The sequence below is a fragment of the Buteo buteo genome, chromosome 16 (genome assembly GCF_964188355.1).
Source record: "Buteo buteo chromosome 16, bButBut1.hap1.1, whole genome shotgun sequence".
Taxonomy (NCBI): Eukaryota; Metazoa; Chordata; class Aves; order Accipitriformes; family Accipitridae; genus Buteo; species Buteo buteo.
The window spans coordinates 14,679,484-14,934,083 of NC_134186.1; the positions used below are offsets into that span (position 1 = coordinate 14,679,484).

Genomic DNA, 254,600 nt, shown 5'->3' on the forward strand with positions numbered 1-254,600 from the left:
CTGGTTTCATTTGATGGTGTTGCACAAATAATCCTGATGACTTTGGGGAGATTCTTACAAAAAGAAGAGCAAGGAAGTGAATAAGGAAGCCTTAGTCTGACTCTATGTGGTTTATATGGCTTCTGTTTGAGAAATAAAATATAGCAATATACTCAGTGGAAAGAACACTTCTCTGGGAACATATTGGAAAGAAGAGATTGTTTTCTTAATGGTTTGGCAAACACAAGTTGAGAGACCGTTCATTTAACATTGAGCTTTCATTACATGGACATTCCATGATTTCACTGTAGTATTTATAAACAGTAGTCCGCATTTCTAATGAATGCTTGATTCAGAAAGAGATTTGTGCTTATGAAATGTTTGTATAGTAACATGAGCAGAGTTTGGCTAACCATATGCTTGCATGTGGAATGCAAATAGAACCATGAAAAAAGCCACTCTGACTTTGGCATGAAAAATCCCACCCATTTTCCTGTAAGGTTGTTTTTCTTCTTGTTCCATTACAAATCATGAAGAAGTGGCATTCACAGCACAGTAGGTAAAAGTGGTGAAAATGTTGATTGCAACAACGAGAATCAAAAGAAATGTAACCATGGTTGGAAAGTTTAGCATTTACCGATGGATTAAATATGTGGGTAACATGTATTTACCACGTGTTACATGCTGTATGGGTAACGGGTAAATATAGCAAAATTTTGTCTTTAAGATCTTAAAGGAAAAGCAATGACTTGGAAGGTAATGTTTGGAAGACATGTTGTATGGTATACCTTTATGAAGGGCTGGACAAGTTCTTAGGCATTTTTTATAATTCTTCTTGTACTTAATCCTTTCTCAAGCTGGATAGGTGGCAAGTAAGTTGACTTGATGCTCTTGCTTCTCCTTCCACCTGGTGCATAAAATGGTTTTCTTGCCTTATACTAACTAAGGGGTGTAACTCTGGTAAAATGGCATTTGTAACTTACAGAGACTTGAACCTACTGACGCTGTCCCCTGATGTATGCTTATTCCTCTGCCAGCTCCATTAGCCCAGCATAGCAGTCACAGTATCAAGGATATCTTTTTCTTTAATACCAAAGATAATACTCTGTTATTCAGATTGGGATTTTATGAGGCATTTAAGGAAACTGATAATTTGTTTTCTGCTGAAGTTCCAGTGCAAGTTGGAATCCTTGGGTCACCTTTCAGGCATCCTGCATGAAAACACAACAGAATCCATTTGCTGATACATCCCTGGGTCTCTCTTTCACTAAGTGACTGTCTACATCACCATGGAGAGATTGCCATTCATCATGTCACTGTAACTAGAAAACCGTGAAGCTGTGTGGTCTCTGGCGATGCTGACAGTTTAGTATTGGTGGACTATGCATTTTCAAATTGTAAACTGCTACAAAGGTTTATCTTGAACTTCAAAAGACCTTGTAGGCCACGTCAGCTGAATTAGAGCATACAGGTTTCTGCATTCAGCAGTTTGTGGTGGTGTGTTGTGGTGTGTGTTGTCATCTTCAGCCTAGCAGCCCAAGTAAAAGATATGCACGGGCTGATCTAGCACAGTGTTTTGGTGCAAAGCTCCAGCTTATGATTTGGGTTTCCACAGCAAGGTATTCTAACCACTATGCTGCTGCTTCCCCAGCAGCTGTGAGTTTTATCTTGGTTTCCACAAGGATGTACATCTGTTTTCCTCCAGGTGCATTCCACCCTGCCTCTTCCTTTCCCAGATAAACACTGCATTTCCAGTTGCAGTGACAGAATGGTTTGGGGTTTTTTTTCCAAATTGATGAGATGAAGTTGCCTCTTGTTTGCTTGATAATGCTGTACTGTGCTTGCAATGAAAAAATAATCAAATGAAGTGGAATGCACCTGAGTTTGGGCTCACATTCATTTTCAGTTGACCACACCAATTATTTGGTTTTGTTTCAGTCTTTGGACCTTAATACAAGAATGTCACTTGAAAAGTTTAAAGATTTGTCAAGAATCATGAGCATATCTTGATAGGACATTGAGACATGCTTAATATGGTATGACCCAGGAGTGCTAGCAGAAGTAGGCAGCTGTATTTCAAAGGTGGATCACAGAGTTTGTTTTTTTAAAACACTTTCTGGCAGTTCCTAGGAAGATTTGGATCCTAAGTCCAAGGTAAAAGTACATTCTACTGTGTCTCCACTACTACACAAGCAGCAAAATAGTATCTCTGGGCTGTCACTTTCCTCCAAGGATTATTCAGGACTGTTCTGTCAGTCCTTCTTTCACCGTTCGTATTAGGACAGTCTTCCCCTCCTGTGCTCTTACCTCTCTCTGTATGTAGCTCCCACTTTTTAAGCTTGATCTTCAACACTAGGGACTGTCACAGAAGACAAGCCTGACCATGTGCTTTATCTGTGTTAGAGTGAGATCAGCGTGGTATCATCCTTCTGTCTTTTTTCCTGGTTTCTGATGAAGGAAACGTGGGCATATGGACCTGAGGAGAGCAACAGAAAACTCCAGTTACAACCCTGCTCCAGATGATCATAGAGGGGGAAGAATCACGGTTGTACTTTTGTTCCTGCTGTGCAGTTAGATGTAGGACCCTATGTACATGCAGCATGACAAAAAAACAGGTGGGGCATGGTGGGATATTCCCTGAGATGGCATTTCTTGGCTTGGCATGTCTACCTGTGAGGCCATGTTCCACCCCTGTAAGAGTGGACAGAACTGAGGTTATATTCAGCCCTGGCTAGTGCTGTAATACTTCCCCGCATGGGACTTTCTTGGGTTTTGTGCAGGTGCAAATATCATAAACATCGCTGCAGTTTAAGACCTGTGATGCTGGGCTGTCTTCAGACTGCCCAGTTTGTAGTATTTGATGTTCTCACAACTGCACCTGTGTTTTCCTAATTGAGAGTGGCAAATAGACACGCATTTGTGTGTTGTATTTGCAGACACACAAGTAAAGGAAGCAAAAATATAAGGTAAGCAGTAGTTTGAAAAGCATGCCCGTGTCAATTTCAAAAGCAACTATGCAGTATTGTCTCCTTGTCTTTCAGTGTGAAAAGGACTCCATATTTTTAAGCTGCTTTTGAAAATGTAACTTAGGCCCATCTTGAAAAACAGTTAAAGTTGCTTCAGCAGAACTAGGGTCCAGTCTGACTGGATTGGGGATTTTGAAAATTTCCCTAGACCTTTTGAAAATCTGGCTTCTTAATGCCCTAAATTATTTAGGGAGGGGGTACCCACCATCATGTTTCTGACTAGAAAAATGAATCAAAATCAATGTCTGATTTCTGCATTTGCCTTTGAAAATTTCCATGAAGAGCTCACAGTGGCAATTGGGGAATGACAGAAAAGTTTAACTAGGTTTTTTTCCTGCTTCAGAGTTTAGAGCAAGGTATTCCAGAGGAGAGGGAGGGAGGACTCTCTACCCTAACTCTGAGGTTACTTAATCCCCAGGAGGAAGGAAGTTTTCAGTGTACTGCACTTCTTGCATATGCTGCCTTGTTTGATTTGAGCTACTGCCAGGTGCTGTTTTTAGTCTCCACTCAGTCCTTCTGCCAGGCTTTCACACTCCTCCTCCTCCTCCTCCTGTGGGCTTCTCTTCTATGGCCTTGTATTTATTTTCCTTCTTTCGTCTCTTCTCTCATCAGATATTCTTATTTCCATTATTCTCAAACATACTCACACCTTCTTTTGTGACTTTTGTCCTCTTCATTTTATCTTCTCCTTTCTCTGCTTGTTGCTGCTAGTCCATTGTCTAGCTTAACTTTCATCTTTCATGTTACTTGATGAGAGTGGTTTTGTAGGACCTCATTTAATGTTATAGAACAGACATTTTAGAGGTCACAAATACCAAAGGGCCTCTTTCAGGGATGTGGGATCAAAACGGTGCGGCATTTTGAATTGGGCACATTGTTAAGTACCAAATCTTACGCATGCCTCATGGTCACTGTTTGGGTTGGTGGACTGATTGATTAATGGACAAACTAATCACATAACTACATGCTGAAATAAGCTGAAAATCAGCCTGGTGAAAATGCAAGTAATTTTTGAGAACAGAACCTTGCTGACATGTCTGCAACAGTCTTATAAACTGTTATTTTAGCTGAAGCAAACCACCCTTTGGAAGTCTAATGTCTGTTGTCACAGTATCTCAAACCTCTACTGCTTTTGGAAATCATGCTTTCTAGACCTCTGCCTTACCAGTTTGCAGATTGAGGTTTCGTGCTTTCTGTATGCCTGCTGGTGACATCTCTGTCACCATGGGAGAATGCAAGAAACCTCAATGAGAAAAGTATTTTAATAAGGATAGCATTAAGAAGAGAGTGGGAGGGGAATACCATCCCCAAGAATTAGAGGTTTTAATGATGGAATGTTTTCTTCATTGTATCACAGTTCTCTCTCAGAAAAGAAGTCTTGGGAACCTGAAACTTGCTTTATCTTCATGCATCTTCTTATCTCTTTCCACCTACTCATGATCTCTGATCTTTGTTAATCTGTATTTGCTCTGCATGTTCACAGGGAAAAGTTCTTAAAGGAAAGGGGAAGGACTGCAAGGACTGAGAATTTAGCAAAGCTGATGGAGAGCAGGCATTGAGTCATGCTGAACTGTCCAAAAGCAGTGAGGAGCAGTCTCCCAACCCTGCTGCCTGAGAAGGGTTGTCAAAGCAGAGATAATCATGGCATGGTCTTACCTGGTTGTTAGATTTCTAGCTGCAGAGTGTTGCACTAGGAAATCCAGTTGAATGCAACCTGGGAGTTCCCCATGGCCCTTTCACCACAAAATGTGCCTTCCAATTGAGATCTGGCTATGTTGCCAAAAAAAAGACGTATTCAAGCATGTTATTGAAGGAAAGAACAGGAAAAGGGGAGTCTTGTCTTGGTGAACCTTCCTTAGGAGCATTCGGAGTGGAACTGAGGAGCTTAAGTTCTCAGATTTAGTGGAGAAAGGAGAGATTCTGGTAGTCCATGAGAAGAGCTTTGGGGAGAACAGAAGAGGAGTTGAGTAAATATTGACCAGTTTGACTTTTTTGGGGTGCATTTTAGCAACATCTGTCAAGCTTCCTTTAAAAATACCCAGCCAGCTGTGGCTTAACTGTAGATATTTTCCATACTTACTTCCCAGCATAAGGAATTGGCATTTTAATTTCACAAACAAATCTACCAGCTTTTTAGATTGTCATGGTTTAACCCCAGCCAGCAACTAAGCACCATGCAGCTGCTCACTGACTTCCCCCTCACCCAGTGGGATGGGGGAGAAAACCGGGAAAAGAAGTAAGACTCATAGGTTGAGGTAAAAACGGTTTAATAGAACAGAAAAGAAGAAACTAATAATGATAACACTAATAAAATGACAACAGTAATAATAAAAGGATTGGAATATACAAGTGATGCACAGTGCAGTTGCTCACCACCTGCCAATTGAGGCCCAGTTAGTCCCTGAGTGGTGATCCCCCCAGTTTATATAGTGGGCATGACATCACATGGTATGGAATACCCCGTTGGCCACTTTGGGTCAGCTGACCTGGCTGTGTCCCCTCCCAACTTCTTGTGCCCCTCCAGCCTTCTTGCTGGCTGGGCATCAGAAGCTGAAAAATCCTTGACTTTAGACTAAACATTACTTAGCAACAACTGAAAACATCAGTGTTATCGACATTCTTCTCATACCTAGCTCAAAAACATAGCACTATACCAGCTACTAGGAAGACAATTAGCTCTATCCCAGCTGAAACCAGGACAAGATTCATCTACCTGCTTACAGAAATGGAAACCCAGTAGACTGAGTTTGTTGTCATGTGCTTTGCCATCATGGCTTTCTGGTGGTTATCTAAGCTTTACATAGTCTATTCTGTTCAGGTTTTGAGCTGTACTGTTTCCATATAATTTCATCCCTGAAATTGTGCCCACCACTACGATACGTGCTAGCACTGGGTTGTTAAGACTGTTCTCACCATGGGATCTGAATGCCTCTTCACTGTAGTCTGTTTGGCTTCTTGTGTGCTGCACCCCATGCTGTGGTAGCAAGCTGCCTGGATATTACTATATTGTGGTTCTTTGCACCTACCAAAGAGCATGAATGCTTATCAGGTGTCCTTAATAACATGAACCTGGCATTGCTTTATTTTCAACTCAGCTGTTTAGCTAAAAGAATGTGTTATTTAAAAGAAAAAAAGCAATTTCACCTGAAAGTAAATGGCCAAATGGAATTTTATTTAGTCTCGACAATAGAGGCCATTTGCTGTTGATGATTGCCATCATGGCATGCTTTAAGTGAGAACAAACATACTACCCCCCTCCAATACACACAGGCCTTTTTTCCTAACAGATTTATTCATTAAGCATATGTTCAAAGACTACAGCTATTACCACTTCTAAATAGAACCATTTTTTCATTGCTTTTCATAGATACAATGCTACAGTGTTATGAAAAACCCATTAACGTTCCGACTTAATTAACTAACATATTCTATTAAAACTCCTTTCTGTTCCAGCAGTTGTTTGACAATAGGCAGATAAATACTGTATGTTGGAGACCGACCTTCAAATGACAGTCTGAAGTTGCTGCTTTGCAAAGTCTTTAGCAGTTTGAATGCCTTTGTCTTCCCTACATGTATATTAAAAAGGTCTCTTATTTCTGAGCCCAGAAATAGGAGGGGAGGTGGTTAGGCTGCAAGGCTTGGTCCTAGCTTCTTTGCACAGGCAACGTTCCTGCTGAAATAGGTAAAAGTTTCATATGACCAATTTTGCAGGCTTTCAGGGAGAGGGATGGCACTCCTGAAAGACACTAAATGCCTTCCATTTTCTATGCCTTCTGTGGGAGACAGAGATAAATACAGAAAGCTTTTTCAGAATAGGTCATTTTTCTTTTGTCATATTCATGCAGGGGCTCTCAAAATGGCCCTTTTTAGCACCCTGTGTGCTCACCGGTACTGGCAGGTTCTGAATGTCCTTTGCCCGGATATTGAAGAGTCGGTGCTATTTTCCATAGGGGAAAATGCTTGTGCAACAGCTCTTAGGTGAAGCTTCCTTTGTTCTTGAGGTTTTTCTGCATGCTACTAAAGTGTTATTCCTATTGCATGCACGTATGGATTTGGTGATGCTATGTGTTTTCAGTTGGTAAGACCATTTCAAGATCTGTAGAGATGAAAGGATGGACTATAATGTTATAATTATCCCCCAAAAGTAGGACTTGATATTTCCTTGATTCATCTTTTGTCTTTTGTGTCTCTGCTCATCATATCTGAAATAGATCACAGTGCTTCCACCTGGGCCATGCATAAAATGTAGCTCTTTCTTGTCCATTCTGCTTATGATCTTCCCAGCATAATTAATGCTAATGGAAAAAGGACCAAGAAAGTGTGTTGCACGTATTTGTCAGTGGGAGTTGAGGGGTGCAAGGAAAAAAAAAATCTTCTAGTAGAATCTGGCCCCGGTGGAGGAAGACCAGAGATGGGGTGGGTTTGAAAGCACTGCATTGGTCCTTAGAAGCAAAGACTGAGATTTACAGTACTACTCAGTGCAGGCTTAACTTCTTCATAGTGAAGTCAAGTGTATACCTCAGCGTGGGAAGAGACTTGGTATGAGGTGTTTGGCATCTCCTGTTAATGCAGATGAAGTGTTCTGGATGGCATAGCAGGAATATAGCTGTGTGGATGAAAACTTGCTTCCCATTGACACATACTGTCACCCACACTTCATAAGGAACATGCTATGGAAGGCAATTGACTACCCGTATTTCAAAACATATTAAATAAACAGCAGTGTTTCAACATGGAGACAGCACAGTGGGGCAACTAGGAGTCCATAAGGATTTGTTTGGTGCCTTTGTGGTGATCTGAATTATAAATGTTATGAAATCAGGAGCTCCTGACAGGGAAGAAATGCTTTAATCAAGGCCTGAGAAAACAATGTTTTTGAATAGCCCCAATCTGTGTTGCATAGATAAGGTGGTAAAATAACTTGCTGTCTTTTCATCCTCAGAATAGGAGGTACTGTGAGACCTTTTATACCTGTAGCAATGGGATGTTTTAAGTGTACCTCCTTGGCAGCCATGCCTCCCACAAATGCAGCATACCTGCCACCTGCTTCCTTGTAACATCAGATCGTGTTCAAGTCCTCTCTAGAATGGTCTCGGTCTAAGGTATCAAAGAGCATTTCTGCACTGTTTGCTGAAGTACAGAAAGAAAATCCCTAGGCTAGCTGATACCAAGCTGCCACTGGAGCTAGAAGTAGAAATGCTATGCTGATGCAGGATCCAAAATGGTGTCTCCACAGAACTTTGCTTACCACCTTGCAGACTTGGTGATCAATGTCAGCTCTTGCTAAGGTAACTCAGCATGAGGCTGTGTGGTGTGAGGTGCAGTCACCTTAGATCAAGCGGAGCCTTGGGATGCATGTGTTCATGGGAGGTTTGTTTCTTTAGATTTTGTAGAGTGAAGCTCATGATTGCAGGCAAGTGGTGCAAAATCCTCCCAGAATAATTGCAAAGCTCATCATCTGTGTGTGCTTTTTTTCGTCTCACCTTCTCTGACATAGATCTGTAACAACTTGTACATGTCTGCTTATCTATCTAGACAAAACATTGCTCTGTGTGTGTTCCCTCACTGGGAAAAGGATGAGAAGGCAAGCTGTTGTATTTTCTTAGTTGACTACTTAAGGCTGTGTATCCATGTTGATGAGCGCAGTGTAGGAATCCATATAGGCTAGACACAAGTAGGCAAAGTGGACTGTTACCTTCTTCTGTGTGCACTGTTCACTTTTTGTGCTGCTTTGTGGTTAGCTAGGGGGAAGGAGAGATTAAGGAGACCATTATACCTACCACATTTTAATAATCTAAGCATCCCCCCAACATGAAGGGACTGCAGTTACAGAGGTAACAGAGCACTGAACTGGAAGCAATGATATTTAATTGTGCAGGCTTTGCATTGGGCCTATAATGGAGTAGCCCTGGATGGAAATAGCAGTCCAGTACGGAGAAAAAATGGAGTGTGGACATCCTGTTTCTACATGTCCACACCTTTATCTAGACAAGTGCTTATTCTGGAGCCTAAGTTACAGTATCTGAATGATACCCTTTCTTTCTGAGGAAGCCAAGCTGTGCAAGCATAGCCTTTTTAAATGCATGAAAGAAAGTGAAATGCTTATACTTGGAATAGTACCCTTGAGGCATGTATCAGGTTTGTGGCTGAAGATGATTGTTGAGATTAGTCTTGATATAATTTACTTTGCTCAGGAAAGAGAATGTCTTTGAAATAAATGTTGAATGTGATAGTGGCTTTCCTAAATGTTTTTGCTGAAGGCTCCAGGGCATAAGATTTTAGTCACTTAGTAACGCAGGCTATCCCCCAAATGAATGACATCAAAATGTTCACATGTGAACCTGGCAGGAAGCCAGCATATCACCCATCTGCTTCAAGGTGCAAACCCTCTCATTCACTGGAACAGAAAGCAGATTTAATACCTACAGGACACCAGGCTAGTAAGTTACTGAAGAGAAATTAGAAACACACAATGGTATTGGCATTAGAACTGTAGAAGTTACTCAGTTATGATAAGAAATATGGGTTTTTTTCAAGCAATACAAGTGTGCTAGCACCAATTCAGGTGATAGTAGTATGAATAGTAAATACCTTCAAAAGTGCATGAAACCAGAATGTTTGTTTCTTTTAATTGTCAGATTCACTTTTGTATGGCAGAGGCTGTTTGACTGGTTTCAAATTATTGCTGCTATTTTTTGATTATGCATTCAGACACATTTAAGTATATCCTGTAGTTAAAGGCTAAAGGCACAAAAATTATAATTTGGGTTTGGGAGGGGAGAGTTGGTTATCCGGTTTCAGAAAGAGAATTCAGCCCAGTATATCTCAATCTGCATTGTTGTTGTGCTGTTGACAGTTCTCCCCGGCTATGTTGTCTGTGCAAGGCTGATTCACGACCAGTCAAAGCCATAGCTCTTTAACTGTGGAATTACAGAGCTGCTTTGTGGGTTTCCATTTTCAGTGTTAAAGGGAGTTTGCAGGCTGGGAATAATTTGGGACAACCAATTCCACTGAAAGTCAACTTGCAGTCTGTTTACAAAAGCTCAAGGCACCCCCAAAATTATCACCAGGCACTTGAAAACTTTCACTGAAGAAAACAGCATAACAAAGAAATGTATTTTTTTATTAAAAAAAAATATGCATCTAATTGTTAAGTGGTGATCAGATGGACCTTAGGTAAGGGGTTTAATAGGAAAGGAGGAAAGAGCCTTATGCAAAAAAACAAAAGAAGCTTTGAATAGAGCCCTGATTGAAAGATGCAAATGCTAATTATATGTGCGTGTGATAGAAGTTAATATTCACTGTCTCTGCCTGCCAAGGGTCTACATTCACTTAAGAGCTGTAATTTGACACCATATTTAATATTTTAGTTGTTTCGAAGCAAACACTGCTCTAGGGGCTCTAGCTGCCATGAGAAATAGCATATCCTTTAACTTGACATGTTTCACAGGAGAAAAGGAAAAAGGATGGTGCTTAACAATGCATCTTGTGTTACAGACCTGTAAGCATTAGTAGAGCCATTAAGAATAAACCTCTTGTGTATTTCATTTAGTAGTGGGATGACAACTTATATGTGGACAAGGGCATAACTAATCTTGCATTGTAAATTAAGAGCAACTCCTCCATTATTAGTAGAGACACAGCAGTTTATAACAAGTAATGGAGAAGTGGACCCCAGCAGGTGGTACAGTAGCTCTCATATACTTCCCATGTGGTTGCTTTATCAGACAGTCCCTTACTGCTTCTGATGGCTTCAAGCAGTTCATATTTGCTGAACCTGTCTTTCTAGAGCAAGAGAGCGTGATGATTTTGTTTTCTTCCCGCTCCCATGTAAGTGAAGCTTACACCCGATTTAGAGTGGTGTCAGCCAAGGGTATTGTAAGCTGCTTTTCCCTTGTAACTCTGTTTCACATCAATTATGGACTAGAGATTTGGTGAGATGATCAAATACATTACTTTCTCTCATACTAGATGGGCTAGGTATATTAAGCAGCCAGTAGCACTGTGTAGGACTCCAGGTCTGGGAGGAATGCTATCTTGAGCATCTGGTTTCTTCCAAGAAGGAAGAGTTTGACGGCAGCTCAAATAAGGTCTCCCAGTCTCACCCTTCAGTGAAACAAAGTCTCTGGTGGCAGACTGTATCCTTCCCTCTTCAGGACTGACTTCATAGACCAGAGCCTTGTCTTTTAAAATCGTGTTTTGCAAATTCTTTTGATTATTTTGAACAAAAAAACTGTATGGAGGCAGGGAAATTTGAGAAGGTTTTGAGTTTTGCTTTTCTCTTTCCCATTTATTTTCCCCTGCAGTTATCATTTTTTTCATGAACTATTTCTTGAGCAACATGATGATGAGCCACTCTAGGGGTGGGGAGTGGAAGTTGATATAGAAAGGCGTGTTAATGCGATGTCATTAAACTCTTCTGAGACTGGATTTTGTCTTTGCACTTTAGGCCTGGAGAACAGAAGCACATTTTCAAGCGAACAGGCTTGCACCAGAAGAATTACTGAGAAGCAAGGCTGAACACTAACTAAGAACAGACTCTTTCTCACAGGCAAAAACAGGCTTACTTTTTTAATTGCTAATTCTGCTTAACAAAATAAAATCCTTATTTAGTTCCTAACAAGCCCTCAGTTTTTCTACTGAATACTAACAGTAGCAGTAGGTTAAAAATTACTCTGAAAATTAACCATGGTTGTCCTAGTTTAGTCTGAAAGTCAGTTTCAGAAATGCTTTTTCAGATAGTTGATTTAATAAGCTAGGAAGCTTCTGAGCATTTTCTTTTCTCATGACCTATAAACTGTACTGTCCAGAAATCTAATTACAGAAAAAATTACTACCTTGATAATTTAATTAAATGTACGTTTCTATATGTACAGCCCAACCTAAGAGCAATCTGGACCCTCTGTAACCATAATAGACATGTTTTCCACCACTGATAGTGGAGTCCCTTTTCTACATAAGAATTTAATAGGTAGCAGGAGATGTTGGCTCCTGTTGTGCTTGGGTTTTATGGAAGCTGCAGGAAAATGGCTAAGATTTTCCCTTCATCTTCTGGAATGATGGAAGTTGGGGCTGGTGGACATTTCTGCTGCAGCAAGTCAGCTGAAGATGCCCTTAGGAACTGGAATCTATCCAGATGGTATTGGCACTTACCATTGTGGCGCTTCCCAGTGACAGCCAGTCAATTACTACACAGTACCTGTTGGACTGTTGAAAAAATCACAGCAGCTTGAAAGCTCTTCTAAATCACAGACAAGAGGGAAAACTTCAAGGCCTGGTTTGAAGCCTGAAATTTGCAGAACATATCAGCAAGCACATAACATCAATGACTGATGGGAAATCAGATGAGGTTTGCAACTTGTTTGCTGGCCAGTCTCCTCTTGTTGAAGAAGAAGAGGGGAGTCAGTTTGTCTTGCAATCTGATATTTCTCTTCTTCATCCCTCTCTAGCAGCTTGCAGGCTTGCTTTTCTATGTGACCTTGCAGTATCATAATAATGGTCCTGGGTGAACATGAACATTTTTTCTGACTTCACCTTTTTCTCTCCTCCCACCCATCCCAGATGAAGTGGCAGGTGGACTGAGTGGGAGCAGTGTGAAAATGAATGCAGAGAAAATGTGTGACTCAGCAGTTCAGCAGGGAGCTGCTGAGTGGAAAGGCAACTATTCTTCTCACACACTGGCATCAGGTTCGTGTTCCCTCAGAGATGAAACAGGCCATTTATGGATGGAGCTGTGCAGCCCACCAGCAGGGAGAAGGGGCTGCATATTCTTTCCTGCAGAACTTATTTCAAGTAGAGAGGAAAGTTTCTTCTCCAAGTTTGTTAAAAATTTTTCCAGTGAAAGGGGAGAAGCATTGGACTAGAAATATGTAGGCCTCAGTTCACTGCCTGGCTTGCTCACAGATTTTCTGCACGACTTTCCTCCTTGCTTTCCTTTTCTCCTGATTGGTCTTTCCATTTTGGTAATCGGAGTTTGGCTTAAGTAGCAGCCAGAGTGTACCAGCTGAACTTGAGAGGTGCAAGTTTCCAGTGCTTTTCCTGGCTAGTAGTGGACACCCATTTCCCCCTCTGCACTGTTGTTTCAGAACTCCACAGAGAACGTTTGCCTTTCACAGAATGAGGCTGCTGACTTTAAGCATGCTAGCTGCCACTCATGGACAAGCAAGTGCAAAGGAAAATTGGTGATACTTGTGGGTTGTCCTCTGTCACACAAGGGTAAATGAACCTTTTTCCCCACTCAGTATTAAGGAGGGGCCATTGCAGTGTCTTTCTGACATCTATAATGCAAAAAGTTGTGGTATTTTATTATCAGTTTCTGTGTTTTTCTTTCAGAAGGGAGGACTGAAGCAGATTTTTCTCAATAGACTAAGCAACCGCAGGTAGACATTTTATATCAGTGGTCATACTTACTAAAAGCTCAGTTTTAAAGCTATAGTGTGCCTTGTTGTTACCAAATTTTCCAGACTTGTGTTCCAGAGTTTGATCTTTCAGATGAACTTTTTCCCTTTCGGCTGATGTAGATAACATGCAAAAAACCCAACACGCCCCTTCCCCTGCACCTCCACCCACCCACCCACACCCCTCCAAGAAAAAAGAAAAAAAAATAATGCATGGGGTGATGTTCTCTTGAATCTTCAGAGAGCCTGAAACAGTGCCACTTGAGAGCTCTTGAGCAGCTGAATTCTTCTTGATGGGCATATCAACCCAAGAGTCGGAGTGAATTAAATACCAATATTCTTGGCTACTTCCAGTGTGATCATTTTATCAGAAAGATCCAGCTTTCCCAGATAGAATCCCTGAATGTTATAATTTTCAGTTGTTACCCACACAGCTATGAATGCCTGTAGTTTGGCCCAGCTAATTCTTATGGTCCAGGGTAGATACACAGTGCAAACTGAAAGCATTAGAAATTGTAAGCTGAATTTCATCTCAGAATAAGTAACATCAGAGACTGACAACCAGGTTACTGGTATGTAGACTGGTGAAGAGTTTTCCATTCCTCTCTAATGTGTCAGAGATGATAGTTAGAGGTACTTGAACCTCCTACTTGGATTCGTGGTATGTCAGGCTTATTTCTTCTTTGAGCTCTGTTACAGAGAGGAGAATGAAGTCTGCAGTTGCAGTTTGCAGACCTACAAAGGACCACTGGATGAATCTAAATGGCTTCCAGTTAGATACCAAAGTGATTTTAGAATTGCTTTGGTGCCTTGCAGTGCTTAGTGGTGAACTTCGTGGGGTATGTAGATCTGTCTGGGTTGTTGCTAGTGTTTGAATTAAGCTGTCTGGTATCTTCTGAAGTAGCACTCTATGTGGTTTTGCGTTACAAACGCAGGATCTACCAATCACAAGTTCTTGGCAGCTAAAACTTGGACTTTTTCCAGAGTGGAACTGGAAGTATTGAGACGATTACATTGTTGTAAATCCCTTCTATCTCCAGTCAGGCAGTAGTAGGTAGCTGCAGGGTGCATTTGGGAATGTTTTTCTTCGCAGCTCTTAATCTGGATACTTCTAGGGGCTAGATGCTCTCCTCCCAATCAGAGTGTCATTCAGCCATTTGGAAAAGATAAATGTATTGAACTCTTGTAAGCAGAGTAGGTCAGGGATCAAGTAGAGTAGAAGTAGTCAGTACCATATCATGAGAGGAAAGGTAAAAAAAAAAAAAAAAAAAATTAATAATGGAGGAGCCAGGGAGAAAGAGATACATTCTTAGGATTACAGCAAGTGTTGGAAGTAGCATTCCCAGCTTTCAACACAGCTCATTAGATCTTGAGTGTAATTTTTAACATAACTTGTCAAATGAGTTAGTTAAGAGTGCACAGAGCGTCAAGGAAAACCAGACTTTCCTAGGTGGTGAATCGTATCCATCTGTAAACAGTAATGATGCAGCTTCCGTCATTATGTTTAGCTCCTTAATATCTGAGATTGGCTGGTTATAAAGAAGTTCAGTAAGTTTCTGAGTTGTAGAATAGTGACCCACTAGTTGGTTTCCTGTGGAGAGAGGAATGTAAGTACACAAGTTGTTTGCCATGCAAGTATGAAGGGTCCCCTTCCTCTTACCCACTTCCTCCCATACCACTGCAGTGTAAAAGAAAGATTGACTTTTGGTCCAAAACCTAATTATTGTTTCCATCCTTCTTCTACTGCAGTGGAAAGCAAAAAATAGAATGTCTTCTCAGCCAATACCTTTCTCCTAAAGCTCCGTTCTTTGATTAGATGAGCTGTCTTTTTACCCTCCAGCACAAGCTACTTCTCGTTCATGTGTGCTCTGAGGCAGCTCATTCACTTGCCAGCATTTGGACTTGCCTGCAATCAGTGTGTCTTCTGACCTGTAGATTTAACAAGGTCTTGACCAGATAAGTGCAGTACAATGCCAGGGCTATGTTCTGCGTATGCAGTTTAGGTGCATGTGAAAAACAGCAATTGATTTGCAGACCCATATCAGTAGTATGCATTCATCTGCTGTTCCCTAATTGATAGCAGGTCTCCCTAGCAGTTAAATGGAAATCGGAGACAGTGACTTCAGTAGGCAGTTGCATTTTGACATCTGAAGAGGCTGTATGTGGATTTAGGACTGTGGTATGAAGTGTTGGTAATCTTGATGGATGTGAAGTATTGCTGGCATATTCATACTTTGCAATGCTTCCACACTGTGGTCCCTTCCTATAGAGTAAATTCTTGCCATGCATAGCCATCGTGAAGGTATAGACAGGTTCAGAGGGATATGGATCTCCACACATGTGAAACAAATATGGGACAATGCAGCTGAGATGCTGTGGTGTGTTGGCTGCTGCAGCTTGAGAGTTGGCAGAACAGGTGAGGCCTGTTTTTCCCTTCTGTCTTGTGTGTCTGGCAGGTAGTTCCACAGAGCTTGGGCATTCCACCACAAATGAAGAAGCTGCCACCATTAACAAAATTTGTATTTCCCAGCGGAAAGGCAGTACTGCCCAGTCCTCCAGAAGCATAATTCCCACAGGCATGGTGTGATGGATGTAAGTAAAAGTCTAGTAACTGTATGAGCACTATATTTTCATAGCTGGGGTACATTTTATTTCTATTATAAAAATCCTTTTGGTAAGGAACAAGTCTTTTTTAATCTCAAGAATACATTGTTAAATTAAGTCTGCCAACAGAGCTCTGTCAATTCCTTGAGCATTAGCACCCATGCATAAGAGAGGACACAAGTTCCTTTTAAAGTGCTGCTGTGGTTTAACCGAAACCAGGACAAGTGCTAACTTTGTTAGGAAATACAGCCAGGATATATGGTTCTGGGGGGTTGTTTTTTGTTTTGTTTTGTTTTTCTCTGAAGGCTCTTAAGTATGAATCAGTTGAGTTACAGAGCTGCTGATGCCTCGCCCACAGCAACATTCAATTGGATCATGGCATGTTTGTTACTGTAAGGCATTGTTGACTTACTTATCATTACTACAGTGCCTTTTAATGTTCCAGTTAAGTCTAGTACTCTAAGCACATGTTTTTCTGAGAGTGTATATAGGTATTGTTTCATTCTTCTGCCTTTTGTGTACCCACATATGAAGTCAGAAGAAGAAAGAGATGGAGGCACAGGGGTTTTAAAAATGGGCATTGTCTGAGTTACAGAAGCCAGCTGATACCTTGTGAGTGGATAAAGATGTTTCCCTGAATAGGTTATTCCATAGCAAAGTGTAGTGCCATTTATTTTTGGCAGCTTGTACTGGTGCCTATGTTTCAGGAAAGAATACAGGATGAATGGATCACTGGCTTGATCCAGAAAGTTCCTTTCTTTGAACAGCAAGGATGAGGTTAAGTTTATGGTGCTGTTTTGAAATTTCAAGTTGCTTTAACAACCCATATGGCTGCTACAGATGTCAGAGACCTTTTAATTTTTCTGCCAAAGGGTTTTTTTTCTAGCAAGCTTAGTCCTGCGTCACAGCAGAAGTACTTGTGGAACTTGAATCCCAATCTCTATGATGCAGGAGAGGAGTGATATCAGGAGGATATCACATGGATGTTAGATTTCATTGTCAGTCAAACTAGCAGAACAGAGGCTTAATTCACTCCTCCACAATGTAGTCATCCTTGTAAGCTGTCTCAAGACCTTCACACTGACCTTGACACAAGACAACTCTACTTATGTCTCACTCATTTATTACCTAATCTGTGCACTGAAAGAATCCATGGCCCATTAGGGCAAATAATACAGGAATATAGGATTGCAAGATGAAGTGTGAATGGTAATTGAAGTATTGTGTAAAGCTGACATAGTTAAATCAATACAGAACCGTAGGTGAGCATTGTTATGTTTGTTAAAATTTAATCTTTTGTGATTTGGAGGAGCAAATTTTTGAGTGGACTTTAATCCAAGACACTTTCTTTGTATACCCAAGATATGAATCTTAATCTATAAATTTATATGTATGAATTCAAACAGTTCTCCATTATTTTAGTCCTTGTCTCTGTTGTCTTTTACTGTATTAGTGAAAATACCTGCTGATAACAGTATCAATTCAGCAGAGCTGGAGTCCTGGGCTCCTAGGTCCATAGACCAGATCTGTATCTTATGCAGTGAAAGCAATTGAAAGTAGAAGTAGTCTATTGTCCTTCATATAGGGCAGTCATAAGAAGGAGAATGTGGCTTCTACAATTATACAGCTGTTGCTAGACAACACTGCAATACCAGGAATTGGGCTTCTGGGCTGTGGAGAGGCATAGATCCCCATGGTTACAGATACAGAGTGGTCCCCTAACTTTGACGTCTTTGTTCCAGAAGGTGTGTGGTTAAGTGGCCTTCACATCGTCATATTAGAGTCAGGGTTCTCTTTCCAACCTAGACAGAAGTGACCTTGTAAAATCTCAGGCTGTTACAGATACGAAACAAAGAAATTCTGTTTACCTGCTGCATAAGATTGGTGAATGAGCTTTTGGTCAGTTTAAAAAAAAAGTCTGAAATATGAAATATTATGACTTACAAAAAATAGTTGAAAACTGAGCTTGAAATCTGCATTCCCTGGCTCCTTGTTCTGGTTATTTTCCCAAAGATGTTTTAGTTCTGCTCTGTGTGTATTTTATCTTGAGTTTTGGGGAGGAGTATCCAAGAAAGGAAGTCATTAGGATTTGGAAAAAACAGGAAATAGGTTCATTAGCCATTCCTAGGGACAGAGGTGTGTTATTTAATGCAGATAGAGGAAAAGGAGAACTTAAAACATGCTTAGTGAAAACAAAATGTTAGAGACTTTAGGAGGAAGCTGTAATCAACTATACGTAAACAGATATTTTTCAAGGTTTGTATTTCAGCCACAGGTGTGTGTCTTTTTGCATGGATGGCAAAAATAATTTCTGACATCAAGATTCTGTCCCTGCTAAATTTCAAATTTCTGTTGCAAAACACAGAGCATAAACATCCCACAAGAATAGCAGGAAAAAATTTGGCAATCATTAACAAGGGCTTTCCCCTCAATTCTTGTCCAAATGCAGTGAGACATGGAACAGTTTGGAAGCTTGAAAATTTTCAAATTTAACTGTTAAGTTTTAGCACATGATAGAAAATTAAAGCAGAGGTCAGCATTGAAAGTATTTAAGCAGCCTTAACTGTGACTGCTTAATGTGGCTGCTCATTTGTCCTCCTGGAGTACTTAGAGTCCAGCTCTATGTAGCAGGGTATCAGAAGTCAGGTGTTAAGCATATGGTCAATGTCCCTGGACACCCAGGACTGCATCTGGGCTCTCTGTGTTTCTTGTGGGGGGTTTGTCATGGGCTTACTGGCTGGAGCCTGAGGGCAGAGAGATAGAGCTCCCATGATCTCTTGTGCTATATTCCAGAAACTGTCCACTTTTCTTTGAAAAGTGCTATTTTCAAGCAGTTGTCTTCTAGCATTAAAGACATATAGATGAAAGAGAAGGAAGTTTTACCACTGCGAGAAATACAGGCTGGAATTGTTGACACTTCTGATTTTACCTCTTTAGTTCTCTCTTTTTCCATGTTTTCTTGGCCTGTATTTAATATGAAACTTTGATAGTGTTTATGCAAATTACTGTACTGAGTCCTTCCTGGCAAATAGTTAATTTCAGCATATACCTATGGTATGACATACATGGGTATATGTCTATCTAGATGCACATTCTTTATGCTTGCTGAGAAATACCTGTGTAAACACAATGAAAACAGCTACATATAACCAGTTATACCCAGTATCCCCTGCTCAAGCCACTGCCAATCACAAACTGAGTGGAGATACTTTGAAAATGAGAAAACAGTAACCTGAGCTACTGGGGCAGAACCTGGTAGTAGCTCCCATATGCTCCTTCTTGTGTCTCTGGATCTCTCCAGTCATTACACAATGATGACCCTGTTGTTGCTGGGCGTCTGTGGGAATGGAGAACTTGGTAGAGGAAGCCATCAGCATTTCCCAAACACTTTGTTCTCTTGTGCGGGGATGGATGTCATAAGATCTGTTTCAGTGAGGGGAGGGAGAACAATCACAGAGTGGGAATAAACATCTTGTGTTCCTGTCCACTCTCACATTTTTGGATTTTAGAAATCAGAATGGGATATTTTCATGAATCCTTACTGTACCAATGGCCAGACCCTCAGCTGGTACATGGATCCTATGTTTTATTTGCCTAATTAGAGCTGTGGCTAGTTTATGGTTGCTTATCTGACTTAGAGTTACTGTTGTGAGACATTTAGAGAAACGTCTGAGAGGAACATTTTGTAGAAACCTGACCTCAACAAACCATGGAAGGGCCAATGATGTGGATTTTCCCTCGTGCACAGGTGGCTGGCTTAGGCTTAAGGCTAAAGTGTTGTGCACAGGGCAGCCTTGGGACTTTCCTCATGTAGAAAGATGTAAATCAGTAGTACTTATATCAAATGGGTCTGATCTTTCACTCCTTTTAGCTTGTAAATTAATTTATATCTACACAGACTGTGTTCAAAATACTATTACTGAGGGACTAGCCACTCCAGTGCATATTTCCACTGAATGGAATAGCATTACATTAAATAGCTCTTGAGTATGAATTCATCCAAGAAGTAGGTTATTAGAATAAAGTCTATTTTATTAGTGCCTTAGGACACTCAGCCAAAACCCAGAGCCCTTGAGCACTATTCAGGCATGTAACATGAAACAGTCTCTATCCCAGAAATTTATAATCAAATTAGACAAAGCAGACAAATAAGGGGAAATAGAGAAATTGAGGCAGGGAGGGACAAAATGGGTTCTCTGCCACCATGTAGCTGGGAACTGTGGAGCTAGGAAATAGCACAGATGGTTCCTTTTAAAAAGTGAAAACGAAAAGGTGCAGCAATGTAAATGAGAATTTATTAACAACAAAGCCCAGAATCTGCACCTCCGGAAAGAAAGGGAAAATAATTTATCCGCCCACACTTACTTTTTTCTTACGAAGGCAGGTGAATACAGCTGCACTAATAGAGTGTGACGCTCACAATCCTGAGCCGTGCTTAACTGATGCAGAACTGAGAGGTAACCATCGTCTCTAGGAAAACAATAGCCCTTGCAGCCTCCGCGGTGGCTGCAGGGTTACATCCTATTCATTCCCTGCACGTGTCATTTTCATGTGAAGGTCTATCCAATCCAGCTGTTATGGAGTCAATGGATGAAGCTGAAGGACAACAAGGACAGCTGAACAGGAAGGAGCAGTCCCTGAAAACCTCCCAGAAAACAGCGCTGCTTGGTTGGGCTGACCGGTGGAATGGATTAATGCCTGGAGACAGCATGTATCTGTTTGTCCTCTCACAGATACTGGTAAGGCAGCTTGACATCACTTTGAAATGCTGGGACCCTTCTTTTAAGCTTTGTTGGCTTGGGAGGTTTCCTCCTCATTCATTGTAGATGTAGCAGTGGACATAGCTGCAGTCCTCTCATTTCTGCAGCCACCTCTCACAGCCTTGCTTTGCAAACAGCCCCTGCCTTTTGATGTCCTGCCCCTCTGCAAATGCCTCCTTTGCCAAATGACCCATCTCCCGACAAAACCATTTTCTGTAGCTGATATGTATGGGGGTAAATAACCGTCTTGTTAAAAGGTAGAGTGGGAGGTGTATCCTTTAAAGTTGCAATGTGCCTTTCATGTTTGGGAATGAGGGTATACCTCTGTGTGAGGGTGTTTAAATATAGCAACATTGCTTTTGTAGTTTTATGATAACTGTGGTGCGTGCAGCAACCTTAAGTGGTTCAAATGAAATGTTTCAACATGTGTATGTTTGTGTGTGTATCTGTTTATAGAGATGCTTATGTGAACATGGCTGTTTGTGAGAGCTTTGCATAGTATGGGCTAGGCCTTAATAGTCTTTTAATAACATACAAAGTTCACTGAATTACCAGTTTTAATCTAAAAGTAATAATGCTGAAAGTTCAGAAGTCAGAGGAATCTGTTGCTTTTTTGATGTACAGGCTACCATGGGCAGTCCTTTTGCTAGTGTAGATCAGAGTAAGCTTGCTTAACTCAGTGATATGTATCTAGCTAATGGTAGCTAAGCATTTAGCCTTCAGTCTTTTTATTCTTGTTAAGGTACAGCCTAGAAAATACCTGACTACTTAAAGCAAAAATGATGATCAACATGAAATCAGTGAGAACTAAATTAGTTAATTATGCAGTCTTGAAATGAAAATGAATGTTTGTCTAATGAGAGATGCTCATTATATATTTTATGATTGATTGCACAGCTTCTCTGCATGATGCTGTGGTACAGCACTTATGGGACCATCCCAGCAGCTCAGAACGCCTTTGACCTGCTGTCTTACTTGCTTACCCCATTTAAACAGTTTTTGTCAGATCAAGGGGAGGTAAGTCCCTGTACTCCTCTCTGATTATATAGTTGATGTCAGTAGCCTTGGGTGGTACTTCTAATATCTGTTCTGATTAAAAGTATAATACACATGTACTTCATATAATATAGTGACTGCTGCATTATGTGTGTGTCCTGAAACGGTGAAAAGAGTTTTCTGAAAATAGTTCCGTATTTTATCTTCAAGACACAGCGCTCAATTTTTGGCTATCATGTTAGATAAGCACAGCAGATTTTCCATAATGTGCAAATGATTGCAAATGAAACAAAGCAATAAGAAATCAGCCCACTAAGGTTTAGTTCACAGTAAAGGGAGACCTGGAACTTAATTTATTAGGGTGGATAGAAGCTTAAATTCTGGAAGAATGGATCAACCCACATAAAGGGGCAAAATCACAAGATACTCAGTCACAAAATTCTGTTTTTTGTTGAGTGTTTAGAGCATATCCATGTGCAGTAAAAGTATTTCAGGTGTACTAGGTGTACAGATTCAATTATTTTTAAAAAGCTACCCCAGTAAAATTGCTTAGCTTCTCACCATGACATAATGGCACATATACCAGTATGATTCATCTGATAAATTACTGGGGTAATTATACCCAGTGCAGATTTCTCTAGTGTGGACAGAACCTTAATTAAGTGTTAAGCAGCTACTTTCAAAAATCAAGTGAAATATATTTGCTGTCAGAATGCTTAGATTCATCATACATGATCTTTGTAGCAGAGGCTATGCGGTACAAATAGGAAATCTGACTCAGTGCCTCTTGTGGTTGAAGTACAGTGGATACAGTTCTGTATTGTTTTAACAGTATTTATGAGCTGCTCTTTTGTTTATTTGAAAGAAGCACTTTTTCTTTGCCCTTTCTCAGTTGGATTTATTATGCACAATCAGAGTTCTTCATAGAGTATAGCCTGTATCTTATTTACAGTGGGTCAATCATTAACAAATTGTTCCTTACAGAAAATCCCTGATTTATAGGATTTTGACTTAAAGTAAGTGTTCAGTGTGGAACAAACTGATTCCTAGAATGCACCACAAGAACACTCCAAGTATGACTCTGTGCAGATGTTCATGCATATCTGAGGACTGTTTATTATGGCACTATTTACTGTGCAAATTTAGACTTGAAAACAGTAAAGGCAAAGAAGTCTTCTGACATTAAAATAAGCAAATGTAAGCTCTTAACTCTGACTTTCTTTTTAGCTGTACTAGTGGGTCAGAAACAGAGTAAAACTCCTTGCCCACTGAAGCCTATTAGAATTGAATTTTGCACCTACTACTGAGAACAGGCTGAACTCTAAACTACTTAAATATGACTAAGACATCGGAGTGAATTTTACTGCCAGTGCTGTGAATGAACCTGATGGTATTTCACAGAATGTGTAGAAAATGTAGAAAAGTCCTGCGTGATTGGGTTTTATGTAAGGATCATAAACATGGGAACAGTAAACTTTCTTCAAAGCCCTTTGCCGCAGTATAAAATTACACTGACTGTGGCAATGAAACATTGGTCCAGGCTGCAAAATTGAATCATGGATCCAGATCTCAATTTTGGCAATGCATGAGGGTAGGAAGCAGATTTCCTGTTTGCCTTCACAGTGAAATCTGGGTTTTAGACCTTCTGAGATGCTGGGGCTTAGAGGTGGTTTCAATTTCAGTATTCTCCAAAGCCTGGCATTTTTTCTGTTGGTAGTGGTGGCTTTTCCACAGACAAAAGTATGGTATGACTAAATCTGCATGGGAAATCCAAGAATGAATACACAGTTTGCCAAGAACAGGCATGCAGATGCTATACTGTGCCCCTGAATACTTTATGAATCATTGTCAATTCTGTTGTTTCACAGGACCTGAATAGAATCGGGAGCATTGTGGTATTGTACATCCTGCTGTCTTTAGCTTCTTTAGGACTGTTATTTGTAGGATCGCTGGTAAGTTATGATACTGTGCAAACTATATCTATGCCCTTTTTCAGCGAGTTTTTGTAAGGTGTCCAATTTACCCGAAGCTGTTGATGTTATGCCCAAGTTGATTGTAAAGCAACATCTTTGGGGCTATTTCTATATAATTGTCTGCTTGCTTTACATAGAGGAATCATGACTACACTTACCCTTGCTCAATTTCTTGATGAATTGGGGATTACACTGATGGGTTTTATTCTTGCCATCCACAGATGGGCAAACTATTTTCACTTAAATAGAAGGGATGTGGTCCAATAATGGGACCGTCTAATATTGCTGCCTTATGAATTGGCTGCAGAGCATCCAGTGATTTAAGTGGCAGAAAGAGCCGTTCCAGAGCACCAGTGCACTTGTGAATGTAATGCCCTTGTAGATGTAGGCCAAGGCCCCAGTTGCAGAACAAGATTAGTGGCATGACTAAAATTGATCTAGTTAGCTGTCAGCTGTTTGGGAGCAGGAGGAGTGTATCGTGTTTCTCCCTTGATTGTGTAACTGGCACAAAGTTGTGTGGTAGATGGGAAAGCTATGGAGAATTCTTTCTTTTTAGGGAGCTCTAACTGAACATGGCTTTTCATACCCCTGTATACTGTTCTGCTAGAGTGGGAATGCAGTTGCTGAATATGAAGGTGGAACATCACCTCCTGTCCTTACAGCAGTGCACATTCAGGTAGCTCAGGAAGCTGAAGCTGTACTGTGTACGTGCCGTTTGAGTGATGTGCAGTATAATGAAGTACATCATAGAATCACAGGACTGCTGGTGGGAAGGGACCTCTGGAGATTGCTAGTCTAACATCCTGCTTGAAGCAGGGCTGTTGCCAACAGTCGATAAGGTCAGCAATGCGTTTTTCTACACAGGTTTTGAAAACCTCCAGGGAAGGAGATGTATCATCTCTCTGGGTACCTGTGCTATGACTGCATGTCGCTCTTGGGGAAGAATTTTTTCCTAATATCTGATCTAAATTTCCCAAAGCTGAATGTCCAAGCTGAATTTCTGCAGCTTGTGGCCATTGTCCTTTGATACCAGCTGCCGCTACCAAGAAGAGCCTGGCTGCATTGTCTCTGGAGCTGCCCTTCCAAGTAGTTGCAGGCTGCTGTTAGATCACCCCAGCCTCCTCTTTGCCAGGCTGAACAAGCTCAATTCCCTCCACCTTTTTCAAAGGTCATGTGCTCCAGACCTCTGACCTCCTCTGTAGCCCTCTACTGGGCCTACTCCATTTTGTCCCTATCTGTCTTAAACTGGAGGGCCTAGAATTGGACACAGTATTCAAGGTGCAGCTGCATCAGTGTCAAGGAGAGGGGAATACCTCCTTTGATTTGCTGGCAACACTCCCTGGTGGAAAGTTTGTCATATTACATACCATGGTTAAGTTCACTCAGAGGCAGCACAGTGGCAAGATCTTCTGTTTAATGTGTCAGGTGAATGAACTTTTTAAAACCATTCACAAGGTGAAGTAATTAGTGTTAATGCCTCCATTATTGGGATCATTGATGTAGGCAAGGAAGTTAGCCGGATTTATACAATTTTCTGCTTTTTCAATGCTGCTGTTCCTCATCCAGATGAATTTTGTCCTCAAAAAATAAAATTCTAGTGGTTTTGTAATTGCAAATATTAAAGAACAAAAATGAGACATCTGAGAATTGTGATGAACTGTGTCAATTCCAGGTAATTTTGCAGCAAAACATTCTGAGCTGGAAATCGGAATAGCCGGGATTTGATTTTTCTGCATATCCAACCTATTTTTTGGTGGATGGAAACATTTTATTGCTGACCCATTCTTAGCAGAGAAAGTAACTTTAAATGAAAGCTCTCTGTGCCCAAAAATTCTGGTCTCAGTTTGAACTGCTTTGTGTATGTGGTAACTCCTTGCAAGTGAACACTTATATCAGTGTAGATGAGAGCAGAATTGGCCCGTTTTTAAGTGTTTGTTAAAACTTTTGTACAGAAAACAGTTTTATAACAGTTTCCATGTAGTCAAGCTTGCTCTGTTTTGTATTCCTGTGGTCTGTGCTAACAGTCTTCTAGCTAGAGTGGAGGCATGAATGTCACTGTTACAGCCTGGTCTCTGAGCAAGTTGCAGAGCACCAGAATATAAGAAACTTCCTATGAGTTCAGACCAATGATCCATCTTGCCCAGTGTGCTCTCTCTAACAGTGGCATTAGGAAGGAGAGGCTGTTTAGAGAGAGCGTATGAGCCTTGTCCCTTCCTACCTACCTGTTACCTTACTCTTTGACATCTTAGGTCATGCTGCTTTGCAATTTGAAAACATCTGCTTCCATCAGTATTTAGGGAATAAGGTATAAAATAGTCATTAGCAGAACATTGAAAATAATGTAGTGATGGAGCTAAGGAGGGTTTCTAGAATCCCAGCCTGGTGGAAAACAGACAGTTGCATGAAGACAGTTTTCTTTATTTTCCCTCTGTCTCAGCTGAGTGGTTTCTCTCTCATCCTCTCTTTGTTTTTTTGTGTGTGTTTTAAATTGGTTTTAAGCAACATGCTGCTTATAAGGGAACTTGAAGGGGTCTTTTACATTGAGGAGTGCCTTTATGATGAAATCTTTCTTTCCCAAATGTACCCTTCTCTCTTTATAGATGGACCTGATACATCAGTCCCACACTTAAGTATATTCTAGATGGCATACCAGTGAAAAGCAGCTTATGCATTTTTTTTATTCAGCAGCTCTGGTATCTTATAGTAATGCTTTAGTAGTTCCCTGGGGAAGGGAGAAAATGTGCCTGTTTATACAGGTACTTTGTTGCTGTAGTGTAGAGTAATAACTATTGGGCCATATAACAAGGCTAAGAAGTGGTGGTTAAGTGGATTCTCAGAAGTGATACCAAGAGAACAGAGGCCCTGTCTGGTCCGTGCACATGCTAAAGTCTAGCTCATTCCCATATCAGGGAATTTGTGACTTTAATATATGTACAGCAAATTTTGCAGGAGAGTAGACCTTAGCTAACATTTGAAGTACTTTTCTGAGAATAGCCAGGTACCAGGATCTGTTCGGAGGTTAGCAGTCACAGTGATAATAAAAGGCTGGATAGAGTTCTTGAGGCTTGTATTAGTGATGCTGTCTGTTTTCTGTCCCATATAATGGTGTGTTAAGACCCTGGCAACTGCAGAGAACCAGCATTGAGCTGTTTAGTCCTCCTGAACAGTTTTCAGAGCTGACTATTTTTCCATTATTTAGTTTAACCCCATCACTTTTATGTGTAACTTAATTTCTTCCAGTGTCTTGGGCAGCTCTTATTTACCACACACTTCTTTCAACCCAAAGAAAAGCTGCTTTGTTTCTAGGGTGAACTTTTTGTTCCTTTGGATTTACAGTTTGTTAAATCACCAGTAAAATCAGTCCTGTGTCACCACACCAGCTCTAGAATCTGTAACATATAATTGGTACCTAGACCTTACACTTGTCCCTCAGCAGTTGATTTTTAGTAACAGCAGCACTCTCCAGCAGTACAAAGTTGTTGAGCAGATACTTTACACTCTGAACTGCTCAGCTATTACAGTCTTGCAGTATGTGAAAGAACCATGGCTAGTACTGTGGGACTGCCAAGCTCTAGAAGTCATCCTGGGGAATGAAAATAGAATCAGATCTTCAAGCTTCTTGCTTGTCATCCAACAGGCCAAGCATGTAGGACAGACTCAGTTCAGACTTGGCCCAAAATTTGTGTAAAATAAAGGTCTAGTAATCATGTTCCTATGTTTGCTTTTGTAATTACTGTGTACTGTGATTAACTGAAACAAACAAAAAAACATTTTATTTGAAGTAACTGACAAATGAATACTGCTGCTTTGTGACAGTCTAACATTTGCTAAAGCTGACTATGAACAGAAATTAAAACTTGCTTCACTTCCTTTCATTCTTTAGGCTCAGAGAAATGAGAATACATGAAGACACACAGGCACAAGAAAATTGTTGTTTAAAATCGTAGACAAGCTAATATGCTTTAGCAGCCTAGGAAGAGAAATCTGACCTTTTTTCATGGCACATTTTCTAAATTCAACTGCCCTTTTAAATGCCATATAAGAAAAGGATAAAAGAGGCTTTACTTTGGAAAATACGAGCCCTTATTTTTAGTCTCAAAAGGATGTTTGACAGTACAATATAGTTTGTATAACATTTAGCCGGAGTGATACTGCTCCTAGTTCAGTGCTAAAGGGATGAAGTTGGCCTAAGGTTCCAGATCCTGGAATTCAGAAGTGGGCTTGAAATTTTTAACTGAGGCCTGTGTGGAGGATTAAATAGTCTACTGATACAATCTCCAAATCATCTAGTGTGCCACAGCATCCGTGCAAACCAATATGATACAGTAATTTTTTAGATTCATGCCATTTCAAACCTTTCATTTATTTATATTATAAACTTTAATATTACATTTATGTCCTAGAACTTCACAAGATTTATTATTTAATGTATATACCATATTTAAATCAGATCATTAGATTACAAAACAGTCTTTGCCACTGGCCAGAAACTGATATGGGCATTCTGAGTCTCAAAACAGGTACATCAAAATCAAGGCCTCTTTAAAAAATGATTGGTTTATACATGAATTTGTGGTACGGTGCCAGATTTTCAAAGATGTGCAGTTCAGGAAAACTGTATTCACTTTAACCCAACTATATCTAAATTTTAAATGGAAAACCATAAGGAAAGGTATGACTTGTAGAATAATACAGTAGGTTTTTATTTTGTAAACAAACCTAGGAAGTGTAAGAAACTGAACAAAAGGACAGTGATATCATGTTGGCTTGCATGTGATGGTCACAAGCACATTCCGCTTCCACTGTATCCCTGAGTTAAGCCTGGCCAGCTCTGTGGAAACCTCTGTGGCTGAAAGCAGGTTTGAATGGGTAGATGTGAATCCTTGTAACATGCACCACAAAGCTACTTCTGCATGGAACATTCCTGTCCTCTTCAGTACTCTCCAATTCTAATGCGTTATAGCAAACTGGGATGCTGCCCTAAAGACCCATCCTCTAGGCTGCATGGAAGGGCTGGCAACAAGCAGAAAGCTTTTTTAAATGTTTGTTTCCTCCAGTTTTGGCATCTACTCAGAGCTCGTCCAGACCCCCCCTTTCCACTACAAGAGGACAGACGCCAATCTGTGAGCCGGCAGCCTTCATTCACATACTCAGAGTGGACAGAGGATAAAAATGAGGATGACTTCCTAGATTTGGATCCTGTACCGGAGACTCCGGTCTTTGACTGCGTAATGGACATTAAAGCGGAGACAGATCCAGCTACTCTAACGGTTAAATCCGTGGGCTTGCAAGAAAGGTAGGGTAGATGTGACTAATAGGGGAAAGTCTGGTCCCAGATTTTGTGCATTTAGGAGTTCTGTGCCTAGTAGGAAGCTTTATTGCCTTCATGAATGTCACTTTAAAATGTGGTTTTAAAGCCAAGCATCTGCTTTATTTCCTGTCTTGTTTTCAGTCCAGTCATAAATATAAACTTATTAGCCAAAAAACAGAGAGTTTCTAGACAGCTGTCAACAAGTGTTACTCAAAAGCATCATTTCTTTCCTTTAAAATATCCATTTGTGTTTGATCGGTCTCTTGCCATTCCCCAAGATGGCAACTGCATAGCATGAAATCCACTACAGGGCCGTGGAAGCTTTTACCTCTGAAAGAGGTGTATCTTGTTAATTTTTTTCTGCCACTCATGCTAGAGGATTAGTCCTTTCTCCAAAAGCAAACCATAGGACAAGTGGTAATCTGCAATAACTCTCATATAAATAGGTTAGTCCAATTCCTTTGAAATTAACCCAGTAATGAACCTTTGGGGTGAGCCAGTGTTCACTGTGTGAACCATCAGGACAACAGAGCTTCTCGGAGAGATTCACATTGGGGAAAAGACAGTTTTATGACAAAATGAAGATCTTTTTCTGTTTTGTGTTCTTTCATTTGTCTTAGTGAAATAGAACAAAGATCTTGGTGATAGAAATCCTGTGAAGAAATTCTGCAAAGGTGATGATGTTAAGAATAAGAGTGAGGTTACTGAAGGGCCCAACATAGCAAAGTATCACTTTTCTTTATTTCTAGGTTTTCAAGCTTAATTGGAGTGCTAACCATAGTTAATTCTCATATCCAAAACTTAAAACAAAGGGCAGAACTTACATTTCAATAAGTGTGATGCTGAGTTTCCAAAGCTCCACATGACACAGTAAAAGGGAATGTTACAGAAGAGGCTTTTAATTTGCACTCTCTGAGCTTAGAATGTTTTTTCTCACTTTATTCTTGGTTACAACATTTGTCCTAAAATGTCCTACCTTTTACTGTTATATTCTACTTTAAATATGAGATTGCAGTAACCTCTGGGGTTTGTCCCTGAGCCTGCTGCTACCAGTGAGTTTTGCCATTGTTTCTTGTTATGGGCAAGACTGGGCTTGAAATGCATCAGTCATTTGTGCTTTTCACTATCCCTGATTCCATTCCATTTCTCTCATTTTAAAAATTTCTTCTCAGGTGACTGCTAGCCTGCAGGAAATTTATTCACTGTTTCAAGAGAATTGGGGAATATCAGTTGGGAAATATCAATTAGTTCAAGTAATGAATTACATTTAAAAAACTGTCAAAGAAGTATAGATGGGAAAAAGAAAGCAATCGCTTGAAGTTCTCACACTAGGTAGAACATGTACACTTAAGATGTGAAATAAACTTGTTTTCAACATACATGTGTGCTTGAGAAGCCAGACATTATTTCAGGTTTGAGCTGTGCTCTGACAGATTTAATTTACATCAAGCATTGGTCACTCTTCCTTTGTTTGGTGTTGTGTTGAATTATCTACCTATCCCTCTTTTGCATCCATTCTTCTCTCTCTCTTACTTCCCTCGCATTCTTTAACCACCTACACCATTAGAAGGGTAGTCACTAGCTAAATTCAAACAGCACTGAATGTTACTCTTAAGAAGAAACAATCTCATTTCCTCATGCTGAAGACTGTTAATATCTTTATGTATGTAGCCTCTTCTACCTTAAAAGAACCAAAAGTATTCGTTATCAAATGCAGCTGTTTCTGGGGAGGAATGTAGTAACTATTTAACAGCACACAGGAGGATAGGGTAAAAATCTCTTGAAAGGTGTCACTAAAGATTCAGTGTCTACCACTAGTGGTCATGTTTCATCCAAAACAATTTCCCCAGGAGGCTGGCTGCACATTCTTCTGGAAAAACTCCTGAATCCAGAAAAGGGCTGTGATCCAAGTAACAACTTCTACTGTCTTCCCTGTGAGCTGGTCACGCCTGCATGTTTACATGGCTTTTCAACAGCTCCTGCAAACACCTGCTAACTAGATTTTGCCAGCTGAGAGTCATCAAAAATAGGTTTACTGTGTGGATGCATAGAACATTACATCTAGTAATCATCGTATTGTGTGATTTTATTTTTATGTTAAAGGTACTTAAATATAGATTCACTGATGGCACTTGAATCTTACTTTTGTCTGTGATATGCAAGATTGACAGAAGCTCAGAAATGCTTTAAAACTGCATTCAATAAACAGTGCAGGCATATTGACTTTTTCAGTTTTTTGTGTGGCTAACTTACAGTAAAGTCACTAAAGATTCTACATTCGACAGCATCTCTTGTTTTTAATGTAACTGTTAAAATATTGGGACATTCATTTTACCCTTTTCATGATTTACTGTTATGGAAAGAAAGTTTTTCAGACAGAAAAATTATTTGCTGCAATCGTTGGCTTCTCATGTCTTTTTTACTGTTGAACTGGTAACGTTTATCCCAAGATCTTACCCCGCTGATGTTGTCTGTGCTACTAATAAATGGTTATTCAGTAGGATCTGGCCTGACAAAAACTAAGACCGAGGTTTTCACCAATGGTGTCTAAAATGTCAGTCCATATTTAGGCATCCAAAAATACGGTGTGATTTACACAAGTATGAAAACTTTGCCTGCTCAGCACCTTTGACAAGCGAATTGCTTCTATTTAGGTGACAAATTATACAGTTACCCCACCACAGACAACACTTTGAAAGTGTTGGCCTTCATATTCCAGTGCACAAAATCATCTTCCGGTCTTGTCTACACAAGAAGCATCAGCCATTTTTCACAGTTAGTGGCCCAAATGTACACAGCAGAACCAGCTGGGTGCTTTTCTAAAGTCACTGTTTATCTGTCATTTGGACCGTGTTCATTGCTGACAATGATGGGTCAGTCTGTTGTGTTGTAAGCAAACTTTGATTGCTCTGTTTTGCAGAAGAGGTTCAAATGTTTCACTCACACTGGATATGTGTACCCCAGGCTGTTCTGAGCAAGGTTTTGGCTATGTCATGTCACCACGGGAACAGTCAGCCCGAGAATACCTCCAGACAGCATCAAACATACTTACTGAAGAGGAACTGCACAAGAAAGCACTGGATCCTTTCATACTCCAGGCAGAGTTCTTTGTGAGTATCTGACCCCCTCTCTTCTAGAAGCATCAGAAAAATGAGATGTTGACTCTCTTCTATGAACCTTGCTACTATTTTCTGCAAGTCTAAAATTAGTACATACAAACTCCACTTCCATCCATGAAGCATTTAATGCAATTCCCAAATTCATCATCCCTTGGAATGACAATATCTGAAAGGTTTCAGTGATGTTGTCACTTAAAAACTAGAGAATTTGTTCTGGCAACAAAAAAAAAGCTTTGTTTTCACAAGTGGGTTTTTTTCTGTCAGCTGGCTACTTTTTAACAAAAAAATCAAACTTTTTCACTAGAGTACAGAAGAAAAGCCAAGTTTGCTGTAGGCATAACTTCTTGAAATATGTCTGGAGTTGCCCTAGGGATTAAATTAGTCCAAGTGAATGCTATTTGCTGTTTAATGCTTGGTGTGGACCTACTTTCCAAGCCTGAATGTTTGCCAGTTAATCGAAGCACAGGATGGCTATGTCACTCAGCAGGAGCCATAGAAAGTGTGTCTTACTGGGTTTTTTTCCTGCACAAAAATTATTTACTAGTTGTAAGGTGCTATGTCAGTTGCTTTTAGGATTCTGAAGCATGTTTCCTTGGATCGCTGTGTCCACTGTTGCTTTGGGAGAAATAATTCTTTGTCTCATTTTAAGAAAAAATACACATATACAGATGAAGCAAGCAGTTGAAAATTGGATTTCTAAGTAGTTTAGGATAAAGGCCAGATGCATTTCAGTGTAGTGAGTACACCGGCTCTTTAGATCTTTGCATTCTATGATTCTATTCCCTAATTGCTTGAGTGTCCATGTGATAGGCATTGTCATGTTTATTGTACCTGGCAAAAAAAATATGCAAAATGCTGCAGTGGCTATGAGTATTATGTCTACTAGGCAGGGTTGTAAATTCCTGCACAAGATGGGAGGTAACCAGGGCACAGTCTTTGCATGCACATGGTCAAGGGCTACAGAAGTTAATGCTGCCAAGTCAAATATTTTCTTACACATGGAATCTCGGCAGAGCCGGAGGAAGATGATGTTTTGCAACATAAAAGCTCTTTCAGCCTGTCCTCTTTATGACCTGTAAGGGTCTGAAAGGGCAGGAGTAACACTTTGATTATCACTTGCTGTTTTCCCTCCTTGTGCAATTTCAGGGTTTTTTTCACTTTACAAGCACAGGGGGAGATAGATAGTCTGGACTTCTGTTTCAAAACAGACCACCAGATATCTGTGGTCCTTAATTCACTTAGTTCTGTACAAGTTGAAGAAAAGCAGCTTTTGTGTAGGCAAGCCCTGATTCTTTTAAAGTAAAGCATCTGTTGCTGTTCTAGGGAGGAAATGTTCGCTTAGTGAGTGTCTGAATTGACTGCTGAACAAGTCCACATACAGTTTCATCAGTCTCTGAGGGGCACTGTAGCTTTCAAGCAAAGAAAATAATGTTAGAAGTAGGAAAAAATATGCTTCATTTCTCTGAGAGATTTGGAATTCATTTTACTGGTGTTCAGAAAATCATTCAACAGCCAAAGTATCCCAAGCCATTTTCATTCTTTAATGAAAACTGAAAAAGCATAGCCAAAAATGCTGTGTAATCAAAATGTCATTTCTGTAATTAAAAATTGTAAACTAGTTTGTGGGGGTTTTTTATGAAACAGTTATCACCAGCTAGCTCTGCATCATGTATTTCCAGTCTGTCTAACGTACTTGGTTTGCAAACTCCAGATCAATGATGAAGCAAGCAGCCGTGTTTCATTTTGGAAGAAAACTCAGAGGGGACATCACTTGCAGGGCTAGGTCCTGAAATTTTTACAAGATTTAGAGTTTTACTCAGGTGGAAGTCCTGTTGATTTCACCAAGAATTTGTTTGAGCAATGAATGACTAAGTCCCAAAAGCAGACCATGGAGCTTGGCTCAGGAAGAGTTTTGGGTGACTAAATACCAAGTAACAATTGAGGAAAACATGAAGGTTTCGTTCCCATGCAGTTCCCCAAATTGATAGGAAGCTACTTCAACAAAATGTTTTTATCATTAATTGCCTCTTTTTAAGCCCAACAGTACACTCAGTGCTGTGTAAGAGACAGAATGCAGATAGTCAGTCTTCTAAAGCTCCGTAATTTAACATAGTCCATAGCTCTGCTCATCTTAATTTCTTCCCAGAGTGAGGCATATCTTACTTAACCCTGACTCCTGTTACCAGCATGTCCAGTACTGGCCTCTCAAATCTAGTGTGCAGCAGCTGGGATGACCAGCTCTGCTCCCAAGCTCCCATGAGACCTTTTTCTGCTGAGCCTGGTTAACACATCCTATCTCACTGTATGCCTGCTGACTTCAGTTGGTGGAAGGTTCCTGTTTGTTCTTGCCTGGCATTTTCCACTTACTTGCAGGAGGTGAGTAGTGGAGAATAAGAAGCCCCTCCATCTTTGTGTGTTCTTTGCGTCAGCAGCGTAGAGAGCAGGTAACCCCTGAACACCTGTTTGCTGTCCTTGCCCACGGAGCTTTAAAGTGTGATGAGCAAAACAAATGACGCTCCCCCAGTTCCATAGAGTCAGGTCAGTACACCAACCTGTCATAACGTGTCATAATTTGTTGCTGGTGAGAGTCACTAGCAAATTATTTCTTTCCACCCTCAGAGAGGAAGAAGGAGTGTGAGTCAGAAAGGATGGTGTCTGAGGTCCATCGCTTTTGGAGCAGAGTATCTTATGTACCACCTTTTGCTTAGTTCTGTGCCTACACTTGCAGTTCAGCTCTAATAATATTAGGAGCTGACATAACGCTGTCGCGCATATTACTCAATGAATTAGTCACTATGAGCTTTTTCATATTAAGGATTTCAGAAAGGAAAGCCAGTGACAGTAAAAGGAAACATCAATCATATTTTGGTGGTAAATTGCAAGAAGTACTGTACCATATGTCTCAGTTGACTTCATCACTTTGCCTCCCTCACAGGCAGGACATAATGGGCTTGGGTGTTTTATTCCACTTCTGAATCTAATAATATTACCTGCTGTGTTCTGTTTTTTGGGTTTTTTTGTTTGGTTTTGGTTTTTTTTAACAGGAAATTCCAATGAACTTCGTTGATCCAAAGGAATACGATATTCCAGGCTTAGTGCGTAAGAATCGCTACAAAACAATTCTCCCAAGTAAGTTTCTGCTTTTTAAGTCACTGAGGCAGGATGGTTTATTCCACATGCTGAAGGGCTTTCCACTTTCCTTTCCAGAATGCACGAAGTGTGCTGTCACTACAATGTATTGTCCAAAGGCCATATTTATGAAGCAGCAATATGGCATAAATCAAATTTCAGAAGAGGTACAGAACATGAAGAAGCTAAGATTCACTGAACATCAGCAGCACTTAGGTTTTTAAGTCATTAGAGTTGTATCATTTGGTGCTAGTTAAAAATTCCACCCAAAAACTTGGTGTGTTTATTCAGATGTTACTTACTGATTTCTTTCATTAAACTCCTTTTGAAGGTCTAAATTCTAGCAATGTTATTTTCCTGACCAATGTTTTTCTCAGAATCATGCCTCAAATGCAAACTGAGAGTATTGGGAGCTGGCCTTATGGCATTAAGATGATCCAGAAAATGAAAATCTTTTTCTTTTCTATTACACTATTTTCATTTGTAGCCAGGAGTAGGAGTTTTGAGAAATATTCTGGTACAAATTTTTAAACGTGTCATCATTTTCCCCTCTGTCATATTTAAGGTTACTTTTAAAAGTGATAGTTAGAAGTCATGCTTCTTTTTTTTCTGTTAAGCCATTGTTGGAAGATGCCACCACTAGCCACGGTAGCTCTATTTGCAAAGCCCAAAAGGTTCAATATCAGGTTAGCAAAGATAAGTGCAGAGAAGTCAAAAATGTCCTCAGCTATACCTATCATTTTGGTCAATGAACCTGGATTGGAAATGGTTCCAGAAGAGATTTTTTTTTTTAATCTAGACTTAGAACTCCAGCAGCTGTAGCCAATGATTCAATGTGCACAACCCTTCTGATAACTTTGTGCTCCACCTTAGACCAGAAGTTTACACTTCTGCCACATTTCACTATTGCTGTGCTAATGACTATGGTGGATCATTCAGGTATTAATTCACTGGTTTTGCTGGAAAAAGAAGATTGCAAAAGTGGCTAGTGATTTTGGATGCCCAAACTGCTAGATTTCAAAGTGATCTATATATTCTGAATTTGGTATCTAATGTGTACTTTGAGAACTGGATCCATTTTAAATATCTCATATCGGATGTTTAAACTGAAACATCAGAATTGCTGCCATTTTGAACACCTTGTTCCAGAGTTGTAAACAGATGCCAATTGGGCCACTACCATTTATTTTTAAGAATGATCATTCAGTGGGTTAATTATTTGCTGCAAACTTCATCTTGGCCATACGGATATCTGCTAGCAGCCCTTTTTTTCACTTTGACCTCTCTAGATAAGATAACTAGTTTCTAACCCTGCCATGCATCCAGGGGTTAACAATCTTATTCCAAGCTCATTATGATCTGGATATTTTTTCTGAATGAATTCCAAAACTAGTAACCTCTATGCAACTTTGTCCCTGGCTGTGACCAAAGGATGGCTTGATATTGCTGAGGAAAGCAGAGGGCTAACTGTTCACTTTTCTCCAACTACCTCCGTTTCAAAGAGCTTGGTGCTAGCAATAGAGAGGCTAGCAAGGAGAGCTAAACAGCCCCTTTATGCTTCAAAGCCAAGGATCCCAGTAAACTATGGATGCACAAAGTAGGAGAGGGAACTGGAGGCAAGATGAGGGAGAGTCCAGTGCTTTTCAGGCTTTGACCATCCACTGACTTTTGTTTCTGAGCTGACCAAATGTAGCCTATGCTGCCTTAAGTATCTACCTAGCCTTACTTCAAGTTCTAGCTGCAGAAAGTAGTAATGGTAGGAACTGCTGAACAAGCCGCAGTACAGCAGACTCAGACAACTGATTATCATAGGGAACAGCAAATGCTTGATTACCAAACTAGAGTCAAACCCAAAATCTGAAGTTAAAAAGTAACTAAAATTCCCTTACCAGCTGTATCACCAGAAGCAATATAGGCAGTTATCATTAAAAGGTAAGCAGTCACTTAACATAATGATCAGTTACTTGCAACCCCAGAATTGATTGTAGTAAGTGAGAGACATGATAATAGTCTCTAATTCATCTCATTTATATTTCTTTTGTAGTAAATTCTTTTTGCAGATTCCCCAATTTTGCTGTTGGTAGTTAAATGGCTTAGAAGGTGGCTTTTTGATGGCAGAAGGGTGGTTTTGGGAAAACACCAAGCAAAGGAGGTTGATTTGGGTATTTCATAACTATGAATTTGTTTGTCTGCAGACAGTCCTCTTCCGGGGTTGACTCCTATGGCATTTCCTGGAAGATGATAACTTTTTTCTAAGATGTTTAGAGGCACTTTTTGAATATATAGAAAAGAATGTTCTTGTTACAGAATTCCAGAGGTGGCAAGAACTTATTGGAGCATGTTGTGTATCAATCTCATTTAATCCTTTTCTCAAGAGTAATGTCTAGACGGACTTTTTAAATTTCTATATAGCTGTATTGCTTTTACACCATTTTAAGTTATGCAAAACATTTCAGTTAAGTTTAGCGAGTTCCTCTAAAATGTCAGGCATAGTATCAACACAAAATGGCCATCAAAGAGACTGTGGAAAAATAGCTGACATATCATTTGGTTTCTTAGAGATACAGACTACTACTGCTTTCTTGGAGCTGTAGTGTCTTCTTGATCCTGGCCTGTGCACTGGTTTTGTCCTGGGAGAAATGTTTTCATTAAGAGTAGGATTTGGTTTTGCTTAAATGCCTCTCTATTGAAAATTTGAAATTCATACTGCAAACTCTTATATTAAAGTCTTACTATGATTTTTTTCTTTAAAGAGGAATTATTCCTGTTTATATATTTCTAAGAGGTGCGATTCAGCTTCAGCTACACTTCTGCAAAACAGTGCATGTTCTTGTATCAACAATGCATTAATAGGCTTCTCTTATATGAAATAAGGTTGAAACTGTTCACTAACATACTATGTTAAGAAATGTAAATACTACATCAACAGAAAAAATCACTAGCCAAATATTATAATATAAAGTAAAAGCATATTCTGAATAATGTTTTAATATTTGTGGATACAGCAATAAAAAAGTTCATAGTGAAAAGTAACTCATATTCTATTGCAGTTGAAGAATACTAAAAGAAACCTGTGCTTAAACATCTGTGGCACTTGTTGATAGAATTCTTCAGATCCATTTTACTTCTCCCTGAAGACACACCATGAGTTGGACAACATAGTATTATTACTATTATTAGTAGGGAAAAATCATGTAATCGCTACTCAAACTTCAGCAGGCTCCATGGATGAGTGCATAAAACAGGCAAAGGGACTTCCTGCAAAGTGTCTAACTACCCAGTCCAGTGACATTTGAATAAACGTCTGGCAACCAATGTCACCTTTTTAATGGTGTAATATGTTTCAGGCTATCAGAATTACTAATTAAAAAGCAGATTTTATCTCTCATCTCTCCATCTCCCCAGCATTAGAGAAGTGAGCAAAGTTGAGCAGGAGGGAACTATTAGAGAGGAACTCGCTGTTTTCAGTACTTCTGTGCTATAAAAGAATATCTTTGTTAATATCTTTGCTTCGCAGCTTGTGATTATATTATCACATAATAAATAACATGAATCCGTTCTGAGGACAACATTTAATGCTGAGTCTGTATTTGTAGTACTGTAGAAATTACAGTGTGCTTAATTGTGCTTTACCCAATATCATGCTATTTTTGCATATTTTTCATTTTGTTCTGGTTTCTAAGCAGCCTGGATTTTTTTATGAAGAAGTTATCTGTGGTTTGTTTTTAATATTCTCCTGGTGATATACACTATTGCTGTTTGTTGAGGCCTCTGTCAGGAGGATGTTTCTTGTCAATGGTAACAAACTGTGTAGTACTGGTGAAAGTGGATGAACATGGACCTGTGGCAGCTCGCATTAAAATCAGTGGAATAGCTCCCATTGACTTCAGTGGGAATTGGACTGAACTTCTCAGGGAATTATGTTTTCATTTGTTGTCTTATTAAAACAAGAATAATGCTTCGTAAACAGCCCCGATGAGTGAGACTCAAGTACTGAAGAGATTTATGCAAAGTACAAGAGACTGTTAATATTCTTAATTTCTCTTTAACCATTATATTTGTTAAAAGCACATCTTGGAGTTTAGTTCACTGCAAGATGAAATAGGAAAAGAGTTATTGTCATCTGGCTTGCCTGTGTGCAAGAAATGTGTGTTTACAGTTTGGGAGAAAAGCTGTTTGCTGTCATTTCACAAACGATATTCTAATGTCTTACAAGCCATAATGAGTCTGTTGACCTAACAAATTGAGAAGTAGTTTCCTGGAGCAGAAAACTGCTTTTCCAGAGTCACTCTGGGACACTGACTCTGCAACAAGAACAATTAAGCAGGCTTCGGAGAGTGGGTAAAACTATCAGAAGCAGCCAAATTACCCCAACCATCCTTTCCCTTCTTTTATGGTAACACTTTAATATGGGAGCTCTCCAAGGCCACTCAGATCTGTTGTGATGGCCATGAATGCATGTAAATGTCTCGCTGTACAAGATAACCTTGTGTCTGTCTTTCTCTCCTCTGAGCAACTGATAAGCTATTACTTATCTCTTCACACCTTTCAGATCCTCACAGCAGAGTGTGCCTTACCTCAGCTGATCAGGACGACCCCCTCAGCTCTTACATCAATGCTAACTACATCAGGGTAAGAGCTCAATAATCCAATGAGTCTGCCTAGCCTCTATCAGCCACTGTTAAAGTAAACAGAATTGCAACATCCACTGGCTTTTAAAGGCATCCTAGCTGAACTGATTGCTCTTCTCTCCTGCTTACATTATCTGAAAACCAAATCTCAAAGTGCAGCTGTACAGGTTCAGACCAGACAAAAACAGACTTCTGCGCTTCTTGATACTGATTGCTTGTCAGCTGGCCTGACTAAGGCACCGGATAATAAGCCTGAATAAGGCTCTTGACCTAGCCAGAATCACCTCATGGCTGTTGGACACTCATTGATGGAATTATGTGAGTCCATATTGTGCCTTTGTTCCATGTACACATGTGCAGGAGAGAGAGAGAGGGGGGAAGAACTGATGCTATTGAGTCACCATTTCAGCCAGTGGTAGCTCTCTTGTTTTAATGACTGAACCTTCAAGGTTGTGGTGGACATCCCTGTTAAAACTGATCTCTCGTTGTTTTGTTGGCAGGGCTATGGAGGAGAGGAAAAGGTATATATTGCTACTCAGGGACCGATAGTTAATACTGTCAGTGATTTCTGGAGAATGGTGTGGCAGGAGCATTCTCCCATCATTGTCATGATTACCAATATAGAAGAGATGAATGAGGTAATGGTGTTACGTATAGTCTGTGTTTTTATCTGTACTCTAGCAGATATTTTCGGCATAGATGCTAAGCCAGCAAACAGAAGTTAGTTTAGTGGCCTGAGCAATCAGAGCCAGCATTAAATTCTCCAGGCTCAGAGAAGACATGGGCTTCTCTTTCAGTTCAGTTTACTGTAAGTCTGGTTTTGCTGTCTGACTTAGCCTACTGCTGGTTTTGCCATTTTTCCTCTCCCAGCTGACCTGAAGCTTCTCCAAACCCAGCCCTATTTGCAGACACTCTTTCAAGTTCTCTCTAAAGGAATCAAAAACAATAGTACCCCATAACTACTAAGGTTGAATATCTTTAATCAACAGTGTTGGTGCTGCTTTATCTTGCATTTATTATGATTCAGTGTCTATATCGACATTTCATTGACACTGTCCCTGACTTGTAAAAGATGCCAGTTACAATAATGAACAGCTAGAGGTGACCTGGATATGGAGGACCTTTTCCTGAATGCATTTAGGGAATGCTTTCGAAATACTGAAATTAAGATGCTGAACTTTTTCTATTCACCACCTACTTCTAGAAATTAAACTGTCATGGTGTTTCTGCTAATTGACCTAACGTGATTTTTGTTTGCAGTTTAAAATACTGCTGTCCTTCAGCTGTTAATTACTTACCTGCTGAAATATTTGCCCCGTGGCAGAGTTGCAAGAACCACATGCCTGGGCTTCAGTTCACAGACAGGTAGCTGAGCTTATGTCTGCCTTTATTGGCAGTGTAAGATGTGACAAAGTGGTCTGGGCATGTGTGGGGCTCTGCATCCCCCCTCACCACTGGCAGCAAGGTGTAGTGGAGAGATCGAAATGGTGTTTCTTAAACTGCAGCAGCAGTATTTGTCAAAGCCTGTCTCTGAGAACTCATTAGTAATTTAGGTGAGAGAGATTCCTTTGGAGAAGAGGTTTTAGACACTTAGAGGCCCAAAAATATGGGCATACCTCTGTCATACACACAGAGTTATAGTGGCTTAACTGCTAGCTGGAAGCTTAGTGCCCATAATTATGCATGTGCACAAACCTTTAGTTTCCCCAGTTGTGAAGTAAATAAATTTAACCTTGAACTTTAGTGAAAAAAGACATGAACAAGACAGACACAGAATTATCATGCTTGCAAGTTAAAAATGGTCAGTTATTACAGCTGACTGATTGGACACATATTGTCAAGGCATTGCTGATGCAAAATACAGTATGTTGCTGATCTAAATGTTTTGTTTGCACTAACATTTTAAACTGACATCTGCATCTATCTGAGAGGCAGCACTGAAGTAATAATTTGCTTGTTGATCAGTTGCCAGTTTATGGCAAATAAGGTGTTAAAATGTCATGACATAATGTACTTATCTGGTGATAAGTTCTTCCACTATAGTTTTCATAGCAAGATTGTATGACAGGAATGTAAAATACCCTTTACACCTGTATTTCCTCTTATCCACACTGACCAAGTATTTTGCCCATCATATCAGTCTTGGGAAGCAGTGCACTGCAGTGCTGATGCACTATGTAACTGGAGCTTGCTACAGCCTACATGTCATAACAGAGCTGCTGAGTCTTTTCTGATACCTTTTGTGTCAAAAATTAAACGGTGTCAGGAATCTCAGCCATAAATATAGGGTAAGTCCTTTCATGTAAATGTCTTCTATATTCATTCCCTTTCTTCCATTACACCTATATTAATGTATGAATAACAGGACTCAGAAGTACATAGATTCAAAACCTTTGTTCGGCAATGATGCTCATAACAGAGGCTTTGTGTTCCTTCTCAGTGCAATGACTTTGCTAATGTATTAAAAGCTCTGTATCTCAGCCCTCTGTTACATCTAATCTGAACTGACAGACAGCCCACGGAAATGAGTGGGCAGTCTTACTCCACTCCTTTAAGCAGAGCAACGTCTGTGCTATTGATAGCTGCTTGCGCTCTTGACAATTTTTACAATGGATTCTGCAGTTTAAGAGTAGAGGAAGAAAAAATGCAATCTGCGTAAATAATTTTACAGAGACGCAGTGGGCCACGCTCCCAGTGGGTTATTAACTGATGCACTATGCAGATGGAACAACACTAATTCTCTCACACAAAAATTTTGACTCAGTAACTTTGCAAGATACTTTTCTGTTGTAAGCCTTTCTCCCGAAGTGGAATTATTTTTGATGGGGGAGAGCAAAATGATTTAACTTCCTTCAGGATTGTGTACAGCTATGTAAAAGAGGAGCTTACAAGCAGCATCTTTAACTGGGTTTGTCCAACAGCAGATTCTTACTCTCCTGTGATAACAATATTGCTTCTTCCATTATTACAAGGTAGCCTTTTTCTCAGCCCCTGCCTTGTTCATGTCATTCCTTGTTCATCATCTATGCACCATGTTGAAGTGCCTGTCTCTTCCTCTGCATATTGATTAGTTTAAAAGAGAAACTGCATACAAAAACCACAGTCTTTTTCAGTCCTCCTTCCAGGATAGGAGTGCTTACAAATTCTCACTTACTCATCTCTAGTGTTTTAGTACCACAATGTAGATTTGCAAATGGACTATAGTTTCTGCTTCTCTAATTGTCAGGTTGTGCTAGCTGCATCTCTGACTTTTTTGGCAAAATCAAATATAGTAGTCTAATAGCTCTCACAGCTATTGCTTCCTTTTAGTTCCTTAGCTTTGAAAGATTCTCAGTGTCCATTTAAAGTGGATTTTGGCACATAATCTAATTCTCAAAACATCCCCAGTCATGTTCTTTTGTACAAAAAACCTATGCAAACTATCATCTTACATTCAGAGAGCATTGACCCTTTATAAAAAATAGAAAAGATGTATTTTGTGTTTCCATATCAGTGTATACACACCACAGAAATATTGTAACTAGTGTATATTATACTAATCATTATTATCTTGAGAAAAGGATTAATCTAAAAACACAAGCACATTGCCACTGGCCTTTCTAATGAACTTTCAAAATGCACATCAGTTGCATGAAGAAGATAAATAAGGATCTGTGTATTTAAAAGCATTGGTTAGTCATTACTTGATTTATGCATTTCTAATCATGCAATCAGGCTATTATGAATGCAGCAAAAATCACCTGAAATGTGGTCCCTGTTTAGAAAGTGAAAACTTGTACTTATTATAGAAACAAAGTTTATTCATATTCATCTGTGCATGTGCTATATCCAATTTCAGAGGAGTGAAAATGAACCTCCCTTGATATCTGCTTAACTAGATTTATTTTATATTGCACACAGAAATGCACAGAATATTGGCCAGAGGAACAGGTCACCTACGAAGGAATAGAAATCACAGTTAACCAAGTCATACAAGCAGACGATTACCGTTTAAGGCTCATCACCCTAAAGGTAAATCATTCCAATGTACTTACAGTAGTTTAGCTGTCTAAACCGTTAAATGGAGATGTTCATGGAGACTTGTGGAGAAATCTTCTGCACAGTGTACTGCTGTACAAAGAACACTTTTCATTACTGAAGTCATTATAGCTTTGCCCAGTTCACCAACATACAAAGACTACAGTAAAATAAGCAGTCGGAGATTTAGACTGCATGTGTACAATCTGAAAGCTACCAGGCCAATTGTAGTAGTGCAGGGTTCACTCAAGCAGAAGAAACCAGTGACTCATTCTGTGCCTGTGTCCTCTGTCTTCACTGGTCATTTAAAGTGACGTGTTAGTTCATGGATAGCTTCTTACCAGCCTTTGCAAGTCATACTACAAACAGCACTTGTGGAATAACCCACTAAACTCTGTGATGATGTTCTGTAGAATTCAAAGGCTTGTTTATTCTTTGGGCCATGGGCTTAGGCAAAGGGTTACTGATTACTAACAGGGAACTTTTACCTACATGATGTCTTACATACTTTGTAGTATGGGGAGACCTCTAGGAAATACTTAGATTGTGCTTCTTGTCTTTTTATGGTCATTATTAGGACGCTGTCAGACTGCTGGCTACCCACCAGCTGTTTATGCCGAAGATGACTTGTGCTACTAACAAGAAGTGGGGGAGCTGAGAACTGAGCAAAAGGCATTTTAATTTTGCTTACCTGTTTTCAGTTTCTCTCAGCAGTGAAACTACTGGTCTGCTTGGCATTTGCCAGTGGTGTGGTAGCACCACTTCTGTTCATCATGGCTGAACCCCTTTTAATAGGTACCATGCTAATTGATAATTTGAGCAATTTGGCTGACTTGGCTTTGAAGATGCTTTAAGGGCTCATTCCACTCCAAGACACTAAAACTGTTGATGACCTTTAAAAACATTTTCACCACAGCATTCTCCATGTTTACATTTCTAAACATTAGTATCTTTCCAACTAACTGTATATGTAGTTTTTCATACCAGTAACCATTCTATCATCTTGTGGATAGCGAGCTTAAACACAGGTTTAATTTTTTAAGTACTTACCAGAGTCCTACTTTACAACTGTTTTCATTGCTAGGTTCTAGAATCTCAAGCTACACATTTTAATAAGAACAGTCTATTTACATAAACTTCATACATCTTTCATCTACCAGATCTGCCCCTGACCTCAGTATAACACCACAATTTCTTTCCAATCTGAAAAAACTCTCCTTTTATCCAGCCAGTTTCAAGTCTCTTCAGCCATATGCTAATAGGCAGAAAGCCAGCATATGAAATCCCATGTCTGGATTGGGAGTGTGGCAAGTCTGTCACTCATGTGTTTGGCAAAGGCAGCAAGGAGAAAATCACACTCCCTGACAAGTGGGAAGTAAAGAATATTTACAAGTATGTTGCAGACTTGCAGAGGTCTTAAATACAACTTATTCCAAACAGTACCATGCAGCAGCAAGAATAATACATAGATTAATTCTGCTGGAATGCTGGTGTCTAACAGAACCAGTCACTTCTTAGTTATGGTGACAAAAAAATTTTTCTCAATAAAAAACTACACTGGCTGTCAGAAGAGTTTTTCATACTTGTTTTAAATTGTTAAGTAGAGCATTTTAATATTAGTGAATATTGCATTTTTTTCAGCTTGACATTAACTTCAGAGATTTATGTTGAAATGTTCTTTTTTTTCCCTCTCTTCCTCCCCCAACAAAAAAAAAAAAAAAAAAAAAACCAAACAAAACAAACAAAAAACCCACAAACCACTTTCCCTCTACATTTATGGAAGGAAATTTGAGTCTCTCTCTGGGGAAGGATCATTCAAATTCTTCTCAGGAAGGTAAAGAGCCAGTTCCATTTTCAGGTGCAAATTGCAAAGGAGTGGCTTTTAATATTGGTATTGCAGTAGCATATCCAAAAACCAATCTCACTTTAACAGGTGTTGCACAAAACAAAGAAATAGTCCTGAAAAGCTTATATACAACAATTCAAGCATAATAAGCCATACTCCATCTCACAAGTACCTTTCATGCTAATACTTAGCCCTGCAGAATGTTTTCTTCTAACAGCAACCTCTCAGTGTTTTCCCAAATTCTCTTGTCCTTGCTCAGTTATTCCTTAGGTCAAGCTCTCCCTGTTCGACAAAGAGCTTCAGAATTAAGAGCCAGATATGAATATATCTTGTCAGTATTTATAACTGTGGATCCCACAGGGGAAAAAAAAAAAAAAGACAACAAGTAAACTGAAAGCCAGGTCACTTGTCAGGACTGGTGTATCTGGTACATTCAGACACTAACAGAAAGAAAAAAAGAATAGCTAGCATAGCAGAGTACAGCAAAGTCATAAGTAAAGAAGTATAGATACCACACATTTTTTCCCAATCATAGCCAAGACAAGTGCTTTCCTACTGCAAATGATACAAAAGCCTTTACTGGGAATACACATCTCTAAGGATGTAGTTCTTTCCCTACTCAAATGACTTGATCATTTTGATTATTTTCTTTAAGCTCATCCCAGTTTGTTTTTCAGTTAAACAATGTTATTTTTTTCAGTACTAGTGGGGCAGTGTCTCTTTCCCCCATCCCCAAATGTCAGGAGGTGAACTGCTGAGTTCTAGAGCTGAAATAAAGATTCCACTTGTTAAGTTACCATTGCCTAGAGCTGTACATTTGTCATTTAATAGCAATAGTGGAGTAGCAGCTCCAGACCATACGTATATTAAATGACTTGGCAGTGAAAACTAAAGAAGCTGTGAATTGGCTCCAGCAGGAGTGGTCAGAAATATATGATACCACCACCAGCAATATATGATTACTGCATGTGTTACGGAATGGACTGTCATACGTCTCTCAGAATAGGGGACGTGATTTGACAAGCTTTAGGAATTTAGAAAATGCTCAGGTAATAGGGCAAGGCTTGTTTTCCTTTCTCAAAGGAACCTACTAGTGTCTAGCCACTGATTCGTGATCTCAGCCTCAGCTACAGCGTACATGATGGTAGACTTCAAACCATCAGTTAAATCCTGCTTCCTCCTAGGTGTTCCCAAGTCTTCTCAGTCTCAAAGAAGCACCAATAGAGAATACTTTGTCAAAGTCAAAGCAGAAGTGTACAGAACCACAGAAGTCAGGGTTCTCTAAGCAGAAGCATAAAACTGTTAACGGCATAGGCAAAACTAAAGACATCCAGAGTTCATCATTAAAACTTTGGCTGTTTTCTGTTTCTGTCAAATGAGTGACTTTATGTAGTGATTCATGTTTTTCTTCAGATGACTTTTATCTTTTACTTTTCTCTTAAGTATTATCAATAACATTTTTATTTTAATTTTTCACAACCCACTTAAGAATCCAGTGTTCATAACTTCTGTGGCTCATGCATAGTTACACAAAAGCAACTGTGTATGTTCATGTTTCAGATCAGTGCTGATTGGATTTACTGTAGTGAGCTCAAGTACTATTCATGACAACTAGTTATGCTCTCTTAACCAGAATATCTTCTCACTAGGGTAAATAACCTAAGGCCAGGCTCCGTGCTACAATAGTAAGACTCTCTGTTCCTAAACTGACGTAGACATACCCTTAAGGTTCCTATGACTGTGCTTCAATGAGCGCTTTAAACCCCGTATAAGCTGGAACAGCAACTCAATCAAGCCCAGCCTCCCTTTGTCCAGCTATCTTGTTCCTACCCTTGTGCCATCTCCCACATGCCCACACAAGTGTTTATGTGACTGTGTGGTAAGCCAAAGGGGGAAACTGATCAATCCATCTGAAAATTAATCCAGCATGAGAAAGAAAAAAGAATTAACTAGGTCACTTCCCCATTCTAGTTCACTGTGAAGCTATGCAAAAGCTTTGTCAACCAAAGAGGAAAGTGGCACAACCACAGAGCACTTTTAACATCCAGAGACTGACAGTTATAGGGACTTAGGAGTGTAGATGATGACAGAAACTGCTTCCAGATTTTTTGTGCCTGGTTCCTTAGAAAGAGAGAAATTTGTTCTTTTTTTCCCACCTCTCTTAAACTCAGCCAGCCATGTGTTTAAGGGAAGGTTGTGGAAGCTAACACTTCTGCTCCCGGACCTTTTGAAGACATTTGCTTAGCCCTGTGCCAGCTGGCTTATGTAATGGCTGAAAGGGTAAGGCCAGTTCCCTGAGCTCCATGTTATTATTTGGTACCTTTAGAAATCAGGCAGAAGGATGTCACTTTGAACACACAAAATCAGAAGCACACAGTGCTACTTGGCACTCAGAAAAGGTAATGGCATATTTGCTATATTCACAGCCACGCTGAGACAGAGAGAGAATTGGAATTTGTGTCTCAAAAAGCCCTGGACTGCAGCTAGATACAATTCCCACCTTCCTTAGTGTCTCTGAATTCCTCACTGTGTCTAAGAGAAGAGTAGAATTGACAGGAAACTGATATGAATCTGTCTGTCAGAGGAGATAGAAAAATAAGCTCCCATCTCTCTCCCTCATCTATCTATCTGAGACAGAGATACTGCTCCTGGCTCTCTGTCTGTCAAATACATTATGAAAGCAATTATGTCACAAGCACAGCTCTGGCTTTGCTGAATGAATCTGTCAGGAGGGAACAGACTGCTTGGAGTGTTTTGCACATAGCTCTTGGCACTAAAAGAGCAGAATACTTGGGGGGAAGGAATGTTGAGTTTTTTTAAGGCAGTTTACTGAAGTGCAGACATGATATTTGAAATCCAGATTTCTGTGTTGTGTGGCTTGCCATTTGGATCTCCTGTTCCATTTAGCTTTGATTTACTCATCTCATTCTTAAATAGAAGACAAGGTTTCAATATCAATTTACAGCCAAAAGTTCTTTTAAAACGTTGTGGTGTTTGTCTTAACTGGATTGCAGAAAGGAGAAGAAGTCAGAAACCTGAAACATTACTGGTACACGTCTTGGCCAGACCAGAAGACACCAGATCAAGCCCCTCCTCTGTTACAGCTAGTACTGGAAGTGGAAGAGGCCATGCAGAGTGCAGAAGAGAAGAATGCCCCAGTGATTGTTCACTGCAGGTAAATAAATGTTGTATCTGACTTCTGAGGGCTTCTTCACGTACAGTGGCATAGTGCAGATACTGTCATATTGGCCATCAGTCAGATGTGGGAGATCTTGCCCAACTGCTTCTGAAATATGCTTGGAGCTTCTAAAATTTAATGACAATAATTTTTTATTACCAAGTGTTGCATTTGGATACAGACTGACCTGAACACAGAAGTTGGTGGTGGCTCAGTTACTTGTAAGAACAGTCTTGTTTCATTTGCCTTACCAGTAATATGTGCCTTTAATGATCTTAGAAGGGCTAGGTTACCAAAGATTTACATACTGTGAGTGAAATTCAGTAGGAAGACACATGCAAGCAGAAAAATGAGAACATTCAAGTTTAAGCCTCAAAACCCCCTGTTTTGTAAATCCATTCTTTGATTTTAAAAAATCCCCATTAGGCCAAAGACAATAATTTAGGTATAATACATAAAACAAATGAAACAGTGGCAAAGCTGATTGCAGCAAGTACTAATCAACAGACAGGAAATGTATGCAATTGATAGTAAAACTGAAGCATCTGTGAAAAGCCCCTGGCAAAGATGAAAACTTCTTATATGGAAGAAGCAAAACCTTTACAGTGGTGTGTAGCCTGATGAGAAAATTGTAATTATCAATCAGAGAGCAGAAAAAATAGATGAAGATAGATACTTCTGTCTTCAGAAGGAAGTAGGATGATGTATTTACCACTTGTAGACATGATGAAGTATGTTCTTTTGCACCGTTAACTCAGGGGTGTGTTAAGCAACAACTACTAACCATTATTAAATCGGCTATACTGGATGATTATCACCAAAGAGTCTTTAAGAAAATTGGCCCGCAGGCTCTAAACTATTGAAGTTTAGTATAGCTGAATTCTAGTTCTTGGAAAATTCGAGAAGTTCCAGAGGTCTAAAAGCAAATCCTGTTTTGCCAGTATTTAGAAAGGTTAAATGTGATTACTTGAAAACTACAAGTTCTCAAAACAGTTATTCCAGGGAAATAGCGGAAAGCCTGATAAGTGATGCAGTAATCTTGCAAGGGTAATCTTCCATAATTTTAATAAAATACACTTTGCCAAATTGATCTTTGGGATTTTTGTAAGGAATTTTACTTAGTTTTGCATAACATTTTCTAGGAAGTGGCAGATGGTTGCTATCCAAAAGCTGTAGTAAACGGGTTATTATCATGCAATGGGAATGTTTTTTAAGAGACTCTTGGCATGAATGGTTGGTAGCCCAGTGTCATCAAAGATCCACCTATAAGCTAATATGGAGTAATCTCTAGTAAAATGTTCGTATGATACCACATGTCCAGTTTTTCTGCCTGTGTTTTAAAACAGATTTTGACAAATTGGGGAGAGTTCAGAGAAAAATAAGAAATGGGTTGTAAGAAGGTCCCCTTTGTCCTTGGAAATCTGTGACTCTCTAAGAGCTCCTTGAAGTATTATGGTATTTGCTGCAGGTAAAGATTCTGGTCACCATGTCACTCTTGCTTTGCATACTTGTTTTGTCCTCTTGTATGGTGTCATCCCCATGACACGGTAATAATCTGGGGGGAAATGGGGCATTTTCAATTGAAATAACTACTAAGAGACATGGTGATAGGATTATAAAGTATTTTCTGTGGTAACCATGGGCCAGAGCCCTTTCAGATTATTCTCAGTTGCAGTCACTTTACCTGAAGAAGGAATTTAATACGTTGCCTCTATTTGAGAGTGGTATATACAGCAAGCCATTAGCCGAGGCCTGTGTTACACTGAGTACTGTAACTCCTTTGACCTTTGTGGGAGATCCTCAGTAGAACATCATCACTGTGGTTTTGGCCTTCAGTGATGTAAAATAATGCACCTTTAAGAAAAAATAGATACAAAATGCTGCTCTTAAAAGCAGCTTCATGTTAAAGGCAGGCTAGCACTCCTATTAAGGTGCTGTGGATAATGCGCCGCTCTTGAGACCCCTGTCCTGGGACAAGTGCTGTCTCAGTGCTGTTTGCTTTATCTAAAAATGGGTGTTGTTCCCTCCCTTTGCAAAACACTCTGAGGTTTATGGATAGGAAACAGTACACAAGAGCTGTGTACAGCGGCCTATTTGGTTATGGCATCAACTGGAAGATGAAGGGCCTTTTTTTTCCTTTTTTTTCCTTTTTTTTCCTTTTTTTTCCTTTTTTTCCTTTTTTTCCTTTTTTTCCTTTTTTTCCTTTTTTTCCTTTTTTCCTTTTTTCCCTTTTTTCCTTTTTTCCCTTTTTTCCTTTTTTCCCTTTATTCCCTTTTTCCCTTTATTCCCTTTTTCCCTTTATTCCCTTTTTCCCTTTATTCCCTTTTTCCCTTTTTCCTCTCTTCTCTCTTCTCTCTTCTCTTTTTTTTCTTTTTTTTAAACCATAGATGCACATCCATATGCAGCAAAGAGTCCTCTGAAACCCTGAAATATTTTAAGTCTCAATGAAAAAACTAGATATAGTAAAGAAAAGAGAAGTCAGGACATGAGGTACAAAGAGCTTCAGGAACAAAAATTTTAAGTCGGGTAGGTACCTCCATCAGAATTATTTGAAGACTGAGATGAGTTCTTCGTGAGTAAGACCATCCCCCAAACTTCCATTGAATTGCCTTGATCATTCTGTAATAGAAGTTAAAACAATTCCAATGTAGCTATTTCCCCAACAAGCATAAACTCAGAGTGAAAAAAAACCTGTCTATACAGTCAAAGAAACAGCATTAGGACTTTTTGAGCAGCAGATAACTGCAAACTCCATTGTTATTTATACATTTGTTGCCAGTGTTTTTGTATTGCAACTTAAGCACAAATTAAATGGAAGCAGGATTTCTTGCAGTTGTGTCAAGTAATTATTCCTGAGTATGCTCACGTAATTATTTAACACATAAGAAGGGCTGTCAGCTTTTGCTATTGGTTTTTTATTAGGTGATAAGAATTCACAGCTTCGATAGCACTGTGCCTTTGAGAATAAGATCAATTCTGGTCATTAAGCAAGGACTGAATTGGATACAAAGGAAAGACAAAGAAATCTCTTTGATAGTAAATTTGTTGTATCCTGCACTAATTCAGAGAATTACTAGATCAGCAAATGGCATCATGCTTACCATGCTGCTGTTAGCTCTAATTATTTAAACAAGGGGGTTTTTTTACTGTACCTGTGAATGAAAATAGCTTTCAAAGAAGCTATTAAGATTGAGAATCTCAAAGCAAAGGTTGCCTTGAAAGCAAGGGTTGCCGTCAAACCAAGCCTAAATAAGAAATACTGTTTAACTGCTTATTTTCAGTGGTTCAGTGACAGGTTCAATTACATATTGGGTCAGGTGGTGGTACCTAATAGTCCATTTTTAACACTGTAAGTGCAATGTTCACCCTTTTGCTGTGAGTGGCTCACACTTAATTGAGTTGTCCCATTGAAGTTAGTATTTTTTCCTAGTTATGGCTTTATATTCACAAGCACTCACCTGGCAAAGGTTGGAGGGAGGAAAGGGATAATGGGGTTTGATTGCTGGTTTAATGGCGCTCATTTAACAAGAAAGTTCCAAAGCCATTCTAACATCTCCACTGCCTCTCTCTGCTTTTCCTTCCCTTAGTGCAGGCATCGGGAGGACTGGCTGCTTTATCGCAACTAGTGTCTGCTGTAAACAGCTGAAGAACGAGGGCATAGTTGACATATTGCGAACAGCCTGCCAGTTACGGTTAGACAGGTAAGAAAGCCTGTTTCCTTTCCAGAAAAAAATTTTTAAAAAAGTAATCTTTCCCTTTATTTAAGGAGAAACAAATGGGAAGAGGGAGGAACACAGGCAAATGGAGGCTAATAGAGAACGTTCCTTGAAGGAAGTTGTCATGTTCTAAGCAGTTCTGACTTGTAACCTTTGCCTATTTTATGAGCAGTAAACCTTAATGAACGGCCCTAGAACTGGGCTAGATTCACACTTGGCATCAAAATCTGCATAGATGCACAGCTCCATGCAGCAAGGGATGATATTTCACCAGCTGAGGAGTTGGCCCCATGTTCATACAGAAGCAAAGGCTCAAAGGTCTGCTGTATTTAAGTTCAGGGCCACAGATCAGCATTTTGCTCCCAGGAGGAGTAAAGAAAACTTTCCTTGCATACTTGGTGCTCTCAGCACTGGTGGGAGGGCATGGCTGCTTGGGACATTGTGGAGAGATGGAGAGTATGCACAGTATGGAGTGTTTGCAGACATATGAAAGGAGCTGTGAAAATGTCCACAAATTCAATGGTTTCCAGTTAAACATTTCTTAACGCACCACCTTGAGTTTGATTATGAAGTAAACAGACTTGAATTTTGTACCAGAGATGTTATTTTTCCTCTCCCACTGGTTTCAAGTGCCATCAAAACACGTCTCAGTGCTCTCACTAATGATAATGATAAATGTAGTCGGGGGAAGAGATGTCACGAAAAACATATGAAAGATTTTTCTGAGGAAAAAAAAGAACCTCAACCCCACGCTGAACTTCATTTCAGAGGAGAAATTATGCTCAGTGGGAGGCAGAAAATGAAATGCTTGCTGCCCTGCTGAGGCTCTGATAGACAGGGACCTGCAGGAGCTTGGGGGTTTGGCTATTTCAGTGGATTTCAGACCAGACAAGGAAAGGCTTTTTGAGAAAAAGGAAACCAGAATATGAATAGTGAGTGCTGATTATCCATGGCCGAGTGAAATATCTGGCTGGATCTGAAATATCTGGTCTCTGTAACTAATGTTACACAGGAAAATAGCCATACAAATGAAGGTTGAAGGCGCCTGCTTACAAATGTGCGTGATACAGAAGGCCAATTAAAAATACTAGCTTTGCAGGGAGATGGGAACTGGCAGTCATTTGCAGAGGCTAAGGAATGGAGATCACACTTAAAGGGATGCCATGGAGGCAAAGGAGGACTACAGGGACCTCCATAGCTGCCATGTACCTCTTAGGAGTGGGATGGGATAGGAAGAAGCCATTTAAATGTCATGGGATAAAATACTCAAGATGGAAAGCAGTCAAATCACCATCCTTGCTACAGAAGAGCATGGTTTCTTCAAGGACTGAAAAATGGGCATTGTAGTCTCTTGGAAGTGATGCTGCCGTCCACTGTCATTTTCACTAAACCCTCACAAAAGCTCTGGGTGACTTCAAAAGCAGCATGAGAGGATAAGACAGTGTCTAAGCAGCTATAGGAAGGAAGACCGTCTCTGTCTTCTGTCTGGTGGTTACCGGCTAGAGAAAATATGGTGGGTGGGAAGGAGTCAACAGGGACTTAGGGAAGGAGGGTTGGATGCAGGCCAAAACAGACATGTAAAGGTATGCACCTCAGTGCTTCACAACAGTGGAGGTGTTGGCATTAGCCCTGAGAACCACCTTTGAGGTTGCTGTGGGGGTGCAGGGAACAACTGTTTCTTTCCCTTCATTCCCTCACAGATCCCTTGGAAAAATTCTGCGCACTGGGCTTTGCACCAGTGGCCAACAGTTGGTCCTAAAATAACCTAGTATGACTAAGGAGAGGAAGTGATCATTCATGCAACCTTCCTACAGTGCTGAGAGACGTTTGCTGTCCTTTCCCACAATGCAACTCAGATTTGGAAGGTTTCTGTGGCAAACGGGTGAAAACATAATTTCTCTATTCTGTGTCAAAGCCTGGACAGCAAGAACATGTCATGGTATGCATGTGTGTGGGAAGGGGAGGAAGCCACCACATAGCAGGGAACCAGATAAAAAGGAAAATTATTTCCTGTGGTCTGAAACTCGATGGCCACCCTTGTGCTTCTGTTGCTACAACTTCGGGGTACAAACTCACTGTTAATGGAATTTTGTGGGGAGTAATTGCCAGATAAGTCTAATGTTCCTTGTGTGTCATGGACTGACATAAATATATTTCAATATTGTGTGCAGCCCAGGAGGACTCAGAAACAGATCAACTGTGAGCTTGTATTAAGTAGAGCAGGTGGGGAGGGAGATGCATAGCTAGGAAATAGTCTCTTTAGAAACACAGTGTGTGCTTCCCACCTTTGCTTATTGATGAGAGCATGGGTCCCTGCCCTTCCTTGCTCATTGTTAAGTGTTATTTCAAGCAGCCACTTAACAAAATAAAGGAGGTGGTTGTCTTGCCCACTCATCTACCCCTTACTGGTATGGTTACTGTGTGACCCGCGTGTCTTAAGCTGGACCCCATAGAAGAGGGCAGTCCCCAAGGAGGGTGCAGCAGTCTGCTATCCATTTGGCTCAGAGGAAGCAACTTTCCATTAATTTACTCTGGTTAAGGTTTTCGAGGGAATGCACCACATATGCTCTTCCTCAGACTGACACAGTCTGGTTGGCTCTGGCCACCCATGGGTTCCCATGTTCCTCAACCCCACTTGTCGTTTCAGCCTCCTTTTGGCACTGCGTTCCCGGGATCTGTGCACCAGCACCAATGCTGGCACAATTCTGCATACACCTTCTGTGAATTTGAGCCATGGGTTTAATTATTTTCATAACGGATTATCAAGAGATTGTATCACTGTTGATGAGGTACTCTTAGCAGAATTTTAAATGTTAGTAAAATCTGCTTAAAATGGACAACTTCGTTCTTGTTCTTTTTGTTCATTTCTGTCTCCCACTGTAGTACTCGTGTTGATTAATATGCTACTTGCAGTGGTAACACAGGCTAATGATACATGGAAAAGCAAACTGTTTCTGCTCCTGCTTGCATTTCCTTTCAGGTTTGCAGTTTTAAAGAAAACAGTAAAAGCTGAAATAAAAGCTGAACCAAAACAGATTTCTGTGCTGGGAGTCTTTTACTGATCAAGGTGTGCATGGCAGTCAATTCAGTTACAAATCTGAGTTGTCTTTTGTTAAAGTTCAATCATCTGTTCCAAAATGCTGCTGGCCATCCCCTGGTTCCCTGGCGAACTTGCCAAAAGCGCAATGTGGGATGGTACAGAGACGTTTTCCAGAATGGAAAAGTTGTGTGCTACATCAGTTGTCTGGGCTGGCCCTCTGTAGTCCTGAATCCAGTCCCTAGCGCAGCTGTGAAGTCTTGGAGAAGCTGTTTCCCCCTTTATTCCCCCTACTCCAATCTATCTGTCTAGAGCTTTGGGGTGGGGATTGCTTTTCATGGTGTTAAAATGTACCGGAGTATAGGTGCTCTGGTAATACGGATGTAATTGATGATGGTGTTGCCTTACTGGATGAGGGTCTCTGCCAAGAAAAATGAAGGTAAATCCCATTTCTGTTCTGACTACCTTCTGTTCCTTGGTTAGCAGAGACTTTCAAAATGGAGCTCGAGGTCAGACTATGAGCTGGTTGCAATCAATGGGCACTTTTCACTCATTTCAGGAAGCTTTGGAATAGACCTTTTGTGTGTAACACAAGCTTCATGTTAGCTGTGCCATTTCCTCACATGTTGGCATGTAATAAGGCTGCTGTTTCCCTCCCCTTTTTTTCTTTCCTTTTCAGGGGAGGAATGATCCAGACTTGTGAACAGTATCAATTTGTCCATCATGTCATGAGCTTGTACGGAAAACAGCTTTCTAGAGCAGCAGAAGAATAAGTGTTCATGATAATTCCTAAAGGCTAAACCAAGAGAACTTTTGACTGCATTCAGATATATTTCAGATCTGATAAGAGACACATGGTAACCTGGCTGTCTTAGCCGGAAGGAAAGATATATTATTTTACTTTGATATTGCTTTTATGCTCTTGTTTGCATTGACATTTAAGAGCTGAGGTATGCCTTGTCTTAAACATACGTGACAGGACATAATCTTCACCAAAAAAGGCTTATTTATACTGTAAATAAGAATAGTAGCTTCATTTGTTACAAAAGCAAGAAAAAAAACCAGAAAAAAATCCACTGTCTTCAGTTTGCTATTTTTAAAAAATCATTGCTAATATATCCAAATACAGTGTGAAACTTTTTGAATTGTCATGCTGAAATGTGCCGTATGTTGACAAAGCTTGAAAGTAACTTTTTGCCTCTTTCTGATTGTTTTTACATATAAAATTACCGAATACTGTGTATATCGTAAACCTTCTGAGCCTCTGCGTTGAAAGATTTAAGTAGATTCACATTGAAATTATGTTTCACACGTCATGTTTGCTTGGTTTTGTTTTGTTTTTTCTAAAGCAGTCCACCACCAGTGTTATCAGAACTAAGGGGAAAAAAATATTTCAATGATGTGGGTAAAATTCTTGCCTCTTGTTCTCACCAGCAATGTACCCCAGTATCATGACAGCGGGGTGAATCTGACGTGAATAGTAGAAGTTAATTTGAACATAAATTCTTCACACTTTACCTTTTCTTTTTCAGTATTTTGGCATCTCGGCCTGCAATCAGATTTGATTTTTGCAAATAGTTTCTCTTTTGACATGGTCAGACCACAATCCAAACACAATTTCCCCTGAAATTTGAGGTTTGAGATCAGGTGAGGAATTTTGTGAGTTGGATTCATCTTTATTAAATATGTAATAATAAAATCACTTGTATTCTATGAATTTAAACTTGTTTCAAAGCTTTGACAGTGACCGGGTGCCCGGTGCTCATTAAAATTAACACAAATCCTGTAGACAACTTTAAAAAAAATCAGTCTGAATGTGTTGACTGCTTTTTGATAAATTTGCCCTCCAACCAAATTTAGACAATCATTAGTCCATTCTAATTACTAGTCCAGGCAGCAGTCTTTCCTTTTCAATAATACAGACTGCTGCCCATGCTTTTCTTATTAGACCTCAATCAGGCTGGGAAGACTGTAGTTTATGTTTAATGCTTAAAGGTAAGCATGTGTTTAAGTGCTTTATTGAGCAGAGAAAAATGGAGGTACACATGACCCTTAACATGAAAGATGAGTGTTTTGTGAATAGAAGCTGTAATGATCTACTGAAAATATTTTTGCTTCTCTTTATTTGTAACAATAACCAAAACCTACTGCTTTTATTAGTGCAGGAGATTCTGAGAATTTACTGCACTTCCTAATGAGGAGAAGGTAAAGCAGCTCTCAGAACAATAAGGGCTGATCCTGCTCCCACTGAGGTTTTGCCATTGACGTCAGTAGGTGCGGGGTAGGGCCTGAAATGTTATGCCTACAACTTCATCACTGTGGGGAAAGTTTCCCAATATTTCAGTACACATCCTTTGTGTTTATTCTGTATCCATGAGCCTGTAAAAATCCTGTCAGCAGGGTTTGCATGAATGTGTGGCAAAATGTGTTATCTTTAAACCACTTGATTTTATTGCTGTATTTAAAATATTTCCTTCAGTGAGAAGCTAGCAGGAAGAACTGGCATTCTTTTTAAAAATACTGGTGGTAGTCATTAAATAGAGCAATAAACTTAAGCTTTTGAGCATAACATGACTGTTAGTTTTATGTAAACCTTGCTAGCTATATTCTCCCCACTGCTACTGATTCTTTCAAACTGGTAACACTATTCCATTTAAGCATACCTTAGAAATAACAAAAGCACCACTGATGTTCTGAACAACATTGTAAGTGGAACTCCCTATAAATGTTTTCAGCTGTTCAGTGCCCTTCAGTGTCAAAACTGACGAAGTGAATAAAATTACTTGTTCTGTCATCAGCTTCCTGTGCATCTACTAAAGAATATTTGTTCATGATTGATTGGAGTCTGCATAAAGGAGCGAAGTTCAATGTATAAGTTGCCTCCTGTACGAGGAGACTTTCTAGAGCAGAATTGCTTTATGGCAAACAATGTATAAAGGGCTCCAAGATAGTGACTTGGAGGACCTTGTGCAGATCTTCAGCACGTATTAGTTGGCAGTGCTTCACTGACTTGAGTAGAAGTGAACAATTTATACTGATGAAGGAAGTCTAGCCTGCTGTCCACTCCCATTCTACATATGTGGAATGTCCTGAGAGAATGGCTATTGATAAAATCAGGCTGTTTTGCATCAGTTCACTAGTACAAAGCAAATGTCAGCCCAGTTGTAGTCTGGTTACAAGGGCTGCGCTGCTGCCATCTCACATCAGGCAAGAGCATGCCACTTGGTCAAGACCAAAATATTCAAATGAATCTTGAAGTGTTATTCTAACAGATTTGGAGCTAATCCTCCTATTTACTCTTTGGCCTTAGCATAATTAACATATTTCTTTCTATCTCTTTCTTTCTCTCCCTCTCTTTTTTAAATAGAATTTGAAGTGTGAAGGACCCTATATCAGCTGTTCTGATCTCTTCTGACAGCAGAGGTAGTCTGAAGAAGTGCTTAGGATTAGCAGAAAGGAGCTCTGGCCGTGCAGAAGCACTTGAGATGAGTGGGGCTGCTGCTTCTTTAATCAGTAGGTTTGAAACAGAGCTGACAATAGGAAATAAGCTACACTATGTGTCTTACTAGACTTCTCTTTTTACTGGGCACTCTTTCTTTATTAAAAGAAAATTCCTAGCACACTTCATCCACTCTCTCCAGCTCACTGCCCGGGCCTCTTTGTACCAGAGACAACAGCATTAATACCTACAACAGTTGTTTCCCAGAGGACTGAATTCCTCTCTCCAGGTAGGTTAGCATATAACGAACTTGAGATGATTTTATTTAGAACCAACTGTGATGTCTTCTGTTTCATAAGCTTTTTCACGCTTCATGAACAGGGGAGAACCTAGCTCAATGCCTCGTTTGTTCACTGGTCATTTGGTCATTGGGCATCACACTTAAGCAGTGTTACCCTGTTTATGTTTCTGTCATGGTAACAGACTAATGACACACTCTGTCCCTGTGTAGGTACACTGAGATCAGCAGATACACAGTTATGTAAAAACAAAAGCTAAGATTGCACTTAAGAGTAAAGAACTGTCCCCAGGTAAAGCACATGCCTGACTCTCTGAAGGATCAAGATAAAGATGATTTGGTCAAATTATTCTGAAACATCAACTACCTAGCAGTCACGTACAGTAGAGTGTCATGTTTACTTACCAGACTTCCAAAAGTAGCTAACAATTCTGGACATTTCTTCTACAATTGGTCTACTTTGGCAAATCTTATCCTTAACCTGTGAATTTGCAGTTGCAGAAGGGCTTGAGACCAAAGAGATCACCAAACAGGACCTCTGTTCCTGTCACTTCCCTGCTGTCTCTTGCAGTGGAGGAACCATGCAACTTGCACACAGGTGATCTTAGAAAGTGCATGTTTGTTGATTGGTGAGTTGCCATGTTTTAGAAGTGGATCTGCATTATTTTTTTTGATGTGTTCTTTCCCTGGAAACTGTTTTAAACAAAGGGAAATGATAAATTTGCGATTTGTTAATCATAACTGTCTGTCTATTTTTGACATGAAATGTGCTTTATACATTTGCTAGGGAGAAAAAACAAAACACTTTTTCTGAGATACATTGGGGATAACCTTGTTTCTTCTGCCAAGTCTGTAAATGTATATTTGCTGATGTCTGCGAGAGTGACTATCAACTTAGGATAATGTAGGGCAGCTCAGGAGTCTTGCAAGAAAAAAAATTGCTCCATTCCAAAGCACAGAAGAAATATGTGAATGAAAGCAGCGTTTGCAGCTTTGTGTGTAAGGGACAGGCAGTGAAAGAACTCCATGCTCTAGACAACACAAACATTGATTTCTAATGTCTCAAAGTGAATTTCACATATTCACAAAGAGGTGAATTCCTATTACACACAAGGAAAGAGAAGAGTCCACTATACTGTGAGTGCTGATACAGATCAGGCTCCAGCACCCGAGTACAACAGATGCCACATTCTCATGGCATGGTGTGAAAGTCACAAAAGGGGGTATGATTAACTTCGATGCAGAAGACCTGCCCAAGCTTGTGTGCCGTGTAATCCCCAACAGGGCAGCAGTGTCAGGTTTATTCAGTTGATAGCAAAGCTGAATGCAGAGAAAGGCTAAATTATTTACTCAGAATTAAAAGCCATGTTGGCACTAGAGCTGGCAATATGGCTCAGAGCATCTAAGAAGATAAAGCTTGAGCAGTCTGGCAAAGGACTCGGGTATTGCAGTTGCTGGCCCTTTCTCTCCACTGGACCATGCTACTCAACTTCTGTGTTCCCTCTTGCTTCTTTATCTCTTATCTGCATGTTGCTTCTTAGGCTTAAAACAGTTAAATAAGTCACTGTATTGCACTAATTTTAATCTAGTATGTTGATAGCTAGTCTTTTCCAAGGTTCATCTCTTCCCTTGGAGAAAGCCTGTCTTGCTAGACACTTTTCAGAGGGCTCAGCCTCTTCTGCCTACCTTTTGATCTCAATACAGCTCAGAATTTTGGGGACAGAGAAGTCTGCAGTACTGTACATCTTGCTAAAAGCATTTTTCCTTTGGGAAACAGTAGTGTTTGCCTGAGTCAGACTTTTCTTATGTCTGACCTTAACTCTCCTGGTCCCGGTAGCAGCTGCAAGGTGTCTGCTTTCGTCTGAAAAGGCAAAGGCAGCACTTCTCTCCAGGGATCAGAGGGAAAAAATCCTGCATAGATACTTTTGCACTTTCTCCTTTACATGCTTAGCTTGTTTGCCTCTGAAGTGGACACAAGGAAGACTGTCAGGAATTAAGTCTAAACTAATAAGGCACAACACAACAACAGAAATCTTCTCTTGTAAATTAGCTAGCTTTGACTCTTTTTGTCTCAGAAGAAGGAAAACCAGATGTGATTGGTTTTACTACATCTACTGTCATCTTCTTGGTCTTTAGGCTGTTGTGAGGAATGTGGAGCGCAAACACTCAAGCATCACAAAGGTCAGGGTAATGAAGAGATCATTGAGTCACTCCTCCCCTTTTTGAGGCCGATGTCTGGCAGTGTGGCCAGACTTAATGACCCAAACTGAAAGATCTGTTCATTCATATGCATGGTTTTCCCCCACAGACGTGTGTGTTCATGTGTGTGCATACGCACATGCCCACTCACTGTGCCATAGTAGCTCATGTAAGAACAGAAGCATGAGGGAGGATTCATGGGCACTGAAATAAACATGGAAAGGGACTGCCTGGTTTTTGAGTCAGTTTGGGTAGGTGGGAGGAATTTAACTGGGTTGGCAGTGTTTTGGTTTTGTTGGGAAAAAACATGACTTCCAGCCCAGATACCAGGTTTCTCTGTATCTGAGTTGGGCTCTTGTTCCTGAATTAGAATATTGAAGAGGTAAGTGAAGGTTGGTTACTTAATAGATTTATTAGACAAGCAATAAATAATATCTTATCCACTTTACAGCATGACCAATCCCATTTCCACACGCTTCTGATTTGATAAATGCATCTGTGCTAATAAGAACACTAACTTCTAGAGAAGGGAGCACAGAGCTCTGTCTTGCTGGAAGCCTTTAGCCTGTGAACTACAGTATGTGTTTATTTTGGCTGTCTGTATGCGGTATTTTTTGCTAACTGGAAAAGTTGACAATGTTTTGACCTCTGCACAATTTTTTCTTTAATTTTGTTAAATTTTTTGGCTTCCTCTTTCTTTCCTAGACTAGCAGAAATCATCTTAAAATCATCAGGAAAGGTGGTATGTTCCTAGTGGGGGGGGTTGCTAATGCTTTTTCCAGAGTTTACCCCTAGAATTACTCCTGTCAGCCTCTGGAAATTGGTTAGATTTTGATGTTCTTTGGTTTTCTAAGTTCCTGTGTTTTGCAAAGCATAACCCAGGTGCCTCCTGCACTAGACTCCCTTTACACTTTAATTTAACATAAATACAGAACAGATAAGAGCAGTCTGTTCCAAACAGAAATCGGATGTGGTCAGTTAAGAGAAGCAGTTTATTGCCACTAGTTTAGCCTTCATTGCAAGCAGGATATGTAGTTTGTGTCCTTCAGAATGGGTAGACCTATATACATGTAAAACAGCCTCTTGCACCAGCACTATTTCACTGCTGCTGTTAATGCTAGTAAAGTAAAAGAGAGCTACATACACAGGCTGAGATCTGTAATTCATTCTCTTCTTGAGAATTACCTTACCCAGGAATGAAGTCCTTCTCCATATGAAGGATTTGAATGTTTAACTGTTTGAAACCTGGCCCCACACATTTTAACGTGAAAAACAAGACTGGTAAATTGTTTAATTATCTGCCTTTGATCAAAGTTCTGAAATAGTGTCACAATCAATCATAAGAAAACCTGGTATTGGGGAGGTAATGTTTATTTTTAAATGAAAAGGTATCTTTTGGCCTACAGAAGGTTTACTGCTTTTAGCCTCATACGTGAAGTTTCATCATCCTGTTACTCCAAGAATGAGAAACTGCTGAAGCCACTGTAAAAGATGTAACAACATAGCCCACAAGAGGCCAGTATGTATTTAAATTTTGAACTACTCAAAGCCATATTTGTCCATTGTAAAGAGACCCAGGCATCTTCCTAGGAATGCAACAATCTACAGGACTTCATGTGAGCTGAGGGACACAGAAGGGTCAGTAATGGTCTTGAAAGCTCCTGTCTCTTAGTAGGAATGATCAGGACCTTAGCAGCTGGGAAAAAAAAGGTAAAATATACGTAAACCTATACTTTCAACAATGATCTAATACTCTGTATTCTGTGGCTGTGGGCAGGCAGAGTGGCAGTTGGCTGTGTGAGATCAATAGCTTTAGTCTCATATCTGCTTTGCTTTTCCTAGCCTTCCCTTTCCAAGAAAGGAACCTTGTGAAGTACCACTCTGAAGTATAACTCCTTGAGGCACTTAAAACTAGGAGTAAAAGAGCTGTGAAAAGTACAGTGTAGGGAAGACTCAGTTACCTACAAAAGAATTAGTCAAACTTGTCCAACTCTGTCTTCTGTAACTGAAACTAAAATTACCATTCACTTGCACCAAGTCTTTGTTGTGTGTACTTCAGTGGTACTGACAAGTCTTTTCTTGAGATCTTGTTTGCCTTGTAAGTGTGCACTGATTCTGTTAATAGCAGCCACAGTAAATATAGTGTGATAGCCACACTGTATGTGATGAGTGAAGTTAATCTTTCTGCAGAGTGCCCGTGGGTTGATTCATGGTGTATCTGTGTTCCTAAGCATAGAGGGTTGTCTGCATTATCATTTTTTTTTCTTTCTTGCCCACAATCAAGGTATGGGCAAGTTGAGTCATGGTGATGGGCAGTAACAGACAATGTCACATCCTTCAAGTGCAACATTCTGGGCTCTGGAAGTCAGTTCCAGTCTCACCAAGAAACAGGAAATCTTGTAATCTGACAAGGCTTCCAAAAGCTCATCGCTTACCATTAAGGGCAATTTTTCTAACAGAGTGCTTGCTCTCCCGACTGAAGGATAACAAAAGGTAGTAGCCCAGCAGTTTAGAAAAAATCTCTTTCTTACTAGCCATTTCTGCTCCTTAGCTGGCACAAGCTACTGGATCTTAACCAATAGCATTTCCATGTTCAGAAAATCTGTGGGCAAGGATGAAAATTTTGATCAGGCAAAAAAATATAGGTAAAGGGAATTCCATTTTTAAGCTGAAAGGAGGAACTGTTAAAATGGTGGGTTGGCTTTTAAACCGTGTCACTGTGAGCTTTGTAGGATCTGAAAATGCAAATAAATCTGAAGGTATGCAGAGAGTTGTGCAGTGGAGCAGGTGAGTAAAGCAGCATGGTGTATGTCTTCTCATTTTGGCACTTGGTAGTACTGGTGTGGATTTGCCCCATAATGACTGAGAGCAAAATAGGCTCTTTTCTAGGGCTTTGGGGATTATAGAGTAACATCTTGTCTCTTCCTAACCAGCCCTAATCATTGCTGTCACCAACACCAATGACCATTGGTATGCAAGAGTGAAAGGGTGAGAACAGAACAGTGAGAGAGGGTGGTAAGGGAGGGGAACACCTTTGGGCAGACCAGGCAAAAGCAACAGTGATCTCTTTCTCTTGGCTTCTTGCTTTGTAGGAAAGACTTTAAAAATTGTGCCTCTGTGAGAAAATTTCTGAGCAGAAGAGGAAAGACATAACAGGGTCTAGAGATGCATGATATCCCTGTGTAATTTTAGAGGTATATGGAGATACATAGTCTAGGATAGAGACTCTTTACTTGTCTTCTGTACATAAAAAGTCAGAGAACATTTGTGTCTCGTACAGGCAGGCTGGAGACAAAGGCCAGCTCAGCAAGGAGACCAGGGTATATATATTCTGATAAGGAAAAGGATCTCCTTGGGAGGATGCCCAAAATGGAGCACTTTTGGCATAGCTATAATTTCTGCTGGCAACAAAGCAAAGTCTCAAGGTCATATGGTCTTAACATTGTCTTCCCCATGGACTATATCATCTAGGTTGCAGTGCATAATTATAGCTTTAACATTTGTGCCCCCAAATCTTGGAAAGGCTTATGTTTTGGGTTGATCTTCTTCTGCTCCAAGATCTTTCAGCAGCACACAGTTGTGTCAGAGACTACCATTCCTTACTATATCTGTCTTGCTAAGGAACACTTTTTAAAACCAGGGAGCTGCAATTTCTACATAACTAGTACTTATTCCTCAAGGACTAGAATTGAATAGTCCCTTTTCTCCAAACTGCCTTCCATACTGGGACTAGTCTTGGCATAGCTATAGGCAGCAGAGGCCCCACTGGAAACAGGCCATATGGTGACAGAATTTTTTGCTGTAGTATGATCACATGGCCTCCCTAGGTGATGCACACCAAGCTGACAAAAGGTGGGCTGCATCTGTGCAGTGGGGTTTGTCTTCTGCTGAGGGGAAAGTGAGTATTTTTGTTCTTCTCAGAGGCCAGTACATGGTCTACCTGCTATTGCAAGACTACAGGTATTGGCTGTGCATCAGCCATTGCCTTTGATTAGAAACATTTTGTCTTGGTTTGATTATCTTGGTTTAAAGCAACCTCCTTACTGTCTCAGCACTACAGTGAGGACAATAACGCAGTTCCCAGCCACATCCATTGAGAGCAGGGTGTGCACAGGCCCTTGTAGCATTCACATATCCCACTGTACGTTACAGACTTAGGAGAGCTGGGGAGGTCCTTGATTAAGGAAAAGTGCAATGAAATAGTCCAGATGAATAACCTGGAATAATCCAAGCTGGTAGTAGAGTTTCTATTGATCTTCCTGGTGTAAAATGGAGACCTTTTGCTATTAACCACAGAAAAATAGCTCAGTTCCAGTGTGGTGTTCGCATGGAGCTGTTAGAAATGAGTATTCAGCACAAGCTCCTTACTGGTCAGTCTGGCTGGGGGAAAAAAATAAGTTTTACCTGAACTGAAGAACTAGTTCTTATAAAAACATACTAAATGGCTTCATTCTGATAGAAAAATGCAGCTCTTTGGAGCCTCCTGAAATGAACAGTTTAAAGGAGAAGGATTTCTCTTAAACTATGGGCATTTGTCTAGACATAGGGCATGAGCAGCACTCAGGAGCTTAGTACAGCTTGTGCAGAACACAGTAAGTCCTCATGGGCCTTTTGATATATCCAGTTTTGATACCTTTCTTGAATGACTTCTAACATCAAAGCACCTTGCAGCACCCTTGTGCAGCAAGGCAGGCCAGTTTTCCCGTTGTGTAGATGACAAGACGAGTATAGAGAGAGCAGATTACTTGCCCAAAATCCTGTAGAAAGACTGGAAAGAAGCAAGGAATTGATCAGCAGTCTCCTATGGACAGCTAGTACTCTTCCTGCTGCACAAACCTTTCTCTCCCAAGAGTTTTAACTGACTGGGGCAATTCTTTGTGTAACTTTACATTTCAGGCCTTCTTGTTCCATCCACCCTTTCCTACTCCCAGTAAATAAATCCTTCAAACAGTACCTCTCTGTTCTGTTTGATTAATGTATTTTTTCCCCAACTGAAGAAGCTGTTTCTAGGAACACTTCTGCCTTATTGGAGTCTTTTAGCATGGTGACATGCTCCTTTGAGATCCTTGCTGAAGAAAGCTTTCCTGAAACTGTGGAAAAACATTGTCCACTGACAACATCCAAGGGTGAGTAACAATTTCTGGTGAAAGACAGTTCTTTACCTAGTACATGCCAACAACTGACTGCATTTTCAGGTGCTCTTAGGTATATTCACCCACCTCATGCAAGGAAATATGGTCCGTCATCTTCTACAAACCATTTTTGTTTACCACTGAAGAGTGGTAAACAAAACCAGGTGCAAACTGCAGTTACCTATATACATCCTCACTGGTTTTAGAGATTTGTCATGGATCAGTCAAAATGGGGGGGAAAGCTGCTGTTCATTTTAGCTGCTGGAAACTTGTCCTTATTGATACAAATACAGCAGTTCTTGTTTATGCAAAACTCATGATCGAATGATTTGGCTGGGGCTGGAAGAATGTGACCTTTAATGCATAAGTAAATAAGCCTCTCCATCATGTATAATCTCTCCCATATGACAGATCCGTGACTATCTAAAGTGACAGGAAGATCATGTGAGTCTTTATTATATATCACAAAAAATCACAAATCATTCCTGTCAGTGTGCAGAGCTCTGCTAATGAACAAATTTCATTCCCAGAGTGGTATCTGTGATGGATGTAAAGTTGTAATAAGTACAATAAATAAAATAAAGCAAGGTTAATGTAATCTCCTCCAAAAAGCAGACAGAAAAAGAAACCATGCATTTAAAATAAACTCAAAGAGAGAAAGTAGGTAACAGGCCCCTGTTCCATTTCACTCATTCATTCATTGATTCCAATGTTTCTTCTTGAATTTTAGGAGACAAAGTAATATTCTGAGTTAAAGTAAACCAAGGCCAAATGTAACATGAAAAAGAGAGAGCGGGTACCAATAGAAGAAGGATCCAGAATGTTTTTGACAGTATTTTTAAGACGTATATGCTAAGGTAACATACCTTTTTTTCTTGCCATTAGCTCATTATTTTTTTATTCCCACAATAAAAACTGTGAAAAAGAAAAATTTAAGCACTATAGTATGCCTCAGCAGCAATAAAAATATCCCCATTTGCAGTTGGCCTACTGTAATAGTGCTACTTTCAAATACTGGTGTGTGTTTATAGGGCAGTGTTTCTGATCAACATCAAAAGAGCATCAGGGCAGGAACCATTATTTTTGTTACTTAGTTTCGTATTTAGCATAGTGAGGCCCTAGTTTCTCTTGTGTGTCATTCAGGCAAAACCAATGCTAAATCTTAATAATTCATAGTATTATTCAGGACACATTCCAGTTCAGCCCTGTTTAATTTGTGATGTCCCATGGCTGCCCTTTTGTTCTTTTCCTTGCTTCCCTTGCTCTGTCCCTTTCTCTCCTCTTTTCTTAATTCTTAGTCCACTCTAATTCACCTCTTCTCTCAGGCAGTCCTTTGTTTACAAGTCTGCCAGCCAGGGCAGGTCAAACTCTTTTTCTTTTCCTACAGTACTCCAGAGTCTTAAGTCCAACAGCTTTCATTTACTGTCCTCTGATCTCTGTATTGCTTATGCAGTTCAGGGGTGATACTCACTTCTAGTGCGGAGCACCGGAACAAAAGGATGTCTCTGAGAAGAAATGTGGCTTCATTTTGCTGCCTTAGGCCAAGAATGGACCTGATCCAAAATACATCACCGTCAATGGGAAGACTTCTGTCTATTTCTGGGGCTTTGGGAAGGCTGTGAGGGATCTTTAGGGAGGAGGGAGCATTGGATTTGGCCTCAAAATTTCTGCCCTCAGAGATTCTGGGTTTTCAACAGGTCAATTCTGTTAGTGTTTCAAAAAATACTGATTTAAACACAAATAAAAAGAGGTATTCAGTAATATGTTTGCCATATCTGCTCCCCACCACCTGAACCAATGTGGAGCTTTTGCTTATTGCTTTCTCTGTGTTTTTCTTTCTTTCTTTCCAATCTGAGTGCTTCTCCTGAGATGATACAAATAACTACTAGTGTGTAGTGTCCAACACCCACACTGATGCCATCTACACGGTATCCTTGATGATGAGTAAAGGTAAGCTCTAGAGGTCTGGCTTGACTAGTGACTAGACCGGTTACTGACAACTAAGCTTGGAAGAATTTTGAAGTTAGACAAAATGAAGAGTCTTTGCAGGGCAGATTTGCTGCAAGTAGAGTGGGGTGAAGCAGGATGAAAGAATCTACCCCCTGCTGACTTTAAACTGAGCACTGTGTGTTTTGCCCTCTATCTCCATGTGTTTCCAAAGGTGAAAGCACTGTGCTTATTACAGGGAAGAGCCTTTGTGTTCCCTGTATTCCTTGAGAAAAAACGATACGAAGCATATGGGTATGAAATATATGCTGTGCATCACCACTGTGAATGGGGAAGACTTAGGCACCTACAGTCCTCTTGTGGCTGACAAGAAACCTGTTACGCTGAGAGTGATAGGTAATCTTTGTTCTCAGATACATAAGGTTCTGTGTACAATATCAACATCTGGAGACAAACGTATGAGGGTCAAAATTGGTGGGCCAAACTGTGACCTACTTTCTTTTCTTATATGTCTTTGCAACATTCATGATTCATTGGTCTTTTTAGGCTCAAACAGAAATCTAACATTGTACAAGTCATAAACCAACCCTCAATTACCAGAGCACCCATGTGAAAACACCTTTCATGAGATAGCAGATTTCAGTTTGAAGCCTAGTTATTACACATAATAAACCAAATTCTCCACTGACATCAGTGTGGCAGGGGTGTGAGTCTGAATTTGTACCAGTTTTAGTGGAAAAGATGGGAATGATAAAATGCACCTTGGCACTGTCCTTTTTGTGGAAGTAAACTTTGCTCAAACAATGTTACAGGACTTGGGAGTGAGTGGATGGCCCTGGGCATAATGAGAACTATCTTTTTTCATCTGCATATGCTTCCTGCAACCAGCCAAATGTGTGCCTGCAGTCTGAAAGAAAACCAACCACATTATATACATCAAACTTACTTTAAATCAGTGCTAAGTGAAAGTGATGCTGTTCACCTGCCTTATCTTTTATTGCAGTAGGACCATCTCTTAAGCTTTGCCATAAGTACCATTTTTTAAGTATAATACTTATCTTTTTGATAAAGCCCTTAGCAGGGCTTGGACACAGGCTCTTTGGTAGTGTGGTAGATTTAGATTACCTTACTTAAGCCAAATAGTGATCCTGTGCCAGGAACTGCAGCACTCTTGACACATAATGCAGGAAGATGTCAGTCCTCCTTCAGCTTGCCAGATGGTTCCAGGTGTGCTTGTAGATGTCATCTGCAGTTGCCTGAAACCATTTACTTTACAATGACCTACAGTAAAGGAGAGGAAAAAAAAGTAGAGCGAATACAGAAGAGCTGAACAGAAAAGCAGTGTGTCTGTTGGTAATCAGCTTTGTAGGATTACGCACAACTTTTACTGAATATTATGAACTATATTTAGCTTAATTTCCACTGAAGTTGAAGAAATTAATTGATCTTTCTGCTACCACTCAAGAAAGAAATCAAAATTACTTCACTGACATCTTGCTATTTAGTGTAAGAAATCAGAGATCAGAAACTGAAAATAACAGAATGAATGTTTGTCTTTCTGGTATTTTAACAGGTGGGGCCCTAACTCCTGACAGAACTGAAACCACTGAAAGTGACTGAAAGACAGAGCAGTGTTTGAAATCCCTCTGCCAAAGAAAGTCCAAAACTTCACCTAGAAGTTCAATGGGAAAGAGTTGAAGTGGGACAATAAGTACGAAATTGTCACATCTGATGATGGATTGGCCCAGACTGTGAAAAGTAAGGATGTTCAGTCCAGTGACTTTAAAGAACTCAGTATTGAGACTGGAGATCTAGTGCAGAACACTCTGCTCTTCATTTATCATAAGTAATGCAAAGTAAGCATCTGGGCAGTGGGTAGATCAAATGCAAGATAGGTTTTGAGCTGCAAAATCCATAAAGCTACAACATAAAACCCCAGAGCTTGGGCTGAGAAAACTGGGAGCTGCAGTCTCATAAAGCTAGTCTGAGGACGAGCAAGCAGAGGAGCATCAAGACATCCTTTCCACACTGGAAGTGAAGTTCCAAGCCTGGAATCTCTCTTGCACAGGAGCCCATGTTATATCCTGCAAAGGCAAAGCCACTTGTTTTGATTCATAAGGAGCTTGTTGGTATGTGCCATTTTTTCTTGCCAACCCCTTCCCCTTTCCCAGGGGTTCCAATTCAGCAATTCACACCCAAGTGAAAAAGAAGGGACAAGCCTGCCTGGAGTTTGTGCTGACTTTTGAAGGTGTCACCCTGAAGGCGATGAAGAATGGATGAGTGATTGAGACGTCTCCGAAGTACACCACGAAGCATGAAGGGAAGAAAGCAGAGCTTATCATTAATGCTGCTGAACTGAGTGACTCAAGAGGTTGCACAGCAATGGTAGGCTACGCAAGACAGTGACCCTAATGAGCAGTACAGCAGTGCCAGTTGGAACGGCTCAAGAGAGGAAGAGGAGGAGGAATAGTAGTCTTTACACTGTTTTTCCATAAACTCTGCAAAGGAGCAGTGCTACTTTGCTATAACAGCTTAGGAAACTGATGTGAAATAACACTGCTCTGCAGTCTATTTATTGCTTAACATGGAATAAGCCATTAGTCTGTGCCCCTTCTTGGTAGCATGAAGGTAATAATTAAGGACTTCCCTTTGCTGTATAAAGCAGTAGAAGCATAAAGCATTAAATCTTCCATTGCACGTCACCTAAACCAGCGTAGTAAAGTGTACTGGTTTTTATTTTAATCAGGATTGTCCTAATGAATTCTTATCCTGATTCTTTAAAGCCACCCATGGGACGTTTGACTGCAGTCTGCTGAGGACCAGCAGCACAACGTGAGGCTGGTAAATATTTAATATCCCATTTGTTTGGGGAATTAATTTTGCAGTAGCATTATTGATGCTGTAAACTATTGATGCTTAAGTCTATGATCTTTACAGAAAGACACAAGGCTGTTAAGAGCAGGAAGAAAAGTTGGAAAGCTTAGCTTTGTGCTCTCAGCATAGCCTGGAGAAGAATTTCAAAGGTAGGGTGTAGATTTTAGTGGCTGTTAGTATTTGAGATGACTTCTGTTAGATGTGGACCAGCTCTGAGCTATGGCCAGGTGCCTTCCATGAAAAGTGCAGCATTTTAAGATGATTTTAAAATGAACTGCATGGAAGGAGGGTAAAATGATACTAGTGTATCCTTCACAGGTTCAGGAACAACTGAATATTCAGTTGGTAGGAAGGTATGAAGGAAACTTCAGGGCCAAAAGAAGCTCAGCTGTGAGATCAGGCAGATTTTCTCACATGGAAGATTGATCTGCCCTGGTGCCCACCCCTGACAGATGTCTCTGTGTGGCTGGTCTCTTCCTAATAGTCCTGCGTTTTCTGTGTCAGATGATGCCCTGCAAACCCTGTTCTGGTATACAGACTTGGGTGGAAGTCACTCCATTAGTTGCATTTTGGCCATGTATTTCTCATTTTGTTTTCCCAAAACAGGCCAGAAGGGAGCAGTTTCCCAATGTTATCCCCAGCACTGGGCTTGCCAGCTGTGCAGCTTGGCACAGATTCTGTGGCCAGGGTTGAGTGTGGCTGGTGGTGGGCAGGGAAGCCCCGGCTCCTGGAGGGTGGGCACCAGGCCTGGTATGTGAGTGTCCTCCGTGGGCCATGGCCAGGGTGGCCTGAAGGGACAGTGTGGGGCAGGGGCTTTCTCTGACCACTGCCCTGGGACAGAAACCACTTCTGTGGCACAGGTAACCTGGAGAGCCGTGGCTGAGTTGCCTCTGACCCCTGTGCACACTAGAATTGCAGTTTGGTGCCTCAGTTATAGAAGCGTCTTTCCCCACGTGGAGTTCAGGTTGAGATACAAATATTACGTAAGCAGTAGAGGAAGTGTTCGGCTCGTTTGACAGCTCCTCTGGACCAGCTAAGGGTCTGGAGCAGTGCCAAGAGGCTGTTTTCTGCTTCAGCTTTTGGGTTCCTAAACTGCATTCCCTCCAGTGAACATGTATAAAGAAGGGGAAAAACTACTTAGGAACATTCTTTCTCCACCCCCCTTTTTTCCCAGGATGTCCAATTTACTAAACCACTTTCATCCTGAGGGTCTGTCCATTTTGTTCGGAGGTCTCCCTGCCGTTAAATACCTCCTTGGTGTTTGAAAAGCTCAGTTGACAGTCATTCTGCAGAGTTTTTCTGTTCACGTGCTTCCACTGGGATTTCTTCCGGAGACATTTGCAACCATGAAGAGTATGTATGTGATGTTCACGCTCTAAGCAGAGATCCTGCTGAGCTCTTTGTTGTCCTGAATAATGCAAAGGTGGAAGGAATATGGCTCAAGGATGGCAAATAGGTAAAATGCCCATGGTATCGTTAGTGTAATGAAAGGCTGCAAAACCCTAGTGGGAAGCTTTATCCAAAGAGCTGCTGTGGGACATGTCTTGGTGTTAATAAAGGGCTTCTGACTAAGGACAAACAGATGGACAGATCACATAAGAACAGATCTAATCTTTCCCAGTCTACTACAGTCTCAGTCTTACTAAGTTTTGGCTTTGGATCTTGGCTTTTTAAAAATTTTCCTCCCCAGTCTCCTGTAAAGATGCTTTCACATTTGCTAACCTATTTTCTCAGCCTGTAGACTTGCTTTCTTTCCCACAAGTTTGGCTTCTCACCACCCACCCTTCTCCATCTCCCAGTCTCTAATTTTCAGAGTAATCAGTAAATGTACCCTTTGCATGCTAATACACACCCTTCGTTACATGCCATGTGGCTCATCTAGGCAGATGCGCAGAATCACTCTGTCCATGTAACACTGAATTTGTTTTGTCCATAGATCACAGAGCATTTTACCAGAGTAGGAGCTAGAAATCCTGACCACATAGTTATCTTAGAGTAGGAAACTCAGATCAGAATATTCAGGGACAGGGTTGGAGATGGTGTTTGTTGCAATGTGGGTTGTTTCCTGCCTCAGTCTTCTTGTCAGATTATGGACATCCACAAACTCATCACTGACAGAATGGGAGAGGAGCGTGAAGGGAGGTAGACCTTCAGAGCCAAGGGGGCAGAGAGCGGAGCAACAGTAGCCACCCCATCTCCTTACTGCTCTTTACCAGGCGTACACAAACTCTTGCAGAATCAGTGCTTCACCAGGTCTCCTTACCTGGGCCTGTACCATTTTACAGGCTTATCTATGTGCATGAGCAAAACCTCTTCTTTCTGCTTCTTTGTTCCCCAAGGAGAGAAAATTGAACAGTTGTACTGGTTGATTTTAAGTGACTAAGCATATGTTTCTGTGTTTATAAATCAGTGATCAAGAATTTGGGCCTGAGCCTTTACTTCAAACATTGTTGTCATCAGCAACAAGAAAAACACCTCTTTTCTGAAATTATATATAGAAGTATATAAATATGTGTATTACTCAGCCCTTGGCAGCCAGATGGCGCCAGGTGGACTTTCAGACTCGTCTGCAGCCTGGAAATCAGCCTTTTGCTGTCTGCTGAACCAAAGCAAGGCGGATACGGATACATACTGCTGCGCAGGCAGTGGGACAAAAGCAGCAGTGAGGATGCTGTGTCTGCAACGCTGAATATTTATCATACCTGTGCTGCGGTAAAAACCCATCCACAGCAAAGCTTTGGTATAGGGAGGATTGATTTTCCTGCATTAAAAAATATTTTTAATGCCTTTTTATGACTTTCAGCAGAAGACTGTAATTGCTAAACATACCCGTTGTGTGACAAAAATAAAAGGAAAAACACCAAATATGTTCAGGAACCTGATTATTTTTCATTATTTTGTGCAGGACATCTTTATCATTTTCCTGTATTACTCTGTAATAAATCAGGGAGCATCTTCTGTACAAGCAGTACCTAACTTTGATTCTACTGTCTTTATCATGATCATAGATATATATCCCAGTGTGACCTTAGGGAAGAACAGCACAATGGGCTGCTTCTTGTGCCTTGCAAAACTGAGAAACTGCATGGAATCACATCTCCAGGCCCTAGGGAAGTGAGGAGATTTGGGTCTTGCTGTTTCCCAGAGGTCCCTCTTTTTCTGCTGAGCTGAACAACTAAAGGAGGGCAGCCAGCTCCCTGTACAAGAAACACAACTAAATTAACTGAATCAAAACACACTGAAGATTTTGAGTGTCCCCGAAGATGTTCACAAAATACAGAATTCTTACAGTAAAAACATGAAGGAATATATGAAGGGCCCAGCTTTGGACCACCTTTTCTGGGAACTCGCAGATACAGGAAAGATGTCAAGCTATATTTGCAGCTGCAGCTTTCAAATATCTTCTGTTCTTTCTAGATTCTCCTGTTATTGAAGAATCTGTCCTCGAGATTTTTGCTGCAAAGAGCATTACTGTGAAGACTAAGCATACAGCAAGCATCAAGGTGCCTTTCAAGGCAAAGCCAATGCCCAAAGTCACATGGTTCAAAGATGATATTGAAGTGGCAAAGGAAGGGAAAGTAGTGATGGAGAAAGCCAGTGACTGCATTACTCACAATCAAAACCTGTGTGAGAGAAGACAGTGGAGCCATTATGCTGAATCTGAAAAGTCACTGCGGCTCGGTTTCTGACAATCCTTACCTCAACTTTGTTGGTAGGTCCTAAATCAATCATTTTATACCAGGACAATCACTGGTAGATATGTTTGGTTACAGACACTGTAATTCAGACTTTCTCTTTAAAACTCTTGCAGTGGGGCAGACTCTGAGTTATCAATTCAAGTCAGTTTAGTTTTGCTGTAATCTACACTGACTTGCACCATGAGAGGATACAACCCTCTAAATATAGACCTCCATGTCAGTCTGGTCAGCTGCTTACACTGCAGACAAACCAAAACCTCCACAGGGGAAAGCAGAGTTCCTGCAGCACATGGGGAAAATGTAAAATGAGATGGAAAGCACCCACAGGCAATGTAGGAAAGCAGGTGACTCACTTCGTCATAGAGAGGAGGGTGGCTGGAGAAAAAATTGTGGGTCAAAGTAGGGGCGGTGGAGAGCAACTACACCACATTTGCTATTGAGAAGGTGGAGGAAGGGAAAGCCTACTGATTCAGAATACGTGCCATCAACTCTGAGGGCCTCATCAAGTCCCTGGAAACAAGAAATTTTTGTTGGAGAACCTATTAGCCAGCTGGTTTTAATGTGGTTTCACAGTCCCTCTTCCCATCGGTTCTGTCCTCTTCCTCCTTGCCATTCCCCAAAAGAACACTGTACCCTGTGCTTCAGGGGACAAATTCCAAGGACAGAGCTTAGAAGTTGTTTTGTGCTTAGGCTGATAACCAGGATCAGACAAATACCCAGGTCCTTTCATTACAAGTGTTTGTGGACTCAGAAACCCTTTGACATGGACTGGCCGCGCGAGAGGACTGACTGACACACTGTTCTAGTGTCAGTTATGTAAGCTTAGTGGGATACGGCAGAAATGAAACGTGGTGTTCTCTGGAAAATATCAAGGGGGAGGAGAGAAGATAATTTAAAAGGGAATGCTTAAAAACATTTTGGTTTGTGGGCAAAAAAGAAAATATGTCAGCCAAAAAATAACTTGGATAGAAAACACTGCTGAACTATCTTCTGGGAGTTATAGTTTGGGTACCTCTTGTTCCTGTTTTTCCATTATGGACTGGGGCACCCAATGAAATGGGATTTCCAGTCCCCTTTCCCCCAAGACCAGAGTGTATCACAGAAGATACAGTGCAAATAGCAAGTCTGGCCTATTGAAACATTTCAGAAAGAAAATTACTAGCTTGAAGTAATATATATCATTTTTCATCTAAAACTTTGCATTTTTGTCCAGACTTCCTATGTCTTAGGGAAGACATTTATGAGCCACTCTGTAATTCATCACAGAAAGAGCTCATTTTTTGAATAAGTGCAAAAAATTGAAATGTTTCAACATTTGAAATGACAAAGGGAAGTAGATGGCAAAGAAAGCTTTAGAAAAAGATTGTGGCCATGAATAAACCTAAACATACAAGTTACCTTCCTTGACTTCTTGCCATACATACCTGCATATATATTTATACGCAAACACATAACATACACGCAATTTGGAGTCAATGAATTCTGATTGTACTATGCTAATTTGATTTTCTTCTGTGTAGAGCTTCTGAGACAGGTGTGTCAGCCTCAAGTTGTAGATGTCAGGAAAGAAGTTGTCACCATCACCTGGAACTCCCCAGCCCAGGATGGAGGCTCCGCAGTGCAAGGTTAAGTCATAGAAAAAAGGAAGAAGGGCAGCAATCTTTGTGTCCCAGTCATCAAGGAGCCAGTCCAAGGTCAGACCAAGATTATTATCTGTTTTATGTAGGCAGAAGGAAAGTTAGATAAGCTTTGAATGCAAAGCAGAATATTGATTAATCAAGGAAAATTTCGTCGTGACATCTAGCGAGATACACATTTTGACATATGCTGTTCAAAGTGAGATTTTCAGCCCTCAAATAGAAATGGCTCGATACGCACAAGCAATAATGAGAGGACAGAACACTCAGCACCTTGGAAAGTCACACCTAATGGATTTGGGTGCCTAGTTTCAAGGATCTATGTTTTACATTTATCCCTACCTAAATTTGACTGGTTTTCCCTGACTTGGACCAGAACTGAATTAAACAAGTGACTGATTTTGTTGTATCCATCAGATAGGAACCATATGATCCATGCTTAGGACAGCTTGTATAACACATGGGAGTGTTCCTATCAGAAGCAGCATCTGACTAACGAGACTTTTGCTTTTCCTTGTCTGTTAATATTTTGGTTCTTTCTTGGATTCTTTCCTCTGTCTCATTCAAAATGTTGGACTTCAATATTAATTAAGTTACAATCAACCACACTATCCAAAAATATCCTCCTTGAGGCACCAACATTACTAATGGTAAATAATGGAAACACTTTTTAAAGCAAATTATTCAATTCTTGAGGTTTTTTTTCAAAATTAAATGGAGGTTTAACCTTGCTTGAAAGCTAGGTTGTGGAAGGCTTGGCCACTCACTGTTGAGTTCGTTACATCATAGGAAATCCCACTGAAGTCAGTGGAGCAAGACATGAAGATATTTTTTCCCAGCATGTATGATTATACCAAGCTATAGACCATGATCTAGTGGAAAGAAAATTACACATTTTTCCTCTTATTATATGCATCAAAATTCCATCTCCTCCTAGGGAGAGAGAGATATGAAAATGGAGCAGACCCCTGGAGAAGTAAATGTTAGACCTAGTTAAGGGGCTCCTTGAATCCCTAAAATTTATATTGTTCTCCAGCAGTCTGTGAGCTGAAATTTCTTCTTGGTTTATCTCAGTCCAAAAGCAATTTAAAAAAAAAATAAATTAGTGATCACATGGGAACAATTTTATGGGTGATTAGAGAGTTGTGTAACTGCAGCTTGCATGTCTCTAGGTACCAGAGTCAAAGTGGATGGTTTTCTGGAGGATACAGAATGAGTTCTGTGTGATAGCTGTGAACTGTACAGGCCCTGGATTTCTCATCATGCCCTCAACCTCTTGTTGCAAAGGATCCCAACAGTATGTTTCTTCCACTGTTTAATGTCTAGGTTTCCTAAACATGTATGCAATGACCAGATCTATGCATTTATGACTGAAGTCTGATGGAATGTGGCAATTCCAGCCTGGCTTGATGTAATAGACTGCATTGTGTTTCCAGCTTAACTAAAGATTAAGAAAGGTCTTAATACTGTTGGCTATAACTGTAATTATATTATAAGTGCCTGAAAGTGTGATACTATTTATTCACTTAAAATGTGTAACTATTAAGATAAGGACACAGTAAAAGATTCCCACCTGGGGGGAATTGAGTATATGCAAACAGCAGAGATCAACATGATAAAGGTGCTCTGAGGTGTAGATACCTTTAGTACTTAACATTCATATATAGGTTGCCAAAGGCCCTAATGTATGACAAAGAAAATCATTTCTTATACACGTTACTATGCTCCTTTCATCAGTCCCCCATCAACCCTTTTAAAAGAAGAGAAAGCTCTTGCGGAATTCATGGAAGTTGCTTACATTCTTTTTTTTTAATACTGGATTTTTAGTTGTAAAGAATCTGTGCCTAATTCTGGACTGATCAAAATCACAGACAAACTCCAAAGGATTACAGTAGCCTCAGAAATGCTGAAATGGGCAGATTTTATTTTGTGCCAATTATAGAGAATTCTTACTCTATATGACCATATAACTAAAGCATTTAAAAAACAAAAGGCTGTCAGAGGCCATCAATAAATAGCTTAAACTATTGATGGAATCTTGTAGTAGATAGAGGAGTGGGCCTTAGTAGCTGCACATAATTTAGAAAAAAAAACTGGCCAAGTTTGGAAGCCAGTATAGCTGAAAAATGAGAGAGAATTCTATGTAGTAGATGAGAGACTTGAGGTTAAATAGTTACTCTGATGGGAAAGCATTCAGGTTCCTTTACATCAGAAGACGACACAAAACCAATTTAAAGCCTGAAGCTATGATTCTTCTCCTGTTTGAAGATTTGCATTATTTCACATTAGGCCTAGGAGAATATGTACTGTCCATATGCACCATATTCCTTATGACCCTGTGTGCTCATATGAGTGTTCTGTATAAAAGCCAGTAGCATCAAGTTTGTCATGGCATGCTGCACTAGTTGACTTTTTTGGTTTGGGGCGGAGGGGGAGGATCATTGCATTTTAGCTGAGACTTTCGGAGCAGAATGTGGATTTGGATACACAACTCCCTATGCATTTGATTAAAACCATACGAATATTTTTTAATATTCCATCTTTTGCTCTTCTTACATATTATGAAGATCTAACTAGACTGCTGCAAGATGGACTAAAGTGCAAAAAGTAAGATCTGTATTTTCAAAAATTATTATTAATTAGGGGTACTGTAATCTTTGGCAAATAAACTTGAACATTAACAGGATCTTGCAACTAGTAAGCAAATTCACTAATCCAAGCAGTCCAGATAGCACCTTCAGATGATTCCGTGTCAAATGTTGTGAGGATTTTTCTTAAATGGCCAACCTTGGAACAGGGTCTACATGTATGTGCCATCTTAGGAACCGCATTGTTTTGATGGACAGAATTTGCACTGTGTTTATTAAGGCTCCTTTTACCCTAAAACCTTGCAGGTTTGGCATCTTGAAATAGGAACAGGTCTGTATTCACATATGCAAGCATATGCCTGCAGGTACAGTAGTGTGTCACAGCTCTCCTGCTGTCACAGAGCCTCCAGGACTGCTGAAGGTGGTGGATTTTTCCAATTCCAACATTTCCTTAGCCTGGCAGGAGCCAGACCAGGGAGATGTGCTGTCAGGATGCGTACTACAGATGTGAGCTGAGGACACCAAGAAATGGACAAAATGCACCAAGATCCCTTTCTCTAGTACCACTTACACTGTGGAAGGCTTGCAGGAGAGACAAATGCTACTTCTGAACCCGAGCTGTGAATGAAGCTGGTATGGGAGAAGCAGTGGGGTTACAGGAAGGAATTCTAACAATGCCACCTGAAGGTAAGACTTGCAGTATCCATCCAGATGGAACTCCCATCTATCAGCTGTTACTTTCTTTTGTTTTTAACATATACCACATTTTGTAAAGGGTTATCAAATTCATCTTGCACAAAAGAACATTTAGCATCACAGCTCTGCTTCTTTTTGCTGCGTTTTCAGAGGTGCTGAGAGGAGATGGACAGCAGCACGAGCTGTGCAGTCCCTGAGCCAAATTAAAATCATTTTCTTGCTCATCCTTCTTGCTGAGCTGTCCCCTGAATGAGTATGTCAGGTATAATGGCAGTTGTTTCTTCCACCATCTGACCTATCATATCACATCTCACGTGATTACAGAGGTCACTGTTGGAAGATTCTCTGATTCCTGTCATGGATGCTATAGTCTGCATATGGGTTAGGAGGATAGGTACTACAGCAAGTAAACCATCATGTTTGAAATGCCCATTTGTTGTAAATGCAGTGGTATTGAGACAGCTTTATAATTCTTTCAGGCACTTGGTTTGAATGGGATGAACAGTCAGGTGCCAGCATGCTGCAGTTGAAATAATATTATCAGAGGTCATGCTTCAAAGACACTAATTATGTCTTGAGAATGAAGGTATGAACCTGCCATGAAATCCCTAGATAGCTTACTATTTGAGGTAGCAAAGTATTTAAATCTTTATTGTTTAGGACTTACGATTGCTTAATTAATAATTAGGAAATTCAGACTTTTAATGTCTAAGATACTCCCAGGTAACAAAGCATGGTGCTGACTGCCCTCAGTAGCAGTAATGCCAGCAAGAAAAGATGCATGATTCATGAGTCATGGTATACAATGCTGATTCTTATAGAGTAGAAGGACATTCAGGCTTGACTGAGGAAGTCTCAGAAGGCAACATCCAGGTGACCGATACAAAAAATGGTTGTTTCTCTTCTCAGTTTCCGCTTTGGAAGTACACAATCCATCCGTGTAGCACGGCTTTGTTACCACATCTCCAAATAGAGAAACACCAAAAAATCCCAGAGAGACTGCAGGCTCCAGACAAACTTCTCTGGTGTGGAATGGCAATATGCAGTACTGTACTGAAGAGTATGAGAAGTTCTATAAAAACCAGACATTATACAAAATTGCTTGTGGCAGAAGGCGGACAGTAAAATCATCTAATGAGGCATTAAAGCTGCCTCTTCTTTTTCTTTGTTCTCTTTCACTTTTTACATGAACTATTTGTAAATGTTCCTGTTCTGCCTGCCTCACCTGAAATTGTCCTGAATAGGTGCTCCTCACTAAGCTGTTTATTGCTGAGGCATTAATGTTTCTCTTCTGGTGGTACAGGTAGTAGGAAAAGAGCTGGCAACATTGCAACCCTTACACTAACTGCCTTCTGCTGAAACAGTTTGAATGTTTCTTCTTCCAGTCTCCAGGCCTGACTCAACAGACTGAAGAATGGCTTTACTTTTCTGTGCAATCTCTCACTCTTAATTTTTTAATTTCTCGCTCTTTTTCTTTTATCCCTCACATAGGTTTGATCTGACTGTGAGGCTGAAGAGCCACATGGTGGTTTGTGCTGGGACAGCACCATGCGTTCATACGTCTCTATGAGATTCTGTGTTGTGTCCTGTCAGAGGAGAAATCCTGCAATTAGAGTTTTCTTGGCCATCTGATGAAATACAGCTGCAGGGCTATGGAGGCTGTAGTTGTCCTTTGGCCTTTATCACAAGCTGTCACTTCAGTTTAAAAGAAGTTGACTGTTGGAGAAAATTCATGCAGTGCTTTAGGTTCATGAAGTCCTGCATAACTGCTCACTATTTTTATGGTTAGTCTTTTTATAAGCCTCCCTGTGGTGGTAAGGGTAGAGGGACTTCTGTGCACGCAAGTTTGTCAGCTGCACAATCCAGCCCTCTGCAGCTGAAGCCACAGTGTTCAGCAAACCATAAAACATTGGGGAAGCTCTCTGATTCATCACGAGAAGCAGAATTTTTCAAGCATGCAACTACAGTTCATGCTAACTGAACTGAAATCATTCTTGATTAAACTGTGAGTGACCTAGGGGAGTGATCAGGTTGTAAAGACAACGCTTGAGGTCCCAACACTGTCCTTTCTGAATATTACACTTTCTATTAACATGGATGTTGAGCTCATTTCTGTAGACGCTAAGGGCAATTTCTGTGCTTTTTTTTAAACCTAGGCTACTGAACGAGCTGAAGCTCTACAGTACCTGGCAGAGTCAGCCCCAGTGTGAGAACATATCTCTCAGTCTAAATTGTATGAGTATATCTGTATCACACCAGCTGTTGTCCCTCAGCTTTCAAGATGATCAAACTAATGAACTGTAGCATAAAGTTTATGTGGCACCTCCCAAGCCAAGCCAGCTCTAGGCACTTTGCTGGGGACAAAGCCTGCCGTTGCCTTTACAGCTTGAAGAAATCTCCAGGATTGTTGTCCTTGAAATATTTTTCTATCAGGCTGATCATGTACAAGTGGCTGCTGTAGACACAGATATCCCTTCTGTGCTCAAAGATGTGGTTTGTTTCTGTTGCCACCCAAGTCAGGAAGCAGAACTTCATAGCTGCATGTTTGTCTTGGCCAGGGCTCACCACCACCACCAGTGATGTGGCAAAAGGAAGGCATATCAACAAGAGGGAGGGCAAGAACCATTCCCAGTCCTTATCCACAGCACCAAGCGATTTGTTTCTGACCTGTACCAGATCATCCTCAAGAATAGTTACAGAGAAGCCCTTTACGACATTCAAATGCAAGTTGCAGGTACAGTATAGAGCAAACTTGAGCATCCCAGCCACCTTTGGGTATTGACAGGAGGTATTCATCTGCTGACAGAAATGTCACACAATTTCTGCATCAGTGCTAGAGTTGGGAAGGTTGGGGTTTTTTCTTGAAAAAAACAAATGATCCAAATCATACACACCTCTTACCCAAAAATGCCACAGGAGTGATCCAAAATGTTGTGTTTACACTCAAGAGGAGAAAGACTCCCTGGTCAGAAAAGATTTTCCTACCTCTTGTCACTGTGTTTCCCAAGTCCCACCTTCACACTAGCTCAGAGCCAGAGCCAGTTTAGCCGAGCCAAGCAGGGAAGGAGCATGGTTCAGAGCTGAGGGATAAGGAAGGTACTGCTGGGGCTTTGCTCACTGTGTCCAGTGTGGAGGGAAAGGGTGAAGCCATTATTGCTCCAGACATCCCCAAATGCTGCCTTGTTTTTCATGCCATTATTTGATTGGGCAAATCCCCATAACAGCACTAACACAACTGTCTGTCCCCTCAGCGGTCTCATGACACTATTTCCATTGCAAGTGGGTCTATGACAGCGAAGTGGAGGCAGGCTGGCTTGCTCCTTAGACTCCTATTACTATAATGATCTGCTGGGGTTTAGGGATCTTTGCAGTGTATTTTGCACTTGTCATCTCTTCAGAGTGCTTTTTAAAACTAACAGCCTTATTTTTTCATCAGAAGGCAATTACACACACAGGGCAAATTGGTCCTGAAGTTGCTCAGGGTAGAAGAAATCAAGGAAAGAAGTACTTTCCTAGACACACAGGGACTTTAGAAGGGAGGAGCTGAAGTGAAAAAATTTTGCCCCAGAAAAGGACAGAGGAAGGGTCCCAAACAGAAGAAACCAATACTTAAATGTGCTCATTAATTCTTAGATTTCCCTTGACCACCCACTAATCTGCAGCTGTTTGAAGAAGTCCTAAACACTGTCACCCTAAATTGTAGCTCAGATGTAGAAGATGACTAGCAGACTGATTATGGTGTCCTGAAATGTGATGTCAGTACCACCACATGGTTCACAGCTGCAGAGAAGGTCTACAGCAGTAAGTACACTGTCATAGGCCTGCTCCCAGGGAGGAAATACTTCTTCTGAGTCAGTGCCTGCAGTGACACTGGGGACATGGACCCTCTGGATTCATAGGAGCCGTGGTACCTCTCCAAAGACAGAGGTAAGCATAAAAATTCATGACAGTACTGGAGGAAGATGGGTGCTCTTGTACACAAGACTGCAGACTAAGCTCAGCCTCCCTCTGTGGCCTTGGGTATATCCACTAACCTATTCTGCACCTCAGGTCCCCACCTGGGGAATAGACACAAAAATACCTTCTGTCCTATCCGATCCATTTTTTGGCAATCTCTTCAGGACCAGGCTTCCTTTTACTACATGTATGTGTAGCACATTACATAGCAGTTCATAGAGATCCTGTTTAAATTAAAATTCAAGACAGTAGGGGCCATCCGTGTGCAGGGAGGGTGATATTATCATGTGTTGACATAACAGAAGATTGGCATTACAAGTCATTTGTCTTCTAGCATATTTCCAGTCTGATTGGGATTTGTTTCCTAAATGAAAAGCAAAAAAATCTGTCACATGTAGGGGACTGTGTGACAGTCTTTCTGGGCCAGAAGCTATAAGAAGTCCCTAAAAGCACTTTAATTTAAACACTCAGAGATCATCCCATCAGGTAAATGCCTTCTCCTTTGTTCAGTTGCTCTCTGCTCAGGCCTAACCAGTAATAAGGGTGTCTCATTAGCAGTACTCCAAACAAAACTGAACATGCCCTAGCTCATCACATCAAAATGGTAAATGATCCTTCTGCCCAGTCTGGGGCAAAGCAGAACACAGTTACTCTGAATAGTGTAAATTTTTTTGCTTGGCCTATGCCTGTTGTAATAAACAGTATAGTGAAATAGAACAAACTATGGATTAACATATATTACCAGACTATGCATATATTTCTTCAGAAACATATCTACATGCTGCTACAAGTCTTCTAATCCCATTAAGAGTAATGGGCAATACATTAAAATAACAGAATAAGTAGTACACTAAGATGAGTAATCAGGTGTCAAATTGTGTATTTGTAGTTAACAATCAGCCTTCCTGGATCGATGTAACTAGACCATAGGTATGTTACTTCAGCTACACGTGCAGCTGAGAAAGAGCACTTCCAGTTACGTGGCTGTAGGCGTGTTCTTGTATGGAGGTATTCTAGGCCTGGATTTTACAGAGTCTGAAATAACTTCAGTAAATTCTGTGTACATAGGTGAGTATAAGAGAGTATTAATTGGAGGAAAGCAAGGTTGGTTGTGCCTTGCAGTGCATTCCCTTGATAACAGCCTGCCTGTCTTCAGGGAGGACAGCAGGACACAAGCAGATGTGAACTGATTTCTTATTCTTCATTATAAATGGCAAGTCACAAGGTTTATTTACACAAACCTGAAAGACAGTAGAAAAACTCTGAAGATATGGAGGAGCTGTTTTCTGAGAATGAGGTATCACAAGTGAATTTTGCCATACAGTGCTACATTTAGGATCCAGGGGATTTACCTGATGGGACCCCATGCCAATGAAAAAGGAGATAATAAAGACTTCAAGAAATGTGTTTAAATAGAGGCTGAAAATGGAAGATTTGCAGTGGACACTGGAAATTAAATTGCATGTGCAGTTCCCCTTGATTCCACCAGAGCATTCTGTAGGCTATTAATGCCTCAGAGCAACAGCAGCAGGGCAATATCCTTTCCTTTACAAGATCACCTGCTTTGGTTTATAATTGAGTGTAATTTAATCATGCATTTCTAAAGTGCCTTGGGAGCCAAATATCCAAAAGCACTTTACAATTTAATGGCATTAGTGAGAGAAGGCATCAATGTATCCCCATGGAGCAAAAACCTGACACCTTATTTACAGACCAAAAAAACCAAAGAAATTAATTGCTTGCTTACAGTTGCATAGCAGATTAATGGGAAAATGGGATTTCTGATTCCTTCCTCTCTTGCTTTTTAGTTTGTATTTGGTTATATGTTGAGATAGGTATGCTGGTCAGATGCTGAGAGTAATGCAATGTATCCCTGAGTTTTCCCTGGTGGAAAAGGCGGCCCAGGTCATGAAATACCATACCCAAGCTCTTTGGATTTGTACTCATGCAGAAGACTCTCTGTGTTAATGGTGCTGACTCTGTGTTTGCGTGTGCAACAGACAGTGCAGTGTGAAGCAGCCCATAGTGACTCTGTCCTCAGCAGAGTGTTTTGACTTCAAGATGAGTATCCCAGGAAGGACTGTGCTTCCCATTTCATCACCCCACTGAAGAACAACAGCATGAGTCATGGCAACAACTGTGCCATGAGCTGTGCTTTCATCAGAAACCCCCACCCAACAGTGACCCTGTACAAGGACAATATTGCATCACATCCAAGTCTAAGTTGTGGTTCAACTCAACAAGTAGCATCTGTCTGGTGACAGCAGCTGCAAGGTGATTGCCTGTGGTAAATCAGATTTGCAGCCACTGTGATTTGTGGGGGTGATTCCCTCCAGGTTGAGTAGCCATAGATTGCATGTTTAAGTATAGTTTACACCCTGCGATTTTCCAAGGCAAGTGCCCTTACAGGGATTGGCACTGTGGATCACACTTCTCTGGGCCAGTTTGGCTCTCATCCTTGTTCACGGAGGAAGAGATTCCTCAGTCTGTAGGTACTGCAGCTGGAGCTGCGAGGGCCACATCATAAGAACTTACCTTCATATCAAAAAACCAGCCTAACTCTGACTTTGAAGTCTTCCTCTGAAGTCACGGAGATTTGTCTTCAGTTGCTTGAAAGCAGTATTGGGTCCCTTAAAATGGCATATTTTGGCTAGCAGTTCTCATGAATTCCCTAGATGGCTCAAAAGCCAATATGGCCATTTCTCAGTCCTTAAGCAGGTTTGCCCTGCACCTGTGGCATACTTGGCACCTCCAAGCAGTCAACTGATGTATTCTGACAACAGCTTTGTGCTTTCTTTGCAGATACCACAGACACTGCACTGGGTAAATCTGTTCTCTTCCTTCATGAAATGGCAGCATTTTGCCAACATTGTATGAAAGCTAGTAAAAATTTCCAAGACAAAAAAAGGAAGAAAAACAAACATTTCCTATCCCCTCCTCCCTTCCCTGTTTTTTTCCATGCTGGAAGCTCCCACCCAGTGAAGCTTTAAATCAGGTTGTAACATGCAGCTTGGTTCCAGCTGGCTCAAATTGGTCCTGTAAGACTGAACGCTTCCAGGTGTATGGGGTGAGGTTTTAGTAACAGTAACCCACAATCCACACATCACCCATGTCACCATGCCCAAACTTAAGAGCTTGGTCTTACAATATGGACAGCAGTGCCTTGAAACAGCTGTGTCCTGTGATTTTCATCAGCCCCTGGAAAGCTCACCTCACTTGTGATTGATGAACAAGGGAGCCTTCAAGGTTAAACATTTGAGAGCAAGAATTCTCCATCGTTTTGTCTGTCAAGACACTGAAGTATGTTTCCTCCATTCTCCCTTTCTAGAGAAAGGCCCTGGTGCCTCAGGACATGTTAGTGTTCTCTTAAAGGGAACAAGAGACAGACACTGCCAGGCACAGCTTGAAATGAAACTGATACAGCACCAATAATGAGGGACTATATTTGGAAAGATCTTTTAAGGTTATTTTTATCTGTGATCGTTGCTTCTGGACAGCCAGCTGACAACTGCTGAGCCCCCCCCCAGGGTTCGGTTGTCTCTGCTAACGTGGAAGTAGCTCACTGCGGGTCAGTGAAGGGAAAGGATGTGCACGCTGGGTTTCCGGCTCTGATTTTCAAGCAAACTCATCTGTCTTTGCATGCAGGATACACGCAACACTTCCTCACTGTAGCCAGCCACTGCCCGCCTAAAAGGCTGAAAGCAATTCTTTACCATTTTTTAAGAATTGCTGGTGTTACTGGGTCTCCCACTTCCCATGCTCCCTGATACACTCCTCCCTGAAGCCAGTTTCAAGCCACAGCTGGAGGACAGTTTCCTAGTCCGTAAAATCAGTGGGAGCTTTCCCTGGCCTGGCATCACAGCCAGCCAGGCTGACGTAGAGGAACCCTGGCAGCACTGCTCACCTAGTTTTGGGGAGGGCAGGCAGGCCTGAGGGGCACAAGAACAGCTTGCTATCCCCTTGGAGATCTGATTGCTGGGTAGGACTTACCTTCTGCCTTCCCACACAGAGCTTGTTGAGGTGAGGACTGTTACAATAGGAACACACCTCTTCAAAGTTATTCAAAGCAGCCTGTTTACAAGCAATACTGTGTGGGTGAGGTGCTTACTTATATTGAGATTCCTTAATGGGCACCTATTTCTGAGGCCTCCTGAGGCTCCTCCTTACCTTGACCTGGGCAGTCTCTTGGGAGGGTCTCTCTGCTGCTAGGGCTGTTTGCAGCTGAGTGAGGTGAGGAAGCAGGAGTCAGAATAAGAGGCTGTAAAGCTGACTTTAGGAGATAAGGAATTCACTTCAAATTGAGCTTAACTGCAGGTTTATTTTAGATCGCAGGAACTATATTCTTGCTGATTTTAGTTCTGGAAGAGGGGTAGTTACGGCCTGGGGTCGGGTGCTGTAGACTGGAGGACATCATACCTCGTGTGAAAGCACTCTTTGTTAGGCTGGGAGCTACTTCAGACCAGGACTTGGAAGAATTTCTTTAGGGACTTTTTTACAGACTTTCAATGGTCCTTACCTGGTGACAGGCTGTTGAAAGGGAAGGGAGTAAGGAGTGATCTAAGGGATGGCAAATCTGCTGATTCAAATAGCTGTGCAGGAGTCTCAATTGCTGATTTCTATGCTGATTACATGGGAGCTAAACCTCTTTCTCAAATATCTGTCTCCACTCACTGCTCTTAATGTATTGTGATGGGTCGACCCTGGCTGGATGCCAGGTGCCCACCAAAGTCGCTCTATCACTCCCCTCCTCAGCAGGACAAGGGAGAGAAAATACAACAAAAGGCTCGTGGGTTGAGATAAGGGCAGGGAGAGATCACTCACCAATTACCATCATGGGCAAAACAGACTTGACTTGGGGACATTAGTTTAAATTGTTATCAATCAAATCAGAGTAGGGTAATGAGAAATAAAAACTAAATCTTAAAACACCTTTCCCCCCACCCCTCCCTCCTTCCCAGGCTCAAGTCCACTCCCAAATTTTCTACCTCCTCCCTGCCAGCAGCGCGGGGGAGCGGGGGAACGGGGGTTGCGGTCAGTTCATTGCATGTTGTTTCAGCCACTCCTTCCTCCTCAGGGGCAGGACTCTTCACCCTCTTCACCTGCTCCAGTAGGGGGTCCCTCCCACGGGAGACAGTCCTCCATGAACTTCTCCAATGTGAGTTCTTCCCATGGGCTGCTGTGCTTCACAGACTGCTCCAGCGTGGGTCCCTTCCACAGGGTCACAAGTCCTGCCAGCAAACCTGCTCCAGTGTGGGCTCATCACTCCACAGGGTCACAAGTCCTGCCAGCAAACCTGCTCCAGTGTGGGCTCGTCACTCCACAGGTCCTGCCAGGAGCCTGCTCCAGCGCGGGCTTCCCACAGGGTCACAGCCTCCTTCGGGCATCCCCCTGCTCCGGCGTGGGGTCCTCCCCGGGCTGCAGGTGGAGATCTGCTCCACTATGGACCTCCCTGGGCTGCAGCGGGACAGCCTGCCTCCCCATGGTCTTCCCCACAGGCTGCAGGGGAATCTCTGCTCTGGCGCTTGGAGCACCTCCTGCCCTCCTTCTGCACTGACCTTGCAAGGGTGCCTGCAGGGTTGTTTCTCTCACGTGTTCCCACTCCTCTCTCCAGCTGCAGTTTCTGTTCTGCAGCAACTTTTTCCCTGTCTTAAATATGTTATCCCAGAAGTGCTGCCACTGTCGCTGATGGGCTCCGCCTTGGCCAACAGCAGGTCCGTCCTGGAGCCGGCTGGCATTGGCTCTGTCGGACATGGGGGAAGCTTCTAGCAGCTTCTCACAGGAGCCACCCCTGTAGCCCCCCGCTACCAAAACCTTGCCATGCAAACCCAATACATGTATGCTCTTCTGTCTCTCTTCTTTAAGGAAGGACACTTCCATTCTTCTGTTTAGCCATGTTTTCAGTTTTAGCCTTTTTCTTAATATTTGCAAAAACAAATAGAGCATTGCTCCACCTCTATGACACAGAGCAGCATCTTTCCTGCTGTTGTAGCTCAGAAGGGGTGAATATCATTTTCCTTAGGCTGGGAGGTGGCAGGTTGCAGAGAACACAAAGCCTGTTAGACCCAAAGTGAATTACTCGGAACAGTGAAGGGGAACTGAACAAGGGGAAATAAGAATAAAAATGAGAACTCCCTAAATTTGAACTGTTCACTTCCTATGAAAACTGTGACCAGACAGCTTTTTCCTTTATACAGTGGAAAGCTTTATAAAGCTTTTTAGCCAGAACTTTGTGAGACTTGCACTCAAAACATAGGGTTCGTTGCAGTAATTATGGCACTTACTCCTTTTTGTTTGTTTGTTTGTTCCTTAAGAAAAAGATGATAAAAGCCTCCTGGACACAGTGACAGAAAGTTCGCAGAAGTCAAAACACAAGATGTAATTAGTGGAACTAGCTCTGCCTGGTCCAGCATGCAGAACAGCATTGCTGTGGCCGTGTAGTTTGTCTTTCTTTCTGTGGCTCAAAATGCAACTGCCCTTGGCTTCTGTAATGGTCAGTTAAACCAGGTGGTAGAATGGGGCTTCTGCTCAGCAGGGACGCTTCTGATGTTTCCATCTTCCCTCCCTCTAAGTGGTTTCGGACAGCAGCGTGCATGTTAAAGGTGATGTTTCTAATACGATCTGCTAATGTATCTTAATGGTAATAAAAGAAGCCAAAGATTGCAGTTCTCTCTTCTATGTATTAGTTTGCTTCTGTACTGGTCAATGAGAATCCTGCTTCTGCGTTCAAAAGGAGACTTGGGTTCTGTCTCCATGTCCCCAGTTAGCCCAGCAGGACCTCCGTGATGATCTAGGCTTCATTATGTCAGATTGTATATAAACATAGAGTCAGCCATAAATCTGAACTACTTAAATCCTTGCAATACCAAGAAAGTAAATACAGTCTGCAGCTTTGCAAACGAGGGAGTCACTTTGTGCAAGAGCTGGCCATAGAAGGTAAGATCCAGAAGGGTCCAGGAACTTCACTGCTGGTGGCCAAGACTAGATAAGGAATTACAGAATATCTTGAACCATTGAAGGATCAACAGATTGACAGATAGATAAATATGCATACATATACATTGGTGCTGGTTCTTTTAATTTAGAGTGAATTCTTCCAGGAGCCACTTGTGGAATAAAAGCATAGCAGTGGCCAGCCACAGACATACACTCAGTCTAAGAATATTTTGCCACCTTTGTTCCATCTGGAGCTGGGAAGGAGGTATGAGGAAACAGGATGCTCCTCCCAGCAGGCCATTAAGTTTTTGAAAGGAATTGTAAAAGACCAAATTAAAGAAAGAGGAAAGAAGCACCCGCTTTTGCCTGCCATTAACTCCTTCAGGCTGCTTTGAAAAGAATTTGGTAGTATTTCTGCCTGTTACTGATTCATTCTCACATCGGGAACCACTCCACTTCAGAAGGGGAGTATGAAGGAGTCTCTGTTAAGCCTGTGAGCAGATCCATTTAATGGACTGGGAGCAGTTACACACTCTGTGTTTCTATGCTATAAATCCTTGAAACCTGTTCCACTGGTGACAGATGGCCTGGTTCAGGATTAATGAAACCAAATATCTGTGCCACTGCATCAAACAACAGAAGAAACTGGCATCAGATCCCCAACCAGAGAAAAATGTCCATACTACCCTGACTTTTTCCTCCTGGAAATTTTGCTGGGGCAGGGGGAAGAGAGACTTGGCCATTTGTCTGAGATTTCTGGGCAGCAAGCAGCCTTCCCAGAGCAATCCTTTGCAGCAAGCTGCCTTCTCCCTGGAAGTGTGGACAAATGGCCATTGTATGTGGGACTGGCTGTAGCACCAAGGGGCGAGCGTGCTTCAGGGCTCTGCGTCCCAGGGCACCCAGAATGTGTTGTAACACAAGCCAGGTGCCACCGTCGTGGTGATGCCTGGTTGCTTTGTGTTGGATGTGCTCTGTGGGGTTCACGTGGCTGTGTTCCAGGGCTCCCCAGACAGGAATACTGTAGCCGGCTGTGACTGTCAGTCAGCTTCAGTGGGGCGCTGGGTAGCTCCAGAGCAGAGCCACACGATTGATGGGCAGAACGGTGGCACATACCTACCTGCCTGCCACAGAGGTTCAGTTGGCTACACACTCCATGCTGAAACTGTCACAGAAACAGAAAATGGGCAAGGAGACATTGTATCTGCACAGTAAAAATACCCGGTAAATTAATATATTTAATTGCTGTTATACACAGAAGAAATGAGAAAAAAAAATACATTCCAAACAAAGAATTAAAATAGTAAAATCAGCATAAAAATATGTTAAGAAAACATCCCAGATCAAGTGGCTGTACTGCATGTGGTGACCTTTACAATCACAGTAAAGGAAGTAAGTGCTAGAGACTTTCAGACATGGCAAAATGCTTGACTCCCTGGGGGAGAGCAGCTGCTTCAGTTACATCTTTCAGTGCACTCTGCCTGGAATGCGTGGGAGAGGGGCTGGAGCGAGAGGCTCGCATGGGTACAAGACATGGCTATTAGTGTTCAGGACAGACCAGCCAGTCTGCAGTCTCAGCCAAGCAGAACTACTGCTTACCCATTGGCATTTGCTTTTTCCTTCCTTCTTTGTTGTTTTTGTTTTGTTTGTTTTCTAGTTTTTGGAGTTTTATATAACAAAGCATCAGGTTCTGCTGGCCTGACCCTGCCAGCACCGTAGGCTTGGAGCAAGCGCCCCCAGGTGAATTAGGAGCAAGGCTTGGTCCACCAGGAGCCTGCACAAGCAAGGTCTAGATACGTGTGTTTGTACTGATTCAGCACCATTGCCCAATGGGCTGGCTTTGGTTTCTTGCTTTTTATCTGTCAGGAAAAAGTTTCTTTTATTTCCTGATGCTCTCTCTGTCTTTTGACTGATCCAAATTGGCCCAGTCGTGCTCCCACTGCAGTCTCGGTGCCTCAGCCCCTGCATCCCTCTTATATGAGACTGGCCTTATTGTGCTTCAGCCTCACTGTTGAGCCATCACACCACTCCAGTAGCTCATCCTACAGCAGCATAGTGTCACCACAGAAACAATACAAGCCACAGAAGTTTTGGCATTCCTGCCAACTGGCCACCTTTTTTCATTTGTAGTCTAGCTAGAGTTGTATATTTTTATTCTTTACAATAAGAGCAAAAATAAAATAACATTAAGAAAATCTCCAAACTAAAACTAAAACCCATCAAACATTTTAAAGAAACCATAAAAATTTGCATTGTGATTGCTTCTGAGTTCATATTAAGATAAGATTTTACTGCAGCTGCTTCAAAATTATGGTCCATTTCACATGTACACAGCTCACGTTCCTTGGTGTGTAATTCCTCACCTTCATTTGTGTTTGTACAGCAGCTAGTGCTACCAGAACTAAGTAGTTTCTAGCTGTGGTCCAGATTTGAAATCAGTGAACAGTGGCATTTTCATACTGGTTGAGAACATGGTGATGGTTTAGAGCTGTATTTCTAGATCAACTTTTGTTCTGGGCCCTAGGACTGGTGGTACAAGCACTTCCTTTGCTACAGAACCTGCTATTTCTTTGACTCAGGTGAAAAGGAAGTAATTCAAGAAGGATGTGCCGACCTTATTGATTCCATCAAGGCCTTCCCTCTCTGCTGATTTTTAAAGCCAGTAAAACTTAAAATCACTGAAATTAAACATCCCTTTGCAAGTTGTCCCATGAAACATAGCTGACCTTCTGCAGAATGAACATTGAACAGAATGACTTCATTTTCTGTTCCAGTCTTTTCAACAGCCATAGCAGACTGTGAGAGCACTGTGCTTTGGCTGGATTAGATTTATTCTAGCGCACAGTCAGGGATAAGACCAGACTGCAAAATTTGGATGCAAGGTTCATGTCTAAGAATTTGGTTGAGGCTTTTAGAAGAACTAAAAAACATTTGCAAAACTGAAATGAGAGTTCAGACTCTTAAGCTAAACTGTCCTCAGAGTTCAAGTGCAGCTGAGCCCATCCTGTTAACCAGTATGAATAAATATTTCACATTTGCTTTCCATCTGATGCAAATTGAAAAGGCAGTCACACATTCCATGCTTTAAGAGAAGTCCTGCAGATCCCCAAAAGCATTTTTAACACTAAGGTAGGATAATACTTGGGCCTTATATAGCACTTTACATCTTCAAAGCGCTGTATGAGCATTAATCCTCACAGCATCCTTGTGAGGTAGGTAAGTGCTAATATCCCCATTTTAGAAATGGGGTGAGGACCTAGTCCCCTGCTGCTGTAACTTGGCATAGCACTGGCCCTTATACACTTGTACTATTTTACACCAGATGAGGACCTGGCCCCAGAAAATTTGACTTACCCAAGGCCACAAAAGGAGCAAGCATGGATAAAAGGCAGGAGAAGTACCCAGGAGGACTTCTGTCATGAGAAGTCGGCAACTTCCTATCCTCTTCCAAGAACACAGTTATGATGCCTCTGCTTAAAACAGCCCCTGTCAGTATCCAGAAATCAAGCAAAGAGGAGGAGGCACCTGCCACTGAGCTTTACAGTTGCTGTTTGCTTTGATCTGCTTTGTCCAGAACAGCTCCCAGAATTACAATGATAGCAAGCTGAAAACATACAGGTGTTAGTGTCAAACTACAGGACTGGAAAACTTTGAAGAGCCACTAAAAGTTCTGCAGTTTGTCCTGGGAATTTTATATACTTGTGTAAAAATATGTCAACTGCCTCCACTGATTACAATATGAAACCTTCAGCAATCTACTTAAAAGCCATGTTACAGTAATTCTTAAACCAATCAGTCTTACAGTTGCCTTAGTATGGAGGAGTAAGCAGCCATGTATTAAGCACAAATACAATTTTCTTGGTAGAGTAGGAGTAAAGCTGTTAAAATCCTCTGGCTTTGTTCTTCTCAACCCTCCATTTCTACACCAGCTTCACCCTGCTGACATCAGTGTGACTGGCACAGCCCAGGATTACTAGCATTTAAAGACCAGTTGCAATTAGCATTGCTTCTTTTACTTCACTGGGAATTCTGTGTGAGAAGGGTCTATCTACAGAAAGAGATACAAGGCTGAAATAAATGTGCTACATCTTTTATATGTCCAAAGAAGGAGCCAAAGAATCTCCAAGAGGGTGGTAACTACAGAAGGGAAAGAGAGCAAAAGTAATCGGACCGTGTGTGTAACCTCAAGTGACCATAGATGGGAATCACAGAGGGGTGTTTGAATACAGCAATGTGAAAAGAAAGCCTCTGTACTTAGCAAGCAAAGGAGCTGATACTGCTGGGGCCAGGCACACTACACTGCTGGGGAGCTTGATTCCCTCTGTAATGTCCCTGGGCCAAAGACTGGGTGCTTCTCAAAGACTGTACCCCTGAAAAGGAGAAGAATGGATCAAACCTTGCAGTTTTACAGTGCAGAGACAACAGGAAGGTCCACAAAGGCAGTGCCACAGACAGTCATGTCATTCCCACTTCTTGTATGCTCCCTTTCAAAGTGAAAATTGCCCTCACTGGGGTTGAGGGAACAGTTTTAATCCCAAGAAAAGGTATTTAACAGACTGTCAGCAACTGCTTAGTGTTTCTCAGGGTTTATGAAACCCAAAATTGTGTCAAATCAGTGTCCACAGCAGGAAAGAGCCTCCAGGAAAATGGTCTCATTCAAGTAATATGGATTAAAAGGAGGAATGCAGAGCGGGAGAGAGATTTTGAAGATTGAGAGCCTTCACTGGCGAACCTCCAAGCCAGCCAGGACTGTCCCTGACTTTGTATGCTGAGGGCTCTGCCTCGTGTTCCTGGGAATGCTGAAGCCATTGCAGCACTGGTACGGAGCCAGTGTGGCTGGCCAGGATGCATCCCAGCCAGCCCGCTCCAGGCGAGGGGACAGCAAGGGAACAACAGCCCACTTGGGCTGCACACGTTTCTGCTGTCCCAGCTAAAGCCACCAAGAGACCTCTGCCACCAGAAACTGCACCTCTGATGGCCAGTGGAGAGGACAGGGCAAGCCCCCTAATAACACTCCAAAGATCCTTTTCTGCAAGTATCCAGTGGCTGATGGTGGAGCAGGATAACAAAGCAAGCCAAGATGAAAAAGCACGCAGAAAAGCAACTTGGCCATCTTCAGGAAATTGAAGACTACTCATTTCTAGAGGGGAAGAAAGACATAATCAAAATTCTAACTTTTAAATAAAGCTTACTTTATCACACATGCATTTCCTTCAAAGCAAAGGGAAGCTCAGGGTGCAGGGGGCTCCTCTGAAGAGCAGCCAACTAAGGACTGAGTGCGCTGGACTGACCCATGACAAGAAGCTGTAAATCAGACTGAAGTGTGCTGTTTGTTTGCTCACATGCTGGGGGGGGGCGCGGTTCATCCCAAATGCTTAGATTTCCTCTTAGCTGGGTCAATCTGTTGCAGGAAGAGATTTGCAAACAGTCAAGCTGAGTAACAGCAGGTGACATCTGCAGAGAGCTACACTGCAGGGTTCAAGCTGCAGCCAGGAGATAAGCAATGCTGATGAATGAAGATGTTTTATGGCTCTAAATCCCCTTAGCAATTTACTCCAGGCAGGCCCCAGTGCGCCAGTGAATGAATACTGACAATATCACACAACAGCATTAAAGGGAAAAGATTACATGGGGCTGTGCTATTTACAATGCTTTCCCTCTCAATAATGCAGCTGACCTTTCTGATCTGTCTGAAAAGCAGCAGATGACTCCACGGGGTCAGGATGGTTAACCTAGATTTTTGTAATACTGGCTGCATTTGCCCTAACACAGAAGTCATGGGGAGGCAATGCCTATTCCCCAGCCAGTCCCACCACGCGAGGCTGGGGAGGAGCAGGAGACCCACTTAGCACCTCTCAACACCAAGGGAAAAGCTAGCAGGGTTGGTAGGGTTTCCTCAGCTGCGCCCTGACCCTGCCGCACTCCTCGCAAAGAGGAATTCCTGCTCTGCCGACTGTGCCAGGGACTCGGTGCCAGGCTTTCGCCTGGAATGGTCTGGGCACGCTAGGTATGGAGACTGTGGTGACTTTCAGCCCACGAGGGCTGCCCCTCCGGCTCCCTCTGCCCACGTTAGCAGGTGCAAGGGGTTGTTGGGGCGTGCATGGATTCGAGTCATGCAGTCTGCGCTGGTTGTCCCTGTTTGGCTGCAGGCTTGAAGAGGTGCGGGAACCCTCAGTTAGCTTCCTTTGCACACCTGAGTACACTCGTGTCTTAAAACAAGCCATTGGGGGAGCATCTCAGCCCATGGGAGCGACCCTAGGACGGACAGAAGGAGAAAGCACATTCAAGATATTTTCAAACAGAAACAGAGCTTGCTGTTAGTTATCCCAAATAAGAGGAAAAAATACACGTATGATCAGAAATGAACTTGGATTAAAAATCAGGGCAACCTCTTCCTATACCTTTTTTAAAGAGTCTGAGAAGTAATCTTGCTTCAGCAGATGGGCAGACAAACCAACCAAAGAATTTGGATCAGAATTAAACAGGCTTTCCCAGCCCTGATGCCACATTCTGACTGCATCTATGTGAGTTTGAGAAGGAAGCGGCAGGCACTTTGAACACATGGGACAGTGTTTTTCAGGAAGCTCTGCTGAAAAGGGGCTTTCCAAAAACAAGTGTTGCAAAGTTGATTGTTTACCACCAGCTGGCAGAACACAACAACAATCTACATCTAAACTCAGGGCCTTGACCACAGGAAATGCTCACACGAAGATCTGAGAGAGATACTGCAAGCAGCAGTACTGTAAAGCTTAATGAGTATATGGAATATTCTTTGTTAGGATGCTGGGAAAGAAAGGCATAAAGGTTAGGTTTCTGTCTGCCATACTAAGGACAATTAGGGCATACATTAGTAAGACACATGCTCAAAGTCCTGCTGTAAAAATCAAAGTTCTTCATGTGCCCATTACATCTCAACTGTCACTGGAGACACCGAGTAACTATGCACGCATGGCAGGGGAGAACGCACCGGCCTGGCTACCTAGATGTCCCTGAAATCCCACCAAACTCCTAGTTCTGCCACACACGGCAATGCTGACTTGCACCTACAGACCTGCCCTGGAGCAGTGATTGGCCATGATCAAAGCACGCAGCACTGCATGTCAGTGCACCTCTTGCTCTGTGCTCTCTGCTTGGTGTTTTGCTTTCGTTCTGGTTCTGCTGGGGGCTGCCCCACATGCTGCCATTTACTGCAAAGCTCAGCCCTCATCTGGATATGCTGTTTTTACTCTACCTCCAGGCTTCCTTTCAGCAGAGGCAATAGCTCCAGTTTGCATACTGAGTTTGTAATGCATAAAAAGAGACAAATGTCAGTTAAATTCATTTTACCTATGACTTTAGCAGAGATCTGTGCCTGTCTGCCTACTATTGAAAGCAAGTCTTCTAGCACAGTCCATAGCCAAACCTCCTTTCCATCAGCCCTGCTCTTCCCAGACATTCAGCATCAGTTTGAGACTAACAAGTAAAATGCAGTAGTACAGCACTTCCAAGGAGGAAAAGTTGAATGAGTAGCTACTGCAGGGACAGTCTAAGCTTTCTGATGTGGACTCCACACTGAAGTAAGCTGTATTCAGAGAAAGCCATTGAAAAAAAAAGCCTCAAAGGTAATGCTTCAAAGAAGCAAAATCAACATCACCAATGTGCTTAGAGAAATGGAGATCTCTCTCAGGGGTGAATGCAGCTACAGCACCTGAGATATAACCCACGTTGTTCACAGACTATTGGCACTCCACCTAGCTCCTCTTTCTGAAGTCCTCTTCATCTCTGCTCTCTACAGCTGACAGTGCAATAAGCATTTGGGCTGCATAGTAAGTAGCCATGATGATGAAGCGCGAGTAGGGCACAGGAAAGCAGAACTTGTTAAGTGCAATGGTCAGATCCGACACCATGAACAGCATCGCGCCGATGCAGGCCGAGAGCTTGGTCCATGTCCAGAGGTCATTGCACAGTTGCATGCCGGCGACCGCTCGCCAGCCCATGAAGCCAATCAAGGCAATGTAGACAGCTACCAGGTAGGTGAATGGGCCTGAGAGGTAGGAGTACAGGAAGGCATAACAGGAACTGGAAACAAGGCCCATCAACAAGCCGGCTTTGAGGTCCAAAGGCTTCATGCCGAAGGCTGAAGAGTACAGGATGTGTGTGATGGCAAACATCAGCAGACCTGGAAAGAGGCATTGACATAGCAAATGTGACCTTTCATCAGTGACTGGCAGTTGGTAGCGGAAGAAAACATGTGGCTATATTGGGCTTTAAATATACTGCAACAGGCACGGGCTTAGATGTCCTCGCAGTGTTACAACCCTTAATGCTCTCAGTGGGAACCATACTGACCACCTGGGACCATTTTAATATAAAAATCTGTGCACAGGAGATCAGCCTTAGCACCAAGCTCTCACCTTAAGAAAAAGCCCCAGCGCATCTGCAACAGCAGCCAAGTACAACTCTGTTGTGATGCAAGCCTTTTTGCTGAGAGGCCAGGTGAACTAAGCTGCTGTAGAAGGAACAAAACTTGGTTTTCAGGTGGTTCCTCCCTTGCTTTGGATGGAAGAGTGGGGGCAAGGCAGACCAAAGATCATCCCCTCTAACTATCCAAAGTGTTTTGCCCATAGGTGGTGTGTGGAACAGGAAAGCTGGAATCAGAGCAGTGTAGGAACAAAATGTGAGAAAAGATACCAATCCCTCCGAACCCAGACACAAAGCCTGACCATATTTAGCCACAAACCCAAAGGCACTCGGACTAACTCTGGCTTCTACTCCATCTCTGCCCATAGCTAGCAGAACCTAAGCTGGAAAGAAGCAGCTGGCATATTTCATGGACTGCACCAATGTGATCTGCCAACAATTTCATGGCTATTTGCAAGATTCAGATGAACCTTTGCTGGAATCAATCAGTGAAAATAAAATGCCAGCTTCCCTTTGAAGTGCAACACCCCTGAGAAAAGCCAGATGTGGGTCTTGGAAGGTACTGCCCATATGTTATTAACTTCCCACTAATCCATTTGACAAAAAATGTCACGTGTTGGTACAGCTGATGACTACTAGCTGTCACGTCAACTGTAGATAATGGGCCCCAAACTGAGTCCAGCTCCTCTGGTTCCCAGACCAACACATGGTGCAGCTGCAGGCTGTCCCACTTTATCCTGGGTTATCAGAGTAGCTGAAGTTTTCATGCAGCTCTAAAGCATGAAATGGAGAAAAGGATCTAGGAAGCTGAGTCCTCCAGCAGGACACTTGTCTGCATTTAAAGCATGATGCTGTGGTGTAAAGGGCAGTCACTAAAACCTGCTGCTGGCACACATTTCTTCATCCTAATACTCTTGTGTTGAGGCAGCTCTAAGAAGGGTAAGTGCTTTTGGGGAGGACCGGATCAGACATCCACTGACAGATGAGCCGTGGTGGGATGAGAGGGGAACCTGCAGGAGGGAGGCGGCTGGCAGGGATCTGGTCCACAAGGTGAGGCTAGAGAAAATGGACAGCGTGAAGGGGAAAGAAGTGCAAAGGAGGGCAACGAGAAGTTGATGTTTCACAGAGCTATTATACATCATGGGCACAGCACTGAGGAAACAGAGGAGGGATTTAGGACAAGAGCTGTTTATAGTGTTTTAGTGCAGCAAAGGTTAGAGCCCTAGGGGTGGTAAGGAGAAGAAGGTTACTTCGCCCTAGCAGTGAGAAGTGGTTTTTCCTTCAACAGCATTATATGGAGAGTTCTGGGATGGGCAACTAAAGAATGTGTTGCCCTTCATGCAGGCAGCTGTCAATGAGGAGGAGGAGGAGAACAAGGAAGAGGAGGAAGATGAGCAGGAGGAGGAGGAGGAGAGGTCAGGATGTGGCAGCCAAGCAGAAGCCCAGAAAGGCAGGAGGAGTTTTGTGATATGTGGTGAAGCTGGTCACAAACAAGGGACTCAGCTCCCAGGTTTGCTCATTCAACACCCACAAATCAAGCCAGGAACTGCAGAGACCTGTGACGGCTGTACAGGAAGGGGGTTGCACTTCTCTTATATTTCTAAGCCTTTGGCTTGGCCCTCCTAACCACATCAGGCAGACCAGCCCTTCTCCTCCCTGTCCGCTTCCTTCCCCCTCCCTGCCTCTGGAGTTTCCCCCTCAAGCTGGCAATAAGTCCTTTTTGTTAGTCCCTGTCTTCTTCACAGAATGCATAAATTGTTTCTAAGTGCCTGCTATCAAAGGAGGTAGATGTTAACACTGTAAAGTATCTTATCTTCTACATGCAGTAAGACACCAGTCGGAAAATAGCGTGTTATTAGTGGACTGAAACAGCAAAAACGAAAAAAAGTCAAGTGTGCCAGGAGTAGGTTTCCAGGCTCTCACTTCCCTATAAAGTAATGAACAAATGTCCTTTTATAAACTCATTGTCTCAAAAGCTATTCAAATCAGTCCAATTCCCAACCCCTTTTTCAGCCTGAAAGCCATAGAAATTGAACAGAAAGTGTATTTTTATCTAATATTTCCTCTTATTCCCCTGAAATTTCAAATTCCCACAAACGATGATGTCAAAAGTTTGAATATTGTCAGTTGTCAACAATAGCAGCCTGCTGAGTTTTAAACAGGAGAAAATATGTTTTGCAGGAGAGGTGAAGGATGAAGTGGGGTGGTGCACTTTATCTGCTAACAGCTGAAACGCAAATGTTAACACTTCACTGTGGAAGATGGTAGCTCAGATGAGCACAGACTGAAGCAGGCAGAAGACGGCCAGGATGAAGGCTGAGATTTTCAAAATGCTCCAAGAGAGCTTTTCTTCTCCTTAAGAAGAAAAGTGTGTCTAAATCCACAAAGCAGCACTTCTCAATTGTGACACTAGGGTTGAAAATCCAACTTATCTGCAGATTAAAACACATTAACCAGATACCGAATTGCTGTGACTGGTTGACCTCCCTCTAGCACTAAATTGGAGAGGGGACTCGGAGATATCCCAGCTACATGAGAAAGGAGAAGCTTAGCACAGTTCAAGTACAAAAATGGTCATGGTGAGAATCAGGCCTTGAATGTTTTCCAAGCCACAGCTCAAGGAGCAACTCCAGGAGGCAAAACAGAAGCACAAGCAGTTGGGCTGAGGCAACCTGCGCTGAGCCGGGTACCCCTGCTAGGACAAGGCCCGTTGGTGGGAATGCCAACACTCAGCACAGAGGGGATGGCACCCCAAGAGAAGGCTGGATGGAGCTCCTCAGCAACATGGCCAAGGTTCAGCCGGATAGATCCAATCTCCAGGGCTTAATCTAAACCCTACCAAAATCGGTAAAAATTTTTACATGAACTTTTAATGAGATTGACATAAGCCCTTGGGAAGCAGGATTAAAAACAGATTCAGAGCATTTGGCCTCTCATATCTGGCATTTCACACACTTCCCTCTCATAAAGAAAGAGCTTGTGGGAATCTCAGAATAAAACTAAATACTGACCTCCTGAGAGCGGGTTAAAAATAAGCCTTTGACTTTCAGAGCTGACAACAGCACAAGTCAGCAAAGTTCCCTCGTCTCATCACATTTTCCAGTGGGACAGTCACAGGCCATTGTGGTAGGGTTTGCCCTTGCTTCCCCATCATTTACATGCCTTGCAAAACAGACAAGTCTTGTACAACAGGCTACATGATTCATACTGATGAGACTGCAGGTAGGACAAGATTTCTGATGCTTTGATTTCTAGCATCCACTTAAACACTTCCCCCCGGCTATAGGCTTGTCTATCAAAACATAAGGGTCCTCTCCACCTGTTCTCCACTGAGGACCTTTGCACCATGTGTCCTATTTCTGATCCTTGTACAGAAGGGCTGACAGATCTCCCTGCAGAGAGACAGGAGGTAGATACTTCCCGTAGCTTCATGGGAACTGTCAAGTGCCATGAGCATTTCCTTCTCTTCCCCAGGGATTCTGCCCATGCCACCTTCCCAGCGCCAGCCAGCTGAGATGCTGCGAGCACGTGCCAGGAAACCAAACCTGCCCCAATTACCTCTCTGACCTCAAGAGAAGCTCAAGAGAAAGACTCATCCATGGTGTGACTCCTCTAACCATGATGGGTTTTAGTCAAGGGATGAGTACTTCCCACTGCCCGGGGCTTAAGCTGGGGTGGGAATAAAGAAAACACTTGGCCCAGCAACTCATTATTAAGTAAAGAGGGTAACTGCTGGACACTGCGGCATCCCTTTAGGACTGACACCGCACTCACCATGAATGAAGTAGCCCTGCTCCTGCCAGATGAGAAAGGCGTCTCCCACTGCCGAGAATATGAGTCCTGCTAGGATGCGGCTGGCACTCCGGTGTGACACTAAGAAGTTAATTCCATGAGCCAGAAGGAAAACCCACAGGCAGAAGATGGGCAGACATTTGATGAGGGCACTGAACCAGGAGGGGCTGGAAGTTGGCAGCCAGAGGACAAAATAGACACAAGTGGCTTTAAAGAAGGGCACCAGTTTGGGGCCTTCACTCTTCACCTAGAAGAAACAAACATTAAAAAAAGAGAAATTAATAGGATCATCAGAAGTATCAGTGGAATAAACTGCATAACAGAACTGTCTCCTTCCTTTTGAAAGCTGCTCTTTCATGTATACTGTCAGCTAGCAGCACTTCTACCCTGAGAAAGGCTGGTTGAACTTGACCATGATCCTCAGCCTAGACCTTTGTGACCCTCTCTGCTGGAAACGCTTCTTGGCTGGCAGGGTGGGGTTTGGGTGGTGGAGATGGAGGAAGTTTTAGATACTTTTTCTCTTTATTTGTTCTACAGAAAACATTTAGGCCATCAGTCAAACTTCTCTGGCGATCCTGGCCACCTATCTTGTGTTTAGACTAACCCCTTTTATAAACCTCCTTTCCTGTAGCTGCGAAAACACAGCACTCCCCCAGCAGCAAACAAGACAATACAAATCTTCCCTCCCATTTTTGTGAATCCTCTTGCTTAGCCAGTTGCAGATCACCCTGAGGATACAACCTCTCTTCTAACCCATTGCCTCACCTGCCCTGTAGCCTCATGCCTGGAGCTTGCAGTTGGCATCGCCACGTGACTTCAAAACCCATCACATCAACCTCCCAGGTGGGGATGTCACTTCCTCAGCTGACTAACATCAACATCAATCACATGTTGCTTTGTTCTAGCATTACACTAATAATATACTAACCATATTGCAGGAAATGTTTTTACTCAGGGCTCTACTGTGTAAATCCAGACACAAAAATGCAGTGTGAGCAGTAGGCTACTCATAACAAAGCCACGGCAGAGGCAGGGCACAGAGCTACAGACTCCACGAGCTGGGTCTGCTCTCAACATACACTCAGCTGAGACCACTCTGGACAGTGATAAGGTACATATTGTGTTCACCTGCCCTCCCATGATACTTCTGCATTTTAGTGCAGGTGGAGAAAACCCCGCATGAGAAACAAAGCTATGATTTTGTTTTCTCCTGGAATACAGCAGAGGGCCAAAACAAGGAGCAAAGGAAGAGACTATGATTGCCTCACGTGCCTGCCTGAGCTATGTCCTTGGGTCTTTTAGGAAGCCTGTTTCCTCCTGCAGCTAAGGGATTGCAACCTCCAGAGCTCCCCTGCAAGCAGGGGTTCACTCTCAATCTTCTCAAGCAAGATTTAGTTGCTTAGTATCATGACTTCCCACTACTTGTGGCCAACGCACGCAGAGGCCTCATGCACTGGAGGGGAACACGGGGGAAAATTTAGAGGCGTCGGAGCTGGGTTCATACTGCAAAGTCCATCAAAATCTAAACATCCATGTGTGACATTCTGGGGTTGCTTATCTCACACAAGGAGCCCGTGCTCCAAAAACCTGCAAAAGAAACATTGGTCTTTTTTTCCAAATCGCTTGGACCTATTTCTGCTTCCTGCATCATGAGACATTGCCATGACACAAAACCAGCATCCGTCTTCCTTTGATGCAATGTGCCGTGGTGCAGATACCTAGAATGGCTGAAGACTGCACAGCAAGTATCTCCATGCTTATGGTGCTCAGTTAATAAAGCCTAAACTCATGAAAATTCAGAAGCTTTTACAGACACAAGCAAAGGGAGTCAGGCAAAGCTGGAAGACAGAGGCAGAGGCAGTGGAGGACATCTTCACATGCAGTATCTAAAAAGGGAATGCAATCTCTGAAGCAGCAAGACCATAAATAAAGGGCATTCCAAGAAGACAGTCCTTTCAAAATTGTTCTCGCATCGGACGGAAATTTCCCCAGCATATCAGCAGTTTCTTAGCAGTAAGGTATTTCATTATTCCTGTATACATTATTCATAGGCTCTTGCCAACACAATCTTTAAACACTCCATTAAACAACCAGGCTACATGATTCACTCACAAAAGGACATCAGCAAGCCGTTAACTTTCTTGTATTACATGGGGATCCCGTCGTGAGTCCTGTACTTAGGTTGTCTAAATTAATCACCATTTACCACTTCTTGTCTACATTCCTTGGGAGACTTCTGGCAGCAAGTAACAAATGAACTTGAAATAAAAGTCATAAAAGCCCACGTAGTCTCACAGCACTAGGGGTGCCTGGGAACTATCAAGTATTGTAGGGGGAAGAGTAAGAGCCAAGCTTCCCCCTCTTTCAGATCCAGCACCTTGCCCTTCTGAAGTGACACATCAGGCTCAGACTATCCAAAGCCAGTGCCTGGCTCCAGCTCTACCTCCTCCCCTTCTGACTCTTTTTTGTATTAAAAATGTAGTTGATCACATTCATCCTCTCACAGTTGCAGGCAACAGATGACAGCACTTCTGGCAGGGTTTCCTCCTCTCCCCCACCAGTTGTGGAGGATCCTCACCACACCGTAAGGAGCCCAAGATCTTCAGTACGAAAAACTAACAACCTCCAGAGCTACAAAGTGTGAAAGCATTTTCCGTATCAACAGTGCTCCAGGCCTCTGTAACAGTCTCAGCTAAGGTAGGTAGTTTTGTACCTCTGAAGACAAAAGTTTATGCCAAAAGATGTATGTCAAAGTTCAGCCTTGTTTGCAATACATCACAGAGGCACTGTTAGAAGCATACAGGAGAGTATTTAGCTTAATAAACACAGGAAGTTTTATTTAGTACCTCATATTAAAAGAAAAACACCTGCTAGGAGCAGTTACCATTACAATCACAGCTTGCCCTCCCCTGTGTGCGTGCATGATGAGACAGGTTTTAATTACACTTGTCATTTTCCCCGGGAACCTTGCCTTACTAAATGTAAGATATGCACTTGTGCAGAAATATTATGTTTGCTTGGTAACCTTAAAATTACCATTTCTTACTATTGGAATGTGAATTTTCCAAGCCCAGCCAGCATTATTTTAAAATAATGGTTTGTAGTATTTCTATCCTAGTAACAATTAAGGAATTTTTCAGGCATAAGAGCTCAGATTCCATTCTCTGTTACTGACACATAACCCTGGAATTTACTTACGGAGTCCTTGTATAAGAATAACCTCGTATATCTCAAAGGGCTACAGGCTTCTCATCATTAACACTTTATTCCTTCACGCTTTTTCTACAAGTATACTTCAAATGAGTTCTTTCCAAACATGCCCTTGCCCATCACTGAATGCTGCAGCTCAGCAGAGCCCCTGTGCTGGCTCCGATCTAAATGAGTGCCTCGTGAGGGACAGCGCTGGCTGAGACGGGTACCTGCGCAGCTGAGGGCTGAGCAGCACATCCTGCTGGGGTGGTGGGGCACTGGAAATACTTGGGAGAAGTCTCACCAGACTCAGAGGGTGAGGCTGGGGCGTTTCCTTCAGTTTGGACGTGTGGCTGAGGCTTGGGAAGAGGTGATGGGGTAACTTGCCACCTGGAGGACAAGTCAAGGCTGGTATTGGGAAACTGTGTACCAACACGAGCGGAGGCTGTGGCTCGAGGAAAGCCAAGCACATAATCCATGACTGGACTTGCCTGCACCTCAGGGAAGGGAACATTATTTCTTGGCTGCACGGATAAATTGCATCAAACCACCCATCTCCTCTGCACCTGTGTCTCAGAGATGGACTGTGAGATGGGGCCATGCCGTGGTGTTGGAAAATGAAGCACTTGAAGCGGGTGACAAGGTCCTTTTTGCTAATGTATGCGATTTTCATGGCTTTAAGCTGCGTTTTGCCATTTTGTTACAAATTCTATTGCATTTTTCTTCCCACTTCTTCCACTGCTAATTTACTCTGTGCTGAAACGCAGAACAGAAAACATCTTGAATACAATGACAAGGCAGTATTTCCAATTTTTTAATTTCTAAACTGAGCATAATTTAAGGCATTTTCTCAACTGCTATGACTACTAAGGTACTTAGAGTCTTTAAAAATTAGTTTAAATTGCTGTAAAGCCACTGTCTCTGTATTTGTGGAACTGCAGTGAAAGCGCCATTTATTAAATTACCTGTATCCAACCAAATCCAATTAAACCCTCCAAGACTTTTGCACACTAGGAGGAAGTTGTGCCCTGGCTCTCACGAAGAGATTTTGGACCAGATGATCTCCAGAGGCCCCTTCCAACCTCAACCATTCTGTGATTCTCTGATCTTCAAACAGAACGTAGTATTGGCACATGCAGCTCTCTGGAGGCTCAGGGCTTGGATATCCACCTCCCTGCTAGGGATTCAAAGGTCTATAGTATCTCTTCTTGTTTTGTCTGTTCTCATTCTGTTCCAGTTTGAAATATTGCTCGTTTCCTTGTTGCTGTTGTTCAACGGTGACAGATGACGCTATCACCCAAGTATTCCAACCATGCTGTGATTTGGTATTGGTGTTGGACATCTTGAGAGGTTAGGCTAGCCAATGAAGAAACAGTTACAGAAGAAGTGGCAGACCTAAAGAAGTAACTCTGGGTAATAAGGACGGACAAAAAGTTCCCAATGTGCAAAATACACACAAGACGTAGCACACAAAGATGACCAAAAGCTTCACACAACAGCTCCTAAGCTATATCTGCAAATCAGTTACAGGTGACTCACCGAGAGCCCAGGGGTCCCTGTGGAATGATCTCTTCTTGCACCTCCCTGCTATGGAGCACTGGGAGATGCTCATGATTCGCATCCATATAAACCAATAGTCACTATGGGGTAGGACCTGGGGAACATCTATGCTGCTCCTCAGCACCCCAGACAGGCTGTGCTGACTGCTGCAGGCACATAACCAAACTAAAAAATGTAGAGCTAGCTCCGCTACCCCAGAATAAGCTGCATCCACAGAAGCACAGCTACATTGTAAGCCAGTGCCCTGATTTTCTTTAACATTTTGGAGTCAGTTGTCTGTAAGTACGTCACAATTGGGATGAAGAAAATCCAGCTTTCACAGGGAGGGAGACATCTTGAACCTGAGGTATAGAAGAACATCAGAAGCTTGTTGCTTTGAAATGCTAAAGTTGGACAAAGTTCACTGATCCTAAGCCTCGCACTGGTCCCAGGAAATAACATGGAGTATCAAATAATGCTTTTCTCTCCACAAGTCCCCTAAATCAGCCCACACAGAAAATGAGTATACAGCCTCTTCCAGACACCAGCTGTGTGCCAACTTGCTGTGGGGATATGGCTTATGCCCATTGAGCTGTAAAATGCTGCTTTCCAGGAAAAGTGTTTTAAAAATAATACCCCAGCTATTCCACTGAGCAACACTTAAGCACGACTGTGCACACAGGCCAAAAAAAGCCGGGCCGCTGTCCTCCACCCATCCCTCCCAGCAGCCTTGGCTGGCCAAGTACCGTTTTGTGTACCCACGGCTGAGCTGTTTCTCCTGGCTTTTGGCATCCTGCATAGTGGATCCTGCCTTGGTTCTGCCCTGCTGTGACAACAGCTCTTACCCCCAGTTGTGTGCCGATAAATATTTGTGTGGCTTTGTTGCCATGTGTTATGCTGCCACTGCAAGCCCATGGCTCGTGTTTCTCATTCCCCAGAATATGTGGCTCTTTGCAAGGCACTGGCAATTCTCTGTGCAGTCTGAGACACAGAAGGAAAGCTGCTTCAGCCTGGGGATGGACCACAATTAGGACAACGTATATGTATGTGCAAGAGGCTCTCATCTACAGAGCAACGGGGAACCAACACAATTCCCTATCAGGCTGACCCTACAGAAGACTCATCTTTGTGCTTAACCAAAATGGGTAGGTCGTAAGGTAAAGCCCGCGTGTGGACAGATCCTAGCCAGAGGCAGCTGATATTCCCCAGATTTCAATGACACATCAGCTTTTGCTTAAAATGAGGAGGAACACAGTAGTGCTTGGGAATTCCTGGCCGTGAACCCACAGGAGCTGACTGCAAAGCCACCATCCTCCTGGGCTTGCTTGCACATTCCCACCTCTGCTCAGATGGTGCAACATCAAGCCTTCTGAATGTGTACACACTGAAACTGATATAAAAGAGGGAATTTTTAGGCAGGGGGGTAGATGTGTGTGTAATAGGGAGGATTCAGCTGTTCAGTACCCAGATTCACCATTTACATCTTCCGTATCCCAGGTGGATGCAGAGGCCTTCGCAACGACCAGACCTGGTGTGGGCCCTCACCTGGCCACAAAGCAAAGACCCCAGCAGCCACTCTGGATGCTCAGCTCTGCATCCCTCCTAGGTGGCTTGCAGAGGTGAGAGAAGAGGAGACGGATGAGGTGTAAAGGGGCCAGCCAGCGCTTTTCACTCCACAGGGCTGCTGAAATATTAGGGCTGGCTGGGACAGCCCTAACCAGTACACTGTAGTGAGCGAAGCACTTCACCTCCAACCCTGCTCTCCTGCAGGAGCAAACATGCTCCTGGGGAAGAACCATTTGCCTCTTGTGAGGGAAGGCAGGGAGCTCGTACTTGTTCCAACTTCTTCCTGAATACAATTCTGAAAAAAGTGCTTGTTTACGGATGGTGGTGAAGTTATTGAACCAGCCAATCAACCTGCCTGAAATACTGTGTTGGTGAAACATATCTGTGCAATTGATAAGAGGGTTTATGTTTGTGTTGGAGGCGCCATGGGCCAGGCATCCAAGGCAGATGGCTCCTGAACAGGCTCCATATGCTGCAGGAAATTCAGAGTGATAGATAAACCCTCTTCCCCTCAAGTGGAGACAAGATCGTAGAGGCTCCATCTAAAATGGACTTGTAAAATAGCTAATAAATCACCCAGAAGATGGTACGTGATTTGCCTTTGGGAGAATGTGTGTGCTGATAACCCTCTGTCTCCCTCATGCTTCTGCCATGCAATGAGTTTTGCCAGGCCTTGCGGTGCTTTATTGCAGCTACTGGCACTCCCCAGCACAACTCAGGGCCTCCATTTCTCCAACAAGGGTAATGCAGTGAAACTCGTCTCATGTTTGGCTGTCCAGCCAGACCTGTTCACAAGTGGCCAAAAAATCATGGTTTTGTCTGACAGGAGAGCCTCCATTGTTCAGCACAAGCCAGAATAACAGGGCTCAGCCTGAATGCTTCCCACCTGCAAAAGGACCATCCTCCCAGCTCAGCCAGCTGTGGCTGGAGCAGTGGGTCCAAGGCAGCTGTTCAGCTCCTCCTCCAAAATAGGGCTAGGTTTTGGCTTCTCTCATCCCTCCCTCTACCCCAGCAGCCTGGGTACTCTCTTCCTCCCCCCAGTTAAGCAAAGTAAGCTCCAGTCACACTTCCCAGCTTTGCTCCGTGACAGACTGACACAGAGTTGGGAGCTACAAATACCTGGCTTCTTTTTAAGACCAAGCTATGGCTATTTGCCAGAAAAATACAATTAAAAATTTGGCACAGGCCCTCACAGTCCTTGGGTGGTGAACTCGGATATATTGCTGCACAAGTTCTTGGCATCAGAAAAATCGCCCTTTGGTGGAGGCATGGGGAGCAGGCAGTGGGTGAGGATTAATCAAACTGGCATCTAACAAGGGCCCCTGTGCAGGGCCGGGCTGCTCCACACACAGCTGCACTCGGAAACGAGAACTGCACCAAAAGATTCATTTCCAAGCCAAAATCCAGTCACATCAACATTCAACTTAATCTCCAGATTAAACGGGGCGGGGGTGAAAACCTATCAGCATCAAGGTTAAAATCTTCCAGATGAGCATCTTCCCCCGCAGATGCAGAAAGAAGCGAAGAAATTTGGAGTGGCAGATTCCCCACAGCCACCTGGCAGCAGGCCACGTGCCGCCTGGCAGCAGGGCGACGTTTGCCCGCGGCACCAGCCTCTCCCCGGGGAAACCACCGCTCGAGCCCCGCAGCACGGCAGCACGCCCAGGCACGGCGGGGGCACGGCACGGCCACCCAGCTGAGCAGCGGCGGGGAGGCGTCGAGAACGGGACGTTTTGTACCGAGCCAGCTGCGGAGCACGTGAGCAAGGCTCATGGTGTCACAGGAGAGCCAGCGATGTGAGATTGCAGACGCAGCTGTTGCAAAGGTCTCTTTCCTGATGCTTGCTCTCCGAGTGCGATTTCTCCACCACAGGCTGCTGTCCGTCTCTAGCCATGGGCACTGCTCAAGAGAAGTTTGTGCTACCCAATGCTTTACATTAGCCGTGCTGTGACCTAGCACCAAAACCCCCTATCGTCTGTTGTATGGGAGTAAATTTCTGAAGGGGATTTTCTAGGATAGGTTTTAGGAGAAAACTGCACTGAACACACAACGTATGAAGAATATTTAAATAAATGGCTCAAGAAGGTAAAAGAGACAGGCATTAGACAAGCTTCATGCCCTTCTCCAGAGGACAGCAAAATAGCTACAACCACGAATCCTTGTGCAGTAGTCAGGGAGGGAGACGAGCAGTAACAGACAAAGGTGGCAGGCAGCCTTCCCTTCTGCCCCTTCCCAAGTTAAGGCAGGAGTAGCCAAACTGCCACTCACGTAGAAACAGCAAAGCCCGTGTTACCAAAGCTGCAATACGAATACAACGGCAGTCCTGTCTTGTCTTCAGTTTTTTTCATGAAGAAATTAAAAAACACTGGGTGCTGAGAGTCACACTGACCGTGCTCACAGAGCTGCTGACAAGGCCAGTTTGGCTCAGCAGCCAATGTGACCTGGGAGCTCTTGGACACTGCAGCTCTCTGTTGCTATACCCACGAGTTAAAAAAATGCATCTGCAAACACCTGGGACATAAAATAGTGGGGGGGAAAGCCACAAATAGGAAACTGGACTCTTGCCTTCAACAGAGTCCTGCAGGAGGCCTTAGAAATGTGAGCCTAAAGTAGAAGCAGGTAGTTCTGGAGCCATGGAAATAATCCCCACCGCGCCGCATCAGGGCACTGCCTGTGCCACATGTTGCATCAGAAGCCCACTCCTGCTCCTTGCCTTTTTAACCGCGACATTGCCCAAAGCTATCTTGAGACACTGGACCATGGTGTTCCCGCCAGCAATTAAGGAAGTTACAGCATCCATAAAGTTATCTCCTGTACTGAATAGAAGAAATTGGGTTTGCTCAGCTAACTGTGGTCAACAAGCTGTGCAACAGCATGTCCGGGACCTGCCTCCACGATTCAGGACCTATTGTTATCAGCAAGGAGCCCTGATACCAGGCAAAGTGAGATACTGCTACAGCAGCCAATACCTTAGAAAGTCACTTGGGTATCTGCCCTTGGCTTTCTAGGACCTCAGAGAAGCCTTCAAGATGGCAAAGCCTTTCTTTAGCAGATGTTAACTCATAAAAATCAAATGACAGAGAAACACATTTCACCCTGAACGGAAGACTCTGCTTGGATATAGACTGTTTTGCTAGGGCTTGTTTTGTTTGGGTTGGGTTTGGTTTTTTCCATTACCAAGCATCATCTGTCCTGTCTACCGGACTGGCACAAGACCACAAGCAGGGCTATTTTAAAAACCTTTTTTTAACCTGCGGTAGTAATGATTGACGCTATACCTGTAGCGATCCTATAGCTGTCAGCAGTTTTGGAGATTGCCTTCCGAGTGCGGCCGGCAACGTACCATTGCCAATGACCAACAATGTTAAACCAGTCAAGAATTCAAATGTCTCTGCAGGGCTGAAGGAGCTGTCACAGATGAACACTTTCACGGTAGTCTGTTGGCTCTCAGAAATGAAAGCAAAAAAATAGCATTTGCCTGCCAGCATCTTATTTCAGAGCAAAGATTGCTTTTCCCTCCTGGGATTCCAGATCTTCCTTTTCGTGTAGCAGAAAGCAAGCCTCTCCGAACATTTCCTCTGCTGTAACACTCACAAAAGAACCCCTTGAGGCTGTTTAAAAACCTGAACCACAATGGGTCTGTCTTTTCATTTTGCTCATCAGAGCTGCACCGCTGCCAACACAAGGGCACGCACCCTTCCTCGGTGAGCCACGTCAGGTGGGGCTGCGTCCCGTCCCAGAGGATGCTGTGAAGCCACAGGAAACTTCAGGAGCCAGCCAGCCAGCACCCTGAAATTTGCAGTCGGTGGCTGTCCCAGGCAATTCCTCTCAGGATGCGAAGGGGCAGTTATTTGGCTTGTCACACTAAAATCCAGATAAAAAATTTCTACTGCTTATGGAAAAGTCTCCGCAACTCATCCTGGGGATGGTTTCCAGGCTACAAGCACACGTTCTTAAGAGCCTTGTCATTATTTATATCACACTCTTCTGTGAAAGAGAATGCAGATTTCTGTTACCCAGGAAAAAGCAGTGTTAGGTTTTATGTTGCTCTAAGCATTACCTTGGAGGGGCTGGGTAAGCCCAATGCGCTGGCCGTGGGGCACAGGGCTGTGGCAGAAAGCAGCACCCCTTGCAAGGCCCTTTGCTGCAGACAAGTGCCACACACTGACATCTGCCCCACAAGCTGTGTGGCAAGACTGGGGCCTCTCTCCAGGCTCTCCGAGATGGGTGCAGACCCAAAATAAAACGCCCCAGGGAGAACTGTCATTTCTTTCCTTGTCAGCACCAAGGGCAGGCTGAGCCTCCAGGTAATAGCAGTGAGGGGTCTGCACGCAGAGTGTTTTGTCCCCAGGGCTGAAATCCACCTTTTGCCTTCGCTTTCCCATCTCCAGTGTTATTTGCACCCCACAACCCACCGCGACATTTATGTACTTGTTGGAGGGCCCCAGCCACCCTGTTGTTTGGCTGCAGCAGGGGGGATGCATGGAAGAATGGGCGATCAGAGGAAACAGGGCACTTGGCAAAGCTCTGTCCTACCACATGCTGCTTTGCCGGTAGGGATCGGTATGTGGGAGGGAAGGGAGGCCCTTCCATCCAGAAGCAACTTCTCCAGCAGAGATGACCCCATTTTACCTACAATCTATGGGGAATAATGCAGGTGTAAATGAAGGGCATTGCAGGCATTGGTGCTGCCACAGACCTTTATGGTAACAGCCCTTTACGGTAACAGCTTAAGGGCCGTCAGTGTAGCAGAAAAGGCAGGTGGCACATGACAGGCTGTACGAGCCCTACCAGCTGTTCCCAAAGATGTGCCAAGGGTGAAACCACCTCTGGCACCCAAAAGGCACTTCTGCAGCTCACCTTTCTGGCTCACACAACAGATTCGTGCACACCTGGCAGGTGAGGTCTTTGCAAAAGCAACGGGAAGGCAGAACTCAGAGAGGAGGGGAGGGTGGCTGGCAGTGGCTGGGAAAGCCAGCAGCTCTATGCGAGAGACTTCTGCTGTACAAATCCTTGCAAGGGGCTGCAATAAGATCAGCAAAATCTGGTAAAAGCAAGCAGGGCTGTGCTGGGAAACCCAGGAGGGACAGCTCAGCTTGTCTTGTGCCTAACGGAAAGCTGAATGAAAAGCTCTACCTGTGTATCATGTCCTGCAGGCTGAAAGCTTGTGACTCAGTGATGTTAAAGAAAATTAGAAGGGAAAATAGCAACGTACCTCAATGAAGATGTGTATTTAGAGAGGTACCACTCTGGTACCTTATAAAAAAGCAGCAGCTCTCCTCATGTTATTATGGGACCAATATGATTTAAGAGACAGGGGGATGTAAGGTCAAAGTACGACAGTGGAGTCACAGATTTTATTTCCAATATCTATTCTTGTGCCAAGATGTTGTGACCTGGGCAAGTCAGTATCAGACACAAATGACATGAAGATAAATTAGACCTTCCCAGTCAATCTCAACAGATGTGGAGCGGGCAGGTGCAAACACTAACCCGCGCAAACACTAACCCATGCGCTCCCAGGATTCACGCAAATATATCGAGTGTTTCACTTGCAAAACCCCTGCTGTAATAGGGCTGTATATACAAACACAGACCACGCTCACAAACAAGCGTGTAGCTGCTTGCCCTTTATATTGAGGGTGCAAGTCCACAGACGCATGGGACGTTAGCCAAGTGGAAACTTCGCAAATGTCAATTAAGTGATAAAAATGTCATCACACTCCTTTTACATCAGGGTTGCAGGGAAAAGCCATGCAACTTGCTTAGTTTCTCTTGCAATGGAGCACAAGTCAGCACTGCTATCCAAGCACCCTGGCTGGCTCCGATTTATGCCATAGCAAAACCAAAAGACGCAAGCAAATAGGGATATGGCAGCCAAGCTATGGTCTCAGCTGGCACAAGCCCAGTTCTGCTGAAGCCAGGGGAGACAAAATGACTCATGTAAGGCTGAGGATCTGCCCGATGTGTCTAGTATGTGCTGAAAAACATGCAGCTGGCTTAACGTCAAACTTGCTCTCAATCTCAAGCAATGATTCAATCAGAGGCTACTTGCAACTACCAGAAACCCACTCACTTTGATACATAATCAGAAATTTAATGCCTGATGCCAACTGGCGCCATATCTGTCTCCAAATCTGGTGTCTGGTGAGAGGCAAAAAATGAAACCTCACCATTCAAACCTGACAGAAGTCCCAAGGCCAATTCAGTAACATGGCCTGTCTCATCTCCCCTCACTCTTGGAAAGTACAAGTTTTGCAGTAATCTACAGGAATTAGTTTTGGGGAGAAAGTGTAGCCTGCTGGTAGAAACAAGGCATTTCCATAAGCTCACAGCAAGGTGAATCAAAACAGCCACCATCCTCATTAACAGGCAGATTTGCAACACAAAAGTCAGCCTGCAACATTAAATTAACACAAGAAGAGACACAAGTTGCACTTACCCAGAAAGAAACTGCGCCCTGTGCAATTCTGGGTCAGGGGCTGCAGTGTGAGCCCCCAGGCTCTCTGTGGGTATCTTAAATCCTTCCCACTCCGGCACGCTTGAAATCTTCCAGGAAAGCTCTTGCCCAGCCCACCTACCGCCTTTCAGCTCTGGTGGTGTGTGATCTCCTAGACAGAGTTTTCTGCTTTATGTCACCTGGATACTTGTCCATGTTCAGCACTAGACAGAGGGATGCTCTAGACCGACACACTTGTCATACAGAAACCTGTCATTAGCTTAAATGCTATTTAGATTATTGCGGTATAAGAAATGGATATAGGAAGGGTACAAGCAGGCTATGAGAAGCAATAATCATCACCTTCATTTTGGGCATGCTGCAGTAAGCAAAACCTACATCTCTATTGTAATGACAAATCTATTGGGTGTTGTATGATATGAAGGGCAGTAGAAAAATTAAAAGTGCTAATATAATAACCACTTAGGCCTCTGGGAGGGAAGAGAGTTACATAACTAACAATCCTTTTGCTGTTCAAGAGTTTCCACATGCTAGCAGAAGACAGGTTCCAGATGCCATCATTTTCTAAGAGTCTAATTTCACTGGAGTTATTATTTCCTCCGTATTATGCAGTTACCCACAGAGAAAGATAACTTTGGCTCTTCTGTTGCACTCAGTGTACTTTGGATATAGATACTTGAACAGGAAAAGAGAACAGAAGAAATGCATCTCTGTCCTTTCAGAGGAATTACGTGCAAGTACAGGCTTCTCTGAACTGGACCCATAATCTCATTGCACAAAGCACGCTTTGGACAACAGACGCCTGTGACTTGAGTGATATACTTGAGTTAATGAAGCCTTTAATCTACAGCACTGCCTGCAGCAGCAATCAGCACTAACTGTTTAATGCAACCACACTGGAACTGGGAAGAGCACAAGAGAAGCCCGTGCTTTCTAGCCTCCAATTTCAGCTACCAATATCTAAGCCCACCCTCTCATAGCAACAGTTACAGCAAAGAATGTCAATGTCATAGCAAGAATGTGCAAGTTCAGTCTGAAAAAATAAATCGTGGCGCGTAACACTATGCCTGGGCTCTAGCTGGCATAAATCAGCACAGCTTTTTGCTCAGTAGGACCAAAGCTTTTAGGCTTCTCCCAAAAGTTGTGGCTGACATAAATGTTACTAAGATCCTGCTAAACTTACCTAAGGTGATGATTCTCTCCCTTACTTCATTTGAGTTCAGACGTTTAGAAATCTTTTCTATAATTCATTTAAATTGGTTTGATTTTTATACAAGTGCCATATTTCCATAATTGTCCATGTGGTATATAAGCGTGCATGTTTACAAGCCTCCTGCATAATAAAATCCCAATTTATGATGTATTTAAGTAATGGGGTAAATTACAATGAAAGCAACAATGTTGCATATAAACAAAGAGAACAAGTAAAATTAACCTCTCTACTGTAAGAGTTACTACTGACTTAAATGGTTGCTAACATTTTATTCATTAATGCAGAAATAATACACCCTCTGTTTAAGAAGCAAAGGCTGAAATAGTTTGGGGTATGATCTGGCTTGCTTGTTTTCAACAGCAGTTTGAGGATTATGAAACACACTTTCTAATAATAAACCTTTAAAACTATGCTTAGACCTACTACTGCTACAATTACCCATAGCGCAAAGTCTCTAAGCAACATGATTTACATCAGGTTTCTATATTCATCTGGATCAGTGTGGTTGGACCCCTCTTCAGAAACTCAAATGATACCCACCCAGTTCTCCAGCCCTAACTATTTGTTACTGGTGAATACCCTTCCACATCATACCTTTCAGGTTTTTTGCCCAGTTTTTGTAAGTGACCTTCACACTCCCCCACAGCAACACCCTGCATCTACCCAGGGGTTCGACAAGGGCTGTTCCCAGGAGGGTTGCTGGCTGCTTCCCACTGAAGGGGTATGGGGCTCAACTTGCTTGATGCAGCCAAACCAACATATTCTTCCCCAGCCCAGCTACCTCTGTTTAAAGATCCAAATACATCAGAGGGCAAAAGGAAAGGGATGGGGATTATTAAGATGCAGCTTCTCGGCAAAAATCTGTCCCAAACAGGGAGTTTCACCTCCCTCCCACACATCGGACTGGGCTAGGCCAAGTAAAAGTCAGGTGCAGAGAGGATGTTGTAGGGATGACAGCCCGTAGTTCATCTTGCTCAGAAAGACACACCGATATCATCTACAACTGCCCCCCAAAAGAGACCTATTCTCAGCCAATTAATGTCTTTATATTTCCCATGCCCTGTTTTCCTTCAGGTGGTCTGAAGCCCTACACTAAGTTTAGCCCTAACTTTAGGGGAAAAATAGGGTCCCTTTGAGCAAGGAGCATTATATAAATGCCAGAATGACTGCACGTCTCCAGGCTCATCTCCTGCACACTTGTGGCCCCTGCAATCGTGGTGCCTGCTGGGCAGAAAGGTCCTTAGGGCAAGGGCTACGTCCCACAAGCTCACACTACAAACTGCTTAACCAATAGTGGAAAAAAAAACCCCAAAAAACCCAAACAGGACAAATATCACTAACGAGGCAGTCTCTGAAAGGACTTTTATTCAGATGGGACCAGCAATGACTGAACAAGAAGGGAATTAAACCTCACATATACATGAAGCAAATGCGCCATTTATTAATACTGCTCTCCAACCGCAGGCTCTCAGCCCACACGGCTTTATACAGAAAAGACAGCTCTTAATCAGAGCAGTATCGAGAATAGTAATTTTTAAGAAGGATTCTCCTGCTTGCCTAGCAGAGTAAGCAGTGAAAGCTTCCCTCCAAGGTGACTTCCAACCAGAGTGAGCATTGCTCACCAGCTGGAACAGGACTGGCAGAGAAATACATCTCTGCCACAGCCCAGCGCCACGCAAGTCTAGAGTCTGGCATCAATAGGACCCCAGAGCTTTATCACAGCTGAGGACCTGGCACAATATGTTAAAAGGTATTTTGGCCCCAGACTCATTTATTTGTGGGCATGCTCCCCCCTCAGCACATCTGAACTGTGCAGCACTAGAGACAACAGCTTGGCTAGCTCTGCACAATGCCGCGGTCTCTCCTTACGTGGTCTCTCCTTACGCATGGGGTGGACTTGCCAACCCCCCGGGGCCATGATGCACACCTGGCAGCCAGCACGAACAAGCAGTCCTAGCCGAGATCTCTCCCTAGGGTCCTCTCCATGGTCCGTGCCTCCTTGCGTGGTTTCTTCCAGCTATCAGTTGTACAGCAGACCTGGAGCTCAGGGTTTCTCACTCTCCTTACAAGAGTGTCCTAAAGAAGGAAAGAGGGGGAGACGCAGGAGACTAGGTTGTGCGTAAGTAGTCGGGGCCATCTGCTGCAGTTATGTACAAAGGCCATCGCTTTGAAAACGGGAAGCAAAATCATGTCACTCTCAGCTGTGCTTTTCTAGTGTCCTCCCCATTGAGGCTGTTGCTGCAGCGTACTGGGAGAGGACAGAACACTGTAGACAAATCAATTCCTCTGGCTAATTTGATTATGCCTTAGGTACTGCCCCCACAGAGAGCATCGCCATCGTGTGTCATAGCAGAGATAGCCATGCTGGCTCCAAACACCTGCTCTATCTACACAGCAAAAGGCAGTGCGGTACAGAGATAAGGCCTGGCCCCCAAGGGTAGCACCTACCTGTGGCCACACCGATTGCCCACTGCTGTTCCCTTCAGCAAGCGACTTGCCAGAGGGAGCCCACTGGCTGTACAGCCGCCCTGCTTCTCACCCCCTGTGCAGCTCCAGCTGGCAGCTGTGCAAAGGCCGCACCATGCTCCCGGGCACCGCACGCTGCTGCACAACACCCTTTCAGCCTGCCCTCCGCGGACCGCAGCACAGCCGACGCCGGAGCAGCACAGCGCGCTCCTTCGGAGGAACAGCAGTGTGGAAACCCACTGAAGGTGATGTGCAAAGAACTGCTCCCTAACAGACTGAAGCCTTGCAGCTCTTTTTATGAGCTCTTTGGAGGATCAGACGCCCTCCCCTCCCACCTCTACAGCCACGGTAAACAGCTGCAGCTCTGGTCACAGCTCCCGGTGTCATTGTCCCTCCAGCTCTCCGCAGCTTCAGACCTGCGTCAGTTGCCTTTCGTGAAGCAAAGAGTTGGTACATCAGGGATGAAGCCAGAGCAGAAACGTGCTTTGTTACATGTCAAAAGGGCAAGTGAAGAAAGAAGGTGGTTTTTTTTCATTTTCCTTCCCAAGTTACCTTCCTAAAGTGTAATTTCTGGTGTAGGTAATGCCTTCCAGTCTGAACTACATACACCCTTCCCAACACATCCTCATACTTCAGTCATTTGTCTCCTCTCAAAGCCTGGATGAAATATACTCTTCAAGACCACCCTGATTCACTAGGCTTAACAAGTACTGCCTCCTGTGAATTATGAAACAAATTCTGCCAGGTTTTGAGCCATTCCAGTATTGTCCCAGTGTAAGATTTTACTTCCAAGGTACACGTACACAATTCACTGTAACTAAAAGCGTTACTTAAGGATGAATTTAGCTTATGGCAGAGAAGCACAAAGATACCAAACCTCTTCAGTTATTTTTGAAAAGCACAAGGAAAAAAAAAAAAGTCTGGCACTACAATGGTATAATTTACAAGCTACTTCCCTCTGTCTCTAAAGATAAAAGTCACCCCCAGGCTGCTGATGAACTTACCAGGTACATGTTAATAACAGGGGGAAAATTCATCTGAAATATCAGACAATATGAGCTGCTGCGCAGAATTGGCAAAGCAATTTAAAAGTTTTGAACCCTGGCTTTGTGAATTAATGGGCAAAGGACAGGATTTCTACCTGCGAGAGAGAACGCAACAGACTGGCCGTTAACCAAAATATTTCAAAACAAGATGATAATGGATTCACAGAGAACCAGGATACCAGCAATAGGTGTTCAGTGCTGCAGCGAAGCACCAGGCAACTTTCCCACCAACAGTTAGCTGTTCTTACAGCACGCATTAGTCTGCTGGTGTATTCAGACAAATCCCTCGCTTTCTAGAAGGAGGAACACGCAAAGCAGCGCATCTAAGAGTGCAGCTTTTCTGCTGTTCTGGCTGAAAGCATTTTGTCTCCTTTTGAAACACTCCCTCCCTTCACCCGCAGGGCCAGGACCTGGTCTTGCTGGCACGAGCCACGGCTACTTCAGCCACCAGCTTTGCTCCATCAGTCCAGCTGTGCTGCTGCACACATCACCTACCGACAGGACAGCGGCGAGCTGCCACCCGATTTCTGGTTCCATTAATTAAGCATTGTGACTCCCCCAGGAGACAGGCAGGTGACACCATCCCTGTCTCCCGTCGTTCGGCGGTGGAAGCGCCAGGTTGGCTTGTCAGGGGACAACGAGGTCTCGGTGGGAGCTCAGCCCAGCGCGGTGGCCGACACGACCCTCAGCCCCAGCCGTCCCCTGGGCGGCAAAGCCATCTCGGGGCGGTCGGTGCCCGCGGGGGCCGGAGGATGCTCCCGGGGGCCGGAGGATGCTCCCGGGCGCTGCTGCAGCGCCAGCCCAGGGCAGCCGGAGCGGAGGGGCTCGGAGCAGCTGCAAGCCGTGTACAGCAGCCGCATCACCGACTTGTTAGAAAACGGACGTGACAAGAGGAGGAAGAGACGGAGAGACACCCCCCCCAGAAGGCGCACCGCTGGAGCAACAGCTGCCGGCGGGAGGCACCGGCGCGCGGGGAGGGCCGGGGGGAGCACCAGGCACGCGGGGGGGTGTCTCCGCCAACGGTCGCTGCCTCGCGCGGGGGGAGCGGCGGCGGGAGCCGGGAGCGGAGCGGAGCACCCAGCGCCCTCGGGGGCAGCGCCTCGGGGACCGGGTAGGGGGCACCGCGGGGGGGGGGGGGGTGGGGGTGGGGGTGGGAGGGAGGAAATACCGCCCGGGGAGGGCGTCCCTGCCGGGCGGCCGCCACAGGGGGCGCGGGTCCCGCTCCCCCCGCCCGCCGCGCGGCCCGCACTCACCACAGTGACGGGGGACACCATGTCGGCGGCAGCGGCGGGGCGCGTCCTGCTGCTGCTGCTGCCGCTCGCTGCCCTGCCTGCCGGGGCGCTTTTTTAGACAGCGGTGACGTCACCGGCGAGGGGGCCCCCGCGGCGAATGCGCTGCGGGGAGAGGGAGGGGGGGGCGGCCCCGGCCCCGCCCCCGGGGCGCGGGCAGGCGCAGCCCGGGCCCGCTGCCGGGCGGGTGCGCGGTTCGCTCGGCCCCCGCCGGCGGCGGCGGCAGTGACGCCGTCCCCCTCCTGGCGCGGCGCCTGCCAGGCAGCCGGCAGCGGCCGGGTCCTGCGCCGCGTCCCCTCCCCGGCGCGGCGAGCCGCAGCGGGGACGCGGCCTGCGGGGTCCTCGGGCGGGGTTGCGGCGGTCCCTGCGAGCCCCGCTCGCGGCCCGTTGCCGGGCCCTTTGGGGCGGGGGGGGTGCGCAGGGGCTCCCTGCCGAGAACGGCCTCCCCCAGACCCCGTGCCGGGGCAGGGCGCCTCGCCCGGCCCGCCGAGGCGCTAGCGGGGGCTCGCGGCTCCGGCCGCTGGCTCTCGGCCGGGGCAAGCGTCGGCCCGCTTAGCAAAACGGCTTCCCGGCCCGCCGAGGGGAGCCGGCGGCCGGTCCGCTCCCCCCCGCCCCCCCCGGCGGGAGCGCCCCGGAGGCTCGAGGACACCCCCGGGCCGGGCAGGACAGGCCGGCGCCCTCGGCCCCGCCACCGCCCAGGGCTGCCGGTGCCGGCGGTACCAGGCACGGGGCGAGGGGCAGCACACCCCGCGCCCCTCGCTCCACCTCCCGTCCCTCCCGTCTCGGCTTCCCCCGCCGGCGGGCCGGCCTGCCTGCCTGCCGGCGCCCGCACGCCCCCAACCCCAGCCTTCCCCCTCCCTTGCCTTCCTGGGGCTTCCTGCCCGCCGCTCTCCTGCCCTTTCCTTCCGCATCCCCGGTTCCTGTGCAGACCCCCGTGGCCTTCCACCCTTTCTGCTCCACCTTGACGCCTCACCACCCCCCCGTTTCCCCATTTTTCCCTTTCCAGGGGCTTCCCTCGGTTCACAGCTGCCCCCATAATGCTTTCCATCGCCACCTCCTTGGGATCCACAGGTGCTTAGCAGACCCTCTCCCTGCAGGGCTGGCGATGTTTTCCAGCCCTGTCCCTGCTCCCAGCAGCTGGTGATGACCCCTGTGCCGCCCCCCCCCCCCCCCCCCAGGAGCGGGTCCCTCCCAGCTCACCTCCCCATCCCCATCCTCCCGCCAAGGTCATCCAGAGGCTGCAAAAATGTTAGTGTTGGCACAGCGACGGGGCGAGGAACATGTAACGTGGGAGCAGCTCAGGCTTATTAAAGTGACCCTGGGACTACCTTCAGTCTGTTTTTACTCGAGGGTTAATATTCAAGGATGCAGGAAGCCGCTTTACATGTAATATGATCTTGCTCGAAAGTTTCACTTCATAACAAAACAAACAGGTACTTAAATAGCAGGTGATTAAGTAATCTGCTATTTGCAGCCTGAGCAAAAGTCATGTTCAGTATTTATCACATCAAGGGAACATTTTCTTCTATAAAGCGGAAAAAAAAAATCTGTGCAATTCTTTTGCAGCCTTTGTGCAATAGATTTGTATCGTGTTTCCGAGGACGAAATGTATACCAACAGCAGTCCCGAGATCCCACACAGGCAACCCGATTTATATCGGTAGAGACGTGTAAACAGAGAGAGGGCAGCGTTTGGCCCATCACCATCGGGTGGGACTGGGATGGACGCTCCAACCTTTGGCATCATTTACCAATCTGAGAGGGATTTCTACCCCAAAAAAGAAACTGCAAATCTGCACTATCAGGTCAGAGAGGCATTGCAGTGAAATCTGTGGCAAGTAAACCTCAATCAGATCAAAGCAAACTGTTCTCTGTACAACAAAGACCCGCATGGCCACGGCCAGGGGATTGAGTGCTATTCTTAAAATTTCAGTTAAAATAGTTCATAGGGCAATAATATTTTCATTAAGCAAGAAGAGAAGGATAAGATAAGCTTTCCCTTTTTGGGGGGAGCTAGGCGAAATAGAGGGTGGGTAGAAATTTCACAGCTTTTCACAACAAAGGCTTTACCCTGCTGAAATCAAGGGGGATGGTCCCTAGCAGAAGCAGCATAAGCAAACAGAGGTATTTAGATGCCCAAGGATGCAGTTAATTTGATACCATACAGGATTTTCAGAAGGACCAATGGACTCTCAGAACTTGGCTTCCTAATTGCTTTTGAAAATCCTTCTGGGAGCTTGATTATGTCTTGGCATTTAAATACCTCCAGAAAAAAAAAAAATCTGCTCCTTGGTTCTTAGCCAAATTCTTTGTCTGCTTATCCTGGCCTTTATTTAAGTGACGAGCCAGGCAGTGCAATGGGTAGGGGCATGTTTGGATTCAGGTATTGTCTCTGCTGCTCCAAAAGTGGGAGGTGATATTAGAATGGATGCAGCTTTGCATTCATTCTTTTTTTCTCATGCAGTACCTGTCTTCATTGGTTACCAGCTGAAGCTTCGCCTGGTCTCACAAATGAGGTATTTCTCTGTGTCACTGATCCAGATGTTCAAAATATGTTAACACTTCGGGGTGGGTTTTCATGCCGTGTTATTAGCTCAAAGAAACCTATCAGAAGTGAAGGGGAAGCTGTGTGTATGTCCTGACTTTCCCATCTCAAACAGGCACTGGGAAACTCAATCTCTTTAGTTTTGCTTGGGAGGGGGTTGACCTTCTGTGATTTCCAGACAGTTCCTTCCACAAACCTGTTAAAAATACTCAGAAGTCTTAATGGCAAATACAATATTTGTGTGTAATAAAGAGATGGCTCTTATGACAAAGATTTTACAACCTGAATATAAGGTGGAAATTTGTTGTTGTTGTTGTTTATTTAATACTAGATTAATTTCATGTGACTCACAGGATTATTCACGGGATGATGCCCATTTTTCCACTATCAAAATAAGTGCTATGTCAATGATAAGTAATTCCTTGTAAGTGAGGGACACCTTGAAGTATAAATTAGGAACTTGGATAGAACAGAAATGTTTTACATTTCATTTTACATTTTATCAAAATGACTTTTTAGCTAAATGACATTTTATCTGCATTTTATCTAAATAACGGAAATATTTTACATTTAATCTAATCTAATCTAAGATTAAATGTAACCTAGTATAAATTAGGAATTTGGGTAGAGCAGAAATATTTTATATTTTATCTAAATGCAAGCTCTGACAGAACAGGTCCTGGTACAAATCCTTTCCCACTGTAGAAAGACCAAGCAACAGATGAAGCAAGCAAAGGGAATACAGCATCAATGACTTCATAAAAGAGTCAAATTTGTCGTGGTCTGTGCATGCTATGCTTTTGGTGTTTGGTTTTTTTTTTCTGGTGGTGTTGCAGTCACCTGTCCTGACTAATGCAGGCAAGAGAGATCTCATGTGGCTCATCACAACATTTTGTTCTATATCAACTGCAGGGATTTAACAAAAAATAGAAAATAGTTCTAATTTGCAGGGTGTGTGGTATTTTAACTCACTATCAGTAGGCAAACAGAGAGCAGTAATTACATGAGCATAAATTTATGGGGGTTGGGTATAGCAAAACAGAGCATTAAGTACTTCTGTGCATGCTTGTGCTCGAAAATGCTTCTCCTGGGCCATGTTTGTGGTGTGCAGGTGAAAAAAAAGAAAGCAAGAGAAGTCCCATCTTCAGCAAGGCTGCTACGCAGCCAGTTTTCTTCTGAAGGATCCCACATTGTTCAATCTACTGCACATAGCCCTGTGGCTCCGTGTGTGTGCAGTAGCTCTGTGGCTCATGCAAGCATATTTTATTTTATTTTATTAATTAACTGCTGTACATTTCAATAATAGCTTGATCCTTTTTCTTCCTATCTCTGTATGGTTTTTTCTACTGGTTTATTCTCCTGTTGGAAAAATGTCAGTCCATGGACTCCACCACTCCTGCCTAGCTGGGTCCCCCCCTCCAAAGCCCAGTGCATCAGGAAGACTCAGAACTCTACCTTGCTAAACGCAGTTCAAACATGTCCAAAAAAGAGAGACTCTTCCAAAAAGTGTTTGCCTTCACAGTGCAAGGGTCTGTGGATATTTCCATGAAATAGAATATATGGGTGTTTATAGGAAAATGTTGGGACAACCATAAAGCTCTACGTTTCTATTATTCAGGGAGGTTGTCCTACCTCCAGCAATGGCTGGAAAAGCAGCAAAACATTCCTCATATTCAGGTGCCTCTGGAACGAGGGAGGCCCCCATCTGCTCTCACTCTGCTGGAATGGGCTCTGCCAATGGGCCATGGAGGCACAAGCTTCATTTTGCACTTTCAGATTTACTATTAGTACAAAAGTGCCCGGGAATTAAACTACTGAGGAAGCAGAAACAAGTGCATCATCAAGTGCTGGAAAAGTTTTATTTGAAACTCATCCGTGTGTGATGCTCCTGAGTCACCTCCTTACTGGCTGCTCCAAGCACAGTGCACCTAGATCCTTGGACAGCAGTGTTCATGGCAGCCGCTGCGGGATACACCCAATGTGGCTTTCCATTTTGTCATATCCAACTCTACTTAGGCCCATTTGTGGTTTGCTTACTGGTCATTGCACTAGTTCCTGATATTTTTCATGTCAAGTAATCTGGTGTTTTCCTTTGCACATGAGGACATACTGTGCTGTTTCCTTTCTATACAGACTTCCTGATGCCTAGGGAAATTCAGAAAGTGCCTTTGCTTCCCTCATGATGGCAATTCCCATGATGATAATAAACATAAAGTATTAAATTTAGACTGCAGAATTAACATCTCAGTGAAGTAAAAGGGGGACAACTGCAAATTCACACCTCCCGAGAGCACTTTTTCTGGCTATTTACTGAGCCAGAAAGGCAACACATCATCTATTTATAGGCTTTGTATTTGAAAGTTTTCTTCCCAGGCGTAAAATCAATTTGCTGTTTGGGCTTAATAAATGCCATGTGTGTGTGTATATTTATATGGAAAATTTAGTATTTCTAGAGATGAACATGTGTATAGCTAAGCAGGATCCAGAGTGCAGGTCCATTATGGGACTTTGCTTGTTTGTGATTGGTTTATATCCTAACAGCCATCAAAGAAAGCACATTAAAATCGTATAAAAAAAGATTAATAGGGAAGGAAAAATATTCTCAATTTTTTTTTAAATTCTCTATTCTACAGCATGGAAGTAATTCATAAAATCTAAAATGTTTACAGTTTATAGAATCATAGAATGGTTTGGGTTGGAAGATAAATTTAAAGATCATCTAGTCCAAACCCCCTGCCATGGGCAGGGACACCTTCCACTAGACCAGGTTGCTCAAAGCCCTGCCCATCCTGACTTTGAGCACTTCTGATCATGGGGCATCCATGACTTCTCTGAACAACCTGTTCATAACCACCCTCATCATAAAAAAAATTTCTTCCTCATATCCAATCTAAGTCTACCCTCTTTCAGTTTAAAACCGTTGCCCCTTGGCCTGTCACTACAGGCCTTGGTAAAAAATATATCTCCGTCTTTCTTATATACTAACGGGCAGCAATAAGGTCTCCCTGGAGCCTTCTCTTCTCCAGGCTGAACAATCCCAACTCTCTCAGCCTGTCTTCATTAGGAGAGGTGCTCCAGCCCTCTGACCATTGTCATGGCCCTCCTCTGGACCCACTCTAAGAGGTCCGTGTCTGTCTCATACTGGGGGCCCCAGAGCTGAAGGCAGTGCTCCAGGTGTGGTCTCACCAGAGTGGAGAAGAGGGGTGGAATCACCTCCCTCAACCTGCTAGCCACAATTCTTTTGATGCAGCCCAGGATACAATTGGGTTTCCAGTCTGCGAGCCCACATTGCCAGCTCTTATTCAGTTTTTTCATCCACCAGTAGCCCCAAGTCCTTCTCCTCAGGGCTGTTCTCAATCCGCTTATCGCCCAGCCTGTATTTGTTCTTGGGATTGCCCCGACCCACGTGCAGGACCTTGCACTTGGCCCTGTTGAACTTCATGAGGTTCACACAGGCCCACGCCTCAAGCCTGTCAAGGTCCCTCTGGGTGGCATCCCTTCCCTCCAGCATGTTGACCGCACCACACAGCTTGGTGTCATCTGCATACCTGCTGAGGGTGCACTCAATCCCATTGTCTATGTCGTTGGTGAAGATATTAAATAGTATTGGTCCCAGTAGGGACCCTTGAGGGACACCACTTGCTGCTGGTTTCCATTTGGACATTGAGCCATTGACTGTGGCTCTTTGGATGTGGCCATTCAGCCAATTCCTTATCCGTCTAACAGTCCATCCATCAAACCCCTATCTCTCCAATTTAGGGGCAATAATGGGGGGGGGGGGCTGTACCAAAGGCCTTACAGAAGTCCAAGTAGATGACATCTGTAGCTTTTCCCTTGTCCACTGATGTAGTCACTCCATTGTAGAAGGCCACTAGATTAGTCAGGCACAATTTGCCCTTGGTGAAGCCATGTTGGTTGTTTCTAATCACCTCCCTTTCTTCCATATGTTTCGACATATCTTCCTGGAGGATCTGTTCCATGATCTTACCCGGCCACAGAGGTGAGGCTGACTGGTCAGTACTTCCCAGGCTCCTCCTTTTTACCCTTTTTTAAATGGGTAAAAAGTCCCCCTTTTTCCAGTTCAGGGGACTTTGCCTGACTGCCATGACTTTTCATATATGATCACAGTGGCTTGGCAACTACATCAGCCAATTCCCTTGGGACCCTGTGATACATCTCATCAGGTCCCACGAACTTATGTATGGTCAGGTTCCTCAGGCTGTCTCAAACCTGATCTTCACTTATGATGGGATGGACTTTATTTGTCCAGTCCCTGCCTTGAGGTTCAGGGGCTTGAGAGATGTGAAAGGAGAGATTACCATTGAAATTACCATTGAAAACTGAGACAAAAAATTTGTTAAGTACCATTCCCTTCTCCATGTCAGTTGTCACCACTTCTCCTGTCTTAGCTACTGTGAGGGTGGTAAATTTTTTTTAATCTTCCTTTTCTGCCCAACGTACCTGTAGAAGCCCTTATTATTATTCTTTGCATCCCTTGCCAAATTCATCTCCAGTTGATCCTTAGCTTTCCTAATTCCGTCCCTATACATCCAGGCAGCATCCCTGTATTCTTCCCAGGATATGTGTCCCTGCTTCCACTGCCTGTGCATTGCCTTCTTACACTTCAGTTTGACCAGGAGGTCCTTATTCTGCCATACTGGTCTCCTGCCTTCCTTTCCTGGGGAAAGAAGGAGGAATTGAGAGCTGTTGTGCTTTAAGAAAAATGTCCTTAAAGAGCTGCCAGCTCTGTTCAGCTTCTTCATCACTGGGGCTGTTTCCCAGGGGGTCCGATCCACTAATTTCTTGAACAAATGGAATTTTGCTCTCCTAAAATTAAGGATCCTGACTCTACTCTTCATTTGGCCCATATTCCTCAACACTGAATTCCACCAGGGCATGATTACTGCAGCCCTGGCTGCCACCAATCTTGTCATCTAGTTAGTTCACCTGTATTGGTAAGCAACAAGTCTAGTAATGCTTCTCCTCTGGGCAGGCTATCACCTGGATTAACAAATTATCCTCGACACACTCCTGGATTGCTTACAGCTTGCTGTGCAGCTTTTCCAGGAGATATCAGGGTGACTGGAGAGCCCCAGCAGGATCAGAGCATGTGAGCACAATGTGTCTTGTCATCAAATTAAGAATGCTTCGTCAGCAGGCTCCTCTTCCTCAGGTGGCCTGCAGTAAACACCAAGCAAAGGTTTCCTTTGTTGGCTTGACACCTAATTTTTACTCATAAGCTCTCAACTGGTTCATTGCTGATTTTCAAAGACAGTTCTGTGCAGTCAATCCATTTTTTTACATGGAGGGCAACCCCCCTGCCCCTTTGTCCTTGCCTGTCCCTTCTGAACACTTTATAGCCATCGACTGCAGAGCTCCAGTTGTGCAATTAGTCCCATCACGTTTCAGTGATAGCGCTTAGATCGTAGCTTTCTAGCTGCACAGTGGCTTCCAACTCCTCCTGTTTGTTACCCAACAAACAGCTTTATGTCTCTGTACTATCCTTTAAAGCTATTGCACGTAACAGGTAACAAGTTAAAAGAAATTGAGAAGGGTTCAATGGAAGCTCTTAAATAATCTAAAAAATCCAGAACAGCCTACCTCAAATAAAAGTTCTGATGCAGTTACAAATTCTGTTCTTCACTGAGGTGCCCCATTTCCCAGGTTAGAAACCCACCAAAAAGAGCTCTGATTTATCTAGTGATCAAGTCACTAATGATTTAGTGATATACTTCTCTACAAGCAGGAGGTGCTAATAGCTGGAATGTTACAATATGCATGAAAAGAGGTGAAGGCTTGTACCGGGAAACATCATCAGTTGATTTGTAGGAAAAGAACATGACCCAATTAAATAGTTAGATTACAAAACAGAATATAGGTAGGACAAATGCTTTAATGTCTATTTTCATTAAAACAATCTAGCTGAGCATCTGGCAGAGAAATTGTTCTCCTGATGAGGGAGAAGCTTTAAGGAAGAAGAGGGAGAGGATCCCAGCCCAACCCAAAGCTAAATGCTGGTGGCAGGTGGATGAGACCAACTTCTGGTGGCATTTTAGGTTTTGGTGGGCTTATACGCATCATGAATGCATGCTGTCACACAGGATGAGGGCCAGCCAGAAGCTGGGAGAGGAGCAAGGAATTGGCCTTGGTGCACGGTGGTCATTAGAGCTGTAGTAACCTGACATTGCTCATCGCAGGTTTTCAAAAGTGACCAGTGGCTTTTCATGGATGGTCTAGGTACCTTAAGTACCTATTTTTCAGAGAGCATTTTCAGAAGTTCTGCTCTGTTCTATGATATTTTCCAGTGGCCCACCATAAATTGCAGTACCCAAAGTCACTGATCACCTCAAAGTCTTGTCTGTGGGCAACAGGCATTTTCTGAATTACTCTAAAATCAGTCTGAGTCACTAATGAGTTCAGATAAAGTTTTTTACCACTATGTTTATTTGAAGCCAATCACTGCTACATTTCCCGGAGGAAAACACTGCCAGCACCATCAGCAAGCAATACATTGATTTTAAATCAGCAAGACTGCCATTGATCTTAGCGGCTATTTATTGCACATGTTCCCAGCAGCCACTTTCTAATGGAACTTTAACAATTCAGTAGGGTCGCTTGAAGGTCTCGAGGAAGCAAGGGAAAATTTCATCTCTTGGAGGAGACACCTTCCTAAGACAGTGCCTTCACTCTCAATCGTAAGACAGCCAGAGTGATGCACTTCTTGAGTTTTGGTGAATCCTAATGATTAATTTTCAAGACATACATAGTTCCTACTTTATTCCGCTTGTCCTGGCAATATATACAGTTTCATCTCTGTCTTATTATATCCCTGCGCTGCTGGTTGCTGGAGGCTGCGAGTATACAAAGCAAATATGTTTAGCCTCCTGGCTTCTTCTGGGGCTCTGCAGCAGTTAGCTGCTGTCAGCCTTAGGACAGATGAACCCTTAGTCTGGTGTAGTACCTCTTCTCTTACATTAGAGATACTGTTATAAGAACTGGTCTAACTATGCCTCTCTTTCTGCTTTATTTCCTATAGAACATAGCCTTTTTCATTTGAGTTAAAATCTTGCACCAGAAGGATAATTTTTTGTTTGGGTATACTATTTCCAACAGGCAAGCATTCTTCTCTGACAAGAACTACATTTGTTACCAATCTCACTCTGTTTTCTTACGTGTGATCTCAGCTCTGAAAGTGTCACATGGATATGCAGGTAAAAATAGGAGGAGTAGGAAGGGAAGAAGTAGGAGGATTGTAAAATCTTTAAGAAAAATGAAGGTTTATCATAAAACTGAAAGGGATAGTGCTTGGTTTGGGACTAGAGGAGGTGGCTGGTGTACGCTTTGAGTCTGGCTGGTGCCCTGCCTTCAGTGCCAGAAGAGCCTGGGCCAGCTCCATGCCGTGGCTCCTTTCTGTTTTGAAATAGCTGCATGCACAGTGGTACCTACATTACATCCCTCTGCCCCTTGGGCAGGTGTCCTTGTCCCCATCTGGTTGGCTGGGTCTGCTGAAAAGCAGTACGCACACTGAATAACACCATAGGCCACAGAGACCCTCACTGATATTGGTGGCCTCAGGTATTCCTGAGGAAAGACCTAAGTGCCAGACCTACTGAAAGGGTTCCTGAGATTTGTACAAATAGTACAACTGCACTTTTGTCACCTCTGATGTGTGTAATGTATGTTACCTAAAAGCTACAAGTAACATAAGCACTTGACAGGTACCTGTAATTTAAGCCAAGACTTGACTTGTAAGTGTGCTGTGGTTGTATTTCTTTGCATACTACAGACTGCAATATAATCCAGCAGATAACAAAGGATGAGGGCAAATGAGCACTTTGAATAAGTGGTGGCATCTGTCACTTGCAAACCATCACTGCCCAGCAGCGAGCCAAACCTGGTGGATGTTCTGAGCCATTCTGCATGCTTCTTATGTGTTATGGCAAGGACCAGAAGAATAATACGGTTGTGTGAGATTTCCTAGGTCCTTTTGGGAGGTCTGGGTTATACACCTGGGTGGAAGTACCCCATATGACAGAGAGCGAGAGGGAAGGTGGGAGGCAGCGTGTTCTAGTAAATAAGAATTAAATGGGACCTGGACTTTCAGCCGGGCTCCTCTGCTGACTTGCCGGATGATCATGAATACATTTCATATTTTTCACACCAGTCTGCATCAGGAAACAATGGTTGAAAGCTGTCTTCGAATCTGGCTTTTCCCCTTATAGCAAAGTAAGCTTGAATACAGCTAAACCCAACCAAAGCATATTCCTTTTTTTGGAAATACCATTTTGTAAATCGCATTTTACCTGCAATTAAGCGAAGCTGTAGTGCTCGGGGGTAGTGCAGCCCACAGGCAGCTAAAAGTGTGGCTGGTGGGCAGGGAAGGCGTTTGAAGCAGAGCCCCACTGTGAACGCAGCAGGGGCTGGGGCCAGGCTGCTCTGGAGCTGGCTGCACTGCTGAATTTCTGGCTAATACCCGGGCCGGGGCTTTTTGGACCTTCACAATGGTGCCACAGTTCCCTGTCACTATGGAAACTGGTTTTTGAAAAGGCACTAGTTTAAAAAAGTGAATTGAAACCGAAACTTGTGCTTTGTCTTTGTCCCTGGCTCTGGGGTTCCCCTGGGAACAGGGGAAGGCTTCTGGAGGCTGGCCTGCCTCCTCAAAACCCAAACTCAGGTTCCTCTTCGTGAGAGAGCCACAGCTGAATCAGCAACCGATTTTTCCGCAGATACGGGCAGAAACCATGAGAGCTGTTAAGTCAGCAGGAAAGACCCCCAAAACAGCTTGAGAGGAACCAAAACCAGTGTCAAAGTAACACAGTGTGGTCTGTCCCTCCTGCCATTATGTGGCCCACCAGGGACAGCCGCAGGAGATGCAATAAAATTGTGTACAGCTCAGACAGGTTCATCTAAGAGTGTTAAACAACTTCAGGAGACCTTTCTTTAAATTGCTTTGTTCACTACAGTCTTGCCAAAGCTTAGATATGGGAGCCAACACTACTGTGTGGTTATTGAAGGAACAGGATAACAGCAGAGGGGGGCTTTCACCTCTGTATGCGCTTGGCATACCTGACTGCCGGGCCTTTCACAACAGCAGAGATGAGGGTAACCAAAAGGGGGTTTCTTTCCATGTGTGGGCTATAGAAAGGTCCTTACTGAAAATAGCTTTGTCTTGAAGCCTACAGTTCAGACTTAACTGTGTTCGTAACGCTCCGGATAGGTCATGCTTGGCTCCAATGAGTCAGCTGTGAAAAAAAACCCCAGCATTTTAGGCCTCTCACTGCAAAAATCATACAAGAGACCTGCATGTGGGTGCTGGTCCCTAGTGGCACAGCCCTCCTTTAATGGTCAGTATTTATGCATCACTGCTCAGCATTAGAGAATCACACCTGAATCTTGACACTAACACTGTCACCTGGGAATCACAAAGCACTTGCAACCTGTATTTTCAGCCCTGGAGGCATCACCGGAATCTAAAAGCCTGTTGAAGAGGCTCAGTGAGGACAGCCACTTCTCTCCCTGCCATTCCTGCTCCTTTCCTTGATTTCATCATTGTGCACATGTAACTCTCTGTAGGGCTGTGCTGAATTAAAAAGAAAAAACAGAGGGCTGGAAAAGTCCTGGAGGGGGGCAATGAGAAGCCTGAGGTGGAGAAAGGAGGGAAGGAGATTTTTGAGCGAACTTTGGCACTAGAGGAAATTCTTACTTAACTACCTTTCTGGGATGAGTTCAGGAAGGCCTACATAGGGCATACCCCACTTGCAGCCCTTACAGACACCTAATTAGTAGGTGCCAGGATCCAGGATGTGATTCAAAGTAATTAATTTCCACATACAATTGGCAGAAGGAAATGAAGACTCCCCCAGGGAAAAGCCAGAAAGCCAAGTAATTATAAAGAGCTGAAAAGACAAGGTACAGTGCTTCCTTCTCTCTCTGAAATTTCAGCACCCAAACCCCACTCCCTCATCACATCCTGAAACAATAAATTCATGTTTAGGAGGCAGAAATGGAGGAACAGAAACCTTACATCTCCATACAGTACTGACCCAGTAAAAGCAGTAGAAGTAAGCAGCTGGGCTTGCTTTTCCCAACAAACTTAATGCTGCTCCGTCATCATGTGGCCATGCTGGATTGCTTGGACCTCTCAAGCCTTTTCACCATCCCTTCCCACTTGCTGTGTCAGCATCTTGCCATGGAGCCCATAGCTCTGCAAAGAACCTGCAAGAAGCCTGGGGAGAACTGTGAGCGAGTCCACCTGGGAAGGTGCCGCTGCAACAAGGCACCTGCTCATGTGCAGAATTATGGTGCAGACCCTTCTCTGCAGTGCACGGGTGATTCCCAGTCCAAATATCAGAGGCTGCCCCTTGTCCAAGGCCAATGCGCCATCTCCAGGGGCAAGCAGGAACCTGTATGACATGGTTGGGGACTGCTGGAGAGGACAAAGCCAGTGGTGGGGAGGACTTTCTAAGTCCCAGGTGCCCCCAGGAACCCTTAGACCAAAGGCACAAGTCAACAGCTACCAGCCCACATAAGGGTGCCTTTGCAGGCCCCTTCCACTCGCATTTATTTCTGGTGTGTTTTGCTTTCTCTCCCTTAGGGTTTTCTCTTTTCCTGGGCATGCTGTCAGGCCCTGGGCACTTTGCCAGCAGTGCAGTTCAGCATTGCTGGTCATGCCATGCCCCAGCCTGGAAACTTCTGCTCCCAGCATCGTTGCTCCAGTTTCCTCCAGCCAGAACTGCACCATGGCAGTTTTCAACAAGCAAATGCACCCATGCAGCCATCCGCAGCAACGCGTATTGCTCATTCTCATCAGAAGCATGTTCGGAAAAGAGAAGTGAGGCAGGATCCACAACCAGCTCCTCTCAGAAACTACCAGCATGCCAGCATATCAGGAAAGGAGAGACTGGAGAGTAGCTTAGGATTGCCACTAGCATTGCCCTCTTACCTGGAATAGCACTTTTTTGTCTATGAATGTCTTAGATGCTGCAATACGCAAACTCAGGAGGAGCTCCTTTTTCAGCTACACTGCCCCTGTGCTTCACCTGTTTTAAGTTGCTGAGCTGGAAGGCGTAGCCTTGAATTTGGGCCAGCATTTCTTTACCATAAATATCTGTGCTAGCAGCCTCAAAGACAATGATTTTCCCCTGCCACCCTTAGTGGGATTTTTTAACATCTCAGTGTGCTACCGAGCCATTAGACTTCAGAGTACTTTAGTGTTTGTGGTTCCCACATCTGCACAGGGAGGACTAATGCTGCAAATGGAGGGCATGAGTCTCCTGATGGGAAGGGGAGATGCTGGTGCTGGTGCCGGTGCCAATCCTTTCCACTTGGTGCACCGAGGCTTTACCACAGCTGCCAAGAGCAGAGAGTGAAGGAAAGAGGAGATTTTAGGCTAAGCAGCAGTGCAGTAGCACCAGGCTGGCACAACGAGGCAGCTTCCTGACCCACCTCATGCTTCCAGGACATCAGGTAGAGGAAGGACAGCAAGCTCATGTTTGCCCCCATCAAGGCTCCGTCCCAGAAACATGGGGATGTGAGGTAATTAAATCATTATTTTTTGTTCTTGCAAGTATGGAAATATTCTAAGCTCATTTGGGACATTTTTCAGCTCTTCCACAGGTATACCTTAAAAATGTCTAAGCTTCAGACATTTGCCTGTGGGCAAAATACAGAGGAACTTTAGAAGTAAGATTAGAAGTAGGCAAAGCTGACATTAACTGATGTCTTTGGAAAACAATTTCGGGCCCTGAGAAACATAAAAATCTGGTTACCAGTGGTTCCCTTCTTGGGGTGGCTGTCTCTGATTGCCTTACCAGAAGATTGTTTTTTAACAAGCACTTTTCATTTCAGGAAAGAATACAACAGTTGTACCTTGCTCACTAGACCGTAGCCAATCTGTTGCCCTTTCACTTGTCCTGTGCCTCACCTTATGCAAGATTGAGATGGTTAAACTAGAATTTTTATTTAGACTATTGAATATTTTTAGCTAAAGAAGAAAAATTATTTTACAGAGGAAGATCTAGATGGTACCTGCAAATTCCTGTCCGTATTACTAACCAGCTGTAGGAGACAAGTCATTTAAAAATATGTATTTTGGCAGTTGAGAGTTAGGCAGCATTTAGGAACTGAAGTCTAAGACAGTCATCCAGAAAGCATGTCAAACTGCACTCCAAAGTCACTCTTATTGATCAAGTAAACAATGTGTCCTTGCAGTTATCATCTTTGGTATTTCTGCTAAGCACAGGGCTAAGATGGCTTTCTCCTAATCTTTCTTCCATAGGGCAAAAAGAAATGCAAATAGAAGATAATGAAGATCAACGTACCCTTTAGGAGAAGTCCAAAGTGCTTCTCTGCACTGTTATCAGTATTGTCATATCAGATAAATAGTTTTAAATTTTTCCTGTTTGGCACAAAGGAAGCTCTGTTTGTCACCAGAGTTCATGTAGACTCTGAGACAGGGTCAGCAAGTGGCCAAAGCATAATGGACAATAAATCCAGCATAAATAACTGAATCTGGATTTAGATCAAGAGGAAAATTACAAGTGTTTGAGAAGCTTAAAGAAGAGATTTGAAACTTATCTTCATTGCTAAAAATAGGCTTTAAATTTTTTTTAAGCTTTTTTCCATTTTAAAACTTCTGGACAGTTAACGTTCATTTGTTTTCCTGAGGTGGAAACAGTCAGAAGACAACAATGTGGTTTTGCTGTGAAGTAAACGTGCTGAGATCAGCCCATGTGTCTGTCCAGAACTGCTGACTTCGGGATACACTGCTAAGTGCCTGCTTTCCATCTCATGGTATCTCATGTGTGTTCATGCTGCTGCTATGAAAAAATACAGCTCTTTTAGCAGTTAAGGCTAACTTTGTAGTTACATGAGAGCATGGTATACTTTCCAGCAGGGACAGTGCACTAACACTAATGTTTTGTTTTGAGTAATTAATGGGAGCAAGAATTTGCTTCAACTTGAGCTGGAATTTTTATGTTTTTACTCCACTCAGTCATGGATGGCTGCTTTCTATCAGGACCACATTAACTGGGCAGCAAAAGTCCCTCCAGCTGAAGCCTGTCCACCAAGGCTGGATATTGCAGTGCATCTGATAATGCTGAAAAGTGGAATGGCAAAAGGATTAGGAAACTTTGAGCCCTGTGAGACTTGTAGGCATGATCTCTTGCAAAGAGTCTTCTTATCAGGGAAACACTGGAAAGACTTATTCATAGCTGTCAGTGGCGGGGTCCGTAATTGCTGCTGTGCAAGCAAACAGCACTGGGGTTGACAGAAACGCCCAAGGGTCAGCCCTTCCTTTTGTGTTTATGCTCTGCCTCCTGTAACATTATCAGACAAGGCAATGATTAGAGAGTATTGCACTTATACAGGTACATGTGTTGTTGCACTTCAGCAGAACGAGAGGCATAGCTGGGAGTGGGGAGGGGGACAGACACTAAATTTGCACTTATGTTATCTGGATTTAAGTCTCAGTTCTGCCACAAATGGCCTGTTTGTCTCTCACTGTCCATCTCTTGCTGGATGCATGAGTGAGGCACAGTGCAACCTGTGCTGTGGTTGGCATTTCTAAGTACTGTTGTAATAACTGTAGTATAGACTTACTTTCCAGTGTTGTGCCTACAGGAGCTTGCATTTCTGCATCAATATCATTAGTTTGATGAAGCTAGCTGAAATAACAATAGAAACACACAGTAAAACAGGTGTTTTTCTTTCAAGTCCTTGACCCGTGCCTGTTAAAGCATTTACAGGAGGTGTGATCTGCAGCCTATTCAAGTTAATGAAAGCCTGTGCTTTCACCTCCATGGGCTTCAGATCAAGCCCAATGAAATTAATTCTAGAAACAATTTGCAGGAAAGAAACAATAAAAAGAAAAGCAAGGACTGGAGGATGCAAAAGAGAATAGTGGCAACAAAGCTTAATCACTCAGAACTGCTTAAAGCCTTTTTTAGTTAAATAATCAAAAGTGTTGATGTAATTACTGTGAATATGACTACAGGAAAATGAGATTTTGTATATAGAAATGATTAGATTAGGTTAGATTAGACCACTACACACTCACTTTTGAATAACTACATATAATTGACTTTACAGCAATAAACTGACTAAACGAATGACCAACCTGTCAATAAGAATAAGGCTGTAAGCAAAGATGTAAAGATGGGACAGCTAAGGGACAAGCTTCTACTGCTCTGGTCTAAGGCAGTGGCTTCAGAAGATACAATATTTGACAGCAATATCAGTTAGTGATATTTTCCTTCCCAGCTCCTGTGGTTGCTCCATTTCCCCCTTTGCTCCTGCCTGCCCTCGTGCCAGCACAGACCTTGGTACAGCCTTTCCATGAATCATACAGGGAAACTGAGCTTGCTTTCAAACATGCACACACAGAGACAAGCAAACATATTTTGCCAGGTTATTTTTTAACCCAGATAGCCCCCCCAGTCTGGCTCAGAGCACGTGCTTTCGAGCGCTGGTATTGACGCCAGGGCCAGGATAGCACAAGGTAAGGAGGAACTGGGTGGCTGGGACAGGCATGGGGCAGGGGCTGGTGGCACAGTCCTGAGATGCCAGCCAGCCGTTAGCGTTTCAAGTCAGCTTCTCCTTTGCCAAGGGGTCCACAAAGCTTTCAGGTGATCTAAAGATCACCACAAATACCCATTCCTGGGTTTCCGTTTGTTTGTTTGTTTTAATGCAGTCAAATGGTGTTTTTACTGTAACTGTTTGCTTAAAAAAATTGCTTAACCTTCTAGGAAGTGGAGTGTTGATTACTCATTCACTGAAATTCAGGAGTCTGAATATAAATTCTCCTCACACTCCCATTCCTAGCATGTCATTATTCCAATTAGGAGAGTGTTTAAGATATTTAAATAATCTCCCATTCAGCTACATGTATGAGAAAATGCATTCACTCAGTACAATAATGCAATTGTGCCTTTCCTCTGAGATGGCAAAAGAGGGTTGATGGAGCCATTTTGAGAAACAGCAACTGAAAAGCAAAGGCAGTCAGACAGATTGGGCATGAGAAAACATAAAATCAAATAGCAAATGTGTGGAAAAGCCCCTCTGCATTCACAGACAGCAGAGAACAAAGCTAACAAAGCGACCTGCATGAGATGAGAAATGACATCACTCCACCAATAGGTCGATTTGGGTTGACTCCCTGAATTTCAAAGTGGCCAAGAAAACAGAGCATGAGTGGGCTGATGCTCTTCTGGCTTCCACTGATGCAAATCAGGAGTGACTATGCTCAAGGAACTCATTTCAGCACAGGTACACTAAAGTAAAAAAGATTTAAGTGAAGAAAAGGTTCAGGCCCAAAACAATAGGTGCAAAACCTGGCAGTCAGCCCTTGCACTTCGGAATAGCCATAACATTTTTGTGGCACTGACCTAAAAACCCACAAAGTCCCAGTGACAATTATTCACAGCACGGATGCTAGGACATTTACTATACAGCCAAAAGATCAGCCACAGAGGAGGTTTATGTTTAACCAAAGAGAACAAAAAGACATTTTTACAGTTGTTTATGTTTGTTTTTTCTGTAAGTATTGAGACAGGATTCCTTTTTGGCCAGTCTGCAGATCCAATTAATTTGTTTTTCAGTTTCATTTTTGCGACTATAAGTTCAGAGGTGACTTGGGGTTGCAATACACAACAACCACAGCAGCTAAAAATAGACTGCAATAGCGTAATACATACGACAGTGTTTAACCACCACATTCCCCTATACCTCAGCTCTTTGAAGTCCCTATACTTAGGCAGATTCATGTATTTGGAGGCATGTAAACCTGCTGTGGTTGTGAGCTACCATGTCCAGAGTAACATGGGGAAGGAGACAAGATGAAAACAGGATGTCCGAGAGGCATCCTGAGCTGCTGAAGAGACACATGGCTGAACACTGCCCTGTCCCATAGGGATGGGTGGGGAAGTGTTTTCTCTTGGGAAAGCTAGGATTTCAGCCTTTTCAGTGTTGCATGGCATTGATTTCAACTGCAAACAGTTATTAAAATTAACAGCCTCTAAAATCAAGACAGAAAATAACGAAAAGGATGTGAATGGAATCAGAATGATGCCATTTTGATCGATTTTTTTCTTGTGAAGTTGCAAGCCTAGAAATAAATCTTACAAAGCAAAGTAAAAGTTCTCCCGTTTCCAATAGTGGGCAGTGGCCATTTTTATCCTTAAAATTTTCAGACTGTCAGGTATGAAACAGCTCTGAAGAAGAGCTATTAATGATGGTGGAAGTAACCTCACCTAAGCTCTTGAACCTGGGGCTCTCTCATACAGGGTTTGGCCCACCTTGCTGGGCCAGGGGAGCTCCAAGTGAGGTCAGGGAAGTCAGGGAAGGGCTAAAATAGTGGGAGTGGAGCTGTTTAATCTTGCACATGTGTCAAAGTAGGCACGGAAGAGGCCAAAGTGGGGCCAATTAATGGGATCTGCTGCCTCAGAAGCTACTTTCTGCTATTGCAACTAGGAGCAGTTTTGTGACTGGCAAGTGAAGGTCTGGGTGACATTATCCCACCTAATGATGTAATTTATACTGTTCTGCTTGGCATGTTCTCTTTCTCAGACCAGGAAAAGAAGAGAAATAAAGGGTTTGGCTTTGTGCAAGCTGGAAGGATGCCAGCCAGTAGGGTGGGGATGCAGCAGAGATCTCTGCCATTAATAGTCTTCTCTCGTTTTTTTCAAGTGGTGCCTACCTAAAGTTACTTGTCCAAGTAACTTAATTGGTAAAATCAACAGCAGTGCAGAAGGTAGCCTGTGTTTCCTTGCTCTCTGACGGTCCCCATCTTCCTCATCACTGGAGGAGAGGCAGAAATTTCTTGGCTGATGGAGAGGAGGCCAACAGAGTGATGCTGTCTGACAGCCCGACAGTGTGGCAGGATGAATATTATGAGCAGGGCCAGGGTCCACAGCTCAAGAAGTAAGCAATGCAGTATCTGTCATAATCTACCACAGCAACATTTCAGTTTTTTAGCTGCCTGTATTTAGGGTCTTAATTTTGTATCCAGGGCCTTTAATTTTGTGCTTATGGCACAAATTTGGCATTCATGCAGTACTCCAGGTGACTGGCTGAAGTCCTCTCTTCAGCCCCTCTTTCCTGGCACTTTTCTCATCTCTCTCTTCATCCTGGCTCTGCCAGGGCTCCAGTGATCCCACAGGATTTCAGAGCAGCTGCTGACAGGTGGATGGAGATCCCTGACACATAAAGAAAATGTAGCCTTACCTAGATGTGACACATCTGACCTAATATCCCATTCCTCCTAGAGAGCCCTTTGTTCCTGTCTGTGTCTCCAGCGACTGCCACCTAAGCCATTCCTGCCATATCGCTTCCTGCATGCAGGGGTATTTGCATGAGGCATGTTTGTAAGACCACATTGTGTGATGTGTTTGTGCTCTGGATTACTTTAATGGAACTGTAGTATAACCTGCAAGACAGTTTCCCAGCTGGTGAATCGTGTTTGAACAGCAAAAAACAAATACACTTTCTTATTGCTCCAGTCTTTTTACATCTGGTTGCTTAGCATTGTTCCTATCTCATGTCCACTTTGCAGTGCTTCAGCAAGATTGCCAAACAAACTGGCCAAAAAATCAATTTAATAGAGATCAGGGAAAAAAAAACAAAAACAACAAATGAGATGTAACAGTCACTGATGGGATACACAGACATATCAATTTGGCAGCTAGTCAAACTCCTCAGAGCCATCAGTTGTGCTCATGAAATGTTAGAGTTGTGAATTTGCCCTGGGCATTATCAGCAAAGACTTGAACATGGCCCAGCTTGGTTGAGAGAGATCTTCTCCCCCAAATTTCAGGTAAATATATGAATGAGAAGAGATGTCGATAGCAATTCCATACCCCAGTTTTAGCTCTAGAACCAGATTTCTGTGCCACAAAGCCAGGTTGTAAACTTTTCCTTTTATTCCTGTGGTGGGTTGACCCTGGCTGGAGGCCACGTGCCCACCAAAGCCGCTCTATCACTCCCCTCCTCAGCTGGACAAGGGAGAGAAAATATAACGAAGGGCTCGTGGGTCAAGACAAGGACAGTGTAATAAAGCAAAAGCAAAGGTCATGCATGAAAGCAGAGGAAAACAAAAGATTTTATTCTCTACTTCCCATCAGCAGGCGATGTCTGGCCACTTTCAGGGAAGTAGGACTTCAGTACGTACAGCGGTTGTTCCAGAAGACAAACGTAGATAACGAATGCTCCCGCTTCCTCCTCCTTTCTCTTTGCTTTTATTGCTGAGCAGAAGTCATATGGTATGGAATATCCCTTTGGTGAGTTCAGGTCAGCTGTCCTGGCTATGTCCTCTCCCAAGATCTTGCCCACCCCCCAGTCTACTGGTGAGGAGAGGGGAATGTTGGAGAGACAGCCCTGATGCTGTGTGAGCACTGCTTAGCAGTGGCCAAAACACCGGTGTGTTAACAACACCTTTCTAGCTACCAATACACAGCACAGCACTATGAGGGCTGCTATGGGGAAAACTAACTCCATCTCAGCCAGACTCAAAACAATTCCAAATGAAGTTACATCTTTTCCCTAAGTATTTACAGGTACTTCTGAAGCAGAGGCTCGCAAACCATACAGATTTGAATTTAAATGCCAGTAAAACTGGTACCAAGTTTTTATTTGATAATGTTCATTATCCAGCAATGTAAGCATTTACATAGACACATTTGCCTCAAATCTTTCCCCCTACACTGCAAAAGTGATAGGGCTTCTAAGTGGGTTTTGGTGGGGTTTTTTGACATGGAAGATTCAAGAAGCAGCAAACTTTCTGTAAACACTCAAACTTGGAAAGAAAGATGCTGCTGTTACTGGGGTTTGTTTTCTTTAATATCACAGCAGCTCATGTATTATATGACAGCTGCCAGGAGGTGACATAAAGCAAGACAACTAGAGTGAGGTAGAGAAAACCAAATTCTTCTAGAGGTCAGCAAAGAGCGAGCAACAGCTCCCTTCCCTGCTAGCGCTACTGAGAAGTGCGGGAGATGGCATGGCCAGCACCAGTGAGCTCCCCAGCCCTCTTCAGTTCCTCTGCTCTGCACATCAGGAGGTTCTCACAGCTTTAGGTTCAAAAAGCATAAATTAGAAGACCCAGTGTCTTGCTCTTTTGTGTAGGCTTTGGGAAAATTTTGGGACAAGAGTTTATACTGAGCAGATATCAGGAAAGTAATCTTTTTTGCACGTGACAGGGGCCTCGACAATGATAGGATTTAAGCCAGGTGTTATTCAGATAACTCTACAGAAATCAGCGAGGTCTCCCACTGTCAAACGGGTTACGCAGTGTGGCCTAGGTTGTGAAACACACATTTGGCTAAGAGCTTTGCCTCACTAAGGACCTTGGGATTTGACCTTTCATTTTGAATGTGTGACTGTATAAACAAGCCATCACAATTTGTCTGCCCTGCACTCATCACAAAAGCCATTCACACAGAAAGGACCTGGAGGTAAGCAGCAGGCAGAGGCCAGTCTTGTAACACCCAAGCCTGGTGATTTCTCTGAGGGCAAGAGACCTCCTTACCTTACCACACAGGTGCAGAGCTGCCCAGCTTTACAGCCAGGGCCCTAAGCACTCTGCAGGTCCCTCTGTAGGACAGCCTTTGCCTGGGATCTTCACATATTTTGGGCACTTGGAAAAATGTGCAAGAGTCAAGCTTTCCCCTGTTTTAAGAAAGAGATACTATTGCCTGTGGAGTGTGGTATTATTGTTGTATTAGGTGAGAGTCACTCATCATCAGTGTTCTGATTAATGCTGCCTGCTTATATCATATTTCAAAACATGCAAACAAATCCGTGGCCTTAGCTCCCAGCAGAAGTGGTGTGGATTTGAATGGAGACGGGGAGCCTGGCTTGCAGGAGGGGACCTGCAGACCAGCTCAACCATGCGCTACTGAACAAGTACATCAGGAAGCTTCTTAAGAGTGAAAAGTCCATGTCAGACCCTGCAATTCTCTAGCACTGGACCCAACGGGGATCAGTATCCTTCGTTCCACCGCTCAAACATGGCAGCACCTTCAGGAGGAAGTGGCATTTATTAAGCGAATGGTGAGTAGCATTTGCAATGTATACGAGACACTTATCTTGGATATCGTTTACCAGAAAGGAGGGTATCGATTCTCCACCTCTAGCATGCTAATTCTCAGGAAAGAGTTAAAATTGTAACTGCAGCCTCAAAATCTGCAGCTATTTGCACTTTGTTATTGGGTCAGCAGTTTGCCTGATAAAGGATCCCTGACATCCTCACCTGTAGAGGAAAGTCCAAAGATATCTTCAGAAGGTTTCAGGGTTGTTTGCCAAAAAGCAGAAGTGCAGAATCCCATATAGGGAGGCAGCCTGGGAATACAGGCCAAAAAGGATGTTGTAACATGATGGAGGCCTCTGACTCCCAAGAAGAGAGTCCAAGTCTTGACTCATAACTTTGCAATGCCCCTCAACCATTTGAAACCCCAACTGAAGGATGTCTCCTTTGAGTGACATGAACTGAATCTTGTGCCATAGCTGCACTGCTTCCTGCAAACCCTCTGATGCTGAAGAAAATTACTTGCCTATTATCTTTACTGTTAAAGCCTGGATTTTCTGTGCAGGGGAAGTCCTTATGTTAAAAAAGCAGAGAAAATGCCTTAAGGAGGAGAATGTGCTCAGATTGTGAAGCAGCTGATCTAAAGGCAGCGAGACCCTTAGGGAACCCTGGGCCACAATAGTTGACATTTGAGGCAGGAAATGATGGTTTATTTAACTAACTGAACTGAAAACTGCCAGGGAATTTATACAAGGGAAACAGAATTAGTAAGAGCAGCATTTAGCTAAGACAGATATGAAGGCTAAAACTCCTATGATCGTGGGAAATACTAAGAGATATTTGACATCTGTAAGTGGAAGTGGCCTCTGCTTTGTGATTCATCTAAAAGACAGATCAGGTGGGCAAGGGATCCCCCGAAGGGTGTTCCTGCTTGCTCATCAACACGGCTTCTTGCAGTGCCTGCTGCTTCTCCGCACAGTTTCCCTTCCAGCCACAGACCTGCCTTGAAGTTTCTGAGATATAATAGCACAATTCTGCAACTAGGCTATTCTGCTCCTAAATATGCATGTTTTTTCAAATGCTTCAGTAAAAATACTTTTGAACACATTTCCTAGTTAAAAAGGACCTTTCTGTTCAAATAATGGTGTTTTTTCAGAAGTTTTCTTCACACTTCTTAGCAATATGCAGTAAACACTGGGATTTTTCACTTTCTGTGATAGTGAATGATACCTAGGAGTTTGACTTTGCTAGAGGATCTGGCGACAGACACCAAGGTGGGAGGAGAAAACCTCTCTAAGTCAAACAACTTTAGCAACAGCAAAGGAAGCGGAGAATGGCACAGCACAAAAGCATTCATTATTTGTCAGTTGATACCCAGGGGAAAAAAATCTGTGAGCAGTTTTTGGGTTTCACAAACCAAATCTGACTTTGCCAGAGCCTGGCTGGTCTCAAGGCAGAGATCCTGTAGGTGAAGTGCTTGGTCTATGACCTCCTCCATCTTTGCCCAACAGGGACGTTCCCCATGGCCCCGGTTTCTCTCCTGCGTGTCTCTCCCCCTCCTCCCTCCAGCCCTGCTGAGGGCCAAGGAGTCAGTGGTTTGGGAATCCATTGTCCCAACTGCACTTGAGCCCATCTAACAGGGAAAATGGCAGGTAGCCATCCTTCTGCAGAGCAGTGACCTTCACCTCCTTCTCCAGCCCACTGGGAGAGCAGAGTTCAGTGAACAACAGGCTGGCTGCACTGCTGAAAGCTGTGGCCTTAGGGGAACTAACTTGTTGTTGTTGTTAGGTTTGCTTCCAGCCAGATGGTTCCCGGTCAGCTTCATTGTGCAATTGTACAAATCCTGATGCCAGCACAAATAAGGGGCGATGGAAAAGCCAGCAATGCAGGCAGGGCAGAGGTTTCTTCTCTCAGCGGCTGTGCTGGCTTAGGCCATCCACAAACGCTTGTAGGATGCCTGCTCCAAGAAAAGCTTGATGTGACCCTGTTGAATGTAAAACCCTGTGAGATGATTATTCAGACTCTCCTGCAATTCTGCACAGATCCTAGCATGGGCTTGCTCCTCCCTGTACTGCATTCTGCTCAATTTCTGTGTGCTGCATGCTTTTTAAATATTCACATGGCGCTATCTGGAGGACAGTGCTTCAAAGGGGAATGAGTTTATAACACCAAATCATCTCCTGCTGAGCACCACCAAATTATCACAACCTTGGACAATCGATCGACTGATTTTGTGTTATTTATGTTGCCCGAAAGGCTACATTTCAAAACCTGTAATGCATGCATTGGAAAAGCTGACAACGATTCATTCCACTCAAGATGTTTAATAATGCTGCACAGACCTTGTTTGAAAAGCTTACTTTCAAGGGAGGGAATTTAAGCAACTTCCAGACTAACTTCCTCCTCAGTTACAGTGAACAAAAAGTCTTCAAAATATTTAGAATCTGATTTAAGCTAACAAGTCAAGGAAATAAGTGTTAAAACTCAAACTCCTGCTTGTCGCTGTATTTGTAGTTCATCCAGTGGTAATGAGCCAGATTCTTGCCTAGTGTAAATGGGCATAAATCCACTTAAGCCATGCAAGAATGTTGATTTATGCTTACTACAAATCTGACCTTTATTTTGGTATTTCATGGTAAGCTCCAATCCTCTTTGCACTGCTCATTTATTGGAATGGAATTAGATTTACCAAGGTATGCTCTGACAAAACGGATTGCTTTTCCCTTAAATTTTTGTGCCAGGAATAAAATGGTGATCTATTTCAGTGTAGAATTGTTAATAAGATAGTTTTGTTGAAGGAAAGTCAGAAATGATCATATCATTCATTACAATGCCACACTTTCTTATTTCTCACAATTACACCAAATGAGTACAATATGCTCCAAAATTACAACCTCCTTCTAGGAAATCTGTGATAAATCTACAGAATGAAGGCTGAAATAAGTTTAGCTAACAAGCAATTACATAAAAGCTTAAATATATGAAGCCAAATTATTTGCTGAGCATGTATTGGAATGAGTATACCCTTATGTTTGTTTAACTGAAACTACATTGCTCCAAATGACTTTATGTTCCTTATTTCCAAGTCCACAATCCCTGCACTGAGGCTTAGCACACTGCACAAAGCCAGACTTATCAGAAGATGATAATCGAGAATTTATTTTATTATTTTTAAATATAACATTCTCAATTTTTGACTATGCTAACTGCATGGTAAATACAGCTTATCACTGCAGAGAACCATGATGAGAAAATTGCGTGTGAGATTACACTACTGTGAAGCGCTCAATATGGGGGCTACACTCAAAAGACAGAGTTCATGTAGGAGACAGCAGCCTGTTTGCTAAATTCTGTTTCACATAGGTAACATCTTATGCTGCTGTTTTCAGTCTGCACTAGCTTTTGATTAGCTTCCTGATGATGATTGAAGTGTGAGTTTGCATTGAATTGTTTACAACCTGGCCAGCAGGTAAAGGCTTCTCTAACGTGACTGTACACCCATAGGGATTTGACATAGAAGCATTAAGCTTGGTATGAATGAAGTATGAATAGCAATGCACAAGTGTGAAATCGTCAAGGAACAACAAGAAGGGCACCAAAGGAATAGCACGTGCACCTTCTGAAGGCACCAGGGTCTGGAAAGCCAAGGGCTGCCTCCTGGGTGGATCTCAGACCTACGGTGGAGGCAGTTTTTCTTCAGCTCTGACTCCGAGATCTATACTGGAGCTAGCATGTCTCCACACATGAAAGGAGGAGTGAGAACAGTCTGTGAGAGAAAGTATGCAGTTTAAAATAAAATAAACTTCCCCTTCTATGTGGTTTTGCATTGAACTTTGCTACATTAGCGGAACGCAAGTGAAGGAAACACTCAGGATAGCACTGATCTGATAGAGAGGTGCAGGTTCTTTTGTGCCCTTGATTCTGCAGCTTGTTCCCTGATAATATGCAAAAGAGATTGGATTTGTTAATCTTGGAGGGTGGGGGTACTTGATAATCTGGGCACGAGTTTCTTCAAGGGAGGGAGAGGATGAGATAAAGAGGTGCAGTAGGTAGAGGAGCAGAGTTTCAAGAAACAGTTCATTTTTGGTTGCTTTCATTTGGCAGCTTATTATATTTTTTTTATTTTCATGTGGGATATAGCAGAGATCTGTAAAAACAGCTAGGAGCCTAACTTTCAGGAATGCCATAGCCCCCCAAAACAAAGTAGATCTTTATATCAGGCTCTCAGCACTGTTTGGGAAACAAATCCAAATATGTCTCCAAGTGTTTGAAAAGAATATGCTTTGGCTCCAGAGCAATATGAGAAAAAGTACAATCCATTTGATCTGCTTCAGATGCCACAACCATCTGCAACTGCATGTGGCAAACACGCATTTCTCGGCTTCGCAGGCACATATGATTATTAAGAGCTTCGAATACTTCCAGTAAAATAGATAAACCTTTGGTATGCTCTTTTGGTTGTTTACTTAGCTCTCAGCAGCGTTTCGTGGCAAGATCTCCTCCTGGAAGGCTCGGGCGGGGGGCTCTGCTGAGCCTTTCAGCGCAGAAGACATCGTGTACCGGAGTTGCCTGCGAAGCAGCCGGCGTGAACGCCAGCGGCTGGCACCAGGCAAGGGTCACGGATGCTGGCCTGAACATGCGGCTGTGCAACACCCCCGCCCAGCGCAGGCTTCGGCTGCCGCTGCGCTCAAGCCACGACCGCCACCTGCCGTCATCAACCCAGCCCCGACCCGGGGGGACCCGCGACCCGGGACGGCCCGCAGGGAGTCCGAGGCCCCGGCTCCCCCTGCCCACCAGCCACTGCTCAACGCCGTCGTTTCTAGCGTTGCTCGCAGTTCCCATCTCTTCGGTATGGCTTTGCTCCCAGGTAGAAGGAGCGAACTCCTGTTACCAGCCATAAGAGCAGGCGGCAGTGACACCGCACTGCATCCTTCTGGGGATGCCACCGGCCGCGTGGGATGGGGACGGAGAGGGACGCCTAGTCAAAGTAACTATATAGCCGGCACGTACGCATGTATCTCTGTACGTCCATGTGTGCGCTCACAGCTGCGCAATGGTGCTAACTGTTGCTTTCTATGCAGCTGACATTTTCTCAGAGTTTGTATTCCATGCAAATACTTGGCCTCTTAGTTGGGAGCTTGGATAAAATGCAGACGGGGGTTTTCGTTCGGGGTGGTTTCTAGGGCAGAGAGCTTGCCAGCAATGAATGATGGATCTACTGGAAACCGCTCGCTGAACTGGGGCAGTTGTCTCTCAGTCCAGGTTTTCCTATCTGGGATGCTCTTCCCAGAGGCTCCCGTTTCTCCAGTGATCTAAATCAGCCTAATCCCATCATGGAGGAAAGCCCTTGCTGCTTTGCAATCTGTGTTATTTGTGTTGTTTGCTTTCCTATTAACTCTATACTATCTGGGCACTATGGCTGCTGCTCAATGTTTAAATACTGTTTTTTCCACATTTACAGTAATGGTGATTTTTTTTACTGCCTTCCTTTTAGCAACTTTGGAAAGGAGGTTATTCTTATAAAACAATCCTTTCCTTGCATCTTATTTTCATAATTCTTATGAATATATTGGTTGCTTAAATAGTTCATCCTGCTATATATATATCCTTATGCAATATGATATAGAGAGGTTTTTTGTCTATTTCCCATACACTTATCTTGTTTGATTTTTGACATGTTTAAGCAACAGGCACTTTGAAGATGCTTTAGCTAGCTAAACTATTGAATAATCTAAACAGCTAAATTAAATATAAGTATTTTCTTTTTTTCCATTCTTAATCTTCTTTCTTCTCTGGTTAAGAGAACCCTTTGCAAATACAGCTATTCCACCAGCTGGTGTTATTCAGTATCATTATCCTCACTTTCTGGCAAACTTACTTTTTGTTCATGAGGGTTTTTTTCATGAAGATGTTAGTATTTTCGTAGGTGTCCTGATTTGATAGGTGGTCCACAGGGCCCAGTTCTTCACCCTTGTAATACAGTTCACCCATTGACTTCAGGGTACACTGAATGCTCACAGGCAGTCACAGAGCGCTACACAGCTAACTGCTTGGTGGGGCACAACTGTATTTGTTTGCACTTATCTCTGGACCAGAAAGGTTCACAGCCTTTGTTTAAAGCATGAAGCTGAAAAGTGTCCTAAAAAATCCAAGACAGTTGCTTGAAATCACTTTTAAAGACAAGGGAAGTTTGTTTCTTGGCATCTTAAGTTTGTTTCTGTCCCCACCGTACAGCAATGTAAAAGTGATATTTTGTGATTGCTCTGCATTTGAAATATATGCATTTTAGATGACTGATAATTTTAGATCACGTACAGAGGAATTCACACTCCCTGAGTTTAGTGTGTCTCGTCTGCATTCCTGTGTTAGGAAGCTCTACCCCTTCCGTGACCAGCTGAGCCATTAAACAATGAGCTGCTCGAGTTAAACCTCTCCCTCCATTAAGTACCTAGAAAAGAAATTAGTATCAGTGAGATTACTTTGCCCAGAATAAATCATGTCAAACAAGCTAATTTCCAGCTCTTATTAGGTAACTGCTCCTGTCTGTAGCAGAAAAGCTACAGATGCCAGATATCTTGGTTTTAGAAAGACTTCTAACACTGTCTCACACGACCATCCATCTCACAAGCAAGTCCAGAAAAACATGAATGGATGAATACACAGCTGGGTGTAAATTGGACCCACAGAATATTTAGCAAGAGTATGTTGTTAACTTGGCTGGATGCATTAAGCAGAATGCTGCAGGAGTATCTCCATAACACCAATTTGATATTTTCATTAAATAATTTGGATGGCAGAACAGACAACTTGCTTACTAAACACGCTGGCTGGGAGGGGCAGGAAGTGTTGGAGGATAGGGCTAGGATCTCAATGAACTTGGCAAATTACAGCTGGGGGAAAGAAAGTGATTCAAAGGACGTGCTTTCACTCTCTGCAGAATTACCAACATCACAAATGGAGGTTGTGGAATTACTGATCTGATAGCATCACTGTATAAACAGACTTGGTGGTTAGCAGGGATCACAAACCAAAGGGGAGTCAGCCACACCATTACAAAAAAGGCAAGTATCACTGGGGGCTATAGAAAAAGGAATATCGTTTGCCAGGCAAATGAAGCTATTCTTCTATTATGCTTGGGGCTAGCAAACCTTCAGTTGGAGTATTGTATTCTGCTTTGGCTGGAATAGAGAATTAGAGGTTTTATGAGGAACCATTGGAGGAATTGGATTGGTTTGTTCTAGAGAAAGGGGAAACCCAGTAGGGGGGCCTTAAATATGTGCACTGTATTTCTAAGGGAGAGGGCAATAAACTCATCTCATCTGCTGGAAAATCTCGGTGGGCAACAGAGATCTGGGTTAGATGTTACAAACAGCTTTCTCATGGTGCAGATAAAAAAGAGCAAGAGAGATTACGATGGGGTACAACAGCCTTGGTTTTTGAGTTTTCAAGTGCAGATTGGACAAGTATCTGTCAGAAATCATCTAAATAAAATTGATCCTGCTTTTGGGGTGGGAGGAAGGAGACAATTCCCATCCCTGTTTTTCTGATATTCCTGTTTGGAGCCAAAGGTCATAATTTAGACATCTAAGTTAGATGTCTAAGTTATACATTGTCAATACCAGCTAATTATCATCCCGAGACTCTTGCTTTCCATTTCTATTTAATATATAATTAGGAAAAAAAATCCTAATGGTTAATAATTCAAATCAGAAGCAGTTATAAAGCAGGCTGGCACCACACTGTGCAAACTTGATTTGTTCAAACCTGTGTTTTCCAAGTCCTAGGCTTCTTTTGAGCACATACTGCCAGCTCTGCTAATGTCTAAACGGCTGATGATCTTGAGACCCGTCTGTTGGACATTAGGATGATTCAGTTCATTTAGTAAAGGCCATATTGGAACATCCATTTAATTTACTGCAGAAAGGATGCTGGATGAAAAGGGGAAAGGAAAACTCACAAAAATATTACTCATTCAGAAAATGCTAAAACTCAGGCTCTGAACAGCCTTTGATATTTGACCTCTGCAGATGGCCTGTAATTAAGACTCTAATCCTTTAAACACTTAAACACACTTCACTTAAAGTTAATAGGATTAGTCACATGCTCCAAGTGTGCATGGCTGGGGCGAGAAACTGTTCTTGAGTACAGCTCATTAAAAACTTGCAAGGAAGACACTTTGTGGTGCAATACTGTGTTATGTTTTCTATGTCTTCTAAACAGTTCTAGTCCAAAGTAATTTCCTAATGTGAAGATATTTAATAAAAAATAAAACTTAACCAAGTTCCTGCTTAAAAAGGTATACACAAAAAGAATACACCTATCTGAGCTTTTTCAGAGGCAGAAATTACAGGTTCTTGGGAGATCTGAGAGGAGTTATTCTGGTTTTCTGGAAGATGTAGGTTTAAATTCACTGACTTTTACAATTCTTTCAAAGCAAGTTTGAAATTCAACATGCACAGAATCAGACAGATCAGGGAGTTTCAAAATGAGGAGGAAGCATTTTCTATCTTGGTTTTTATTTAGCAGAAATACCAATTTGGCTTAAAAGCACAAAAGTTGTTTCTTCTTTTGTTGCTGACAGACTAACTGTACTTGGGAATCCTGGCAGGCCTAGTCTGGATCAATTTGTCACATTGTAAATGTATGCAAAGATTATAAAGAGTGAACACGAAGTGATTTAAGATACAGGGAGGACAGAGCTGTAAGCATACACGGCACGGAGGCTCCCATTTGTTGTTGCACATCTGCCAGAAAAACAGACTGCACCACATCAAGGCATTGCACTGACGTGTAACATATGCTAGATCTGGGTTTAAGTGCCATGGGTGCAATCTGGGAATCCTGACACAGCTCAGCGTTGCTTGCTACTGCCCTATAAAATGCCTGCAGCATACATTTACACAGTGCTATTATTTCTCCCATTGGCCCTGACACAGCTGTAAATCCCCTGTGCTGGAGGACATGTGATATCACAGTATTGTCATATACAGGAAAAGGTAACGACTGTGGTTAAAGGTTTCCAAAAAGTGGCATGCAACAAACAACTGCAATGCCATCCCCTGGCCTGGTCGTAACTCCTCTTTTAGATGCAGGGAGAGATTTTCTCCACTCATCTTCAGGATTGCAGTCAGCAGAATGAAGACTGCATTTAGCCAAGTATTCCTGCCAACTCTAACACGGACCAAAGTAAGCAAACATAAAAGCCAAAGAGCAACAATCATCGCTCTGTCAATACTGTTTTGTTATACAGGAATCTGAGTCATACTAAAAGGCCTCTCAAGGAAGGGTGCAGTGGAGATAGATACAAGAAATTCAAGATGGAGCAGGGAAATTCTGGTTAAAGAAACACCACAGCAGCGATGGGGTGGCAGATAAGACTACCAGAAAATGGCATCATATCCTTCTTGGCAGTACCACAGGGGGTAAGAGAATGCCAAAAATGAGAGAAAAATCGGTGAACCACTCACTGCCTGTGAAGAGAGACTGACTAAAAGATCTTAAAATTAAAAAATACTTAAAAATTTAAAGAAAGTAATAATATAAAGAGGGCAGAAACCAGAAGAGGTGATCTAGGTCTGAGTCAGAAGTAAAAAGTCAGTGCAGTGCCTTATGGAGATGAGAATTAAAAGGGGAAGAGAGAAAGATTAAGTTCTTACAGGACAAGGGGTTAAACCAGGATTGTGGCCCAAGAGAAAGCAGTGGGAGATCAGGAGGAGTGTCTACCCTGCACAGAGAGATGCCATGCAGAGATACCAGAGCAAGCATTACAGAAACAACTGCAGATCTCCTGTAGTTCAAGAACTACAAAAGCCATGCCAGTTAACTGATGCAGTGCCTCACTCCAATAAATTGTCCTGTCCCTCCCCTCAATTAGGGCCACACTGGGTGTCTTTACACCAGGCTGCAACATGGCTTATAGCTACACCTAGAAGGGAATTTCAGATATGGAAAAAATAAAGTGAGGGCAGCGAAGGGGCAAAGGGAGACTGGAAAAGGCAGGAACCAGGAGGAACTGAAAGTGAAGAGTGGTCAAGTAATAGCAATGTCAAAGAAAAATTTATGTTAAAGAAGGATAACATAAAGAAAAAAGAGCTTCCTTTCAGTGCCCAGGTTTCTATGAGAAGCAGTGGGGAATAGAGGAATTTTTGTCAGATGGATCTCAGATAACAGGAAAAGAGCCGACAACGGATGCAAGGGAAGTGTCTTCAGTCAGCTGGTTCCTTGCACAATTTTCTGGGTTGTCAGAGGCTTGGAAATATATTTGAACACAGACAAACAACATTTCGTTCGGCCACTCAGAAGGTCAGTGTTGCTCCTGGGAGCCCTGTTTACCAGGTGGTGCTCACGCTGCCAGGACCGTACTGCTGCTCTAACTGTGACAGCCCTAGAAGCCAAGCGCCGTTTTCCAAGCCTCGATATGCCAAGAAAGATGGCTGGGGAAACTTTAATACGTATTCCTCCTTTGTTACAGGATTTCTGCTCGGCCACCCGTCCCCTCAGCGGCCGACGGGGGCGGGGGTCAGGGAGCCTTTTCCCCTTCAACACCCCACAAACCCCACCGCCACCGAAACACCAAGGGCTGCTGTTTAAAAAAAAAAAATAAATAAATAAAAGAGACAAATAAAGTTAGGCAGCGGCAGCGTGCGCTGATGTGCTGACACGCCTCCGCGCCGAGGCCAGGGGGCCGACCGGGCGCTTCTCCGGGCGAAACCCAGGCGCGCCAGGGCCCGAGGGGACCGAACGGGGCATCGGCGGCGCCAGCTGCTGGCGGAGGGCCGCGGACAGGGCGGGGGCGGCCCCGCCGGCCCTTATTAGGCCGCCCCGGCCGCGGCCCGGTGCCCCGCCGTTCCCCCGGGGCTCCCGCGGAGGCGCCGGCGGCCGCCCCTCCCCCCAGCCGCCCTCCCTCTCCAACGGACGCGTTTCCTGAGGCGAGGGGGCTCGTCACAAGGGAAGTGACGCGCGGGCGGTGTGACGCCGGCGCGAGGCGAGGTGATATAAAGGGTACGCGGCGGCGGCCGGAAGCGAGCGGGGCCGAGCGGCGGGGCTCGGCTCGGCGGGGCTCGGCTCGGCTCGGCGGGGCGGGCGGGCGGGCGCGGAGGGGAGCGGGGAGGAGCAGGGCGGCCGCCTCGCCGCCCCCGTCCCCGAGACAGCCATGGATTTCCGCAATATTCTCGTGATGGCCTCGGAGCAGCAGGGGCTGAACTCGGTGCCGGTGAGCTCGGGGGCGGCTGGGGCTGTTGGCGGAGGGGGGGGGGGGGGGGGGAAGAAGCGTGAGGCCGAGGCACGGCGACCGTTACAGCCCGGCTGCCCGCACTCCCGTGCCCCCCCCGCCGCGCTCGGGGCGGGGCGGTTCCCCGGGCCGTACGGGGGCTGGCGGGCCCGGCCGCCCCGCGCTCCCCTCACGGGGCCGGCGTCGAAGGTCCTGCTTGGGCCTCTGCCCCGGGCCTCGGCCCCCGCCTGGGAACCCGCCCGAGGAAGCCGGTTTAAGGGCCTGGCTGGCACTGGCGGAGCCTGCCCGGCCGGCCCGAGACCTGGGCCGGGCCTTTCGGCTCGCCGTCGGGAGGTACTCGCTTTCGGTTGGGGGCTGGAGAAGCGTCTGCGTGCCGGGGCGGGGGGGCGAAGCGGGGCTCCTTCTGTCAACAGGTCTCGGTAGGCTTGGAGCTGGGAAGGGGCAGCCGGGGTTTGCGCCTTCTGGTCGCTGAAAACACCGAGATCCTGAGAGCAAAGGCTGTGGTGCGGGGGAAGGCAGTGGTTGTGGTGGTTAAAAGTCGGATAAGTCCTTTTGTTTGCTCTGAAAACAGAAGTCTGCCACGTCGGAGACCAAGAATGACAAGTTTTGGATGAATGTGCTGCGTTGTCCAATACCTTTGTATCCATTGCTAAGGAATACCCTGCAATGACTATGTGGGGATGATTGGTGAAAGGCATTTGGTTTATTCTGAATATTACTCTAAAGTCTGTATTTCAGCAATTTGTATTTTAACTCAGGCTATCAGTTTTATGTTGATTCAGTATGAAATAACCCACTTATTTGGCTGAATGAAGCCTGGCAGTGGGAAGGGCCTGTGGCTTCTTGGTACATCAGTGTACTGGTCCTGCCAAAGGAATGGAAACCCAAATTCTAAGTCATGTGTGTGCTTGTTTGGATAAAAAAATATTTTCTTTTCAGCAGCCACCAGCTAGGGAAACACTTTTCCTGTCTGTTCTTTAACCGAGTGCCAAAGTTCTGTGTTTCAATGATTAGCTTGCTTAAACCAGCATAAATGAGAGGGGTAGTTGTTTTTAGCATAAACTACGGGAAAACCAGAAAAAGCGTACTCTTTACTTCTGACACTGCTGAAATGGAGATGATGTAGAATTGAGAGTATCTCAGTTTCTCTATGTCACTAGCAAAACTTTGGAAATGTTCACCAATATTGCGACCAATTGATAATATGGACCAACCACGTGGTAGATAACGTGTAATTCATCAGCTTCCATTGTAGTTTAAAAATCTTTTAAAGTGTACTCTTTAATATTTAGCCTGATTTAATTTATCTCTGACTCTACATAGAAATCTGGTTTGTAACATAAATATGAAAATATCACATACATAAATACTTGAATATATTTAAATGCCTGTTTTGTGGCTCTTAAAACAAGCTGTTCTACTAAATAGTCATTGGGTTATTGTAGTTCTTACTTTAGATGTTTAAAACTTTTTTACTTTCTTAGTTTTCTCATGCAGCTTTAATGTATGGTACCACTATTTTTTTCTCACAAATAGTTATAAACCATAATGATGAGTTGATGAAATATCTGCCATGTTCTCTATTGCAGATATGGTAGTGGAGGGAGGCAATCCTACTCGTGCAATGGATGAGGGTTTTGTTACTCTTTTTAGAAAAGGCAGGATTAGGATTTGCTTACCTGATTAACTCATGGAGCGAGAGTGCAATTCAATCCATAGCTGAAGCAGGTTGGTTTCCTGCCATTCTAGCACGTTAGCAGTGCAGCTTTTAACTGTAAAGTTGGCCTCGGTCTCTGAGCAAAAGTGAAGCTGAACTTGGCACTGCTTGAGGTTATCTGCAGCTTTTAGGCTTCAGAAGAAGGCCTATGGAGGTTTTCTGATCAATGGACATCAAAGTAACTCCACTAGATTAAAGCTAGTACATAAAATATGTTCATGTAAGAAGAATATTATTAATCTTAAACACTTTTATTAAAAATACCATACAGACAAATTACAAAATTTACTGGTATGTAACGTTAACAGGTTTCCAGAAATGTTAGTGCCTGCATTAATCAGCATATATCCTGAATTTGCCTTTGAGAGTTTAAAATAAACTTTGCAGTGCACTAAACTAAAAATTCCATGTCTATTGTAATGAAAAAGAGTAACATGCACAAGTAGTGTATATATATACATGTATCAAAAGTAGAAACTATAGAAAAACTCTATTTAAGAAATAATGTGGTCTTGTAGCATAAGAGGGACCTGCACAAAAAAGGTATTGCATCATGTCCCTGTAAAAACTGCTCTGCTTGTTCATCTCCCTATGGAAATCCAGATTCAAAAGGAACATTGCTGAGATCAGCCTTTCAGTGCCCTATTAGTTGCATCAGGGTTTGTTTCTAAAAAACCCAGTACATATATGAACTAGTGTATAAACTATTAATGATGTGCTGCTAATAATCTTCATAGCAGTTGCTGAAAAGAGCCCTGGTTTTTCTCACATAATGTTCCATAGGGGCTTCAGTATTGTGTGTATGTATCATGTTACATGGGTTCATATTAGCAGTTCATTAGATTTCCAATGTGATCTTGCTTTGATTAGACTTGATACCAGTTACGAGCTTTAATGTTGATTCCAGTCAGATTTAAATACTTTCTATGTTGCTCTTTTCTCTTTCTGGTGAAATTGGTATACTCTGTTATGCTGCAAGTTTTACGTGACATAATGGATGTAGTGAAGCACTTAAAGGTGTTTGTAGGGAAGATATTCTTAAAAGTATGAAGTTGTATTGCAGGTTTTTTTAAAAAACACTGAGCATAGTTGGAACCAAGTCATTCTTCTATTTCACCTTGTTTCTGTTGTCGTTAATAATTTATTAGAAATGAGCTCATGTAGCTCCCTACTCCTGTTAACTGAGGCTAAATCTTTGGTGTACCGAACTTGCAAAAAATCTGATACAGAATAGCATTTAACCACAAAGAGGTGACCCAAGACTGAAACAGCTTGTCGTCCACGTCAGCACTTGCTGAAGTCTCATTTTAAGTCAGGCTGATACATAGTGAGTATGAATTGTTCCAAAATAGCCTCCAGTAAGGTTGACGGATACAGGTAGAAATTAGGTATTTGCAAAGTAAACCAGTAGCAAAACCCCAGAGTTTGTTCAGAGGACCCTGTGTGTTACAGAGCCTGCCCATGAAATTGTAATCTACAAACTATTGAACGTTTGTCCCATCTGCAAGAGAAGGCCTGCAAGAGAAACATGGAGAATGGCTGTGAAGTACAGATTGCTGCCACAGAATCAGACTCCTATTCAATTGGTGTACATGCATTTATTACATGGTTAAAACTTGTCTCAAAGCAGGGCGTAGAAATGCTTTGTTTTATCTCAGCATCCACATGAGGAGAACTGCAAGATATGCAATGTAAAAAGTTGGCAAGGAGCGAGGAGGGCTTTTACTCTCAACTTGGCTGAACTTGATAGTTAAGTTCCAGGCACTTGCAAACATGGACTAAAACGTGTAAAACTTTAAGCTTTTCTATTCCTGGTCTCTCTTTTTGCATAAGCAGATGAAAATGGGGACCACAATACCACTACAGAAAGGAAAGCATGAAGTATGCTTTTTAATTTTTTTTTTTTTTACTGTGTGAAACAACATTTAACAGAAGAAATTTCAGCATTTTTTTCAGCTGGTGGTTCAGCTTGGGTGTTGTGACAGCAGTTGCAAAATCTTAAGAAAATTATTTTTGCATTATTAGGAGTAAAATATATGACCCTGTTAAATTGGTTATGGGAGACGAGAACAGTATGAGCTGACAGTTAAAATACTCTTATCACTAAAGCCTTTCTCTTGGTAGGGGTTGTTAGTACCTGAAGAGAATCAAAAAAATTTAAGCGTGCTTGGTAACTACCATTTACTTTGTCATAACTAGATATTGATAACAGCAGTTGAGAAAGAGCATTATGTGCACATATTCTAAGAAAGTCTAACTGCAGAGTGAGCTGCTGGTAACCCCAGCATAGTGTCTGCAGAGTGGACAGTGATAAGACTGTAGCAGAGGCCTTGGAAGTACCCACACAGGATGATAGCAGAGGCCCCTGGGCAGTTAACACAAATGACCACTTACAATTTGGAAAGTTGCCTTTTGAGGAACTAGGGCGATTAGGGCATTGTGAGAGGAGTGACACAAACAAGGATGTGTGTGTGGCTTAACTAGGTGAATGAACCATTACTGATGTTATCAGAAAGTTATACCTTGAAGAATATTTAGGGGGAAATGGGGGACTTCCCATTGGAGAAGGCTACACGTCTCCATGAATGGTAAGAAAGAACAGAAGTGTTGTAACATTGTACAGGGGTCACAACTTGCTCCTGAAAAACAAGCAAAAAAAAAAACAAACCCCACCCTGTGAGAACCTCTGCAAGTTGCCCATACTAGATAGTACAAGTGGAATTGTCTTTATGTAGTGCATGCAAGCTGATAGCAAAATTAGTTGCACAGGTGTTCTACTTGAGAATCAGGTTTGGCAGAATTGATCACTCATACCTTGCATCGCTACGTGTGTAAATATTGATCATCATTAAAGCCGATACTACTTCTGTTGCTTGTGTCTGGGTCTAGTATTTGGTCTAGCCATTTTGAGGCTTCATTTGGATGCCACAAAGTTTACAATTATTTTATAAAATCTGTTTTACAGTGCAAGATTTGGCACTTGAATGCCGACATCAAAATAGGTGCAACTGTATGAGGATCGTGTGCCACATTTTAAAGAAAGCCAGTGATTTAAGAGCAGAACCTTGGTTGCAGATTACACAGTTAAATTTGTGACCTGGAGCTCGCCTGCTGGGTACTAGACACTGACACTCTGTATTTGAGGGATGGATGTCTTATTTATATGTATATGAACTATATCTGATTGTATTGGGTCTGGCTGAGATGGAGTTAATTCTCCTCATAGCAGCCCTTATAGCGCTGTGCTCTGCATTGATAGCTAGAAAGGTGTTGATAACACATCGGTGTTTTGGCCACTGTTGAGCAGTGCTGGCACAGCATCAAGGCTGTCTCTCCAACATTTTTGCCCCCCTCAATGGCAGGCTGGGGCTGGGCAAGATCTCAGGAGGGGACATAGCCAGGACAGCTGACCTAAACTAGCCAAAGAGATATTCCATACCATATGACATCAGCTCAGATACAAAGGCTAAGTAAAGGGAGATGGAAGGGGGCATTTTTGTCTTCTGGAGCAGCCACTATGTGTACTGAAACCCTGCTTCCCAGGAAGTGGCCAGACATGGCTTGCTGATGGGAAGTAGAGAACAACATAATTTGTTTTTCTTTGCTTATGTGTGTGACCTTTGTTATCACTTTATTAAACTGTCCTTATCTTGACCCATGACCCTTTTGTTACATTTTCTCTCCCCTATCCAGCTGAGGAAGGGGGAATGATAGAGCTGCTTTTGTGGGCACCTGGCACCCAGACAGGGTCAACCTACCATACTGATACATATGTCTCACAAGTCAGCATGCATGTGTATGAATGTATAGGCACATACAGCCTGGTGGGTTGTTTTATTTGCCATATTAATACCAATCTTTTTTAATTAATCTTTTTGGTTTGAGGTATGCTTTTCAGAGAAGAATCTGCTGCTTTGTCAGCCATGTAACTTCATATGCTAGATAGCCTACTGAAACAGTTTATTCTGGCTGTAAGTGGCAAACAAGTAAGATTTTGCACTGTAATGGACTTTCCACCATACTCTTAAAATACCATTATGAAACAAAATTCATGGGTACTTCTTAAGGTCCAAACCTCCCTGTAGGGGAAACAGACTATTCAGAGTTCCCCAAAATAAAACTCAATAGCAATGAAGTTACTATTAAGCAGGCATCCTTTATTACAGTGTTGGGCAGCACTGGGGATGAGTCCACCATGAGTGCTCCAACGATTGGGCAAACCTTTAGAGATTATATACATTAAAGTTATACATACTCATAGAATTTCTGAGAACTCATTAATACATGTAAATGTCTGATCCACATGCGCAGTCTACTTCTTTTGGTGGTCTTTTGGGGTCCTCTGGTGGTCTTTGATAGTCTTAATCACTTGTCTGCTAGTTGACCTCTTCCTTGGAATCTGCACAGTGGCACATTTTACATGTTTGGATAGCTTAACCTAAAGAATGTTTGTGGGCTACTCTACTCTTCCTTGATTAACATACTTTTGATGCAAACCATACTGACAAACCAAGCTAATTTATCTGAAAAAGGGCTTAAGGTCATTATCTTCTCAGGAAACAGAAGGAGTCATAACCTTTATTTACAACATCTCCTTGTCCTTGGAGCTTTAACCCTTTCAGTTAGTCAGATTCAGTTATTGGGTAGGTAGTTATGGCACAGTTTGCAGAGATTAAGGTAAAAAATGAGAAACCTCAGGAGAAACACTACTTACTGATAGGAAAAGACTTATCATTTCATGAGGGTACACAGTTGAAGACAGATACTTCCGCAGTCTTTACTTTTTCCTTTGGGTAAAGCAGTGCCCAGTTTGTGTATCTCAGCAGTATTCAGTTAGAGCTGTCACTCAGAGCTGCCCAGAGAGATAATCAGTGTTTACAACTTGAGTAGTGCAGTGTTCTGGTAATGGCTTGACCTGCTGTCTTCTAAAGGCTAAACATTTCTGTTTCTCTGTTGATTTAACCAACTTGGCAATAGCTATGAAAAGCCGGAATATCACAGCTGCTGCTTGGATGATAAAGTAGTGACATGCCCTGGCTTATTTTGTCCGATTTACCTGAAGTCTGATGCATGTTCATTTGCAGTGTATGTAAAACTTCATCAGTGCTTGTGGAACATATGCATGGTTCAGTGCTTTTAAAAAGACTAAAGCTGATTATTTTAGGTGATTTCTAAATGGTGAACAAAACTTTTATCAACATTAGTAGTGATTCACAGTACAGAAAATGGGTATTCATTTATGAATCATTTAGCTACGTTTGCAGTTGTTAGTCAATATCAAGAAATGCTACTGATAGGAAGACTTTTAAATCTTGAGTTTTGCACAGTTTGCCATACTAGTGGCAGTGAGAAAACAGCATGTCTGTCAAGCTGCTTTACAAACCTGCTCCTGGACAGGACTGTTGGTCGTAGTGCAGCAAAACAAAGCCTGAAAGCTGCTTCCCCATCACTTTAATTCTTTATAAGGCTTCCTAACAGGATACATCAATCTACGTTTGTCTCTGCTGTTTAGCAGTTTTCAAAGGTGCTCCTTAGGTGTACAACTCTTTTGGAATCATAGAATCATTTAGGTTGGAAAAGACCCTTAAGAGCAAGTTCAACCATATCCTCTGTTTGAAAATCCTCTATTTTGTCTGTTTTTAAAAACTGTGTAGAAATTGAATAATTAAACCAAGCTTTGCCAAATTAGGTTACCAATGGCAAAACATGACATGTTTAACTTTGCAAGTAAGAGAAGTTACATTGACATTATACTAACACAAGTATACTACAGAGTACCTCAAATTGTTTCTAAGGTACTAATTTGCTTCATCCTTTTTCTGAAAGGATTTTCACTGATAATACATGGATTGCTTTGCCTCTCTTATCTGTTCTGATTTAGATGGAGCATGCCAGATTACTTTGGGCCACTGAGTCATGGGCTACATTTGAGCAAAAATTGAGAGACAATACTGCATCATGGTTTGGATTTCCTGAACAGTTAGATCTTAGAATACTTTTGGTGTAAACAACACAAGTTGGGGAGGGAAGGATCTCGGCTTCCCAGAAGAGAGGGGCCCAGCTCCAGCTATCTGCTTATCCTTTAAATAGTCCTATCTATGATGATCAGTTGTAATAACTTCAATTTTAAGTACCAAAAATTGTTCAGAGTTGGAACTTCTCCAAGTGATAAGGATTTACAAAATCAGTTCTCAGCTTGTGATAAATTCTCTTACGCAAATGTAAATCTCAGTAAATGTGGTAGGCCTTTAATGTGATGAGGCAACATGTCAGGTTTTACTACTGCAACATATGTGGATGGTGTGTCTTTGTAATTTTGTTTTAGTCATTTTTCTTAGAAATCACTAAAGGCGACTACAAATAGCTGGTATTGTAGCTGCCCTTCTTGGAGCCAGTTTTGGCTGCATTTTACGAATGAATCTCTGAACCTTGCTTCTTAGTGCATGTATATATACAAGCTGATGTATGAGTTTGCATTTAGTAATTAAAGTAATTCAAGGATCTATCCATGTGCTGCTGTTTCAATGAATCAGAAATTAGAATGAAGGCTGCCATTGGATGATATTGAAATCTATAGGGAGTTATGCTACTAGCTTGCCTGATTATTGCTTCTAAAACATTTGGATGTAGGTATCTTTACCAGATTTTTTTAATTGAATTTTTTTAGTTAAGTTTCATAAGGCTATATCTGGATAGGAAGATATTTATGGGAATACTGACTTGTATGGCTTTTTTTATTAGTTATATTGTTTTCATTTGGGACTGTATTTCACAGCTCTTTCATTTGGTGGGGATTCTGACTTTCCATGTGGAATATCTTGGTTTAGGTTGTAATCTATTGTCTTACTACTGAAATCCAAAAAAACCCCAAACCTCTCAAACCTCAAAGAGTTTGGGATTTTTTATAAATGTATTCTTCTGCTTTCCATCTGCTTCTGGGTTTAACTGGCTTCTATTGTATTTGTCTCTGCAAGTGTGTCTGTCTTACTGCTTTTTCTTCTGTAGTCTGTTTGTGGGAAGAAGTTCAAAAAAGTCTTTGTTTTTTTCCATTTTATCATTCTAAAGCCCAGTCTGATGATTGGTACATTTATGAAAGGTAGTGTCAGGACAGGTGTAGCACATTAGTGCAAGTGTTTGTTATAGATCCCAGCAAGAAAGGCACTTGGACTCTTAACATATTGATTAAAATAATGTTTATTGCATATAACCAGAGAAGGAAAAAAGGGGATAGCATAGATAACTTTACATCTGTTCACCTGCTGGAACCCTGAGTTGTACAGCACTGGACAGACGTCTAGGCATGGCAAGCTGTGCAAATCCTGTCTGTAGTGAGATCACCAGCGTTGTAGTCTTTAGAGCTTTTATAGGATGTTCTTGGAAGTAAACAGCTCTGTTTATCATTTCCAAGCAAAAGGATGTTATATGAAAAGCTGCTGCTTCACTTCAAGATATAATGAGACATAGAATTATAGAATAGTTTGGGTTGGAAGGGGCCTTTAAAGGTCACCTAGTCCAATCCCCCCCCCCCCATGAGCAGGGACATCTTCAACTAGATCAGGTTACTCAGAGCCCCATCCAACCCGGCCTTGAATGCTTCCAGGGATGGAACATCTACCACCTCTCTGGGCAACCTGTTCAGTGTTTCACCACCCTCATCATAAAAAATTTCTTTCTTATCTCTAGTCTGAATCTGTGCTCTTTTAGTTTAAAACCATTCTCCCTGTCCTGTTGCTACAGGCTGTACTGAAAAGTCTGTCCCCATCTTTCTTATAAGCCCCCTTTAAGTATTGAAAGGCTGCAATAAGGTCTCCTTGGAGCCTTCTCTTCTCCAGGCAGATTACTCTACATGCAAGTGGTGTAATTGCCAGGTGCCAAGTGGGAGCTGCATATTCTGTCACAGTTAGTCTGCTGAGTTCATCCAGTGGTCTCGGGTGATAAGTACAGTAGAGTGCAGGCCTGCACCTATTCAGGTCAACTGGTATGCTGATCACTAACTCCTTGATGTACAATAGTCTTCTGTTTAAGATCACTGCAGCAGGAACGAAAATCAGTATCACTGGTTTTAGATCAACCTACTAATTATGCTGGTCAAATCAGTTCCAATGTACTTTTGATGTAATTCCATTTTTTTGAGTCGATTTATTTATTTTCACTGAATAAGATAACCTGAAACCGAAATGAGTGTCTACAAAAAAGACTTCCAGTAAACCTGCAGTCTGGAATTGAAAAGACTGGCAGCTTGGGCTGTAGTCTGCTTTTGTTTCGTGCTTGGTCAAAGACTAAGACTGAACTGAAATATTTTTATTCCATTACTGATGCAGCTATTGCATTCCTTCTCAGTCTAGTGCCTTTCACTCATTTCTCTTGGTTTACCTACCTGTCTTCTGGTTTCCTGTTCATTCTTTCAGAAAACGGAGTGCACTCTTGTTGCAGAGGAATGGAATGCACTTCACTCAAAAGAGAAGCAGCAATATATTTTATTGAGATAAAATAATAATTTGACAGAGTTCAATAAGTTTGATGGAATTCAACAAAGTTTAACAGTGCTTTGACATGGTTCAATAAGTTTGATGGCAAGGTTCACCTTAATTACTACATGGAAGAAACATAGAAAAGAAAATTCAGTTTTAATTGAGTTAAAATGATTCACACAGACTGGAGATGCAAAGAGTAAGGAGGACCCTCCTGTTGAGTCGCAAGGCTCAGAGTGGATCCCCTTGCTTTTCAGCATGCTATCACTCACTTACCAAGGATCTGTCGCAGGTAAGGGATCTCTTTGCCTTGGGTAAGGAAGGATCTCAGTCTCAGGTAAGGAATCTCTAACCTTGAGAGGCATCGCTGCTCAAGGGGAGAGTTACCTGGCATGCAGTCCAGCTGCAATTCAGGGAGAGCTCAAATTGGGCCCATCCTGATGGTAATATTTATAGGGTGAAGTAGTTGGCTGCTAGTCAATAGTATAGACGACACAGATGTCTTCATTTTAGCTCTGGTATCTTGTTTTGTATTTTGGTTATCTTGCACTTTGGGGTTTCAAAACCTCCTTTTGAAATATTTTTCAAGACTCCTTCGCTCCCTTGTATGTGAGCCAGGGGCTTTCTAGCTCACAAGTTCACCCCAAGGACATGAGGCCTGTTGCTGCTTAGCCTGAACCAAAGTACAGCTAGGAGTCAAGTGTATCTGTCACAGCTCTCAGCTTCAATGGGAATTCATTGTTGTGTATTCTGTACCATCTCTATGCTTAAAGTCAAGTACATGACTGTTACACAACTCCTTAGTTTTAAAAACTTTAAGATTTTTACATTTCTTAACTTCTCTGACATACTTCTTTGTTCTTTGCAGAAAAGGTACAGTTTGGCTGTTGGTCCTCCCAAAAAGGTTCCAAAAGTCAAGGGTGTAGAGTCTGCAGCAGTGCAAGCATTTCTCAGACGGCAAGAAGAAGAAAAAAGAAAAAAAGGTAACAGTCCAAAATATTTCTTATGGGAGACTTTCATTGACTCTTTGAGACTTTGTCATCCTATTCAAAGCTCTTGCAAATACAGCTGTTGTCTGAAAAGCAGGTTTGTCACCCAATGTGCAATGAGCCAATAGTCACACACTCAGGAAAGACATTATTTATTTCATATTTGCACAAAGATGGATGCTAGGTGGTAATTTCACAAAGCTAGTACACCCTGCAGTTAAGCAAGTAATTTATACAGTTTTAGATTCACCCACTTAGTTACTAAAGTCCTTCCCCAAAATAATTGTTGATAGTTGCTTATCTGTCACCATTTCTATTGGGCTAAGGTTTTCTCTGCTTGGAATTCAAGGTACAGTGTTCTTTTATTCTACAGTGCATGCTCGAGGAGGGAGGGGTAGGTCTTTTTGGTCTTGAATTGAGTTGGTGGTCACAATCTCCCCCTGCTGCCTTTGCCTTTCCCCCAGTTACTGCAGATGTCCACTGACTTCATGCCCATTATCAATTACTCAACTGTCAGTGCCTTCTAGGGTGGGATGTTTCCTTCTTCTTGGTCTTTTAATTCTTCTTCGAGATTGTTCAAGGCCAAATTACTCCAGGATGCCCTTGGTTAAAGAATGCTAGCTGTTCTCTTTTCTGATTACAAATGATTAAGTGTCTTTAGACTGTCAGCTTAATATACATACAAAGAACTTCTTGCATAGAAAGACACAGATCACTCCATATTTTAGGTTAATCTTCAACACAACTACACATCTGTTTCTGGAATTTATGCACATAACTGATGCTGAGGGAAAGCCAGAACTAAGTAAGGACTAGGGATGTTTGCATGCATTCTTAAGGAGTTAAATATTAATCAGCTACACTAGCATTTGCTGTTGGAGATTGGGAAGTAGTTAAGGTGAAGAGATATTGCAAGAAACCATCTGGACTTTTTGGCAACTTAGAAAAGCTTTATCTGTGTGAAAAAATGGTAAAAGTTCCTGTTGTGTCTTAATCTAGTGTATTGATACAGTCTGAATTTTAAATTTGTATGGCAGAGGCTTTGTTTGAGCCACAGTTTTTCCACTGTATTATATTTCATTTAAGTAGCCTATAGAATGAACTAATGCTGCAGTGCTTTTGATGTTAATGTTTTGCTAAAGGTGGATGGCCCAGGTATTCTTCCTCTCCTGGGCCAGTCATGAGCCTGCTCCTTATCCCTGCTGGCAGGTCCAGCCAGAAGCAAGACTGAGCATGAATTCCACATAGGCATGCATGCACACTCACTCTGTACAGTCATGGCCCTTGACAATAACGTAGACAGGGCATAGTACCTTTACAGGCACCCAAAGCATGAGTAGCCCAATCTATTTTCTAGGAATTGATGCTTTTCCTGAGTCTTTCTGGTATTTGGCCCCCACTCCCTTGGTCTGTCCACTAGCTGGTGTTCAGACCTCTCATCCTATTCACCAGCTAGTTCAGCCTGAATTTTGTCAGCAGATCACACACAGACTCAAGGTGGATAGCATACTTATGCAGAAAATAGCTAAAAACAGTTCAGTAAGAATATAGGACAGACTGTGGAGATAGGGCACAGGGCTCTACCAGACAAATGTAGTGACCAGCAGCTTAGTTATCTGTGGCTGGCTGCTTCTGTCTCTCCTCTATACTCCTCTACACAAAATACTCAATACTCTTTGATACCCTCCCTTTCCTCATCTTCCTTTAAAACATCTGCTAGTAAATTCTGTACAGCCTCAAAATTCTCCTGTTCCGTCTCAGAACTCCTTCTATTACCCAGAGATCCTGTAAGTCCTGTACCTCCTCACACAGTAATTCTCCTTAGTTTGCATAGCATTCTGGAGAGCTGCTTCGGTTGAATCACCTTAGTGGGTTTTGCAATAGCAGCATTTAACTTAATTGTTTGCCTTTGTTTGTCAGAGAAGCTGATTCAGGTGGGTTAGCTTGCCCTGTTGGCAGACCTCTGATCACTTTCTGGTCTATTCTGAGTAGCTGTTAGCCAGATATCCTTAAATTACTGTCCTAAATGGTTTATCAGTTTGGAAGAAATTGAAATAAAAGGTAGTGCTTTTGCATAACTTTCTCCTGGCTTTCTTTTGTAGCACTGGAAGAAAGAAGAAAGAAAGAAGAACTCTTGGCTAGACGTATTGAACTGAAACATGACAGAAAGGCAAGAGCTATGGCCTCACGAACAAAGGATAATTTTTATGGCTATAATGGCATTCCTGTTGAAGAGAAGCCTAAAAAGAGGAGGACTTGTGAGAATGTCGCTCAGGCCCCAGAGGCTGAGCATGCAACAGAAGATGAAACTGAGCAACTTGAATATAGTCAGACTGAATCTGAGCATGAGCAAGAAGAATATGAAGAGAAACCATCCAAAGTTGCAGTGAAACCAAAGGCGCCTCCCAAGAGTGCACCAGCACCTCTGAACTTTGCAGAGCTCTTAAGACTTGCAGAAAAAAAACAGTATGAACCCGTGGAAATAAAACCAGTGAAAAAGGTAGAAGAGAGACCCAGAACAGCAGAAGAATTGAGAGAGAGGGAGTATTTGGGACGCAAAAACAAAAGAGTAGAAATGCATAAGAAAAGTGAGAAGGAGATTAAGAGTACAGGGATATCCAGTTCTTCAAAAAAAATGACTTCTCGGAAAGAATCTGTAAATGCAAAACTTAACAAAAGCTTAGTAGATAAACATTCCACACCAAAAGGCAGTCTGTTGTCTTCTATGAGTGGTATTGGTAAGAAATCCAAAGCACCAGCATTGACTGAAAAACACTCACGGTCATCATCTTCCTCCAGATTTGATCAAATGGAAAAAACCTCACAAAATGGCTCCTTAAAAAGCTCTACTGGTAGCAGTCATAGTAAATTACCTGTCAATGGTATTGGAAAGTCTGGCTCAAGCTCTCATGTGCCACCCTCAAAACCAGCAGCTAATGGGGCTCAGAGGCTACCATCTGCTAAAGAATCCAGCCTGAAAAAGTCTGCCCTTACAAAATCAGGAAATGCTGCAACCCTTCAGCATGGAATCAACTCCAATGCAAAACGATCGGGCAGCAGCTTAGGAAAAGGAGGACCTGGACATCCAGGTGGTGGTTCAAGTGCAGGACCTGGGCGATCAAGCAGCAATTCTGGTGTGGGACCTGGAAGGCCAGGAAGTGGTTCAAGCCCTGGACCTGGGCGACTGGGCAGTGGCTCAGCTGCAGGACCTGGAAGGCCAGGCAGCAGCTCAAGCCCAGGACCTGGGCGACTGGGTGGTGGCTCAAGCGTGGGACCTGGAAGGCCAGCTGGCACCTCAAGCACAGGACCTGGGCGACCAGGCAGCAGCTCAAACATGGGACTTGGGCGACCAGGCAGCAGCTTAGGCACTGGACCGGGAAGGCCAGGCATCAGCACAAATGCAGGACGTGGGCGACCAGGCAGCAGCATGGGTACAGGACCAGGAAGGCCAGGAGTCAGCCCAAGCACTGGACCTGGACGACCAGGCAGCAGCCTGGGAACAGGACCAGGAAGGCCAGAAGTCAGCCTGAGCACAGGAGCCAAGCGACCAGGTAGCAGCCTGGGAACAGGACCAGGAAGGCCAGGAGTCAGCCCGAGCACAGGAGCCAAGCGACCAGGCAGCAGCTTGGGAACAGGACCAGGAAGGCCAGGCATCGGCCCAAGTGCAGGACCTGGGCGACCAGTCAGCGGCTTGGGTGCAACTGTAAAACCGAAGTGTACTGTTGTATCGGAAACTATTTCTTCTAAAAACCTAGTCACAAGACCTAGCAATGGACAGATAAATGGAATGAGGTCTTTTCAAGGGCATAGACCTGTGTTTCATCCACAAGGTATAAAGTTCTAGAGCAAATAATTTTTTCACTTAGTTATTTGATTTGTATTTTTTATATATGTCTGAGTTGAGGCCACTGAGGGTCTTTGACAATTATAGATACAATTAGGAAGACTTGGACAAAATACCGTATTTGCCTTTTAAAGAGTGCATTTAACAGTAGAAGGGGTTTTTTTTGTTTGTTTGTTTTGCAACTTTTTTTTTGTTTTACCTATGCTCACATTCCTTGAAATACAGGATTCACACGCCTGGGGTGTGACGTATTACATGGAAAAAAAACTAAGCAGCCTGTGATGGATGTTGGTAGACAAATGCTGTTAGAAGGAAAAGAATTGAAGGATTCACTTCCTGCATTGCTTAATTATGCTTAGTCTTTAAAATTTTGTAGTGGCTTAAATAACAGATACTTAAAGTGGTACATGAAAATTAAAACCACACAGCAAACCTGTGACTGATATTTAAATGTTTTGGCAAATTCATCTTATCAGTAAGCAAGCAGTTCTAAAAATGTATTTCTGAACAGGAACAAGCAGCATGGACTCTAGCAAATAAGTGCCTAGAAAACCTTGAACAAGAACATGGACTTCTGTCTGGTAGTTTCCTCAGGATGCCATTGGTGATACTGATATGTAATCTTCTGTAGCACTACTTAGAGGAAGTATTTCTTTTTACTGAGTTTCTGAGAATTGCTAGTTAACTTGAGGCAGAAGTTTTCCACCTTGAAGGCCAGAGCTATAAAATAAATGTGCCCAAGATATAGCAAGGAGAAGTACTGTTAAATTAAAGTACTGTTAAATTAATGTTATATTAATGATGTTGGGGTTTTTTTTCACTTCCCCTGTCACTTAGGTCTTGGAAGACCACCTATTAGTTACAAGAGACAAATAGAAGATGATGATGATGATGATGAATATGACTCTGAAATGGATGACTTCATTGAAGATGAAGGGGAACCCCAGGAAGAGATATCAAAACATATTCGGGAAATATTTGGCTATGACCGGAAAAGGTAAGAAAAATAGTTTTAAGATATTGCAGAACAAGCAACAGAACAACAGAAATTAATATGGTTCAACAGGTAAAAATGTTCTAGAAATAGGGGAATTGCTGCTATCCAAAAATGGGTTTGTATTCCAGAAATTTAACAAGCATTAGAGCTGCTTCTGTGCAGAAGGGACCTTGAATTTTCACACTGCCTGCCATGTTCTTCTGGGAAGCAATAACATTTGATGCAATAGGACATAGTTGGAAAATAACACAGCTTCTTCCACGTCTTGCCTGTATAGTTCATAGCAATTCTTCCCTATTATTGGATGTTAAAATGCTTTCTATAGCAGTCTGTATTATTTCAGAATTCATCAAATGTGGCTGCCTGAATATGAACTGCTAAATGCAATGGTGTTAGCTGTTCTGTAAGAGGATCTAACTTCATATGACTAGGAACTGCTGGAAAATGAAGGCTCTTATTTGACTTTTTAAATACTTCAGTCTTGTCTGACAATAAGGTATAAGAGAGCAAGCATTTTAAAGGCTTGTAACTTAGATTCTTTCAAAACATTAAAATCTGTGTATGGCAAAGTAATTATTCTTTCTAAGAAGGGATGTGAATTCATAACTCAACTGTACATTATGGTTTTTATTGCGCTGAAAACTAATATTTAATTTCCAGATACAAAGATGAAAGTGATTATGCCTTACGTTACATGGAGAGCAGCTGGAGAGAGCAACAGAAAGAAGAAGCTAGGAGGTATGCATGGATTTAAGCTCAGAAAGTGGGAAGATTGTTTATTGCCCAAGTCATGGGGCTAAGTTAGAGTGGGTATTTGCTGCTTTTTATAGCAGAGGTAAATAAGCCTTACCATTTTTTATAAGAAAGCTTAGGTAAAGATGAAACTCAGCCAGCCAGTGGTGGGTACAGTGAATAAATCCTGTATGATCATTCTCATGCATTCCAAACTTTGCTTGTTTAAAACAAACAAACAACAACAAAAAAACCCCACACCCAACTTTTGCCCAAAAAATCTTTTAGAAGATACTTTACATTTCAGTTGAAAAGCTAAACCCTTCAATTTGTCCCAAACATTACAATATTCTGCTAGTTTGAGGACTGGAAGAAGATTTATTTGGTTTTATCTCTATACATGTGTTTGTGTGTGTATATTTCTATGTATGTATAAAAAGTACTTGACAAACTTTTGTAATTGCTGAATTCAAATATGAAGATTATATCTTCATATTCGTTTTGACCATTGGTTTTGGCCTTTAGAGCTGCACAATTCTTAGGTTGCTATTATAAAATCTGGTGTTTATAAACTCATTTTCTTTTTGGTTTCTAATGGCTGGTGGAACAAGCTTTGTGAAAGTTATAAAGGTTTATATAGATAATGGAAAATATTGGCATATACTGAGTTACCAAATTTTCTTGTTCTACTGAAATGTTTATATTGTTATTCAGAAGGTGCCTTGAGCACTGGAAACTTGCACCTTTTTTAAGTTAGTCGGTGTCCTTATTCTTCCTTGCTCCTGAGGAATAGCTGCAGCTTGTGCAAAGCTATAGTCTGTTAAATGGGGTTAGAGGAAACAACTGGAATTTTACAGTGATATTGCTGTTGACTGAATTCTCTTTTGAAGACCTAGAGTGAGGTTTTGCAGAGTTGAATACCTGGCTAACTTTTAACTGCACATGCAGCATAAAGGAAGGGGAGATAAACTTGAGTAAAATTGAGTTTAACTATTTCAATGCTCAGCTACTTTTCACTGAGAGTTTGGTTAAAAGCATTGTGACCCTTGAAATGAGGCACTTTTTCTAACCAAGCAACCCCACTAAAATTATAGTTAAGTTCTGAGTTGAAATGAAAACTGATGGTTCAAGCCAGAGTTTTATCACATAGATCCTGTTTGTTTCTATTCTTAATTTGGATGACTACAGTTTCCTGAATTCAGGATGACTTCGCTATGCTTCTTTAGTCATAAAATCCATTTTAGAGCCTGTTCTGGAGCAGTTTAGCTCAGAACAGTCAAATCCTCATTGTTGTGTGGTTGAACTTTTTGCATTGAGGTGCATGCTACACTACCTTATGTTGCTTCATAATGAACTATGGATGTACAAATGCACTTGGTAGGGCTGCAAATGAGGCAGTAGCTGATCACAAAATGGTAACTTTGCTATGCACCCATTCCTAGTATCAAACCAGCAAGACTATCCTGCCCTTATTTATTGAAGAGGAGATCAGTGATTGCAAATACTGTTTTAAGTATGACTTTCAACATACTGACTTCTAGGAAGCTGAAGAAATCATGCAGGGATGTAGCTAGAACACACCGTATTAGCAGAGTCTTTTCCATGGGCCTGTTCACCAGAGTCATGGCAGCTAGATGGACTGAGGGTGGAGCAATGTTGTGCTTGTAGCTACCTGAATGGTGCCTCAAGCCAGGAAGTTGCAACAACATCTTTTGCTGCTCTACTGTTTGACATATCCATTCTCTTCCTTGCCAACGTAAAAGGTTTAGGTGGCTCTCAGAAGTTGGTAAGAGTCAGTCATGCTATGACTTGTATGTAGGAGTTACATTGGCAAGAATTGATGGATGTGTTTCAACAGCTGCTTTTCAGAAAAAAATGACTTTTCATATTAAAATAAGTTTTTTCACAATCTTGATTTTTTTAACAAAAGTTTTAAAGAATTTTCCCTCAAAATATTTGATTCTAATCGAATGATAAAATCTTGATTTCTTTTCTTAAAGCTGTATTCTTGCTATAATTAAAGAAAACTTATGACTGTTGAACTGATCTAAAATTTTTGCTAAATCAGCTGTAACAATTTTAGAATTGCTTTTCTTGGGGGAGGGGTAGAAGTAAAATTTCATGGTTTTGAGTAGTAGCGTATAAAGGATTTCATCTTATTTGGCAGCTTGAGACTTGGTGTTCAGGAGGACTTAGAAGAATTGAGGCGGGAAGAAGAAGAATTAAAACGCAAGAGACAGTCTAAGAAGCTGAGGACACGTTAACTGACTTATGGTGTTGACTTTGTTCATGTTTCTGCTACCCTTTGCCTCCATATATCTCTTATTCTACTTCAGTTTCCATTTGCTTGTTAGAGGGCAAAAGAATATTTAAAGGGATTAAAGTACTGAAAAGCAAGGCTTTAGTTTGACCTAAATAAGATATTTATTTTTAATACTTGCCAGGGTTGGTTTTTTATGAAGAAGTTAATGCACTAATGCATATTAAGTGGAATAAAATTAACAGATGTTTCCATTGATTAAACCAGTTCAAGATGCCAGCAGAAATACTGACTAGCTATGCACTGACTCAGAACTGTGTGGGCCCATATACCAGTAAACCAATTTTGCATTCACTTGAAAGAAAGGAATAGCATTCTTGTTCCCTGATATTTCTTGAGACTTAGAGAAATTGCTTTATATCCTACTCTGTCTCCCAACTTGAGCCTCAAAGTATTGAAATGTCATCTTCTGTACAGAAGCAGCTTGGGTGTAAATTCAGCCATTGCCACAGGTGTTCAAAGCAATAAAGTGCTGCATATTTTCTGATTTGAGGACCCATAAAAATAATTTGAACCTCCTTATTTCTAAACAGAAAAGTGCATGTTATTTGCAAATTGTACAGTTACAGATATGGCCAAAAAAGTATGTTGGCTTTTGTTGTTTGTCAGGAATTCCAATGCCAATCTAATTCAGTATGATAAATACACACCCTGAAAACAGGAATTTCTAGTGTTTGTATATAACTTGTGCTTTTGGGCTCAAGCGTATGCTTGGGAATTCTTTTCCTGCCCTGTAAATCTTCACATTTGTTTAACAGCTTCTGCTGCTTTTACAAATTGTGTGTGGTGCACATGTTTTTTCTTGCATTAAACATCTGATGTGTTAAATGATTTAAAATGTGAAGCAGTCATTTATCTAATTAGGTTTACTATTTAGAAAGCACATCAGAACTAAGTTTTGTTAGAATGTGTTTGCAGCTTTTCAATATTAACAACTTCATGTTAACTAGTTAATACTTGTGATTAATTTCATCAAACCAAAAATCTAAAATGTTAAGTATAGCAGGAGAGTTAGTTCAGTTACTTACCTTAATGCCCATATTTGCACATTATTTCTAACTATGCACTTAAAGACTGTTTCTTTCAGTAACTGAATTTGTTTACAATCAGCACAGGGTTCATGTAAGTCTACAGGAGTTGTACTATGAGTCTGAAGCTCAAATCTGGTGTTGCATCTACTTTGATTTCCCCAGGTTGCCCTTCAAAGCTCACCAGTATCACTACTTGGCTTTGCCTTGAGCTCCAGGACTCCATTGATAGTACCTCTGGCTTCAGCTGCTGAGGCTGTTATGTTTTAATGCTGGAAGTACTTGGAAAAGTACAAAAAGGGCTTTATGTGTTGGGGGGGGGCGGGAGGGGAAGTAAAGGAATAAAAAGGAAAAATTACCTTGTAGAGAAACAACTAAGGAACCTTTCCTATCAGGGGGATATTCTTAACAGTGCTGCTTCTAGGAAGCAGTTCAGATAGCAACCTGTAAGGAACAACCTTGGAAGCTGCTGCAGTTTAAACATCTGACTCTTAATGTAAGAAAAAACAGAATTGCCTTTTTAAGATGTTTTCTGTCAATGTTGTAGCATTTCACTGCCTCAGTAAAACACTGACATGAGTAAGCTATTGGGATAGATTCTATGAAGTAATTCAGTATTAGCTGACAGGGAGCCCAGATGAAGATGCCATCGTTGCTCCTCTGTATTTTTAATTTTCTATATTGACTAACAAAAAATGTTTCTCAATGTATGCGCTTGAGACCATGCAAGATAGTGTAACCTCACTGCTTGTTTAGAAGTGTGTTGTATTCACTCTGCTTCATTGGGACCATCTAAAATTTTCTGTTGTAGTTCCTAGAATTGTCCATTTAAGACAATGAACACTGGGACCATGATCAAGTTACTGGGTTTTTTTACTTTTTAATTCTTTTTAGATGGAGAAAGGCTCTAGGTCTGTCAACCCAGACCGCTATATCAGCTGTGAGCAACTTCCTGCCTGGTTGGGAAAAAAAGTCTCTTATGAAGCAAAAGAAATATATTAATTCAAAATTGGTTCAGTTGGGAATTAAATCTGCATTTCAGATAAATATAGGTTAAATAAAACCTGATTATTTCACCACTTTATGATTATTTAACCATGCAAGATCAGTTAAATCTCTTGATCTGTAAAGCACTTTGTCCTTTGTCTTTTAGATGGTGACTGGAATGTACTCTGCTAGCCTCCCTAAGACACTGTATAACTGTTTCTTCACACAGTGATCATTGCTTAAGTTTTGTCTATTTCATATGAAAAATTATTCGAGGACACATTTGTAATTTTACAGTCAAGAAGTACTTTCGCATAATTGGCCTGGGATGCTAATGTTTTTCAAATTTTGTACAAATGTTTGGGGTTTAGTGTGTTTGCATTTGCTGCATATTTGTAAATTGGCTAGGAAGGAACTGGATTTTTGGTTTTTAATTCCTGACCTTGTATCCAAAAACACATTTACTCTTTGCCAGCTTAATAGTATTAATCTAACGTGAGTACTTCAGTACTTGTCCAAAGTGCATCTGAATTTGAGGTTAAGAAAAACTGGAAGAATGCTTATATTGGTTTATGAGGATCTGATGTTAAGCTAACAATTGTATTTAATGAAATTCTGGTTTGGTTTTTAGATTTTTAATTCACTGTTTGACAATGTGCCTTTTTTACTAAATTGTGTCAAAAAATAATGAATGTAGGAGTATAAAAAGGTTGGTCGGTTTCTGCTATCTCAGATTCTATATCCTTAAACTTGATAGTGTGAAATGACATACTTTTCATAAAACCCTTCCAGGTCTGGCTTTGATTGCACAACTACAGTAGCTACTTCTTTACTGCTAATGCTAAATCAAATGAAGGGCACTTTCTATTGATGACTACTTTTTGAAAATGTCTTGTATTTACACTTGAGCTGTATTTCACTTTACAGTGATGTCTTTTGGGGGCCAGGGTTTCGCATATCACAGGAAGCCTTAGTGTGCAACTCTGTGCTGTGCTTTAAAATAAAAATCTTTCAAGAAGTATATGAGATCTCTATGGAAATCTGGATTTATTTTTGTGTAAAGTCCAAAATATTGTCCAGGAAGACTAATTTTCTATTTTTTTTGCATTTTGTAACATAATCTAGTAGCTGATGCATATTTCTAGATATAGCATATTTCTGGAGACCAAAACATGTCAGAAAGAAAATAAATATATGGAGAGACTGGTGTTTAAATTGTGATGAATGTACTTCTATTTATTTTGGTGAGTGGGTGTGATGCAATATTAAAGTGTTAGTGTGTAAATAAGGGTGCTTCTAGTTTTAGCCAATGATTTTTTTTCTTTGGGGATAACATTTGTGCACAATGTCTTTTTACACAATGTGACAAATCAGGTTGAAAACTCATACATAGCTTAACTGTTTTCTGGTGCTGTCAAGGAAGTGTATACTTTTGCACACACCAAATGCATATAAGTTTTGCAGAGTATGTATACAATAAATTACAGGCATTAAACATTTTACTGCTATTTCTCATTGGTTTACTTTTATGGAAGATTTTTCAGAATTCTCTTCTGCTGGTTTCCTCTGAGCTGTCACATACAACAGCATTAGGCTGAATGTTCTCCAAGAATCCAAGAATAGTTCTCTTGTTTTCGTGCTGCCAGCAAGAATGTATGAAAAATTAATGGAGTCACTTAAGCATTCAGAAAAGGTCTGAAAGTTGTGGGCATCTCCCGCTTGTGACATAATATATATGTTTGGAGGTACATGTACTTTAGAACGATAATATACACAAGTGTGCCAGTTGCCTTTAATCTCTTCTAGCTGGAGTGTGGTGTTTCATCCTGCAGTTTCATAAGCAGCATCTTTCTCAGATTCTCCTATTCCAGTGTAAATAATCTGAACCTCCTCGATTGCTGTCTCCTATGGAACTATTTACTGCTTTGACAGGTGGAGGTAAATACCAGTGACTGTTCTGATCAGCTAGTGCTGTGACCCATTTCCAAATAGATAAATGAGTACACATCAAAGTGAGCCCATCTGCCTTTCTTTTGAAAAAGCAATGCTTGCACACTCTTGTGCTTAAAAATATATATATATTTTTAAATCATATTGCAAATTAGCATTTAATCAGTGTCCTATGAGTACCTTGTTTAGAAGGCATGAAAACTTACCTTGTTTGGAATTCCCTTGATTTTTAATATATCTTAATAGCTGTAAGCAGTCATTATTTCAAAGCAAATATATTCTGTTCAGGTGGAGAGTGATTCTATGTTGAGTTATTATCTTAATCCAGCCAGTAAAGCTGTACTTCTCTGGAAGCAATAAAATTATTTTACTCAGGTTCGGAAAAAAAATAATTCCAGATTTCCCTCATTTGAAGGCAAATTTTAGTTGAAATTTATTTGAAATAACATTTTAGTTCCACAAGACAGAACTTGCAGTTTAGTCATCCCATAGATAGCCTTTTCTTACCACTTCAAATGCATATGGAAACATTTATTTTTTCCATGAGCCTAGGGATCCCAAAAGCCTTTGACATATCATGCTTAACATACTTTGTGGGATGAAATGAATGACAGAAGAGGTTCCTGAAGTAATGAAACATGTCACCGGTTTAGTCCTAACATCTCTGCCCACAAGTGATGAATGGCTTTGTTTTCCCAAACTGTCTGGTACTTAATTTGCTTTGGGGATTTCTCTACTCAGTTCTTCATGGGAGTCTTAATTTTTACCTATATCCTTTTCCCTGCACTGGCAAATTCATAAATTTCTTTGTATGCTGGATGCAACTTCTGTGCAGTTTCTCAGTGTTCCTTGGTTGAGGAAGGACAAAGTGTCTGATGCCATCTCCTATCATTATTATGTGTGTGAAAGTTGATAGCAATTGACAATTTAAAGAGAATCAAGAGCTTCAGTGGGTTTTTATCTTGTTAAAGGAATGGGCTTGATTCTGACTTGAAAAACACTTGAGTGTAGAGTTCCAGGCTTTATTAGTGCACTTGGAATAACTGTGAGAGCATACTTATGCACACACTGAGTGTAAAAGGATGTTTTTAAGTGCCTTACATGTACTTCTCGATGTATTTAATCTCTTTTGTGGACTTCTTCATGAGAGGTAACTAGCTTCCTTGAATGACACAAGTAAGGATATATAATGTTTGTTATGGGTCTGTCCTCAACTCCCTATCACAATAATTCTCCTCCCCGCCAGCTTCTTCCAGCTCTTGCATTGCACGAATACTTTGTGGTCTCTCGACACATCCAGTAAGTAATGAGATTTGTCCAGACAAAGAAGTGGTGTATATGTTAGAGTGCTACACCTGTTGATTGACCTGCTGCTCTGCAATTGATAAAGGACTCTGCTTATCATTATTTTTGCACAGGAGGGGCACTAATGTGAGTCAATCCACTTTATCTGGTTCCTGATTTCTATAGAATATGCAGGAAGTCTGTTTTTGAGACCTCTGCAGCAGTGTCAGTTGTAACTGTAAATGATGTGTAGACAGGCAGCCCAGTCACATAAGGTGAATCTTCAGAGTTCATGCAGAGTGATGCGCTGTTGTTAACAACCCTCTTCCCCAGCCAAAATGAGTGAACCAGCAAACCCTTTATTAACCTGGTTTCTGTTTGCTAGCTGCCTGTACTCAGGGAAGGTGGTGATGGCAGCGTATAGCGTGTGATATGGGCCAGGGCTATGGGGAGCCCTGTTTATGTGGAGTGTGAGAGATGCTGAACCTTGCAGGAAAAATTAACTAATTTATGGAAGACTATTTGCTGCCATATGCAGTTGGCACGGAGGCCTCAGGTACCTCAAAACTGTTTGGATGGTGCTTTTAAACTGAAAGTTATGACGTATAAAATGGTCGCAGTGTAGTTCACACAAGTGACTTACTGGTTTAGAACAAAGGTGAATACTGAGATAAATAACGCTCTTGCTTGTGATATTTCCAGAGCTGAAGCCAGTTTGGGTTTTGTGAGGAAACTTGCTCCTGCCACTTATGTTGCACTTGGTCTTCACTTATTCCCCAAACTTCAGTATCTGGGATGATCACTTGACTGTATTTCAGAACTGCAGATTTTGCCCATAGGGTTTAATATTTATAAGTTCAACTTGTAATTTCCTTTCCATTACTCTTAATTTGGACAAGTCATAGTATTGCATGATTTTCTCCACTGGAGAAAACTCTTTGAAATGCTTCCTGAATTGTAGTTTCACGTTATTGAGAACCCTTTCCCTTGGCTTTGTTCTAAACTAGCATACTTAAAAATACAGGATGCCCCCAGGTAAGCAGAGGAATGAGACCAGTATTTGGAGTAGTATGAAATTTTAAGACAGTAAAAATGATGCTGTTTTCCTTTTGTGTGGAGCTGAATAAAATTCAAAAGCCACATGCTGTGGAACTGGCTCTGTGTTCCACAAGACTGTCATTTTATTTTGACCCCTCCCTTAGCATCTGAGAAACTGCAGCCTATTTTCTCTATAATTAACCACCTTAACTTTTCTACCAAGTCTCAAAGAAAACATCTCAGTCAGTAAGAGGACCTGTACTGCTGGCAAAATGCTATGTTTTTTAATACATAGGGTGATATTTTATGGAGAAAGGAGTTGCAATGCATCCAACTCTCACTTTATTACTTGATAAATGCCAGTTTGGGGAATTTTCTGTAGCTTGTTTGGTAGGAATATATGCAGAATGCCATGGCCTCATTTGGAAGAGCATGGCATTACCAGTCGCGCTGGCTTTACCAGTTTATTTGTGCTGAAAGTTGATATCATTTGAAAGCTCTTCTAGAGCAGACAGTGTTTGATAATATATGACTTGATCCTGAAAGCTAGGTTTTGTATTTTTATCTCTAGAAATCATATAAACTTAGAATTGACACCAAATCAAAGAGATGTTAGTCAAAACTCTGGCCAATAGATAACCAAATAGAATAAAAGAATGAACCTTTCTGTAGCAGATAAAAATTTACTATGTCCAGTAAAGGAAGCCTCACTACTGCTTCACAACCATCCACAGATGGTGTAAGGCAAGGTGTGTTTATCTTCAAGACTGCATTTAACAGAACACCCTCGTTGCTCATGGAGCTATGGTATCTCTCCATCTGGCCGTGTTCAACTTCAGCACTACCCTGAGTGCTTCTGGCCTGCCTCGTACTACTTTGGCTGATTGAAGCAAGTGTGTAAACATACACAGATGAAGTAAATAACCAGCAGAAAATATCTTCAGAAATTACAATTGTACTGCTGGCTTCCTTCTTGCTTAATGCTTGGGAGGTGCTGGGCTCGGGAAGTTAAGAGCCAGCCTCAGAAACTGAAATATAGAAGGGAACTTTAGTAACAAAAGGTAGAGATCAAATGACGGGGGGGAGAGAAACTGCTGGAGGACCAGTACAAGGTGGTACATGGGGTAGCAAGGCTGTGTTCTGTGCAGGCAGAATGTTAGCCTGCTAGCAAGGTATTTCATTATCTAGAAATTAGTTGGCATTAGGATCTGTTAATACGGAGTTATTCATTGCAGATGATGTTTAGAGCAGATTTTGAGTCAGAGGACACAGACACCACCCTGAATTTAAAGGAGAGTTGAACAGTGAGTACCAAGAAATTTGGATCAGTAGTTTGGGTGCACGCTTAGTCAATGGTGACCTCCAAGGCTCGCACAGAAACAGTATTACCACTCTTACTCTTGAGATGATAGTGGTGTGTTGCTACCAAGGGTATGTTGTTACTGTTCTGGTTTCTATGATTATTTTGGTTATGTATACACACAGATTTTTAAGTGTTTCCAAACATCTAACCTACTAACAACCGTGAATATCTATCAGCCTTTCCTAGTTGTTTTTTACTGTGAAACAGGGAGAAATTTAAAATTCAAATGCTTGAGATTAAAAAATTTAAAAGGAATGCTGTATTCTCAAACATTAGTCTATGCTAGGACCTTTCTGAAACAAAATTATTTTCAAATTGTCTATTAAAAGGGTTTAGATAAATGTTCATGAAGATCATTCTATAACAGCCCATCATAAGGTTCACTATGTTTCCACCCTCCAAAAAAGCATGTAGCCACAGAGTCTGTAGGAGACAGGGGTGAAGGCAGCTGCCATTGCATGTGTCCCAGACCACAGCTCTTGGGGTCCCGGTAACGCTTTAATTTCCTGTTTCTCCTACCACAAAACCCAGTTTGCCCAGAATACTTGCCCCTGTTCACAGAGGGTCTCTACCACAGAGCCCACCACCCCAGAGAATGCAGTGTGCAAGGTTATACTGGTGACAGTCCCCAAGACAAACTTCCTTTCTCCCCTCTTCAGGGCAGGGGCTTCTCTGGGCCGGTGGGGTTGGGGACACAGCACCTAGCATACTGTCAGCCTTGCATGTACGGTGCAGAGTAGAGCCGGGGGCTTGGAGGTGATGTGCCAGGTCGCTGCTGCTGTTTCACGTATCCTGCCCTGCAAACACCCTCCTGGAGGTCAGCAGCTTTTGCACAAATATGGGCCTCGGGGAAGGGTAGGACCAAGCAAAGTCAGACACCAGGAAGGAGGAAAGACAGTTCTCACCATATCTTCCATTCACAGAGAGTCAGTCCGTGGCAAGTTCGGCATCCTACCCTATGCCTCACCCATTCAAGGTCCCATAACCCTTTCCCCCTTGCCCTGGGGTTCGCAAAGCCCCAGCTGCCATTTGCTAGGGGCTGAGCGCCAGCCTGGCTATTTTCACCACTCCCACTGCTGCTGCAGCCATGGGACACTCTCCTCCTAAGTGCCAAGCTATGGTTTCTGCTTCTGGACAGGCTTTCACTATGCTGGGTACAAGACACTGTTGTGAATCCACCTAGCTGGGATTCTCAAGTGCAAGAAAGACCAATATGTAATGATCTTAGCATCCTATGGCAGAAAAAGATAAGGTCAGTCTCTCTTATTTAAGCTGAGTTGTCTGTTAATACCTCCTTTCTGAAACTTGGTTGCATTGAATGTGGACAGCTGGAAACTAAAGTATCTGCTTGACATTATACATCAGCCTCTGATATGGAGAACATCATGTCTTAATAAGCAATATTTAAAAATAACCAGATGCTGATTCATTGAGAAAGCTCAAAGGGCCAAAAAGCAGATCCTCAACGTGTGTAAGTTATTGTAAGTCTGCTGAACTACAGCAACATGTCCTGGCAGAGGGCCTGTGCTGCTGCTTGAAAAAAGCGTATGTCAGGTTCTGCCTTGTTAATGGACTGTGCAGAAACAGCTTAAAATCTAAACCTGTTCTTTTAGGAGTCCTGCTAGTGGTACTATGACCTTCTTTTCCATAAAACAGCTAACGACTTTGCAGGGATGCAGATTTATTTTGAACTTGCCTCACAGTACTTCTTCAGTATTATTCACAAAACAACATCCAAAAGATAATGACCGCTGTCACTGACTACGATCACGATTGTTTGCAGAACTTCATTACTGAAGAGGTACTGTACTTGCTGGGCAAGCAATATATAGCACATACTGGAATCTGCAGTGCCAATTCTTGAGGGACTGATCCTGAGCAGTCCAGTTGTGTGGCTTTCCTTTGAGGCTGTGGTACTCTCCAAACTGAACACTGAAATTGCAAGGTCATTCATTGTGTCACAGACAGCAACTTCAGCACAGAAGCAGAATGGCATCAGTAGACAATACGTATGATGGAAAAACTTGATAAAGGTTGTTCTAAACCTAATTATTTTCTGCTATGGCTGTACCAGCAACAACCTTCGTTCTTGATTACTGTCTGCCTCACGCCTCATTGAGCAAGGGAGGAAAAAATTGTATGAGCTTTCTTGAAGAGATCTTAACTACTTGTAGAAGCATGCTGCTGTCCTGTTATGATCTAGCAGTTTTCTGGTGGGTTATGGGGATAGGACTAGCATTTGTCTCCATTCACCTAGCTGAATCCACTGTGTTTTCCACTGAATTGGCCATCAGACTTGCACAGTCCACTTTCCAAAAGGCAGTTTTCTGGTATCTTTACTGTGTGGTAGGGAGGCTTAAAAAGTAAGAGATAGATTAATGTAGGGAAGGAAGTTCATTCCAGATTTTTGTTTACATACTTGTAACTCCATAAAGTGGCAAATCAGTTGTGATACTGTCAACACAGAGGGAAGAAATCCCCGTAATATCTATGTATGCTTTTGTACCTGAGATTACTTCTCTGTTATTGCACACAGCCAGATTACATTCAAAACTTGTATTAGTTCAGTGAAAGAAGAAATAGAGAGGAAAGGAGGACAGTAGTTGCGAACTGTCTGGTGCTGTCACCCATTAGAAGCGATCTGCTGGAGGAACATTTGTTCATCTCCCACATGAGCTCTGTAATGTTTTTCTGCAGATTTCATTTTTCCAGTGCAGGAAATGGCAAGCACACTCCAGGATACGGACCTGCCAAGTGGGTGCCCCAGGAGCAGTGCGTGGGGAACCTGCAAGACCTCTGTTCTCCGGCCATGAGCGCCACGTGTGGTATGCCCTTGCCTGTCATCTTGAAGAAGGCGGCTAAGCAGGCTCCCAGATAGCTGTAAGGTTGGGTTTTTTCCACAGATTTCAGCCTTTTTTAGAGGCTGCGGCCTGGCTGGCAGGTTGATGTATACCCTGACAGGTGGAAATGGCACGTCGCCGAGCGCTCTTTGCATTCATCTGCCGCGGTAAGGTAGTGAAGCGTGTATGTGACCTCCGGCTCGCAGACCCATTAGAAGGAAAATTTAAAAAAATAAGGATTTTCGTTGTGGTTTTTTGGTTTTTTTTTAATACGGTTCCCCCGGAGAAGAGAGCCACCGAACGCGGATGCAGCCGCCCTGAGGAAGGGGGCGGGCGCTCCGCGCAAGGGCTGTTGGGAGGCGGCGCCGCCCCGCCCCGCCGCCGCCGCCATGGAGTTCTCGGAGGAGGCGCTGAGGAAGCGGCTGGGCAAGGTGCGCGCGCCCGGGTGGGAGGGGGCGCGCGGGCCCCTCCGGCCGTGGAGCTGCTGCCGCCGCCGCCGCGGGGCGCCGGGCTGGGGGGAGGCTGAGGCGGCGGCGGGGGGAGGGTTGTGGAAAAGGCCGGGTTTTTAGGCGGGGGGAGGGAAGGAAGGGAGCGGCTCACCTGAAGCGGGAGAGGAGGGAGCGGGCAGCGCCTGGCGGCCCCCCCGGTCGGCAAGAGTTCCCGCGAGTCCAAACCTGAGGTGCTGTGAGGGGAAGGGCAGCGCTGAGGGAACTGTGCCGCCCAGCCACCCGCCTCTCCCCTGCGGGCAGCGCGGAGCCGTCTTTAATGTCGCGATCGTCGCTTGTAAAAGACCTCTGTGCCGTTCGGGGTGCAGGGTTAACGTTGCCGTACCGCAGCCGAGTTTAAAGTTGCCCCACGCATCGTTTTATTCCTGTGGCTCAGGACACAGACAGACGTGTGAGGTGCTGCACGCCTCTGAAACCTTACTCGGCGTGGGGAGTTACCCGCGTTCTCGGGGATTTGTCGTGACAATCCCTGCGTTCGTATCGCCACGCTTTAGAAACGCTGATTTGCTTTCATAGCATCGCTCTGAGGTAAAGGTGTTTTAATTTCCATAGGAGAAACTGAGGTATGCATATTTAAATTTTGGGCGTGCCAAATAATTTTAGGTGCCGAATGAGAAAGGTCTGTATCTGACTCACCTCATAAATCTTCTGATCTTTGGAAAAGAACAAAATATTCAATAGGAATGCCTCATCTTGCATTACAGTTAAGAAGGGGGTCAGCTAGGGAAAGATGGCTTTGATTTCACAACCAGATGTATCAGCACTTCTGAAAATGAGTTAAGTTGTGGAGACATTCCTAATTTGAGCACCTTTGATTTTATTATTTTTTTTAACTGCTTGACTTTGCAGTATCCTGTAAGCCTGAATGTGGAGGAGCTGACTAAAAGGTGTTTCCTTTCAGCAGCTTTGTGTTTTCTTGTATGAAGTGGAAAATAGTCATACCATCCACGTAGCTGTAGTATTGCTGCTGTTTCTGGTGGGTGCCTTACTGAAGAGAGTGTAGATTTTAGCTACTACTTCATGACAAGTATTCCAGTGCAGTGAGCAGCTCTTTAAGCCGTTGTCAGGCCACAGTTGTGTTTGCTTAGGTGAGGGTTCCAGGACAACTCCTGACTTCCTAAAATGAGAAGCAGATGCTCTAAAGTAGGAAATGGAAAATAGTCTTGATAACTTTAAGATGTGGGAGGATGCAAATCTCTTGGAAGTTCAGATATCAGACTGGCTGGGGACAGTCTAAATGAAGTAGCAGTGATTCATTGCTGATAATTACTTTCAGATCACATTTCAAGCGTCAGTACTTCTGCTGATCTGTGGGCAGGCTTACCGTAGGTGGGAAAAAGGGATGCGTTATTTTGTTTGAATTTTCTCAGCTCTCAAGGACAGCTTAAACATGGGAAAAAATTCCTAAAGGCTAATTACTTAACACGTTTAATATGTTTATGGCGATCAACATCTTAGGAAACTCTTCTATAATGTGTGCAGGTGGATCTGAGTTTTTAGTAGTAACTGTCAGTAATGACAGCTTCTTTTTTCTAAGGGGTTTATATTTTTATGTTGGTTTTGATTATTGGGTGCAGAGGAGACTAAATTTTATTAAGCCTCTGCTCACACAGTTGTAAAAAGGAAGGAATAGTATATAAGGAGTGATGTTCAGAATTTGAGTTCTATTCTAGCAACAGCAGACCTGCGATACCTTTAAGGCTTTTTTTTTAATCAATTTTTTTTATAATTTATTTCACACCAAAACCATTTATAATACTACAAGTAATTATTACCTTCTCCTTTTTGTGTTTCTACTTTCTCTTGGTTCCTTTTCCCTATCTGTGGTAATGAAAGAAAAAGCCTTTGAAATGAAACATTTTTTTTCTGATTTTTTTTCTCCACCTTTTCCAGTATAAGTTCAGAGACCTGACCATAGAAGAACTAAAGAATGTTAACAAGACCTACCCAAACTTCACGTTCTCCATGAACACATACAGTAAGAAGTGATATAGTTACTTTGAACTAATTGTGATTCTTACTTGTCATAGGTTCAGACTGTGTATAATAGAAGCTAGTGTATCTTTCAGTTGTGTTCCTATATTTATTTTGACTTGCAGTAAAATTTCTCATGCCATGTGACTGTTTTTTAAAGTTCTTCCAAGAATGCATACATATAAAAACCTGACTCATTCACTAAATTTCATTTTAACTTGTCAGTAATTGTAGAAGATTGATGTTATTTTAAATTCTTGATATGTAACAGCATTTTTCCCATATCCCATGACTGTCTTGAAGGCACTTTGATGTCTTTAGCTTATCAAGTGTAACTTCCAGAATCTCTAGCCTGACTGAAAGTTCCTACAACACCAGAATTACCCAGGACAAGGGATTTTAACACTAATGATGTGATTAGTTGTACCAATGCAATTTTCATTAAGATTCCATTAAGGAATTATCTCAAAGGGGGAGGGGGGACTGTAGTAACATTTTAGCATTGGTTCTTTCAGGAGCAGTGTATTTGATTTCTGAAGAAAAATTAGCGTTGTATATTGGTAGTCATGGATGGGATTGCCATGCTATATTTGAAAGGATTTATTATTGTTATTATTTTAAATCACATTTTTAATTTCAGCCTTCAAGGATGGATCCCAGAAGGACCTCCTGAATTTTAGTGGTACTGTTCCAGTGAAATACGGTAAGATAAGTCAAATATAATTTCCTTACCAGTTATGAATCTAATTGTAGAATGTGTTGGGTACTGCCCCTTAACAATATACTGTGCAGCTTCTTTAAAGGTGGCTATAAAGTATTTTGCATGAATTGGCAGAAGCCACTTCTACTGCATAAACAAGTGCCTTTGTGCACTCATAGATGCTGAAATGAGATGGTATTAGATAAGTCAATTAACTATTAAAAAATCATGTAGTTTGAGACTGGGTAGGCAAACTCTTTGGTTCTGTTGGAGGTTGCATGAACTCTACAAGCCCTATGCTTGTATAGGCAGTGTCCAAAAATAACTAGTTGGTAATTTTTTATTTTTAACTTAAAGTCTTTGAAGTCTGAGGTAAAGCTCTTAATAGATGCCTCTCTGCATCAGTTGTCGAGTCCTAAAATAAGTATGAAATGGGTAGCTGTAAGAGATTTCTTTGCCTGGAAAAGGCGGACACGTTGGCTGATAGAATACCCTGGGAAACAAAACAACAACAAAGCTTTATATTAAGGACACAATCGGTAGCATGTCAAGTTGATCCAGACAAGTCTGCTTTTATTAACTAGCCTAAGCAATGTAAATACTTTCCAGTGTGAATCTAGAAAGTGATCTGTCAAGCTTTTTTTTCTTTGATATTATGAAGTGTGAATCACATGCAAACGTGCCTGGTTTTTAGTGTCTCTTCTCAATGTGGAAGTTAGCAATGGCTTTTGTTTTGTGTTGAACAGGTAATTCCTATAACATACCTATTCATCTGTGGATTCTGGATTCTCATCCCTTTGCTCCCCCCATTTGCTTCTTGAAGCCGACCGTGAACATGGGCATTTTAGTGGGAAAGCATGTTGATGCTCATGGCAGGATTTATTTGCCCTACCTGCAAAACTGGAGCCATGTAAGAGAAGGAGGGGCTGATGGGAGGAAAGTATTTGGGAATAAAGCATGCTATCATATGGAGATCAATGGAGGGGAGTGGATAGAGTTTGGGGCTTTTTGTTTTCTGCATTTTTTGTTAATCTTAAGTATGTAATGATTGTGCAAAGAGAAGTAGAATGTTATGTCTCTTGAAATTACAGCTTTCAGACTGTCTGGAGCGATTGTAAAGGAAGCTATAAGTGATTGTAAGGAAAATTATTTTAAGCTGAAGAAAAAAGGGACTGACTTTGTTATAAAGCAGTAAAAGCCTCATGTGGACCCTTTGATACTTTTTCCTTTGTTGCTGTGAGTAATGAATAATAATACTAGACCAATTGACTATCCCTCAACAAAGTTCAATGGAAGTTCCTACCTTTTGGGTATGTCTCTTTCAGCAGAACTCTGAAACATTGGCATAGAGATTCAAAAGCCAATGCTGTTGCTAAATGATTTTATGCACTGTATTAAATAACTTAAATATGACTGTCAGGCCAGTAAAAATGATTTAATGGATGCTAGTTTTCTGAAAAGGATGGGATATATTTTTCATTATTGGTCTAGAATTTCCCAGGCTTTTCCTTTACCTACAATGTTAATGTAAGTGTTAAGGGTGTCAATATTTATAATTTGATTAAATTTTGTATAGCTGTGGTTCTTCACTGCAGTTTACAGCTGATACCACTCTATGAAATAGCGAGTCAACTGTTTTATCTTCTCTATTGCTATATTTCAGCCTAAATCAAATGTCATTGGATTAATCAAGGAAATGATTGCAAAATTTGAGGAAGAACTCCCTTTGTATTCACTCTCCTCTTCGGATGCAGCCAGGCAATCAGAACTTCTCTCCTACATTGCAAAGATTACTGAAGGTGTGGATGTTTTCATATATTTGTTTGTAATGTTCCTACACAATCCCTGTTTTATTTATTGCTATTACTCAATATAACAAAGATGCCTACACAATTTTAATATCTGAATTTTTGGTGTTTGCATGTCCACAGTGTTTGGTATTTCCTCTGTATAATCAAAAGTGCCTCTTTTTGAACTGAGAGCTCAGATTCTCTTTATTTGAATAAGCAGCTCATTTTGGATGTTTGCATTTAAACCTACTGTAAAATGCTGTAGACTTGGTACTACTCATTTGTTGGAAATTACTGCAGCAAAACCCTGTGTGAGATCTTGTGGAAGGGAAATGTGATTTTATTATAAACAAGTTGATTTTACCCAATCACAGTCATTCATTCTCTCAGATCTCATTCACCCACATTCTCGGATCCGCAGTCGTAAGCCCTGAGACTCGCCTGACCACACTGAGGACAAGGAGTGCTGGCTGTTGAGCCCATATGATGTCTCTTGGGCTCGTTTTGTTCAGTGGTGACAAGCTGATTTCGGACTTGTCTTTTACACCCTTTGGGAGTGGATGCTATTTGACATTTTTGCCTCATTACTTTATCTCACCCATTGTAAGTCTTGGGCAAAATTCATTAATTTCATGGTTCTCGTGTTTTCCTTATCTGTGTATTTTGTGGCTTCAGTCCTGTTGTTGTTCATCCTGATGTATTTTTTTCAGGTTAGTCTTTTCTTCTTCCTTCTTTTAGTGAAACCACAGATGGCCATCTGTGGCAACTAGTGCAAACCTTTCCCTTTAACCCTTTTCTGCTGTTTCTTCTGGTAATTGTGTACACATACATGCTTGTGAGCACATGCCTGTGTATGCACAATACATGTTTCTAGTCAGTCAATGTTTCTGTTACATATCTCTCTGCATCATAGTTAGAATGAGAATTGTTGTGTTACCAGTAGCATTGGCTAAACAACCTCAGATCATTGTATTTTAATCAAATTCCATTTTGCATGTCTTTTCAAATTACAAAAAAATTTACAAATTTTATGACCATGGTATATATTCACACCTGTAACAGTAGCAAAGGGAGTATTGTTTCTATGGTCTTTAGTGTCTATCTTCTTGCTATTGTTATGCTCATATTTTCCATTTAGTGAAAAAATATTCCTGTCCAGAGAGGAATATTTGTGTTTTACACCTTGCAAGTTGTGATGAATTTTTTGTGGTCAGGCTTGACCGCTATTTTGAAGACGTTTATGCAGTATGGTTTAACGCTGGCACAACCATGATCCTTTATGAAGCAGCAATACTTTTATTGATACAGTGTGGACCAGCACTTAAGTCTGTGGTTTTCTTTTAATTGTAGGAGAGACTGACATGAAATCAAAGAGTAAAATTGGTGGATGCAAAAACGAAGGATGTTTTAACAAAATTACTGTTGTTGGAGCTGGAGATCTTGGCATTGCGTGTGTGCTAGCAGTTGCAGCAAAGGTACATAATTATTATAAATAGCAACAGACCTGATCAACAGAGAGGTTTCCAACCTATTTCTTAGTGTATGACACATAGAAATAACTCAGCAGTTTTAATAACCATGTCACTGCTTCTCTCTTTCAGTTCTCCGAGTCATTTCTCTCTTCAGTTAACTTATGGACACACAGAAATGTTAAGTTTTTGCCTTGTTTTCTCAGTCAGCTTTTTAAATACAAAAGGTTGAATATTGAATTCACTTATTTTGAAAATCCTTAGTTAAAGGATTCTTGCCTGAGCGGTGGCCTCTCACACTTGGGATCTCCTAGTCCCCTGGAAAAAGATAGTCCGTTGATGGTCTGTACTTCATTACAGCTGTATGCTCAGAGACAACAGTAACATCAACATTTATAACTTCCCAGAGATGGTTTTGTGAGTTTTTTGTTTGTTTCATAATGAGTCATCTTCCAATTAAACTCACTAAAGTAAATTAATTTTCTTGTTATTTGACAGTAATTTTGGTCAGTAATTTTGTTTGTTTTATACACAGTACAACAAACACTGGAATTGGAGGAATACTGGTTTTTATTCCTTACCTCCACAAGAACAAGTTTTGGTTTGTTTTATTGTTGATCTGCATTATTTTTATTCATACAGGGTGCTGCAGACAAGGTGGTTCTTTTGGATATTTCTGATGGTGCAGCAAAAGGAGGGACCATGGACTTGGAGATCTTTGCTCTGCCAAATGTGGAGATCAGCAAAGGTATTAGATGTTGTTACTGGAATGGGAGCGAGTGCTGTACTGTGTGTACTTGTGCTTGTTTTAATGAGAGCAGGACATCTGGGGAGGTATAGAGGCTCTGGCATATAGACCATCTTTTTAAAAAGATGTTATCTTTTCATAGCTTCTTGCTTTTCTTCATCTTTTCAGGGCAGAATTGGGAGGGGAAGGTTCAGCAAAGCTTGCATCGCTTTTATTTCAGACTTTTTTCATTCTGTTTATAGAGGTAGAAGTATGTGAGTCTCTACTTCTCAGGTAAGAGGCTAATGCTGAAATTGGACTCGCACAGAAATAGAGAGAAGCCAAGCTACTACTTCAGTGTTGTAGGTGGGGAGGGTGAATGTTGTCCCTCAAACAGGGTTCATTTACTCGGTGTGCAAGCCAATAACACACAGCGTGGAGGTATTTTCAAATTAACTTCATTGATGCGCATGAATGGGTGCCTGTCTCAAGACAGCACACCCTTGTCTCAAAAATTCTCACATTTATACACTTAACTAATACATATTCATTGTTATTTTTCTTAATGATTGGTTCTTTCTTCTTCACCCCTCATGTAAATTAGCATGCAGATTCTGTCTTCTTCATTGTTGTCTTTTGAGTAGGTGGTATCATTTGAGTCGCAATCTCCCCATGTAGGAATTACCGTTTACCTACTTCTTCCCTAATCTTGGCAGTTCCAAGCGATTCTTCAAGGTTTATTGACGAGACCACAATCCATTACCTTTTCCAACGCAAATGTAAAGCCTCATTGTCTAATAGTTAGTTCCTAAGCCCTAAATCATGTCTAGTTATTGTTTCCCTATTTTAAACATTAACTGATGGGGGCTGTATGGAGGACTTTAGCAGCTCCCTGCTTATTTCAATCATATTGTACATATTAATTGATAACAGGAAGGAAGGGGGGGAAAAATGTATGTATGTTAGGGAATTAGAGACAGTTGTGAGAGCAGTGTTAAAAAGGCTGATAAATAAAGGTAAGTTTCAAAGTACTACTTCCCTAGATTGATGTTGATTAAACATGCACGTGGCTGATAGTTAGTTCTTAATCATTATCACTGCATATTCAAACAATTAATTCTTAACAATCTTGTCCTCAATTAGCTGTGAGTGTACAATTCAACAGAGTGGATGCCATGTTTCTGTAATTAGTGGTGATGGCTACAGTCTTTGATGGTTTTAGTCACAGAGGTTGAGGTGATGCAGCTCAAAAGCTCTTCCACAGGGGAAGCTGGAACTGACTTGAGCAACTTTCCCGTTCTTCCTTTCTTGTCTGTGGTGGTTTTATATTCCTTGTGCCTTCTGCGAGATGAAGTGGGGGCTTTCTTGTGCTTCTGATGTAATTTCTCTTATTTTGTGGTCAGGGATGTGTTCTGGTTCCACCAGGTATCTTACCTGTTTATTCTGCACCTGACATTGCCTGCTTTACATCCTTTGATCTTATATTGCAGGTTTTACTGCTAGCACGTTTTTTCCTGAACCCTGTTTGTGCAATTGTACCACAAATCTCTGTGCCTTTGTGGTTACCTATTACATACTTACATTTAGCCATGGTACAAAAAAGCTTGTATGTTGTTGCTGGCTATGCTATTAGTAGTGTTACATTATTAGAAGATGCTTATATGCTGTCACCTGTTGTTTTAGTATGCTTATATCTAGGTTTGGGGCAAGCTGATATTAATTATATCCTGCTTAGTATGTTTCTAATTTGTCAGTGCACTAGGCCTCTGCTTTGGCTTCAGCTGGTTCCAGAAGTGGTGTGACAGCCAAATTACCTTGTTTCTGTGTCCAAGCTGATCGCCTGTATGGTCCCCAGATATGCAGTTACCCGCTGAAGGCAGCTTTGACTTACGAATTTCTGCAGCAAATGTAGTTGTGTGTTTTCCTGGGCTAATAAATACATGTCTTTTACTTGAGTTAATAAATAGCCTTTTGGAACACTTCTCATGGTTGTCTGCATGTCCTAGACTGAGCTATAAGATGAAAAATTATAGAAGCCTCAGATAACGGAGTTGAAAGTCTTTCCACTTCTTTAAAATTCAGAATAAAAATGAAGCAGCCTTTTCATGTTTATTTGGTTTTTTTCCCCTCTCTTGCCAAGAAAACTTGGAAAAGCTTATCTGTCAACCCCATCTAGATGTTTTCTGGTCTCGCTCTGTAACTTTGGACAAATTGCAGTCTGCCTTCTGTGTTTGCCAACTATGAAATGGGAAAAATAGTTCTGTGGGAGAGCTGTGTTTTACAGGTGCTGTGGAAGTGCCCCAAATTCCACATTGGGCGATACGGCGGGGAGACAGGAGGGGAAGAATCCCTAACTAGGCTGGATGCTGCAGTTCAGCCTTTTAGGGTGGCTCTTCGTTTTGCATCCAGAACTTGATAGAATGACATAAATTTTAAAAACATAATTTCTTTGTATTTTCAGATTTTTCTGCTTCAGCTGATTCAAAAGTTGTGGTACTTACAGTTAATTCTCTGGGTAATGCTCAGACTTACCTTGATGTCATACAAAGCAATGTGGATTTGTTCAGAGGAATTATCCCAGCAATATCGCACTACAGTCAGAACACTGTGCTTGTTGTTGCTTCTCATCCAGGTACGTTGGTACTTCACCTAATGTTCTGTCCCTCAGCTGGCTTTCTCTTTGGCCTGTTTTAAAAATACGTTACTGCTGAATACACCCACTTAGTAAAAAATTTTTGCTACTCTGAAAGATGTTTTCCTTTTCAGCTTTGAGCAGGACACTGTCTTTGAGAGTTTTTTCTTTACTGTTACCAAGATAAAAGAAAATAGTATACTTTGTTTTGTATAAAAGGTATGTATTTCTGTATGTTTCTGTATGTAATTTCCACCTGATTGTATCTACAAGATTAGCATCCATTGGCTGTTGTCTTGTCAGTTGTGAGTTTTATGTATACATTTCTTCTGTGCAGTAAGGATAGATGCATGTGTGTTATGTGCCATATGATCAGACTCACAGACTACTAATGTACATAATGTGGTGTTTATAGTAAACACGGCAGCTATGTTTTGGTGGAAAGTTTAAATCTGTTGGGTCAGTGGTTCTGTGAAGTAAGACAAGGCAAAAGCACTACTTAAAGGGGAAAGAAGTACGTGTGAGCCTCTGTCCTGTAAACGCACTGAAGACAGCCCTTTTCTATTTCTCAAGTGCTTCTTACCCTTCCTATCATTTAGAGCTGTGGAGATGGAGAAAAGAGTGCTTGCCAAATGAAAATAAATTAAATACTGGCTGAATTAAATTTAGAAGCATGTGAGATTTTTTGGTAGAGGGAAGCATGGTGACTCATTCTGAAGTTTCAGTTGACTTCTCTTAAAACTACTTGAGCTGTGAATTTTCTTCACCCCCTCCCCACCCGACTTGGTGTTTTAGGTTGAAATAAACTACTGATATGTTTTTACATGCCTATGCCTTTTCTAAAGTAAACAACATGGTCCTGAGTTTTTTGTAATTGTGATTCGTAATCTGCAGTTGTGTTGAATTTTGAGTTGTCCTTCATTGTCAACATATTTTTCTTTCATACATAGTTGAAATAATGACATATGTGTCATGGAAGCTGAGTGCGTTTCCCAAAAGCAGAGTTATTGGAGTAGGTGCCAATCTAGATACTGAGAGATTTCAGTATATACTGACAAACCTTTTGAAAGCAGAGCCACTGGCAAAAGATGCTTGGATTATTGGTGAACAAGGGGAAGACAAAGGTAAAGTGATACTTTTATTATGACTATGAGTATATAATGTCCTGGCAGTGCTTAAGTAATTGATTAATGAAAGAATAATTGAGAAAAGTAATTAAGGTAGTCATAAGCAGCATGGTAGATTTTCTTAATAATGGTTCTAAATAATACAATTTTAGTGTGTGCCCGAGACTGAAGACCTCAAGTGGTAGCAAAAGTATTTGATATTTGTCACAGTAAAAAAACCAAGAAACATACAACCTCAAATACTTTTTATTTGGTATAACAATACAGGTTAGAGGTACAGAAAGAGGAAGAAAATGTGGTATAATATATGGTAGGTTGCTGCTAATGTAAGAATTATTAGGTATTACTTCATTTTTAAGCAAGTGTCTCTGGCCAGGTGCTACTGTAGAATTTTATTTCGGCAGTCTGGCAAACCTTAGAAGGTCATCAACTACATTTGGGTTGTTGTGGGGGAAGGAGAGTTTGGAAAGCTTGAATTTTTTGTTGTGGGTTTTTTTTTTTTTTTTCCTTCTCCCCACTTTATCTGGTACCTATTTTAGTTACTGTTTAGATATGCATTTAAATGTTGGTTGTTTCTATTTAGTACCATCGTGGACCAGCTGTAATTTAGTTGCAAATCAAATGGAACCAATGGCTGCTTGTAACTCAAGGGAAAAGGTGGCTAACAGGTAACACCATTATAATCTTAATTTTTTTTTTCTTCATATTTAGGCACTTGATGTTTGCAGAGTTTTTTCTTCAGCTCTTTATGAGGAGGAGGAAGTTTACTCTAAAATGTTGACATATTGAGTTTACAGGAAATTGTAGGTCTGAATGTCATTCACTTTCATATATGTGTATATGCCCACTGTTTTTCTGAAGTTCTCAATAATGTGCCTGTGACGACTTGCGGATAAGACAAGCTTTGTAGAATATACGCTAGAATATTAGAGCTGCCAGCTCGATTGTGGTTTTTTTTAAAAAAAACCAAAAACGTAGACAAGCCCTCTAGCACACTTTTCTCAAGAGTTTGTGTGAAAGCAGTTTTCTTCAAAGTACATGTTTGGATCAATTTATCTGATTTAATTAGCCACATATCAGTTAAACCTCTTGACAGAAAAGAGAATTGTTACAAGTGTGGGTAAAATATACACAAAGAAATTCTTTAAAGCAATTCTTAATTCCCTTCTGTTGTTTTCCAAAACAGAGAATCATGTTTTTATAGTACACTTTACCTGATACAATACACTTAATCTGTCTTTTGCATTTTACATATAAACCAAAGTAGGAATAATTAAAATCTAAACATCATGTTTTTCTCCATTTCCTGGTTTACATAGAGCTATGGAAGTTCTAAAGGGAAAAGGTCAGAGATCTTGGTCTGTTGGGCTCTCAGTTGCTGATTTGACTGACAGTATACTGAAAGATAAAAGAAAGGTTCATTCTGTATCCATTCTGGCAAAGGTAAATGTGTTACTAATATCTTTTGGTTGGCACTGTAATTATATTATTTATACTGGATATGACCAGTAATTTCAGCAGCACAGACATCTTACTTAAAGAAACTGTTCTGAAGTAGCACTACTTTTGTTACTTTCTTCCAATAACAGCTTTCAATTCTAGTCCAAAAGTGAGCAAAAATCAATTGTTGTGTTAATCTGAAACCAGTATTAAAGTGGATTATTATCCAAAAAATACAAGAGTCTAGAGGGGAAAATACGTTCAAGGTTGCTGACCAGCTCCCCCTGAATAGCTGGATTTGGCAAATGAAGAGAAATGTGTGTGTCACAGTTTCCAAGTGTTCATTATTGAATGTAGATTTTTCCAGGGGCCAAAAGAGTTGTGTGTCTTTTATGGAAGTATAAAATGGATTTTCTGCAAGTATTTTATTTGACCAGCTTTGAAACAGCTGCTTTTTCACTCCTTGATACTTTACATTGAAAAGAAGATTATGAAGCTATATTTAAATTAAAATTGTAGACTGAACCTTGCTTAAAGTTTATCCTAAGAGGCTTCATTAAAGCATTAAGTCATTTCATATGAGGAAAAAAACCATGTAGAAACATTTACTGATCACTTCTATTTACAGGCTTCAGAAGGGTGATTTGCATGTCCAGGCGTAGGGAAGTTGAGCAGCTTGCTTATTGTATCAACTACAGACATATACCTAATTTCATCATTATGTTTGAAAACATAATGTAAACATAAAGTTTTTAATTGTTTATGAACTAAATGCAGATACAGAGGAGTGACAAGTCTTTTAAACTGCAGAGTAACTACAGAATGTACATTTTGCCGTTCAGATCCTAAAAATAACCAAAATCTACAGTATAAACTTGAATTATAAGGATATAAATTCAATGAAGTCTCTCACAGAATTAATATGGGATCAATGCTCGAAAAATATTCCTTGGATAGCTCTCTTTGACTGTATTTTTTAATTTCTTTTGTTCAGTCCCAAAAGACCTAATGATACTGTACATGTGTCCCTGCTTGTTCTACCTAAGTAACTGGTTAAAGGGTGTTTTGCAGTATAAGTTTTGCCTGCATTATAGAGGTCTGATGTATCTATATTGGGAAACTCCTCCAACTGTGGCATGGTTCAAGATTTTTTTTATCTGTACAGTAATATTTTAAAGTTTCTATACAGTAACCCATTGCACAGCATCTAAAATAACTGGAATTGGACCTATACAAAACATGCCATATGATGGAATATCCTTGCTTAATGAAAATAATCAAGTTATTTTGGGTAGCTCCATGCTTCAGACAGAGCAGAAATCAGTAACTGTGTAACAGTGTTCTTTGTGTGTTATTTCAGGGATGTTGCAATATAAACAGTGAAGTATTCTTAAGTCTACCGTGTATTCTTGGAACCAATGGAGTGATTGAAATGGTCAAACTAGAAGAAGATCCACTAGTGCAAGAGAAACTGCAAAGCAGTGCAGGATCAATTCATGACCTTCAGCAGCAACTGAAACTGTAAGCAAGCACAAGGGAAACCACAGTGTCTGCTCACAAAAGTCAGAGATTTGCTAGGCAGAAAGGGTTGCTTGGTATATACGGATTTCTATATAAAACAAGAAGGTTTTTTTTACTTTGCTTTCAAAAAGTGCTTTCTCAGTTTGGGTTTAAATTATTTAATACTGCACTGCACAGTAATCTCTTATTTGAAAAGTGCACTTTTGGAAGCCAAAATGAGGAGGGTAATGTGCAAAAATGTTTTACCTAAATTCGGGTGACTTTCACATGTGGTTTTTTGCTGCTAATTATAGCCTGATTCTTGGGTTATTCTTAGCTCTTTGCACCTCATTAGGACACAGTCTAGGAGAGCAGCTTACCCAGCTCTGCAGAAACTCTGGTGTGTAGAGCCAACTAGAATCTTCCTCCTGGTTTTTAAGTGCTGCATCAGGGGCTTGTCTGGAATATGGTCACACTCCAGCTCTTCAGGACACTGGGGGGTGCAGTTTGGTAGCTCGATCTTTCATGGCTGTGACAGATGCTCTTATGTCAATGGACTCCTGCTTACTACTGAGGGGAAAAAAAGCTAAAAGCATGATGTTAGCAGTGTCCTTCAAACCTGAAGTATTGGATATGAATTTTTGTTGTGTATTTAATATGATGTCTGAGACCTTCTGGTCATGACTTGTTTGCTCCTATTTTGTAAGGATGTTCAGAGCACTAAAGCCTCTGCAGTTCTCAGTACATAATGTGCAACACTCTTGCCCTGTGCAGCATTGGAATAGGTGCCCTTCCTGAAAGGGAGGAGCAGGGGATGGGCTTCAAGTAAAGAATAAAATCTGACAGTTAGGTAATGTGGAAGTATCTGCGAGTTCCGGCCTTGATCCAAAGCCAGCTGATGTCAGTAAGCTTTACATCAGCCTGAGAAGAATACAGCTACTTGAGAACGCAACAGAACCCATAACCCTCCTCGGGGGAGGCCAGGGATGTGGTGAAAAAGCAGGATGTGGATTTTTCGATAAATCAAAGAGCAGATGTTTTTAAGATAAAGGGGTTTGGGGGATTCTAAGCTCTTGATTTGCTGCACTGGTAAAAGACTATATTAATCCTGCTTATACCTCAGAGTCATGTTGCAGGCAGAGGAGATGTGAGCTCCGCTCCTGCTGTGTGCAGCTTAGGAACGTCATTCCACGTTTGTGTTTTGAGGTGTGACTGGTTAAATATTGATGAAGCTTTCTGAGCAAAAGTAGGATCTGTGTCAGAATGAACGATCTATTCCTTTGTGCCTTCTGGTTATATCTCAAAGAGCCAGACTTACAAGGAATTCTGAGTTTATATTGGTCTCGGAATTAAGATAGAAAAAAAACCTTCAGTAATTCAGATTATTTTTTTTCATGGAGTACTCAAATTTCCTTCTTTGTGGTGGTCAGTGATAGGACAAAACTAGTGATGGCTGCAGGTGACGAACTTTGCTGCTACATTAAAAAAAAGCACCCAATGTGATGGCTGGACTTTGGACTTGTTTTTTTGTTGTTGTGTTTTTTTCCTCTTGCTTTGGAAAAAAAACAGTATAAAATTATGGTTTTACATTGTTCTTCAACGTGTTTAATCTGTTGAGCGCTTATTCTATTGTGAATGGAGTGCTTTGTTTATTTGGGGTTTTTTATTAACAGTTTTAATCATAAAAAGCTGCCCCCTCTTCCTTAGATTTGATGCTTATGTTATAAAGTAACTCATCTTGGCTCATCACTCTTGTGTGTGTGTGGCGTTCCTTGGAAAACAACCACAGGACCGCAGCTCAGTCCGCATGGCGGGTGACGGCACCTTCCCTTCTCCCGGGAAATTAATTCCCGGAAATACTTTTTAACAATAAACTGCACTACGACGACTGTGTTAGACGTGCTGTGAGTGAGGTGTTTTCGATAACGCCAAGTACTGCTAGGGCGGGGCGTCGCGGAGGGACGGGGAGCGGCTGCCGGGCGCTGGAGCTGCCGCCGGGGCACCGGGCGCTGCTAAAGGGCAGAGGGTGAGCGCGGCCGGCCGCCCGCCCTCCGCGGCCCTCTGCTCTCCGCTCTCCCCGCACCGACCCGCCGCTGCCACCGTCGCCGCAGCCCCGGCCCTCGCGGAAGTGGCGTCACGGCCGGGCGGAAGCGGGCGGTGCTGCCGGAAGCGGGCGCGCGCGGCCGCTTCCTGTTTTTATGTAGGGGCGGCTGGGCCGGGCCTGGCCGGTGTGTGGCGGCAGCGGCGGTTGGGCGGAGGAGGGGCCGGCCGCCATGGCGGTCTCCGAGAGCCAGCTCAAGAAGATGCTCGCCAAGGTAATGGCGCGGCCGGGGGCACCGAGAGTCCGCTCTGCTGCCCTCCCCTCCGCGCCGGCCCGGCTGGGCGGCTGCGGGCCGCCCCTGCCCTCCGCCTGCCCTGGCGCGTCGGGCGGGCCGACCACCGCGGCGGCAGCTTCGGCGAGGGGCTGGGCGGAGGGGAGCGGGGTCCTGCCCGCGGCCTGCTGCGGGGCGCCCGCGGCTGCTCGGCGCCTGGCCCGGGCCAGGGACGGAGCCGGGGCCCCGCGCCTCCCTCAGCCGGGCGGCCGCGGCCGCTCGCCGGCCGGCGGCTTTGTGGCGGGCCGGCAGCGCGCGGGGAGCTCCGGGGGTGGTCGTGTCGGCGGCCGGGCGAAGCGGTGGTGGAAAGGTGGTGTCCGGCCACCTGTAAATTGGCTTCGTTTGTAAGGGGAAGGATGGTGCGCCAGAACCGAACGTCTGTCGTTATTTGTAGTCCTACGAAACTTTAGTTCTGGGGCAGGATATGGCCGGTAAAAGCTGAGTAGACGCCACTTGCCTAGCTGAGGCTGTCGCGCATCGAAGTGGATGGGAGCTGCCGCGTGGGTGGTTGGCTTGTATAGCATCATTTGCATTCACTGGTTAAATGAAGGTGGAAGGCAAGTTCAAATTCACTGACTAGGACAAGGGTGGGGTTTTTATCACCTTTGTTTAAGGAAACAAGAAAATCTCTTGGAAGGTAAATCATTAATCAGTGAATCCTACAGAGCCATGTGTAGTTGTGCCGCTCTTTAGGTGAGAACTGGGCTTCGTCCAGCAGCTTGAAATGAAAACCCCTAAGGCTGAATATTTAGGGGGAGTTATGGTTTTGTTTGGGGGGATTTTTTTAACAACATTTAATCATCATGTTTGCACGATTTTAAAATGAAATACAACAGGCGAGGGCCTGGTCAAAACTTAAGAAACCTTATTAAAGGGTCTTTCACCTTCATGGAATCAGAAGCAGATTTTTTTCTCAGCTTGAAAACGAGTGCTGAATACTAACTTGGTGTCAGCAAATGAGATCATGTATATATTTGTATACATCTGTCTTCCCTATTGTCATGGCACAGAAGAAAGAGAATTTAAGGTAATCCCGTGTCCTTTTTCCCCCCACACTCGCCCATTTTGTACCCCCATCTGAATTTATGTAGGTATGTTCAAGGTGCAATGTACTTAATAGCTGATGAATTACTATTTCACTACTTTATTTTTCAAAAACAGTTACATTTTCTCTTCTGTGGAGGAAAGCTTAGTGATATTTCCCATATTGAATAGTTCAGTGTGTGAGATAACAAAAGACCTAAGCCCTAGTTTGGGTGAACGTAAGCACTTAGTTCAACTTCAGGTACTTACCTGCTGTCTGATCTTGAAAAGCATCTCTCTGTGATCTGTTTCCTGATATGTAAAACGAGGAGGATGTATTTGCCATGTGAGAATGGAGCAGAAAAAAAAAAAGTTTAGAAACTAAGAATTCAAATTAATCAGCTACTTCTGTAGAAATCACTAGGATCTTACGTTTTCCGAAGATATTTTGACATTTCTTGGAAATGCTCACTGCTTACTATTTGAACGCAGGAAAAGATTGTCTTGTAATACGCTAGTACTCCTTAGAATGGAAAAGAGAAATAAGCTCAAAAGAGAATGCTTTGTGCTTTAAATAATAAAAAATTCTAGAAAAGCCATCATTCTCATTAGGTAAAACTTCTTCATATGTCATTTTAATGTACAGGACTTTGATCTTCTGTAGTTATCTGGATCAAAGTAGTGGAATTAATAGCTGATGTAGCATTTAATTTTGCTTGTGGCAGTAGCTGGAATCTTACAAGCTTATCTCTAAGTAAGTAATTACTCATCACTCAGTGTAAAAACTGTTTGCAGCAGTACTCTTGTTCTTCGTTTTAAGAGACGTATGAAAATATTTTTTAATTTTCAGGTCTTGGGCCTAATTTTTAAAAGTACCCCAGATAACCAAATACGGGTTTTATCAGCCACTGTATACCAGACTCCCAGTACATCTGCTGAGCAGGCAGGCGTTGTTTTATCTATTCCTTGACTAAACTGACTTTGAGACTCTTGTGCCAAAAGTGGAGTTAAGTCCTGACTCTGAATCCTTGTGCTTGTTAGGAGCTTCTGTTAGTGGAAGCCACTTCTTTTCTTAATAGTGATTATGCCAATGTTCTTGAGTCTATATCCTGCACCATAAGATACATTCTTATAAAAAGACCCCCTCTTTTTACAGTAGCTGGTGGCATGCTCTTATTCATTCTGTAGTAACACATTCAATGATGTGTGTATATACTGCCAGTCTCTGGCTGGCCTAGCTGAAATTTCACAGACCTCTGGCTCCATGTTCTAGCATTGCCTGTTATCTATTTCTTGCTTCCGCTAGGTGTTGGGGAAGGAGGGAGGAATGTACTCAAATGCTAGCAAAGTTGTCTCTCCTCTGTCAAGCCCCTCCTGCACGCTCCCAGTCCTGTTCCCACTTTCCAGAGGAGACTGAGACGCTTTGCTGCAGCCTTCCTGTCAAAACAGCATCCAGGGGCTGCCTTGACCCTCTGGCTGATGGACCTCTGCAGGTGCCACATACAGGTGTCCCTACTGGAGGGGTTGCTTGCTTTCCCACAGACCAGAATTTTGCAGACTGACTATGTGGCTGGTTTGCCCTTGGTTATTTCAGGAAGATAAGTCACAGCATCCCCCAAAGCGCAGGTGCTTTTTATAGGCTGAGGTGGCATTATTGGAAATGGCATGGTGTGTTCATCTCTGCTCATTAAATAAGAGTTATCATGCCCAGGAGTAGTATCCTTGTCAATCTCTGTAGATAATAGGAAGAAGAGTTAGTTTCCAGGCTTCACAACTCATGAGTGTTTGTCGGAGCAAAGGTAACCTTTAGCTGTGGCACCACGCTTTGCTCTTGGATAATGTCTGAATTAATTTGTTCAGATGTTGTTAACATCTGCGTGCTTTGGGTGCTTTGGGTATCAGACATTTCATTGTGTTGCGCCCTTTGTCTTCCTACCATAGTTGAATGAAAGGATGCTGTCTATGTTCCTTAAGACATCTGAAGATTGTAATTTTTTTATTTTATTTTATTACAATGAAAACATTGTCAAGGGACTACATTGTTAGCTTTTCTTTTTAATGGTAGCTGTCAGGAGGAATGGCCACAAGGTTAAAGAGCTGTGCCATGAGGTGAACCAGCTCTCTGTTACCCAGGAGCATCTCCTTTGTTATCTGTGGATTATAGTTCTGAAACTGTTAAATTCTGTAGTAGCATACCTGTGGCTTACACATCTTCTGTGCTGTGAGTTATTCCCTGCTCCTGATAAAAGGAAGGGGGTGAAACCAGTATTGTTGCTGATAATATCATGCTTTGAAATGTCTGCTTTCTAGTTGATAAAATACATGAAAATACTGATCAACAGTTGATAAACACTGTGATGCTTTAAAAAGTGCTATGAAAGATATGTGAGGTTCAGATCCTAGATAGCTGTGTATCAGGAATGTTCAAAACATCACTATATTTGTTCAGAGATGCATTTTTTTCAGATCCACATATATCTCTCAGATACTGTTGGTTATGGTAGAACATGAATGAAAATGCAATAGCTTTGCCCAGGTTATTTGATGTATGGACCCTTATTTAAGACTAAAAGCATCTTAACACCTTGTTAAAGTTTGGTAAGTTATATAGGCAGTGTTCAGTTAAGTAATACAGAGAAATAAATTCTTATTCCAAAATAAGAGTGGAGAAGAATGTCCATATATCAATGTAAACTCTCATAAATGCAGTCTTTTGGGTAAAATAAAATGAAATTAAATTACACTGAAAACACAATCTCTGAAGTAATTCTTCTTCTTTTGTTTTCTAGTATACGTATAGAGACCTAACTGTACAGGAGACAACCAGTGTTATTACTCAGTACAAGGACCTCAAACCTGTCATGGATTCATATGGTTAGTCTGTGCATGAGAAAATTTTTGTTATTGAATTGTTGATGGTTTAGATATATTTGCTAGGTTTTGTGGGGAAAAAGGAGATTAAAACTAGAAAACATAATTTGAGTTTCTCTCTTTGATCTTTGACATCAATACTTCCTTGGAAACACAGGTGGTTATTTTCTAAAATAACCTTTCTATATTACTGAGTCAGTCTAATGTGCTGAGAAGTGTTGCATTTTTCACAGCTTAACTTTTAGTTAATCGCTCGGTGATGTCATATTGGTTGGTGTCCTGAGATTGCTGGTGTCTTAAAAATTCAGCTTTGCTGTCATATAAAGATATTTTTAGAGTTCTATTTAGAAAGAACTGTAAATCAGTGAACAAATACTTCATTAAAAGTATTTGTGGCTGTCCTTAAGAGCATGAAGAAAACAGTCACGTGTATAGAAAATTGGTATGAGGGGGTTTGTAATGTAAATTTAACAATGACAATCCCTGTTTGTTATCTCTGAGTAAATTCGAGTGCATTAAATGAAGATGGTATCCAGGGTCACCTCCAGAGGCTGAAGGTGTAGTTTCACAAGATACAGTGAGCCAGCATAGCTGCTGAGGTCATCCTCCTTCTGACCTTTTTTTAACTGTCACCTGTGGGATTCCTCTGTGACCTAATTTATATTACTAATACATGATCAGAGATTTTTATAGTCTTCTGCTTTCTAAATTCTAAATCTGGATTGAGAAGTATTAAGAAGGGACATGGATAGGTAAAAGATAAATTAGTTTTAACTTGAATAGTTGCAAGCCAGCAGCTGTCACGGAAATAAAAATTCATACAGTGACTGGAGAATCAAAAACAATAGTGAAAGGACTGTGACTGGAATACCGTACACATAACGTGCGTAACAATAGTGATCAGAATTCTAGATAGCTTTGAGCTGCAGCAAGAAGCCCTTTTGTGTTACCTAACTCTTTCTAAGCTGCCTAGGAAAGGCTGAGCACACAACCAAGTAGAGATAATTGATATTATTTGGAGCAGTGAAATGAGCAAGAAAATGGTTACATTACTGTTGAGACAGTTTTCAAGATTTTATTAATAATGAAGTACATACCCCTATTTAAGTCCCAACATGTCCTACCTACCTTTGCAGGACATTAGCACTAAAAGAATTGTACACAATAAACTACATTTGCAGTATGGCTAGAAACTTTCAGGTGAAATTAGGAAAATAAAAATAAAATTAGGGGAAAAAAAGAGAAAATAGAAGTTGATTTATTCAGCCAAGAATAATCTATTGGATTGAAAGTAGGGGAAGGCTAAATACAGCAGCTCAGTAAGTTGAGGTCAGGGTTCCTGTGCAGTTTGTGAACTAAGACTAAGATTTGGCAGTGAGTCAAGTGCTACGCATTTCTTCCTATTCAGTGTATTATTGTTTGGTGAAATTACCTTTACTGATTATGTAATGAATGCGTATAGCCCAGTAATTTTCAGTAGTCTTGCTGACCTGTTTGTTTGGAGAAAGCATAAGGAATTCTTTGTAATCCTAAAATGACAGTTGTTTTTTAAACTAAGTTTGAGTTCAGGTCATCTTTGCAGCGATTTGTATGATTTGCAGTTTGTATGGTTCCAACATGTTTTACTTGCTCTCTGAATGAGGAAACAGTTTTATGTGCAGTGAAGGTAGTTTGACAATAATTAGTCATTCATTTCTCAGAAATACGTTACCTGACTGTAGACAATCATTTGCTAGTCCATAAACGTGCAGGAGTAGAACCTCTCAAGCTGAGTTTATATATGTGTAACTTCTGAAAACTTATGCTAATAAATAGATGGAGTATAACCTTAACAGAGATTAATGTAGCAAATATGTTTCTTTTAAAAATACCATTTGTTCCCTTTCAGTTTTTAACGATGGTTCATCTAGGGAGTTGATGAGCCTCAGTGGAACCATTCCTGTGCCTTACAGAGGTATGCATTTATTATTATCATCACTACCATTATCTTCCCAAATTACACGAAAAACTAGGTTTGTCCTGGTTCAACTTCAATACTTCAGTGATCACTATTTTCTTGAAATCCTTTACTTGTCCAAAGTATAATGTTTTAAAGAAACTGTTCCCTATTTTTGCTGTGGAATAAAATTTTAATGCTGAGCATTGCTTCTTCAGTATTGTACAGCTCCGTAACATTTCTTTCTTTTTTTCAGTACTGCATGTTCATTAAGCTTCTCAGTTGAATGAGGGTTGCAAACCATTTATTGCTGCAGCTAATGATAATTCAGATTAGGTTCTAGTAATGTTTCATTGTAGAACAAATGAGATAATGTATCAGTGATAAATGATAATTGTAAATCAGAGTTAAATTGTTCTGAAAATTGAGTTCATGGCCATATTGTGAGCCCTTTGTTGAATGGTGTTAGCAGATTGCAGCTTTGGCTTCTGACTCTGCAATTGAATTTACTGGGTTTAAGAATTTTTTATAAATCTGGAGAAGAGAGGATAGTTGAAGAGTTGGAATAACTTTTAAAATCTTTCAAAATATCTTTTCTAGGTAACACATACAATATCCCAATTTGCTTGTGGCTGCTGGACACCTACCCTTTCAACCCCCCAATTTGTTTTGTTAAGCCCACTAGCTCTATGACAATAAAAACTGGGAAGCATGTTGATGCAAATGGAAAGATATACCTTCCTTATCTGCATGAGTGGAAATATGTAAGTATAGGGAACTTGAAATTCTCAAATTGCACAGTTCTGAGTTCCTTTAGATAGTTGTATCATTTTTAAGAAAAACCATAATCCTCTTTATTTGAGATCTTAAACCATTTTTTTAATGAGAACAACTGCTTATTATTTGTAATGCCTTAAGGTTCAGGGTGTTGCATTCTGTTGCCTGATTAATTGCATCTTTAGTTACAGTTTGTCTGATTAAACACTGCAGCATAGGCATCCTTCCCTGGCAGGACACTGATGTGAAGATCTGTGAGATAAGAATATTTACAGAAGGGGAATTACAAATTCTCTTAAAACATCTCTGTGCTGAAATTAATCTCTGTGACTAAAATGGACTTGTATGAGCACTTGGACTTCTTTATATAGATATTGCTGGAGCTTCAAGTATATGGATATATTTGCTTTACCAACAAATAAAGGCATTGAGCAGTGCAGGCCTCAAGAATGGTACAAGATGCATAGTTCTGTAAAAAATTATTAACAGGAATAAATTTATTAAGCATGGGTGGTAGTTCAGCATTTGCATAGTAATAGTGGAAAATGACTGCCCAGATCAGGATGCAGGTCTTGCAGAAGCAAGAGGATCGTCTAAGATAGAGGTGATACAGAATTCATTCAGTTTGAGAGGCTGGTAAAAATAAGGAAGTGGATTATAGAGCTAAGAAAATATGGAAATATGATATTTAATCTGGTGCTGCATTCTTGATGCTTGTCCTTATTTTGGCAAAATGACATCATGCCTATATTCAATGTAGTTATAAACTGAGAAGCCTAGTTTAGCTATATTTAAAGGACGTTTGTGCCACTCCTTAGTGGGTTAGAGTATTTTTTTCTGTTGAGCCATTCTGAATCTGAGCAAAAGCTATATGCTGTATGAAATTGAAATGTCTGAAAACCTAAGTGATTTGTACTTTTTTCATGTTGGAGAGTGGATTTCAGTTTTTAAAAAATAATTATAATCCATCATTGTACAGTCATCTTCAGTCATTTATTGCCTTGCAGTTGATATGGAACCATGTATTACCCAGTTTATTCTGAGTGTAAATGCTACTGCAGCTGTATTTTGCTATACCGTTTTGAATACCAGCTGGCTGGGTTTGGTATCTGTAAAGGAATCCAGAAAAGAAGTTATATATGCACATATATATACACATACATATATTTTTAAAAATACTAAAACCCCACCAATAAAAACATGGCTTTTGAGAGCTGATGGAATGGTATCATTTTGTTATTCTAGTCAGTTAAATTTCTGTTAGCGAAATCAGCAACTTGTGATTTGATTACCCTCACAGCCCCAGTCAGACTTGCTAGAACTGATTCAGGTCATGATTGTTGTGTTTGGTGAGGAACCTCCAGTCTTTTCTCGGCCTACCGCTTCATCGAGCTACCCACCATACCAGGCAACAGGCCCACCAACTAGTAAGTGGTCATGACTACTAATTTCTACAAATACTCATATTAATATTCCAAAGTGATTGTTGCTCTGCACAGTTTGTCAATAAATTATGTATTCTACTCTTGAATGACTTTCTCTATTGCTGGCTAATGAATTCACCTGTGCTGTACTTGACCTTTTTGAACTATGTTGGAAGAATATGTGTGTTTTTTTGGCTTTTAGAAGGGAGGGAAAAATCAGGTTTGTATTTAGAAAAAAAAAAACCCAAAACACACACAAATACCCTGCGCAAGCTTCTCAAAACAACCAGTAACCTGTCAACATTCAGCGATGTCCTTAAAGAGATCATTCAGATAAGTCTCTTTGTATCTTAATTTTTTTTATTCTGATAATACAAGTCTGTCTGTTAAGTTTCCTGCAACCATTGATTTCATAAGCAAAAGCATATGGCTTGTGTTTCCTATGCCCACACTCCTGGTTTTTTTTGTTGTTGTTTGGTTGTTTGTTTTTTTTTATAATTGCTGGCTGAATATGAAAAAAACCCTGCCATGTGATTTTTCATTCTTCTCTGTTGATTTGGTACTCTGACTTGGAGCCCATTCTTATTTTCTTGCAAAAATTCTCAAGACTTTCTGAATCTTTTATTTATTTAAACTTCTGGAGGCATCTTATTTTAAGGACTGGGGATAGGTGGGTGGGGGAAAAAAGGGAAGTAGAAAACAGAAAATCCTAGAAACTCTTCCAAGAGGACACTCTGCACTGGGTGGAAAAAAAAACCAAACCAGTAGAGTAGACCTACTCAAGCCAAAGACTGGGGCAGGAGGGGGAACAGGTTAGCTGCAGATTGTTTTATGATATAACAGTTCTACGTTAATGTAATGGTAGAGTAGGTGTATCGGGGATTATATATTTTTGCTGTATTTTTAAGGCTGTGTCCATTTTCTATTGAATTACGGCTTTTATCAGACCATAGTGTTACATCTGAAAAGCTGAAGTACTATTCATTACAATTTCCAGCGGAAATGATTTTTAACAGGGTCTTAGGTTCTTAAGACTGAGAAAAGGGGTAGCAAACATAAATGGGACCATTAGGGGTAGCTGGTTAAAGGTAAGTGTTTGGGACTTTTTAGCTTGTCCAGCACTAGCCTACCTATAAGAGCACTAGATGATTTTACTGTTCTGATTTTCCAAGAACAGCAGGTGTCAGTACAAGTATAGTTTTAGTGGAGACTGTGACCTGTATTATGCTTTAAGGAAGCACTATCAATTGAAATGCACTTGATTACTCTTGTAGTTGCTCAGTTCTAGCATAGCTGAAGTAATTTTAGTGGAAATGTTTCAGGATTTTCACATTGTTAATAGCTACTTAGTTCTACTAGTGTAATCAGTTTTTCCTTATTTTACAGACATTTAGTTTTGGGGTTTTTTAAGTTCTAGATACACTGTTTAAGAAGAAACTAAGCCCTTTTTAAAAAAATTGAATAATTTGAAAGCATTAAAGGATGAAAATAGCTCAGCTCTTTAAAAAAAACCTATTTGATGTAATATTCCTAAAATTACTAGAAATGTGGAATAAATATATTCAAAACATAATTTTTATAATAGAATTGTCAGAGTTCCAAGAAGGAACTTAAAATGGCTGAGACTGTTAAAGCCTTAGCCATTTATATGTGCTGATAAAAAAAAAAATTAAAGTATAACTTCTAAATAGCAGAAATTACTGGATACGAACATGGTTGGATTGTTAAACAGCTAATCAACTGTTGTGAAGTCTAGCTACTCTGAAGGTACTTAAATTATGCACTTGTTTTTTTAGTGAATAGAGAACAATGGCTGCATTGGAAAGGTTATTTTCTTTTTTCAGCTATTATAAAAAACGGAGACAGCTCTTTACGTTCGTCATCATTAATAACTTGCCATTTTTATTGAGTTCCCTAGCTGCAGATACTTTTTCTTAACTATCCACATTTTACTTAGTACAACTACTTGTGCTATTTTAAATCAATACCCATTTTTATCCATGCAGTGGTTAAAGTAATGCTTAAGAAAAAAATAAATATGCAGTGAAAGGTGTTCTAGCTACTTGTTCTAAGGAGTGTGTAATTGACTTCAACTACAGTTCTCATACTCTCCCTCCAAACAAAATACTCTTGAAAATATTTTAACCACAGTTGATAGGTAGAGGTGGAATCTTCAGAAATGCAAAAATTGCCTGCATTTTGTGAAAATGTGCTTGTATACAGAAAGGAAGTTCTCTAACTGGCCAATACATGGAGGGAAGGTCCACTAAAGTTTAGTACTTTATGTGTTTTGAGGGGAAACAGCTGCGTTGGTCAGTTGGCACAGAGGTAGCTCACAACAAACATCTGCATGTATCCCTCTTGCCAAGCTGCAGAGGAGCAGCATGGGAAATGTCTGGGAGTGTTGTGAGAAGTGATGGTGTTAGAGGATGCAGGGTACACGTTTTTGAGGGGTTTTGGCCATAGAATGAGCTCTTTCTCTTGTTTCATTGTGTTATACTGTATGCATTGTTCAATAATATTTTCAAAACCATCTTACTGCAGCTTAATATATATGTGATCTTAATATATATTAAACTTCTGAAAAGTAAAAATACATAAAATCATTACTTTATTTAGCTTCCTATGTGCCGGGCATTCCAGGTGGAATATCTAACTATCCAGCAGGAAGTACTCCAAACCCGAGGTAAGAACCCCTTTAAACCATCATCACTTTCATGATAGTTTCACTGAATAGTAACTAGTCTTAATTGTATTTTCTTGTGGTATATTTGTTGTATAATTATCGTGTTAGCAGTTTTTTGTAAAAGTGAGGAATGAATTCTTGTCAATAGCCAAAAGAAAGTTTGAGAAAGGTTTAGATTTCTTGGTGTTGCTTGCTTCAAATACAGTATACCTGGGTGATAAATATATTTTGAAAATTATTACCTAACTCCCAGATGTTATCTTACTTCACTCATAGATTGGATTAGTTTTTATAACGTTGATATGTTTACATGATACAGAAAGAAATGTACCCCTACAAGTTGGGGGTGTTCATGAGCTTTGTTAGTATTGTTTGGGGTAATTAGCAACTCAAAACATTGAACAAAACAATTGCTGGATTAATACAAACCTTCACTCCAGCATAAATATGGACTTAATTCAGAGCACTCTAGGAGAATTTGAAGGGCATAAATTAATTTAAATGCTTTTTATTAATACAAAACAAGACTTTGTAAGTATATTGTGTAATAGTTTGGAATGAAGCTTTTCCAGAAGACTTGCAGTTCTGTCTTAGCAAATAGTAAGATGCTGATTGCTGCCTCCTAGTGTGTACCTACATTTTTTCACATCATAACTAATTCTTTTTATTATTAATATCCTTACGTTCTGATGTTGTGTTAGGAGCATATGAGGAATTGCTGTAGTATATAACATTTTGATTTAAAAAAAAATTAAAACATTTAAAACCCTCTAAGCATTAGGAACGTGGGGTGTTATGTTTTAAGAAGTGAAAAATGGGGATTTTGATAAGTTCTTACGGCCATTTTTTTTCCTCCTGAACACGTTTATTTAAAGTGCTCTTAATGTTTGTACAAAAATGAATGATAGAAGAACTGTTTTTAAAATAATATAATTTATGAATTAACAGAAAGGTTTTAAGAACTTTTGAATTCGCAATTATCTGGAGAGGCACAGAATATGCTTATTTTTTATTTTACATGGGTTTTTTGTACTGTTTTGTTTACTTATAGCCATGGTTAATACTCTGCTGTATGCAGGTGTGTGTCAGTCTAGTACTGACTAATTTGAGTCCTTGTTTCAGTTGATAGTAAATGTAATTTAGAAAGGTTTTGTAGACTGTCATGTCATATGTCATCTTGCAATTGTTTCAGGGAACAAATGAATACTTTTGCTTTCCTTCATCCTTCAGAGCAGGGCTGAGAATTTCTGGAGGAGTTTCATCTTGCAATCTTATTTTGCACAATATTTTTAGGTTTACATAAAGCAGTTCAGCAGTCATCTTGTTAACTATTCTCATACTAAAAATTATTAAATTGAAATTGCTGTTTGTGAGTTTGTAGCTAGAATAATTTCTTTTGGATACTTTCGGGGTTTTGTATGGCAAGTTGGAAATGGCATGGCAAGATTAAGAGATTGAAGAGAATTTGGAATGATCCAAATGCTTGACCAGGCAGTAACAACTAGATAGGGCAGAAATCTAAATTGTGAAAGATGTTAATGTGAACAGGAAAAGAGAAAAAGTATAAGTTAGCCTGCAATTTAAACGTTTTATTATGTAAAAAACAGTTTAACATGGTGACATATAAAGATAATATACATGGATGATATCTTACAAATAGTTACATAACATTAGCATATCTTTCTTTGTCACAGCAGCTACCCAAACTATCCTTATACGGGTGGTGTTCCATTTCCAGCAACCACTAGTGTTCAGTACTACCCTCCTCAGCCTCCTGTGACTACTGTTGGTGAGTAGCTTTGAAAGGATTACTCTGAAGTGAAGCTTCCCTCTATAACTGATATGTAAAGAAAGAAAATGGAAAGAGGAATGTATTGTTCTTAATCTGACCTTCCAAAGTATTGATCTTCAATCAAAAAAGTTATTCAAAGGAAGAATAAAATACATTTTATGTTCTTTGTCTTATATTTTATTCAGTCAGGAACTTCATAAATTCCTGGTTTTGTGCAATGCATTGTGTGTGCTCTGAGTATTTTGAAGAATACTGCATGTAACTACCTTTCTCACCCTTTTTCTGTAGGTAACTTTTGATTGTGTGTGTTGCTCTGTTCGTGGTCATGGTTTATAACAATGCTTTTGTCCTCATTTAATCATCTACTGGACTCACTTGGTTTATTCTATACTTTCTTTACTCCAAAAGTCATAGCTATCTAAAGCAGAGGTTTCCAATGCATTTGGAATGAGCTTCATTTTTACTGAGTTTCTTCTCTAGCCTCTTCACTGTTGCTTCTTAATAGTCTCTACTTGTTATTTCCTTCTTTCTTCCTTATACAGCAGCAAGGTCTAGGGTGTTAACGTGTATCTTTTCCAGTTTGCTGCTCCCTGGCCCTTTGCTGGCGAAATACACTAGCTTGGTTTCTGCTCTGCACCTCACTTTTAGTGTAACAGATTGAGCACCAGTGATAACGGTCATCTAGTTAAGTAGGAAGCTGGTGCAGTAATTTTCTAGTTGGATGATAGTCCTTTTGGAGCAGTTACGTGCTAAGGACGTAGATTTGTTTGTGACCTTTTTCAGAATATCAATCATTTGTAGTCTCTTGCACCATGATGTAAAAGTGCCTCCATAGGTTCTTAATGTGTGAACTCCCAGTTATTTATACACGCTCTTCCCTCCAGAACTGTGTGTTTTGAAATTTTCATTCACACACATGGGGACAAAGCAAGTTCACAGCTTGGCAAGGGAAGGTAGATGCTTCTACTTTACTCTTAAAATATTTGAGGAGTTGTTCTGTTGTTACAGAATTTGGAAACAATAGTAAGTTGTATTTCATATTCTTCTTGTGCCTGATCCCATCCTTTGTGTCCAAGTTCTTTCAGCCTTCTGAATTAGAAAAGTCTTCTCTGAAAGTTGTTGGCCATTTCAGTGGTTATTTCCACTCTGAGGTGATGTGTGTCTACCATGCAAAAGATGCTGTCCCACTGAAGTAGCTCAACCATACTCAGTGCTGGGGGCCTGTAGTTGGGTCCTTGGGAATTAATGGTCTCCACTGGCCCTTGTTTAGGGAGGTGATAAGAACCTTTCTAGGGAGCATCGGCTTTCTGCAGCATCTTTCTCAAACAGATCCAGTTTTGCTTTTATGTAGTAGAGAGTTAATTTAAAATGCAGATATGTCCTATTTCAGTTCTTTCCCTCATTTTCATCCCCAGTGAAGATGAACAGAGGTGGAGTATCTGCCAGATATCATAGAAGGCTCTTCAAGTCCTGAGGTAGATCATCTAATGCCATGTTGTAATGTCAGATTTTGTAGTGGCAATTTAACATTAGACTGATTCATTTGATGCAGCTAGGTAAAAGTCATACACCTGTTATACATGGTTTATCTCCTGTGCCAAATGAAATGCAAACATGTTTCTAATAATCCACTGTATTGACAGTACTGTTTGGTTTTTTATAGTACAGTATTTTTTTTTCTTTACACTGAAAATGTTTATTTCCTATACAGATTGTTTGGCTATGGTGTATTGTGATAGTTTATTTAGGAGCACATCAGGTGCTTTAGAGTTTTGTGTGAGTGGTGGTGGGGTGTTTCCTATAGTGAGCTTAGTTTGAATTAAGTGAAAAAACTCATTCAGAGTAGCTTAAGTTTTTAATAATAGCTGTTTTTTTAAATAGTCCTTCAGGGTTTTTCTTTCTGTTCAATCATCTGCCATCAATTACCTTTCTGATGCAGTTACTAGTTTGATGATTATGTAAGGTCACTTCTGAAACCAGACTCTCCCTGGTAAAGGTTAAGGGTTTCAGTGCTCTGTGGATTTAATGGCTATGTGCCATAAAATCTTCCCCAAGCTGGGCTAATTATGGAAGTAACAGAAAATGCTAAGGGTTCATGCTCTTTAAGAAGATACATAAAATCTAATTGAGCTATATTAAAATGATCCTTTATATGTTTGAAGACCTCTTTCCTATCTGTTGGCATCTCTATGTGAACTTCCATTGTGTTAGTTGTATTGTGATTTTATTTTTTTTCTCTGTCCTAGTTTACTGTTACAGTGAGCCTTGTATAAAATCTCCCAGAGTGAGGGCTATCGGGGGGGAGAAAAAAAAAGTAGAACTGATGACTGTTCTGACTTTGTGTTAGAGAATAATTCATTATGTAAAGTGAAGAGTAACTGAAATCATGCTGATGATATTCTTGAAGTGAAATCAGACCTTTTTGTTTTGATTTGGAACATGTATATTTACAATTGTCTGCCTTAAACAGGAAGTCCTAAACAGTGAATAAACTCTTTGTCCCAGATAGTTTGACTGACTTGGTTTAAGTTTTACTTCTCAGTGTACAAAGTACTGTTCTTTTCTGCTTTTCATAAGAAGCAGCAATGATGAATTCCTGGGTTTGTGTGCATGGTGCCATCTGACAGCTTCTGTTGCTGATTCTAATAGATAGTTAACGAAATATTGAAAATTACCTTGTTGACTGGAAACAGAGTGAATTGCTTAAGCCAGAACTGTAAATCAGATCAAGTGTTGGGACATTTAGGTTTTCATAAGGCTATCTTTGCACCAGTTGATTAATAATTCAGTCTCTTTTTTCCAGTAGTAATTAGCTTATTTTTTAAAAAATACACACATTCTGGTGCAATTTGTATTTAAGTAAAGTGCTTACATAACAAAATCTAATGTTTTCTTAATTTTAGAAGAATTTGGTGTATGGGTAAGCATGATGTGCATCTCCCCATAGTTCCTCTCATGTCATTGCATAGCTTTATTTTTCCACATGCCTGGCTTAGTGTAGGTTTTGTGGACAGGAATAGAGAAAAAAGCATAGGGAAGAGATACGAATTTATGCAGTCTTGTTCTGTTAACAGCAGAAGTCCAAAAAATCCTCTGGATGTTTTAAGGATTCTGAGGTGTGCAGTCCTGTCAACAACAGATTGCATTTGTTAGTGTAACGATACCAACAGATGCTCCAAATAGAATTTTATTCTTTTTTTAATAATGATGGTCTAACAGAAAATTGTTAATTTTTCCATTCAGATGCTTGTTTCTAAAGGCAGAGTTTAGATTTTTAAACTGTGTTCTGAATTGTTGCTGGTTATCAGGAAGATACCCAGCCTAACCCAAGAACACTGTAATGTCAAAATTTCACTAAACAGCCCACCCTTTTCCTGAATAAATGTAGTAAAATTATTGTAATCTTATTTCTAGCTAATAGTAATTTAGTTATTGAGAACTATCAACAACATATTAAAAAATACATTTATCACTGTTCATCTTAGTGTAATTTACTCTAAAAATACCAATGTTTGAACTACTGTGTTTAAATGGCAAAATTAATGTGTGGTTTGAGTTTCTTGTTCGCTTTTGCTTCTTCTGAGGGCCTGTGATTATTAAGAAAGGTAAAGAGGTTGATTGGATTTCAGCTGACTTGAGACACTTTCCTGAACCTTTGGGGAGGAAAAACAAAAGATCTGCTAATGGTTTTATCTTTAGCTATGAAAGATTCACAGGAGACTTGATGAATATTTTTTTACTTTGTAATTTTTTGAGATCTAGGGTACTGAGAAAGATGATGTACATAATGCCATGACAACTTTGGGGTTTTGATAACTGTCTCTGGATAAAAAGATATACTGGTAAAATTTCTTTTTGCAAATTTTCTTTCCAGTTACAGAACTTCAAATCTCTCTACATTTCACCCATAAAAGTTGGAAAGTTTAGGCACTTGTTTTATTAGTAGTTGTTACAAGCCAATTGAAATTTCACTGATCTAAAAGGTATGAGGCACAAGCATGGATCAACTGTGACACTAGTTATTCTCATAGAAGAATGACTGAAGTGGCTTGTGATAAATAAGAGTACAGTTCTGTAACCAGTAGCCACTTCACGTTTTCTAGAGCAATCTGAGTTGCCTGGTCTGCAGATACACAGCACTTCCTGTAACAGACATAATGGATTTACCTTTCTATTGAAAAAGGTGTTAGTGACAGACTTGAAATTAGGTAATCTCATTGAAAGGCTGATTTGCAAAAGCAATGCTAATATTCAGGCTTAAATGTGAAAGCTTCTAGTGCTTCAGAGGGAGAGGGACTGATGAAATATATTAGAGAATTTTTTTTCTTCTATTGTATTTTCTAGTATTGCTGCATGGAAATGTGATTTAATAAGCTGAAATTACAAGTTGTACTTAGCAATCAAAACAATCAAAAAAGGTAGTAACCTCTGTTGTTTTAACTCAGTTACAGCCTCTGTTGATGTTTAATTGTGACATCAATCATTTATAGAAGCTAGTTATATAATACTAGAACAATATTGGTCAGTAGTTTGTTTGATTACTACTAAAATCACTACCCAGAGTTTTTGAGCACGATGGACCAAGTGAAACTGGCAAATTAGTATACCTGCAATCAAATTGTATGTCATCATCTTTGTCTTACACTTACCCAAAATAGCTATGCTTGCTTTTGTTAGAATCAAATTGTATAACTAATTCCACAGACTCTCTGTATGCTTGACTAATACTCTTTATTCGGCTAACATCAAAGAAGTATTTTATCCAGAGAGAATTTTTACAGCTTCTTCATGGGTGCCACTACCTAATTTTTTAAACAATGTTCCCCCCTATCCTGGTCCAATTACAGTACCATGCTGCAGAAGTTTAAAAAAACATATGGTAGGCCCAGTATAACACTGAACATGTACCTAAAAGACTGCCATCTGATCTTAGTCTGCTAGAACATATCTATAAACCATATGCTAGTACAATTGATTAATATTTCTCTCTCAGCTTTATAATCTTTCAATAAATGTTGCTTGTTAAAGTAAGATTACCTCAATAACAAATGTTCTATATTAATGCTGATTGTTTACTGCCCTCCCATACATGCCCTAGGATGGCTGAATGATTGGAAAGACTAGATCATACTGTAGCTTTTTAATCACTTGATACTGTCCAGTAATTTGTCACTTAAACAGACCCTCCTATTTGATCTTCATAAATATAAAAGGGCAGCAGTTAAGATCTTTTTCATTGAAATTATTTTTGTTAGTTTAGTTTTCAACTATTTTTATTAATCTAAAAAAAAAAAAAAGAAAGGAAAAAAAAAGAAAATCCCAAAACCAGTAACTGGAAAGCCTCAAGAAAGAGTACCTATAGGCAAATACACTGTGTCAAGCCAGCCATTACATTAATTGTGGTTGAATGCATGTATACATTAATTCCTGTAGAGTTTACCAGAAATTTATTCTTCTTTAAAAGGACTTAGACTAACAACAATTGTAGACTTCAGGGGAAATGGCCAGCCCATTTTTAAAGGAAGATTGTGGATATGAGAATAATAAAGTGAATGAATGGATGCATACTCTTAAATTTACTTGTGTACATCTTAATATATTTAATCTTACTGTGGTCTCTTCACTGCTTCTGAAAATTATTATGGAAACCAGTTTATTTTACTGTCTCGTATTGCTAAAGTACATACAGCAAGTTAGCCACTTTTTTCAGACTGGCTTTAAGTGCAGAACAGAGTTAATTTTATGCTTATGAATTTTCTTGTGCAGGACCCAGTAGAGATGGAACTATCAGCGAGGATACCATTCGAGCTTCCCTTATTTCAGCAGTCAGTGATAAACTGAGATGGCGGATGAAAGAAGAAATGGATCGTGCACAAGCTGAACTCAATGCCTTGAAACGGACAGAAGAGGACCTGAAGAAAGGACACCAGAAACTGGAAGAGATGGTAACTCGTCTGGATCAAGAAGTGGTAAGCTGAGATGAAACACTGCTCTGTATCTGAGTCCTAGTAGTGAACAGAAGCAAGTAATTAATTCATTATTAAGCATGATAGAAATATCAATCCTTCCGGTGTGTTGCTTTTTAAATATATATTCTCTTTCACAATTGAGGTGCATGTGTTCAGACTGAAGCAAGTCAGAAATAGCAGTGACCGTAAGATGCATTGTCCTGCATGTATCTTACAAATGTCATTGTTCAGTAGCAGAGGAACAGTATTCTTTTTCCCCGTCTCCCTGTGAAAGTTGTCAGTGGTGTGAGATTATTTCATAATTGTGTCTCAGTTTCTGGATAATTATGTGTAACAGCAGCACTGGAGAACATTTTCGTGTCTTAGTGCAGAGATGCTAATTTTAGTCACAGCCTTCTTGTATAACCTGCAGACTTTCCCTTTCCCAGACAAGAGTCTCTCCTACTCAGTATGCTCAGAAATTCCTGCAGTTTTTCATTAAGCCCTGACATCATCTGCTTAGTCCATCTGCTCCTTGCATTACTGCTTGAGAGTAAGGTTTGGGGATTGATGAGCAGTTTCTGAAATCAGCTCAGTGCTCAGATATGGTTTAAAAAAATAATTAGAAATTATTAATCAGGACTAGACAACAGGGGATACCATTATGTCACCGTATTAATCTATGATGTGCCCACTTAGAACGTTGTGTTTAATTCTAGTCTTTCATATCTTGGAAGGAAAGGACATAATAGAACTGCAGATGTTTGATGCAAAGGCAAGAAGGATGACCCAGCATATCAGACAGCTTCTGTATGAAACATGACTAAGTAAGCTAGAACTTCAGTCTGGAAAAAAGACAGTGGGACCAGAGAGAGTGTAATATAATAGTCTGTACGGCTTTGAGTAATGTGAGGAAAAACACAGTGGTGTACAGTCTATTCCAGTGTGTTAGCTGTGGGACATCAAAAATATCAGGAGGCAAATTCAAAAGTAGCAAAAGGAGGTACATCTCGTACAGATGTAGTTAAATTAGTTACCATTAGTGGGTAAAGCCAGCATATTTTGTTTCCTGTCAATACAGTTGAAGTGTTTGTTTGATCCACGCTCAGCAAACTTACACAGGAACTTACTCCAAAAGACACATTTCCAAAGAAAATAATTATTTTGGCTTTGCTTTTATTATCTTTAGCTAGTTTAAAGGGTTATTTTTCCTTACATGGCACCTTCAAAATACTTAGACTGTTAGCATGCCTTCCCTACAATTACAAATTGGTAATGGATTGACATTATCTAAAACAGCCTTTACTTTTTTAAAATGAAAGAATCCAAAATCTATAGATTGGTAGCTCTTTCTTTTGTGAAAATTGTAATAGTGATGAGTAGAGAAGTAAAGAATCAACTGGCATGTCTAAAAATCTTTCATCTCGACAGTTGTATCACAAGAAGACATTCAGCTCTTGAGACCTAAGAAATAAATATCTTAATTCTTTTTAGGCTGAAGTTGACAAGAACATTGAACTTCTCAAGAAGAAGGATGAGGAGCTCAGTTCTGCCTTAGAGAAAATGGAAAGTCAGTCAGAAAATAACGACATAGATGAAGTTATTATTCCTACAGCACCACTTTACAAGCAGATCCTGAACTTATATGCAGAGGAAAATGCAATTGAAGACACCATCTTCTACCTTGGGGAAGCATTGAGACGCGGAGTGATAGATCTAGATGTCTTTTTAAAGGTAGGTTTCTTGGGATGTTTTTAAGATGTGCATTTTAAATATGTTTAAATAATACTTCAAACTCTTTTGTTCAGCTTATTAATGTTAGTGATTTCTTCACTGAAGAGGATCCTGTAAGAACATGAATACTTACATATTGAAACATAAATTTTAAAAGAGGAATTTCAGAATTAAGATAAAAGACCAATTTTAAAAGCATTGTAGATAGGAAGTCATTTATCATTAGGGTGCAACAATGTCAGCATAAGCTTTCCATTGGGCTTGCAACCTAATTCTGGAGAAACTAACTTAAGGGTGATGGGAATATTCAGACAGCTTTTCACTTGCAGTCTATGGATGCCTGTGCTGAGGCAGCCAGTGGAGTGTTAGAATTGTAGAGGGGAAAAAAGGAAAGCCAGCTAGTTTTGTGTCTCTAGCAGAGACTCTCTTAGACAATTTGTTCCCTTTCTTTGCTGTCCTTAATGCTGAAAGTTTTCATGATGTCTGACCTAATAATCTTCCTTTGTTTTGAACTTATGTGCATGTTGATGGCACATGAAGTAAAACCAGATCTGTTGTTATTTTGAAAAGATTAAAAACACTTTTTAACGTGGAATAAAACTACACAAAATGCATATGTCAGAGTAATTAATGTTGCCATTGAATCTGGAAGGATTAGTGTGCGGAAGTGTTAATAGTCTGTAGTGGGGCCACTGGGTAACAAGAGTTACCAGTCCTTCCTTTTTCTAACAGTTGAGGTTCACCCCAAGTTACCACTTAAGCTTTGCTTTTATGTACAATGCAGTACTTAGAGACATATTATTTCCTCCTTATGTAGCTTGCTAGTTCTGGTTATCTGCTGTTAAAAGAACTGTTCTCTGCCCTATGGGAAATGCATTCATCTGACTTCACCTTGGAGTACATATTACTACTTTTCTCTTTGATAAGAATATGTGCAGAGTTAATAATTAAAATCACAAAAAATATACTATAGTGATTGCATTTGGCAGCTATCTGCAGGTAATTTTAAGCCAAGAAAATGCCATTTAGTAGACTAATGCATTTCGTGTTTATAAAAAACTTAACATCCCGTTTGGGTCATAGAATGTGTCATGCTTTGAAAATTTGAATTGCAATATAATTAAGATCATATCAAAACTTTCCCAATAGCCAGCTGTTCTTCTTTTCTTTCTGCAGCATGTACGTCTTCTGTCTCGCAAGCAGTTCCAGCTGAGGGCATTAATGCAGAAAGCAAGGAAGACTGCTGGACTCAGTGATCTCTACTAAATTCTCAGACTTCAACTGGGAAGTTAGATTTCCTTATGAAGCAGCCCTTCTCTTAATATTTCTCTTAATCAGTAGGTGCCCAGAATAAGTTATTACATCATTCAAGTGTAAGATATTTTGAATCAATAATATATTTTCTTTTTGGTAAAGACTAGCTTTTATTAATGCACTTTCTATCTCCTGTAATCTTTGTGCTGGTGGACTTACGCTGAATAAAACTTGTTGCATATTTTCTTCCTCTACAGAACTGTGTATGATGTGCTTGCTTTACAAACAGGCCTGGCTTATGCAGTGTCAGCTTAACCATACTTTCACTTTACTTCTGAGATTTGGAAGACTTTTTAGTGTCCTGAACTGGAAAAATTCATGTTTTGGTGTAACTAACCTTTGTTATGACCAGTAAAGACTGAAAACTCAGAATTTTAAGGCCCTGCTGTTTGACCTAGCTGTTGACATCCAAGGATTGTTTTCTCGAAGTGAGCCTAGCAACTGTTACATTGACTTGCCTGTTCTACTATCAGATCATGGTCATAGTGGAGTATACCTTATGGTGCCTTAAGAAGCCTTGATGTATACTGCATTTTTCCACCAGAAAATGCTAGGCAAAAGACAGTCTGCTACATTTGGTGTTGCAGTACCTGCCAGGCAGAAAACACTACACACCAGAACGCCACAGGAAGCATTGGACAGAGCTAGTGGTTAAACACTGCACTGTCTGCAAAAGAGGGTATGTTGTACAGAGCATCTCCCAGTTGGGAGTGCTGTAGGGATTCATGGTGCTGCTGTCCTTCTCCATTTGCTTTTGTAGACTGCCTCTGCAAAGCTAGCTTGAAAACCGAAGTTTTTTGGTCTTGGTGCAGTAATCAGTGTGGCTCAAAACTGAGCATTTGTCTTAAGGCTTTTGATGTTACCATTGGATCTGAGGAGGCTGGAATTCATATTAAAAAGCTGGGTGAGACTTCATGAAACAAAAATCGTAAGTCAGTCAAGTCCTGTGGATCTTCTGAAAGCTTTGAAAATGCCTTCATACCATCTTTCTGTCATTGGCATAAAACATGACAATTCATAGTCACTATTGCTATATGCTGTCTTTCCAGGTGCTGTTTTTGTCATGTGGATAGAAGAGAAAGCAGTACAGTAGCTACAGCTTTTCCTTGATTACTGAAGTTGCTTCATGAGCACTTTCAGCTTATTATGATATACTTTGTTCTGAGAAGTATCACCAGCTGCAGTCCATATTAAAAATCTACCCTGGACTTAATCTGGTGATAAGTTTCTGTGTTAAGCTACATACTGTGTCCTAATATTAGAAAGAGCTAAGAATAAGACCTTTCCCTCATCATTGTAATGAGGTATATTGTTTTAAAATATTAATGACAGAAGCTAAGGAAGAACTAACTATCTAACTTGCTTTGAGGAGTAACTTTGGTCACTGTTTCTATGTGTGGCTGCTATTCCAGAGGAGATGCTTTTCTGTGCTTAGCAGCAAGTTGACTTTTTATGGATGTCAAGTACTTGGATGTGGAAAGATTTCTTCCTACATGCATTTTTGTGTGTACAGGTAAGGAAGACACTTTCCTTTGTTGCAGTTTCTCCACTCTACCACTGGCAATAGAGCCTGTTTCCCTGCATTAATAGGGGCATCAAGCTTAACTTCTGAGTACTTAAATACTTCTGGTTTTTCATTCCTCCCTTGAGACTGTATACTACATAAATATCTGGGGCCTATAACAGAGTAGCTGCACACATAATCTTATTACACAGGTGAGGTTTGAGTTAGTGTGACTGAAGAAATTATTGTTTGATTTAGATGGGTGCAAGTGGAGCTGCATTTTAGAGAGAAAGCCCTATAAAGAAAAACGAGGAGAAAGAAGTAACAGTTTGTGGTTTATTTGGTGTTGGAGCTGGTACTACAGTTGGACAGTTACTGTCTTGTATACAGAAACCTTAATGTTTTTTAAACATGCTCAGGAGACAAACTCACACCTAGGCTGATATAGTACACAAAAATAAGGTTCTCTAAAAAAACAAACAACTGTATACACAAAAATTCTAAAGCACTGTTAGGAAAATACATTTGGACCTACTAACAGTGAAATATTTAAGCTATTCAGCCAGCAGAGAAGGTTGGTCAATTGGCTTGACAATCCTCTAACTGCAAGAAAATAGTCTTTGGTTTCACATTGTGTAATAATTAGTTAGTTATTGTTCTGAACCAACATGAAAGAAGATGAGGAAAAGGCAAAGGGTTTTCTAGGCAGTGCTGCTTTGCGTGCTGGATTTCAGTCACACCACTTCACTGTACAAGACTAAGTTATCTAGCTCTGGCTAAGAACATGGGTGTTCGAACAGGGAAAACCCTAGAATAGTCAGGAAACTCATTTGTTCAGATTTGAGCTTTTTGTGTGTTCTAGTTGAGATACGTACATTGAAAGATTTGACCTACTTGGAAAGAGCAATGTAAGACAAACCACTAAACCCGTTAAACTGCAAAGAGTGAACTACTTGAGCAGATTTAAAATTGTAGTTCCTTCTGGATCCCCCAAAGTGTATCTGCACTCTTCCTTAATTTGTCCTCTTCTTCAGGTTTTAGGATCATCTTCACTACATCAGTAATGCCACTATTGCCCAGTACACAAGGAACACTTAGGAACACATCTTCTTTTATTCCATGCATGCCCTGAAAAGTAGGTAAGGGGATAGTTAGGCTAGAATTTGTGTATGTCTCTGTATTTTATAGAATATCCTATTGGGAACACTCAACTAAATTTAGTTGAAGTTAAACTAGAAAGTTATCACTGCTCTTCAGCATTCCCAAGGTTTTTAGTTTTCAGTAGGACAAAAGTTAGCAAAAAGGGGCTGCTTACCTTAACAATTGTAGAGATCGGGTGCACTCTCCTCAAATTCTTCATAATAGTTTCAGCTAGATCTGCCACAGAAAGGCCAATAGCCCATGATGTGTACCCCTTCAGTTTGATGACCTCATAGGCACTGCAGAGACAAAGTTACTCATTAAAAAACAAGAAGTATCAACTGAAATATTTAAAGTTTGTAAGAAGGGCTTTTGGAGGTGCCTTCATCAATTTGGAGACATCAGAAGCTTGACTGATTTGCTGACAGGACTGAAATGAACTCAGCAGTGAAGAATTTGATTTCCATTTTACAATACTCCCCGCAGTTATACTGGAAAGTTGAAATTAGGAAAGTGCTTTAACTTCCAAGTTCACTAACCATGAAAAACTAACTCTGCCAAATCTACATTATTCCTTAAAATATTATTTCAAGTTCTGTGATGTCTGCATCTTGACATTTGTTTTGGGCTATGGTATTATGAAACCAGATATAGATACTGCAGTTCAGAGGCACTACAGCTCTTACAGGAAGAAAAAAAAAAATTTTAAGAAAATCAGTATTTACCTGTCCACCACCTGCTTATGGACATCCTTCCAGTGTTCCTTGTCTGCATCAGTTCCCAAGTCTGGATGAAGAGCCTTCAGGGAGACGCCAGCAACATTCACTCCACTCCAGACAGGTACTGAGAGTTGCACATAGATTAATTATCTCACAAGAAAACTTAGTTTTGTCCTCCTCAAATTAACAGTTAACAGAAGATATAGTTGGATTGATCTGCAACACACGTCACTATGATTTAGATAGGACTTTAAATATAGTATGACCTATGAGACCAATCTAAATTGCAGGCCAAGAACCTAGGAGCATAGGAACATCTTTCTTTATACAGGATGTCATAACATTTGACTATACCTTTACTAAAGCAAAACACTGAGACAACATGAACTAAAATGACAGTAACTCTGTATATTGCAAAGGTTGCTCAAAATAAGAATTTAATCCAAATGAGTCCTCCTGAGTGTCAGGAAACGGACAGTACTGCTCTGGTGCTGCTAGAGAAAGTACAGGTTAAGTAAGGAGAAAGTTGCTTTCTCCTGTCCTCTAGACTTCCCTCTGCACTTCAATTCCTATATATAGATCTTGAAGTAATCAAGAGATGCCAGTAAAGACAACTGAGTGACTACCAGTAGGTACAGTGCAGATTTTTGGGAGTCCCTTGCAGAGAACTTAACCCTCTTGCTTCTTCAGTTTGTTTTTTTGGAGAGTTATGGGAACAACTTAGCCTAGAAATTTTTAGCCTCCTCAGGTTACAGTAATGACCTTTTCCAAGCAGAGTAACTCAGGTCAAATATAGATCATCTAGGGTTTCTCTATGCAGCAGACGACTTAAAGGATGACTTGCACTCTTAAGGTGCTTGCAGTGCAAAGGTTTTTGAGCAAGGTTTTGCTATAGCTTTTGGAGATTTTTCTCGCAAACAAACTATCAGAAAAAGTTCTGTGTAACAGCCAGCTGGATTTCACCCTTACCACTGGAATCTCCATGCTCTCCAACAATCCATCCATGGCAGCTCAGAGGATGGATGCCCAGTCTTTCTCCCATGAGGTGGCGGAAACGGGCAGAGTCCAGATTGCAGCCACTACCAATAACGCGGTGTTTAGGAAAACCACTGATCTTCCAGGCCACATAGGTCAAAATGTCCACTGTAAGTAGAACAGGGAGGATAACAAGTGCCACTTGTGAGCAGTTTGATAACTACAATAGTATCTTCCGTTCATCTGTAAGGATTTTATCTGCACACTAGTTATGTGGAATAGAGAATAAAGTAATGCCCATCACCAGGCCCTGCAGTGGACTAACAAAATGACTGTTTTAAAGGCAGAACTGAGAGGCTGTTTCTGCTACGCATGCAATTATCAGTGCCCCTTCCTGTGTCCTATGCTAAAGATTACTTAAAAGGCAACTGAATACCCAAGTTGGAGGCAATTTGGTTTATTTCTCAGAGGACCAGCTTGCTGAGTGTGAAAAGGGAAGATGACACTTCTTGCTATGTGGTTGCGTGGTGTGTTTTCTAAAAGCCTATGCTTGGTCATATTAGTACACTAATGCCACCTTACTGAAGTAAACACTGTTCTCTAAGCCAAATCCTCTTGTTAAGGCAACACAAGACAAACCTGGGTTTGAGACAATAAGCAGCTTGCAGTCAGGACTGTATTTAACAACATTGGGAATGATGAATTTGAAGATATTCACGTTGCGCTGGACCAAGTTAAGGCGGCTCTCTCCTTCTTGCTGACGGGCACCAGCAGTGACAATGACCAGCTTTGAGTGTGCAGTGACACTGTAATCTGCAAACAAAAGGCTGTGTCAAATATGACCTCTTTTTACACAGTTCAGAAGAGGAGTTCTCAGTTCCTTTCAGTATTGATATCTATAATTCTCAAGTTGGAGGGTGCTGAAATTCTCCTGGTAATTGTTACCCTAGACTTTGCTTCTCTAGAAAGTTAAGGTTTTTTTTTAAGACTGTGGTTCATTGCCACAAGTGGCAACCTTAAGGGCATGTCAGAATTGTAACATCTAGAATTGGGCAATGGTATTACATACTTCTCAGGCACAGATGGGTATGGGGTAGCTGTCGGTACGGCATCCAGTGCCAGTGCTTTGTAGAAAAGGAAGAAAGCTCTGCCTTCATAACCTACTACCTGTGGCCACTGGAGCTGCACATTAACTAAGGTATGAGATGACTAGCATTTGCCCTAGTCAGGTTGCCATTAAACGTAAAGCTGTCAGATATTTATAGCCAAGAAGCAGTAACACATTCCAAGCTAACTGGCTGTGAAATAAAATTCTCAAAGGTGCAGGAGTACTTGAGAAATTCTTCTTTCTATACCAAGCGATGAACTCTGGAACAGAGGATTCCTAGTTGGACTGGCCTTAACAAGGTATATGAAACAATGTCAGCTGAGCAGAAAGGAAGTGAGCTTTCCTCCTAACAATTAGGAGGACAGGCTAAGTGCTAGACTTGGATGACCAGTTTGAGATCTGAAGTGGCTATCTCCATTTGGAAACAACAAGCACATTAGAGCCAACTACTTGCCTTTGCCAGAAACGATCTTTGGTGTTCTAAGGAAGAGGCTGCCATGCTGGAGATCTAGCATCTCTCCTCTGAGCTTGTCTTCCACAACATCAACAAGGGCAAGTTCATCAGCTAAGTCCTACAAGAGACCAAGATTAAATAGTAAGTTTATTGCCTCTTTGCTCAAAGTATCCGATTTGTGAAGTTACAAGTGTTTTTAAAGCAGTGATCTATTTAAGCAATTTTGCTTATCTGTATCACTTTACTTGTTCCCAAGCAGAGTACTTAAGTCTTCGGGATATCCACTTCATTGAGTTAGTTTTGTACTTTTCATATCCACATTGTGTGTGGAATAGTTGTACAATTTAGCATAACAATGATAAAGAATAATTTAATAGCTGTTCATAAACAACCTATTCTACAGTTAAGAAAAGCAAGCCTGATGTTAAACACAGCATTTTCAATATAATAATGCAATGCAGAGGACAAGGCATTCAGAGTGTCTGGGACCACTTTTTCCAGTCCACACTGCAAAGAAGTATTCCACCACACTCTCTGCTTCAGACAAAGTGATGCCTCAGTTCTGAGAAGGGATTCTGGAAGTCATTCAAAGGTAAATGCAGCTCTCAAGTCAAAATGATACACAGAGCATGTTCTATCTGATACTGGGATAAACTTGGTTTACAAGAACTACAGCTATTTGTTCTCTTGCTTGAAGACTGCTGCTTCACTTCAGGCCCGAATAAAAGAATGGACAACCAAAAGTTCATCTTGTGTGCTAGCTCAATTAGTCTAATAAGGGAGATTATTTTTGTCCCTCTTTTAGGCCTCAAGTAGTCGCAACTGTGCTGCTTCATCCCAAGCGTGACACTTACCTTCATCAGGATGCTGATAGCACAGGCCATTCCAACTGCACCCACACCAACCACACTGATCTTATTGTGGGCATGACTCTGCTCCTGTTTGTGAACATTGTGGATGAGCTGATCCTTGACAGACATGGTGCACTGCTGCAAGGAAAGCAACAGATTATTTCTCCAGGCTTTGGAGCTTTTACTAACACCAGAATATTTGTATCAAGCAAGACTGACTTTATTCCAGGACGATAAGAAAAGGGATCTAAATCACATGCCTAAAACATCTGGCAGTACTGCCTGTATGCAGCAAAATAATTAAAAAAATGAATTATTGATGACAATGCACTGTTTAAGCTTGCTATAGCTTTCCCTCAAATACAGCCTGAGAACCGTTGATTATATAGCTGGGTGGCACTCCAGCAGCATTAGTAGAATGTTCTAAATGACCATCCATATTAGATTTAGGTAAAGGACGCCATTTTAGTACTTCTAAGCACAGCATGATCTGGCAATCTCCATTCTACTGCGCTGAAAAACTGGTACTCCATGCCCTGAAGCCTTTCCAGAGCTGAAGTTGTAGAAGACTTAGGGAAGCCCTTCTTAAGCACAGTGTGTGATCCTCAAAGTCGACTTTATGGATTTGTTTTAAAGTGAAACTGCATAGTTTTGAATTAAGATGTCTAGAGTCTGGTGTTACCACCTCTCCTGCCCTCACTTTTTTTAGCTACCAGCTACATGGCAGCCTGGTTATATGGCTTCTGATCTGACAGCCACAGGTGTACTGAAATGCCACGATGACGATGGAGTATGGTGCTTTCACCCCAGTGTCCCTGCAGAAGCCAACACCATGCTTTCCCAGGTGGTGCTGCACACTTCTGCCTTGCCTGAAGAGCCCGAGGCAGGGGCAGCCTTGCAGATGGATGCAAGTATAGACACAACATGATTTTAAAGTTAGTGCTAAACAGGCTGCAACTGGTTCAGAGCAGGAAAGGCCAGGCAGCGTTGGCAGAGCACATAAGGGCTGCGAGGTTGGGAGGGGAGGAGGGACAGGAAGCCAGCAGCACCCATATTTAGAAAAAGTTAACCAAGATATGTCAGTCTTCACTCGCAGTAGTCTCCTAAGCGTGGCCCAGTATAGTGCACGCTCTTCTCCACGTGCCAAGTTCTCCCTTTGCACTATAAGCGCTTCAACGCACTGGGCTGGTGAGGAGCACCCACTCCAGCATTTCTCAGTCCCACTCAAAATTTTTGTTTTCAGAGTGCTATTCCCCTGAAAGATGCAGGTTAGGGGGAAGCCAGCAGCCGGGGTGGTATATTAAATGCTCTCTTTCCAAACGCAGCCCTGAGCCCATCCTCACAGCCCTTTGCAGGGTCACCCCCAGCACCTTTCCCAACAGGCAGCTCCCTGGGGCCACCTCAATTCACACAGGCTTAAAGTCGGCGGGGGGGGGTGGTGTGTGGAAGCACGCAGGAGTCTCAAGGAGGAGAAGGGAGGGGGGGGGGGTGAGGAAATCACGCCGGTTGCACAAGACGGCCCAGCAGGGCGCGGTGCCTCTCCACGCCGCACCCAACGCGGCGGCGGGCTCAAGTCCAGCGCCCGGCAGCTCCTCAACCCAGGCGGGGGGGACTCGGCCGAGCGGGCGGCGCCGAGCGGACGGTAGTCCGCTCGGCGCCGCCCGCTCGACCGAGTCCCCCCCGGGGCTGGTGGACCAGCGACGCCCACCCCGCCTCCTCCTTCCCCCCGACCCGCGAAGGCACCTACCGAGCGTCCTCAAGCAAGCGCGGCGGCGGCTGTAACGGCGGGGAGGGGAGGCGGCCTCCGCCTTAAGTAGCGGCCGGGCGGCTGACGTGAGGCGGGCGGGTCGCCGCGGTGGAGGACGTGCCCGCCGACACGTCGGGGTGGAGAGGAGGGGGAAGTTGTACTGGGCCGGTGCGGGAGGAGGGAAAAAGGGGGGGGAGCGGACGGTTAACGGCCGTTCTGGAAGGTTCGGCCCGTAACGGTCGGCAGCGTGAGGGAAGCTGAGGCGGGCGAAGAGGAGCTCAGCGCCGGCCCCGCAGCCGTTGTGGGGGCTGTTGAGCGGGCTCGTCTCAAGCCTGAGGCGGAGGAGGGTGGTGAAGCGGCGTCCTGGCAGGGGGAGAGTCGCGGCGTCGGGGAAAATTTCCCTCATTTTGTTAATAACCGGGATGGGTGAAGGGGAAAGGAAGATGCCCAGTGCATGCACAGCCGGCAAACGGTGCCGGCGCTGGAGAGTCGAGGGGAGTTGAAGCTGTTCCTGCCCTCGTTTGCAGGCCGCACCGTCGCCGCGCGGGCAGTGCCCCCCCCCCCGCCGCCGCCTCAGCCCCGGGGGAGCCGCGGCCAGCGCCGTGCTCCGCCTCATCACCGGCACAAGGCGTTCGGGTTTAGGGCCGTAGTTCCAGATGGAGCCTGTTGCCTGGTGGCTAGAAACCCGCTTCTCATTTCCATCTAAATCTATAGGTATTTGGGGTTTTTTTTGTTACAGACATCCTTCTCTGTCGTTTACTTCTCCTTTCCGTGTATTTACATACCCAGTTCCCGCTCATCTGTTTTGTTAGGTTACATAAGCTAAACCTTTTCCGTCTTGCCTGCTGCAAGCTGTGCTCTGGTCATTGGGACGTCCTTTCTGCAGGACTCTTTCAGTTTGAATGCTTTTCTCTTGAGAGAGGCTGCCTTATGGAGCATTTTGGACAGTCATCTCAGCAATGCCTCAAACTGGAACACTGATGTTTTCCTGTCCTTACTGGAAATACCATGATGGGACTCACACTTGTCTTTTTCACAGTCATGCCATGCTGTCAGCTCCCTATCACCCTGTGGTTGGTTAGTAAAGCGAAGTCCTTCTCCTCTTTGCTTATTTCTTGTTAGGATACCAACAAAGAGCAAAATATATCTTTATTATTTCCTGGATGCCTGAAGTTTCAATTTTATACTACACTACAGGGTTGTCCCACAAAACTGGCTTTTAGTAGACCCATGCTACCTTTTATCCCTTTATTCATTGAATTTCATGTTTGTAGTTAAACTTGCCTTCGCAAGTTTTCCAGAAGAACTGCATGGACATCAAAAGCACGGGCCCAAACCTCTTCCACCACGGCTCACTTTAAATACTTGCTGTACTCTGGTCCTGTGGCAATGCCTCCAAGTCAGTGAATTTACTTAAAATCTTTGCACCTGGATTTGTGGCTTACTGTACCTTGGGATTCTGGGATTCAGAATGTCTGGTTCCTCCAGTAGACTCTCTTGAGTTTTGCTTGCCAGCTGGCTGTGTTCATTTACTATCTTGTATCCATTTCTCCCTTCTACCCCTCTTCTTAGGCATCCTGTCTTTACCCCATGGATTAACATGTTCATCCTTAATGAAAATCAGGGAAGCATTAATTTAATCTTGTGTGAGTAGCTGGGTTACCTTTATTTTCCCATTCTTGTTTTACAGTGATCCTTTTTTCTTTTTTTTTTTATTTTATTATTTCTTGTAGCTATAGTACCTTTGTGATGTTTGTCTTAGTTTCCTTTTGGGATTCAGACTCTGGCTGATTTTTGGCAATATCTATCTGCAGCTCTTAGAATGTACTTGACTTCCTTTTTGAGGTGCTTATCTTGCTATGGCAGAAGGCCTTCCTTACTGATCAACCCCTTTGTCTTCCTCTACCCATACCAGCCTTTCCATCTCTGTTTTGTCTGGGGTGTCTTTTCTGTCTTCTAAAGTCACTTTATATAGTTTACCTCTTTAGTCACTAGAGTCAGCCAATGTACAAATGAGGAGGTTGTCATGGAGGCCCTGATCTCTCCACAACCTCATCCCACTCACAGTGCATGCAAGCATAAAACATGGCCTTCGGTCACGCTAGACCAGAGCAGATGGTGTGAAGATGGGTATATCCCGTCACACCTAAGGCTTGTACTCATCTGCCAAACTCTGCTTTACAGCTGAAGGAATTTTCTACTGCTGTTCAAGGCACGCTAATGCCTTGTCACAGACCATCCCAGTGACAATTCCCTTCTGCTGTAGTGATCTGACAGGAACACTATCCCAAAGCCTCATCATTTCTTTGACAGTCCATTAGCAAAACAAAAGAAACAAAAAACACAGGTGAGAAACATCTGAAAATGCTTGAAACAGAGAATAAGGGGATTTGCATGAAACAAGCCAGAAAAATACAAAATTTTGGTTCTTATTATAAAGACCAGCACTTCTACCTAAGGAGGTTAAATATAATGACCTATCTGTTGCAAAACTAGATGTGCTTTGTTCCTTGCTGCTGCTTGAGGAATGAGTGATGCTTGTGAGATGTGTCATGTCAGAGGAGACTGGTTGCTAAGGAAGGGAAAGTGCGGGTAGATGCTGAGTAGGCCTAATGCTGCATGAATGCAGAACAAAAGGAAACCATATAACGTAGTTCTGTCCTTCTGCATTATGCTGGGTTCGCTGAGCATCTTGTTCTACCAGAAGTCTCAAGGATGGATTAGGAAGTTTAGTTCTGCATCCCAGGAATTTACAGTGGCTTTATATGAATGGGACTAAACATCTCATCCAGAGTTTGGGTTCCAGACATCTGGAAGGACAGAACATGAACATTTGACAGGAATGAAGAAGAAATATTTTCTCCCTATAAAAAAATTTACTTCTGAAGAGTTTATATGTAAGATAAGAGGCTTCTAAGACAAGACTGGCTGGACAGGTTAATGCGCATTTTAAAATATGTAACTAATGTAGACCAAGTGGTATTTTACTGCTGTCATGGTGAGACCAATGCTCCTAAGAGAAGAATATTGGTATTATAAGATTGTTCTTACCCTGTGGCTCAGACAAAATAAACTTGCTTGTTACTGAGAACAGAACCGAGACCAAATCTCTGTTGTTTGTAACATAAGGCATCAGGTTGTCCTTAGCTGTCTGGTGCCTATTCAGATACCGGAGGTCCTACCTTTAGTAGAGTAGGCCAAAGCAAGCTAACTAGGATGTTTCAAAACCATCCTGGTCCCAACATGATGATGATAAGCAGATCAAGAAGCCTTGTTTTGTTAAAAAATAGCATTAGCTTTTAATATGCCAGTGTTAATTCACCTGGGTTACAAAACTAAGAAGGCTGCGACTGCCAAATTTTTCCTTTTATGCATCCTTTGTGATCTTAGTAGCAGCAGCAAATGCTCTGGAGGAAAGCAGTCATCTGGCGTGATTGACATTGATTTTCTGCCTCGGAGAGCTTCAATTGGAGAAGGCTCAGATCAACACAAACAGAACGGGGTGAGCAAATTAAGGGCATTTTTCTTGCACTTGGAAAATGGAGGCCAGGTCTGGTTTGCTTTCTTTTAAGTGATTGACTTCAATTGTAAGGATGGGGCCAGCTTTCCTCACTTGTATGCATAAGGAGTTTTATTCTTTCTGTTCTTTTTCTGCTGCTGTCTTTCATTGCAGTAGCAGGAGGTGGTGCTGATAGAGTGATGGGAATGTTTGAAATGTGACAGGGTCTCTCTGGGGAAGCTTGGCCCTTCCTCAGCCTGCTTGCCCTCTTTGCCATACTAGATTTCACAGATTAAATATGAAAAATAAAGCAATAGAAGTTGCTGAATGTGGATATATATTTTTATTCTAGGAGTTACAGGTGGAGCCTTTCCACTGTCCTCAGGTGGCATTTAATCAGGCTTTGGTCAATAACAGAAGGAAATAATGCCGCATTCTTATTAAACAATGTGTTTGTCTTTAAACTATGAGATACCGATTAAACCTTTATCACAAAAATAAAGTCCAGAGACAGTTATACAAGGTGAGTTCAATGTGTGCATCTCACTATTTTCAATAAAACACAAAGTGTTAGTAAATTTCTCTCAATTTTGCTAATATGCAAGAAGTTTTACATAGTGATATTTAATTTCTACACTTGCCATTTGCTCAGGTCCTGGCTCATGACAGACTTAAGTCAAATCTGACAGTGCTGCTAGGGTGAATAATGACACCAAACCATGACCTGCACATATTTGCTGTATGAGCTACAGTTCAGCTAGGAGGTTAGCAGTAACCCAAAGCCACCGTTGATGCTGACCAGCCCTGGAAAGGTCAGTGGAATCTCTCTGCTCTACCTGAGATTTGAGGTCTAATTTGGCCCTAAAAATCATAAGTGTTATTCCCAGCATGATCAGTCCTGCTTTTGCTCTGACATCACCAAGGGCTTTGCTTTCATATGATGTCAGTGTGTGAGGGAAAGACTTGGCACTAGACATAGCTACATCATGTTCCAGTCCTGTCTTTCCTTTTGATTTATTCTGAGGCCTGAAAAACTTCCTCCAGCTTTAATGGCTTCATTTCTCCTTTGTAAAATGGGGAGGGTCTTTGTCTACCAACCTGGTGGTGGTACTGTAGGGATTAGTTAATTGTGAAACACTTCAGCTTTGTAAAGCAAAATGAAAATGATGGAGGTTCTTTACCTAAACCAGAGAGGCCTGGACCCCAAAATGCAGTAGCTTGGCACCAGAAGTTTGGTATACTCTGCTAATTCGTCAACCTCAGAAAAGCTTCCAGAGCCAGAATTCTTGCAATTTCAAAATACTTATCAGGATAAGATACAGGAAGTTGGTTCATACTCTATAAAAATCTGTATTTTGTGTTCTTCAAATTTGGACAGTGTAGCCACATCAAACCATTTGAACTGATCTCCTAAGAAAACTGAAAGCTAAAAGATGAGTTTCACCTCAGCTTGCACTAAGAGGTGTCTCTGCACATAACTGATTAGCCATGGTCATACACCTCCAGGTCCCTCTCTTTGGCTGCTTCCGTGCTTGCATGTTATGGTAAGGACGCTGGTATTACAAAGTTCTAGTGCTTTTGCTGCTTCACACCCTTTTTCTTTGCATTGTCATGGGGGCGGGGCGGGGCTAGCTGATGCAATTCTCATTTCTGGGTATCTATACGTATGTTTCTACAACCCATTTTTAAATGTGCACCGGGGTAATATATATGGAGGCCTGTGTAAGTAACTGTCAATTTCTGAAGATCCCAGACTTCCACAATGCCCTTTTGTCAGGTGTATGTTTTTGATTGCAAACTGTTTTCTGGCTGACATGTTTCAATACGCAGAACTCCCAAGTTACACCAATTTTTCTTTTCCCCTTAAAAGGTTGGTTATGTTTGCAAGTACAATGGCAATGGATTATGCATTCAGTATAAAGCTAGATAAAACTGTATTTTTTGCAATAGCTTCCTAAATCAACACTCTAGGTAGCTGGACTAAGTAGAATGCATGATTTTGTCTTCCTTCTCTAAGGAAGTTAATTTACTCATGGAAGCATGAGTCACTGTGCAGGATTTTCCAAGCCAAACCCATTCCCTTGATGCAACTCTCAATACTTACTCATTTACTTAGAAACTGCAGGAAATGGGATGCTCAGATAAATCACATGGTCAGAGAGAGATGGAAAGGCACTCCCGTGGGCAGGGGCTGCTATTCAGTCTTTGCCTAACAAAGTCACAAAGATAATCTCAGCCATTTCAGCACCTGCCTCCTGTTCACTGTCAAGGGGAGTGTAATTGTTAATGTATCCTTGCTGCTGCCTTCTAAACTGGCAGCAGCAGAACTATTACTGTTACCTAACTTGTTCTTGAGTGCCTGGCAGGTTGTGGTAAGTGGAGACTTTCTATAAATTACAGTAAGGAACTGGAGGGATATCAGAAGAGGGCTGCTGACTGCTGCCACTGCTACTTGCCAATTCAAGAGGGCAAGCAGCTTCAGCAGCAAAAGGTCAGAGGCACGTCCCTGCACTCCTTCTGGAGCAGAGACCCCCTTGCCCTTATTTTAATATTCATATTAATTCTGCAGCTGTCAGTTTTGATTTCCCCAGGATCCCTTCTCAGCACATGAAATGCCAACAAGCTGGTTAGCTCTGGATAAAGAGCTAGAGTCCTGCAAAGACATGTTTTTACTGATTCAGGCCATTTGGGACACAGTACATTTAATGACACAATATTGCCTCCCGTACAGAGGGAGATACTTTTCTAGCATTTCACACCTTACGTATCTGATTGACCCTCTGTGTATTCAAAATGATAGCAGGTTATGTATTCTCTGCCAACCAAAAATCACTGTGGCCAAACTTTTGTTTCTGTGAATCAAAATTCCAAGTTACATTGCTGAAAACTCAGCATCCTATGGTTGAGAAGTTACTGGGCCATACAACCACTCACTGTAGAAAGCTGAGAGTACATCTCAAAATTACAGACACACAGACTGGGTGGAAGAACTTCCTGCCCTGCCTGCTGTACAGAAACAGTACACAAGAAAGATTTGAATTGATCTCTTTATCTCTTTCATCCATTTAGGAGGTGGGAGCATCACAGTTGGGACTCTGCAATAGGAAGCTCACTTTACCAGTGTAAAGTGACAAAGTCGAGGAAGTCCTAGACATTGAAAATAGTTTGGTCTGTGTTTTCATGAAGGACACACTTCAGCATGCAGGATACATCTCTTCAAAGTTTTTACTGAAGAGATCAGTGCTATAAAGCGTAACTTTTACAGCTCCTGACATTTTCTGTAGCTCTTTGTGGGTCCTGGTGAATAAAACCCAGTTCTGTGCCTGGAGTGGAGTAGGAAGGCCAGAGATCAAGAGATAATCACATTCCGGTTTTGCAGTCTCCTTTCAGAGCCTGGATGTCACAAGAGCCTCATAGTCTATCCCACATGGTGGTGTTCTCAGATAACGCCCAGTGAATATGGAAAATGTGTGTGCCTACAGATGACTGTGTAATAAATGATTATCCGTTCTTTGGAGAAGGAAGATGAAGTTTAACTTGCAGTTCAACAAACTTAGCAATAGAATGGAAGTAGGCAACCAGCTGCTTTCATTTCAGTCCCTACACTTGGGCCACACCTGAGGCTCTTTAAAAGAGCTGCAGCTGGGCTGGCTCAGTCCTAGGATAGCAGTCCTGAGGGGTGACTTCAGCTTGTGTTACAGAGTTAAGCTCTTCTGTTCTCAGATGGGAAAAGTAACTTGACTGTTTCTTCACAAGGTACTCTTTTAGATCTTTGTTTTTGTGGTGGTTGTTGGCAGCTCTGTGGGTGAACACAGAGCCCTGGGGGGAGTGGGATGGGATATGCAACTGTGAAAGGCAGGTACTATGCTGAGAGGTTACCAGGCAGAGTTTTAAAATACCGTTTATATCATATGTACTGCCAGCAGAACGTACTGCTGTAGTGGACGTGGAGCTATCCCCGAGGGAAAGCTGTTGCCTTATCTCTTCAAAAGTTCTGCTCCCTGGGCTTTTAAATTTTGTTCTGGTTAATTTTATTTTATAAGCAGAAGGTAGCCAAGGAAAGACACACACTGTTTCCTTAATGACCAAGTTCCCCTAGGTTGTACTGCTAGGGATTTACACCATCATCTAGATGTGCTGTAGCTGTATGTTAGTTGGCCACTGTAAGCATTCAGTGGCCTGCACTTTCCCCACACTTGCAGGTTTGTGCTGGTGACCTCACCCTACTCACAGCAAAGCTGTATGTGAGCCCTGAGGTCATGTGTATGTTCAAAGTGTGACATGGCAGGAGGAGGGAGTTGATTTCTAATCCTTTTCAAGAAATATTTTTTTTTTGTGGCCTTAATTTTCTTCCATTCCTTCTTTTTATTTTAAGTGCCCATGTTTCTTAATTGAAACGCAATATGCTGCACCATGATTCAGTACCAAAGGTCTAAACTGTGGCAGTGATTCCAAAGGAAAGTAGTAGATAAAGAGAGGTGCAGTCTGCATTGCTAACATGCAATAGTCTTTTGACTCAGCTTCGTTATGCAGCCATAGTGAAATCATTCATATACTTCAAGCAGGTACCAAGACGAACATCTCCATTGGGAGCACAGCTTCACAGCATAGGTATTATACAGACACACAGCAGTTCTCCCCAGCAAAGAGCTCATCAACTAAAGAGGCAGAACAAAACAGGGAAGTGAAAATGGAAGCAGAGTGAGGCATAATGATTGCCAAATATGGTGCTTGTCTTGGTATGCTGTGTTTTTCAAGAGTATTACACAAATACTGACCCTTATCTCTGTCAATTAATTCAGTTTTCTTATTTACACTCATATTTTAAATAGAAAATGAAAGGTTGCTGCTTGCCTACGGACTGTCAATGAATCATTTTCACAGTGCTGTGCTAAGTGTGGAGTTTCTGGTTTGTGGACCCTCTGTGCCTGTATTTGGATGAAATTGCACAGATGTTTAGCAAACATTTGCAGGGCATGGCCTTGTTGTTTTGCAAGCTATGATGAGTCCTGTTTAAGGAGGTGGATATTACCGAAGGGAACAAGCACCTGACTTTTAGCCCCTATGGGGAGAATCCTGATACTCGCAGAATCTGTTGATTCTCTAGCTTGGGCCTTATAATAAGAGGAACAGCATCCTGTGTCTGGGGTGGTAAATGCAAGGTACGCCATTTCTCACTGGTGATCTCCAATCTTGTGTTGTTTTTCTCATAACTTTATCCAGATTCAGTTGTATCCCTAGACCCTATGCAGTTCTGGCCTTAAGAGACAGTATCTCAGTGCAGGTACCCTTTTAAAAGATGCCAATATGACGATAACGTGAGGTGCTGGGAGATAGTGTCACAGATTCTCTGTGTGTGTGCACACATGTGTGCACAAGAGCTGGACTTCTGGAGGCTGGGTGTCCTGAACACTTCACCCTTCACAGAAAGGATATATTCTCCATATCCTTTTTGCTAGTTGTACGTCATTTCTGCTTTATACATTCTATAGTCTATGTAGCATTCATTGTGTGTTTGTGGAAGATCTTTGATATTTAATGCTGTGATGTCATAAGTGAAAAGATACCAGCATGCTGTATCTTTTGCTCACTGTGTGAGGACGAACTATTTTTGGAGGGGCAACAGGGATGTGCAGTCCCCTTGGTCTGCCTTAACTCCTTGCCCCATGACAAACCTTTGCACGGGTTGCTGGGGCAGTGGGGCTCACCCATCGCTTCACTCTCAGCCTCTGGACTGGAATGTTTGCAGACAGGGCAGTGCCAGTTTGGTGGAAGAATGTCAGCATTAGAATTCATGAGACACAGGACAGACCAGAGCCCAGGTCTCTGACTGCCAGGATGTGACGTGGTGTATTTACATGTTCAGACAGAAGGAGCTAGGTCTGTTGCTTTCTTTATGGACTACCATTCTGTCTGTGTGTTTGGCTGCTAACCCAGTGTTCCTTCATTTTTAATCTCATCAAACGTTTGTGCCCCCAGAGTGGCACAATAAGGAAAAGAAATCTGTTTCACTTTGAAACTTCTGCAGCTAAGTGGTATTTCTATCTCCAGGTTTGGTCTTGAGAAGTGAAGGCAGTTGAAGGCTGAGGGTACTCAATAAATTTTGGAAAGTTCTAGATTAAGGATATGTCCTTACTATTTTTCTTGTTTGTATATATTTAGATGTAATGTTGAACATACATTCCTTGGGTAATAATCTCAATCTTGTATCCCCTTTAAAATATACACCCTTGTAACAACAATATCCAGAGATTTGGAGTCAATAGGATATTAGGTTATGGAGAGAATTAAAATAATAAAAAAATAATCTCTGTAACATTTCGTATCTCTTAGGCAAAGGTTACTGAGGACCAGTTAGTTCAGTGCATGACCTCCGTAAGAGTTCTTAGGCGTATAAGAGCAGCCAAAAATAGCTCCTTGGAAGGTCAGGGGAAGCACCTTTTCTGCATGTGGATAGCTTTGCATTTCTGACATCTATATGTCTTACAGTAAGCAAGCAAGAATGGATGGAAAGAAAGCAGAATATCAAAATGGACTTGGAGGGCAGCCAGAGCCTGTGTAGCATGTTCCTTATTCATATAGGCCTGTACAAATTGCAGCCAGCCTTGGAGATTTTTCCGTCTATGGAATGGAGAAAGCCTGCATTAACTTCTAAACCATACTTCAAAGACAACCTAGCCAAATAAAGGCTGGATTCAGACTGTCAATTGATGAACAACAGCAAGAGGGACCCTTATGTTTTAAAATGGAGCCATAGGCTCACATCCAAGTGATTTTAAGCTTCTGACTGACCCAGAGTCTGAAAGAAATTTCAGCTTGTCAGACCAAATGTTCTCTTTCTTTTGATATCTGCATGCTGGGAGAGAGTTTACAAGAAGCTTTTATAGCGAATCCCAAAGTCAGAGTCACCGCAGAACGCTTTAATTATTGAATAGACAAGAGCTAATGTGAGAGGGAAAGGCTCTGTGTTTCTCAGCATATTAATCTCTCCTCCGCCCCTTCCTGCCCAAATCCCCTTCGTTAATCAGGTTATGTTTGCCCTATTTCTCTCAGGGAGCAAGCAGAATCCAGTGTTGCTAGAAATGGAGGAAAGGAAGAAGGGCATACTGAAAGCAGGAGTGGGTTGAGGATGCTCCAGAAATGAAAGCTTCACTTTGGCAGGGTTCCCGAGCTCACAGCAGGATACCTTCAGGCTGTGGGATGTCTCTGTGACCCGTTACACTTGCTGACATGCATGATTTCGCATCCCCAGGCCATGTGCCAAATGACAGTGAAGGGAGCTTGCCTGTCTCTGTTCAACCTGGAGGCATTGGTGGTCTCTGCGGCCAACAGCTCCCTCCCCAAACACCCACTCGACAGCCTGTTTCAGCTAAGAGCCCCGAGGAGGGAGTAACTGATGTCTCTGGGGGAACACACTCTGCCCAACATTTGCTTGAAATGCAGTGGTTAATTCTGTGGAGGGCAGCGTGCATGCCCATGCACATATGCACACATACAGAGCTGTATATGTCGCATGCTTTTGTGCAGTCATACAGCCTTTAATTCTTCCTGCACTCGTCCTCTTGGACATGTGGCCGCAAGCCACAGAAAAATAGCACAGATGGACCTGACAAAGTAAAGTGCAGCTAGGAGAAGCAGGGAGCCAGAACACACAAAGAGAGCACTGCTGACCTGGGTGCTGGTGAATCTGAGTTTCCTTTAAGTCTGGTGATCCTGGAATTTAGATCTGAGTGTGCTGAGATTTGGAGGGGTCTTCATATGGGTACTTGCCTTGGAAATGCTCTTATCTCCAATTATAATGGGCAATACCAGACTGGGAGACTGAGGTCCAAAGCTCTGTTGTGACCAGTGTCTAAACCCAAAGCTTGCAGCTGAAACCATTCCTGAAATGTGAAAAATTGCTTGTTCTGAGGTCTGGGTTTGGGCAGCCTTAAGAGAATAGGGTAAGTCTTGATGGGAGGATTAAGTGCGGTGACTTGGGTGATTTTGGGAGTGTGGCAAATAATTCAGAAGGATGTAGATCCACAGATCTGTATCTGCATTCTGAGTTTTGGGGTTGAGTTTATCCAAATGCTCAAAACCAAACCTTTCTAGACCAAATCATGAAGTTTCAGGGAGTTTATATGTAACCCTGCTTTTCTAATGCTCTGATCCTGGCTCAGGATCAATTGAATATCAGCCTATGCTTGCGTTTCAGTTTTGCCAAGAAGTGCCAGGCCACACAAGCATTGCCTAATTCAGTCTTGTGTGCTGGCTTCTTAGCTCGAATCATGGTGCATTGTTCCTTTGAGACACAGGTATTAGAAGAGGATTTTTAGCACCCCTCTTTGTTAACAGCATGGATCAGAAATATTTTTGTAGCTCAAAGCCAGGTGAATGCTAAGACATTCTTCAAAAAGCATAAGCATCAGCAAAGGCAGACCTGAGCTAGTAAATCCTGGAGCCGTGACATGATTTTACATGTTCCCCAGCACAGAGCAGAACTAACTGGATGGCTAGAGTCCTGTTGCCACAAGAATGAAGACAGGCAGGAAACGAACCACCAGAAACCGTTCCTCGGCAGGAGAGCTGTGGAAAAAGCAAGGTGTAGCAAGCCCTGATATGTTGCAGAGCCAGGCCTTTCAGGTGCCTACAAGCCACGTGGGGATCCCAGTTGCCTTGTTCCCACTGCACAGTGATTGCCGGCAAGCATGTGTTGTGGTGCGTGTCCAGAACTTGCTGATGCCCCAACATTGTGTGCTGCCATGGCCTAGTCGCTCACCACTAAGATGCTGGGCAGCACTGTATGTTAGGGTGGCTTTGCTGTGCTTGGGCCTCCTCTGTGCAATCCTTCTTTGCAGCAGTGAAGAGCAGGAAGGCTGAGTTGCTCTCCAGAGTTGCTGTTTGGTTTAACTGCAGTAGGTGGGAGGGGATGGTCACAGCATCCCCCTGCCCTGCAAGAGCGATGATTGTGTCTGTGTGTGAGGAAGTGAGGGAGAGAGCTGAGCTCTGTGATGAGTGGCTTTGGTTCAAATCTGTACTAGGTAGGAGTCTACCTTGCCAGCCTGTGCGTGGGAGTGCTGTCAGAGCAGATGGTTAGCAGCCCTGTTGCTGCAGGGTTAGCTGGCTCATGGGGAGCTGCCAGTTTTATGCAGGGAGGAGGGCATCCTGCCTTTTGGAGGAGGAGAATGGTGCGTGATGTGGCAGCCTGGAGGCTCACCCAAACACAGAGGAGTCTACTTCTGACTTGAAGGCTGAGCAACAGCATGATCTAAAGAGCAGATCTCATAAATTGTTTGCAGGTTAACAAGAGGCTTTTTCTATGGCTCTCTGATACTGCCAGGTAAAAAGCTGTCAGTTGCAGAAATATATACATAAATCTCCCCTACTCCCCAACCTTCTCCAAACCAGACTTAGGCTCCCAGATTTATGTGACTGGCTTAAAAATTCTGAATTTACCATCTGGTGTACTTTGAGTTGTCTTTCTGTCTTCCAACACCTTACTTCCTGTTTAAGCTTCTTTTTTTATAAGCCAGGAATGATTTTGTTGTTGTCGTTGTTTGTTAACAAAGTCCCAGGACTCCAGAAAGTGGACCTTTAAGGAAAGCTGCAGTGGTTGCTTAGATCGAGTAGCACTGAAAGGAAGCTGAGATGCAAAAACCTTAGCTGAGAAGGAGAGCCAGGAGACAAAGCTGAAACAGTGGCTCCATTGTTTGACTTTGCTGTAGCTGGTGGATATGGCTGCATGTCCCAGGGAGTTGCATATTACAAATATATGGCTCATGGTGTGCACAGCAATCAAATTGTGAGGAAATTACTTGACCAGTGGGAGAGGCATGCAAGCAGTATACGTTGTTAAATAATTAAAAAAAGAAAATCAACACTTTAAAATTTAAAGTTCAGAACTCTGATCCCATGATCTGGTTTTACATGAGAAAAAATAGGAAGCTTAGAGATGAATAAACTTGAGAATGTCTGCCTCAGTTTTAATTGCTGATAATGATTTTGACAGGGCCAGTCACTATACTGACTTCTGCTCCAAAACAATTAAGTTTTTAAACCTTTAAGACATTAGGCATCTAATGCATTGAAGGTCTGATTCTGCAGAAAGTACTGGTAAAAACCTCCCATTAAAGTCAGGGCACTAAAAAAAAATGAAAAAAACCTCTTTAGAAACATTTAAATAACAGCATGGGATGAATTTGGCTCACAGATTTCTGCACAAGATCTGTAGGGCTGGAGCTCCTTGGCTAATAGAAATAGGACAATTCTAATCTAAAGTGTTTCATCCTTTCCCATGCTGTTCTCCTGAACATATGACATGGAATTTGGAGAGGGACGAATAAAATGTGAGGATTTTAAAATGTAACATATATTAATGTCTCAGTTCTTATGTGCAGTTTGAGGTATCCTACAGCGATTAGGTTCTTGGAAGTTGGATACTTCATGTCTGGACAGCCAGTACTTCCTCTAAACACGGCCTTTTTAAGCGGTTACACAGTGTTTCTTTGAAGTTTATTGTTGCCGTATTGACTTAAGCTGTCCAGAAACCTTGAGCAGAGCAATAAACTGTTTATTTCATATGGGATCTTGAATGTAGGTGTGTGATGAAGTTGGTAGATGCTTAACATTGGCTGATACATTAGTTTGTTGCATTTCTAGTACTTAGGATGCAAGTGGCTTGCTTGTGATAAAGCAGCTTTGAGGAATTATTTGTGCCAAGTGGAGATAAATTGCTTTTCATATGATTTGTACCCTTTTGAGGATATAGCACCTTCTAGTTTCTCTGAAATGAGCATAATCACCGCTATTTCCTTTGATAAAGAAATGTGAAAAAGAAAACTTGTTTTCCAGAAAGTATTGATGACCTGCCCAAGTTGCCTGAAAATGCCTGTAATCTCGGCCTTGTAACTAGACAAAAGATGTCATTAAAGGCCTGCTGTAAAAATGGTTGCGCAAGGCCTTTAATAGGGAAATTAGTTTGAACTTTGTGCCGATGCCATTTCCTGATTCTATGTAACTTGCTATTATTACATGCAGATAAATAAAGGGGAGGAAAAAACAACAGACTCAAAAGTAAAGTCAACTGTTGGACTCTGGACTGCTTGATGTAGTGGCTGCAAACATGCAAAAAATATTTAAGGGTTGAAAAAGATTTGCCTTCGCAATTCTTCTATGAACTGTATACACCTAATGAGCCTGAGTGTTACAGTGGGAGATGCTCAGAAAGGCTACCATCCATGTAGCAGTGGCACTTCCACTAGGGCTCCTTCCATAGTCAACCAGGAAAAGTTGTTCCACGGATTCATCCTCTGAAGAGCTGAAATTGGTCTCTCCTCTCCCTGGATGGGTTTTCAACCATTGTGGTTTTGGAGACCTGTAGAGATGTGTGTGTGGATCCTTGCACTGCAAATGGAAGATAAGCTTGCTTTACTGGAGACTTCTTGCACATCTCTTACAATTAACCTGTAGACCTTCAGCAGTCACAGACGTGATTCCCCTGCAGCTGTGGTTTTATCTTCCATAAGAGTGAGAAGGAGCCCACCTTCAACAAGCTGAAATTAGCCTTTGTCAGTGTCATTCCTACTTCTCGTCTCATCCACTCCATCTGCTATTGGGTGTCCTTAAGTATGATGTTGGAAGTCAGCAAGAATTAAAAAAATTTAGCTAATCCCTCTGGAACATCTTGCTGAAAAACAAACCTCTCTCAGTGACCTAGATTCAGTGAAGTTTTCAATTATTTAGATTGTGTCTTGCAGATAATGCAGAAAACTTGTGTTTGGAAGAATGCTCTCAATTTTAGGTTGAATTAGGTAATCTTTTCTTTTCTTTTCTTTAGAAAGGTTGATGCTGACTGGAGACAGCTGAAGGGCTGTCTTTGACCACTGGTATTGCCCTTTTGATTACATAAATGTTCTTAACAGTTGATGGTAATCTTGGGAAATGACACATCTAAAACGTTGACCCTGTTTGGTTTTTTTCCTTATGCCGTTGTTTGGCAGATGCAGATTCCAAAACAGCTGTACAGGTTGGGTGTGCAGCTGGCAAGGTTTTGGCCCCGTGCTACCCAGTTAGGCTCTTGCCAAGCAAAGTCAGTAGGAGGGATGGCCCCAGGGTTGGATTTTTAAAGAAGTAAGTATTTTAATCCTACTGCATCCAGTGGGAGCTAGATATGCAAATACTTGGCTATAAACTGCACTAGATAGGTGGCGGAGCTGCGTACAGAGCTTGTGGCTCTAGCTCATAGCGCTGCTGTCTGGACATGTCATAGGGTTCTCACTGCCACCAGTATCTATAGGCCTCCCGCAAAGCATGGCATTTCCTTACACCTAGTCCTTTAAAAAGGACGGAGCTATCACTGTGTTAGTGAGATGAAAATGAGTAATATGAAATATTTGTCCAGTTTATTAATGAGTTACTGCAGGTAGTTCAATGCTTCCTGGTGCTGCTGTAGGAACAAATTAAGGCAGGAGCTTGCCCTGTTGCTGCTGGGAAGAGAAAGCAGAAATGGGGCTGAGCAGTGAAGCCTTGAAGTTTGGAGCCTGGCTTTTGTTTTAAGCTCATCCTTTAAATGAATTGAAGGCATTTCTTGATCTGGCAGTAGTGCTTGGTATTGAGATTTGCACAGGACTGTGACCAGCTGTGTCAGCATTAACAAGCTGTGTGCAATAAATGGGGTTAGATATTGTGCAAACAGTGCCAAGGACATGACATTCGCTTTGTATAGGTGCTGGAGATTTACTTTTGGCTAACTCTAGTCTAGTCTTGCAGACTGACACCCACTAGTGATTGGAATTCATCTCTGGTTTAGTTTCAGACCGGGGAAATCTGTTTCCAAGCTCCGAGACTGCCTTGTCATTGGAACCAAAGCTCAGTAACCAAGAACACTTGGGAGTTTTTCCTTTAAGAGTTTGTTCATGATGTGAATAAAATGTTAATATAGCTTCACCCAGTACCCAGGAGCTCCGAGCTGTGTTGTGTAACACAGCAATGTGTGCTTTAGGGGTGCCTAATTATAGCATCAGATTCTGATTTCAGATAGCTCGATATTTATTATTTAAACGGGGGTATGTTTGGGGGAGAGTAATAATGGAATAATGTAAGTTGAACTTAGACAGTAGCGTGAGTGCAGAAGAAACAAAGCTGCCTTACTAGCAGACTATCTCACTAGCCTGCGCACTGATGTGGCAGCGTTTCTTGCTGGTGCTGAGCGATCGCCGGCTGTGCAGGAAGTGGAGTGGTGTTGCATAAAGGGAAGAGACGGCTGTGAGTCAGGGCTGGAGGGGAGAGGCGTTCTTGCAGGGGCAGAGCACAAAATGTCAATGTTTGAATGGAGAGTTTCTAGGCATGGCTGTGCCATGTCCTGTAGGATTAAATAGGAGTCTGACTAGGACAGAAACAAAACTGATTGCTGCTGCTTCTTGGTTTTGTGAGCTTTCCCCCCTCATTTCTGTGAGTTTTCCTGTGGTGGAAAAAGCATTGGGAAGTCCTACTTAGAGACATGAAGCATGATGCTCCTCCCATCCTGCGAGCCACAGTTTCACTATGGGTTGAACCAAGTTGACAGGATATCAGCCACTGTATTGTAACATGCAGCTTCTCTATCTTCTAGTGGAAGATTTCCTGGTCACAGTCAGGTTTACTGCTATTGAGACTGCCATATCCGATGCTTCTCTGGACAAAGATTTCTTTGAGCAACGGGACAAGTTAGAGCCCTCACAGCTGCAGGCAGAGACCTGGTTCTGGCTGCCTGATGCCAGCTGCAGCCTGTGTCTTGAGGAGAGCATCAAGCCTCCAAAGCCACCCTTGCCAGAGCCGAATCCAAACCAATAACAGTCTCCAAAAGGCGCTGTTGCTTCCTGCGGTGTCTCGCTGCCCACACACGCTGCAGATGCCCCAGGAGCGGGGGCTGCATGTGTGAGTGCCTGTGCTGCAGAGCTCTGCCTGCACCCTGCGGTGCCTGCGGAGATGCAGGCAGGGGTCTGCGTGTCAGGTCAGCATTGCTCTCTGCTTGCGTGCCTGTCTCCCTAGGAATGCGCTATTTCTGAATGTAGGCCAGTGCTTCATAAGCCTGTGTCATTCTTCACTTGGGTACAACAAAGAGCTGCAGGGCGGAGGGGCCTGGTTTTGGACTTGGATAGTGTGATTTGGTAAACTTCCTGAGAAGTAGCTCTGTGCAGTGAGAGGCTTTTTTCTGGCTGGTCTCAAAGTGTAGTCAGTTACCGATCCCCATGGAGACTGACTGTGCGTGTAGGTCACCTCTGCATCCATCCCAGGCAGCAGAGACACTGGCTGTCTCTTCTGTGTCTCCTCCCAGGCTTTGTACCTCGAGACAAAGAGCCCAAGATACGGAGTCTGGGGATTGGCGATGCTTTGTCCCAGCTGTCATCCAGCTTGGGCACGACAGGGAGCTCTCAGGGAGGGGTCCCGCGTGAGGCTGTGTGGCAAAGTGGCCTCAGAAACCAGGCTGCCTGCACTTAACAGAGGTGGGGGTTAGGGATCAAGGCCAGGCTCTGCCAGCCATGCTGCCAAGGCTCATGGTTCCCCCGGGGCTGGTAGTCCTGAGGCCATGTTCCCATCCCAGTCCCACAAAAGGCAATTGCTTCTGCAGGAAGGCTGGGGGAGCAGATTGGTGACAGAGCAGCTATTTCCCTTTGTCCGCTGGTAGGACGGAGTAAGAAGGAGACGTCGGATGTCACTACCTAGATGACTGTTGCAGTACTTATCCAAGCAGGGGCTGGGAATCACCAGCACCAGTGAATTTGGAGCTGGTAAGGGAATGGATACTGTATTTTGCGGGGACTGTTTTCTGCCTCTCCCATGCTTTGATATGAAGGGTGCTTGGCAGTGAGTCAGCCTGTCAGTGGTGTGTCTCGGTGTGTCTGGGGAGTGAGGCTCGAACCTGCTGTTGATGGAGCCTGTCATGAGTGAGAGAGATCAGCACCAAGGAAACTGCTGGCAACTCTGACTGTTTTCCAGCCGGGCAGTGCCTTGGGTTGGCTGTGACCTGGGATTATCCCACTTTCTAGAACTAAAGGGGGATTATCTGTCTTCTGTGATGTTAAGTCTAGAAATTGTGACTAATAAGTTTGAATGACATGAAGTGCTTGGGGGGGGAGGATGATGAAGAGGAGGGATTTCCCCCCCCCCCCCCCCCCCCCCCCCCGGGAAAAATGCTGGCCCTGAGGAAAAAATCTCCCCCCCGGGGAAAAATGGGTCTTAAATCCCTGGATAGAGATCCCCATTAGTCTAGCGGAATAGGGCCTCATTTAAGGATTGGATCACAGCTCTGACAGCTGGTTCTTGTTCTGGTTTATCATGCTAGTGTGTTGGTGTTTACTCAGTCTAAAGTAGTGGTTATCACCTGAGAATGGTTATCACAAAATCTAGTAGTAACTCCTGTGTTTGTCTTTGGACTGTGGTATATCTTTGCTTTTGTTAAGGTAAATTGAGGCGCTGTGCCCAGGGGACTGGCAAGCTGTAGAGAAAGACTTTAATTTCTGCAGCACCTGGGATTCCCATCCAAGACTGAGCCCCCTAAAGAAGCACCCCACTGTCTGCTGTAAAACAGCACAAGCCAGTTTGGGAGCTAGTGACAGAATTTGGCATAAAGAAAGTGGCATTTTGGTGAATTGGAGTTAGCCAGAGGGCTGGAGAGAAGAATGCCTGATCTCTCTTGAGTTTTCAATAGCTCCCAGTGTGCTTTTGATCAACATAAATTCTACATTATGGCAGGACCCCTACTTGAAGTGCATTTGGAGTCCAACTGAGCTCTTTCTTTCCTGCCCCCTTTTTGAGGGACAGCTCTCTTTCCCCATAACTGCCCCATTGCTGTCCACATCTGTCCCATGCAGAACAGTGCCATGCTCAGCACGTAAAACCTAGAGATCCCGTTTTCTTCTTAGATAGAAGAGGTGCTAGTGAGACAGACAAACCATGGGAATCTGAGTGAGCTCATTCCTTATGGGTGGTCTTTACCAGGCACTCTTAGTTTGGTAGCTGGCCTTTGCTGTGACTCCTTAAATTACTAATGAGATCTCTGTCATCTTAATTCCACCATTTTCAACCAGTCAGCCAGCTCCTCGTGTCCAGTTACAATGCTTGGTGTGTTTGGTACCATGCTCACCTTAACAGCACCAACAACCACATTCCTGAAATTCTTGTTGTTTGGAATTGTGGCAGGGTGTGCGCAAGCACAAGTTGGGTTTTATGGAGCGATTTGATCGCCTGAAGGGTTAGGAAAGCAGAAGGCCTTTGAGGAAGGCAGAGAAAGCCTTTGAGGGTGTAATTTCCTGAGCACTGCAGGCCAAAAGGAAGCATTCTGCTTTTGGTGACCCAATGTCTCCATACAGAGCTTGTTGAGGGCACCTAGGTGCCCATGCCACACTGCCATAAAGCATTTTTCATAGCAACATGCCTTGTGTGGTCTATTCTTGCAGAACAGGATACTTGGTGCTTACCAGCTGAGATATCTGCTGTCTCCTTCTGGCTGTGTAATCTTTGCCCCTGCTGAGTGCACACCCAGAAAAACCAACCAGCCTGATGCCAATGTGTCTCCTTGTCCCCTGCTGCTGCCATCTCACTTGATGGTCAGCTCGTGGTGGGGAGAGGAGCACGGTGCCTGCACAGGTAGCAGACAGGGGAGCTCTGCCTGGGCTCAGGGCTTGTCAGTTAGGAAGTACGTGGCTTTACAACTCAGTGCTTATTTCCTGAACATACTATCTGCAGAAGTAGGGCAAAGGTAGAAATGGGAGGAGTGCTTACAGAGAAGTGGCTACTGTGGGGCTGTTGCATCTGAGTTGTCAATTCTGATCATGGGACATGCCATGTGTCAAATAAAGTTATTATCAACGCTCTTTTATCTGGATCAGCCCGTTGGCTGTAGCTGGAGAAGCTGCAGGTTAGGTCAGGGAGGAAGTGAACTTGCTGCTGTGATTCATGCGACAGGCTGGAAGTCCCACCTGAGGCCAACACTCCTTGTGCAGTACCTAGAAAGAGGCAGCTCCTGCCCCAGAACACCTGGTCATCTCTGGCCAATTCCCAAAGTGTTTGGGTCTTGTCTTTGTAGCAGAAGCTTAAGCTTTGGTATGCTCGAATCCTTCCCTCTTTTCTCTGCAACTTGCAATTGGGGTCCTGTTGAGGTGATGCAGACTGGTAGTTGTAGGGTAGAAAAGGAGGCTATGAGTGTTGCGAAGAGCAGGACACCACTTTCCCTTGTGATTTAGGGGATGAAATGCACACCTATGGGTGCACATGGATTGTGTTGGCAGCTGAGGTCTGGAGAGGTTACACAGAAGGGATCTGGGATTCCCAGGCTACAAGGTGCTTGGGCATGGTGTCAAAGTGTGGTAAAGACAGTGTTGTGCCAAAGAGGTGATGGGCAGTCGGTCATGTGGGTGAGCACAAAGGGCAGGAGCTCAGTCAGGGAGGGTGGTGCATGGAAGTGGGGGGTGTCAGCAGTGCTTGAGGATGCTTCTGCTTGGGTGCAGTAATTGTAATAAAGTGATGGTTTGTCATGATGTGCCCATGAATTAAGTTGGGTTGGAAGGGGATGGAGTGGGTTGTGTGGATGCTGATGCTCTAAAGAACAAAACTGTGTCCAGGTTTAGCTGGTGTTTGGAGGGAGGGCTACCTTTCAAAGCTTCAGATTTGGTTTGTGAGGGCTGTGGGTGAGGTAATAACAAAGCAACCATGTTAAAGGGCATCTTAGCAGGCAGGGAGGACAGCGTCTGTGTAAGTCCTAGACATGTTTTCCTTGGGGATATGCTGACACCTGAACTACTGGAGTAGTTTGGCTTTACCAGGATGAAGCGTGTGTGGACTTTTGTGCGGGGAGGAAGACCAGAGGGCTGTGAGGTTTTGGCAGGGATGGGGACATTCCTCGTGTGGGAAATGCAGCAGCTGAGGGCACGTGGGCTGGGAAAATGCCAGCAAAGAGCCCCAGCCTCGGCTGCATTCCTCAAGGTGTCTTTCATGTCACTCTTGTGGCACTCTGCCACCTGGCCGTGATCTGAAAGCTGCCTGGAAGGCAGAATAAAGGTGAACTGGCACCGCGTGGCCTGGCGGGAACCGGGGCTGCAAATGTACTGACCCCCCTCGGTGAGCGGGGTGCTCACTGCCCACGGGGTATGTGCTGCCCGGGGGCTGGACGCACAGAGGTGTTTGGGCTCTGGTCCATGCCCTCTGGCCAAACTGCTCCTTCAGTCTGATCAACTGCTCTGGCTGCATCTCGCACCTTTGGTTCTTGTCTCTTCCATGGCAGACAGCCCAAAAGAGCCCTGATATGTTACCCTCTATTTAGGATGTTATTGAGGAGAGTGGTGAATTCTCTTGATCTCAGTGTTACAGACAAGGACTTGAATATCTTTTGGGGAGATGATGTGTTCAGAGGTAGCTGAAATGCAGTAGGGTAGGGGAAATGCAGTGTCCTGAAAAAGATCTGGGAGATTGGGTTAGGTGATTTAATGGTTCCCCAGGCTTTAAACTCTACTGCAGGAGCACATATGCCATTAGTTCTCAAGGTTTATGGAGGATCAATGTTAGATCACCACTGATGTCTGACTGCTATTCAAACTAAGTTGCTGTGTTCTGTTTGGATCCAGTTCCAGCTCTTGTTGCAAGATAAGGGAAAGCTTGGAAACAGGTTTGGAATATTGTGGCTCACACACTGAAACTGTGTTGCAATACAAAGGCTCCAAAGCCACTTTATACACCGCCTGCAGATAGCAGGGATGCTTGGATGGGCTCTTAAGAAAAGGAAACAGGATGGATAATGGAAAACTGGATCTTAAGCTTTCTTGTCATCACCTCCCCTGCTTACACAAGTGGCCTTCTCAATAAAGTAGCTGTTTGATAGGAGTTTTGGCAAGGATAAGGTAAGCTTTCAAGCTGATAACAATACCTCATGACAGAAGTTGTAAGGATGTAGTTACAGTATAAATAAGGGAAAACAGTTGTAGCTGTAAAAAAGTATCTTAATCAAAGGGGTGGTGGGGAAAGTCACCCATCTGGGAAAGCACAGGGCCTTGGTCAGTGCTTTGTCACAATGGGAAGCTGAAGATCATCGTCCAGAGAGCTACTCTGTGTGAGTGTGTGCAAGAAAGTACTTGTAGGAATGGCTCCAGTAGAATGATGTTGCTTCCTGTCCTTAACTGGGGTAGAGCTCTTGTTGAGAGAGGAACAGCCCAGCCCTTTTTGTGGTGCATCTAAATATTTTCATCTGCTGACATTCACAGGCTACAAATAAGCTGAGGCAGACTTCTGTTAATATCTGCTTTAAGTTATCCTTTCTCCATTACTAGCAAAGCTTGGATTTGAATGGCTGACAAAGCAGCATGTGCACCTCTCCTGAACCAACAGCTGCTGGATCAATATATGGAACAAGCAGAGTACTAATCCCTGGAGACTTTACACTGGCTTTTGTAAGATCAGGAACAGAGGGGCAGTAGCCCTAG

The 254,600-nt window shown here is 42.2% G+C and overlaps 6 protein-coding genes across 14 annotated transcripts; 4 read left to right on the top strand and 2 right to left on the bottom strand.

Annotated features, from left to right (window-relative positions):
- Positions 1–20,568: 20,568 nt before the first annotated feature.
- PTPN5 (protein tyrosine phosphatase non-receptor type 5) lies at positions 20,569–57,072 on the top strand. Its single transcript, XM_075047059.1, has 12 exons — positions 20,569–20,745; positions 21,664–21,783; positions 23,631–23,714; positions 28,793–29,031; positions 31,967–32,156; positions 35,210–35,294; positions 39,847–39,926; positions 40,426–40,563; positions 43,826–43,936; positions 48,803–48,963; positions 52,554–52,667; positions 56,399–57,072. The coding sequence occupies exons 1-12, from the start codon at positions 20,584–20,586 to the stop codon at positions 56,490–56,492; spliced, it is 1,578 nt and encodes a 525-aa protein (XP_074903160.1). The 5' UTR covers positions 20,569–20,583; the 3' UTR covers positions 56,493–57,072.
- Positions 57,073–66,204: 9,132 nt separating this feature from the next.
- On the top strand, positions 66,205–90,634 carry IGSF22 (immunoglobulin superfamily member 22). The gene is given in 31 exon segments (XM_075048665.1): positions 66,205–66,247; positions 68,657–68,737; positions 68,978–69,130; positions 70,330–70,360; positions 70,362–70,580; positions 70,906–71,105; positions 72,943–73,056; positions 73,495–73,517; positions 73,695–73,791; positions 75,014–75,209; positions 75,211–75,320; positions 75,552–75,603; positions 75,605–75,686; positions 75,688–75,835; positions 76,392–76,397; positions 76,827–77,000; positions 78,116–78,155; positions 78,157–78,219; positions 78,221–78,240; positions 79,933–80,131; positions 80,133–80,218; positions 81,137–81,167; positions 81,719–81,803; positions 82,786–82,859; positions 82,861–82,961; positions 83,861–84,154; positions 85,202–85,252; positions 86,246–86,386; positions 86,389–86,436; positions 86,987–87,007; positions 90,496–90,634. Coding segments are annotated over 31 exon segments (3,051 nt in total). The 3' UTR covers positions 90,564–90,634.
- A 1,684-nt stretch (positions 90,635–92,318) lies between these two features.
- Positions 92,319–122,098, bottom strand: TMEM86A (transmembrane protein 86A). The gene is made up of 3 exons (XM_075047938.1): positions 122,039–122,098; positions 103,289–103,553; positions 92,319–99,272 (listed from the first exon to the last, which is right to left on the bottom strand). The coding sequence occupies exons 1-3, from the start codon at positions 122,057–122,059 to the stop codon at positions 98,845–98,847; spliced, it is 714 nt and encodes a 237-aa protein (XP_074904039.1). The 5' UTR covers positions 122,060–122,098; the 3' UTR covers positions 92,319–98,844.
- A 33,501-nt stretch (positions 122,099–155,599) lies between these two features.
- On the top strand, positions 155,600–207,501 carry UEVLD (UEV and lactate/malate dehyrogenase domains). Of its 7 annotated transcripts, none has more exons than XM_075047946.1 (14): positions 172,549–172,624; positions 187,828–187,912; positions 188,549–188,611; positions 189,355–189,518; positions 190,272–190,407; positions 191,749–191,873; positions 192,510–192,615; positions 195,056–195,226; positions 196,177–196,350; positions 196,937–197,021; positions 197,673–197,796; positions 199,154–199,314; positions 205,478–205,562; positions 207,448–207,501. In XM_075047946.1, the coding sequence occupies exons 2-13, from the start codon at positions 187,900–187,902 to the stop codon at positions 205,494–205,496; spliced, it is 1,341 nt and encodes a 446-aa protein (XP_074904047.1). In that variant the 5' UTR covers positions 172,549–172,624; positions 187,828–187,899; the 3' UTR covers positions 205,497–205,562; positions 207,448–207,501. The 7 variants fall into 7 exon arrangements, with proteins under 7 accessions (XP_074904045.1, XP_074904044.1, XP_074904043.1 ...); XM_075047945.1 differs by lacking the exon at positions 172,549–172,624 and adding an exon at positions 185,270–185,859; XM_075047947.1 differs by lacking the exons at positions 172,549–172,624; positions 197,673–197,796; positions 207,448–207,501 and adding an exon at positions 185,264–185,859 and having other exon boundaries at positions 205,478–205,496.
- Positions 201,449–223,369, top strand: TSG101 (tumor susceptibility 101). 2 transcript variants are annotated; one of them, XM_075047954.1, is made up of 10 exons: positions 201,449–201,608; positions 205,478–205,562; positions 207,448–207,513; positions 208,096–208,259; positions 209,573–209,699; positions 212,316–212,382; positions 214,077–214,171; positions 219,941–220,143; positions 221,617–221,856; positions 223,033–223,369. In XM_075047954.1, exons 1-10 carry the CDS (start codon positions 201,567–201,569, stop codon positions 223,120–223,122), a joined length of 1,179 nt encoding a protein of 392 aa, XP_074904055.1. In that variant the 5' UTR covers positions 201,449–201,566; the 3' UTR covers positions 223,123–223,369. The 2 variants fall into 2 exon arrangements, with proteins under 2 accessions (XP_074904055.1, XP_074904056.1); XM_075047955.1 differs by having other exon boundaries at positions 214,080–214,171.
- Positions 223,370–224,996: 1,627 nt separating this feature from the next.
- LOC142040281 (L-lactate dehydrogenase A chain) lies at positions 224,997–231,799 on the bottom strand. 2 transcript variants are annotated; one of them, XM_075047957.1, is made up of 8 exons: positions 231,669–231,799; positions 229,925–230,059; positions 229,071–229,188; positions 228,148–228,321; positions 227,503–227,676; positions 226,540–226,657; positions 225,990–226,113; positions 224,997–225,802 (listed from the first exon to the last, which is right to left on the bottom strand). In XM_075047957.1, exons 2-8 carry the CDS (start codon positions 230,048–230,050, stop codon positions 225,638–225,640), a joined length of 999 nt encoding a protein of 332 aa, XP_074904058.1. In that variant the 5' UTR covers positions 230,051–230,059; positions 231,669–231,799; the 3' UTR covers positions 224,997–225,637. The 2 variants fall into 2 exon arrangements, with proteins under 2 accessions (XP_074904058.1, XP_074904059.1); XM_075047958.1 differs by having other exon boundaries at positions 229,925–230,056; positions 231,669–231,700.
- Positions 231,800–254,600: the final 22,801 nt, after the last annotated feature.

What these genes read in the sequence shown, in the direction of transcription:
- PTPN5 (XM_075047059.1), top strand. Translation starts at nt 20,584, where the DNA reads ATGGAGTCAATGGATGAAGCTGAAGGACAACAAGGACAGCTGAACAGG. An exon ending in TTTTGTCAGATCAAGGGGAG is followed by an intron (nt 21,784 to 23,630) that starts GTAAGTCCCTGT and finishes GTTGTTTCACAG; the next exon opens with GACCTGAATAGAATCGGGAG. An exon ending in TGTTATTTGTAGGATCGCTG is followed by an intron (nt 23,715 to 28,792) that starts GTAAGTTATGAT and finishes TGTTTCCTCCAG; the next exon opens with TTTTGGCATCTACTCAGAGC.
- TMEM86A (XM_075047938.1), bottom strand. Translation starts at nt 122,059, where the DNA reads ATGGTGTCCCCCGTCACTGTG. An exon ending in TGGTGTCCCCCGTCACTGTG is followed by an intron (nt 103,554 to 122,038) that starts GTGAGTGCGGGC and finishes TGTTTCTTCTAG; the next exon opens with GTGAAGAGTGAAGGCCCCAA. An exon ending in GCAGGGCTACTTCATTCATG is followed by an intron (nt 99,273 to 103,288) that starts GTGAGTGCGGTG and finishes GCCTCTTTCCAG; the next exon opens with GTCTGCTGATGTTTGCCATC.
- UEVLD (XM_075047942.1), top strand. Translation starts at nt 155,791, where the DNA reads ATGGATTTCCGCAATATTCTCGTGATGGCCTCGGAGCAGCAGGGGCTG. An exon ending in TTTGGCTATGACCGGAAAAG is followed by an intron (nt 171,887 to 172,546) that starts GTAAGAAAAATA and finishes TTTAATTTCCAG; the next exon opens with ATACAAAGATGAAAGTGATT. An exon ending in CAGAAAGAAGAAGCTAGGAG is followed by an intron (nt 172,625 to 174,785) that starts GTATGCATGGAT and finishes CTTATTTGGCAG; the next exon opens with CTTGAGACTTGGTGTTCAGG.
- TSG101 (XM_075047954.1), top strand. Translation starts at nt 201,567, where the DNA reads ATGGCGGTCTCCGAGAGCCAGCTCAAGAAGATGCTCGCCAAG. An exon ending in ACCTGTCATGGATTCATATG is followed by an intron (nt 205,563 to 207,447) that starts GTTAGTCTGTGC and finishes GTTCCCTTTCAG; the next exon opens with TTTTTAACGATGGTTCATCT. An exon ending in GGAAGTACTCCAAACCCGAG is followed by an intron (nt 212,383 to 214,076) that starts GTAAGAACCCCT and finishes TCTTTGTCACAG; the next exon opens with CAGCTACCCAAACTATCCTT.
- LOC142040281 (XM_075047957.1), bottom strand. Translation starts at nt 230,050, where the DNA reads ATGTCTGTCAAGGATCAGCTCATCCACAATGTTCACAAACAGGAGCAG. An exon ending in GCTTATTGTCTCAAACCCAG is followed by an intron (nt 227,677 to 228,147) that starts GTTTGTCTTGTG and finishes TTCTACTTACAG; the next exon opens with TGGACATTTTGACCTATGTG. An exon ending in CATAAGCAGGTGGTGGACAG is followed by an intron (nt 226,114 to 226,539) that starts GTAAATACTGAT and finishes TTGTCTCTGCAG; the next exon opens with TGCCTATGAGGTCATCAAAC.